The sequence below is a fragment of the Zootoca vivipara genome, chromosome 7 (genome assembly GCF_963506605.1).
Source record: "Zootoca vivipara chromosome 7, rZooViv1.1, whole genome shotgun sequence".
Lineage (NCBI taxonomy): Eukaryota > Metazoa > Chordata > Lepidosauria > Squamata > Lacertidae > Zootoca > Zootoca vivipara.
This window is the reverse complement of record NC_083282.1, coordinates 873,062-1,161,419: the sequence shown is the minus strand read 5'-3', so window position 1 is coordinate 1,161,419 and position 288,358 is coordinate 873,062. Positions and strand designations below refer to the sequence as shown.

At 42.9% G+C, this 288,358-nt stretch overlaps 5 protein-coding genes, 1 long non-coding RNA gene and 2 other non-coding genes across 9 annotated transcripts; 4 read left to right on the top strand and 4 right to left on the bottom strand.

The window, feature by feature from the left end:
• Positions 1 to 117,994: 117,994 nt before the first annotated feature.
• Positions 117,995 to 185,059, bottom strand: RAMP3 (receptor activity modifying protein 3). Its single transcript, XM_035102416.2, has 4 exons — positions 184,018 to 185,059; positions 169,789 to 169,818; positions 158,173 to 158,302; positions 117,995 to 120,910 (listed from the first exon to the last, which is right to left on the bottom strand). Exons 1-4 carry the CDS (start codon positions 184,067 to 184,069, stop codon positions 120,655 to 120,657), a joined length of 468 nt encoding a protein of 155 aa, XP_034958307.1. The 5' UTR covers positions 184,070 to 185,059; the 3' UTR covers positions 117,995 to 120,654.
• Positions 185,060 to 196,136: 11,077 nt separating this feature from the next.
• Positions 196,137 to 232,123, bottom strand: PIGA (phosphatidylinositol glycan anchor biosynthesis class A). Of its 2 annotated transcripts, XM_035102419.2 has the most exons (6): positions 231,795 to 232,123; positions 220,992 to 221,775; positions 219,053 to 219,185; positions 216,646 to 216,778; positions 205,801 to 206,007; positions 196,137 to 205,084 (listed from the first exon to the last, which is right to left on the bottom strand). In XM_035102419.2, exons 2-6 carry the CDS (start codon positions 221,710 to 221,712, stop codon positions 204,827 to 204,829), a joined length of 1,452 nt encoding a protein of 483 aa, XP_034958310.1. In that variant the 5' UTR covers positions 221,713 to 221,775; positions 231,795 to 232,123; the 3' UTR covers positions 196,137 to 204,826. The 2 variants fall into 2 exon arrangements, with proteins under 2 accessions (XP_034958310.1, XP_034958309.1); XM_035102418.2 differs by lacking the exon at positions 231,795 to 232,123 and having other exon boundaries at positions 220,992 to 223,863.
• A 137-nt stretch (positions 232,124 to 232,260) lies between these two features.
• LOC118078522 (carbohydrate sulfotransferase 14-like) lies at positions 232,261 to 233,961 on the top strand. The gene has a single exon (XM_035102422.2). It carries the CDS (start codon positions 232,452 to 232,454, stop codon positions 232,782 to 232,784), a length of 333 nt encoding a protein of 110 aa, XP_034958313.1. The 5' UTR covers positions 232,261 to 232,451; the 3' UTR covers positions 232,785 to 233,961.
• A 4,024-nt stretch (positions 233,962 to 237,985) lies between these two features.
• On the bottom strand, positions 237,986 to 242,913 carry GLRX5 (glutaredoxin 5). The gene is made up of 2 exons (XM_035102423.2): positions 242,455 to 242,913; positions 237,986 to 240,323 (listed from the first exon to the last, which is right to left on the bottom strand). Exons 1-2 carry the CDS (start codon positions 242,774 to 242,776, stop codon positions 240,145 to 240,147), a joined length of 501 nt encoding a protein of 166 aa, XP_034958314.1. The 5' UTR covers positions 242,777 to 242,913; the 3' UTR covers positions 237,986 to 240,144.
• A 273-nt stretch (positions 242,914 to 243,186) lies between these two features.
• Positions 243,187 to 244,664, top strand: LOC118078518 (uncharacterized). Its single transcript, XR_004691732.2, has 2 exons — positions 243,187 to 243,577; positions 244,597 to 244,664. It is a non-coding gene; the product is annotated as an uncharacterized LOC118078518 (long non-coding RNA).
• An 816-nt stretch (positions 244,665 to 245,480) lies between these two features.
• LOC118078526 (small Cajal body-specific RNA 13) lies at positions 245,481 to 245,754 on the top strand. Its single transcript, XR_004691733.1, has one exon. It is a non-coding gene; the product is annotated as a small Cajal body-specific RNA 13 (non-coding RNA).
• A 9,567-nt stretch (positions 245,755 to 255,321) lies between these two features.
• Positions 255,322 to 255,393, bottom strand: TRNAA-CGC (transfer RNA alanine (anticodon CGC)). Its single transcript has one exon. It is a non-coding gene; the product is annotated as a tRNA-Ala (tRNA).
• Positions 255,394 to 256,653: 1,260 nt separating this feature from the next.
• On the top strand, positions 256,654 to 272,957 carry PDIA4 (protein disulfide isomerase family A member 4). Its single transcript, XM_035102417.2, has 10 exons — positions 256,654 to 256,829; positions 259,858 to 260,035; positions 261,736 to 261,941; positions 263,456 to 263,594; positions 264,696 to 264,901; positions 266,155 to 266,313; positions 267,876 to 268,027; positions 268,674 to 268,830; positions 269,943 to 270,176; positions 272,264 to 272,957. The coding sequence occupies exons 1-10, from the start codon at positions 256,730 to 256,732 to the stop codon at positions 272,677 to 272,679; spliced, it is 1,947 nt and encodes a 648-aa protein (XP_034958308.2). The 5' UTR covers positions 256,654 to 256,729; the 3' UTR covers positions 272,680 to 272,957.
• Positions 272,958 to 288,358: the final 15,401 nt, after the last annotated feature.

The window sequence follows — 288,358 nt, the reverse complement described above, 5'->3', positions numbered from 1 at the left end:
CAACAATGTGTTTTGCTTCAATTTGACTCATTTGACAAAGGTGCGTATTCCTGGAGTGGATATGCAGTTCTACTCAAGAGTAAGCAACTAAGCGAAATAAAGCCATGGAACGCTTATTTGCCTTCTATCTATGCATTCTGACACTCCAACAATGTGTTTTGCTTCAATTTGGGTCATTTCACAAAGGTGCTCATTTCTTGAGTGAATATGCAGTTCTACTCAAGAGTAAGCAACTAAGCGAAATAAAGCCATGGAACGCTTATTTGCCTTCTATATGCATTCTGACACTCCAACAATGTGTTTTGCTTCAATTTGACTCATTTGACAAAGGTGCGTATTCCTGGAGTGAATATGCAGTTCTACTCAGGAGTAAGCAACTAAGCGAAATAAAGCCATGGAACGCTTATTTGCCTTCTATCTATGCATTCTGACACTCCAACAATGTGTTTTGCTTCAATTTGACTCATTTGACAAATGTGCTTATTCCTGGAGTGAATATGCAGTTCTACTCAAGAGTAAGCAACTAAGCGAAATAAAGCCATGGAACGCTTATTTGCCTTCTATCTATGCATTCTGACACTCCAACAATGTGTTTTGCTTCAATTTGACTCATTTGACAAAGGTGCGTATTCCTGGAGTGAATATGCAGTTCTACTCAAGAGTAAGCAACTAAGCGAAATAAAGCCATGGAACGCTTATTTGCCTTCTATCTATGCATTCTGACACTCCAACAATGTGTTTTGCTTCAATTTGGGTCATTTCACAAAGGTGCGTATTCCTGGAGTGAATATGCAGTTCTACTCAAGAGGAAGCAACTAAGCGAAATAAAGCCATGGAACGCTTATTTGCCTTCTATCTATGCATTCTGACACTCCAACAATGTGTTTTGCTTCAATTTGACTCATTTTAAAAAGATGCTTATTTCTGGAGTGAATATGCAGTTCTACTCAAGAGTAAGCAACTAAGCGAAATAAAGCCATGGAACGCTTATTTGCCTTCTAACTATGCATTCTGACACTCCAACAATGTGTTTTGCTTCAATTTGACTCATTTGACAAAGGTGCGTATTCCTGGAGTGAATATGCTGCTCTACTCAAGAGGAAGCAACTAAGCGAAATAAAGCCATGGAACGCTTATTTGCCTTCTATCTATGCATTCTGACACTCCAACAATGTGTTTTGCTTCAATTTGACTCATTTGACAAAGGTGCGTATTCCTGGAGTGAATATGCAGTTCTACTCAAGAGGAAGCAACTAAGCGAAATAAAGCCATGGAACGCTTATTTGCCTTCTATCTATGCATTCTGAAACTCCAACAATGTGTTTTGCTTCAATTTGACTCGTTTGACAAAGGTGCGTATTCCTGGAGTGAATATGCTGTTCTACTCAAGAGGAAGCAACTAAGCGAAATAAAGCCATGGAACGCTTATTTGCCTTCTATCTATGCATTCTGACACTCCAACAATGTGTTTTGCTTCAATTTGACTCATTTGACAAAGGTGCGTATTCCTGGAATGAATATGCAGTTCTACTCAAGAGGAAGCAACTAAGCGAAATAAAGCCATGGAACGCTTATTTGCCTTCTATCTATGCATTCTGACACTCCAACAATGTGTTTTGCTTCAATTTGACTCATTTGACAAAGGTGCGTATTCCTGGAGTGGATATGCAGTTCTACTCAAGAGTAAGCAACTAAGCGAAATAAAGCCATGGAACGCTTATTTGCCTTCTATCTATGCATTCTGACACTCCAACAATGTGTTTTGCTTCAATTTGACTCATTTGACAAAGGTGCTTATTCCTGGAGTGAATATGCAGTTCTACTCAAGAGTAAGCAACTAAGCGAAATAAAGCCATGGAACGCTTATTTGCCTTCTATCTATGCATTCTGACACTCCAACAATGTGTTTTGCTTCAATTTGACTCATTTGACAAAGGTGCTCATTTCTTGAGTGAATATGCAGTTCTACTCAAGAGGAAGCAACTAAGCGAAATAAAGCCATGGAACGGTTATTTGCCTTCTATCTATGCATTCTGACACTCCAACAATGTGTTTTGCTTCAATTTGGGTCATTTCACAAAGGTGCGTATTCCTGGAGTGAATATGAAGTTCTACTCAAGAGTAAGCAACTAAGCGAAATAAAGCCATGGAACGCTTATTTGCCTTCTATCTATGCATTCTGACACTCCAACAATGTGTTTTGCTTCAATTTGACTCATTTGACAAAGGTGCGTATTCCTGGAGTGGATATGCAGTTCTACTCAAGAGTAAGCAACTAAGCGAAATAAAGCCATGGAACGCTTATTTGCCTTCTATCTATGCATTCTGACACTCCAACAATGTGTTTTGCTTCAATTTGGGTCATTTCACAAAGGTGCTCATTTCTTGAGTGAATATGCAGTTCTACTCAAGAGTAAGCAACTAAGCGAAATAAAGCCATGGAACGCTTATTTGCCTTCTATATGCATTCTGACACTCCAACAATGTGTTTTGCTTCAATTTGACTCATTTGACAAAGGTGCGTATTCCTGGAGTGAATATGCAGTTCTACTCAGGAGTAAGCAACTAAGCGAAATAAAGCCATGGAACGCTTATTTGCCTTCTATCTATGCATTCTGACACTCCAACAATGTGTTTTGCTTCAATTTGACTCATTTGACAAAGGTGCGTATTCCTGGAGTGAATATGCAGTTCTACTCAAGAGTAAGCAACTAAGCGAAATAAAGCCATGGAACGCTTATTTGCCTTCTATCTATGCATTCTGACACTCCAACAATGTGTTTTGCTTCAATTTGGGTCATTTCACAAAGGTGCGTATTCCTGGAGTGAATATGCAGTTCTACTCAAGAGGAAGCAACTAAGCGAAATAAAGCCATGGAACGCTTATTTGCCTTCTATCTATGCATTCTGACACTCCAACAATGTGTTTTGCTTCAATTTGACTCATTTTAAAAAGATGCTTATTTCTGGAGTGAATATGCAGTTCTACTCAAGAGTAAGCAACTAAGCGAAATAAAGCCATGGAACGCTTATTTGCCTTCTAACTATGCATTCTGACACTCCAACAATGTGTTTTGCTTCAATTTGGCTCATTTTTAAAAGATGCTTATTTCTGGAGTGAATATGCAGTTCTACTCAAGAGTAAGCAACTAAGCGAAATAAAGCCATGGAACGCTTATTTGCCTTCTATCTATGCATTCTGACACTCCAACAATGTGTTTTGCTTCAATTTGACTCATTTGACAAAGGTGCGTATTCCTGGAGTGAATATGCAGTTCTACTCAGGAGTAAGCAACTAAGCGAAATAAAGCCATGGAACGCTTATTTGCCTTCTATCTATGCATTCTGACACTCCAACAATGTGTTTTGCTTCAATTTGACTCATTTGACAAATGTGCTTATTCCTGGAGTGAATATGCAGTTCTACTCAAGAGTAAGCAACTAAGCGAAATAAAGCCATGGAACGCTTATTTGCCTTCTATCTATGCATTCTGACACTCCAACAATGTTTTCTGCTTCAATTTGGCTCATTTTAAAAAGATGCTTATTTCTGGAGTGAATATGCAGTTCTACTCAAGAGTAAGCAACTAAGCGAAATAAAGCCATGGAACGCTTATTTGCCTTCTATCTATGCATTCTGACACTCCAACAATGTGTTTTGCTTCAATTTGACTCATTTGACAAATGTGCTTATTCCTGGAGTGAATATGCAGTTCTACTCAAGAGTAAGCAACTAAGCGAAATAAAGCCATGGAACGCTTATTTGCCTTCTATCTATGCATTCTGACACTCCAACAATGTGTTTTGCTTCAATTTGACTCATTTGACAAAGGTGCGTATTCCTGGAGTGGATATGCAGTTCTACTCAAGAGTAAGCAACTAAGCGAAATAAAGCCATGGAACGCTTATTTGCCTTCTATCTATGCATTCTGACACTCCAACAATGTGTTCTGCTTCAATTTGACTCATTTGACAAATGTGCTTATTCCTGGAGTGAATATGCAGTTCTACTCAAGAGTAAGCAACTAAGCGAAATAAAGCCATGGAACGCTTATTTGCCTTCTATCTATGCATTCTGACACTCCAACAATGTGTTTTGCTTCAATTTGACTCATTTGACAAATGTGCTCATTTCTTGAGTGAATATGCAGTTCTACTCAAGAGTAAGCAACTAAGCGAAATAAAGCCATGGAACGCTTATTTGCCTTCTATCTATGCATTCTGACACTCCAACAATGTTTTCTGCTTCAATTTGGCTCATTTTAAAAAGATGCTTATTTCTGGAGTGAATATGCAGTTCTACTCAAGAGTAAGCAACTAAGCGAAATAAAGCCATGGAACGCTTATTTGCCTTCTAACTATGCATTCTGACACTCCAACAATGTTTTCTGCTTCAATTTGGCTCATTTTAAAAAGATGCTTATTTCTGGAGTGAATATGCAGTTCTACTCAAGAGTAAGCAACTAAGCGAAATAAAGCCATGGAACGCTTATTTGCCTTCTATCTATGCATTCTGACACTCCAACAATGTGTTTTGCTTCAATTTGACTCATTTGACAAAGGTGCGTATTCCTGGAGTGAATATGCAGTTCTACTCAAGAGTAAGCAACTAAGCGAAATAAAGCCATGGAACGCTTATTTGCCTTCTATCTATGCATTCTGACACTCCAACAATGTGTTTTGCTTCAATTTGACTCATTTGACAAAGGTGCGTATTCCTGGAGTGAATATGCAGTTCTACTCAAGAGTAAGCAACTAAGCGAAATAAAGCCATGGAACGCTTATTTGCCTTCTATCTATGCATTCTGACACTCCAACAATGTGTTTTGCTTCAATTTGACTCATTTGACAAAGGTGCGTATTCCTGGAGTGAATATGCAGTTCTACTCAAGAGTAAGCAACTAAGCGAAATAAAGCCATGGAACGCTTATTTGCCTTCTATCTATGCATTCTGACACTCCAACAATGTGTTTTGCTTCAATTTCGGTCATTTCACAAAGGTGCGTATTCCTGGAGTGAATATGCAGTTCTACTCAAGAGGAAGCAACTAAGCGAAATAAAGCCATGGAACGCTTATTTGCCTTCTATCTATGCATTCTGACACTCCAACAATGTGTTTTGCTTCAATTTGACTCATTTTAAAAAGATGCTTATTTCTGGAGTGAATATGCAGTTCTACTCAAGAGTAAGCAACTAAGCGAAATAAAGCCATGGAACGCTTATTTGCCTTCTAACTATGCATTCTGACACTCCAACAATGTGTTTTGCTTCAATTTGGCTCATTTTTAAAAGATGCTTATTTCTGGAGTGAATATGCAGTTCTACTCAAGAGTAAGCAACTAAGCGAAATAAAGCCATGGAACGCTTATTTGCCTTCTATCTATGCATTCTGACACTCCAACAATGTGTTTTGCTTCAATTTGGCTCATTTTTAAAAGATGCTTATTTCTGGAGTGAATATGCAGTTCTACTCAAGAGTAAGCAACTAAGCGAAATAAAGCCATGGAACGCTTATTTGCCTTCTATCTATGCATTCTGACACTCCAACAATGTGTTTTGCTTCAATTTGACTCATTTGACAAAGGTGCGTATTCCTGGAGTGAATATGCAGTTCTACTCAGGAGTAAGCAACTAAGCGAAATAAAGCCATGGAACGCTTATTTGCCTTCTATCTATGCATTCTGACACTCCAACAATGTGTTTTGCTTCAATTTGACTCATTTGACAAATGTGCTTATTCCTGGAGTGAATATGCAGTTCTACTCAAGAGTAAGCAACTAAACGAAATAAAGCCATGGAACGCTTATTTGCCTTCTATCTATGCATTCTGACACTCCAACAATGTGTTTTGCTTCAATTTGGCTCATTTTAAAAAGATGCGTATTCCTGGAGTGAATATGCAGTTCTACTCAAGAGTAAGCAACTAAGCGAAATAAAGCCATGGAACGCTTATTTGCCTTCTATCTATGCATTCTGACACTCCAACAATGTGTTTTGCTTCAATTTGACTCATTTGACAAATGTGCTTATTCCTGGAGTGAATATGCAGTTCTACTCAAGAGTAAGCAACTAAGCGAAATAAAGCCATGGAACGCTTATTTGCCTTCTATCTATGCATTCTGACACTCCAACAATGTGTTTTGCTTCAATTTGACTCATTTGACAAAGGTGCGTATTCCTGGAGTGGATATGCAGTTCTACTCAAGAGTAAGCAACTAAGCGAAATAAAGCCATGGAACGCTTGCCTTCTATCTATGCATTCTGACACTCCAACAATGTGTTTTGCTTCAATTTGACTCATTTGACAAATGTGCTTATTCCTGGAGTGAATATGCAGTTCTACTCAAGAGTAAGCAACTAAGCGAAATAAAGCCATGGAACGCTTATTTGCCTTCTATCTATGCATTCTGACACTCCAACAATGTGTTCTGCTTCAATTTGACTCATTTGACAAATGTGCTTATTCCTGGAGTGAATATGCAGTTCTACTCAAGAGTAAGCAACTAAGCGAAATAGAGCCATGGAACGCTTATTTGCCTTCTATCTATGCATTCTGACACTCCAACAATGTGTTTTGCTTCAATTTGACTCATTTGACAAAGGTGCGTATTCCTGGAGTGGATATGCAGTTCTACTCAAGAGTAAGCAACTAAGCGAAATAAAGCCATGGAACGCTTATTTGCCTTCTATCTATGCATTCTGACACTCCAACAATGTGTTTTGCTTCAATTTGACTCATTTTAAAAAGATGCTTATTTCTGGAGTGAATATGCAGTTCTACTCAAGAGTAAGCAACTAAGCGAAATAAAGCCATGGAACGCTTATTTGCCTTCTAACTATGCATTCTGACACTCCAACAATGTTTTCTGCTTCAATTTGGCTCATTTTAAAAAGATGCTTATTTCTGGAGTGAATATGCAGTTCTACTCAAGAGTAAGCAACTAAGCGAAATAAAGCCATGGAACGCTTATTTGCCTTCTATCTATGCATTCTGACACTCCAACAATGTGTTTTGCTTCAATTTGACTCATTTGACAAAGGTGCGTATTCCTGGAGTGAATATGCAGTTCTACTCAAGAGTAAGCAACTAAGCGAAATAAAGCCATGGAACGCTTATTTGCCTTCTATCTATGCATTCTGACACTCCAACAATGTGTTTTGCTTCAATTTGACTCATTTGACAAAGGTGCGTATTCCTGGAGTGAATATGCAGTTCTACTCAAGAGTAAGCAACTAAGCGAAATAAAGCCATGGAACGCTTATTTGCCTTCTATCTATGCATTCTGACACTCCAACAATGTGTTTTGCTTCAATTTGACTCATTTGACAAAGGTGCGTATTCCTGGAGTGAATATGCAGTTCTACTCAAGAGTAAGCAACTAAGCGAAATAAAGCCATGGAACGCTTATTTGCCTTCTATCTATGCATTCTGACACTCCAACAATGTGTTTTGCTTCAATTTCGGTCATTTCACAAAGGTGCGTATTCCTGGAGTGAATATGCAGTTCTACTCAAGAGGAAGCAACTAAGCGAAATAAAGCCATGGAACGCTTATTTGCCTTCTATCTATGCATTCTGACACTCCAACAATGTGTTTTGCTTCAATTTGACTCATTTTAAAAAGATGCTTATTTCTGGAGTGAATATGCAGTTCTACTCAAGAGTAAGCAACTAAGCGAAATAAAGCCATGGAACGCTTATTTGCCTTCTAACTATGCATTCTGACACTCCAACAATGTGTTTTGCTTCAATTTGGCTCATTTTTAAAAGATGCTTATTTCTGGAGTGAATATGCAGTTCTACTCAAGAGTAAGCAACTAAGCGAAATAAAGCCATGGAACGCTTATTTGCCTTCTATCTATGCATTCTGACACTCCAACAATGTGTTTTGCTTCAATTTGGCTCATTTTTAAAAGATGCTTATTTCTGGAGTGAATATGCAGTTCTACTCAAGAGTAAGCAACTAAGCGAAATAAAGCCATGGAACGCTTATTTGCCTTCTATCTATGCATTCTGACACTCCAACAATGTGTTTTGCTTCAATTTGACTCATTTGACAAAGGTGCGTATTCCTGGAGTGAATATGCAGTTCTACTCAGGAGTAAGCAACTAAGCGAAATAAAGCCATGGAACGCTTATTTGCCTTCTATCTATGCATTCTGACACTCCAACAATGTGTTTTGCTTCAATTTGACTCATTTGACAAATGTGCTTATTCCTGGAGTGAATATGCAGTTCTACTCAAGAGTAAGCAACTAAACGAAATAAAGCCATGGAACGCTTATTTGCCTTCTATCTATGCATTCTGACACTCCAACAATGTGTTTTGCTTCAATTTGGCTCATTTTAAAAAGATGCGTATTCCTGGAGTGAATATGCAGTTCTACTCAAGAGTAAGCAACTAAGCGAAATAAAGCCATGGAACGCTTATTTGCCTTCTATCTATGCATTCTGACACTCCAACAATGTGTTTTGCTTCAATTTGACTCATTTGACAAATGTGCTTATTCCTGGAGTGAATATGCAGTTCTACTCAAGAGTAAGCAACTAAGCGAAATAAAGCCATGGAACGCTTATTTGCCTTCTATCTATGCATTCTGACACTCCAACAATGTGTTTTGCTTCAATTTGACTCATTTGACAAAGGTGCGTATTCCTGGAGTGGATATGCAGTTCTACTCAAGAGTAAGCAACTAAGCGAAATAAAGCCATGGAACGCTTATTTGCCTTCTATCTATGCATTCTGACACTCCAACAATGTGTTTTGCTTCAATTTGACTCATTTGACAAATGTGCTTATTCCTGGAGTGAATATGCAGTTCTACTCAAGAGTAAGCAACTAAGCGAAATAAAGCCATGGAACGCTTATTTGCCTTCTATCTATGCATTCTGACACTCCAACAATGTGTTCTGCTTCAATTTGACTCATTTGACAAAGGTGCGTATTCCTGGAGTGAATATGCAGTTCTACTCAAGAGTAAGCAACTAAGCGAAATAAAGCCATGGAACGCTTATTTGCCTTCTATCTATGCATTCTGACACTCCAACAATGTGTTCTGCTTCAATTTGACTCATTTGACAAATGTGCTTATTCCTGGAGTGAATATGCAGTTCTACTCAAGAGTAAGCAACTAAGCGAAATAAAGCCATGGAACGCTTATTTGCCTTCTATCTATGCATTCTGACACTCCAACAATGTGTTTTGCTTCAATTTGACTCATTTGACAAAGGTGCGTATTCCTGGAGTGAACATGCAGTTCTACTCAAGAGTAAGCAACTAAGCGAAATAAAGCCATGGAACGCTTATTTGCCTTCTATCTATGCATTCTGACACTCCAACAATGTGTTTTGCTTCAATTTGACTCATTTGACAAATGTGCTCATTTCTTGAGTGAATATGCAGTTCTACTCAAGAGTAAGCAACTAAGCGAAATAAAGCCATGGAACGCTTATTTGCCTTCTATCTATGCATTCTGACACTCCAACAATGTTTTCTGCTTCAATTTGGCTCATTTTAAAAAGATGCTTATTTCTGGAGTGAATATGCAGTTCTACTCAAGAGTAAGCAACTAAGCGAAATAAAGCCATGGAACGCTTATTTGCCTTCTATCTATGCATTCTGACACTCCAACAATGTGTTTTGCTTCAATTTGACTCATTTGACAAAGGTGCGTATTCCTGGAGTGAATATGCAGTTCTACTCAAGAGTAAGCAACTAAGCGAAATAAAGCCATGGAACGCTTATTTGCCTTCTATCTATGCATTCTGACACTCCAACAATGTGTTTTGCTTCAATTTGGGTCATTTCACAAAGGTGCTCATTTCTTGAGTGAATATGCAGTTCTACTCAAGAGTAAGCAACTAAGCGAAATAAAGCCATGGAACGCTTATTTGCCTTCTATCTATGCATTCTGACACTCCAACAATGTGTTTTGCTTCAATTTGACTCATTTGACAAATGTGCTCATTTCTTGAGTGAATATGCAGTTCTACTCAAGAGTAAGCAACTAAGCGAAATAAAGCCATGGAACGCTTATTTGCCTTCTATCTATGCATTCTGACACTCCAACAATGTTTTCTGCTTCAATTTGGCTCATTTTAAAAAGATGCTTATTTCTGGAGTGAATATGCAGTTCTACTCAAGAGTAAGCAACTAAGCGAAATAAAGCCATGGAACGCTTATTTGCCTTCTAACTATGCATTCTGACACTCCAACAATGTTTTCTGCTTCAATTTGGCTCATTTTAAAAAGATGCTTATTTCTGGAGTGAATATGCAATTCTACTCAAGAGTAAGCAACTAAGCGAAATAAAGCCATGGAACACTTATTTGCCTTCTATCTATGCATTCTGACACTCCAACAATGTGTTTTGCTTCAATTTGACTCATTTGACAAAGGTGCGTATTCCTGGAGTGAATATGCAGTTCTACTCAAGAGTAAGCAACTAAGCGAAATAAAGCCATGGAACGCTTATTTGCCTTCTATCTATGCATTCTGACACTCCAACAATGTGTTCTGCTTCAATTTGAGTCATTTGACAAATGTGCTTATTCCTGGAGTGAATATGCAGTTCTACTCAAGAGTAAGCAACTAAGCGAAATAAAGCCATGGAACGCTTATTTGCCTTCTATCTATGCATTCTGACACTCCAACAATGTGTTTTGCTTCAATTTGACTCATTTGACAAAGGTGCGTATTCCTGGAGTGAACATGCAGTTCTACTCAAGAGTAAGCAACTAAGCGAAATAAAGCCATGGAACACTTATTTGCCTTCTATCTATGCATTCTGACACTCCAACAATGTGTTTTGCTTCAATTTGACTCATTTGACAAATGTGCTCATTTCTTGAGTGAATATGCAGTTCTACTCAAGAGTAAGCAACTAAGCGAAATAAAGCCATGGAACGCTTATTTGCCTTCTATCTATGCATTCTGACACTCCAACAATGTTTTCTGCTTCAATTTGGCTCATTTTAAAAAGATGCTTATTTCTGGAGTGAATATGCAGTTCTACTCAAGAGTAAGCAACTAAGCGAAATAAAGCCATGGAACGCTTATTTGCCTTCTAATTATGCATTCTGACACTCCAACAATGTTTTCTGCTTCAATTTGGCTCATTTTAAAAAGATGCTTATTTCTGGAGTGAATATGCAGTTCTACTCAAGAGTAAGCAACTAAGCGAAATAAAGCCATGGAACGCTTATTTGCCTTCTATCTATGCATTCTGACACTCCAACAATGTGTTTTGCTTCAATTTGACTCATTTGACAAAGGTGCGTATTCCTGGAGTGAATATGCAGTTCTACTCAAGAGTAAGCAACTAAGCGAAATAAAGCCATGGAACGCTTATTTGCCTTCTATCTATGCATTCTGACACTCCAACAATGTGTTTTGCTTCAATTTGGGTCATTTCACAAAGGTGCTCATTTCTTGAGTGAATATGCAGTTCTACTCAAGAGTAAGCAACTAAGCGAAATAAAGCCATGGAACGCTTATTTGCCTTCTATCTATGCATTCTGACACTCCAACAATGTGTTTTGCTTCAATTTGACTCATTTGACAAATGTGCTCATTTCTTGAGTGAATATGCAGTTCTACTCAAGAGTAAGCAACTAAGCGAAATAAAGCCATGGAACGCTTATTTGCCTTCTATCTATGCATTCTGACACTCCAACAATGTTTTCTGCTTCAATTTGGCTCATTTTAAAAAGATGCTTATTTCTGGAGTGAATATGCAGTTCTACTCAAGAGTAAGCAACTAAGCGAAATAAAGCCATGGAACGCTTATTTGCCTTCTAACTATGCATTCTGACACTCCAACAATGTTTTCTGCTTCAATTTGGCTCATTTTAAAAAGATGCTTATTTCTGGAGTGAATATGCAATTCTACTCAAGAGTAAGCAACTAAGCGAAATAAAGCCATGGAACACTTATTTGCCTTCTATCTATGCATTCTGACACTCCAACAATGTGTTTTGCTTCAATTTGACTCATTTGACAAAGGTGCGTATTCCTGGAGTGAATATGCAGTTCTACTCAAGAGTAAGCAACTAAGCGAAATAAAGCCATGGAACGCTTATTTGCCTTCTATCTATGCATTCTGACACTCCAACAATGTGTTTTGCTTCAATTTGGGTCATTTCACAAAGGTGCTCATTTCTTGAGTGAATATGCAGTTCTACTCAAGAGTAAGCAACTAAGCGAAATAAAGCCATGGAACGCTTATTTGCCTTCTATCTATGCATTCTGACACTCCAACAATGTGTTTTGCTTCAATTTGACTCATTTGACAAAGGTGCGTATTCCTGGAGTGAATATGCAGTTCTACTCAAGAGTAAGCAACTAAGCGAAATAAAGCCATGGAACGCTTATTTGCCTTCTATCTATGCATTCTGACACTCCAACAATGTTTTCTGCTTCAATTTGGCTCATTTTAAAAAGATGCTTATTTCTGGAGTGAATATGCAGTTCTACTCAAGAGTAAGCAACTAAGCGAAATAAAGCCATGGAACGCTTATTTGCCTTCTATCTATGCATTCTGACACTCCAACAATGTGTTTTGCTTCAATTTGACTCATTTGACAAAGGTGCGTATTCCTGGAGTGAATATGCAGTTCTACTCAAGAGTAAGCAACTAAGCGAAATAAAGCCATGGAACGCTTATTTGCCTTCTATCTATGCATTCTGACACTCCAACAATGTGTTTTGCTTCAATTTGGGTCATTTCACAAAGGTGCTCATTTCTTGAGTGAATATGCAGTTCTACTCAAGAGTAAGCAACTAAGCGAAATAAAGCCATGGAACGCTTATTTGCCTTCTATCTATGCATTCTGACACTCCAACAATGTGTTTTGCTTCAATTTGACTCATTTGACAAATGTGCTCATTTCTTGAGTGAATATGCAGTTCTACTCAAGAGTAAGCAACTAAGCGAAATAAAGCCATGGAACGCTTATTTGCCTTCTATCTATGCATTCTGACACTCCAACAATGTTTTCTGCTTCAATTTGGCTCATTTTAAAAAGATGCTTATTTCTGGAGTGAATATGCAGTTCTACTCAAGAGTAAGCAACTAAGCGAAATAAAGCCATGGAACGCTTATTTGCCTTCTAACTATGCATTCTGACACTCCAACAATGTTTTCTGCTTCAATTTGGCTCATTTTAAAAAGATGCTTATTTCTGGAGTGAATATGCAATTCTACTCAAGAGTAAGCAACTAAGCGAAATAAAGCCATGGAACACTTATTTGCCTTCTATCTATGCATTCTGACACTCCAACAATGTGTTTTGCTTCAATTTGACTCATTTGACAAAGGTGCGTATTCCTGGAGTGAATATGCAGTTCTACTCAAGAGTAAGCAACTAAGCGAAATAAAGCCATGGAACGCTTATTTGCCTTCTATCTATGCATTCTGACACTCCAACAATGTGTTCTGCTTCAATTTGAGTCATTTGACAAATGTGCTTATTCCTGGAGTGAATATGCAGTTCTACTCAAGAGTAAGCAACTAAGCGAAATAAAGCCATGGAACGCTTATTTGCCTTCTATCTATGCATTCTGACACTCCAACAATGTGTTTTGCTTCAATTTGACTCATTTGACAAAGGTGCGTATTCCTGGAGTGAACATGCAGTTCTACTCAAGAGTAAGCAACTAAGCGAAATAAAGCCATGGAACACTTATTTGCCTTCTATCTATGCATTCTGACACTCCAACAATGTGTTTTGCTTCAATTTGACTCATTTGACAAATGTGCTCATTTCTTGAGTGAATATGCAGTTCTACTCAAGAGTAAGCAACTAAGCGAAATAAAGCCATGGAACGCTTATTTGCCTTCTATCTATGCATTCTGACACTCCAACAATGTTTTCTGCTTCAATTTGGCTCATTTTAAAAAGATGCTTATTTCTGGAGTGAATATGCAGTTCTACTCAAGAGTAAGCAACTAAGCGAAATAAAGCCATGGAACGCTTATTTGCCTTCTAATTATGCATTCTGACACTCCAACAATGTTTTCTGCTTCAATTTGGCTCATTTTAAAAAGATGCTTATTTCTGGAGTGAATATGCAGTTCTACTCAAGAGTAAGCAACTAAGCGAAATAAAGCCATGGAACGCTTATTTGCCTTCTATCTATGCATTCTGACACTCCAACAATGTGTTTTGCTTCAATTTGACTCATTTGACAAAGGTGCGTATTCCTGGAGTGAATATGCAGTTCTACTCAAGAGTAAGCAACTAAGCGAAATAAAGCCATGGAACGCTTATTTGCCTTCTATCTATGCATTCTGACACTCCAACAATGTGTTTTGCTTCAATTTGGGTCATTTCACAAAGGTGCTCATTTCTTGAGTGAATATGCAGTTCTACTCAAGAGTAAGCAACTAAGCGAAATAAAGCCATGGAACGCTTATTTGCCTTCTATCTATGCATTCTGACACTCCAACAATGTGTTTTGCTTCAATTTGACTCATTTGACAAATGTGCTCATTTCTTGAGTGAATATGCAGTTCTACTCAAGAGTAAGCAACTAAGCGAAATAAAGCCATGGAACGCTTATTTGCCTTCTATCTATGCATTCTGACACTCCAACAATGTTTTCTGCTTCAATTTGGCTCATTTTAAAAAGATGCTTATTTCTGGAGTGAATATGCAGTTCTACTCAAGAGTAAGCAACTAAGCGAAATAAAGCCATGGAACGCTTATTTGCCTTCTAACTATGCATTCTGACACTCCAACAATGTTTTCTGCTTCAATTTGGCTCATTTTAAAAAGATGCTTATTTCTGGAGTGAATATGCAATTCTACTCAAGAGTAAGCAACTAAGCGAAATAAAGCCATGGAACACTTATTTGCCTTCTATCTATGCATTCTGACACTCCAACAATGTGTTTTGCTTCAATTTGACTCATTTGACAAAGGTGCGTATTCCTGGAGTGAATATGCAGTTCTACTCAAGAGTAAGCAACTAAGCGAAATAAAGCCATGGAACGCTTATTTGCCTTCTATCTATGCATTCTGACACTCCAACAATGTGTTTTGCTTCAATTTGGGTCATTTCACAAAGGTGCTCATTTCTTGAGTGAATATGCAGTTCTACTCAAGAGTAAGCAACTAAGCGAAATAAAGCCATGGAACGCTTATTTGCCTTCTATCTATGCATTCTGACACTCCAACAATGTGTTTTGCTTCAATTTGACTCATTTGACAAAGGTGCGTATTCCTGGAGTGAATATGCAGTTCTACTCAGGAGTAAGCAACTAAGCAAAATAAAGCCATGGAACGCTTATTTGCCTTCTATCTATGCATTCTGACACTCCAACAATGTGTTTTGCTTCAATTTGACTCATTTGACAAATGTGCTTATTCCTGGAGTGAGTATGCAGTTCTACTCAAGAGTAAGCAACTAAGCGAAATAAAGCCATGGAACGCTTATTTGCCTTCTATCTATGCATTCTGACACTCCAACAATGTTTTCTGCTTCAATTTGGCTCATTTTAAAAAGATGCTTATTTCTGGAGTGAATATGCAGTTCTACTCAAGAGTAAGCAACTAAGCGAAATAAAGCCATGGAACGCTTATTTGCCTTCTAACTATGCATTCTGACACTCCAACAATGTTTTCTGCTTCAATTTGGCTCATTTTAAAAAGATGCTTATTTCTGGAGTGAATATGCAATTCTACTCAAGAGTAAGCAACTAAGCGAAATAAAGCCATGGAACACTTATTTGCCTTCTATCTATGCATTCTGACACTCCAACAATGTGTTTTGCTTCAATTTGACTCATTTGACAAAGGTGCGTATTCCTGGAGTGAATATGCAGTTCTACTCAAGAGGAAGCAACTAAGCGAAATAAAGCCATGGAACGCTTATTTGCCTTCTATCTATGCATTCTGACACTCCAACAATGTGTTTTGCTTCAATTTGACTCATTTGACAAAGGTGCGTATTCCTGGAGTGAATATGCAGTTCTACTCAAGAGGAAGCAACTAAGCGAAATAAAGCCATGGAACGCTTATTTGCCTTCTATCTATGCATTCTGACACTCCAACAATGTGTTTTGCTTCAATTTGACTCATTTGACAAAGGTGCGTATTCCTGGAGTGAATATGCAGTTCTACTCAGGAGTAAGCAACTAAGCAAAATAAAGCCATGGAACGCTTATTTGCCTTCTATCTATGCATTCTGACACTCCAACAATGTGTTTTGCTTCAATTTGACTCATTTGACAAATGTGCTTATTCCTGGAGTGAGTATGCAGTTCTACTCAAGAGTAAGCAACTAAGCGAAATAAAGCCATGGAACGCTTATTTGCCTTCTATCTATGCATTCTGACACTCCAACAATGTGTTTTGCTTCAATTTGACTCATTTGACAAATGTGCTCATTTCTTGAGTGAATATGCAGTTCTACTCAAGAGTAAGCAACTAAGCGAAATAAAGCCATGGAACGCTTATTTGCCTTCTATCTATGCATTCTGACACTCCAACAATGTTTTCTGCTTCAATTTGGCTCATTTTAAAAAGATGCTTATTTCTGGAGTGAATATGCAGTTCTACTCAAGAGTAAGCAACTAAGCGAAATAAAGCCATGGAACGCTTATTTGCCTTCTAACTATGCATTCTGACACTCCAACAATGTTTTCTGCTTCAATTTGGCTCATTTTAAAAAGATGCTTATTTCTGGAGTGAATATGCAGTTCTACTCAAGAGTAAGCAACTAAGCGAAATAAAGCCATGGAACGCTTATTTGCCTTCTATCTATGCATTCTGACACTCCAACAATGTGTTTTGCTTCAATTTGACTCATTTGACAAAGGTGCGTATTCCTGGAGTGAATATGCAGTTCTACTCAAGAGTAAGCAACTAAGCGAAATAAAGGCATGGAACGCTTATTTGCCTTCTATCTATGCATTCTGACACTCCAACAATGTGTTTTGCTTCAATTTGACTCATTTGACAAATGTGCTTATTCCTGGAGTGAATATGCAGTTCTACTCAAGAGTAAGCAACTAAGCGAAATAAAGCCATGGAACGCTTATTTGCCTTCTATCTATGCATTCTGACACTCCAACAATGTGTTTTGCTTCAATTTGACTCATTTGACAAAGGTGCGTATTCCTGGAGTGAATATGCAGTTCTACTCAAGAGTAAGCAACTAAGCGAAATAAAGCCATGGAACGCTTATTTGCGTTCTATCTATGCATTCTGACACTCCAACAATGTGTTTTGCTTCAATTTGACTCATTTGACAAATGTGCTTATTCCTGGAGTGAATATGCAGTTCTACTCAAGAGTAAGCAACTAAGCGAAATAAAGCCATGGAACGCTTATTTGCCTTCTATCTATGCATTCTGACACTCCAACAATGTGTTTTGCTTCAATTTGACTCATTTGACAAATGTGCTTATTCCTGGAGTGAATATGCAGTTCTACTCAAGAGTAAGCAACTAAGCGAAATAAAGCCATGGAACGCTTATTTGCCTTCTATCTATGCATTCTGATACTCCAACAATGTGTTTTGCTTCAATTTGACTCATTTGACAAAGGTGCGTATTCCTGGAGTGAATATGCAGTTCTACTCAAGAGTAAGCAACTAAGCGAAATAAAGCCATGGAACGCTTATTTGCCTTCTATCTATGCATTCTGACACTCCAACAATGTTTTCTGCTTCAATTTGGCTCATTTTAAAAAGATGCTTATTTCTGGAGTGAATATGCAGTTCTACTCAAGAGTAAGCAACTAAGCGAAATAAAGCCATGGAACGCTTATTTGCCTTCTAACTATGCATTCTGACACTCCAACAATGTTTTCTGCTTCAATTTGGCTCATTTGACAAATGTGCTTATTCCTGGAGTGAATATGCAGTTCTACTCAAGAGTAAGCAACTAAGCGAAATAAAGCCATGGAACGCTTATTTGCCTTCTATCTATGCATTCTGACACTCCAACAATGTGTTTTGCTTCAATTTGACTCATTTGACAAATGTGCTTATTCCTGGAGTGAATATGCAGTTCTACTCAAGAGTAAGCAACTAAGCGAAATAAAGCCATGGAACGCTTATTTGCCTTCTATCTATGCATTCTGACACTCCAACAATGTGTTTTGCTTCAATTTGACTCATTTGACAAATGTGCTCATTTCTTGAGTGAATATGCAGTTCTACTCAAGAGTAAGCAACTAAGCGAAATAAAGCCATGGAACGCTTATTTGCCTTCTATCTATGCATTCTGACACTCCAACAATGTGTTCTGCTTCAATTTGACTCATTTGACAAATGTGCTTATTCCTGGAGTGAATATGCAGTTCTACTCAAGAGTAAGCAACTAAGCGAAATAGAGCCATGGAACGCTTATTTGCCTTCTATCTATGCATTCTGACACTCCAACAATGTGTTTTGCTTCAATTTGACTCATTTGACAAAGGTGCGTATTCCTGGAGTGGATATGCAGTTCTACTCAAGAGTAAGCAACTAAGCGAAATAAAGCCATGGAACGCTTATTTGCCTTCTATCTATGCATTCTGACACTCCAACAATGTGTTTTGCTTCAATTTGACTCATTTTAAAAAGATGCTTATTTCTGGAGTGAATATGCAGTTCTACTCAAGAGTAAGCAACTAAGCGAAATAAAGCCATGGAACGCTTATTTGCCTTCTAACTATGCATTCTGACACTCCAACAATGTTTTCTGCTTCAATTTGGCTCATTTTAAAAAGATGCTTATTTCTGGAGTGAATATGCAGTTCTACTCAAGAGTAAGCAACTAAGCGAAATAAAGCCATGGAACGCTTATTTGCCTTCTATCTATGCATTCTGACACTCCAACAATGTGTTTTGCTTCAATTTGACTCATTTGACAAAGGTGCGTATTCCTGGAGTGAATATGCAGTTCTACTCAAGAGTAAGCAACTAAGCGAAATAAAGCCATGGAACGCTTATTTGCCTTCTATCTATGCATTCTGACACTCCAACAATGTGTTTTGCTTCAATTTGACTCATTTGACAAAGGTGCGTATTCCTGGAGTGAATATGCAGTTCTACTCAAGAGTAAGCAACTAAGCGAAATAAAGCCATGGAACGCTTATTTGCCTTCTATCTATGCATTCTGACACTCCAACAATGTGTTTTGCTTCAATTTGACTCATTTGACAAAGGTGCGTATTCCTGGAGTGAATATGCAGTTCTACTCAAGAGTAAGCAACTAAGCGAAATAAAGCCATGGAACGCTTATTTGCCTTCTATCTATGCATTCTGACACTCCAACAATGTGTTTTGCTTCAATTTCGGTCATTTCACAAAGGTGCGTATTCCTGGAGTGAATATGCAGTTCTACTCAAGAGGAAGCAACTAAGCGAAATAAAGCCATGGAACGCTTATTTGCCTTCTATCTATGCATTCTGACACTCCAACAATGTGTTTTGCTTCAATTTGACTCATTTTAAAAAGATGCTTATTTCTGGAGTGAATATGCAGTTCTACTCAAGAGTAAGCAACTAAGCGAAATAAAGCCATGGAACGCTTATTTGCCTTCTAACTATGCATTCTGACACTCCAACAATGTGTTTTGCTTCAATTTGGCTCATTTTTAAAAGATGCTTATTTCTGGAGTGAATATGCAGTTCTACTCAAGAGTAAGCAACTAAGCGAAATAAAGCCATGGAACGCTTATTTGCCTTCTATCTATGCATTCTGACACTCCAACAATGTGTTTTGCTTCAATTTGGCTCATTTTTAAAAGATGCTTATTTCTGGAGTGAATATGCAGTTCTACTCAAGAGTAAGCAACTAAGCGAAATAAAGCCATGGAACGCTTATTTGCCTTCTATCTATGCATTCTGACACTCCAACAATGTGTTTTGCTTCAATTTGACTCATTTGACAAAGGTGCGTATTCCTGGAGTGAATATGCAGTTCTACTCAGGAGTAAGCAACTAAGCGAAATAAAGCCATGGAACGCTTATTTGCCTTCTATCTATGCATTCTGACACTCCAACAATGTGTTTTGCTTCAATTTGACTCATTTGACAAATGTGCTTATTCCTGGAGTGAATATGCAGTTCTACTCAAGAGTAAGCAACTAAACGAAATAAAGCCATGGAACGCTTATTTGCCTTCTATCTATGCATTCTGACACTCCAACAATGTGTTTTGCTTCAATTTGGCTCATTTTAAAAAGATGCGTATTCCTGGAGTGAATATGCAGTTCTACTCAAGAGTAAGCAACTAAGCGAAATAAAGCCATGGAACGCTTATTTGCCTTCTATCTATGCATTCTGACACTCCAACAATGTGTTTTGCTTCAATTTGACTCATTTGACAAATGTGCTTATTCCTGGAGTGAATATGCAGTTCTACTCAAGAGTAAGCAACTAAGCGAAATAAAGCCATGGAACGCTTATTTGCCTTCTATCTATGCATTCTGACACTCCAACAATGTGTTTTGCTTCAATTTGACTCATTTGACAAAGGTGCGTATTCCTGGAGTGGATATGCAGTTCTACTCAAGAGTAAGCAACTAAGCGAAATAAAGCCATGGAACGCTTATTTGCCTTCTATCTATGCATTCTGACACTCCAACAATGTGTTTTGCTTCAATTTGACTCATTTGACAAAGGTGCGTATTCCTGGAGTGGATATGCAGTTCTACTCAAGAGTAAGCAACTAAGCGAAATAAAGCCATGGAACGCTTATTCGCCTTCTATCTATGCATTCTGACACTCCAACAATGTGTTTTGCTTCAATTTGACTCATTTGACAAAGGTGCGTATTCCTGGAGTGAATATGCAGTTCTACTCAAGAGTAAGCAACTAAGCGAAATAAAGCCATGGAACGCTTATTCGCCTTCTATCTATGCATTCTGACACTCCAACAATGTGTTTTGCTTCAATCTGACTCATTTGACAAATGTGCTTATTCCTGGAGTGAATATGCAGTTCTACTCAAGAGTAAGCAACTAAGCGAAATAAAGCCATGGAACTCTTATTTGCCTTCTATCTATGCATTCTGACACTCCAACAATGTGTTCTGCTTAAATTTGACTCATTTGACAAATGTGCTTATTCCTGGAGTGAATATGCAGTTCTACTCAAGAGTAAGCAACTAAGCGAAATAAAGCCATGGAACGCTTATTTGCCTTCTATCTATGCATTCTGACACTCCAACAATGTGTTTTGCTTCAATTTGACTCATTTGACAAAGGTGCGTATTCCTGGAGTGGATATGCAGTTCTACTCAAGAGTAAGCAACTAAGCGAAATAAAGCCATGGAACGCTTATTTGCCTTCTATCTATGCATTCTGATACTCCAACAATGTGTTTTGCTTCAATTTGGGTCATTTCACAAAGGTGCTCATTTCTTGAGTGAATATGCAGTTCTACTCAAGAGTAAGCAACTAAGCGAAATAAAGCCATGGAACGCTTATTTGCCTTCTATCTATGCATTCTGACACTCCAACAATGTGTTCTGCTTCAATTTGACTCATTTGACAAATGTGCTTATTCCTGGAGTGAATATGCAGTTCTACTCAAGAGTAAGCAACTAAGCGAAATAAAGCCATGGAACGCTTATTTGCCTTCTATCTATGCATTCTGACACTCCAACAATGTGTTTTGCTTCAATTTGACTCATTTGACAAAGGTGCGTATTCCTGGAGTGAACATGCAGTTCTACTCAAGAGTAAGCAACTAAGCGAAATAAAGCCATGGAACGCTTATTTGCCTTCTATCTATGCATTCTGACACTCCAACAATGTGTTTTGCTTCAATTTGACTCATTTGACAAATGTGCTCATTTCTAGAGTGAATATGCAGTTCTACTCAAGAGTAAGCAACTAAGCGAAATAAAGCCATGGAACGCTTATTTGCCTTCTATCTATGCATTCTGACACTCCAACAATGTTTTCTGCTTCAATTTGGCTCATTTTAAAAAGATGCTTATTTCTGGAGTGAATATGCAGTTCTACTCAAGAGTAAGCAACTAAGCGAAATAAAGCCATGGAACGCTTATTTGCCTTCTAATTATGCATTCTGACACTCCAACAATGTTTTCTGCTTCAATTTGGCTCATTTTAAAAAGATGCTTATTTCTGGAGTGAATATGCAGTTTTACTCAAGAGTAAGCAACTAAGCGAAATAAAGCCATGGAACGCTTATTTGCCTTCTATCTATGCATTCTGACACTCCAACAATGTGTTTTGCTTCAATTTGACTCATTTGACAAAGGTGCGTATTCCTGGAGTGAATATGCAGTTCTACTCAAGAGTAAGCAACTAAGCGAAATAAAGCCATGGAACGCTTATTTGCCTTCTATCTATGCATTCTGACACTCCAACAATGTGTTTTGCTTCAATTTGGGTCATTTCACAAAGGTGCTCATTTCTTGAGTGAATATGCAGTTCTACTCAAGAGTAAGCAACTAAGCGAAATAAAGCCATGGAACGCTTATTTGCCTTCTATATGCATTCTGACACTCCAACAATGTGTTTTGCTTCAATTTGACTCATTTGACAAAGGTGCGTATTCCTGGAGTGAATATGCAGTTCTACTCAGGAGTAAGCAACTAAGCGAAATAAAGCCATGGAACGCTTATTTGCCTTCTATCTATGCATTCTGACACTCCAACAATGTGTTTTGCTTCAATTTGACTCATTTGACAAATGTGCTTATTCCTGGAGTGAATATGCAGTTCTACTCAAGAGTAAGCAACTAAGCGAAATAAAGCCATGGAACGCTTATTTGCCTTCTATCTATGCATTCTGACACTCCAACAATGTGTTTTGCTTCAATTTGACTCATTTGACAAATGTGCTCATTTCTTGAGTGAATATGCAGTTCTACTCAAGAGTAAGCAACTAAGCGAAATAAAGCCATGGAACGCTTATTTGCCTTCTATCTATGCATTCTGACACTCCAACAATGTGTTTTGCTTCAATTTGGGTCATTTCACAAAGGTGCTCATTTCTTGAGTGAATATGCAGTTCTACTCAAGAGTAAGCAACTAAGCGAAATAAAGCCATGGAACGCTTATTTGCCTTCTATCTATGCATTCTGACACTCCAACAATGTGTTTTGCTTCAATTTGACTCATTTGACAAAGGTGCGTATTCCTGGAGTGAATATGCAGTTCTACTCAAGAGTAAGCAACTAAGCGAAATAAAGCCATGGAACGCTTATTTGCCTTCTATCTATGCATTCTGACACTCCAACAATGTGTTTTGCTTCAATTTGGGTCATTTCACAAAGGTGCTCATTTCTTGAGTGAATATGCAGTTCTACTCAAGAGTAAGCAACTAAGCGAAATAAAGCCATGGAACGCTTATTTGCCTTCTATCTATGCATTCTGACACTCCAACAATGTGTTTTGCTTCAATTTGACTCATTTGACAAATGTGCTCATTTCTAGAGTGAATATGCAGTTCTACTCAAGAGTAAGCAACTAAGCGAAATAAAGCCATGGAACGCTTATTTGCCTTCTATCTATGCATTCTGACACTCCAACAATGTTTTCTGCTTCAATTTGGCTCATTTTTAAAAGATGCTTATTTCTGGAGTGAATATGCAGTTCTACTCAAGAGTAAGCAACTAAGCGAAATAAAGCCATGGAACGCTTATTTGCCTTCTAATTATGCATTCTGACACTCCAACAATGTTTTCTGCTTCAATTTGGCTCATTTTAAAAAGATGCTTATTTCTGGAGTGAATATGCAGTTTTACTCAAGAGTAAGCAACTAAGCGAAATAAAGCCATGGAACGCTTATTTGCCTTCTATCTATGCATTCTGACACTCCAACAATGTGTTTTGCTTCAATTTGACTCATTTGACAAAGGTGCGTATTCCTGGAGTGAATATGCAGTTCTACTCAAGAGTAAGCAACTAAGCGAAATAAAGCCATGGAACGCTTATTTGCCTTCTATCTATGCATTCTGACACTCCAACAATGTGTTTTGCTTCAATTTGGGTCATTTCACAAAGGTGCTCATTTCTTGAGTGAATATGCAGTTCTACTCAAGAGTAAGCAACTAAGCGAAATAAAGCCATGGAACGCTTATTTGCCTTCTATCTATGCATTCTGACACTCCAACAATGTGTTTTGCTTCAATTTGACTCATTTGACAAAGGTGCGTATTCCTGGAGTGAATATGCAGTTCTACTCAGGAGTAAGCAACTAAGCGAAATAAAGCCATGGAACGCTTATTTGCCTTCTATCTATGCATTATGACACTCCAACAATGTGTTTTGCTTCAATTTGACTCATTTGACAAATGTGCTTATTCCTGGAGTGAATATGCAGTTCTACTCAAGAGTAAGCAACTAAGCGAAATAAAGCCATGGAACGCTTATTTGCCTTCTATCTATGCATTCTGACACTCCAACAATGTGTTTTGCTTCAATTTGACTCATTTGACAAATGTGCTCATTTCTTGAGTGAATATGCAGTTCTACTCAAGAGTAAGCAACTAAGCGAAATAAAGCCATGGAACGCTTATTTGCCTTCTATCTATGCATTCTGACACTCCAACAATGTGTTTTGCTTCAATTTGGGTCATTTCACAAAGGTGCTCATTTCTTGAGTGAATATGCAGTTCTACTCAAGAGTAAGCAACTAAGCGAAATAAAGCCATGGAACGCTTATTTGCCTTCTATCTATGCATTCTGACACTCCAACAATGTGTTTTGCTTCAATTTGACTCATTTGACAAAGGTGCTCATTTCTTGAGTGAATATGCAGTTCTACTCAAGAGGAAGCAACTAAGCGAAATAAAGCCATGGAACGCTTATTTGCCTTCTATCTATGCATTCTGACACTCCAACAATGTGTTTTGCTTCAATTTGGGTCATTTCACAAAGGTGCTCATTTCTTGAGTGAATATGCAGTTCTACTCAAGAGTAAGCAACTAAGCGAAATAAAGCCATGGAACGCTTATTTGCCTTCTATCTATGCATTCTGACACTCCAACAATGTGTTTTGCTTCAATTTGACTCATTTTAAAAAGATGCTTATTTCTGGAGTGAATATGCAGTTCTACTCAAGAGTAAGCAACTAAGCGAAATAAAGCCATGGAACGCTTATTTGCCTTCTAACTATGCATTCTGACACTCCAACAATGTTATCTGCTTCAATTTGGCTCATTTTTAAAAGATGCTTATTTCTGGAGTGAATATGCAGTTCTACTCAAGAGTAAGCAACTAAGCGAAATAAAGCCATGGAACGCTTATTTGCCTTCTATCTATGCATTCTGACACTCCAACAATGTGTTTTGCTTCAATTTGACTCATTTGACAAAGGTGCGTATTCCTGGAGTGAATATGCAGTTCTACTCAGGAGTAAGCAACTAAGCGAAATAAAGCCATGGAACGCTTATTTGCCTTCTATCTATGCATTCTGACACTCCAACAATGTGTTTTGCTTCAATTTGACTCATTTGACAAATGTGCTTATTCCTGGAGTGAATATGCAGTTCTACTCAAGAGTAAGCAACTAAGCGAAATAAAGCCATGGAACGCTTATTTGCCTTCTATCTATGCATTCTGACACTCCAACAATGTGTTCTGCTTCAATTTGACTCATTTGACAAATGTGCTTATTCCTGGAGTGAACATGCAGTTCTACTCAAGAGTAAGCAACTAAGCGAAATAAAGCCATGGAACGCTTATTTGCCTTCTATCTATGCATTCTGACACTCCAACAATGTGTTTTGCTTCAATTTGACTCATTTGACAAATGTGCTTATTCCTGGAGTGAATATGCAGTTCTACTCAAGAGTAAGCAACTAAGCGAAATAAAGCCATGGAACGCTTATTTGCCTTCTATCTATGCATTCTGACACTCCAACAATGTGTTTTGCTTCAATTTGACTCATTTGACAAAGGTGCGTATTCCTGGAGTGGATATGCAGTTCTACTCAAGAGTAAGCAACTAAGCGAAATAAAGCCATGGAACGCTTATTTGCCTTCTATCTATGCATTCTGACACTCCAACAATGTGTTTTGCTTCAATTTGACTCATTTGACAAATGTGCTTATTCCTGGAGTGAATATGCAGTTCTACTCAAGAGTAAGCAACTAAGCGAAATAAAGCCATGGAACGCTTATTTGCCTTCTATCTATGCATTCTGACACTCCAACAATGTGTTCTGCTTCAATTTGACTCATTTGACAAATGTGCTTATTCCTGGAGTGAATATGCAGTTCTACTCAAGAGTAAGCAACTAAGCGAAATAGAGCCATGGAACGCTTATTTGCCTTCTATCTATGCATTCTGACACTCCAACAATGTGTTTTGCTTCAATTTGACTCATTTGACAAAGGTGCGTATTCCTGGAGTGGATATGCAGTTCTACTCAAGAGTAAGCAACTAAGCGAAATAAAGCCATGGAACGCTTATTTGCCTTCTATCTATGCATTCTGACACTCCAACAATGTGTTTTGCTTCAATTTGACTCATTTGACAAAGGTGCGTATTCCTGGAGTGAATATGCAGTTCTACTCAAGAGTAAGCAACTAAGCGAAATAAAGCCATGGAACGCTTATTTGCCTTCTATCTATGCATTCTGACACTCCAACAATGTGTTCTGCTTCAATTTGACTCATTTGACAAATGTGCTTATTCCTGGAGTGAATATGCAGTTCTACTCAAGAGTAAGCAACTAAGCGAAATAAAGCCATGGAACGCTTATTTGCCTTCTATCTATGCATTCTGACACTCCAACAATGTGTTTTGCTTCAATTTGACTCATTTGACAAAGGTGCGTATTCCTGGAGTGAACATGCAGTTCTACTCAAGAGTAAGCAACTAAGCGAAATAAAGCCATGGAACGCTTATTTGCCTTCTATCTATGCATTCTGACACTCCAACAATGTGTTTTGCTTCAATTTGACTCATTTGACAAATGTGCTCATTTCTTGAGTGAATATGCAGTTCTACTCAAGAGTAAGCAACTAAGCGAAATAAAGCCATGGAACGCTTATTTGCCTTCTATCTATGCATTCTGACACTCCAACAATGTTTTCTGCTTCAATTTGGCTCATTTTAAAAAGATGCTTATTTCTGGAGTGAATATGCAGTTCTACTCAAGAGTAAGCAACTAAGCGAAATAAAGCCATGGAACGCTTATTTGCCTTCTATCTATGCATTCTGACACTCCAACAATGTGTTTTGCTTCAATTTGACTCATTTGACAAATGTGCTCATTTCTTGAGTGAATATGCAGTTCTACTCAAGAGTAAGCAACTAAGCGAAATAAAGCCATGGAACGCTTATTTGCCTTCTATCTATGCATTCTGACACTCCAACAATGTTTTCTGCTTCAATTTGGCTCATTTTAAAAAGATGCTTATTTCTGGAGTGAATATGCAGTTCTACTCAAGAGTAAGCAACTAAGCGAAATAAAGCCATGGAACGCTTATTTGCCTTCTAATTATGCATTCTGACACTCCAACAATGTTTTCTGCTTCAATTTGGCTCATTTTAAAAAGATGCTTATTTCTGGAGTGAATATGCAGTTCTACTCAAGAGTAAGCAACTAAGCGAAATAAAGCCATGGAACGCTTATTTGCCTTCTATCTATGCATTCTGACACTCCAACAATGTGTTTTGCTTCAATTTGACTCATTTGACAAAGGTGCGTATTCCTGGAGTGAATATGCAGTTCTACTCAAGAGTAAGCAACTAAGCGAAATAAAGCCATGGAACGCTTATTTGCCTTCTATCTATGCATTCTGACACTCCAACAATGTGTTTTGCTTCAATTTGGGTCATTTCACAAAGGTGCTCATTTCTTGAGTGAATATGCAGTTCTACTCAAGAGTAAGCAACTAAGCGAAATAAAGCCATGGAACGCTTATTTGCCTTCTATCTATGCATTCTGACACTCCAACAATGTGTTTTGCTTCAATTTGACTCATTTGACAAATGTGCTCATTTCTTGAGTGAATATGCAGTTCTACTCAAGAGTAAGCAACTAAGCGAAATAAAGCCATGGAACGCTTATTTGCCTTCTATCTATGCATTCTGACACTCCAACAATGTTTTCTGCTTCAATTTGGCTCATTTTAAAAAGATGCTTATTTCTGGAGTGAATATGCAGTTCTACTCAAGAGTAAGCAACTAAGCGAAATAAAGCCATGGAACGCTTATTTGCCTTCTATCTATGCATTCTGACACTCCAACAATGTTTTCTGCTTCAATTTGGCTCATTTTAAAAAGATGCTTATTTCTGGAGTGAATATGCAATTCTACTCAAGAGTAAGCAACTAAGCGAAATAAAGCCATGGAACACTTATTTGCCTTCTATCTATGCATTCTGACACTCCAACAATGTGTTTTGCTTCAATTTGACTCATTTGACAAAGGTGCGTATTCCTGGAGTGAATATGCAGTTCTACTCAAGAGTAAGCAACTAAGCGAAATAAAGCCATGGAACGCTTATTTGCCTTCTATCTATGCATTCTGACACTCCAACAATGTGTTCTGCTTCAATTTGAGTCATTTGACAAATGTGCTTATTCCTGGAGTGAATATGCAGTTCTACTCAAGAGTAAGCAACTAAGCGAAATAAAGCCATGGAACGCTTATTTGCCTTCTATCTATGCATTCTGACACTCCAACAATGTGTTTTGCTTCAATTTGACTCATTTGACAAAGGTGCGTATTCCTGGAGTGAACATGCAGTTCTACTCAAGAGTAAGCAACTAAGCGAAATAAAGCCATGGAACACTTATTTGCCTTCTATCTATGCATTCTGACACTCCAACAATGTGTTTTGCTTCAATTTGACTCATTTGACAAATGTGCTCATTTCTTGAGTGAATATGCAGTTCTACTCAAGAGTAAGCAACTAAGCGAAATAAAGCCATGGAACGCTTATTTGCCTTCTATCTATGCATTCTGACACTCCAACAATGTTTTCTGCTTCAATTTGGCTCATTTTAAAAAGATGCTTATTTCTGGAGTGAATATGCAGTTCTACTCAAGAGTAAGCAACTAAGCGAAATAAAGCCATGGAACGCTTATTTGCCTTCTAATTATGCATTCTGACACTCCAACAATGTTTTCTGCTTCAATTTGGCTCATTTTAAAAAGATGCTTATTTCTGGAGTGAATATGCAGTTCTACTCAAGAGTAAGCAACTAAGCGAAATAAAGCCATGGAACGCTTATTTGCCTTCTATCTATGCATTCTGACACTCCAACAATGTGTTTTGCTTCAATTTGACTCATTTGACAAAGGTGCGTATTCCTGGAGTGAATATGCAGTTCTACTCAAGAGTAAGCAACTAAGCGAAATAAAGCCATGGAACGCTTATTTGCCTTCTATCTATGCATTCTGACACTCCAACAATGTGTTTTGCTTCAATTTGGGTCATTTCACAAAGGTGCTCATTTCTTGAGTGAATATGCAGTTCTACTCAAGAGTAAGCAACTAAGCGAAATAAAGCCATGGAACGCTTATTTGCCTTCTATCTATGCATTCTGACACTCCAACAATGTGTTTTGCTTCAATTTGACTCATTTGACAAATGTGCTCATTTCTTGAGTGAATATGCAGTTCTACTCAAGAGTAAGCAACTAAGCGAAATAAAGCCATGGAACGCTTATTTGCCTTCTATCTATGCATTCTGACACTCCAACAATGTTTTCTGCTTCAATTTGGCTCATTTTAAAAAGATGCTTATTTCTGGAGTGAATATGCAGTTCTACTCAAGAGTAAGCAACTAAGCGAAATAAAGCCATGGAACGCTTATTTGCCTTCTAACTATGCATTCTGACACTCCAACAATGTTTTCTGCTTCAATTTGGCTCATTTTAAAAAGATGCTTATTTCTGGAGTGAATATGCAATTCTACTCAAGAGTAAGCAACTAAGCGAAATAAAGCCATGGAACACTTATTTGCCTTCTATCTATGCATTCTGACACTCCAACAATGTGTTTTGCTTCAATTTGACTCATTTGACAAAGGTGCGTATTCCTGGAGTGAATATGCAGTTCTACTCAAGAGTAAGCAACTAAGCGAAATAAAGCCATGGAACGCTTATTTGCCTTCTATCTATGCATTCTGACACTCCAACAATGTGTTTTGCTTCAATTTGGGTCATTTCACAAAGGTGCTCATTTCTTGAGTGAATATGCAGTTCTACTCAAGAGTAAGCAACTAAGCGAAATAAAGCCATGGAACGCTTATTTGCCTTCTATCTATGCATTCTGACACTCCAACAATGTGTTTTGCTTCAATTTGACTCATTTGACAAAGGTGCGTATTCCTGGAGTGAATATGCAGTTCTACTCAGGAGTAAGCAACTAAGCAAAATAAAGCCATGGAACGCTTATTTGCCTTCTATCTATGCATTCTGACACTCCAACAATGTGTTTTGCTTCAATTTGACTCATTTGACAAATGTGCTTATTCCTGGAGTGAGTATGCAGTTCTACTCAAGAGTAAGCAACTAAGCGAAATAAAGCCATGGAACGCTTATTTGCCTTCTATCTATGCATTCTGACACTCCAACAATGTTTTCTGCTTCAATTTGGCTCATTTTAAAAAGATGCTTATTTCTGGAGTGAATATGCAGTTCTACTCAAGAGTAAGCAACTAAGCGAAATAAAGCCATGGAACGCTTATTTGCCTTCTAACTATGCATTCTGACACTCCAACAATGTTTTCTGCTTCAATTTGGCTCATTTTAAAAAGATGCTTATTTCTGGAGTGAATATGCAATTCTACTCAAGAGTAAGCAACTAAGCGAAATAAAGCCATGGAACACTTATTTGCCTTCTATCTATGCATTCTGACACTCCAACAATGTGTTTTGCTTCAATTTGACTCATTTGACAAAGGTGCGTATTCCTGGAGTGAATATGCAGTTCTACTCAAGAGTAAGCAACTAAGCGAAATAAAGCCATGGAACGCTTATTTGCCTTCTATCTATGCATTCTGACACTCCAACAATGTGTTTTGCTTCAATTTGGGTCATTTCACAAAGGTGCTCATTTCTTGAGTGAATATGCAGTTCTACTCAAGAGTAAGCAACTAAGCGAAATAAAGCCATGGAACGCTTATTTGCCTTCTATCTATGCATTCTGACACTCCAACAATGTGTTTTGCTTCAATTTGACTCATTTGACAAAGGTGCGTATTCCTGGAGTGAATATGCAGTTCTACTCAGGAGTAAGCAACTAAGCAAAATAAAGCCATGGAACGCTTATTTGCCTTCTATCTATGCATTCTGACACTCCAACAATGTGTTTTGCTTCAATTTGACTCATTTGACAAATGTGCTTATTCCTGGAGTGAGTATGCAGTTCTACTCAAGAGTAAGCAACTAAGCGAAATAAAGCCATGGAACGCTTATTTGCCTTCTATCTATGCATTCTGACACTCCAACAATGTGTTTTGCTTCAATTTGACTCATTTGACAAATGTGCTCATTTCTTGAGTGAATATGCAGTTCTACTCAAGAGTAAGCAACTAAGCGAAATAAAGCCATGGAACGCTTATTTGCCTTCTATCTATGCATTCTGACACTCCAACAATGTTTTCTGCTTCAATTTGGCTCATTTTAAAAAGATGCTTATTTCTGGAGTGAATATGCAGTTCTACTCAAGAGTAAGCAACTAAGCGAAATAAAGCCATGGAACGCTTATTTGCCTTCTAACTATGCATTCTGACACTCCAACAATGTTTTCTGCTTCAATTTGGCTCATTTTAAAAAGATGCTTATTTCTGGAGTGAATATGCAGTTCTACTCAAGAGTAAGCAACTAAGCGAAATAAAGCCATGGAACGCTTATTTGCCTTCTATCTATGCATTCTGACACTCCAACAATGTGTTTTGCTTCAATTTGACTCATTTGACAAAGGTGCGTATTCCTGGAGTGAATATGCAGTTCTACTCAAGAGTAAGCAACTAAGCGAAATAAAGGCATGGAACGCTTATTTGCCTTCTATCTATGCATTCTGACACTCCAACAATGTGTTTTGCTTCAATTTGACTCATTTGACAAATGTGCTTATTCCTGGAGTGAATATGCAGTTCTACTCAAGAGTAAGCAACTAAGCGAAATAAAGCCATGGAACGCTTATTTGCCTTCTATCTATGCATTCTGACACTCCAACAATGTGTTTTGCTTCAATTTGACTCATTTGACAAAGGTGCGTATTCCTGGAGTGAATATGCAGTTCTACTCAAGAGTAAGCAACTAAGCGAAATAAAGCCATGGAACGCTTATTTGCGTTCTATCTATGCATTCTGACACTCCAACAATGTGTTTTGCTTCAATTTGACTCATTTGACAAATGTGCTTATTCCTGGAGTGAATATGCAGTTCTACTCAAGAGTAAGCAACTAAGCGAAATAAAGCCATGGAACGCTTATTTGCCTTCTATCTATGCATTCTGACACTCCAACAATGTGTTTTGCTTCAATTTGACTCATTTGACAAATGTGCTTATTCCTGGAGTGAATATGCAGTTCTACTCAAGAGTAAGCAACTAAGCGAAATAAAGCCATGGAACGCTTATTTGCCTTCTATCTATGCATTCTGATACTCCAACAATGTGTTTTGCTTCAATTTGACTCATTTGACAAAGGTGCGTATTCCTGGAGTGAATATGCAGTTCTACTCAAGAGTAAGCAACTAAGCGAAATAAAGCCATGGAACGCTTATTTGCCTTCTATCTATGCATTCTGACACTCCAACAATGTTTTCTGCTTCAATTTGGCTCATTTTAAAAAGATGCTTATTTCTGGAGTGAATATGCAGTTCTACTCAAGAGTAAGCAACTAAGCGAAATAAAGCCATGGAACGCTTATTTGCCTTCTAACTATGCATTCTGACACTCCAACAATGTTTTCTGCTTCAATTTGGCTCATTTGACAAATGTGCTTATTCCTGGAGTGAATATGCAGTTCTACTCAAGAGTAAGCAACTAAGCGAAATAAAGCCATGGAACGCTTATTTGCCTTCTATCTATGCATTCTGACACTCCAACAATGTGTTTTGCTTCAATTTGACTCATTTGACAAATGTGCTTATTCCTGGAGTGAATATGCAGTTCTACTCAAGAGTAAGCAACTAAGCGAAATAAAGCCATGGAACGCTTATTTGCCTTCTATCTATGCATTCTGACACTCCAACAATGTGTTTTGCTTCAATTTGACTCATTTGACAAATGTGCTCATTTCTTGAGTGAATATGCAGTTCTACTCAAGAGTAAGCAACTAAGCGAAATAAAGCCATGGAACGCTTATTTGCCTTCTATCTATGCATTCTGACACTCCAACAATGTTTTCTGCTTCAATTTGGCTCATTTTAAAAAGATGCTTATTTCTGGAGTGAATATGCAGTTCTACTCAAGAATAAGCAACTAAGCGAAATAAAGCCATGGAACGCTTATTTGCCTTCTATCTATGCATTCTGACACTCCAACAATGTTTTCTGCTTCAATTTGACTCATTTGACAAAGGTGCGTATTCCTGGAGTGAATATGCAGTTCTACTCAAGAGTAAGCAACTAAGCGAAATAAAGCCATGGAACGCTTATTTGCCTTCTATCTATGCATTCTGACACTCCAACAATGTGTTTTGCTTCAATTTGACTCATTTGACAAAGGTGCGTATTCCTGGAGTGAATATGCAGTTCTACTCAAGAGTAAGCAACTAAGCGAAATAAAGCCATGGAACGCTTATTTGCCTTCTATCTATGCATTCTGACACTCCAACAATGTGTTCTGCTTCAATTTGACTCATTTGACAAATGTGCTTATTCCTGGAGTGAATATGCAGTTCTACTCAAGAGTAAGCAACTAAGCGAAATAAAGCCATGGAACGCTTATTTGCCTTCTATCTATGCATTCTGACACTCCAACAATGTGTTTTGCTTCAATTTGACTCATTTGACAAAGGTGCGTATTCCTGGAGTGAATATGCAGTTCTACTCAAGAGTAAGCAACTAAGCGAAATAAAGCCATGGAACGCTTATTTGCCTTCTATCTATGCATTCTGACACTCCAACAATGTGTTTTGCTTCAATTTGACTCATTTGACAAAGGTGCGTATTCCTGGAGTGAATATGCAGTTCTACTCAAGAGTAAGCAACTAAGCGAAATAAAGCCATGGAACGCTTATTTGCCTTCTATCTATGCATTCTGACACTCCAACAATGTGTTTTGCTTCAATTTGACTCATTTGACAAAGGTGCGTATTCCTGGAGTGAATATGCAGTTCTACTCAAGAGTAAGCAACTATGCGAAATAAAGCCATGGAACGCTTATTTGCCTTCTATCTATGCATTCTGACACTCCAACAATGTTTTCTGCTTCAATTTGGCTCATTTTAAAAAGATGCTTATTTCTGGAGTGAATATGCAGTTCTACTCAAGAGTAAGCAACTAAGCAAAATAAAGCCATAGAACGCTTATTTGCCTTCTAACTATGCATTCTGACACTCCAACAATGTTTTCTGCTTCAATTTGGCTCATTTTAAAAAGATGCTTATTTCTGGAGTGAATATGCAGTTCTACTCAAGAGTAAGCAGCTAAGCGAAATAAAGCCATGGAACGCTTATTTGCCTTCTATCTATGCATTCTGACACTCCAACAATGTGTTTTGCTTCAATTTGGGTCATTTCACAAAGGTGCTCATTTCTTGAGTGAATATGCAGTTCTACTCAAGAGTAAGCAACTAAGCGAAATAAAGCCATGGAATGCTTATTTGCCTTCTATCTATGTATTCTGACACTCCAACAATGTGTTTTGCTTCAATTTGACTCATTTGACAAAGGTGCGTATTCCTGGAGTGAATATGCAGTTCTACTCAGGAGTAAGCAACTAAGCGAAATAAAGCCATGGAACGCTTATTTGCCTTCTATCTATGCATTCTGACACTCCAACAATGTGTTTTGCTTCAATTTGACTCATTTGACAAATGTGCTTATTCCTGGAGTGAATATGCAGTTCTACTCAAGAGTAAGCAACTAAGCGAAATAAAGCCATGGAACGCTTATTTGCCTTCTATCTATGCATTCTGACACTCCAACAATGTGTTTTGCTTCAATTTGACTCATTTGACAAATGTGCTCATTTCTTGAGTGAATATGCAGTTCTACTCAAGAGTAAGCAACTAAGCGAAATAAAGCCATGGAACGCTAATTTGCCTTCTATCTATGCATTCTGACACTCCAACAATGTTTTCTGCTTCAATTTGGCTCATTTTAAAAAGATGCTTATTTCTGGAGTGAATATGCAGTTCTACTCAAGAGTAAGCAACTAAGCGAAATAAAGCCATGGAACGCTTATTTGCCTTCTATCTATGCATTCTGACACTCCAACAATGTGTTTTGCTTCAATTTGACTCATTTGACAAAGGTGCGTATTCCTGGAGTGAATATGCAGTTCTACTCAAGAGTAAGCAACTAAGCGAAATAAAGCCATGGAACGCTTATTTGCCTTCTATCTATGCATTCTGACACTCCAACAATGTGTTTTGCTTCCATTTGACTCATTTGACAAAGGTGCGTATTCCTGGAGTGAATATGCAGTTCTACTCAAGAGTAAGCAACTAAGCGAAATAAAGCCATGGAACGCTTATTTGCCTTCTATCTATGCATTCTGACACTCCAACAATGTGTTTTGCTTCAATTTGACTCATTTGACAAAGGTGCGTATTCCTGGAGTGAATATGCAGTTCTACTCAAGAGTAAGCAACTAAGCGTAATAAAGCCATGGAACGCTTATTTGCCTTCTATCTATGCATTCTGACACTCCAACAATGTGTTTTGCTTCAATTTGACTCATTTGACAAATGTGCTTATTCCTGGAGTGAATATGCAGTTCTACTCAAGAGTAAGCAACTAAGCGAAATAAAGCCATGGAACGCTTATTCGCTTCTATCTATGCATTCTGACACTCCAACAATGTGTTTTGCTTCAATTTGACTCATTTGACAAATGTGCTCATTTCTTGAGTGAATATGCAGTTCTACTCAAGAGTAAGCAACTAAGCGAAATAAAGCCATGGAACGCTAATTTGCCTTCTATCTATGCATTCTGACACTCCAACAATGTTTTCTGCTTCAATTTGGCTCATTTTAAAAAGATGCTTATTTCTGGAGTGAATATGCAGTTCTACTCAAGAGTAAGCAACTAAGCGAAATAAAGCCATGGAACGCTTATTTGCCTTCTATCTATGCATTCTGACACTCCAACAATGTGTTTTGCTTCAATTTGACTCATTTGACAAAGGTGCGTATTCCTGGAGTGAATATGCAGTTCTACTCAAGAGTAAGCAACTAAGCGAAATAAAGCCATGGAACGCTTATTTGCCTTCTATCTATGCATTCTGACACTCCAACAATGTGTTTTGCTTCAATTTGACTCATTTGACAAATGTGCTTATTCCTGGAGTGAATATGCAGTTCTACTCAAGAGTAAGCAACTAAGCGAAATAAAGCCATGGAACACTTATTTGCCTTCTATCTATGCATTCTGACACTCCAACAATGTGTTTTGCTTCAATTTGACTCATTTGACAAAGGTGCGTATTCCTGGAGTGAATATGCAGTTCTACTCAAGAGTAAGCAACTAAGCGAAATAAAGCCATGGAACGCTTATTTGCCTTCTATCTATGCATTCTGACACTCCAACAATGTGTTTTGCTTCAATTTGACTCTTTTGACAAAGGTGCTTATTCCTGGAGTGAATATGCAGTTCTACTCAAGAGTAAGCAACTAAGCGAAATAAAGCCATGGAACGCTTATTTGCCTTCTATCTATGCATTCTGACACTCCAACAATGTGTTTTGCTTCAATTTGACTCATTTGACAAAGGTGCGTATTCCTGGAGTGAATATGCAGTTCTACTCAAGAGTAAGCAACTAAGCGAAATAAAGCCATGGAACGCTTATTTGCCTTCTATCTATGCATTCTGACACTCCAACAATGTGTTTTGCTTCAATTTGACTCATTTGACAAATGTGCTTATTCCTGGAGTGAATATGCAGTTCTACTCAAGAGTAAGCAACTAAGCGAAATAAAGCCATGAAACGCTTATTTGCCTTCTATCTATGCATTCTGACACTCCAACAATGTGTTTTGCTTCAATTTGACTCATTTGACAAAGGTGCGTATTCCTGGAGTGAATATGCAGTTCTACTCAAGAGTAAGCAACTAAGCGAAATAAAGCCATGGAACGCTTATTTGCCTTCTATCTATGCATTCTGACACTCCAACAATGTGTTTTGCTTCAATTTGACTCATTTGACAAATGTGCTCATTTCTTGAGTGAATATGCAGTTCTACTCAAGAGTAAGCAACTAAGCGAAATAAAGCCATGGAACGCTTATTTGCCTTCTATCTATGCATTCTGACACTCCAACAATGTTTTCTGCTTCAATTTGGCTCATTTTAAAAAGATGCTTATTTCTGGAGTGAATATGCAGTTCTACTCAAGAGTAAGCAACTAAGCGAAATAAAGCCATGGAACGCTTATTTGCCTTCTAATTATGCATTCTGACACTCCAACAATGTTTCCTGCTTCAATTTGGCTCATTTTAAAAAGATGCTTATTTCTGGAGTGAATATGCAGTTCTACTCAAGAGTAAGCAACTAAGCGAAATAAAGCCATGGAACGCTTATTTGCCTTCTATCTATGCATTCTGACACTCCAACAATGTGTTCTGCTTCAATTTGACTCATTTGACAAATGTGCTTATTCCTGGAGTGAATATGCAGTTCTACTCAAGAGTAAGCAACTAAGCGAAATAAAGCCATGGAACGCTTATTTGCCTTCTATCTATGCATTCTGACACTCCAACAATGTGTTTTGCTTCAATTTGACTCATTTGACAAAGGTGCGTATTCCTGGAGTGGATATGCAGTTCTACTCAAGAGTAAGCAACTAAGCGAAATAAAGCCATGGAACGCTTATTTGCCTTCTATCTATGCATTCTGACACTCCAACAATGTGTTTTGCTTCAATTTGACTCATTTGACAAATGTGCTCATTTCTTGAGTGAATATGCAGTTCTACTCAAGAGTAAGCAACTAAGCGAAATAAAGCCATGGAACGCTTATTTGCCTTCTATCTATGCATTCCGACACTCCAACAATGTGTTTTGCTTCAATTTGGGTCATTTCACAAAGGTGCTCATTTCTTGAGTGAATATGCAGTTCTACTCAAGAGTAAGCAACTAAGCGAAATAAAGCCATGGAACGCTTATTTGCCTTCTATCTATGCATTCTGACACTCCAACAATGTGTTTTGCTTCAATTTGGGTCATTTCACAAAGGTGCTCATTTCTTGAGTGAATATGCAGTTCTACTCAAGAGTAAGCAACTAAGCGAAATAAAGCCATGGAACGCTTATTTGCCTTCTATCTATGCATTCTGACACTCCAACAATGTTTTCTGCTTCAATTTGGGTCATTTCACAAAGGTGCTCATTTCTTGAGTGAATATGCAGTTCTACTCAAGAGTAAGCAACTAAGCGAAATAAAGCCATGGAACGCTAATTTGCCTTCTATCTATGCATTCTGACACTCCAACAATGTTTTCTGCTTCAATTTGGCTCATTTTAAAAAGATGCTTATTTCTGGAGTGAATATGCAGTTCTACTCAAGAGTAAGCAACTAAGCGAAATAAAGCCATGGAACGCTTATTTGCCTTCTATCTATGCATTCTGACACTCCAACAATGTGTTTTGCTTCAATTTGACTCATTTGACAAAGGTGCGTATTCCTGGAGTGAATATGCAGTTCTACTCAAGAGTAAGCAACTAAGCGAAATAAAGCCATGGAACGCTTATTTGCCTTCTATCTATGCATTCTGACACTCCAACAATGTGTTTTGCTTCCATTTGACTCATTTGACAAAGGTGCGTATTCCTGGAGTGAATATGCAGTTCTACTCAAGAGTAAGCAACTAAGCGAAATAAAGCCATGGAACGCTTATTTGCCTTCTATCTATGCATTCTGACACTCCAACAATGTGTTTTGCTTCAATTTGACTCATTTGACAAAGGTGCGTATTCCTGGAGTGAATATGCAGTTCTACTCAAGAGTAAGCAACTAAGCGTAATAAAGCCATGGAACGCTTATTTGCCTTCTATCTATGCATTCTGACACTCCAACAATGTGTTTTGCTTCAATTTGACTCATTTGACAAATGTGCTTATTCCTGGAGTGAATATGCAGTTCTACTCAAGAGTAAGCAACTAAGCGAAATAAAGCCATGGAACGCTTATTCGCTTCTATCTATGCATTCTGACACTCCAACAATGTGTTTTGCTTCAATTTGACTCATTTGACAAATGTGCTCATTTCTTGAGTGAATATGCAGTTCTACTCAAGAGTAAGCAACTAAGCGAAATAAAGCCATGGAACGCTAATTTGCCTTCTATCTATGCATTCTGACACTCCAACAATGTTTTCTGCTTCAATTTGGCTCATTTTAAAAAGATGCTTATTTCTGGAGTGAATATGCAGTTCTACTCAAGAGTAAGCAACTAAGCGAAATAAAGCCATGGAACGCTTATTTGCCTTCTATCTATGCATTCTGACACTCCAACAATGTGTTTTGCTTCAATTTGACTCATTTGACAAAGGTGCGTATTCCTGGAGTGAATATGCAGTTCTACTCAAGAGTAAGCAACTAAGCGAAATAAAGCCATGGAACGCTTATTTGCCTTCTATCTATGCATTCTGACACTCCAACAATGTGTTTTGCTTCAATTTGACTCATTTGACAAATGTGCTTATTCCTGGAGTGAATATGCAGTTCTACTCAAGAGTAAGCAACTAAGCGAAATAAAGCCATGGAACACTTATTTGCCTTCTATCTATGCATTCTGACACTCCAACAATGTGTTTTGCTTCAATTTGACTCATTTGACAAAGGTGCGTATTCCTGGAGTGAATATGCAGTTCTACTCAAGAGTAAGCAACTAAGCGAAATAAAGCCATGGAACGCTTATTTGCCTTCTATCTATGCATTCTGACACTCCAACAATGTGTTTTGCTTCAATTTGACTCTTTTGACAAAGGTGCTTATTCCTGGAGTGAATATGCAGTTCTACTCAAGAGTAAGCAACTAAGCGAAATAAAGCCATGGAACGCTTATTTGCCTTCTATCTATGCATTCTGACACTCCAACAATGTGTTTTGCTTCAATTTGACTCATTTGACAAAGGTGCGTATTCCTGGAGTGAATATGCAGTTCTACTCAAGAGTAAGCAACTAAGCGAAATAAAGCCATGGAACGCTTATTTGCCTTCTATCTATGCATTCTGACACTCCAACAATGTGTTTTGCTTCAATTTGACTCATTTGACAAATGTGCTTATTCCTGGAGTGAATATGCAGTTCTACTCAAGAGTAAGCAACTAAGCGAAATAAAGCCATGGAACGCTTATTTGCCTTCTATCTATGCATTCTGACACTCCAACAATGTGTTTTGCTTCAATTTGACTCATTTGACAAAGGTGCGTATTCCTGGAGTGAATATGCAGTTCTACTCAAGAGTAAGCAACTAAGCGAAATAAAGCCATGGAACGCTTATTTGCCTTCTATCTATGCATTCTGACACTCCAACAATGTGTTTTGCTTCAATTTGACTCATTTGACAAATGTGCTCATTTCTTGAGTGAATATGCAGTTCTACTCAAGAGTAAGCAACTAAGCGAAATAAAGCCATGGAACGCTTATTTGCCTTCTATCTATGCATTCTGACACTCCAACAATGTTTTCTGCTTCAATTTGGCTCATTTTAAAAAGATGCTTATTTCTGGAGTGAATATGCAGTTCTACTCAAGAGTAAGCAACTAAGCGAAATAAAGCCATGGAACGCTTATTTGCCTTCTAATTATGCATTCTGACACTCCAACAATGTTTCCTGCTTCAATTTGGCTCATTTTAAAAAGATGCTTATTTCTGGAGTGAATATGCAGTTCTACTCAAGAGTAAGCAACTAAGCGAAATAAAGCCATGGAACGCTTATTTGCCTTCTATCTATGCATTCTGACACTCCAACAATGTGTTTTGCTTCAATTTGACTCATTTGACAAAGGTGCGTATTCCTGGAGTGAATATGCAGTTCTACTCAAGAGTAAGCAACTAAGCGAAATAAAGCCATGGAACGCTTATTTGCCTTCTATCTATGCATTCTGACACTCCAACAATGTGTTTTGCTTCCATTTGACTCATTTGACAAAGGTGCGTATTCCTGGAGTGAATATGCAGTTCTACTCAAGAGTAAGCAACTAAGCGAAATAAAGCCATGGAACGCTTATTTGCCTTCTATCTATGCATTCTGACACTCCAACAATGTGTTTTGCTTCAATTTGACTCATTTGACAAAGGTGCGTATTCCTGGAGTGAATATGCAGTTCTACTCAAGAGTAAGCAACTAAGCGTAATAAAGCCATGGAACGCTTATTTGCCTTCTATCTATGCATTCTGACACTCCAACAATGTGTTTTGCTTCAATTTGACTCATTTGACAAATGTGCTTATTCCTGGAGTGAATATGCAGTTCTACTCAAGAGTAAGCAACTAAGCGAAATAAAGCCATGGAACGCTTATTCGCTTCTATCTATGCATTCTGACACTCCAACAATGTGTTTTGCTTCAATTTGACTCATTTGACAAATGTGCTCATTTCTTGAGTGAATATGCAGTTCTACTCAAGAGTAAGCAACTAAGCGAAATAAAGCCATGGAACGCTAATTTGCCTTCTATCTATGCATTCTGACACTCCAACAATGTTTTCTGCTTCAATTTGGCTCATTTTAAAAAGATGCTTATTTCTGGAGTGAATATGCAGTTCTACTCAAGAGTAAGCAACTAAGCGAAATAAAGCCATGGAACGCTTATTTGCCTTCTATCTATGCATTCTGACACTCCAACAATGTGTTTTGCTTCAATTTGACTCATTTGACAAAGGTGCGTATTCCTGGAGTGAATATGCAGTTCTACTCAAGAGTAAGCAACTAAGCGAAATAAAGCCATGGAACGCTTATTTGCCTTCTATCTATGCATTCTGACACTCCAACAATGTGTTTTGCTTCAATTTGACTCATTTGACAAATGTGCTTATTCCTGGAGTGAATATGCAGTTCTACTCAAGAGTAAGCAACTAAGCGAAATAAAGCCATGGAACACTTATTTGCCTTCTATCTATGCATTCTGACACTCCAACAATGTGTTTTGCTTCAATTTGACTCATTTGACAAAGGTGCGTATTCCTGGAGTGAATATGCAGTTCTACTCAAGAGTAAGCAACTAAGCGAAATAAAGCCATGGAACGCTTATTTGCCTTCTATCTATGCATTCTGACACTCCAACAATGTGTTTTGCTTCAATTTGACTCATTTGACAAATGTGCTTATTCCTGGAGTGAATATGCAGTTCTACTCAAGAGTAAGCAACTAAGCGAAATAAAGCCATGGAACACTTATTTGCCTTCTATCTATGCATTCTGACACTCCAACAATGTGTTTTGCTTCAATTTGACTCATTTGACAAAGGTGCGTATTCCTGGAGTGAATATGCAGTTCTACTCAAGAGTAAGCAACTAAGCGAAATAAAGCCATGGAACGCTTATTTGCCTTCTATCTATGCATTCTGACACTCCAACAATGTGTTTTGCTTCAATTTGACTCTTTTGACAAAGGTGCTTATTCCTGGAGTGAATATGCAGTTCTACTCAAGAGTAAGCAACTAAGCGAAATAAAGCCATGGAACGCTTATTTGCCTTCTATCTATGCATTCTGACACTCCAACAATGTGTTTTGCTTCAATTTGACTCATTTGACAAAGGTGCGTATTCCTGGAGTGAATATGCAGTTCTACTCAAGAGTAAGCAACTAAGCGAAATAAAGCCATGGAACGCTTATTTGCCTTCTATCTATGCATTCTGACACTCCAACAATGTGTTTTGCTTCAATTTGACTCATTTGACAAATGTGCTTATTCCTGGAGTGAATATGCAGTTCTACTCAAGAGTAAGCAACTAAGCGAAATAAAGCCATGGAACGCTTATTTGCCTTCTATCTATGCATTCTGACACTCCAACAATGTGTTTTGCTTCAATTTGACTCATTTGACAAAGGTGCGTATTCCTGGAGTGAATATGCAGTTCTACTCAAGAGTAAGCAACTAAGCGAAATAAAGCCATGGAACGCTTATTTGCCTTCTATCTATGCATTCTGACACTCCAACAATGTGTTTTGCTTCAATTTGACTCATTTGACAAATGTGCTCATTTCTTGAGTGAATATGCAGTTCTACTCAAGAGTAAGCAACTAAGCGAAATAAAGCCATGGAACGCTTATTTGCCTTCTATCTATGCATTCTGACACTCCAACAATGTTTTCTGCTTCAATTTGGCTCATTTTAAAAAGATGCTTATTTCTGGAGTGAATATGCAGTTCTACTCAAGAGTAAGCAACTAAGCGAAATAAAGCCATGGAACGCTTATTTGCCTTCTAATTATGCATTCTGACACTCCAACAATGTTTCCTGCTTCAATTTGGCTCATTTTAAAAAGATGCTTATTTCTGGAGTGAATATGCAGTTCTACTCAAGAGTAAGCAACTAAGCGAAATAAAGCCATGGAACGCTTATTTGCCTTCTATCTATGCATTCTGACACTCCAACAATGTGTTTTGCTTCAATTTGACTCATTTGACAAAGGTGCGTATTCCTGGAGTGAATATGCAGTTCTACTCAAGAGTAAGCAACTAAGCGAAATAAAGCCATGGAACGCTTATTTGCCTTCTATCTATGCATTCTGACACTCCAACAATGTGTTTTGCTTCCATTTGACTCATTTGACAAAGGTGCGTATTCCTGGAGTGAATATGCAGTTCTACTCAAGAGTAAGCAACTAAGCGAAATAAAGCCATGGAACGCTTATTTGCCTTCTATCTATGCATTCTGACACTCCAACAATGTGTTTTGCTTCAATTTGACTCATTTGACAAAGGTGCGTATTCCTGGAGTGAATATGCAGTTCTACTCAAGAGTAAGCAACTAAGCGTAATAAAGCCATGGAACGCTTATTTGCCTTCTATCTATGCATTCTGACACTCCAACAATGTGTTTTGCTTCAATTTGACTCATTTGACAAATGTGCTTATTCCTGGAGTGAATATGCAGTTCTACTCAAGAGTAAGCAACTAAGCGAAATAAAGCCATGGAACGCTTATTCGCTTCTATCTATGCATTCTGACACTCCAACAATGTGTTTTGCTTCAATTTGGCTCATTTTAAAAAGATGCTTATTTCTTGAGTGAATATGCAGTTCTACTCAAGAGTAAGCAACTAAGCGAAATAAAGCCATGGAACGCTAATTTGCCTTCTATCTATGCATTCTGACACTCCAACAATGTTTTCTGCTTCAATTTGGCTCATTTTAAAAAGATGCTTATTTCTGGAGTGAATATGCAGTTCTACTCAAGAGTAAGCAACTAAGCGAAATAAAGCCATGGAACGCTTATTTGCCTTCTATCTATGCATTCTGACACTCCAACAATGTGTTTTGCTTCAATTTGACTCATTTGACAAAGGTGCGTATTCCTGGAGTGAATATGCAGTTCTACTCAAGAGTAAGCAACTAAGCGAAATAAAGCCATGGAACGCTTATTTGCCTTCTATCTATGCATTCTGACACTCCAACAATGTGTTTTGCTTCAATTTGACTCATTTGACAAATGTGCTTATTCCTGGAGTGAATATGCAGTTCTACTCAAGAGTAAGCAACTAAGCGAAATAAAGCCATGGAACACTTATTTGCCTTCTATCTATGCATTCTGACACTCCAACAATGTGTTTTGCTTCAATTTGACTCATTTGACAAAGGTGCGTATTCCTGGAGTGAATATGCAGTTCTACTCAAGAGTAAGCAACTAAGCGAAATAAAGCCATGGAACGCTTATTTGCCTTCTATCTATGCATTCTGACACTCCAACAATGTGTTTTGCTTCAATTTGACTCTTTTGACAAAGGTGCTTATTCCTGGAGTGAATATGCAGTTCTACTCAAGAGTAAGCAACTAAGCGAAATAAAGCCATGGAACGCTTATTTGCCTTCTATCTATGCATTCTGACACTCCAACAATGTGTTTTGCTTCAATTTGACTCATTTGACAAAGGTGCGTATTCCTGGAGTGAATATGCAGTTCTACTCAAGAGTAAGCAACTAAGCGAAATAAAGCCATGGAACGCTTATTTGCCTTCTATCTATGCATTCTGACACTCCAACAATGTGTTTTGCTTCAATTTGACTCATTTGACAAATGTGCTTATTCCTGGAGTGAATATGCAGTTCTACTCAAGAGTAAGCAACTAAGCGAAATAAAGCCATGGAACGCTTATTTGCCTTCTATCTATGCATTCTGACACTCCAACAATGTGTTTTGCTTCAATTTGACTCATTTGACAAAGGTGCGTATTCCTGGAGTGAATATGCAGTTCTACTCAAGAGTAAGCAACTAAGCGAAATAAAGCCATGGAACGCTTATTTGCCTTCTATCTATGCATTCTGACACTCCAACAATGTGTTTTGCTTCAATTTGACTCATTTGACAAATGTGCTCATTTCTTGAGTGAATATGCAGTTCTACTCAAGAGTAAGCAACTAAGCGAAATAAAGCCATGGAACGCTTATTTGCCTTCTATCTATGCATTCTGACACTCCAACAATGTTTTCTGCTTCAATTTGGCTCATTTTAAAAAGATGCTTATTTCTGGAGTGAATATGCAGTTCTACTCAAGAGTAAGCAACTAAGCGAAATAAAGCCATGGAACGCTTATTTGCCTTCTAATTATGCATTCTGACACTCCAACAATGTTTCCTGCTTCAATTTGGCTCATTTTAAAAAGATGCTTATTTCTGGAGTGAATATGCAGTTCTACTCAAGAGTAAGCAACTAAGCGAAATAAAGCCATGGAACGCTTATTTGCCTTCTATCTATGCATTCTGACACTCCAACAATGTGTTCTGCTTCAATTTGACTCATTTGACAAATGTGCTTATTCCTGGAGTGAATATGCAGTTCTACTCAAGAGTAAGCAACTAAGCGAAATAAAGCCATGGAACGCTTATTTGCCTTCTATCTATGCATTCTGACACTCCAACAATGTGTTTTGCTTCAATTTGACTCATTTGACAAAGGTGCGTATTCCTGGAGTGGATATGCAGTTCTACTCAAGAGTAAGCAACTAAGCGAAATAAAGCCATGGAACGCTTATTTGCCTTCTATCTATGCATTCTGACACTCCAACAATGTGTTTTGCTTCAATTTGACTCATTTGACAAATGTGCTCATTTCTTGAGTGAATATGCAGTTCTACTCAAGAGTAAGCAACTAAGCGAAATAAAGCCATGGAACGCTTATTTGCCTTCTATCTATGCATTCTGACACTCCAACAATGTGTTTTGCTTCAATTTGGGTCATTTCACAAAGGTGCTCATTTCTTGAGTGAATATGCAGTTCTACTCAAGAGTAAGCAACTAAGCGAAATAAAGCCATGGAACGCTTATTTGCCTTCTATCTATGCATTCTGACACTCCAACAATGTGTTTTGCTTCAATTTGGGTCATTTCACAAAGGTGCTCATTTCTTGAGTGAATATGCAGTTCTACTCAAGAGTAAGCAACTAAGCGAAATAAAGCCATGGAACGCTTATTTGCCTTCTATCTATGCATTCTGACACTCCAACAATGTTTTCTGCTTCAATTTGGGTCATTTCACAAAGGTGCTCATTTCTTGAGTGAATATGCAGTTCTACTCAAGAGTAAGCAACTAAGCGAAATAAAGCCATGGAACGCTTATTTGCCTTCTATCTATGCATTCTGACACTCCAACAATGTTTTCTGCTTCAATTTGGCTCATTTTAAAAAGATGCTTATTTCTGGAGTGAATATGCAGTTCTACTCAAGAGTAAGCAACTAAGCGAAATAAAGCCATGGAACGCTTATTTGCCTTCTAATTATGCATTCTGACACTCCAACAATGTTTCCTGCTTCAATTTGGCTCATTTTAAAAAGATGCTTATTTCTGGAGTGAATATGCAGTTCTACTCAAGAGTAAGCAACTAAGCGAAATAAAGCCATGGAACGCTTATTTGCCTTCTATCTATGCATTCTGACACTCCAACAATGTGTTCTGCTTCAATTTGACTCATTTGACAAATGTGCTTATTCCTGGAGTGAATATGCAGTTCTACTCAAGAGTAAGCAACTAAGCGAAATAAAGCCATGGAACGCTTATTTGCCTTCTATCTATGCATTCTGACACTCCAACAATGTGTTTTGCTTCAATTTGACTCATTTGACAAAGGTGCGTATTCCTGGAGTGGATATGCAGTTCTACTCAAGAGTAAGCAACTAAGCGAAATAAAGCCATGGAACGCTTATTTGCCTTCTATCTATGCATTCTGACACTCCAACAATGTGTTTTGCTTCAATTTGACTCATTTGACAAATGTGCTCATTTCTTGAGTGAATATGCAGTTCTACTCAAGAGTAAGCAACTAAGCGAAATAAAGCCATGGAACGCTTATTTGCCTTCTATCTATGCATTCTGACACTCCAACAATGTTTTCTGCTTCAATTTGGCTCATTTTAAAAAGATGCTTATTTCTGGAGTGAATATGCAGTTCTACTCAAGAGTAAGCAACTAAGCGAAATAAAGCCATGGAACGCTTATTTGCCTTCTATCTATGCATTCTGACACTCCAACAATGTGTTTTGCTTCAATTTGACTCATTTGACAAAGGTGCGTATTCCTGGAGTGAATATGCAGTTCTACTCAAGAGTAAGCAACTAAGCGAAATAAAGCCATGGAACGCTTATTTGCCTTCTATCTATGCATTCTGACACTCCAACAATGTGTTTTGCTTCAATTTGGGTCATTTCACAAAGGTGCTCATTTCTTGAGTGAATATGCAATTCTACTCAAGAGTAAGCAACTAAGCGAAATAAAGCCATGGAACGCTTATTTGCCTTCTATATGCATTCTGACACTCCAACAATGTGTTTTGCTTCAATTTGACTCATTTGACAAAGGTGCGTATTCCTGGAGTGAATATGCAGTTCTACTCAGGAGTAAGCAACTAAGCGAAATAAAGCCATGGAACGCTTATTTGCCTTCTATCTATGCATTCTGACACTCCAACAATGTGTTTTGCTTCAATTTGACTCATTTGACAAAGGTGCGTATTCCTGGAGTGAATATGCAGTTCTACTCAAGAGTAAGCAACTAAGCGAAATAAAGCCATGGAACGCTTATTTGCCTTCTAACTATGCATTCTGACACTCCAACAATGATTTCTGCTTCAATTTGGCTCATTTGACAAATGTGCTTATTCCTGGAGTGAATATGCAGTTCTACTCAAGAGTAAGCAACTAAGCGAAATAAAGCCATGGAACGCTTATTTGCCTTCTATCTATGCATTCTGACACTCCAACAATGTGTTTTGCTTCAATTTGACTCATTTGACAAAGGTGCGTATTCCTGGAGTGAATATGCAGTTCTACTCAGGAGTAAGCAACTAAGCGAAATAAAGCCATGGAACGCTTATTTGCCTTCTATCTATGCATTCTGACACTCCAACAATGTGTTTTGCTTCAATTTGACTCATTTGACAAATGTGCTTATTCCTGGAGTGAATATGCAGTTCTACTCAAGAGTAAGCAACTAAGCGAAATAAAGCCATGGAACGCTTATTTGCCTTCTAATTATGCATTCTGACACTCCAACAATGTTTCCTGCTTCAATTTGACTCATTTGACAAATGTGCTCATTTCTTGAGTGAATATGCAGTTCTACTCAAGAGTAAGCAACTAAGCGAAATAAAGCCATGGAACGCTTATTTGCCTTCTATCTATGCATTCTGACACTCCAACAATGTGTTCTGCTTCAATTTGACTCATTTGACAAATGTGCTTATTCCTGGAGTGAATATGCAGTTCTACTCAAGAGTAAGCAACTAAGCGAAATAAAGCCATGGAACGCTTATTTGCCTTCTATCTATGCATTCTGACACTCCAACAATGTGTTTTGCTTCAATTTGACTCATTTGACAAATGTGCTCATTTCTTGAGTGAATATGCAGTTCTACTCAAGAGTAAGCAACTAAGCGAAATAAAGCCATGGAACGCTTATTTGCCTTCTATCTATGCATTCTGACACTCCAACAATGTGTTTTGCTTCAATTTGGGTCATTTCACAAAGGTGCTCATTTCTTGAGTGAATATGCAGTTCTACTCAAGAGTAAGCAACTAAGCGAAATAAAGCCATGGAACGCTTATTTGCCTTCTATCTATGCATTCTGACACTCCAACAATGTTTTCTGCTTCAATTTGGGTCATTTCACAAAGGTGCTCATTTCTTGAGTGAATATGCAGTTCTACTCAAGAGTAAGCAACTAAGCGAAATAAAGCCATGGAACGCTTATTTGCCTTCTATCTATGCATTCTGACACTCCAACAATGTTTTCTGCTTCAATTTGGCTCATTTTAAAAAGATGCTTATTTCTGGAGTGAATATGCAGTTCTACTCAAGAGTAAGCAACTAAGCGAAATAAAGCCATGGAACGCTTATTTGCCTTCTAATTATGCATTCTGACACTCCAACAATGTTTCCTGCTTCAATTTGGCTCATTTTAAAAAGATGCTTATTTCTGGAGTGAATATGCAGTTCTACTCAAGAGTAAGCAACTAAGCGAAATAAAGCCATGGAACGCTTATTTGCCTTCTATCTATGCATTCTGACACTCCAACAATGTGTTCTGCTTCAATTTGACTCATTTGACAAATGTGCTTATTCCTGGAGTGAATATGCAGTTCTACTCAAGAGTAAGCAACTAAGCGAAATAAAGCCATGGAACGCTTATTTGCCTTCTATCTATGCATTCTGACACTCCAACAATGTGTTTTGCTTCAATTTGACTCATTTGACAAAGGTGCGTATTCCTGGAGTGGATATGCAGTTCTACTCAAGAGTAAGCAACTAAGCGAAATAAAGCCATGGAACGCTTATTTGCCTTCTATCTATGCATTCTGACACTCCAACAATGTGTTTTGCTTCAATTTGACTCATTTGACAAATGTGCTCATTTCTTGAGTGAATATGCAGTTCTACTCAAGAGTAAGCAACTAAGCGAAATAAAGCCATGGAACGCTTATTTGCCTTCTATCTATGCATTCTGACACTCCAACAATGTTTTCTGCTTCAATTTGGCTCATTTTAAAAAGATGCTTATTTCTGGAGTGAATATGCAGTTCTACTCAAGAGTAAGCAACTAAGCGAAATAAAGCCATGGAACGCTTATTTGCCTTCTAATTATGCATTCTGATACTCCAACAATGTTTTCTGCTTCGATTTGGCTCATTTTAAAAAGATGCTTATTTCTGGAGTGAATATGCAGTTCTACTCAAGAGTAAGCAACTAAGCGAAATAAAGCCATGGAACGCTTATTTGCCTTCTATCTATGCATTCTGACACTCCAACAATGTGTTTTGCTTCAATTTGACTCATTTGACAAAGGTGCGTATTCCTGGAGTGAATATGCAGTTCTACTCAAGAGTAAGCAACTAAGCGAAATAAAGCCATGGAACGCTTATTTGCCTTCTATCTATGCATTCTGACACTCCAACAATGTGTTTTGCTTCAATTTGGGTCATTTGACAAATGTGCTTATTCCTGGAGTGAATATGCAGTTCTACTCAAGAGTAAGCAACTAAGCGAAATAAAGCCATGGAACGCTTATTTGCCTTCTATCTATGCATTCTGACACTCCAACAATGTGTTTTGCTTCAATTTGACTCATTTGACAAAGGTGCGTATTCCTGGAGTGAATATGCAGTTCTACTCAGGAGTAAGCAACTAAGCGAAATAAAGCCATGGAACGCTTATTTGCCTTCTATCTATGCATTCTGACACTCCAACAATGTGTTTTGCTTCAATTTGACTCATTTGACAAATGTGCTTATTCCTGGAGTGAATATGCAGTTCTACTCAAGAGTAAGCAACTAAGCGAAATAAAGCCATGGAACGCTTATTTGCCTTCTAATTATGCATTCTGACACTCCAACAATGTTTCCTGCTTCAATTTGACTCATTTGACAAATGTGCTCATTTCTTGAGTGAATATGCAGTTCTACTCAAGAGTAAGCAACTAAGCGAAATAAAGCCATGGAACGCTTATTTGCCTTCTATCTATGCATTCTGACACTCCAACAATGTGTTCTGCTTCAATTTGACTCATTTGACAAATGTGCTTATTCCTGGAGTGAATATGCAGTTCTACTCAAGAGTAAGCAACTAAGCGAAATAAAGCCATGGAACGCTTATTTGCCTTCTATCTATGCATTCTGACACTCCAACAATGTGTTTTGCTTCAATTTGACTCATTTGACAAATGTGCTCATTTCTTGAGTGAATATGCAGTTCTACTCAAGAGTAAGCAACTAAGCGAAATAAAGCCATGGAACGCTTATTTGCCTTCTATCTATGCATTCTGACACTCCAACAATGTGTTTTGCTTCAATTTGGGTCATTTCACAAAGGTGCTCATTTCTTGAGTGAATATGCAGTTCTACTCAAGAGTAAGCAACTAAGCGAAATAAAGCCATGGAACGCTTATTTGCCTTCTATCTATGCATTCTGACACTCCAACAATGTTTTCTGCTTCAATTTGGGTCATTTCACAAAGGTGCTCATTTCTTGAGTGAATATGCAGTTCTACTCAAGAGTAAGCAACTAAGCGAAATAAAGCCATGGAACGCTTATTTGCCTTCTATCTATGCATTCTGACACTCCAACAATGTTTTCTGCTTCAATTTGGCTCATTTTAAAAAGATGCTTATTTCTGGAGTGAATATGCAGTTCTACTCAAGAGTAAGCAACTAAGCGAAATAAAGCCATGGAACGCTTATTTGCCTTCTAATTATGCATTCTGACACTCCAACAATGTTTCCTGCTTCAATTTGGCTCATTTTAAAAAGATGCTTATTTCTGGAGTGAATATGCAGTTCTACTCAAGAGTAAGCAACTAAGCGAAATAAAGCCATGGAACGCTTATTTGCCTTCTATCTATGCATTCTGACACTCCAACAATGTGTTCTGCTTCAATTTGACTCATTTGACAAATGTGCTTATTCCTGGAGTGAATATGCAGTTCTACTCAAGAGTAAGCAACTAAGCGAAATAAAGCCATGGAACGCTTATTTGCCTTCTATCTATGCATTCTGACACTCCAACAATGTGTTTTGCTTCAATTTGACTCATTTGACAAAGGTGCGTATTCCTGGAGTGGATATGCAGTTCTACTCAAGAGTAAGCAACTAAGCGAAATAAAGCCATGGAACGCTTATTTGCCTTCTATCTATGCATTCTGACACTCCAACAATGTGTTTTGCTTCAATTTGACTCATTTGACAAATGTGCTCATTTCTTGAGTGAATATGCAGTTCTACTCAAGAGTAAGCAACTAAGCGAAATAAAGCCATGGAACGCTTATTTGCCTTCTATCTATGCATTCTGACACTCCAACAATGTTTTCTGCTTCAATTTGGCTCATTTTAAAAAGATGCTTATTTCTGGAGTGAATATGCAGTTCTACTCAAGAGTAAGCAACTAAGCGAAATAAAGCCATGGAACGCTTATTTGCCTTCTAATTATGCATTCTGATACTCCAACAATGTTTTCTGCTTCGATTTGGCTCATTTTAAAAAGATGCTTATTTCTGGAGTGAATATGCAGTTCTACTCAAGAGTAAGCAACTAAGCGAAATAAAGCCATGGAACGCTTATTTGCCTTCTATCTATGCATTCTGACACTCCAACAATGTGTTTTGCTTCAATTTGACTCATTTGACAAAGGTGCGTATTCCTGGAGTGAATATGCAGTTCTACTCAAGAGTAAGCAACTAAGCGAAATAAAGCCATGGAACGCTTATTTGCCTTCTATCTATGCATTCTGACACTCCAACAATGTGTTTTGCTTCAATTTGGGTCATTTGACAAATGTGCTTATTCCTGGAGTGAATATGCAGTTCTACTCAAGAGTAAGCAACTAAGCGAAATAAAGCCATGGAACGCTTATTTGCCTTCTATCTATGCATTCTGACACTCCAACAATGTGTTTTGCTTCAATTTGACTCATTTGACAAATGTGCTCATTTCTTGAGTGAATATGCAGTTCTACTCAAGAGTAAGCAACTAAGCGAAATAAAGCCATGGAACGCTTATTTGCCTTCTATCTATGCATTCTGACACTCCAACAATGTTTTCTGCTTCAATTTGGCTCATTTTAAAAAGATGCTTATTTCTGGAGTGAATATGCAGTTCTACTCAAGAGTAAGCAACTAAGCGAAATAAAGCCATGGAACGCTTATTTGCCTTCTAATTATGCATTCTGATACTCCAACAATGTTTTCTGCTTCGATTTGGCTCATTTTAAAAAGATGCTTATTTCTGGAGTGAATATGCAGTTCTACTCAAGAGTAAGCAACTAAGCGAAATAAAGCCATGGAACGCTTATTTGCCTTCTATCTATGCATTCTGACACTCCAACAATGTGTTTTGCTTCAATTTGACTCATTTGACAAAGGTGCGTATTCCTGGAGTGAATATGCAGTTCTACTCAAGAGTAAGCAACTAAGCGAAATAAAGCCATGGAACGCTTATTTGCCTTCTATCTATGCATTCTGACACTCCAACAATGTGTTTTGCTTCAATTTGGGTCATTTCACAAAGGTGCTCATTTCTTGAGTGAATATGCAATTCTACTCAAGAGTAAGCAACTAAGCGAAATAAAGCCATGGAACGCTTATTTGCCTTCTATATGCATTCTGACACTCCAACAATGTGTTTTGCTTCAATTTGACTCATTTGACAAAGGTGCGTATTCCTGGAGTGAATATGCAGTTCTACTCAGGAGTAAGCAACTAAGCGAAATAAAGCCATGGAACGCTTACTTGCCTTCTATCTATGCATTCTGACACTCCAACAATGTGTTTTGCTTCAATTTGACTCATTTGACAAAGGTGCGTATTCCTGGAGTGAATATGCAGTTCTACTCAAGAGTAAGCAACTAAGCGAAATAAAGCCATGGAACGCTTATTTGCCTTCTATCTATGCATTCTGACACTCCAACAATGTGTTTTGCTTCAATTTGGGTCATTTCACAAAGGTGCTCATTTCTTGAGTGAATATGCAGTTCTACTCAAGAGTAAGCAACTAAGCGAAATAAAGCCATGGAACGCTTATTTGCCTTCTATCTATGCATTCTGACACTCCAACAATGTGTTTTGCTTCAATTTGACTCATTTGACAAAGGTGCGTATTCCTGGAGTGAATATGCAGTTCTACTCAGGAGTAAGCAACTAAGCGAAATAAAGCCATGGAACGCTTATTTGCCTTCTATCTATGCATTCTGACACTCCAACAATGTGTTTTGCTTCAATTTGACTCATTTGACAAATGTGCTTATTCCTGGAGTGAATATGCAGTTCTACTCAAGAGTAAGCAACTAAGCGAAATAAAGCCATGGAACGCTTATTTGCCTTCTATCTATGCATTCTGACACTCCAACAATGTGTTTTGCTTCAATTTGACTCATTTGACAAATGTGCTCATTTCTTGAGTGAATATGCAGTTCTACTCAAGAGTAAGCAACTAAGCGAAATAAAGCCATGGAACGCTTATTTGCCTTCTATCTATGCATTCTGACACTCCAACAATGTGTTTTGCTTCAATTTGACTCATTTGACAAATGTGCTTATTCCTGGAGTGAATATGCAGTTCTACTCAAGAGTAAGCAACTAAGCGAAATAAAGCCATGGAACGCTTATTTGCCTTCTAACTATGCATTCTGACACTCCAACAATGTTTTCTGCTTCAATTTGGCTCATTTTAAAAAGATGCTTATTTCTGGAGTGAATATGCAGTTCTACTCAAGAATAAGCAACTAAGCGAAATAAAGCCATGGAACGCTTATTTGCCTTCTATCTATGCATTCTGACACTCCAACAATGTGTTTTGCTTCAATTTGACTCATTTGACAAAGGTGCGTATTCCTGGAGTGAATATGCAGTTCTACTCAAGAGTAAGCAACTAAGCGAAATAAAGCCATGGAACGCTTATTTGCCTTCTATCTATGCATTCTGACACTCCAACAATGTGTTTTGCTTCAATTTGACTCATTTGACAAATGTGCTTATTCCTGGAGTGAATATGCAGTTCTACTCAAGAGTAAGCAACTAAGCGAAATAAAGCCATGGAACGCTTATTTGCCTTCTATCTATGCATTCTGACACTCCAACAATGTGTTTTGCTTCAATTTGACTCATTTGACAAATGTGCTTATTCCTGGAGTGAATATGCAGTTCTACTCAAGAGTAAGCAACTAAGCGAAATAAAGCCATGGAACGCTTATTTGCCTTCTATCTATGCATTCTGACACTCCAACAATGTGTTTTGCTTCAATTTGACTCATTTGACAAAGGTGCGTATTCCTGGAGTGAATATGCAGTTCTACTCAAGAGTAAGCAACTAAGCGAAATAAAGCCATGGAACGCTTATTTGCCTTCTATCTATGCATTCTGACACTCCAACAATGTGTTTTGCTTCAATTTGACTCATTTGACAAATGTGCTTATTCCTGGAGTGAATATGCAGTTCTACTCAAGAGTAAGCAACTAAGCGAAATAAAGCCATGGAACGCTTATTTGCCTTCTAACTATGCATTCTGACACTCCAACAATGTTTTCTGCTTCAATTTGGCTCATTTGACAAATGTGCTTATTCCTGGAGTGAATATGCAGTTCTACTCAAGAGTAAGCAACTAAGCGAAATAAAGCCATGGAACGCTTATTTGCCTTCTATCTATGCATTCTGACACTCCAACAATGTGTTTTGCTTCAATTTGACTCATTTGACAAATGTGCTCATTTCTTGAGTGAATATGCAGTTCTACTCAAGAGTAAGCAACTAAGCGAAATAAAGCCATGGAACGCTTATTTGCCTTCTAACTATGCATTCTGACACTCCAACAATGTTTTCTGCTTCAATTTGGCTCATTTTAAAAAGATGCTTATTTCTGGAGTGAATATGCAGTTCTACTCAAGAGTAAGCAACTAAGCGAAATAAAGCCATGGAACGCTTATTTGCCTTCTATCTATGCATTCTGACACTCCAACAATGTGTTTTGCTTCAATTTGACTCATTTGACAAAGGTGCGTATTCCTGGAGTGAATATGCAGTTCTACTCAAGAGTAAGCAACTAAGCGAAATAAAGCCATGGAACGCTTATTTGCCTTCTATCTATGCATTCTGACACTCCAACAATGTGTTCTGCTTCAATTTGACTCATTTGACAAATGTGCTTATTCCTGGAGTGAATATGCAGTTCTACTCAAGAGTAAGCAACTAAGCGAAATAAAGCCATGGAACGCTTATTTGCCTTCTATCTATGCATTCTGACACTCCAACAATGTGTTTTGCTTCAATTTGACTCATTTGACAAAGGTGCGTATTCCTGGAGTGAATATGCAGTTCTACTCAAGAGTAAGCAACTAAGCGAAATAAAGCCATGGAACGCTTATTTGCCTTCTATCTATGCATTCTGACACTCCAACAATGTGTTTTGCTTCAATTTGACTCATTTGACAAAGATGCGTATTCCTGGAGTGAATATGCAGTTCTACTCAGGAGTAAGCAACTAAGCGAAATAAAGCCATGGAACGCTTATTTGCCTTCTATCTATGCATTCTGACACTCCAACAATGTGTTTTGCTTCAATTTGACTCATTTGACAAAGGTGCGTATTCCTGGAGTGAATATGCAGTTCTACTCAAGAGTAAGCAACTAAGCGAAATAAAGCCATGGAACGCTTATTTGCCTTCTAATTATGCATTCTGACACTCCAACAATGTTTCCTGCTTCAATTTGGCTCATTTTAAAAAGATGCTTATTTCTGGAGTGAATATGCAGTTCTACTCAAGAGTAAGCAACTAAGCGAAATAAAGCCATGGAACGCTTATTTGCCTTCTATCTATGCATTCTGACACTCCAACAATGTGTTTTGCTTCAATTTGGGTCATTTCACAAAGGTGCTCATTTCTTGAGTGAATATGCAATACTACTCAAGAGTAAGCAACTAAGCGAAATAAAGCCATGGAACGCTTATTTGCCTTCTATATGCATTCTGACACTCCAACAATGTGTTTTGCTTCAATTTGACTCATTTGACAAAGGTGCGTATTCCTGGAGTGAATATGCAGTTCTACTCAGGAGTAAGCAACTAAGCGAAATAAAGCCATGGAACGCTTATTTGCCTTCTATCTATGCATTCTGACACTCCAACAATGTGTTTTGCTTCAATTTGACTCATTTGACAAAGGTGCGTATTCCTGGAGTGAATATGCAGTTCTACTCAGGAGTAAGCAACTAAGCGAAATAAAGCCATGGAACGCTTATTTGCCTTCTATCTATGCATTCTGACACTCCAACAATGTGTTTTGCTTCAATTTGGGTCATTTCACAAAGGTGCTCATTTCTTGAGTGAATATGCAGTTCTACTCAAGAGTAAGCAACTAAGCGAAATAAAGCCATGGAACGCTTATTTGCCTTCTATCTATGCATTCTGACACTCCAACAATGTGTTTTGCTTCAATTTGACTCATTTGACAAAGGTGCGTATTCCTGGAGTGAATATGCAGTTCTACTCAGGAGTAAGCAACTAAGCGAAATAAAGCCATGGAACGCTTATTTGCCTTCTATCTATGCATTCTGACACTCCAACAATGTGTTTTGCTTCAATTTGACTCATTTGACAAATGTGCTTATTCCTGGAGTGAATATGCAGTTCTACTCAAGAGTAAGCAACTAAGCGAAATAAAGCCATGGAACGCTTATTTGCCTTCTATCTATGCATTCTGACACTCCAACAATGTGTTTTGCTTCAATTTGACTCATTTGACAAATGTGCTCATTTCTTGAGTGAATATGCAGTTCTACTCAAGAGTAAGCAACTAAGCGAAATAAAGCCATGGAACGCTTATTTGCCTTCTATCTATGCATTCTGACACTCCAACAATGTGTTTTGCTTCAATTTGACTCATTTGACAAATGTGCTTATTCCTGGAGTGAATATGCAGTTCTACTCAAGAGTAAGCAACTAAGCGAAATAAAGCCATGGAACGCTTATTTGCCTTCTAACTATGCATTCTGACACTCCAACAATGTTTTCTGCTTCAATTTGGCTCATTTTAAAAAGATGCTTATTTCTGGAGTGAATATGCAGTTCTACTCAAGAATAAGCAACTAAGCGAAATAAAGCCATGGAACGCTTATTTGCCTTCTATCTATGCATTCTGACACTCCAACAATGTGTTTTGCTTCAATTTGACTCATTTGACAAAGGTGCGTATTCCTGGAGTGAATATGCAGTTCTACTCAAGAGTAAGCAACTAAGCGAAATAAAGCCATGGAACGCTTATTTGCCTTCTATCTATGCATTCTGACACTCCAACAATGTGTTTTGCTTCAATTTGACTCATTTGACAAAGGTGCGTATTCCTGGAGTGAATATGCAGTTCTATTCAAGAGTAAGCAACTAAGCGAAATAAAGCCATGGAACGCTTATTTGCCTTCTATCTATGCATTCTGACACTCCAACAATGTGTTTTGCTTCAATTTGACTCATTTGACAAATGTGCTTATTCCTGGAGTGAATATGCAGTTCTACTCAAGAGTAAGCAACTAAGCGAAATAAAGCCATGGAACGCTTATTTGCCTTCTATCTATGCATTCTGACACTCCAACAATGTGTTTTGCTTCAATTTGACTCATTTGACAAATGTGCTTATTCCTGGAGTGAATATGCAGTTCTACTCAAGAGTAAGCAACTAAGCGAAATAAAGCCATGGAACGCTTATTTGCCTTCTATCTATGCATTCTGACACTCCAACAATGTGTTCTGCTTCAATTTGACTCATTTGACAAAGATGCGTATTCCTGGAGTGAATATGCAGTTCTACTCAGGAGTAAGCAACTAAGCGAAATAAAGCCATGGAACGCTTATTTGCCTTCTATCTATGCATTCTGACACTCCAACAATGTGTTTTGCTTCAATTTGACTCATTTGACAAAGGTGCGTATTCCTGGAGTGAATATGCAGTTCTACTCAAGAGTAAGCAACTAAGCGAAATAAAGCCATGGAACGCTTATTTGCCTTCTAATTATGCATTCTGACACTCCAACAATGTTTCCTGCTTCAATTTGGCTCATTTTAAAAAGATGCTTATTTCTGGAGTGAATATGCAGTTCTACTCAAGAGTAAGCAACTAAGCGAAATAAAGCCATGGAACGCTTATTTGCCTTCTATCTATGCATTCTGACACTCCAACAATGTGTTTTGCTTCAATTTGGGTCATTTCACAAAGGTGCTCATTTCTTGAGTGAATATGCAATACTACTCAAGAGTAAGCAACTAAGCGAAATAAAGCCATGGAACGCTTATTTGCCTTCTATATGCATTCTGACACTCCAACAATGTGTTTTGCTTCAATTTGACTCATTTGACGAAGGTGCGTATTCCTGGAGTGAATATGCAGTTCTACTCAGGAGTAAGCAACTAAGCGAAATAAAGCCATGGAACGCTTATTTGCCTTCTATCTATGCATTCTGACACTCCAACAATGTGTTTTGCTTCAATTTGACTCATTTGACAAAGGTGCGTATTCCTGGAGTGAATATGCAGTTCTACTCAAGAGTAAGCAACTAAGCGAAATAAAGCCATGGAACGCTTATTTGCCTTCTATCTATGCATTCTGACACTCCAACAATGTGTTTTGCTTCAATTTGGGTCATTTCACAAAGGTGCTCATTTCTTGAGTGAATATGCAGTTCTACTCAAGAGTAAGCAACTAAGCGAAATAAAGCCATGGAACGCTTATTTGCCTTCTATCTATGCATTCTGACACTCCAACAATGTGTTTTGCTTCAATTTGACTCATTTGACAAAGGTGCGTATTCCTGGAGTGAATATGCAGTTCTACTCAGGAGTAAGCAACTAAGCGAAATAAAGCCATGGAACGCTTATTTGCCTTCTATCTATGCATTCTGACACTCCAACAATGTGTTTTGCTTCAATTTGACTCATTTGACAAATGTGCTTATTCCTGGAGTGAATATGCAGTTCTACTCAAGAGTAAGCAACTAAGCGAAATAAAGCCATGGAACGCTTATTTGCCTTCTATCTATGCATTCTGACACTCCAACAATGTGTTTTGCTTCAATTTGACTCATTTGACAAATGTGCTCATTTCTTGAGTGAATATGCAGTTCTACTCAAGAGTAAGCAACTAAGCGAAATAAAGCCATGGAACGCTTATTTGCCTTCTATCTATGCATTCTGACACTCCAACAATGTGTTTTGCTTCAATTTGACTCATTTGACAAATGTGCTTATTCCTGGAGTGAATATGCAGTTCTACTCAAGAGTAAGCAACTAAGCGAAATAAAGCCATGGAACGCTTATTTGCCTTCTAACTATGCATTCTGACACTCCAACAATGTTTTCTGCTTCAATTTGGCTCATTTTAAAAAGATGCGTATTCCTGGAGTGAATATGCAGTTCTACTCAAGAGTAAGCAACTAAGCGAAATAAAGCCATGGAACGCTTATTTGCCTTCTATCTATGCATTCTGACACTCCAACAATGTGTTTTGCTTCAATTTGACTCATTTGACAAAGGTGCGTATTCCTGGAGTGAATATGCAGTTCTATTCAAGAGTAAGCAACTAAGCGAAATAAAGCCATGGAACGCTTATTTGCCTTCTATCTATGCATTCTGACACTCCAACAATGTGTTTTGCTTCAATTTGACTCATTTGACAAATGTGCTTATTCCTGGAGTGAATATGCAGTTCTACTCAAGAGTAAGCAACTAAGCGAAATAAAGCCATGGAACGCTTATTTGCCTTCTATCTATGCATTCTGACACTCCAACAATGTGTTTTGCTTCAATTTGACTCATTTGACAAATGTGCTTATTCCTGGAGTGAATATGCAGTTCTACTCAAGAGTAAGCAACTAAGCGAAATAAAGCCATGGAACGCTTATTTGCCTTCTAACTATGCATTCTGACACTCCAACAATGTTTTCTGCTTCAATTTGGCTCATTTGACAAATGTGCTTATTCCTGGAGTGAATATGCAGTTCTACTCAAGAGTAAGCAACTAAGCGAAATAAAGCCATGGAACGCTTATTTGCCTTCTATCTATGCATTCTGACACTCCAACAATGTGTTTTGCTTCAATTTGACTCATTTGACAAATGTGCTCATTTCTTGAGTGAATATGCAGTTCTACTCAAGAGTAAGCAACTAAGCGAAATAAAGCCATGGAACGCTTATTTGCCTTCTAACTATGCATTCTGACACTCCAACAATGTTTTCTGCTTCAATTTGGCTCATTTTAAAAAGATGCTTATTTCTGGAGTGAATATGCAGTTCTACTCAAGAGTAAGCAACTAAGCGAAATAAAGCCATGGAACGCTTATTTGCCTTCTATCTATGCATTCTGACACTCCAACAATGTGTTTTGCTTCAATTTGACTCATTTGACAAAGGTGCGTATTCCTGGAGTGAATATGCAGTTCTACTCAAGAGTAAGCAACTAAGCGAAATAAAGCCATGGAACGCTTATTTGCCTTCTATCTATGCATTCTGACACTCCAACAATGTGTTCTGCTTCAATTTGACTCATTTGACAAATGTGCTTATTCCTGGAGTGAATATGCAGTTCTACTCAAGAGTAAGCAACTAAGCGAAATAAAGCCATGGAACGCTTATTTGCCTTCTATCTATGCATTCTGACACTCCAACAATGTGTTTTGCTTCAATTTGACTCATTTGACAAAGGTGCGTATTCCTGGAGTGAATATGCAGTTCTACTCAAGAGTAAGCAACTAAGCGAAATAAAGCCATGGAACACTTATTTGCCTTCTATCTATGCATTCTGACACTCCAACAATGTGTTTTGCTTCAATTTGACTCATTTGACAAAGATGCGTATTCCTGGAGTGAATATGCAGTTCTACTCAGGAGTAAGCAACTAAGCGAAATAAAGCCATGGAACGCTTATTTGCCTTCTATCTATGCATTCTGACACTCCAACAATGTGTTTTGCTTCAATTTGACTCATTTGACAAAGGTGCGTATTCCTGGAGTGAATATGCAGTTCTACTCAAGAGTAAGCAACTAAGCGAAATAAAGCCATGGAACGCTTATTTGCCTTCTAATTATGCATTCTGACACTCCAACAATGTTTCCTGCTTCAATTTGGCTCATTTTAAAAAGATGCTTATTTCTGGAGTGAATATGCAGTTCTACTCAAGAGTAAGCAACTAAGCGAAATAAAGCCATGGAACGCTTATTTGCCTTCTATCTATGCATTCTGACACTCCAACAATGTGTTCTGCTTCAATTTGACTCATTTGACAAATGTGCTTATTCCTGGAGTGAATATGCAGTTCTACTCAAGAGTAAGCAACTAAGCGAAATAAAGCCATGGAACGCTTATTTGCCTTCTATCTATGCATTCTGACACTCCAACAATGTGTTTTGCTTCAATTTGACTCATTTGACAAATGTGCTCATTTCTTGAGTGAATATGCAGTTCTACTCAAGAGTAAGCAACTAAGCGAAATAAAGCCATGGAACGCTTATTTGCCTTCTATCTATGCATTCTGACACTCCAACAATGTGTTTTGCTTCAATTTGGGTCTTTTTCACAAAGGTGCTCATTTCTTGAGTGAATATGCAGTTCTACTCAAGAGTAAGCAACTAAGCGAAATAAAGCCATGGAACGCTTATTTGCCTTCTATCTATGCATTCTGACACTCCAACAATGTTTTCTGCTTCAATTTGGGTCATTTCACAAAGGTGCTCATTTCTTGAGTGAATATGCAGTTCTACTCAAGAGTAAGCAACTAAGCGAAATAAAGCCATGGAACGCTTATTTGCCTTCTATCTATGCATTCTGACACTCCAACAATGTTTTCTGCTTCAATTTGGCTCATTTTAAAAAGATGCTTATTTCTGGAGTGATTATGCAGTTCTACTCAAGAGTAAGCAACTAAGCGAAATAAAGCCATGGAACGCTTATTTGCCTTCTAATTATGCATTCTGACACTCCAACAATGTTTCCTGCTTGAATTTGGCTCATTTTAAAAAGCTGCTTATTTCTGGAGTGAATATGCAGTTCTACTCAAGAGTAAGCAACTAAGCGAAATAAAGCCATGGAACGCTTATTTGCCTTCTATCTATGCATTCTGACACTCCAACAATGTGTTCTGCTTCAATTTGACTCATTTGACAAATGTGCTTATTCCTGGAGTGAATATGCAGTTCTACTCAAGAGTAAGCAACTAAGCGAAATAAAGCCATGGAACGCTTATTTGCCTTCTATCTATGCATTCTGACACTCCAACAATGTGTTTTGCTTCAATTTGACTCATTTGACAAAGGTGCGTATTCCTGGAGTGGATATGCAGTTCTACTCAAGAGTAAGCAACTAAGCGAAATAAAGCCATGGAACGCTTATTTGCCTTCTATCTATGCATTCTGACACTCCAACAATGTGTTTTGCTTCAATTTGACTCATTTGACAAATGTGCTCATTTCTTGAGTGAATATGCAGTTCTACTCAAGAGTAAGCAACTAAGCGAAATAAAGCCATGGAACGCTTATTTGCCTTCTATCTATGCATTCTGACACTCCAACAATGTTTTCTGCTTCAATTTGGCTCATTTTAAAAAGATGCTTATTTCTGGAGTGAATATGCAGTTCTACTCAAGAGTAAGCAACTAAGCGAAATAAAGCCATGGAACGCTTATTTGCCTCCTATCTATGCATTCTGACACTCCAACAATGTGTTTTGCTTCAATTTGGGTCATTTCACAAAGGTGCTCATTTCTTGAGTGAATATGCAATTCTACTCAAGAGTAAGCAACTAAGCGAAATAAAGCCATGGAACGCTTATTTGCCTTCTATATGCATTCTGACACTCCAACAATGTGTTTTGCTTCAATTTGACTCATTTGACAAAGGTGCGTATTCCTGGAGTGAATATGCAGTTCTACTCAGGAGTAAGCAACTAAGCGAAATAAAGCCATGGAACGCTTATTTGCCTTCTATCTATGCATTCTGACACTCCAACAATGTGTTTTGCTTCAATTTGACTCATTTGACAAAGGTGCGTATTCCTGGAGTGAATATGCAGTTCTACTCAAGAGTAAGCAACTAAGCGAAATAAAGCCATGGAACGCTTATTTGCCTTCTATCTATGCATTCTGACACTCCAACAATGTGTTTTGCTTCAATTTGGGTCATTTCACAAAGGTGCTCATTTCTTGAGTGAATATGCAGTTCTACTCAAGAGTAAGCAACTAAGCGAAATAAAGCCATGGAACGCTTATTTGCCTTCTATCTATGCATTCTGACACTCCAACAATGTGTTTTGCTTCAATTTGACTCATTTGACAAAGGTGCGTATTCCTGGAGTGAATATGCAGTTCTACTCAGGAGTAAGCAACTAAGCGAAATAAAGCCATGGAACGCTTATTTGCCTTCTATCTATGCATTCTGACACTCCAACAATGTGTTTTGCTTCAATTTGACTCATTTGACAAATGTGCTTATTCCTGGAGTGAATATGCAGTTCTACTCAAGAGTAAGCAACTAAGCGAAATAAAGCCATGGAACGCTTATTTGCCTTCTATCTATGCATTCTGACACTCCAACAATGTGTTTTGCTTCAATTTGACTCATTTGACAAATGTGCTCATTTCTTGAGTGAATATGCAGTTCTACTCAAGAGTAAGCAACTAAGCGAAATAAAGCCATGGAACGCTTATTTGCCTTCTATCTATGCATTCTGACACTCCAACAATGTGTTTTGCTTCAATTTGACTCATTTGACAAATGTGCTTATTCCTGGAGTGAATATGCAGTTCTACTCAAGAGTAAGCAACTAAGCGAAATAAAGCCATGGAACGCTTATTTGCCTTCTAACTATGCATTCTGACACTCCAACAATGTTTTCTGCTTCAATTTGGCTCATTTTAAAAAGATGCTTATTTCTGGAGTGAATATGCAGTTCTACTCAAGAATAAGCAACTAAGCGAAATAAAGCCATGGAACGCTTATTTGCCTTCTATCTATGCATTCTGACACTCCAACAATGTGTTTTGCTTCAATTTGACTCATTTGACAAAGGTGCGTATTCCTGGAGTGAATATGCAGTTCTACTCAAGAGTAAGCAACTAAGCGAAATAAAGCCATGGAACGCTTATTTGCCTTCTATCTATGCATTCTGACACTCCAACAATGTGTTTTGCTTCAATTTGACTCATTTGACAAATGTGCTTATTCCTGGAGTGAATATGCAGTTCTACTCAAGAGTAAGCAACTAAGCGAAATAAAGCCATGGAACGCTTATTTGCCTTCTATCTATGCATTCTGACACTCCAACAATGTGTTTTGCTTCAATTTGACTCATTTGACAAAGGTGCGTATTCCTGGAGTGAATATGCAGTTCTATTCAAGAGTAAGCAACTAAGCGAAATAAAGCCATGGAACGCTTATTTGCCTTCTATCTATGCATTCTGACACTCCAACAATGTGTTTTGCTTCAATTTGACTCATTTGACAAATGTGCTTATTCCTGGAGTGAATATGCAGTTCTACTCAAGAGTAAGCAACTAAGCGAAATAAAGCCATGGAACGCTTATTTGCCTTCTATCTATGCATTCTGACACTCCAACAATGTGTTTTGCTTCAATTTGACTCATTTGACAAATGTGCTTATTCCTGGAGTGAATATGCAGTTCTACTCAAGAGTAAGCAACTAAGCGAAATAAAGCCATGGAACGCTTATTTGCCTTCTAACTATGCATTCTGACACTCCAACAATGTTTTCTGCTTCAATTTGGCTCATTTGACAAATGTGCTTATTCCTGGAGTGAATATGCAGTTCTACTCAAGAGTAAGCAACTAAGCGAAATAAAGCCATGGAACGCTTATTTGCCTTCTATCTATGCATTCTGACACTCCAACAATGTGTTTTGCTTCAATTTGACTCATTTGACAAATGTGCTCATTTCTTGAGTGAATATGCAGTTCTACTCAAGAGTAAGCAACTAAGCGAAATAAAGCCATGGAACGCTTATTTGCCTTCTAACTATGCATTCTGACACTCCAACAATGTTTTCTGCTTCAATTTGGCTCATTTTAAAAAGATGCTTATTTCTGGAGTGAATATGCAGTTCTACTCAAGAGTAAGCAACTAAGCGAAATAAAGCCATGGAACGCTTATTTGCCTTCTATCTATGCATTCTGACACTCCAACAATGTGTTTTGCTTCAATTTGACTCATTTGACAAAGGTGTGTATTCCTGGAGTGAATATGCAGTTCTACTCAAGAGTAAGCAACTAAGCGAAATAAAGCCATGGAACGCTTATTTGCCTTCTATCTATGCATTCTGACACTCCAACAATGTGTTCTGCTTCAATTTGACTCATTTGACAAATGTGCTTATTCCTGGAGTGAATATGCAGTTCTACTCAAGAGTAAGCAACTAAGCGAAATAAAGCCATGGAACGCTTATTTGCCTTCTATCTATGCATTCTGACACTCCAACAATGTGTTTTGCTTCAATTTGACTCATTTGACAAAGGTGCGTATTCCTGGAGTGAATATGCAGTTCTACTCAAGAGTAAGCAACTAAGCGAAATAAAGCCATGGAACGCTTATTTGCCTTCTATCTATGCATTCTGACACTCCAACAATGTGTTTTGCTTCAATTTGACTCATTTGACAAAGATGCGTATTCCTGGAGTGAATATGCAGTTCTACTCAGGAGTAAGCAACTAAGCGAAATAAAGCCATGGGACGCTTATTTGCCTTCTATCTATGCATTCTGACACTCCAACAATGTGTTTTGCTTCAATTTGACTCATTTGACAAATGTGCTTATTCCTGGAGTGAATATGCAGTTCTACTCAAGAGTAAGCAACTAAGCGAAATAAAGCCATGGAACGCTTATTTGCCTTCTAACTATGCATTCTGACACTCCAACAATGTTTTCTGCTTCAATTTGGCTCATTTTAAAAAGATGCTTATTTCTGGAGTGAATATGCAGTTCTACTCAAGAGTAAGCAACTAAGCGAAATAAAGCCATGGAACGCTTATTTGCCTTCTATCTATGCATTCTGACACTCCAACAATGTGTTTTGCTTCAATTTGACTCATTTGACAAAGGTGCGTATTCCTGGAGTGAATATGCAGTTCTACTCAAGAGTAAGCAACTAAGCGAAATAAAGCCATGGAACGCTTATTTGCCTCCTATCTATGCATTCTGACACTCCAACAATGTGTTTTGCTTCAATTTGGGTCATTTCACAAAGGTGCTCATTTCTTGAGTGAATATGCAATTCTACTCAAGAGTAAGCAACTAAGCGAAATAAAGCCATGGAACGCTTATTTGCCTTCTATATGCATTCTGACACTCCAACAATGTGTTTTGCTTCAATTTGACTCATTTGACAAAGGTGCGTATTCCTGGAGTGAATATGCAGTTCTACTCAGGAGTAAGCAACTAAGCGAAATAAAGCCATGGAACGCTTATTTGCCTTCTATCTATGCATTCTGACACTCCAACAATGTGTTTTGCTTCAATTTGACTCATTTGACAAAGGTGCGTATTCCTGGAGTGAATATGCAGTTCTACTCAAGAGTAAGCAACTAAGCGAAATAAAGCCATGGAACGCTTATTTGCCTTCTATCTATGCATTCTGACACTCCAACAATGTGTTTTGCTTCAATTTGGGTCATTTCACAAAGGTGCTCATTTCTTGAGTGAATATGCAGTTCTACTCAAGAGTAAGCAACTAAGCGAAATAAAGCCATGGAACGCTTATTTGCCTTCTATCTATGCATTCTGACACTCCAACAATGTGTTTTGCTTCAATTTGACTCATTTGACAAAGGTGCGTATTCCTGGAGTGAATATGCAGTTCTACTCAGGAGTAAGCAACTAAGCGAAATAAAGCCATGGAACGCTTATTTGCCTTCTATCTATGCATTCTGACACTCCAACAATGTGTTTTGCTTCAATTTGACTCATTTGACAAATGTGCTTATTCCTGGAGTGAATATGCAGTTCTACTCAAGAGTAAGCAACTAAGCGAAATAAAGCCATGGAACGCTTATTTGCCTTCTATCTATGCATTCTGACACTCCAACAATGTGTTTTGCTTCAATTTGACTCATTTGACAAATGTGCTCATTTCTTGAGTGAATATGCAGTTCTACTCAAGAGTAAGCAACTAAGCGAAATAAAGCCATGGAACGCTTATTTGCCTTCTATCTATGCATTCTGACACTCCAACAATGTGTTTTGCTTCAATTTGACTCATTTGACAAATGTGCTTATTCCTGGAGTGAATATGCAGTTCTACTCAAGAGTAAGCAACTAAGCGAAATAAAGCCATGGAACGCTTATTTGCCTTCTAACTATGCATTCTGACACTCCAACAATGTTTTCTGCTTCAATTTGGCTCATTTTAAAAAGATGCTTATTTCTGGAGTGAATATGCAGTTCTACTCAAGAATAAGCAACTAAGCGAAATAAAGCCATGGAACGCTTATTTGCCTTCTATCTATGCATTCTGACACTCCAACAATGTGTTTTGCTTCAATTTGACTCATTTGACAAAGGTGCGTATTCCTGGAGTGAATATGCAGTTCTACTCAAGAGTAAGCAACTAAGCGAAATAAAGCCATGGAACGCTTATTTGCCTTCTATCTATGCATTCTGACACTCCAACAATGTGTTTTGCTTCAATTTGACTCATTTGACAAATGTGCTTATTCCTGGAGTGAATATGCAGTTCTACTCAAGAGTAAGCAACTAAGCGAAATAAAGCCATGGAACGCTTATTTGCCTTCTATCTATGCATTCTGACACTCCAACAATGTGTTTTGCTTCAATTTGACTCATTTGACAAAGGTGCGTATTCCTGGAGTGAATATGCAGTTCTATTCAAGAGTAAGCAACTAAGCGAAATAAAGCCATGGAACGCTTATTTGCCTTCTATCTATGCATTCTGACACTCCAACAATGTGTTTTGCTTCAATTTGACTCATTTGACAAATGTGCTTATTCCTGGAGTGAATATGCAGTTCTACTCAAGAGTAAGCAACTAAGCGAAATAAAGCCATGGAACGCTTATTTGCCTTCTATCTATGCATTCTGACACTCCAACAATGTGTTTTGCTTCAATTTGACTCATTTGACAAATGTGCTTATTCCTGGAGTGAATATGCAGTTCTACTCAAGAGTAAGCAACTAAGCGAAATAAAGCCATGGAACGCTTATTTGCCTTCTAACTATGCATTCTGACACTCCAACAATGTTTTCTGCTTCAATTTGGCTCATTTGACAAATGTGCTTATTCCTGGAGTGAATATGCAGTTCTACTCAAGAGTAAGCAACTAAGCGAAATAAAGCCATGGAACGCTTATTTGCCTTCTATCTATGCATTCTGACACTCCAACAATGTGTTTTGCTTCAATTTGACTCATTTGACAAATGTGCTCATTTCTTGAGTGAATATGCAGTTCTACTCAAGAGTAAGCAACTAAGCGAAATAAAGCCATGGAACGCTTATTTGCCTTCTAACTATGCATTCTGACACTCCAACAATGTTTTCTGCTTCAATTTGGCTCATTTTAAAAAGATGCTTATTTCTGGAGTGAATATGCAGTTCTACTCAAGAGTAAGCAACTAAGCGAAATAAAGCCATGGAACGCTTATTTGCCTTCTATCTATGCATTCTGACACTCCAACAATGTGTTTTGCTTCAATTTGACTCATTTGACAAAGGTGTGTATTCCTGGAGTGAATATGCAGTTCTACTCAAGAGTAAGCAACTAAGCGAAATAAAGCCATGGAACGCTTATTTGCCTTCTATCTATGCATTCTGACACTCCAACAATGTGTTCTGCTTCAATTTGACTCATTTGACAAATGTGCTTATTCCTGGAGTGAATATGCAGTTCTACTCAAGAGTAAGCAACTAAGCGAAATAAAGCCATGGAACGCTTATTTGCCTTCTATCTATGCATTCTGACACTCCAACAATGTGTTTTGCTTCAATTTGACTCATTTGACAAAGGTGCGTATTCCTGGAGTGAATATGCAGTTCTACTCAAGAGTAAGCAACTAAGCGAAATAAAGCCATGGAACGCTTATTTGCCTTCTATCTATGCATTCTGACACTCCAACAATGTGTTTTGCTTCAATTTGACTCATTTGACAAAGATGCGTATTCCTGGAGTGAATATGCAGTTCTACTCAGGAGTAAGCAACTAAGCGAAATAAAGCCATGGGACGCTTATTTGCCTTCTATCTATGCATTCTGACACTCCAACAATGTGTTTTGCTTCAATTTGACTCATTTGACAAATGTGCTTATTCCTGGAGTGAATATGCAGTTCTACTCAAGAGTAAGCAACTAAGCGAAATAAAGCCATGGAACGCTTATTTGCCTTCTAACTATGCATTCTGACACTCCAACAATGTTTTCTGCTTCAATTTGGCTCATTTTAAAAAGATGCTTATTTCTGGAGTGAATATGCAGTTCTACTCAAGAATAAGCAACTAAGCGAAATAAAGCCATGGAACGCTTATTTGCCTTCTATCTATGCATTCTGACACTCCAACAATGTGTTTTGCTTCAATTTGACTCATTTGACAAAGGTGCGTATTCCTGGAGTGAATATGCAGTTCTACTCAAGAGTAAGCAACTAAGCGAAATAAAGCCATGGAACGCTTATTTGCCTTCTATCTATGCATTCTGACACTCCAACAATGTGTTTTGCTTCAATTTGACTCATTTGACAAATGTGCTTATTCCTGGAGTGAATATGCAGTTCTACTCAAGAGTAAGCAACTAAGCGAAATAAAGCCATGGAACGCTTATTTGCCTTCTATCTATGCATTCTGACACTCCAACAATGTGTTTTGCTTCAATTTGACTCATTTGACAAAGGTGCGTATTCCTGGAGTGAATATGCAGTTCTATTCAAGAGTAAGCAACTAAGCGAAATAAAGCCATGGAACGCTTATTTGCCTTCTATCTATGCATTCTGACACTCCAACAATGTGTTTTGCTTCAATTTGACTCATTTGACAAATGTGCTTATTCCTGGAGTGAATATGCAGTTCTACTCAAGAGTAAGCAACTAAGCGAAATAAAGCCATGGAACGCTTATTTGCCTTCTATCTATGCATTCTGACACTCCAACAATGTGTTTTGCTTCAATTTGACTCATTTGACAAATGTGCTTATTCCTGGAGTGAATATGCAGTTCTACTCAAGAGTAAGCAACTAAGCGAAATAAAGCCATGGAACGCTTATTTGCCTTCTAACTATGCATTCTGACACTCCAACAATGTTTTCTGCTTCAATTTGGCTCATTTGACAAATGTGCTTATTCCTGGAGTGAATATGCAGTTCTACTCAAGAGTAAGCAACTAAGCGAAATAAAGCCATGGAACGCTTATTTGCCTTCTATCTATGCATTCTGACACTCCAACAATGTGTTTTGCTTCAATTTGACTCATTTGACAAATGTGCTCATTTCTTGAGTGAATATGCAGTTCTACTCAAGAGTAAGCAACTAAGCGAAATAAAGCCATGGAACGCTTATTTGCCTTCTAACTATGCATTCTGACACTCCAACAATGTTTTCTGCTTCAATTTGGCTCATTTTAAAAAGATGCTTATTTCTGGAGTGAATATGCAGTTCTACTCAAGAGTAAGCAACTAAGCGAAATAAAGCCATGGAACGCTTATTTGCCTTCTATCTATGCATTCTGACACTCCAACAATGTGTTTTGCTTCAATTTGACTCATTTGACAAAGGTGTGTATTCCTGGAGTGAATATGCAGTTCTACTCAAGAGTAAGCAACTAAGCGAAATAAAGCCATGGAACGCTTATTTGCCTTCTATCTATGCATTCTGACACTCCAACAATGTGTTCTGCTTCAATTTGACTCATTTGACAAATGTGCTTATTCCTGGAGTGAATATGCAGTTCTACTCAAGAGTAAGCAACTAAGCGAAATAAAGCCATGGAACGCTTATTTGCCTTCTATCTATGCATTCTGACACTCCAACAATGTGTTTTGCTTCAATTTGACTCATTTGACAAAGGTGCGTATTCCTGGAGTGAATATGCAGTTCTACTCAAGAGTAAGCAACTAAGCGAAATAAAGCCATGGAACGCTTATTTGCCTTCTATCTATGCATTCTGACACTCCAACAATGTGTTTTGCTTCAATTTGACTCATTTGACAAAGATGCGTATTCCTGGAGTGAATATGCAGTTCTACTCAGGAGTAAGCAACTAAGCGAAATAAAGCCATGGAACGCTTATTTGCCTTCTATCTATGCATTCTGACACTCCAACAATGTGTTTTGCTTCAATTTGACTCATTTGACAAAGGTGCGTATTCCTGGAGTGAATATGCAGTTCTACTCAGGAGTAAGCAACTAAGCGAAATAAAGCCATGGAACGCTTATTTGCCTTCTATCTATGCATTCTGACACTCCAACAATGTGTTTTGCTTCAATTTGACTCATTTGACAAATGTGCTCATTTCTTGAGTGAATATGCAGTTCTACTCAAGAGTAAGCAACTAAGCGAAATAAAGCCATGGAACGCTTATTTGCCTTCTATCTATGCATTCTGACACTCCAACAATGTGTTTTGCTTCAATTTGACTCATTTGACAAATGTGCTTATTCCTGGAGTGAATATGCAGTTCTACTCAAGAGTAAGCAACTAAGCGAAATAAAGCCATGGAACGCTTATTTGCCTTCTAACTATGCATTCTGACACTCCAACAATGTTTTCTGCTTCAATTTGGCTCATTTTAAAAAGATGCTTATTTCTGGAGTGAATATGCAGTTCTACTCAAGAATAAGCAACTAAGCGAAATAAAGCCATGGAACGCTTATTTGCCTTCTATCTATGCATTCTGACACTCCAACAATGTGTTTTGCTTCAATTTGACTCATTTGACAAAGGTGCGTATTCCTGGAGTGAATATGCAGTTCTACTCAAGAGTAAGCAACTAAGCGAAATAAAGCCATGGAACGCTTATTTGCCTTCTATCTATGCATTCTGACACTCCAACAATGTGTTTTGCTTCAATTTGACTCATTTGACAAATGTGCTTATTCCTGGAGTGAATATGCAGTTCTACTCAAGAGTAAGCAACTAAGCGAAATAAAGCCATGGAACGCTTATTTGCCTTCTATCTATGCATTCTGACACTCCAACAATGTGTTTTGCTTCAATTTGACTCATTTGACAAAGGTGCGTATTCCTGGAGTGAATATGCAGTTCTATTCAAGAGTAAGCAACTAAGCGAAATAAAGCCATGGAACGCTTATTTGCCTTCTATCTATGCATTCTGACACTCCAACAATGTGTTTTGCTTCAATTTGACTCATTTGACAAATGTGCTTATTCCTGGAGTGAATATGCAGTTCTACTCAAGAGTAAGCAACTAAGCGAAATAAAGCCATGGAACGCTTATTTGCCTTCTATCTATGCATTCTGACACTCCAACAATGTGTTTTGCTTCAATTTGACTCATTTGACAAATGTGCTTATTCCTGGAGTGAATATGCAGTTCTACTCAAGAGTAAGCAACTAAGCGAAATAAAGCCATGGAACGCTTATTTGCCTTCTAACTATGCATTCTGACACTCCAACAATGTTTTCTGCTTCAATTTGGCTCATTTGACAAATGTGCTTATTCCTGGAGTGAATATGCAGTTCTACTCAAGAGTAAGCAACTAAGCGAAATAAAGCCATGGAACGCTTATTTGCCTTCTATCTATGCATTCTGACACTCCAACAATGTGTTTTGCTTCAATTTGACTCATTTGACAAATGTGCTCATTTCTTGAGTGAATATGCAGTTCTACTCAAGAGTAAGCAACTAAGCGAAATAAAGCCATGGAACGCTTATTTGCCTTCTAACTATGCATTCTGACACTCCAACAATGTTTTCTGCTTCAATTTGGCTCATTTTAAAAAGATGCTTATTTCTGGAGTGAATATGCAGTTCTACTCAAGAGTAAGCAACTAAGCGAAATAAAGCCATGGAACGCTTATTTGCCTTCTATCTATGCATTCTGACACTCCAACAATGTGTTTTGCTTCAATTTGACTCATTTGACAAAGGTGTGTATTCCTGGAGTGAATATGCAGTTCTACTCAAGAGTAAGCAACTAAGCGAAATAAAGCCATGGAACGCTTATTTGCCTTCTATCTATGCATTCTGACACTCCAACAATGTGTTCTGCTTCAATTTGACTCATTTGACAAATGTGCTTATTCCTGGAGTGAATATGCAGTTCTACTCAAGAGTAAGCAACTAAGCGAAATAAAGCCATGGAACGCTTATTTGCCTTCTATCTATGCATTCTGACACTCCAACAATGTGTTTTGCTTCAATTTGACTCATTTGACAAAGGTGCGTATTCCTGGAGTGAATATGCAGTTCTACTCAAGAGTAAGCAACTAAGCGAAATAAAGCCATGGAACGCTTATTTGCCTTCTATCTATGCATTCTGACACTCCAACAATGTGTTTTGCTTCAATTTGACTCATTTGACAAAGATGCGTATTCCTGGAGTGAATATGCAGTTCTACTCAGGAGTAAGCAACTAAGCGAAATAAAGCCATGGAACGCTTATTTGCCTTCTATCTATGCATTCTGACACTCCAACAATGTGTTTTGCTTCAATTTGACTCATTTGACAAAGGTGCGTATTCCTGGAGTGAATATGCAGTTCTACTCAAGAGTAAGCAACTAAGCGAAATAAAGCCATGGAACGCTTATTTGCCTTCTATCTGTGCATTCTTACAATCCAACAATGTGTTTTGCTTCAATTTGACTCATTTGACAAATGTGCTTATTCCTGGAGTGAATATGCAGTTCTACTCAAGAGTAAGCAACTAAGCCATGAACGCTTATTTGCCTTCTATCTATGCATTCTGACACTCCAACAATATTTTCTGCTTCAATTTGACTCATTTCACAAAGGTGCTCATTTCTTGAGTGAATATGCAGTTCTACTCAAGAGTAAGCAACTAAGCGAAATAAAGCCATGGAACGCTTATTTGCCTTCTAACTATGCATTCTGACACTCCAACAATGTTTTCTGCTTCAATTTGGCTCATTTTAAAAAGATGCTTATTCCTGGAGTGAATATGCAGTTCTACTCAAGAGTAAGCAACTAAGCGAAATAAAGCCATGGAACGCTTATTTGCCTTCTATCTATGCATTCTGAAACTCCAACAATGTGTTCTGCTTCAATTTGACTCATTTGACAAATGTGCTTATTCCTGGAGTGAATATGCAGTTCTACTCAAGAGTAAGCAACTAAGCGAAATAAAGCCATGGAACGCTTATTTGCCTTCTATCTATGCATTCTGACACTCCAACAATGTGTTTTGCTTCAATTTGACTCATTTGACAAAGGTGCGTATTCCTGGAGTGAATATGCAGTTCTACTCAAGAGTAAGCAACTAAGCGAAATAAAGCCATGGAACGCTTATTTGCCTTCTATCTATGCATTCTGACACTCCAACAATGTGTTTTGCTTCAATTTGACTCATTTGACAAAGATGCGTATTCCTGGAGTGAATATGCAGTTCTACTCAGGAGTAAGCAACTAAGCGAAATAAAGCCATGGAACGCTTATTTGCCTTCTATCTATGCATTCTGACACTCCAACAATGTGTTTTGCTTCAATTTGACTCATTTGACAAAGGTGCGTATTCCTGGAGTGAATATGCAGTTCTACTCAAGAGTAAGCAACTAAGCGAAATAAAGCCATGGAACGCTTATTTGCCTTCTATCTGTGCATTCTTACAATCCAACAATGTGTTTTGCTTCAATTTGACTCATTTGACAAATGTGCTTATTCCTGGAGTGAATATGCAGTTCTACTCAAGAGTAAGCAACTAAGCCATGAACGCTTATTTGCCTTCTATCTATGCATTCTGACACTCCAACAATATTTTCTGCTTCAATTTGACTCATTTCACAAAGGTGCTCATTTCTTGAGTGAATATGCAGTTCTACTCAAGAGTAAGCAACTAAGCGAAATAAAGCCATGGAACGCTTATTTGCCTTCTATCTATGCATTCTGACACTCCAACAATGTTTTCTGCTTCAATTTGGCTCATTTTAAAAAGATGCTTATTTCTGGAGTGAATATGCAGTTCTACTCAAGAGTAAGCAACTAAGCGAAATAAAGCCATGGAACGCTTATTTGCCTTCTAACTATGCATTCTGACACTCCAACAATGTTTTCTGCTTCAATTTGGCTCATTTTAAAAAGATGCTTATTTCTGGAGTGAATATGCAGTTCTACTCAAGAGTAAGCAACTAAGCGAAATAAAGCCATGGAACGCTTATTTGCCTTCTATCTATGCATTCTGACACTCCAACAATGTGTTTTGCTTCAATTTGACTCATTTGACAAAGGTGCGTATTCCTGGAGTGAATATGCAGTTCTACTCAAGAGTAAGCAACTAAGCTAAATAAAGCCATGGCACGCTTATTTGCCTTCTATCTATGCATTCTGACACTCCAACAATGTCTTTTGCTTCAATTTGGGTCATTTCAGAAAGGTGCTCATTTCTTGAGTGAATATGCAGTTCTACTCAAGAGTAAGCAACTAAGCGAAATAAAGCCATGGAACGCTTATTTGCCTTCTATCTATGCATTCTGACACTCCCACAATGTGTTCTGCTTCAATTTGACTCATTTTACAAAGGTGCTTATTCCTGGAGTGAACATGCAGTTCTACTCAAGAGTAAGCAACTAAGCGAAATAAAGCCATAGAACGCTTATTTGCCTTCTATCTATGCATTCTGACACTCCAACAATGTGTTCTGCTTCAATTTGACTCATTTTACAAAGGTGCTTATTCCTGAAGTGAACATGCAGTTCTACTCAAGAGTAAGCAACTAAGCGAAATAAAGCCATGGAACGCTTATTTGCCTTCTAACTATGCATTCTGACACTCCAACAATGTTTTCTGCTTCAATTTGGCTCATTTTAAAAAGATGCTTATTTCTGGAGTGAATATGCAGTTCTACTCAAGAGTAAGCAACTAAGCGAAATAAAGCCATGGAACGCTTATTTGCCTTCTATCTATGCATTCTGACACTCCAACAATGTGTTTTGCTTCAATTTGACTCATTTGACAAAGGTGCGTATTCCTGGAGTGAATATGCAGTTCTACTCAAGAGTAAGCAACTAAGCTAAATAAAGCCATGGCACGCTTATTTGCCTTCTATCTATGCATTCTGACACTCCAACAATGTCTTTTGCTTCAATTTGGGTCATTTCAGAAAGGTGCTCATTTCTTGAGTGAATATGCAGTTCTACTCAAGAGTAAGCAACTAAGCGAAATAAAGCCATGGAACGCTTATTTGCCTTCTATCTATGCATTCTGACACTCCCACAATGTGTTCTGCTTCAATTTGACTCATTTTACAAAGGTGCTTATTCCTGGAGTGAACATGCAGTTCTACTCAAGAGTAAGCAACTAAGCGAAATAAAGCCATAGAACGCTTATTTGCCTTCTATCTATGCATTCTGACACTCCAACAATGTGTTCTGCTTCAATTTGACTCATTTTACAAAGGTGCTTATTCCTGAAGTGAACATGCAGTTCTACTCAAGAGTAAGCAACTAAGCGAAATAAAGCCATGGAACGCTTATTTGCCTTCTATCTATGCATTCTGACACTCCCACAATGTGTTCTGCTTCAATTTGACTCATTTTACAAAGGTGCTTATTCCTGGAGTGAACATGCAGTTCTACTCAAGAGTAAGCAACTAAGCGAAATAAAGCCATGGAACGCTTATTTGCCTTCCAACTATGCATTCTGACACTCCAACAATGTGTTCTGCTTCAATTTGACTCATTTTACAAAGGTGCTTATTCCTGGAGTGAACATGCAGTTCTACTCAAGAGTAAGCAACTAAGCGAAATAAAGCCATGGAACGCTTATTTGCCTTCTATCTATGCATTCTGTAACTCCCACAATGTGTTCTGCTTCAATTTGACTCATTTTACAAAGGTGCTTATTCCTGAAGTGAACATGCAGTTCTACTCAAGAGTAAGCAACTAAGCGAAATAAAGCCATGGAACGCTTATTTGCCTTCTATCTATGCATTCTGACACTCCCACAATGTGTTCTGCTTCAATTTGACTCATTTTACAAAGGTGCTTATTCCTGAAGTGAACATGCAGTTCTACTCAAGAGTAAGCAACTAAGCGAAATAAAGCCATGGAACGCTTATTTGCCTTCTATCTATGCATTCTGACACTCCCACAATGTGTTCTGCTTCAATTTGACTCATTTTACAAAGGTGCTTATTCCTGTAGTGAACATGCAATTCTACTCAAGAGTAAGCAACTAAGCGAAATAAAGCCATGGAACGCTTATTTGCCTTCTATCTATGCATTCTGACACTCCAACAATGTGTTTTGCTTCAATTTGACTCATTTGACAAATGTGCTCATTTCTTGAGTGAATATGCAGTTCTACTCAAGAGTAAGCAACTAAGCGAAATAAAGCCATGGAACGCTTATTTGCCTTCTAACTATGCATTCTGACACTCCAACAATGTTTTCTGCTTCAATTTGGCTCATTTTAAAAAGATGCTTATTTCTGGAGTGAATATGCAGTTCTACTCAAGAGTAAGCAACTAAGCGAAATAAAGCCATGGAACGCTTATTTGCCTTCTATCTATGCATTCTGACACTCCAACAATGTGTTTTGCTTCAATTTGACTCATTTGACAAAGGTGTGTATTCCTGGAGTGAATATGCAGTTCTACTCAAGAGTAAGCAACTAAGCGAAATAAAGCCATGGAACGCTTATTTGCCTTCTATCTATGCATTCTGACACTCCAACAATGTGTTCTGCTTCAATTTGACTCATTTGACAAATGTGCTTATTCCTGGAGTGAATATGCAGTTCTACTCAAGAGTAAGCAACTAAGCGAAATAAAGCCATGGAACGCTTATTTGCCTTCTATCTATGCATTCTGACACTCCAACAATGTGTTTTGCTTCAATTTGACTCATTTGACAAAGGTGCGTATTCCTGGAGTGAATATGCAGTTCTACTCAAGAGTAAGCAACTAAGCGAAATAAAGCCATGGAACGCTTATTTGCCTTCTATCTATGCATTCTGACACTCCAACAATGTGTTTTGCTTCAATTTGACTCATTTGACAAAGATGCGTATTCCTGGAGTGAATATGCAGTTCTACTCAGGAGTAAGCAACTAAGCGAAATAAAGCCATGGAACGCTTATTTGCCTTCTATCTATGCATTCTGACACTCCAACAATGTGTTTTGCTTCAATTTGACTCATTTGACAAAGGTGCGTATTCCTGGAGTGAATATGCAGTTCTACTCAGGAGTAAGCAACTAAGCGAAATAAAGCCATGGAACGCTTATTTGCCTTCTATCTATGCATTCTGACACTCCAACAATGTGTTTTGCTTCAATTTGACTCATTTGACAAATGTGCTCATTTCTTGAGTGAATATGCAGTTCTACTCAAGAGTAAGCAACTAAGCGAAATAAAGCCATGGAACGCTTATTTGCCTTCTATCTATGCATTCTGACACTCCAACAATGTGTTTTGCTTCAATTTGACTCATTTGACAAATGTGCTTATTCCTGGAGTGAATATGCAGTTCTACTCAAGAGTAAGCAACTAAGCGAAATAAAGCCATGGAACGCTTATTTGCCTTCTAACTATGCATTCTGACACTCCAACAATGTTTTCTGCTTCAATTTGGCTCATTTTAAAAAGATGCTTATTTCTGGAGTGAATATGCAGTTCTACTCAAGAATAAGCAACTAAGCGAAATAAAGCCATGGAACGCTTATTTGCCTTCTATCTATGCATTCTGACACTCCAACAATGTGTTTTGCTTCAATTTGACTCATTTGACAAAGGTGCGTATTCCTGGAGTGAATATGCAGTTCTACTCAAGAGTAAGCAACTAAGCGAAATAAAGCCATGGAACGCTTATTTGCCTTCTATCTATGCATTCTGACACTCCAACAATGTGTTTTGCTTCAATTTGACTCATTTGACAAATGTGCTTATTCCTGGAGTGAATATGCAGTTCTACTCAAGAGTAAGCAACTAAGCGAAATAAAGCCATGGAACGCTTATTTGCCTTCTATCTATGCATTCTGACACTCCAACAATGTGTTTTGCTTCAATTTGACTCATTTGACAAAGGTGCGTATTCCTGGAGTGAATATGCAGTTCTATTCAAGAGTAAGCAACTAAGCGAAATAAAGCCATGGAACGCTTATTTGCCTTCTATCTATGCATTCTGACACTCCAACAATGTGTTTTGCTTCAATTTGACTCATTTGACAAATGTGCTTATTCCTGGAGTGAATATGCAGTTCTACTCAAGAGTAAGCAACTAAGCGAAATAAAGCCATGGAACGCTTATTTGCCTTCTATCTATGCATTCTGACACTCCAACAATGTGTTTTGCTTCAATTTGACTCATTTGACAAATGTGCTTATTCCTGGAGTGAATATGCAGTTCTACTCAAGAGTAAGCAACTAAGCGAAATAAAGCCATGGAACGCTTATTTGCCTTCTAACTATGCATTCTGACACTCCAACAATGTTTTCTGCTTCAATTTGGCTCATTTGACAAATGTGCTTATTCCTGGAGTGAATATGCAGTTCTACTCAAGAGTAAGCAACTAAGCGAAATAAAGCCATGGAACGCTTATTTGCCTTCTATCTATGCATTCTGACACTCCAACAATGTGTTTTGCTTCAATTTGACTCATTTGACAAATGTGCTCATTTCTTGAGTGAATATGCAGTTCTACTCAAGAGTAAGCAACTAAGCGAAATAAAGCCATGGAACGCTTATTTGCCTTCTAACTATGCATTCTGACACTCCAACAATGTTTTCTGCTTCAATTTGGCTCATTTTAAAAAGATGCTTATTTCTGGAGTGAATATGCAGTTCTACTCAAGAGTAAGCAACTAAGCGAAATAAAGCCATGGAACGCTTATTTGCCTTCTATCTATGCATTCTGACACTCCAACAATGTGTTTTGCTTCAATTTGACTCATTTGACAAAGGTGTGTATTCCTGGAGTGAATATGCAGTTCTACTCAAGAGTAAGCAACTAAGCGAAATAAAGCCATGGAACGCTTATTTGCCTTCTATCTATGCATTCTGACACTCCAACAATGTGTTCTGCTTCAATTTGACTCATTTGACAAATGTGCTTATTCCTGGAGTGAATATGCAGTTCTACTCAAGAGTAAGCAACTAAGCGAAATAAAGCCATGGAACGCTTATTTGCCTTCTATCTATGCATTCTGACACTCCAACAATGTGTTTTGCTTCAATTTGACTCATTTGACAAAGGTGCGTATTCCTGGAGTGAATATGCAGTTCTACTCAAGAGTAAGCAACTAAGCGAAATAAAGCCATGGAACGCTTATTTGCCTTCTATCTATGCATTCTGACACTCCAACAATGTGTTTTGCTTCAATTTGACTCATTTGACAAAGATGCGTATTCCTGGAGTGAATATGCAGTTCTACTCAGGAGTAAGCAACTAAGCGAAATAAAGCCATGGAACGCTTATTTGCCTTCTATCTATGCATTCTGACACTCCAACAATGTGTTTTGCTTCAATTTGACTCATTTGACAAAGGTGCGTATTCCTGGAGTGAATATGCAGTTCTACTCAAGAGTAAGCAACTAAGCGAAATAAAGCCATGGAACGCTTATTTGCCTTCTATCTGTGCATTCTTACAATCCAACAATGTGTTTTGCTTCAATTTGACTCATTTGACAAATGTGCTTATTCCTGGAGTGAATATGCAGTTCTACTCAAGAGTAAGCAACTAAGCCATGAACGCTTATTTGCCTTCTATCTATGCATTCTGACACTCCAACAATATTTTCTGCTTCAATTTGACTCATTTCACAAAGGTGCTCATTTCTTGAGTGAATATGCAGTTCTACTCAAGAGTAAGCAACTAAGCGAAATAAAGCCATGGAACGCTTATTTGCCTTCTAACTATGCATTCTGACACTCCAACAATGTTTTCTGCTTCAATTTGGCTCATTTTAAAAAGATGCTTATTCCTGGAGTGAATATGCAGTTCTACTCAAGAGTAAGCAACTAAGCGAAATAAAGCCATGGAACGCTTATTTGCCTTCTATCTATGCATTCTGACACTCCAACAATGTGTTCTGCTTCAATTTGACTCATTTGACAAATGTGCTTATTCCTGGAGTGAATATGCAGTTCTACTCAAGAGTAAGCAACTAAGCGAAATAAAGCCATGGAACGCTTATTTGCCTTCTATCTATGCATTCTGACACTCCAACAATGTGTTTTGCTTCAATTTGACTCATTTGACAAAGGTGCGTATTCCTGGAGTGAATATGCAGTTCTACTCAAGAGTAAGCAACTAAGCGAAATAAAGCCATGGAACGCTTATTTGCCTTCTATCTATGCATTCTGACACTCCAACAATGTGTTTTGCTTCAATTTGACTCATTTGACAAAGATGCGTATTCCTGGAGTGAATATGCAGTTCTACTCAGGAGTAAGCAACTAAGCGAAATAAAGCCATGGAACGCTTATTTGCCTTCTATCTATGCATTCTGACACTCCAACAATGTGTTTTGCTTCAATTTGACTCATTTGACAAAGGTGCGTATTCCTGGAGTGAATATGCAGTTCTACTCAAGAGTAAGCAACTAAGCGAAATAAAGCCATGGAACGCTTATTTGCCTTCTATCTGTGCATTCTTACAATCCAACAATGTGTTTTGCTTCAATTTGACTCATTTGACAAATGTGCTTATTCCTGGAGTGAATATGCAGTTCTACTCAAGAGTAAGCAACTAAGCCATGAACGCTTATTTGCCTTCTATCTATGCATTCTGACACTCCAACAATATTTTCTGCTTCAATTTGACTCATTTCACAAAGGTGCTCATTTCTTGAGTGAATATGCAGTTCTACTCAAGAGTAAGCAACTAAGCGAAATAAAGCCATGGAACGCTTATTTGCCTTCTATCTATGCATTCTGACACTCCAACAATGTTTTCTGCTTCAATTTGGCTCATTTTAAAAAGATGCTTATTTCTGGAGTGAATATGCAGTTCTACTCAAGAGTAAGCAACTAAGCGAAATAAAGCCATGGAACGCTTATTTGCCTTCTAACTATGCATTCTGACACTCCAACAATGTTTTCTGCTTCAATTTGGCTCATTTTAAAAAGATGCTTATTTCTGGAGTGAATATGCAGTTCTACTCAAGAGTAAGCAACTAAGCGAAATAAAGCCATGGAACGCTTATTTGCCTTCTATCTATGCATTCTGACACTCCAACAATGTGTTTTGCTTCAATTTGACTCATTTGACAAAGGTGCGTATTCCTGGAGTGAATATGCAGTTCTACTCAAGAGTAAGCAACTAAGCTAAATAAAGCCATGGCACGCTTATTTGCCTTCTATCTATGCATTCTGACACTCCAACAATGTCTTTTGCTTCAATTTGGGTCATTTCAGAAAGGTGCTCATTTCTTGAGTGAATATGCAGTTCTACTCAAGAGTAAGCAACTAAGCGAAATAAAGCCATGGAACGCTTATTTGCCTTCTATCTATGCATTCTGACACTCCCACAATGTGTTCTGCTTCAATTTGACTCATTTTACAAAGGTGCTTATTCCTGGAGTGAACATGCAGTTCTACTCAAGAGTAAGCAACTAAGCGAAATAAAGCCATAGAACGCTTATTTGCCTTCTATCTATGCATTCTGACACTCCAACAATGTGTTCTGCTTCAATTTGACTCATTTTACAAAGGTGCTTATTCCTGAAGTGAACATGCAGTTCTACTCAAGAGTAAGCAACTAAGCGAAATAAAGCCATGGAACGCTTATTTGCCTTCTAACTATGCATTCTGACACTCCAACAATGTTTTCTGCTTCAATTTGGCTCATTTTAAAAAGATGCTTATTTCTGGAGTGAATATGCAGTTCTACTCAAGAGTAAGCAACTAAGCGAAATAAAGCCATGGAACGCTTATTTGCCTTCTATCTATGCATTCTGACACTCCAACAATGTGTTTTGCTTCAATTTGACTCATTTGACAAAGGTGCGTATTCCTGGAGTGAATATGCAGTTCTACTCAAGAGTAAGCAACTAAGCTAAATAAAGCCATGGCACGCTTATTTGCCTTCTATCTATGCATTCTGACACTCCAACAATGTCTTTTGCTTCAATTTGGGTCATTTCAGAAAGGTGCTCATTTCTTGAGTGAATATGCAGTTCTACTCAAGAGTAAGCAACTAAGCGAAATAAAGCCATGGAACGCTTATTTGCCTTCTATCTATGCATTCTGACACTCCCACAATGTGTTCTGCTTCAATTTGACTCATTTTACAAAGGTGCTTATTCCTGGAGTGAACATGCAGTTCTACTCAAGAGTAAGCAACTAAGCGAAATAAAGCCATAGAACGCTTATTTGCCTTCTATCTATGCATTCTGACACTCCAACAATGTGTTCTGCTTCAATTTGACTCATTTTACAAAGGTGCTTATTCCTGAAGTGAACATGCAGTTCTACTCAAGAGTAAGCAACTAAGCGAAATAAAGCCATGGAACGCTTATTTGCCTTCTATCTATGCATTCTGACACTCCCACAATGTGTTCTGCTTCAATTTGACTCATTTTACAAAGGTGCTTATTCCTGGAGTGAACATGCAGTTCTACTCAAGAGTAAGCAACTAAGCGAAATAAAGCCATGGAACGCTTATTTGCCTTCCAACTATGCATTCTGACACTCCAACAATGTGTTCTGCTTCAATTTGACTCATTTTACAAAGGTGCTTATTCCTGGAGTGAACATGCAGTTCTACTCAAGAGTAAGCAACTAAGCGAAATAAAGCCATGGAACGCTTATTTGCCTTCTATCTATGCATTCTGTAACTCCCACAATGTGTTCTGCTTCAATTTGACTCATTTTACAAAGGTGCTTATTCCTGAAGTGAACATGCAGTTCTACTCAAGAGTAAGCAACTAAGCGAAATAAAGCCATGGAACGCTTATTTGCCTTCTATCTATGCATTCTGACACTCCCACAATGTGTTCTGCTTCAATTTGACTCATTTTACAAAGGTGCTTATTCCTGAAGTGAACATGCAGTTCTACTCAAGAGTAAGCAACTAAGCGAAATAAAGCCATGGAACGCTTATTTGCCTTCTATCTATGCATTCTGACACTCCCACAATGTGTTCTGCTTCAATTTGACTCATTTTACAAAGGTGCTTATTCCTGTAGTGAACATGCAATTCTACTCAAGAGTAAGCAACTAAGCGAAATAAAGCCATGGAACGCTTATTTGCCTTCTATCTATGCATTCTGACACTCCAACAATGTGTTTTGCTTCAATTTGACTCATTTGACAAATGTGCTCATTTCTTGAGTGAATATGCAGTTCTACTCAAGAGTAAGCAACTAAGCGAAATAAAGCCATGGAACGCTTATTTGCCTTCTAACTATGCATTCTGACACTCCAACAATGTTTTCTGCTTCAATTTGGCTCATTTTAAAAAGGTGCTTATTTCTGGAGTGAATATGCAGTTCTACTCAAGAGTAAGCAACTAAGCGAAATAAAGCCATGGAACGCTTATTTGCCTTCTATCTATGCATTCTGACACTCCAACAATGTGTTTTGCTTCAATTTGACTCATTTGACAAAGGTGTGTATTCCTGGAGTGAATATGCAGTTCTACTCAAGAGTAAGCAACTAAGCGAAATAAAGCCATGGAACGCTTATTTGCCTTCTATCTATGCATTCTGACACTCCAACAATGTGTTCTGCTTCAATTTGACTCATTTGACAAATGTGCTTATTCCTGGAGTGAATATGCAGTTCTACTCAAGAGTAAGCAACTAAGCGAAATAAAGCCATGGAACGCTTATTTGCCTTCTATCTATGCATTCTGACACTCCAACAATGTGTTTTGCTTCAATTTGACTCATTTGACAAAGGTGCGTATTCCTGGAGTGAATATGCAGTTCTACTCAAGAGTAAGCAACTAAGCGAAATAAAGCCATGGAACGCTTATTTGCCTTCTATCTATGCATTCTGACACTCCAACAATGTGTTTTGCTTCAATTTGACTCATTTGACAAAGATGCGTATTCCTGGAGTGAATATGCAGTTCTACTCAGGAGTAAGCAACTAAGCGAAATAAAGCCATGGAACGCTTATTTGCCTTCTATCTATGCATTCTGACACTCCAACAATGTGTTTTGCTTCAATTTGACTCATTTGACAAAGGTGCGTATTCCTGGAGTGAATATGCAGTTCTACTCAGGAGTAAGCAACTAAGCGAAATAAAGCCATGGAACGCTTATTTGCCTTCTATCTATGCATTCTGACACTCCAACAATGTGTTTTGCTTCAATTTGACTCATTTGACAAATGTGCTCATTTCTTGAGTGAATATGCAGTTCTACTCAAGAGTAAGCAACTAAGCGAAATAAAGCCATGGAACGCTTATTTGCCTTCTATCTATGCATTCTGACACTCCAACAATGTGTTTTGCTTCAATTTGACTCATTTGACAAATGTGCTTATTCCTGGAGTGAATATGCAGTTCTACTCAAGAGTAAGCAACTAAGCGAAATAAAGCCATGGAACGCTTATTTGCCTTCTAACTATGCATTCTGACACTCCAACAATGTTTTCTGCTTCAATTTGGCTCATTTTAAAAAGATGCTTATTTCTGGAGTGAATATGCAGTTCTACTCAAGAATAAGCAACTAAGCGAAATAAAGCCATGGAACGCTTATTTGCCTTCTATCTATGCATTCTGACACTCCAACAATGTGTTTTGCTTCAATTTGACTCATTTGACAAAGGTGCGTATTCCTGGAGTGAATATGCAGTTCTACTCAAGAGTAAGCAACTAAGCGAAATAAAGCCATGGAACGCTTATTTGCCTTCTATCTATGCATTCTGACACTCCAACAATGTGTTTTGCTTCAATTTGACTCATTTGACAAATGTGCTTATTCCTGGAGTGAATATGCAGTTCTACTCAAGAGTAAGCAACTAAGCGAAATAAAGCCATGGAACGCTTATTTGCCTTCTATCTATGCATTCTGACACTCCAACAATGTGTTTTGCTTCAATTTGACTCATTTGACAAAGGTGCGTATTCCTGGAGTGAATATGCAGTTCTATTCAAGAGTAAGCAACTAAGCGAAATAAAGCCATGGAACGCTTATTTGCCTTCTATCTATGCATTCTGACACTCCAACAATGTGTTTTGCTTCAATTTGACTCATTTGACAAATGTGCTTATTCCTGGAGTGAATATGCAGTTCTACTCAAGAGTAAGCAACTAAGCGAAATAAAGCCATGGAACGCTTATTTGCCTTCTATCTATGCATTCTGACACTCCAACAATGTGTTTTGCTTCAATTTGACTCATTTGACAAATGTGCTTATTCCTGGAGTGAATATGCAGTTCTACTCAAGAGTAAGCAACTAAGCGAAATAAAGCCATGGAACGCTTATTTGCCTTCTAACTATGCATTCTGACACTCCAACAATGTTTTCTGCTTCAATTTGGCTCATTTGACAAATGTGCTTATTCCTGGAGTGAATATGCAGTTCTACTCAAGAGTAAGCAACTAAGCGAAATAAAGCCATGGAACGCTTATTTGCCTTCTATCTATGCATTCTGACACTCCAACAATGTGTTTTGCTTCAATTTGACTCATTTGACAAATGTGCTCATTTCTTGAGTGAATATGCAGTTCTACTCAAGAGTAAGCAACTAAGCGAAATAAAGCCATGGAACGCTTATTTGCCTTCTAACTATGCATTCTGACACTCCAACAATGTTTTCTGCTTCAATTTGGCTCATTTTAAAAAGATGCTTATTTCTGGAGTGAATATGCAGTTCTACTCAAGAGTAAGCAACTAAGCGAAATAAAGCCATGGAACGCTTATTTGCCTTCTATCTATGCATTCTGACACTCCAACAATGTGTTTTGCTTCAATTTGACTCATTTGACAAAGGTGTGTATTCCTGGAGTGAATATGCAGTTCTACTCAAGAGTAAGCAACTAAGCGAAATAAAGCCATGGAACGCTTATTTGCCTTCTATCTATGCATTCTGACACTCCAACAATGTGTTCTGCTTCAATTTGACTCATTTGACAAATGTGCTTATTCCTGGAGTGAATATGCAGTTCTACTCAAGAGTAAGCAACTAAGCGAAATAAAGCCATGGAACGCTTATTTGCCTTCTATCTATGCATTCTGACACTCCAACAATGTGTTTTGCTTCAATTTGACTCATTTGACAAAGGTGCGTATTCCTGGAGTGAATATGCAGTTCTACTCAAGAGTAAGCAACTAAGCGAAATAAAGCCATGGAACGCTTATTTGCCTTCTATCTATGCATTCTGACACTCCAACAATGTGTTTTGCTTCAATTTGACTCATTTGACAAAGATGCGTATTCCTGGAGTGAATATGCAGTTCTACTCAGGAGTAAGCAACTAAGCGAAATAAAGCCATGGAACGCTTATTTGCCTTCTATCTATGCATTCTGACACTCCAACAATGTGTTTTGCTTCAATTTGACTCATTTGACAAAGGTGCGTATTCCTGGAGTGAATATGCAGTTCTACTCAAGAGTAAGCAACTAAGCGAAATAAAGCCATGGAACGCTTATTTGCCTTCTATCTGTGCATTCTTACAATCCAACAATGTGTTTTGCTTCAATTTGACTCATTTGACAAATGTGCTTATTCCTGGAGTGAATATGCAGTTCTACTCAAGAGTAAGCAACTAAGCCATGAACGCTTATTTGCCTTCTATCTATGCATTCTGACACTCCAACAATATTTTCTGCTTCAATTTGACTCATTTCACAAAGGTGCTCATTTCTTGAGTGAATATGCAGTTCTACTCAAGAGTAAGCAACTAAGCGAAATAAAGCCATGGAACGCTTATTTGCCTTCTAACTATGCATTCTGACACTCCAACAATGTTTTCTGCTTCAATTTGGCTCATTTTAAAAAGATGCTTATTCCTGGAGTGAATATGCAGTTCTACTCAAGAGTAAGCAACTAAGCGAAATAAAGCCATGGAACGCTTATTTGCCTTCTATCTATGCATTCTGACACTCCAACAATGTGTTCTGCTTCAATTTGACTCATTTGACAAATGTGCTTATTCCTGGAGTGAATATGCAGTTCTACTCAAGAGTAAGCAACTAAGCGAAATAAAGCCATGGAACGCTTATTTGCCTTCTATCTATGCATTCTGACACTCCAACAATGTGTTTTGCTTCAATTTGACTCATTTGACAAAGGTGCGTATTCCTGGAGTGAATATGCAGTTCTACTCAAGAGTAAGCAACTAAGCGAAATAAAGCCATGGAACGCTTATTTGCCTTCTATCTATGCATTCTGACACTCCAACAATGTGTTTTGCTTCAATTTGACTCATTTGACAAAGATGCGTATTCCTGGAGTGAATATGCAGTTCTACTCAGGAGTAAGCAACTAAGCGAAATAAAGCCATGGAACGCTTATTTGCCTTCTATCTATGCATTCTGACACTCCAACAATGTGTTTTGCTTCAATTTGACTCATTTGACAAAGGTGCGTATTCCTGGAGTGAATATGCAGTTCTACTCAAGAGTAAGCAACTAAGCGAAATAAAGCCATGGAACGCTTATTTGCCTTCTATCTGTGCATTCTTACAATCCAACAATGTGTTTTGCTTCAATTTGACTCATTTGACAAATGTGCTTATTCCTGGAGTGAATATGCAGTTCTACTCAAGAGTAAGCAACTAAGCCATGAACGCTTATTTGCCTTCTATCTATGCATTCTGACACTCCAACAATATTTTCTGCTTCAATTTGACTCATTTCACAAAGGTGCTCATTTCTTGAGTGAATATGCAGTTCTACTCAAGAGTAAGCAACTAAGCGAAATAAAGCCATGGAACGCTTATTTGCCTTCTATCTATGCATTCTGACACTCCAACAATGTTTTCTGCTTCAATTTGGCTCATTTTAAAAAGATGCTTATTTCTGGAGTGAATATGCAGTTCTACTCAAGAGTAAGCAACTAAGCGAAATAAAGCCATGGAACGCTTATTTGCCTTCTAACTATGCATTCTGACACTCCAACAATGTTTTCTGCTTCAATTTGGCTCATTTTAAAAAGATGCTTATTTCTGGAGTGAATATGCAGTTCTACTCAAGAGTAAGCAACTAAGCGAAATAAAGCCATGGAACGCTTATTTGCCTTCTATCTATGCATTCTGACACTCCAACAATGTGTTTTGCTTCAATTTGACTCATTTGACAAAGGTGCGTATTCCTGGAGTGAATATGCAGTTCTACTCAAGAGTAAGCAACTAAGCTAAATAAAGCCATGGCACGCTTATTTGCCTTCTATCTATGCATTCTGACACTCCAACAATGTCTTTTGCTTCAATTTGGGTCATTTCAGAAAGGTGCTCATTTCTTGAGTGAATATGCAGTTCTACTCAAGAGTAAGCAACTAAGCGAAATAAAGCCATGGAACGCTTATTTGCCTTCTATCTATGCATTCTGACACTCCCACAATGTGTTCTGCTTCAATTTGACTCATTTTACAAAGGTGCTTATTCCTGGAGTGAACATGCAGTTCTACTCAAGAGTAAGCAACTAAGCGAAATAAAGCCATAGAACGCTTATTTGCCTTCTATCTATGCATTCTGACACTCCAACAATGTGTTCTGCTTCAATTTGACTCATTTTACAAAGGTGCTTATTCCTGAAGTGAACATGCAGTTCTACTCAAGAGTAAGCAACTAAGCGAAATAAAGCCATGGAACGCTTATTTGCCTTCTAACTATGCATTCTGACACTCCAACAATGTTTTCTGCTTCAATTTGGCTCATTTTAAAAAGATGCTTATTTCTGGAGTGAATATGCAGTTCTACTCAAGAGTAAGCAACTAAGCGAAATAAAGCCATGGAACGCTTATTTGCCTTCTATCTATGCATTCTGACACTCCAACAATGTGTTTTGCTTCAATTTGACTCATTTGACAAAGGTGCGTATTCCTGGAGTGAATATGCAGTTCTACTCAAGAGTAAGCAACTAAGCTAAATAAAGCCATGGCACGCTTATTTGCCTTCTATCTATGCATTCTGACACTCCAACAATGTCTTTTGCTTCAATTTGGGTCATTTCAGAAAGGTGCTCATTTCTTGAGTGAATATGCAGTTCTACTCAAGAGTAAGCAACTAAGCGAAATAAAGCCATGGAACGCTTATTTGCCTTCTATCTATGCATTCTGACACTCCCACAATGTGTTCTGCTTCAATTTGACTCATTTTACAAAGGTGCTTATTCCTGGAGTGAACATGCAGTTCTACTCAAGAGTAAGCAACTAAGCGAAATAAAGCCATAGAACGCTTATTTGCCTTCTATCTATGCATTCTGACACTCCAACAATGTGTTCTGCTTCAATTTGACTCATTTTACAAAGGTGCTTATTCCTGAAGTGAACATGCAGTTCTACTCAAGAGTAAGCAACTAAGCGAAATAAAGCCATGGAACGCTTATTTGCCTTCTATCTATGCATTCTGACACTCCCACAATGTGTTCTGCTTCAATTTGACTCATTTTACAAAGGTGCTTATTCCTGGAGTGAACATGCAGTTCTACTCAAGAGTAAGCAACTAAGCGAAATAAAGCCATGGAACGCTTATTTGCCTTCCAACTATGCATTCTGACACTCCAACAATGTGTTCTGCTTCAATTTGACTCATTTTACAAAGGTGCTTATTCCTGGAGTGAACATGCAGTTCTACTCAAGAGTAAGCAACTAAGCGAAATAAAGCCATGGAACGCTTATTTGCCTTCTATCTATGCATTCTGTAACTCCCACAATGTGTTCTGCTTCAATTTGACTCATTTTACAAAGGTGCTTATTCCTGAAGTGAACATGCAGTTCTACTCAAGAGTAAGCAACTAAGCGAAATAAAGCCATGGAACGCTTATTTGCCTTCTATCTATGCATTCTGACACTCCCACAATGTGTTCTGCTTCAATTTGACTCATTTTACAAAGGTGCTTATTCCTGAAGTGAACATGCAGTTCTACTCAAGAGTAAGCAACTAAGCGAAATAAAGCCATGGAACGCTTATTTGCCTTCTATCTATGCATTCTGACACTCCCACAATGTGTTCTGCTTCAATTTGACTCATTTTACAAAGGTGCTTATTCCTGTAGTGAACATGCAATTCTACTCAAGAGTAAGCAACTAAGCGAAATAAAGCCATGGAACGCTTATTTGCCTTCTATCTATGCATTCTGACACTCCAACAATGTGTTCTGCTTCAATTTGACTCATTTTACAAAGGTGCTTATTCCTGGAGTGAACATGCAGTTCTACTCAAGAGTAAGCAACTAAGCGAAATAAAGCCATGGAACGCTTATTTGCCTTCTATCTATGCATTCTGACACTCCAACAATGTGTTCTGCTTCAATTTGACTCATTTTACAAAGGTGCTTATTCCTGGAGTGAACATGCAGTTCTACTCAAGAGTAAGCAACTAAGCGAAATAAAGCCATGGAACGCTTATTTGCCTTCTATCTATGCATTCTGACACTCCACCAATGTGTTCTGCTTCAATTTGACTCATTTTACAAAGGTGCTTATTCCTGGAGTGAACATGCAGTTCTACTCAAGAGTAAGCAACTAAGCGAAATAAAGCCATGGAACGCTTATTTGCCTTCTATCTATGCATTCTGACACTCCAACAATGTGTTCTGCTTCAATTTGACTCATTTTACAAAGGTGCTTATTCCTGGAGTGAACATGCAGTTCTACTCAAGAGTAAGCAACTAAGCGAAATAAAGCCATGGAACGCTTATTTGCCTTCCAACTATGCATTCTGACACTCCAACAATGTGTTCTGCTTCAATTTGACTCATTTTACAAAGGTGCTTATTCCTGGAGTGAACATGCAGTTCTACTCAAGAGTAAGCAACTAAGCGAAATAAAGCCATGGAACGCTTATTTGCCTTCTATCTATGCATTCTGTAACTCCCACAATGTGTTCTGCTTCAATTTGACTCATTTTACAAAGGTGCTTATTCCTGAAGTGAACATGCAGTTCTACTCAAGAGTAAGCAACTAAGCGAAATAAAGCCATGGAACGCTTATTTGCCTTCTATCTATGCATTCTGACACTCCCACAATGTGTTCTGCTTCAATTTGACTCATTTTACAAAGGTGCTTATTCCTGAAGTGAACATGCAGTTCTACTCAAGAGTAAGCAACTAAGCGAAATAAAGCCATGGAACGCTTATTTGCCTTCTATCTATGCATTCTGACACTCCCACAATGTGTTCTGCTTCAATTTGACTCATTTTACAAAGGTGCTTATTCCTGTAGTGAACATGCAATTCTACTCAAGAGTAAGCAACTAAGCGAAATAAAGCCATGGAACGCTTATTTGCCTTCTATCTATGCATTCTGACACTCCAACAATGTGTTCTGCTTCAATTTGACTCATTTTACAAAGGTGCTTATTCCTGGAGTGAACATGCAGTTCTACTCAAGAGTAAGCAACTAAGCGAAATAAAGCCAGGGAACGCTTATTTGCCTTCCAACTATGCATTCTGACACTCCAACAATGTGTTCTGCTTCAATTTGACTCATTTTACAAAGGTGCTTATTCCTGGAGTGAACATGCAGTTCTACTCAAGAGTAAGCAACTAAGCGAAATAAAGCCAGGGAACGCTTATTTGCCTTCCAAGTATGCATTCTGACACTCCAACAATGTGTTCTGCTTCAATTTGACTCATTTTACAAAGGTGCTTATTCCTGTAGTGAACATGCAATTCTACTCAAGAGTAAGCAACTAAGCGAAATAAAGCCATGGAACGCTTATTTGCCTTCTATCTATGCATTCTGACACTCCCACAATGTGTTCTGCTTCAATTTGACTCATTTTACAAAGGTGCTTATTCCTGAAGTGAACATGCAGTTCTACTCAAGAGTAAGCAACTAAGCGAAATAAAGCCATGGAACGCTTATTTGCCTTCTATCTATGCATTCTGACACTCCCACAATGTGTTCTGCTTCAATTTGACTCATTTTACAAAGGTGCTTATTCCTGTAGTGAACATGCAATTCTACTCAAGAGTAAGCAACTAAGCGAAATAAAGCCATGGAACGCTTATTTGCCTTCTATCTATGCATTCTGACACTCCAACAATGTGTTCTGCTTCAATTTGACTCATTTTACAAAGGTGCTTATTCCTGGAGTGAACATGCAGTTCTACTCAAGAGTAAGCAACTAAGCGAAATAAAGCCAGGGAACGCTTATTTGCCTTCCAACTATGCATTCTGACACTCCAACAATGTGTTCTGCTTCAATTTGACTCATTTTACAAAGGTGCTTATTCCTGGAGTGAACATGCAGTTCTACTCAAGAGTAAGCAACTAAGCGAAATAAAGCCAGGGAACGCTTATTTGCCTTCCAAGTATGCATTCTGACACTCCAACAATGTGTTCTGCTTCAATTTGACTCATTTTACAAAGGTGCTTATTCCTGTAGTGAACATGCAATTCTACTCAAGAGTAAGCAACTAAGCGAAATAAAGCCATGGAACGCTTATTTGCCTTCTATCTATGCATTCTGACACTCCAACAATGTGTTCTGCTTCAATTTGACTCATTTTACAAAGGTGCTTATTCCTGGAGTGAACATGCAGTTCTACTCAAGAGTAAGCAACTAAGCGAAATAAAGCCATAGAACGCTTATTTGCCTTCTATCTATGCATTCTGACACTCCAACAATGTGTTCTGCTTCAATTTGACTCATTTTACAAAGGTGCTTATTCCTGGAGTGAACATGCAGTTCTACTCAAGAGTAAGCAACTAAGCGAAATAAAGCCAGGGAACGCTTATTTGCCTTCCAAGTATGCATTCTGACACTCCAACAATGTGTTCTGCTTCAATTTGACTCATTTTACAAAGGTGCTTATTCCTGGAGTGAACATGCAGTTCTACTCAAGAGTAAGCAACTAAGCGAAATAAAGCCATGGAACGCTTATTTGCCTTCTATCTATGCATTCTGACACTCCAACAATGTGTTCTGCTTCAATTTGACTCATTTTACAAAGGTGCTTATTCCTGGAGTGAACATGCAGTTCTACTCAAGAGTAAGCAACTAAGCGAAATAAAGCCATAGAACGCTTATTTGCCTTCTATCTATGCATTCTGACACTCCAACAATGTGTTCTGCTTCAATTTGACTCATTTTACAAAGGTGCTTATTCCTGGAGTGAACATGCAGTTCTACTCAAGAGTAAGCAACTAAGCGAAATAAAGCCATGGAACGCTTATTTGCCTTCTATCTATGCATTCTGACACTCCAACAATGTGTTCTGCTTCAATTTGACTCATTTTACAAAGGTGCCTATTCCTGGAGTGAACATGCAGTTCTACTCAAGAGTAAGCAACTAAGCGAAATAAAGCCATGGAACGCTTTTTTGCCTTCTATCTATGCATTCTGACACTCCAACAATGTGTTCTGCTTCAATTTGGCTCATTTTACAAAGGTGCATATTTCTGGAGTGAACATGCAGTTCTACTCAAGAGTAAGCAACTAAGCGAAATAAAGCCATGGAACGCTTTTTTGCCTTCTATCTATGCATTCTGACACTCCAACAATGTGTTCTGCTTCAATTTGACTCATTTTACAAAGGTGCTTATTCCTGGAGTGAACATGCAATTCTACTCAAGAATAAGCAACTAAGCGAAATAAAGCCATGGAACGCTTATTTGCCTTCTATCTATGCATTCTGACACTCCAACAATGTGTTCTGCCTCAATTTGACTCATTTTACAAAGGTGCTTATTCCTGGAGTGAACATGCAGTTCTACTCAAGAGTAAGCAACTAAGCGAAATAAAGCCAGGGAACGCTTATTTGCCTTCCAACTATGCATTCTGACACTCCAAAAATGTGCTCTGCTTCAATTTGACTCATTTTACAAAGGTGCTTATTCCTGGAGTGAACATGCAGTTCTACTCAAGAGTAAGCAACTAAGCGAAATAAAGCCATGGAACGCTTATTTGCCTTCTATCTATGCATTCTGACACTCCAACAATGTGTTCTGCTTCAATTTGACTCATTTTACAAAGGTGCTTATTCCTGTAGTGAACATGCAGTTCTACTCAAGAGTAAGCAACTAAGCGAAATAAAGCCATGGAACGCTTATTTGCCTTCCAACTATGCATTCTGACAATGCAACAATGTGTTCTGCTTCAATTTGACTCATTTTACAAAGGTGCTTATTCCTGGAGTGAATATGCAGTTCTACTCAAGAGTAAGCAACTAAGCGAAATAAAGCCATGGAACGCTTATTTCCCTTCTATCTATGCATTCTGACACTCCAACAATGTGTTCTGCTTCAATTTGACTCATTTTACAAAGGTGCTTATTCCTGGAGTGAACATGCAGTTCTACTCAAGAGTAAGCAACTAAGCGAAATAAAGCCATGGAACGCTTATATGCCTTCTATCTATGCATTCTGACAATCCAACAATGTGTTCTGCTTCAATTTGGATCATTTTACAAAGGTGCTTATTCCTGGAGTGAACATGCAGTTCTACTCAAGAGTAAGCAACTAAGCGAAATAAAGCCATAGAACGCTTATTTCCCTTCTATCTATGCATTCTGACACTCCAACAATGTGTTCTGCTTCAATTTGACTCATTTTACAAAGGTGCTTATTCCTGGAGTGAACATGCAGTTCTACTCAAGAGTAAGCAACTAAGCGAAATAAAGCCATAGAACGCTTATTTGCCTTCTATCTATGCATTCTGACACTCCAACAATGTGTTTTGCTTCAATTTGACTCATTTGACAAATGTGCTTATTCCTTAAGTGAATATGCACTGCTACTCAAGAGTAAGCAACTAAGCGAAATAAAGCCATGGAACGCTTATTTGCCTTCTATCTATGCATTCTGACACTCCAACAATGTGTTCTGCTTCAATTTGACTCATTTTACAAAGGTGCTTATTTTTGGAGTGCAAATGCAGTTCTACTCAAGAGTAAGCAACTAAGCGAAATAAAGCCATGGAACGCTTATTTGCCTTCTATCTATGCATTCTGACACTCCAACAATGTGTTCTGCTTCAATTTGACTCATTTTACAAAGGTGCTTATTTTTGGAGTGCAAATGCAGTTCTACTCAAGAGTAAGCAACTAAGCGAAATAAAGCCATGGAACGCTTATTTGCCTTCTATCTATGCATTCTGACACTCCAACAATGTGTTCTGCTTCAATTTGACTCATTTTACAAAGGTGCTTATTCCTGGAGTGAACATGCAGTTCTACTCAAGAGTAAGCAACTAAGCGAAATAAAGCCATGGAACGCTTATTTGCCTTCTATCTATGCATTCTGACACTCCAACAATGTGTTCTGCTTCAATTTGACTCATTTTACAAAGGTGCTTATTCCTGGAGTGAACATGCAGTTCTACTCAAGAGTAAGCAACTAAGCGAAATAAAGCCATAGAACGCTTATTTCCCTTCTATCTATGCATTCTGACACTCCAACAATGTGTTCTGCTTCAATTTGACTCATTTTACAAAGGTGCTTATTCCTGGAGTGAACATGCAGTTCTACTCAAGAGTAAGCAACTAAGCGAAATAAAGCCATAGAACGCTTATTTGCCTTCTATCTATGCATTCTGACACTCCAACAATGTGTTTTGCTTCAATTTGACTCATTTGACAAATGTGCTTATTCCTTAAGTGAATATGCACTGCTACTCAAGAGTAAGCAACTAAGCGAAATAAAGCCATGGAACGCTTATTTGCCTTCTATCTATGCATTCTGACACTCCAACAATGTGTTCTGCTTCAATTTGACTCATTTTACAAAGGTGCTTATTTTTGGAGTGCAAATGCAGTTCTACTCAAGAGTAAGCAACTAAGCGAAATAAAGCCATGGAACGCTTATTTGCCTTCTATCTATGCATTCTGACACTCCAACAATGTGTTCTGCTTCAATTTGACTCATTTTACAAAGGTGCTTATTCCTGGAGTGAATATGCTGTTCTACTCAAGAGTAAGCAACTAAGCGAAATAAAGCCATGGAACACTTATTTGCCTTCTATCTATGCATTCTGACACTCCAACAATGTGTTCTGCTTCAATTTGACTCATTTTACAAAGGTGCTTATTCCTGGAGTGAACATGCAGTTCTACTCAAGAGTTAGCAACTAAGCGAAATAAAGCCATGGAACGCTTATTTGCCTTCTATCTATGCATTCTGACACTCCAACAATGTGTTCTGCTTCAATTTGACTCATTTTACAAAGGTGCTTATTCCTGGAGTTAACATGCAGTTCTACTCAAGAGTAAGCAACTAAGCGAAATAAAGCCATGGAACGCTTATTTGCCTTCTATCTATGCATTCTGACAATGCAACAATGTGTTCTGCTTCAATTTGACTCATTTTACAAAGGTGCTTATTCCTGGAGTGAATATGCAGTTCTACTCAAGAGTAAGCAACTAAGCGAAATAAAGCCATGGAACGCTTATTTGCCTTCTATCTATGGATTCTGACACTCCAACAATGTGTTCTGCTTCAATTTGACTCATTTTACAAAGGTGCTTATTCCTGGAGTGAATATGCTGTTCTACTCAAGAGTAAGCAACTAAGCGAAATAAAGCCATGGAACACTTATTTGCCTTCTATCTATGCATTCTGACACTCCAACAATGTGTTCTGCTTCAATTTGACTCATTTTACAAAGGTGCTTATTCCTGGAGTTAACATGCAGTTCTACTCAAGAGTAAGCAACTAAGCGAAATAAAGCCATGGAACGCTTATTTGCCTTCTATCTATGCATTCTGACAATGCAACAATGTGTTCTGCTTCAATTTGACTCATTTTACAAAGGTGCTTATTCCTGGAGTGAATATGCAGTTCTACTCAAGAGTAAGCAACTAAGCGAAATAAAGCCATGGAACGCTTATTTGCCTTCTATCTATGGATTCTGACACTCCAACAATGTGTTCTGCTTCAATTTGACTCATTTTACAAAGGTGCTTATTCCTGGAGTGAATATGCAGTTCTACTCAAGAGTAAGCAACTAAGCGAAATAAAGCCATGGAACGCTTATATGCCTTCTATGTATGCTTTCTGACAATGCAACAATGTGTTCTGCTTCAATTTGACTCATTTTACAAAGGTGCTTATTCCTGGAGTGAATATGCAGTTCTACTCAAGAGTAAGCAACTAAGCGAAATAAAGCCATGGAACGCTTATTTGCCTTCTATCTATGCATTCTGACACTCCAACAATGTGTTCTGCTTCAATTTGACTCATTTTACAACGGTGCATATTTCCAGAGTGAACATGCAGTTCTACTCAAGAGTAAGCAACTAAGCGAAATAAAGCCATGGAACGCTTATATGCCTTCTATCTATGCATTCTGACAATCCAACAATGTGTTCTGCTTCAATTTGACTCATTTTACAGAGGTGCTTATTCCTGGAGTGAATATGCAGTTCTACTCAAGAGTAAGCAACTAAGCGAAATAAAGCCATGGAACGCTTATTTGCCTTCTATCTATGCATTCTGACACTCCAACAATGTGTTCTGCTTCAATTTGACTCAATTTACAAAGGTGCTTATTTTTGGAGTGCAAATGCAGTTCTACTCAAGAGTAAGCAACTAAGCGAAATAAACCTATAGATCGCTTATTTATCTTCTATCTCTGCATTCTGACACTCCAACAATGTGTTTTGCTTCAATTTGGCTCATTTTACAAAGGTCCTTATTTTTGGAGTGCAGATGCATTTCTACTCAAGAGTAAGCAACTAAGCGATATAAAGCCATGGAACGCTTATTTGCCTTCTATCTATGCATTCTGACACTCCAACAATGTGTTCTGCTTCAATTTGACTCATTTTACAACGGTGCATATTTCCAGAGTGAACATGCAGTTCTACTCAAGAGTAAGCAACTAAGCGAAATAAAGCCATGGAACGCTTATATGCCTTCTATCTATGCATTCTGACAATCCAACAATGTGTTCTGCTTCAATTTGACTCATTTTACAAAGGTGCTTATTCCTGGAGTTAACATGCAGTTCTACTCAAGAGTAAGCAACTAAGCGAAATAAAGCCATGGAACGCTTATTTGCCTTCTATCTATGCATTCTGACAATGCAACAATGTGTTCTGCTTCAATTTGACTCATTTTACAAAGGTGCTTATTCCTGGAGTGAATATGCAGTTCTACTCAAGAGTAAGCAACTAAGCGAAATAAAGCCATGGAACGCTTATTTGCCTTCTATCTATGGATTCTGACACTCCAACAATGTGTTCTGCTTCAATTTGACTCATTTTACAAAGGTGCTTATTCCTGGAGTGAATATGCTGTTCTACTCAAGAGTAAGCAACTAAGCGAAATAAAGCCATGGAACACTTATTTGCCTTCTATCTATGCATTCTGACACTCCAACAATGTGTTCTGCTTCAATTTGACTCATTTTACAAAGGTGCTTATTCCTGGAGTTAACATGCAGTTCTACTCAAGAGTAAGCAACTAAGCGAAATAAAGCCATGGAACGCTTATTTGCCTTCTATCTATGCATTCTGACAATGCAACAATGTGTTCTGCTTCAATTTGACTCATTTTACAAAGGTGCTTATTCCTGGAGTGAATATGCAGTTCTACTCAAGAGTAAGCAACTAAGCGAAATAAAGCCATGGAACGCTTATTTGCCTTCTATCTATGGATTCTGACACTCCAACAATGTGTTCTGCTTCAATTTGACTCATTTTACAAAGGTGCTTATTCCTGGAGTGAATATGCAGTTCTACTCAAGAGTAAGCAACTAAGCGAAATAAAGCCATGGAACGCTTATATGCCTTCTATGTATGCTTTCTGACAATGCAACAATGTGTTCTGCTTCAATTTGACTCATTTTACAAAGGTGCTTATTCCTGGAGTGAATATGCAGTTCTACTCAAGAGTAAGCAACTAAGCGAAATAAAGCCATGGAACGCTTATTTGCCTTCTATCTATGCATTCTGACACTCCAACAATGTGTTCTGCTTCAATTTGACTCATTTTACAACGGTGCATATTTCCAGAGTGAACATGCAGTTCTACTCAAGAGTAAGCAACTAAGCGAAATAAAGCCATGGAACGCTTATATGCCTTCTATCTATGCATTCTGACAATCCAACAATGTGTTCTGCTTCAATTTGACTCATTTTACAGAGGTGCTTATTCCTGGAGTGAATATGCAGTTCTACTCAAGAGTAAGCAACTAAGCGAAATAAAGCCATGGAACGCTTATTTGCCTTCTATCTATGCATTCTGACACTCCAACAATGTGTTCTGCTTCAATTTGACTCAATTTACAAAGGTGCTTATTTTTGGAGTGCAAATGCAGTTCTACTCAAGAGTAAGCAACTAAGCGAAATAAACCTATAGATCGCTTATTTATCTTCTATCTCTGCATTCTGACACTCCAACAATGTGTTTTGCTTCAATTTGGCTCATTTTACAAAGGTCCTTATTTTTGGAGTGCAGATGCATTTCTACTCAAGAGTAAGCAACTAAGCGATATAAAGCCATAGAACGCTTCATTGCCTTGTTTCTATGCATTCTGACACTCCAACAATGTGTTTTGCTTCAATTTGCCTCATTTTACAAAGGTGCTTATTTCTGGAGTGCACATGCAGTTCTACTCAAGAGTAAGCAACTAAGCGAAATAAAGCCATAGAATGCTTATTTGTCTTCTATCTATGCATTCTGACACTCCAACAATGTGTTTTGCTTCAATTTGCCTCATTTTACAAAGGTGCTTATTTCTGGAGTGCACATGCAGTTCTACTCAAGAGTAAGCAACTAAGCGAAATAAACCTATAGATCGCTTATTTATCTTCTATCTCTGCATTCTGACACTCCAACAATGTGTTTTGCTTCAATTTGGCTCATTTTACAAAGGTGCTTATTTTTGGAGTGCAAATGCATTTCTACTCAAGAGTAAGCAACTAAGCGATATAAAGCCATAGAACGCTTCGTTGCCTTGTTTCTATGCATTCTGACACTCCAACAATGTGTTTTGCTTCAATTTGCCTCATTTTACAAAGGTGCTTATTTCTGGAGTGCACATGCAGTTCTACTCAAGAGTAAGCAAATAAGCGAAATAAACGTATAGAACGCTTATTTGTCTTCTATCTATGCATTCACACACTACAACAATGTGTTTTGCTTCGATTTGGCTCATTTTACAAAGGTGCTTATTTCTGGAGTGCACATGCATTTCTACTCAAGAGTAAGCAACTAAGTGAAGTAAACCTATAGAACGCTTATTTGTATTCTATCTATGCATTCTGACACTCCAACAATGTGTTTCACTTCAAGTTGTCTCATCTTACAAAGGTGCTTATTTCTGGAGTGCACATGCATATCTACTGAAGAGTAAGCAAATAAGCGAAATAAAATGCCAGAACGCTTATTTGTCATATCTATGCATTCTGACACTCCAACAATGTGTTTTGCTTCAATTTGGCTCATTTTACAAAGATGCTTATTTCTGGAGTGCAGATGCATATCTACCCAAGAGTAAGCAAATAAGCGAAATAAACCCATAGAACGCTTATTTGTCTTCTATCTTTGCATTCTGAAACTCCAACAATGTGTTTTGCTTCGATTTGGCTCATTTTACAAAGTTGCTTATTTCTGGAGTTCACATGCATATCTACTCAAGAGTAAGCAAATAAGCGAAATAAAACGCCAGAACGCTTATTTTTCTCATATCTATGCATTCTGACACACCAACAATGTGTTTCACTTCATTTTGGCTTATTTTAGGTAGTTGCTTGTTTCTGGAGTGAACATGCAGTTCTACTCAAGAGTAAGCAAATAAGCGAAATAAAACGCCAGAACGCTTATTTTTCTCATATCTATGCATTCTGACACACCAACAATGTGTTTCACTTCATTTTGGCTTATTTTAGGTAGTTGCTTGTTTCTGGAGTGAACACTTCCTTTCTCGTGCTGTAACTCAGTCTCACTGTGTGAAATCCAACAGACACATATGCTGCTGCTGGAGCAGCAGAGCTTATATAAAAATCATAACACTCCCCCACATGACATACACTGTTACATTCTTTTTTAAAATTGTGTGATTTTCTTGATCACAAGTCTCACCCTCCAAAGCCTCCTATCCTAAAGGCACCTTTTTGAAACAAAATCCACCAATGTGAAAGGGACTTAACTGCACATCACTGAATTTAGGAAAGGGTTAGTTCATATCTTAACATCTGACATGCTGCTTGCTATCAAGTCTGTAAATCATTTTTATTTCCCAGTTCTAAATGGTTGTATTCATCATTGAATAGCTGTTTCAAGGCAATATTGTATGCACAATCTTATATACACAAATAGGTAATAAATGTAACGGTGCAAATAATGTTTGGGTTATTTATTTATTTATTTATTTATTTATTTATTTATTTATTTATTTATTTATTTGTCTTGTCTTGTCTTGTCTTGTCTTGTCTTGTCTTATCATCTTATATTATCTTAATCTTCTGATATATGCAGTGTTCAAAACTGACCCATCGTCAGTGGCTTATTGCTACTCAGGAGCTCCCCCTACCGATCAAGTTGAGATATCCAGTCGTGCAGTTGTGACAGAATTCTCTCCCAGACTGAATTGTGCTCCGCAGGAAGACCTTTAATGTGGTAAGAGGGAACCTTCCCGGTGTTGTACGGTTTGCATACAAATTGTTTGCAACTGCAAAGGAGCTCTCTCTTGCTGTGAGGGGCGGAAGGAGCGGAAAGGGAAATCTCTTTCAATGAGATCTGGTTTGCAAACAAAAGCTGCAAATGGTTAAATGGGTTTTTCCTGTGCTGGCTGATTATTTAAGTGGTTTCTAGTGGCGATGTTGCTTCTCAGAAGTGAAATGGCCATAGCAGTAACGCAGTGTCTCTTTTATTGCTTTGCTGTCTTGCTTGGAAGCATGCACACTTCATCAGCTCATACCAAAATAAAAACTTAGTTGGTCTTTAAGGTGCTACTGAATGAATTTTTTTCATTCTGCTCTTGTTCTTCTTAGTTCTTGTCCTGCCCATTTGTAACAGTGAGTGAGATGTACCGGATGTGGATTTATAAAGATACTAGGTGTACCCAGGCACGCGTTGCCATGGCTTAGTCGGGGTTCCCGTCTCCCAGGGCAGGGGGAGGATGTGACCCACCCCCCAACCCCTGTCTGTTCCCCCCCCCCATATTAAGGATTCGTCATTTGGGGAGGGTCAGTGGATCCCAGTGGGGGAGGGGGTACCTGTAGCTAATGTTGGGGAGGGTCTCCCATCCCCCCGTGTTGGAGGTGGTTTAGGGGCGTGGCCTGGCGGCGGGACCGGGCCTGGCTCCCGGGGCGGCCTGGATCTCGGTGGGCGGCCCAGTCTGCGGGCCCCGGCCAGGGTCCCGGAGTGGCCTGGATCTTGGTGGGCGGTGTGGTCTCCAGGGCAACCTGGTTCCTGGGACAGCCTGGATCTTGGTGGGCGGCACTGTCTGTGGGATCAGGCCTGGCTCCCAGGGTGGCCTGGATCTCAGTGGGCAGTGCGGGCTCCGGGGCGGGCTGGTCTCGGGGCGGCCTGGATCTCGGTGGGGTGGCTGGATCTTGGTGAGTTAGGAGGGGGGGGCAGGATTATGGCCCTATTGCTACACAATGGCGTCTATTCCTTTGATGTCCATTGGAGGGCGCTATGGTTTTTTTTTACACAAATTCAAGTTTTTACCTGCCGTAGGTGTGATATCTGTCCTATCTAAGTGCATGCAAATACTCACATATTCACATGTGACGTTGTGGCCTAATTTTAACAAACATGGACCTTTTACATTTTTATATATAGATAGATAGATGGGTTTCGGCAAACTACTCCCTCTAGTTGGATAAAAGAGGTTTGGTGTTTACTTTTGCTAGAATGACAGACACTGCAGTCGTATTTCTTCTAGACTGCTTTTCCACTTGATTGCTTCTTTGTATTAAAAGAACTTGCCTTTTGTGAATAGCATTTATTCTGTCTTCAGCTAGATCCCCCATATTGCCATCATTTGCTTTGTAATCTTGTAAAAAATGTGCCAAGGTATGGCAACCATAACCTGGGTTAGGTGTTATTTGGCTCCTGGCTTTTATATCTCAGTTTCTAACACTGAATATGTGGCAGAATTAACTATAATATCATAGGTCCACAATACTGAAATGCCACAGGAAAAAAATGGGAAAGGGGGGAACATAATGAGAAGGAAATAGGTTTGCCAGGTTGCTTACATAGATCCCATAAGAGAAATCCAGATGTGTCTACACTACAGAATATGCCTATGGATGTGCAGCCCAGTCCACCTGGGCTCCAGTGAATTGATTTGATTCATTCCTGCTTGAGGCCATTGGTTATTATACATTACTAACTGCTGCAGCAAGGGACGCGGGTGGCGCTGTGGTCTAAACCACAGAGCCCAGGGCTTGCCGATCAGAAGGTTGGCGGTTCGAATCCCCATGACAGGGTGAGCTCCTATTGCTCCTGCCCACCTAGCAGTTTGAAAGCATGTTAAAGTGCAAGTAGATAAATAGGTACCACTACGGCAGGAAGGTGTTTCTGTGTGCTGCTCTGGTTTGCCAGAAGCGGCTTAGTCATGCTGGCCATATGACCTGGCTCCCTCGGCCTGTAAAGCAAGAGGAGCGCCGTAACCCCAGAGTCATCCGTCAGGGGTCCCTTTATCTTTACCTTTACTGGTAAATGCAGCTATGGCATCCTTTAAATTATCCACTGTGGCAAAAGACTCGGCTGCGATGGCTTCTTCTGCCCATTTCCCCTCCAGTCCTTTCATCTCCCCCTCCACTGCTTGATGCAGCATGTTGTGCTCAAGATGTTCCATGCAGAGATACCGTAGCAAGGGAGGTGAGTGTGTGGTGTGTGATTGGTTACACCATAGTGATCTGGTTTCCATGGTGATCTGGCACATGGGAGAAGGAATTCGGAAGACTCTAAGAGGATTTCTGGCCACACAACTGGCGAGGCTTTTTTAAATGGCTATATTCTGATTAAAGCTCTTTGCACCTTTTTTAAACATTTGAATTCTTTGATGTGAAGCAAGCCTGCTGCTGCTCTGGCTAAAGGTATTTATGCATTTATCCTTTATGCTCTTTTTCTTATGATTGATTAATACTTGCTTGATCACAAAAACTCTTGCTACAGTTTAACATTTATATGGCTTCTCTTCACTCTTACATGAAAGAAAGCTGTTGCTCTGACTCTTCTAAATTTCTGACCACAAATCCCCACTTACTGCAAGCTCTTCTGGAATTTCTCGCTTCTGTCAAATCTAAAATGCTTGTTCACACATGATTGATGACTGAGTATTTTCTCATGTGCACAAAACACATATTCCTTCTCTTTGCTTCTCTTGTTTTTTTTAATTGGCCATTTCACAGTAGTCTCCACCATGAACACATTTTCATGACCTGTTAAACCGCTCTAGTTTGCCAATCAGATTTACTTCAGATTTTTATTTTCTTTTGTTCTGAGTCCTTTGCATTCAGTTGAACAAATGTCTTCCTTATTCTAGTTCTATATTCTCTCCTGTCCTCAATCTGTTTATTTGGTCTAAAAATACATATAACCATCTCAGAAAATACAGCTGCATAGTATTGTTTCAATTTAAAACATGTGCAGGAAATGGAATCTCAGCTAAATAAACATGTGTAAATACTGGAAGCTATTTACTTGTTTTCTCGAGGCTTGAAAGAAGAGGTCTAAGAGTACTTTCAACCCAAAGGTCCTGAGATTTTGTTCACACTGTGGAAAATTAACATCAGCAAGATAAATATGTAACATTATATTCATTTGTTCAAAGGAACAATGGGCAATATATATTGGAATAATTTTCAGCTGCATAAATGAGAATAAAGGCAAAGTCAAGTTTAGATCCTCTGATTCCTTACATCCTTCTTGAAAATACAAATACTTTTACTTCTCACTTAACAATAAAAAAACTTCAGCAAACTTTCCTGCTTGGCAGGGGGTTGGACTGGATGGCCCTTGTGGTCTCTTCCAACTCTATGATTCTATGATTCTATTAAATCTGTTTAGTGCTGAATTGCTTGTCTCAGAATACAGACCTGCCTTCCTTTGCATCTGGTCACCAGTTTTCAAGAGAGGAGAAAGATGGACACTGAAAAATTGAAAGTGGCTCAGTGCACGCTGAGTGCAGCTCCTGCACTGGGAAAGGGTAGACTTTGGGGGCATTTTGGACCTGATTTGGGTGGGGCTTAATTTCATTGCTCTAACACCATCCTTTTGTCCCATGTGTGTCAACAACTCCTGGAGCAATTTAGATTCCAGGGAAAGCAATTTCAGCCTGCAAAACAGCTCAGCAAAAGCAGGAGAACCATTTCCCCTTCATTCTTTCCCATTCCAAAGCATCACTTACCCTTAGCTACCTACTCTGCAGGAAATGTATGTCCACGTATGTGTGTGCACTAAAAATGTTTCCTGCAGAAGAGCTAAATGGTGCCAGCCTCCTTACAAAGGTTAGCATACTTTAGCAAATCCTCATCAATAAATCACTCAACAATCTAGAAGGTCAAAGAACAGAAGCATAGCAGTGGGGAATGGGGATTTTAAAAATCTCTGCTTCCAGGGACACTGACCCAGCTGTGAATGCCACTGAGCATCTGAGTCACTATAAAGGGATCTCCAATGAAGCGGAAAATGTTTATTTTTTTATTTCAGAATTTCTCCCTGAAGAGCAGTCACTGAACCTGGGAATTAATCTACCACAAAGGTAGATTTTTTAGGTTGTATGTCAATCACCTGATAATGAAGCAATAAGTGACTCTTTCAACTGTTCAATTGGAGTGGCTGGAAAGGTGGGAGTTGAGGTAGCCCGCCTGGTCTGATGTTTGATGCCTGAGCAGAATCAATAACAACACACAGAGACTGATTCCTATGAACTGGAATCTGTGGAGGGGCACGATCATTAGATTGCAATAAAACTGCAGTCAAAATATTTGGGGGGGGAGGGGGGACAGAAGCAGCAGCTTTATTGCATGCTATTCCCTTAGAGGGTAAGATGTGCTTAAGCTTTTGTTAAGCCTTTTTGGGAAGAGGTTCAGGGGCTCCTTGTATAGGCTCCATATAATAAATCAATCAATGGAAATTAATGAAATTGTTCTGAACGCAGCCACACAGGGCAGACTGAGTAGCATTCACTTCCAATGCCACAACAGTGGACTATGGGGAAAAGGCACAAACTCCAATGTCTCTCCAATGCCGCCAACATGCGGGCTAGGAGGAAATAGACTGTAAGTTACAAAATAATAAGCGTAAATAATAATAAACAAATTAATCACTCCTTAACTAGGAGGTTCAGAAGCAGTCTACCAGTGCCTGCGCATTCTGTCGCTGTGATTACAAACCGGGAGGAGAATATACTGCTGAGGAATGATAACCGCAGCTCCTTCTGCCGTATCACAGACCAGGGGAGCAGTCAAGATGAAGCCTTAAGAAGTCTTAAATGATACAGAAAATAATGGCTGAAGGCTGTATAAATCCAAGTGGTGGAACCATTGGATAGCATGCATATTTACTACAAGAAAAGAAAGGAAGCTATAAAGAATTCACAGACCACTTAATTAAAAGATCTTTATTTAAAATTTGGGGAGATCATAGAAGCATTCTTGAACCGAAGATACCTTGGTGGGCTCCGCTAGAAATGACCGCAATCTAAGGAAGGGAAGGTAAGTGGTTAACAGATCAGGAACTAATAACAAAAGAAAAGGACCAACTTACATTAAAGTCATACCAACAAATAAAACAACATTGTACAAGCTGGTTTCAATAAATTCCAGATTCAGAGTTTATTTAAAAAATACAAAGAGATTGCTTTTATAGAAAATAAGTTTAAATTGTAGTGGATAATATCAATAAACAATTAGAGAAAATATATAAATATCTATTGGAATGGGAATTAAAAGATGAAGAGGTGAAATGTGTTATGATAAAATGGGCATAAGATTTAGAAAGACCAATTTATAGAGCCCAATGGGATAAATTATGGAAAACCAGTATGAGATTTAAAGCTTGTACAGGAATTAAAGAGAACATGATGAAACTAGTATATAGATGGCATTTGACACCAGAGAAATGCTGGAAATGCCATGATAAAATAGGCAGTTATTTTCATTGCTGGTGGAAATGTATAAGAATTTATGGATTTTGGAATGATATATATGAAAAATAAAAAAAGATGTTGAAGAAAACTGACTTCAGAAAACTTAGGGAAACGCTGGGTGAGATCCCATGGACAGTAATACTAAAACGGAAGTCAGAAAAGCTAAAGCACAGCATGAACTCGGGCTTGCTAGAGAGGTTAAAAGCAACAAAAAGGGCTTTTATGGGTATGTCCGTAGCAAAAGGAAGAACAAGGAAACAGTGGGGTCACTTAGAGGAGAAGATGGTGAAATGCGAACAGGGGACAGAGAAAGGGCAGAACTCCTCAATGCCTTCTTTGCCTAAGTCTTCTCCAAAAAAGAAAACAATGCCCGACCTGAAGAATATGGAGCAGATGATTCAGCAGGGGAAACACAGCCCTGAACAAGTAAGAAGGTAGTACAAGAATAATTGGCTAGTTTAGATGTATTCAAGTCTCCAGGGCCAGATGAACTACATCCAAGAGTATTAAAAGAACTGGCAGAGGTGATTTCAGAACCACTGGCAGTAATATTTGAGAATTCCTGGAGAACAGGCGGAGTCCCAGCAGACTGGAGGAGGGCAAATGTTGTCCCTATTTTCAAAAAGGGGAAAAGAGAGGACCCAAACGATTACCGCCCAGTCAGCCTGACATCAATACCAGGAAAGATTCTAGAGCAGATCATTAAGCAAACGGTCTGTGAGCACCTAGAAAGAAACTCTGTGATCACTAAAAGTCAGCATGGGTTCCTGAAAAATAAGTCATGTCAGACTAATCCAGGGGTCCCCAAACTTACCTGGCTTCGGGCTGCTTCCTCCGGCGCCGATCGCACGGCGGGCGGGGGAACGTGCGCCCATATACTCGCTTTTTCTGGCATGGTGCGGCACCGGAAATGGCTTCTGTGCAGGCGTCATTTGCGGTGCACTTCCGGGTCGGCGCGGCACCAGAAATAGCTTGTGCGTGTGCCCTCCAGATGTTTTGGACTACAATTCCCATCTTCCCCGACCACGGTCCGGTTAGCTAGGAAGTTGTAGGCCAAAACATCTGGAGAGCCGCAGTTTGGGGATGCCTGGTTTAATCAGATAATGCAGTAGATATAGATATAATGCATTAGGTATAGCAAGATACAAACAATTATTAAAAGAAACGATGTACCGGTATAAACAATTGGAAGTCAATTTTAATGTTTAATTTCAATTTCCTTTCTTTTTGTGTATGTATTTCTTGTTGGGGTTTTTCGTCTACATGACACCAGGTGCAGCTCATTTCACCCTAGCAATTGAGAGTTGGCTGAAAGCCCAGAACCAATAAAGAAGGTTGAGAGACCTGCCTGCAGATATGGGGCTAGCAACTGACTAGTGATTAATGTGGTGGTGGTGTATGGTGCTGGAGCTGGAGCTGAAGAGAACAGTTGTTAAGAGAAAGTTTAGAGAGAGAAGAAGTGTTTGTTTTTGAGTTCCTTTATCTGTATATATGCTGTACATAATAAACTTTGTTTAGTTAAGTCAGCTGTTAGTGGCAGTGACTACTTCATTTTGTTTCATCGGCATTTGCAGCCAAGCTTCCATCCAGGAAGTCTGCACGTGCTCTGCAGTGGTTACTTCAGAACTCTGCACATGTTCTGTGGACTTTAAAATAGACTTTAACATTTCTTGTGTATGTATGTCTAGATTATTTCTATGTCTTAGATTCTATGATATTTGTATATTGTCTGATCCTTTCTTTGTAATTTTTAAACAATTTAAATAAACAAATTAACCACCCCTTAACTACCGGTAGGAGGTTCGGAAGCAGTCTACCAAGTGCTTACTCTGTCACTGCGATTACAAACCAGGAGGAGGAATTCTGAGGAATGAGAACCACAGCTCCTTCTGCCGTATCACGGACCAGGAGAGCAGTCAAGATGAAGACTTATGAAGTCTTAAACTTAAATGATACAGAAAATAATGGCTGAAGGCTGTAGAAATCACCAAAGAAATGAGATTGTGCTATGGAGCCAGCAGCAACTGAAAATGAGCTGCAATTGTTAAAAGCCTCGGGTAGGATTTTGTCATGTGACAAAGACGCATGAGAACAGAAGCAGCAAAGCAGGCTGGGAAGTGCTGGGACTGCACAATCATTCAGGCCTAGTAAAGTTATTCAGGCCTAACTGCTAACTGCTGAGTCACTCTGACATGTGACTCATTCTCCTTATAAGTAGCAGCCATTTTCTCTCTGTGTGTTCAGTGAGGTTTCAGTCAGAGTCGTGTTAGTATGTGTCACAGTGGCCGGAGTGGACTACTTCAGAGTAACGACGCTACGCAGCTCTGCATTTTATTCTTTTATTGGTGCTGCGTATTTACAGTGCTCAAGTCATTGCTATTTACACGGAGCGATGTTGTCAGTCGGTTTCAGAACCTCCTAATGGCTTTTGGCGCGTCTTTCTCCAACACAAAAGCTTTGGCAGACCCATCCTCTTGCCCCTCCTCTTCCTGCGTAATTCTGGAGTTGGGGGGATGGGTCTTCCCCCCTTACTTGCCCCTTCCTGTCCCACCTGGGACCCTGGCTCCTCTACCTTGCCTGAGCCTCGGACACGACTTCCTGCTTCCCCACTGGAATCGGAACTCTCCCTGCTTTCCCCTTTGCTCGGGGACGGGCTTGAACTCAGGAGGGGAGGGACTTCGCGATATCCCCTGTCCCTCACATCCACCCCCCTCCCAAGCTCTCCTTCACCCCTCCCCAGGCCCCCCCCATGTGTCGGTGACGACTGGAAGCCTAAAAACTCGGTGCTCTCCGAGCCCGTTGGTGTGAACACCTCCCCCCAGTCCTGCGAGCCCCCCCCTTCCGCCTGGGAGGACGGGAATCCCAAAAAGTCCGTGGCGTCAGAGCTGGTGGGGGTAAAAATGTTTTGCCAATCTGCTCCTTCCTCTGACTGGGTGGATCTTGGCGACACCCATACCTCATCCTCTGGTTCCTCAAACTCCGCTTCCCAGCGCCATGGTGAGCTGTTCTCCCGTGCCTCCTCCTCCTCCCCCTCCCTTTCCATGTGCCAGGGCTTGGGTCTGTGGGGAAAGAGGGCGTGAAATTCTTCCACCAAGAATTCCTCCTGTATCTGAGTGGCGGGAACCCATTCATTCTGGGACGGTGGAGCATCCTCCCATGCCATGAGGTACTCCAGGCCCCCCACCCCCCACCTTGAATCCAGGATGGCCGTGGCCTCATTGAGTTGCTCCCTGCTTTCCCTCTCCCCCCCTCCCTCGGGGGTTTGTTCGCTGTCTCTGAGCCTGCTGCTTTCCCTGTACGGCGACAGCAGCGATCTATGAAACACTGGATGCACCCTCATGTCCTCTGGCAGTGCCAGCCTGTATGCCACCGGGTTGACCTGTTGCGTGACCGTGAAGGGGCCCAGCCATTTGGGTGCCAGCTTTTTGCACCTCCCTCTGGTGGGAAGGCCCTCCGAGGACAACCACACCTTGTCCCCCACCCTGATGACCTCCCCTTGTCGCCTGTGGCGATCTGCCCCCTTTTTGTACGCTTCCTTGGCCCTCTCCAAGTGTTCTCTGAGCTGCTGGTGCACCGTCTCCAGTTCCTCTGCCCAATCCTCAGCCTGTGGGCCCTCCTCCTCCTCCTCCCTCTCCCTCTCTGGGAAAGATCTGAGGTCGCGCCCGTAATTGGCCTTAAAGGGCGACACCCCTGTGGAGACGTGCACTGCATTGTTGTAGGCAAATTCTGCTAGTGGCAAGCGATCCACCCAGTCCGTTTGCCGCTGGCTGACGTAGCATCTCAGGTACTGCTGCAGAATGGCGTTGACCCTCTCCGCTTGTCCGTTGGTCTGCGGGTGTCTAGCCGTCGACAAGCTGACCTCCACCTGCAGGAGGTTCATGAGCCGCCGCCAGAACCTGGAAACAAATTGGCGGCCACGATCCGAAATAACCCTTAAAGGTAATCCATGCAGTCTGAAAATGTGATCAACAAACAGTTTGGCTGTCTCTTCTGCCGAGACTGCCCTGGCACACGGTATAAAGTGACACATTTTGGACATGAGGTCCACCACCACCAACACTGCAGTCTTACCCCTGGACGAAGGCAGATCTGTGATGAAGTCCATGGACACCACTTCCCACGGCCTGTGTGGTGTGGCTAAGGGCTCCAGCAACCCTGGTGGCGCTGCTCTGACCACCTTCGCCCGCTGGCAGGTGGTACAGCCCCTTACATAGTCTCGAACATCTTCCCTCACCCCTGGCCACCAGAAGTGTCTCATGACTAGGTGAGTGGTCTTGTCCCTTCCAAAATGCCCCGCTGTAGGGTTGTCGTGCATCTGCTTGAGGACCGTACGTCGAAGCTGGGTGGTGGGTAGGTACAGCGCACCCTTGTAGAAAAGCAGCCCTCTGCGTTCTGCAAAGTCTTTTGCCTGCTCCCTCCCCCCTCTCAGTTCTCTGAAGATGCGGTTGGCAAATTCATCCGCTGCCGTCAGTGCTGTGAGTTCTGCCTCGCTCACCACTGCTGCTCCGCAGGACCATGCCGACGGGGGGAAAATGTGCCTTGGGGCTGGTGGCGCCTCCTCCTCCATGTACTCTGGCTTGCGGGAGAGGGCATCCGCCCTGACATTCTGCTCTCCTGGGATGTAGTGTATGGAGAAGTTGAAGTTCGAGAAGAACTCCGCCCACCGTATCTGCCGCTGGTTGAGCACCCTGGCAGTTCTCCAGAACTCCAGGTTCTTGTGGTCTGTGCACACCTGGATGGGGTGCTTGGCGCCCACCAGGAAGTGTCTCCAGTGCTGGAACGCCGCGTGGATCGCAAGAAGTTCCCGATCAAAAACTGTGTAGTTTCGCTCGGGCTGGGTCAACTTCCTGGAGAAGAAGGCACAGGGTCTCCACTCTCTGTTGGCGTCCAGTTGCAACAAAATGGCGCCCACAGCCTTATCAGAAGCATCTGTTTCAATGCGTAGGGGCGCGTCCTGAACCACGTGGAACAGGTTCTGGTCTGAGGCGAACACCCTCTTGAGGCTTTCGAACGCTGCTTGCGCCTCTGGTGTCCACCTGAACTTCTGCTTGCCTCTCAGGCAGTCAGTGATGGGAGCCGTAACTCGAGAGAAGTTCTTGATGAACTTCCTGTAGAAGTTGGCAAAGCCTAGTAGGCGTTGGGCATCTTTGCGCGTCCTGGGGCTGTGCCAGTCCAGGATGGTCTGCACCTTGTCCTTGTCCATTGCCAGCCCCTTGTCTGACAGCTTGTAGCCCAGGAAGTCCACCTCCTTGGTGTGAAACTTGCACTTCTCCAGCTTCACATACAGGTGGTTCTCCTTCAGGCGCTGTAACACCTCCCTGACGTCCTTCACGTGCTGCACTGGGTCGTTGGAGTAAATAAGGATGTCATCCAGAAAGACCAAGCATTTCCTGAAGAGTAGGGACCCCAGGACGTGGTGCATGAAGGCCTGGAAGCATGCTGAGCCCCCTTGCAACCCGAAGGGCATCACCAGATATTCAAAAGAGCCCAGAGGCGTGAACATCGTGGTTTTCCACTCATCGCCTTCCCGGATCCTGATCAAGTTGTACGCCCCCCTCAGGTCTAGCTTGGTGAAAATCTTGCCTCTGCGTGCCGCTGTCAGGAGATCATCCACTCTGGGCATGGGGAAAGCCACTGGCTCTGTCACCGAATTCAGCCGTCTAAAATCCACCACAAGACGGCGCTGTTGCGTGTCTTTCTTGTCCACCCAGAAGACCGGGCTGCCCCCTGCTGCCTTGCTTTCTCTGATGAACCCCCGCTTGAGGTTCTTGTCGATAAAAGCGCGCAGATCCTCCAGTTCCTGGTCTGACATGGCGTACAGCTTGGCTGGGGGTATAGTTGCCCCAGGCACCAGGTTGATCTGGCAGTCAAAAGGCCTGTGTGGGGGCAGGTGGTCGGACTCCGCTTCACTGAAGACCTCCTGCAGGTCCCAGTATGGTTTGGGTATCGCCTCACCCCCTTTGACGTGCATGGTGGCCACCGTGGCTATCGGAGGCCCCTCCCCTGGTTGGTGCTGCATGCAATGTTCCAGGCAAAAGTCCGATCCAAAAGTGATGCATCTCTGATGCCAACTTATGGAGGGGTCGTGGCGCGCCAGCCAGCTCATGCCCAAAACGATTGGGGGGTCTGAGATGGTGGTGACGTTGAATGCCAGTGTCTCTGAGTGCCTTCCAACCGTCATTCTCATGGGGGGGGTTTGATGAGTGATGGCCCCTCCCAGCAGCTCTCTGCCGTCAATGGTTGCCACGTGCAGAGGAAAATCCAGCTGCAGAAGCTGGATCTGGTGCTCTTCTGCAAAGTTTCTCGAGAAGAAGTTGGCTGAGGCACCACTGTCAATTAGGGCGAGGACCGTCAATGGATAGCCATTTGGGAGCGTGAGCGTCACTTCTAGAACCACTCCTGCTCTGGGAGGGGTGGGCTGGCTCTGCTCCTCTCTGTGCGGGTGGGTGGGCTGGGGCTGTTGTCTGCTGACTGTGCCTGGCTGCCGCCCCTTGTCTCCTGCAGCCAGGCTTTCCCGTTTCCCTGCTGTGGTGCTGCGTCAGTGGGGGAGGGCACAACCGTTCCCGCCTTTCCTTGCCACTCCCTGCGATGTGGGCAGTCTCTGACGAGATGCTGGGGGGAGTTGCAGAGAAAGCAATTCCCACCCCTTCCCTCCTTGCGTCTTGGCGCCGCTGGGGTTTGAAAAGCCCGCGCGCGCGCGCTATCAATCTGCATGGGTTCCTGGTCCTGACTGGCCCCAGGCGTGGCTTGAAAGGGTTGTTGAGGGAGTGGCTTCTCCTGCGACCGTGGGAACCAAGCCCGCTTTGCGCGCGTTGCTTGCTTGTCGCTCCATCTGGATTCCTGCCTCACCCCCACCGCCAGAGCCGCTTTGCTCAGTTGATCCATATTACTGGGCTTTGGACCTCTCGAGAGCTCATCCTTCACCTCCTCATGCAACCCCAAGTAAAACGCCGCTTGCATTGGGGCAGACTCCAGATCCCACCCCAATCTGTGCACCAGCATGGTGAATTTCGCCCAATACGCGCGAACTGTCATATTTCCTTGGCGTAAATTATGAAGTTCCTCCTTAGTCTGGTCCATATGACTATCGGACGAATACATCGTTTTCAAACCTTCTAGAAATAGTTTGACATTCTTCATGCAAGGATTCCTTGTTGCAATTAACGGTCTTAGCCACTCCCTGGCCGCCCCTGTAAGGTGCTCCACAATAAACGCTACTCTGTGCTCATCATCAGGGAACTCATCGTGGTGCAGCTCAAGAGCATACACAATCTCAGTCTCAAAGCCCTGAAACTCCTTCGGGTCTCCATTGAACTTGCTTACTAGGGTCCCGGCTCTCCTTCCTGGCAGCACTTGGACTTGGGGTGCCCCTCCCGCCTTGTTTTTCTCTGCATCCAGCTTGTTTTGGAGGTCTACCGCCACCGCCCTTAAATGCTGCTCTTTTTCCTGGAGCTCTCTCACCTGTTCCGCAAGTTGTAGCCGGTCGTCCTGGACCTTCTTAGTCTCCTCTTTAGCTGCCTTCAATTCCCCCTGCGCCTGCAGCGACAGCTGTTGCAGTTCTAGCTGGGCTTGCTCAGCGATCTGCCGCCACTTCTCCGCCTCTGACACGCTCATCCCGGCAACTCCAAAGTAGCCCAAAAAAGATTAGGAGGTTGCTGTCACAGTGGCCGGAGTGGACTACTTCAGAGTAACGACGCTACGCAGCTCTGCATTTTATTCTTTTATTGGTGCTGCGTATTTACAGTGCTCAAGTCATTGCTATTTACACGGAGCGATGTTGTCAGTCGGTTTCAGAACCTCCTAATGGCTTTTGGCGCGTCTTTCTCCAACACAAAAGCTTTGGCAGACCCATCCTCTTGCCCCTCCTCTTCCTGCGTAATTCTGGAGTTGGGGGGATGGGTCTTCCCCCCTTACTTGCCCCTTCCTGTCCCACCTGGGACCCTGGCTCCTCTACCTTGCCTGAGCCTCGGACACGACTTCCTGCTTCCCCACTGGAATCGGAACTCTCCCTGCTTTCCCCTTTGCTCGGGGACGGGCTTGAACTCAGGAGGGGAGGGACTTCGCGATATCCCCTGTCCCTCACAGTATGGAACAGAGCCTGTACTCAGTGTGTGATCTCTTAAACATTTTTGGAACTATCTTATGAAGATGTTTATTTTAAACTTAGTAAAGATTTCATTGCTTCAATGAAGAACTCTGCATCATTAACTCTGCTTGAAAGAGTTCCCCCCGCTTATCATACCTGCCAAGTTGCTGTCAGAGAAATAAGTGACCGGGCCGGAAATAGCAGACCGGAAGTACTGCTGCCGCCATTTTGGAACTGGGCGGAGCATGCTCAGAAGTGACTTTTGATGCTGCTTTGCCCAGTTCCAAAATGGCCACCGCGCCAGAAGTTGCACTGCAGCCATTTTGTAACTGGGCAGAGCAGCATCAAAAGTCGCTTCTGAGCATGCTCCGCCCAGTTCCAAAATGGCTGCCGTGCCAGAATAAACCGGGAAAAAACAAAAAAATAAGTTTTTTCAGCTAGGAACAGCTGGAAAAACGGGGATTTCCCGGGGAAAACAGGAGACTTGGCAGCTATGCCGCTTATCTTTAAATCTGATCAATAAAATGGTGCGCAGCAAAACGGAGCCACAGCATGCAAAAAACGAGCATATTCAGCAACACTGTAGGAGAGCAGTATACAGGGGCACTCTGCAAGAAAGTAAACTAAATAAACTAAAACAAGACTAAGACAAAACTAAGGTTTGCTAAGGCAAACAAACAGGCGGGGAGGGACAATTTTACACACACACACACATAGAATAAAATCAAAAACTGAAATCTCATCTGAAGAAGCAGGAGAGGCAGGAGAAACATACTGCTTGAGGAAAAAACTGAGGAAGTGCCTACCTCCCACAAGTCTTTGCTCCTGCCTGAGATCATGTGGGAGGAAATACCCAATCCACTGTTGCGCCTCATGAAATAAATTATATATGTTCCTATTTTTTTTGCTGTTCTTGTGAAAGCAGAAGCTTTAATTCTGAGTTGGTGGTTGGATACAAAAACCATTAAAATAAATCTCATATGCGCTGGACAATTTGATCAGATTTTCTGCCTCAGTTTCTCTGCCCTTATACAAAAAGATGTGCAAAAAATGCTGGAGTTACATTTTACATTAGCAAGCCTTTCTGAACAGAAAAGAGGCCAAGCTGCAACACATAATGAATTTTATACAAATACAGCAGTAACACAAAGAACATTTTCATGTTAACATAGACAGACCTGCATCTCATGCATCCCATATATCATGAGCAAAAGATGGAAACTTTAGAAAACAGCAGACAAATAGTAATCAGTTCTGGCTTTATTTGTGTGAGGATTGAAAACAAAACTGTTTATGACTGGAAAATGTTAGCTCTCAAAATGGAATATTTAGTTTGGAGGGCACGTAAAATGTGGCAAATCTGGTGTTTACTCTGAGATTCAAAGTTGTTATATATATTTCCCATTTCATATTGACATCCATTTTCCCACATAGTATGTTTGTTGATGGAAGTTTGCTTCCCATCCTGTATGTGCAAATCTGTCTGGAAAGTTCATTTCCAAGTTCACAAATTCTAAAAGGCAAATATACTACTAACATAGTGGCAGTATTTTATTTATTTTTCCTAGTATTGTCTATTTAAAGCATATTACAAGCACAAAATACCCAAAGTTCTACAACGGTAGAAACAGTCCTAAAATTAACAAGAAAAAGAGAGGAGCCACTTTAACACATTCATAGTCAACCAAGTTTCTATCATTCTTCTTCCAGCTATGTAAAAAAAACCCCTGCGTCTTTCCAAAAGTTCATTCTGTACACTCCAGTTCCTTATGCCATCCTTTCAGACAGAAATACTGTTTTTTGGGGGGCAGGGGGCGGTGGGTGTGGGGGACTCCCTGGTCCTGAATGGAGTAACTGTGCCCCTGAAGGACCTGGTGTGCAGCCTGGGAGTCATTTTGGACTCACAGCTGTCCATGTCCAGGCACAGGTTAATTCTGTGTCCAGGGCGGCTGTCTACCAGCTCCATCTGGTACGCAGGCTGAGACCCTCCCTGCCCGCAGACTGTCTCACCAGAGTGGCGCATGCTCTGGTTATCTCCCGCTTGGACTCCCGCTTGGACTACTACTCTACATGGGGCTCCCTCTGAAGGTGACCCAGAAACTACAACTAATCCAGAATGTGTTAGCTAGACTCTGGACTGGGAGTGGCCACCAAGTGTTGGTGCTGACCTTTAAAGCCCTAAACAGCCTCGGCCTAGTATACCCGAAAAAGCGTCTCCACCCCCATCAGGACACTGAGGTCCAGCTCTGAGGGTCTTCTGGCAGTTCCCTCACTGTGAGAAGCAAAATTACAGGGAACCAGGCAGAGGGCTTTCTCGATGGTGGCACCTGCCCTGTGGAATGCCCTCCCACCAGATGTCAAGGAAATAAACAACCATCTGACTTTTAGAAGACACCTGAAGGTTTAGGGAAGCTTTTAATATTTGATGAATTATTGCATTTTTTAATATTTTGCTGGAAGCTGCCCAGAGTGGCTGGGGAAACCCAGCTAGATGGGTGGGGTATAAATAATGTATTATTATTATTATTATTATTATTATTATTATTAGCTGCTCCTTTTCACGGTGTGTTTTGGAAAACAGAAGTGTTGAAATCAAGTTCTTCAGCAACACTCATGTTACGGCTCTTTGGTCACAGAGGCCTGTAAAAATTCATGCTTCAAAGCCTTTAATATTTGTTTTTAATTCCAAAACAAACCCTGTAGTAAATACAATTTATTTATTTATTCATTTACATAAACAACATTCCATTATAGGTAGCAGGTTCAGATTATATTTTCAGTTTTTTCCATATGGCTTCTGTTACAGAAATATGCTTGTCAGCCATTTTGTTCATTGTCAAAACAATTTCTGCACTGTTAGAGAAGTACCAGTAATAGTTGCAGATTGTAGGCATGTGTGGCTGCATAAATATTCCTTTTATTGCTTGACACAGCTTAGAACTCTGTAAATATATAAAAATTCTTATTATTTTGCCATCAGTCATTCTAAAAACAAAGCTAAAATAAAAATAATAAAGAATGGTGATGAAGGTTTAGCTACACTAAAATATCATTTCTCTTACTGCACCATACCACTAGCCCAATCATGGCAATTGTCAAGAGAACTGGAATGAAAATCAGGGTGATCAAAATTTTATCTGGAGGATCTTCCCAATGCACTTTTTTTGAAGTACAGTTTGAAAAGAATTGTTTATGGATTCCAGTGATGAAGCCCTCAGCAATGGGGTTAGGCCAAAAGCACTTTGCTGTTGCAGCCTTGTGTTCTGTACAAAGGGTAAAGTTGTTGTAATACCTGAAGAGAAAAGAACATGAAAATAAGTTTGACAAATACATACGAAAAACTCTTCTGACAACTCTTTCCCTTCTTTCACTGCAGTCTAACAGATTCTTGACAAGGGATCTGTTTCCCCCCCAGCAATTTTCTTGCCACAGAAATGCAGCAACAATTTGGAGCTGGACAAATATTATCTATGCTGGGAGGACTCCATACCCAGCTCTTTCCTTGAATTATGCTAATCTATGACGGAAGATGGCCGAGCATTCCATCGCTCCGACTATCAAGGGGTAATTAGAGGCTGTTATGGGAGTAAAGCAGCCTCCCAAATGCTTCCCGGGGAATGGAAGATGCATTCTCATCTGCAGATGCCCACTACCCGGTCCCAAATTCGGAAGGAAGGAGGGGCTGGGGGGCACTGGAAGGAAAGCCCCCAAGATAGACTGGATCTCCCGGACGCTGTCTCCACCTGCATGTCAGGTTCCATGATTTAAGAGGAATAATTGGAATTAAAATTATGGACATGCTTCAGACGAAGAGGGGGAAGACACTGCCAAAAATTCAGCCACTGAGAGATAAGAGGATTTGAGGCAACATCGCATTAAAGACAGTGGTATGTCGGACGGAACAGAAAGGGGAGCGAGAGACTCTTCTTTTAAATTATGTTTTAAGATTTAGTTAACAAAACTTCCCTGGAAGAACCGTCTAAAATATCTAGAATAAGCGAGAAATTATAAAATACAAACTGTGTGGAAATTGAAATATATATAATTAAGGACTTATTTATATATTCTTTGATAAGCTTGCAAGATCAAAGCTTCCCTAATGTAGATTTCATCAGCAGCTGGAGTTTGTTAAAATTCTTTGTGGACGGTTTTAAGAAGATTTATGGCTTGTGACGCAGTTATAATTGAATCCACCATCTTGGGGCTGAGGCTGGGTTGTGGACGGGCAGTCATAGGGCGAGGGAGCCATTGGTATGTTATTAGATGTGTGTTTTCTATTTGGACTTGGCTGACCCTTTCCTGGAAAGACTGTAAATCTGCAACCGGAGAAATTAATGAGCAGACACTCGGACATGATTTATTGGATTTGGCTGAATATGGCAGCTGCCAGCATGGGAGAGACTGCAATGGAATTTATGGGGAAGCATAGACATAAAATCCACACAGAAATGGATATTGTTTGCTTAATCTCGCTTGTGAGAACATCTCAGAGGCCGTGAGAAGATCAAAGGATTATTGGAAATGATCTGGATTATTTTGGAGTATAATGATTGGAAAGGATTTGGACTATATTGATTAGAAAGGCAGTAATTAATCGATGATCAGAACCCTCTGATCTGAAGCATGGGAAGTGAAATTTTTTATAATTTGGCATAATATTTGGATTAATCGATATGCATTTGTATAATTTGACTAATTAATATGATATGATATGATTGGATTGTCAAAGTGAAAAATTTAATGCTAATCTATGTTATACTTCCATGTGGATATGCATGAGGGTTGCCACCTTTGGTCAGGCAAAATATGGGAGAAAACTGGGGCTAAACATTTACCTGGTGCAAAAATGACTTCAATACAATCCATTGCAATGATCAAATGGAAGCTATCAGTAACTGAAAACATTCTAACAACAATACTGAAAGGAAATGTTCCCACAAAAAGAGGACATTGCGGGGGGGCAGGTGTCTGCTGGAGGGGGGCAGAGCCTCAATTAATTATTTTTAATGTTTTTCAATACTTTTGAAAGTGAACAAGCCTTGGATTATTCACATGTGTTGGATTATTCACTATGATACCCTGCCACAGTATAAAGAGAAAATAAATAGTATATGCAGATATATGTTGGAAACTTCCAAACTGTATATATAGTAGAATATGCTGAAAGACATCCAGAATAATTCAGGAAAACAGAAGATGAATGCTTTTCAACACAAGCTATGTTAGAATTATATGTTGAAGTGTGTGAAGAGTTTTTGTGGTGATAAAGCTCCTGGCAGTGAGAGGCTGAGCAGCTGTGATGTCATATGGACTCCTTGCAAAATCCTAACTGTGGAAGGAATGAAAATTAGTAATAGAATATTCATTAATGACCACGTCTGTGTGAGGCAAAGACTCAAGGAAGTTGAGAAAATGCAGTGGACAAAGAAAACAGGAAACTGAGAAAGTACAGAGGAAAGAGGAAGAGGCCAAAGGAAAAGCTGGGCTGGGAATACAGAAACAAAAGGGGTGTGTAGAAAAAGCTCACACAAGTATGAAGGGCAGGAGAACTTTTATCTGTTGGGAGAAAAGGGGTGTGGCAGGAAGTAAGAAGCCAGAGGGCTGTGCAAGGCAGAAGGGAGCTGGCCAAGAGCTGGGATGGGTGGAGAAGGAAAGGAGCAATGGGCAGAAGAATGAAAAGCCAGGGGGATGCAGGAACGACCACTGATGGAGGCATATTTCCTCAAGAAATTCCTTCTTTCCCATAGAGCAGGGGTCCCCAGACTTACCCCGCAGTGGGCCGGTGTCCGCCGCGCCGACCGCGCGGCGGGCCGGAGGGCAGGGGAGTGCGCGCGCAGCGGGCCGGAGGGCGGGGGAGTGCGCGGCCGTGCGCATGCGCACACGCACACGGGCGGGGAAAAAATCGCCGAAAATCCATTTTGCGCATGCGTATGGGCCTCCCCCGACCCGGAAGTTCATCGGAAATGACCTCTTCTGGGTCGGGAGAGGCCCATACGCATGCACAAAATGGATTTTCGGCGATTTTTTGCCGATTTTTCTGATCGTCGCCGTGCCGCGCGCCGTAAGAGCGGGCGGCGGCAGCGGGCGGCGGGGGTCGTCGCGGGCCGGATTGGGAGGCCGATTGGGCCGCATCCGGCCCGGGGGCTGTAGTTTGGGGACCCCTGCCATAGAGAATGGCAGTAGCCACACAAATAGGCATTGCTCTGGACAAATGACATGGGGACCTGCATTTTGGATTAAATATTTGTCAGCGGTGCTGACAAAGCTGAGTCTGGAGGTCATGAATGTTCCAAAGAAGATGGCAAAATATGTGAATGCAGTGAAAAAGGAACAGAGTAGGAACCAACTATCTACCACCCACATCTAATCTACAACATATTTAAACATAGGCAGGTGGAGGAAATGGCTGAGAAGGTTGAGGGCCAGAGTTGTTATAGGGGAATATATTGGTATTGTGATTTGTATCCTCAACATGTGGCTTCCATGCCAGCTGAGGCGATACAAGGATGGGAAAGGGTTTCTTATGTGTGTATCCCCACCTGGATGGCGAATCATAAATGGGTGCAGCTTGTCTAACTTCCCAACCAGATTCAAAATCTGAGGCTGCACAGGTTTTGTCCTTTCACAAAAGAGGACACTTCTGCCTAGCAGCTGTTCAGAAGAGAGATTTGCTCCTGTTTCCTGCCCAGCAGCTGGTTGGCAAGACTGCTGACTCTCAGAGCCCTGCCTGCTCCGTGGACTCTCTAGGGCGGGCAGGCAGGGGAACGGGACTATGTAGCACCCCCACCCCCACCTATACTATGGGAATAACAATACAGTGGTACCTCGGTTTATGAACGTAATCTGTTCCGGAAGTCCGTTCTTAAACCAAAACCGTTCTTAAACCCGAGGTGCACTTTCCCTAATGAGGCCTCTCGCCGCCAGTGCCCCTCCACCGTTTGGCTTCCTTTCGTAGACCGAGGTAAAGTTCACAAACCGTGACACTACTTCTGGTTTTGCGGAGTTCATAAACCGAATCGTTCTTAAACAGTACTGTTCTTAAACTGAGATACCACTGTATTGAACAAGGTTAAAGGCCCTGAACACTTTAAACCCTTTAAACTTTAACGTTATTATTAGATGCATTGGTCTGAAAATAAATTGTTCAGATTATTTAGAGGTTTTAAGAATTACACATCAATTTAAAAATAATTAATCCAGATATGTGAGTCTGTAGAAAGTGCAATTGTTTGCCTCCCCAGGTCAAATATCTTGAAAGGCACCCTGTATTTTATGCAACTTTTAGATAAATGATTTGCTCAGCCTAATTACATACAAAATTAATTTAAAGGATAGATGATTCATGTTTGGGGGTGGTGTGGTATTTCAATTATCCCCCCCCCCAAATCACTGTGGGAAGGAAAAGAACTCTGGTCATCTTCACCCCCGTTTCCTGCTTCTTCACAGAGGACATGAGTAGCAGCTGCCCTGTGAGCAAGAAAAGGCAATGGCAGTGAGACAAATGATAATCATAATCACTTTCTTACATGGGCTATTTGAAGATCACATGCAATTTAATTATTTGTTCTTTAGCCTTCATGGTTGAAGAGCAGAGTGAAAATTAGTAAAGAAGTAAATAAAAAGTTTCTCATAAATCAAATGCAAGACTGTTGATTCCCTGGGATCCTCGTGAGCATGTCCTGTGCATCTCATCATGTTACACTGAGCCAAAAAAGCTGGTCTCTCATTTTCCCAAACTACTCAATTTCAACAGTACAGTTCTTCCAAACAGTTTATCTTTAGCTCCATTTTCAGGTCACACATTCCCAGCTCCAGACATTTTTATAAATACTATTAAAACAACAGATGTAAACAAAATTGTACATTAGGAGGGGCTTTACTAAAGGAGTGAGTGCTCTTTAATCAACACCCCCCCCCCAGCTGTTTTGGGGAGCTAATGATCATCGCACTCAAACACATTGTGCATAGCAATTGTAGGTATCACAATCTGGAAAGGCTTAGCTCCTCCACATCTTAAGTGAAGATCCTCTTGTATTATACAGCTGCAATTGAAATTATTCCAACCCCATTGCAAATCAGGTTTATTTTCAAAATTTACAGACTTTGCAATGAGAAAATCAAACAAAAGCAATTGAAATAGCTCAAACAAATGCTTTAAGTGGTTCCCCCAAAATCAACCGACATTGCAAATTATACTGGTTTCTCCAGTCTCACTATTATTCAACCCCTTCATGGCAAGCACCTTAGGTTGCACTCAGGCAAGGACAAAAGATAGTCAAAACGACACCGGGTTGAGTTCTAGAGAAAGAGCTTTAATCTCTATATAGAGAGACTCCTGATGACAAGAGTAAAAAGACACTTTTACATGAGGCTTTTTATCCACTCCTTTGTGCTCTCCCCCCCCCCTGTAAGTGTGTGCACGCAAATTGCAAGTCCATATTAGGGAAATCCGTATCCTGTTCTTCTTGTGCGCAAGCACATCCTGACTGAACAAGGCCTTCAGAAGACTATGCGTCAGTCAAACTAACAACTCTCAGTGTCAGGCTCCTCTGCTGATAAAGCCTTTTTTTTCTGTGTTCCAGACAAAGTCAGCTCTTAGCCTTGATAGCACAGAGGCACACAACCTTTGACACATAGAGGCATAGAAGCAAAGGGGAATATGGGGGGGGGCTGAGCCATACACTCAGAATTATAAAATGCAGGCAATGCAGACTATAGGATCAGACTTGGCTCAATAATACAATTGGCAATTCTTTCCCTTCATTCCCCACTTTTCCTTTTCGGACCGACGGAGCCTTCGCCCATCGCGTCCATGGTGGTATTGGTTGATATTCTCATATCATCTCTCATGCATCATCTTTTGCACACATTGCAAAGCAGGGATACACAAGCAAATGAGCAATAAGATTAGCAGAGAACCCTCCTCGGTTGGGGGGACCAGTCAATCAATCCAGACATATCCATACGTTCCAGGTTTGAACCTGCATATGGGACTATCTGCTCTGGAAACCACTGATCTTTTCCCCACTGCTGACATCGGGCGTTGGGCAAGCAGGCCACAAGGCCGGCCCGCTGCTGGGCTGCTACCCGCCCATGGTGGTGGTGGCGGCATTGGGCATCTGGTCACTCTCAGATTGCCCTCCATATGGGGTGCCCTTTCCATATGTTCCAAATACTGGGTATGGTCTCATTCTATGGCTCCAGCACAGCGCATTCACAAGCTCCAACGTGCAGACTGTGCAGTTGGTTTGGCTAGCTGAATAAGCCACTATTTCTGCCATTTATAGCCACTTATTATAGGCTCTAGAAACCGTTCTCTGGTGGTTGGGCTCTCATTAACTGTTGTTGGGCCCCACGTTGGCCCCCCCCATTAACTGTTTGGTTTCCAGGTGTAATTTAACCATGCCAAACACAGAAACGCCACTTTAGCTCAAACTATGCCCACCCATAGGCCCATCCTTTACTTAAGGTGACTTGGTGACCTTAGCCAATGCAATCCTCTATTGGCTAAACTGGGTCACTGCATATGGGCTCACTGGTATTGTGTTCAGGTGGCTGTAGTTATTATAACCCCATAACCTTCATGAACTTGCCCATCCGCCCTCTGGGGCAGATCTTTCCTCAATGTGCTCTCCTTAAAACATGACTAACTGGGAGGGTCCCTTCCTCACACACTTCTATACATCCACATTAGCACAAGACAAGGCATTACAATATCTGCAGGTTGGGAGGCAAAAACAGGTAGGGCAACCGTCCTCTACGTTGGGGAGCGCTGCTGGCGCCCCTCCCATCCACTGTTGCTGCTGCACTGGTCTTCTTCTCGGTCTTCTCCCTCTGTATGTTGCGAAAGCAGCGGCCAAAAGAGTGTCCAGACTGTGGTCCCTTGGAGATTGTAGAGGACTCTCATTATGCTCAGAGTCAGCTGGTTTGCACATACTGTGGCTTCATTCTGACTGAAGGGCTTCTCACAGCCGGATGTAGGCAGTCTCTTGGCAATCTCTCGAGACTGATGTCAACAGGGCAGTCCTTTTTGTTTCTTCGCTCCACAAAACAGAATCCCAGAACTTCTGTGGCTTATTTACAGTGGTACCTTGGTTTATGAACTTAATCCCTTCCGGAAGTCTCTTCTTAAACCAAAGCCATTCTTAAACTAAGGCGCGCTTTCCCTAATGAGGCCATTCCACCGTTCGGATTCCGTTCTTAGACTGAGGTAAATTTCACAAACCGGGACACTATTTCTGGTTTTGCAGAGTTCGTAAACCGAATCGTTCTTAAACAGGACTGTTTTTAAACCAAGGACACATGGTTTTGAGCATTTCAGAGCTGAGTTTTGTTGTGCTTTGGGGTCAGTAGTGGTGAACGTCTTGGAGTTCTGGCATGGAAATCTTCTGCATTTAGTACACACCTTACTGTGCTCACTGAAACCTCAGTGCCTGCTGCCACCATGTCTTGTTGCAGCTCTTCTACAGTCACCCAAGGGTTTTCCACAGCCTGCCTTCTCAGAATTCTTGTTGCTGCTGCAAATAGCTTGCTTTTTCTGCCCTGTCCAAGTTGTGTAACCACTGTTCATTAACTCTGAACTTGTGAACTATGCTCCCAACAATGTCTCTAGGAACATGCAGTGCCTTCACTATTTTCTTGTATCCTGCTCCTTGTTTGTGAAGGGCGATGATCTCTTACCTTCTTGGACAATTCTCTTGACTTAGTCATATGTCTAACATGCAGCCAAATTTGACATTCTGCAGCCCCCCAGCTAGTTCAGGTATTTCAGGTGTTCCAGCTCACGTGGTGCAACTGATGAAGCCCTTGATTACTTGCATCAGGTGTGCTTGAGACAGCACCTGTTGTATTTGTGTTGTTGTGAGGGATGCTATTTAGGGGGTTGAGTAGGGGCCTGAAGAAGCCAGTATAAGTTGCATTTTCAATTGAATTTGGGGATACCACTTGAAGTGTCCATTGTGTTGAGATGTTTCAATTGTTTTGTTTGATTTGCTCTAGAGGGGGAATCATGAGACATGTCTGATGGCAGAAAACAACACAAAAGTCAATGTATTAATCTAAGATGTCCACGAGCTTTTGAAAGAGCAGAAAGGCGGCAACTGGTCCTAAAAAATAAAATAAAATGCTATTCCCCCCAGCAATTTAGTAACTACATCTTGTTTAATTTTTTATTTTACTTTAAATACCGGGGGTGGGGTGGGGTGTCCGGCATGGGTATGTTAAAAACAAGTTATGCCTCTTGCTTATCAATATAAATTAACATTTGAAGTTAACATAATTTTCTATCAAAATCATTGTTATATCTATGCTACTAGCTTGACCATTACATAGTTTGATCATGACAAACATAAAATGACACTATTCATCCACTATGCTTCTAATATGTTAACCAGCAGTAAGGTCACAGTGCTAAGTAATGTGTGCTGGATTTTTAAGAGACACCCCCAGAGGAGAAATAAAAGCCTTTCTGGAAACATCTTGGTTTTAAGTGCAGTGAAATCATTATCGCTAGCCTGCATAATCACTAGCCTGCATCATGTGGATGAACATCATAATACAGCAGCTAACACAATCCCAACTTCCAAGGAAATGGCAGGCAACTGTATCCAGATTGGAAAAGTTTCCACACATGAGGCTTAATACTTGCAAGACAATTATTCAGTATAGAAAGACCAGCTCATCTTCTCTGGCCATGAACTTACTATGCATAGAAGGCAATATCAAAAAGAGATTTACTGAAATGTATTAACCACATCATTTTTTTTCTTAAGTAATAGGGGATGAATTTTCATCAGAACCATAGTTTGTGGGGTGGGAGGGTTTAACATTTTCTTCCCCTGCTGCAATCCTGACAAAAGTCCTGAAGAAAAACGCAAGTTCCATCAAGGAGCTTTGCTATTTGCAGGTAGGTGCTAACCAACTAAAAGTTCTGCTAGTACAATGACTTTTTGCTTCCCAATGGAGCTTCCTCACCTCCTCTGCTCCCCTCACTACCCCTAAATGCCAGAGGTTCTCCAAAATGCCAGCAAGGCATTCTGAGCAACAAAAAAATGAGTGAGAGACAGATGTTAGCAGAGAGGGGAAGGCATGTCACAGAACTTCAAAAATTCTGTAGAATGTTCCAATTATTTAGAATGATATAATTTAGCTGTCACGAAAACATGATCTTCTGTTTGTGAAACAACAATAAGCATGTTGAAATTCAGTAGACCAAGAGAACAGGACTGATCTGCATATCCTTATCTTGCACAGCAACTACTCAATAAAGTTTAATTTAGCAAAATTTACCAAGATTATTTTCTTCTTTTAAGAACCAGTCTTTCTTGGCTGGAGGGAAGTCACACATGTCCTTTCTGGATAGAATATTGGAACTCCAAATATAAATGATCTCACCTCATCTCAAATACATTTAGAGCAATGCCATTGAAAGTCAAGAGATTTTTATTCAGCATAATGATAATTATTGTTAGTCTTCATTGTCACAAACACATCTGTTCTATTCATTACTCCTTGCAGACAAACACAGCTGTGAGCTGAAGAAAATTTATAGCAGAAGGAAGAGGTATTTGACATAGTCTACTGAAGATCCTGTCAACAGAGTTGAGGGTAAACACAGTTTTAAGGATCCTGAACAATATATTTGAAGACCCAGTGATGGTATTTTATTGTCACAATACATATGCTTTATTTCCTTGCCCACACCTGCAGTGATTGTAAATATTTTGCTTAAGAGAAAAAAACATTCTTATGGAAATCTGTTTGGTTAGGTTTCAATTCTTTATTCTACTCTTACTGTAGTTAAAACACAATTTACTAGTCACATTTTATCAATGACACTTGCAATATTAGCAATAGGGTTCTTGTGGAATTGTGGAGATTGAAAGGGCATATACACTCACAGCAGCTCAAAGCTGACAGTATCACTTGGGTGCAACAGCTTTAAGCCAGGAGCAAAACCAGGCTTTATTTCAACGGACGAACTAAACCAGGTGAGGGTAGCTGATGGGTCTTAAACCCTCAGTGAACTCACCCTGTGTGTGAAGACAGGCTCTGGCGGATTGCATAGATGAGACCAACGGTTAAGAAGGTAGTTATTGTGCACAGGGGCATAGCAAGGGAGGGGCGATAGGGGTGAGCTGGCACCACCTCCCCACCTCCACTGACGACAGCCGCCGCGGAGAGGCCCCGCTACGCAGCAGAGCCGCTGGCAAACATCCCCAGCCCCGCACGGGGAGGCAGCCGCTGTGGGGGTGCCAAGGCCCGCAGGCGGCTCTCCTGCACAGCATGCATGCGTGGAGCTGCTGCACATGGCACACACATCGCACGCTTTCTGTGCATGAGTTGTGTGCAGCAAAGCCCCCGGTGCCGCCCCGGGCCCCGAAAAGTCTTTGTCCACCAGTGATTGTGCAAGCTGTGGAGGGAATAGAGGGGTAGATGGGACTCATTAACCTGGGAAGGGAGCCCACCTGGGAGAAATAAACTCTGATCCTAAACCTCCACTGCCTTGTGGGACATATTTGAGAGAAGAGGTGGCTAAGGAGTAAACCCTACGCAAATCCAGAGTGCACTCCCTAAGACCAGGGGTCAGCAAACTTTTTCAGCAGGGGGCCTGCCAGACAGTGGTCCCTCAGCTCTTGTGAGGGGCTGGGCTATATGTTTTTGGGGGGAATGAACAAATTCCTATGCCCCACAAAATAACCCAGAGATGCATTTTAAATAAAAGGACATATTATACTCATGTAAAAACACACTGCTTCCTGGACCATCCATGGGTCAGATTTAGAAGGTGATTGGGCCCCGGGCCTTAGTTTGCCTACCCATGCCTTCTTCCAGCAACTCCTGCAACCAAGCTGGTGCCAGAAATCTTGCTCTGCTTTCTGTGGTCACAGGAGCAAGGTCGAGAGGGGGTCTTGTCGTCTGGGTAGCCCAGCAGTTTGACTTCATCCTCAGATGTTTCCAGGCCTTTGACCATTTTGGTTGCCCTCCTCTGGACACGTTCCAGCTTGTCAGTATTCTCCTCCAGTCTGCTGGGACTTTGCCTTCCATGAATTCTCAAGGATTACTGCCAGTGGTTCTGAAATCACCTCTGCCATTTCTTTTAATACTCTTGGATGTAGTTCATCTGGCCCTGGAGATTTGAATACATCTAAACTAGCCAAGTATTCTTGTACTACCTCCTTACTTATTCTGGGCTGTGTTTCCCCTGCTGAATCATCTGCTCCATATTCTTCAGGTCGGCATTGTTTTCTTTTTTGGAGAAGACTGAGGCAAAGAAGGCATTGAGGAGTTCTGCCCTTTATCTGTCCCCTGTTTGCATTTCACCATCTTCTCCTTTAAGTGACCCCACTGTTTCCTTGTTCTTCCTTTTGCTACGGACATACCCATAAAAGCCCTTTTTGTTGCTTTTAACCTCTCTAGCAAGCCTGAGTTCATTCTGTGCTTTAGCTTTTCTGACTTTGTCTCTACACGTGCTGGCTATATGTTTGAATTCCTCTCTGGTGATTTCCCCCTTTTTCCATTTTTGTTACATATCCCTTTTAAATCTTAACTCAGTTAAAAGTTCTTTAGATAGCCACCCTGGCTTCTTTAGGCACCTTCCATGTTTCCGTCTCATTGGTATTGCCTGAAGTTGTGCTTTTAATATCTCTCTTTTAACAAACTCCCAACCATCATGAACTCCCTTCCCTTTTAGTATTTCTGTCCATGGGATCTCACCCAGCGTTTCCCTAAGTTTTCTGAAGTTGGCTATCTTAAAGTCTAGGATTTGAGTCTTAGTATGCTTGGTTGCTCCTTTCCGCTGAACAATAAACTCCAGACCATGAGTGGTCACTCCCACCTCATGATCCTGCCACTAACCAGGTCATCACTATTGGTTAGGATCAGATCTAAAATGGCTGATCCTCTTGTTGCTTGTCCCACTTTCTGGACAATGAAATTGTCTGCAAGGCTAGTGAGGAATCTGTTCGACCTTATGCTCTTGGCTGAGTTTGACATCCAACAAATATCAGGATAGTTGAAATCCCCCATTACTACTATCTCACTTCCTTTTGAATGCTTGGTCATCTGTTCCAGGAAGGCATCATCTGTGTCCTCAGTTTGGCTTGGGGATCTATAGTAAACTCCCACAATGAGATCACTGTTATTTTTTTCCTCCTTAATTTTAAAAATAATTTTTATTAACTTTTTCCAAATAAACAAGCAAAACAAAAACAATTTTTAAATACAATTCATCTTATATTCACCCATCTCAGTTCATTTTGCTCTTCCGAGCTGTGACTTCCCTCCCTCCCGTCATTCGGCTTTATTTCTCACTCTTAACTCGCAGTTCTTTTTTATCCACATTTTAAATCAGTTCGTAGGATTTATTTCAGTCCTGCAAGTGTCTTTAAACTTCTACAGTTCTTCTCCATATAGTCCACAAATTTACTCCATTCCCTTTGGAACTTTGTCTCTCCCTGGTTTCGGATCCCGCAGGTCAACTTTGCTAACTCTGCATAGTCAATCAATTTCATCTGCCACTCCCTAACGTCAGTATCTCTTGTAGTTTCCATTTTTGGGCTAGTAGAGTCCTTGCCGCAGTTGTGGCATACATAAATAATCTTTGGTCTCCTTTTGCTATCTCCTCTCCCATTAGTCCCAAGAGAAAAGCTTCAGGTTTTTGGGGAAAGGTATACCTAAACATCTTTTTCAATTCATTATATATCATTTCCCAGAATCTTTTTACTTTTTCGCATGTCCACCACATATGATAAAATTCACCATCTTTATCTTGACATTTCCAGCATGATTTGCTACTCATTCTATACATTTTAGCTAATTTTACTGGTGTTAAATACAATCTATACATCATTTTCATTACATTTTCTTTCAGAGCAGTACATGCAGTAAATTTCAATGTTTGATTCCACAATTTCAACCACGCATCATATTCAGTATTATACCCAAAATCTCTTGCCCATTTTATCATCACATCTTTTGTCATTTCATCTTTCGTAAACCACTCTAACAAAAGATTATACATTTTCGATAACAATTTCACTCTGCCTTCCAACAATTCTATTTGAAATTTGGACCTTTTATCTTCAAAACCTATTTTTCTGTCATTTAACAATACATAATTTACTTGGTGGTACTGCAACCATCCGGTCAATACCTCTTTTATTTCTTCATATGGTTTTAATTCATATGGTTTTAATTTCCAACCTCTATCTGATTTCATCAAGATCTCCTCGTACGTGGCCCTCCATATTTATCTTTTTAACAGTTAACACTTCTACAGGCAAAATCCACCAGCATTTTATTTATTTCCCAAACCTCATTCTTTCAAGTCTCCAGGGCCAGATGAACTACACCCAAGAGTATTAAAAGAACTGGCAGAGGTGATTTCAGAACCACTGGCAGTAATCTTTGAGAATTCCTGGAGAACAGGCGAGGTTCCAGCAGACTGGAGGAGGGCAAATGTTGTCCCTATTTTCAAAAAGGGGGAAAGAGAGGACCCAAACAATTACCGCCCAGTCAGCCTGACATCAATACCAGGAAAGATTCTAGAGCAGATCATTAAGCAAACGGTCTGTGAGCACCTAGAAAGGAACGCTGTGATCATCAAAAGTCAGCATGGGTTTCTGAAAAATAAGTCATGTCAGACTAATCTGATCTCATTTTTTGACAAAATGACAAGCCTGGTAGAGGAAGGGAACGCTGTGGATGTAGCCTTGATTTCAGCAAGGCCTTTGACAAGGTGCCCCATGATATTTTTGTAAAGAAGCTAGTAAAATGCGGGCTAGACAATGCTACCATTCAGTGGATTTGTAACTGGCAGACTGACCGAACCCAAAGGGTGCTCATCAATGGCTCCTCTTCATCCTGGAGAGTAGTGACTAGTGGGGTGCCACAGGGTTCTGTCTTGGGCCCAGTCTTATTCAACATCTTTATCAATGACTTGGATGATGGGCTTGAGGGCATCCTGATCAAGTTCATAAACATCTTCATAAACATCTTCATAAACAACTTGGATTGTTTATGCACCTTCTGAAGAAGTGTGCATGCACACGAAAGCTCATACCAAAATAAAAACTTAGTTGGTCTTTAAGGTGCTACTGAAGGAATTTTTTTATTTAACTTGGATGAAGGAATTGAGGAAATGCTTATCAAATTTGCAGATGACACCAAATTGGGAGGGGTGGCCAGAGGACAGGATCACACTTCAAAATGACCTTAACAGATTAGACAACTGGGCCAAAGCAAACAAGATGAATTTTAACAGGGAGAAATGTAAAGAACTACACTTGGGCAAAAAAGAAAGAAAAGAAAGGCACAAATACAGGATGGGAGCAGATGATTCCGCAGGGGAAACACAGCCCTGAACAAGTAAGAAGGTAGTACAAGAATACTTGGCTAGTTTAGATGTATTCAAGTGTCCAGGGCCAGATGAACTACATCCAAGAGTATTAAAAAAACTGGCAGAGGTGATTTCAGAACCACTGGCAGTAATCTTTGAGAATTCCTGGAGAACAGGCGAGGTTCCAGCAGACTGGAGGAGGGCAAATGTTGTCCCTATTTTTAAAAAGGGGGAAAGAGGGGACCCAAACAATTACCGCCCAGTCAGCCTGACATCAATACCAGGAAAGATTCTAGAGCAGATCATTAAGCAAACGGTCTGTGAGCACCTAGAAAGAAACTCTGTGATCACTAAAAGTCAGCATGGGTTTCTGAAAAATAAGTCATGTCAGACTAATCTGATCTCATTTTTTTGACAAAATGACAAGCCTGGTAGAGGAAGGGAACGCTGTGGATGTAGCCTTGATTTCAGCAAGGCCTTTGACAAGGTGCCCCATGATATTCTTGTAAAGAAGCTGGTATAATGCGGGCTAGATAATGCTACCATTCAGTGGATTTGTAACTGGCTGACTGACCGAACCCAAAGGGTGCTCATCAATGGCTCCTCTTCATCCTGGAGAGAAGTCACTAGTGGGGTGCCACAGGGTTCTGTCTTGGGCCCAGTCTTATTCAACATCTTTATCAATGACTTGGATGATGGGCTTGAGGGCATCCTGAGCAGGTTGGCAGATGACATCAAATTGGGAGGGGTGGCTAATACCCCAGAGGACAGGATCACACTTCAAAATGACCTTAACAGATTAGACAACTGGGCCAAAGCAAACAAGATGAATTTTAACAGGGAGAAATGTAAAGAACTACACTTGGGCAAAAAAGAAAGAAAAGAAAGGCACAAATACAGGATGGGTGACACCTGGCTTGAGAGCAGTACATGTGAAAAGGATCTAGGAGTCCTGGTAGACCACAAACTTGACATGAGTCAACAGTGTGATGCAGCAGCTAAAAAAGCCAATGCAATTCTGGGCTGCATCAGTGGTACCTCGGTTTATGAAAACAATTGGTTCCGGAAGTCTGTTCATAAACTGAAGCGAACTTTCCCATTGAAAGTAATGGAAAGTGAATTAATCTGTTCCAGATGGGTCCGCGGCATTCGTAAACCGAAAATTCGTAAACCGAGTTGTTCATAAACCGAGGTTCCACTGTATAGCATCTAGATCAAGGGAAGTAATAGTACCACTGTATTCTGCTCTGGTGAGACCTCACCTGGAGTACTGTGTCCAGTTCTGGGCACCACAGTTCAAGAAGGATACAGACAAGCTGGAACGTGTCCAGAAGAGGGCAACCAAAATGGTCAAAGGCCTGGAAACGATGCCTTATGAGGAACGGCTTAGGGAGCTGTGTCTGTTTAGCCTGGAGAAGAGCAGGTTAAGGGGTGATATGATAGCCATGTTCAAATATATAAAAGGATGTTATATAGAGTAGGGAGAAAGATTGTTTTCTGCTGCTCCAGAGAAGTGGACACGGAGCAATGGATTCAAACTACAAGAAAGAAGATTCCACCTAAACATTAGGAAGAATTTCCTGACAGTAAGAGCTGTTCGGCAGTGGAATTTGCTACCAAGGAGTGTGGTGGAGTCTCCTTCTTTGGAGGTCTTTAAGCAGAGGCTTGACAGGCATATGCCAAGAATGCTTTGATGGTGTTTCCTGCTTGGCAGGGGGTTGGACTGGATGGCCCTTGTGGTCTCTTCCAACTCTATGATTCTATGATTCATATAATGATCTTCTTACCACATGATTTGTAAAACCTTTATGAACTTTTGTCTTATCATTCCAGAGGTAAGCATGCCGTTTCTCTCCCCTAATTTTGACCCAGATACTCTCAATTTGGCTGTGAAGTTTTAAATCCTGGATCTCTTCACAGGTATACACATCCCTGACATATAACACCACTCCTCCTCCTTTCCTGTTTGGTCTATTTCTCTGAAATAGATTGTATCCCTCTATTCCAATAATGAGACTCATCCCACCAGGTTTCAGTGATGCCTATTATGTAGTATTTAGGTTGCTGTACCAAGAGCTCAAGTTCATCTTGTTTATTTCCTATGCTCTGTGCATTAGTATACAGACATTGAAGACCATTGATCATTCCCCCATGTCTCTTATTTAAGGAAGACCATTGAAGACCATTGATCATTCCCCCATGTCTCCTGCCCAGAGCCTCATAACCACTTTTGTTCTTCTGGAGGCTATGGCTTGCAGTGTCAGGGGTATTTGTCTGTGGGTTTTATGATTCCTTGCAGCCATTTTGTTACATCTTGGATCCAGGGCAAGGCTAGGATCAGGGCCGCTAGGGGGCGCCGTGCTGCTGAGTCTGTGGCAGTCTCAGACAGCTGTGCTGGGAAACGGGGCGCAGTGCGGAGGGATCTTTGCACCACGGCGCCAGGGCGCCAGATATGCTTGACGGCCCTGCTTGGATCTTGGTCCCGGGGAGACAGCACACCTCTTGAGACATCTTATCAGGCCCACAGATCACTGCTTCTGTACCCCTCAGTAGGGAATCCCCTATCACCACTACACGTCTCCTCATAGGCTTGGTTGGGATTCTTTGATGTGCTATCCCTTCCAAGGTTACCTGCATATTCCCGGAGGACTGACTTTGCTGCTCGTCTTCATATTTCTGATCAACTGTGATGAGGGAGAGATCTTCAAATGGTGTCTGTTCTTCGTCTTCCATGTTAAGGGAGAGCACTTCAAACTGATTGTGTAGTTCTAAACACTCAGAGCGATCCCTGGACTCTTAAGGGTCGGCCTTCTACTTGTGGAAGGGCCTGCCTGCCTGCCCTGCAGGGATTTCTCGCTTAATGGCTTCTGTAATTCTTTTAACATAGTATATTGCAAGAGACCTCATGGGGCGGTGGTTGATTCACCTAAGACACGTGGCAAAAGGGGGAAGTATGCAGAGCAAGCTTGGCCAGAGGTGGGTGGGATCCACTCCATTTCCCCCCCCCCTATCCAGCGTGGCGCTGTGGTTAAACCACTGAGCCTAGGGCTTGCTGATCAGAAGGTCGGCGGTTCGAATCCCTGTGACGGGGTGAGCTCCCGTTGCTTGGTCCCAGCTCCTGCTAACCTAGCAGTTCGAAAGCACGTCAAAATGCAAGTAGATAAATAGGAACCGCTACAGCAGGAAGGTAAACGGCGTTTCCATGTGCTGCTCTGCTTTGCCAGAAGCGGCTTTGTCATGCTGGCCACATGACCTGGAAGCTATACGCCGGCTCCCTCGGCCAATAATGCGAGATGAGCGCGCAACCCCAGAGTCGGACACGACTGGACCTAATGGTCAGGGGTCCCTTTACCTTTACCTTTATCCAGCATACTCACACATGCAAGGCCAAGGCCAGCATTAAGACCCTTAAAACCTGCAATTCAAATGCAAACCTCCACAGTGATGGCCACCATTATGCTGATGCTCCTTGGGAAGAGCTATATGACATGTATTTCTCTTTAACAACAAAATAAAATAATTGAAGTCCATCTGCCTTCTACAGAGCTTCAGGACAGATGGTGGGAAACTATAACGGGAAAGGAAATTAGACCTCCACCCTTAATGGCCACTTGGGAGTCAGTGTTATGATGCCTTCTGTGTTAGCACAAAAACCCTAAACGTGTTCACTCTTTACAATATGCAGAGATTTTGCAATCAAGCAAATTGTGTTTGGCTCAGATCCCGGCTGGAATAATTCAGCTGCAAACCAAAGCAGCAACACGAAAGACACCTGGAATGAATCATCAACTCAAAGTCACAGAAGGAACAGCCAAGGAAATGAGAGTCGATGATTAACTAAGAAGAGCTCTCAAATCTTGACATTTGTCAAATCTTGACCAACCACAAATGAACATTTGGAGCCCATTTTTCAAGAGACACATTAAGTTTCATTTTGCTGTGAACTAATCAGGCATGACCCATGCCAACAACTCAGTTTATGGAATGATGCTGTAGAGAGCTATAAGCAGAAATAAGAGAGAAACCAAGTGATCTCCAGCTGTAGAAAAATTGGATAGGTTAATTCATGTTGAACATTTGGTCTAGTGCCTGAGCCAGTTAGATGAAATTGAGTTTTAGACTACAGGTTGCGAACGCTGCAGGTTATGCGTTTTCAAGTTGCACTCCGTGCTGAACCCGGAAGTACTGGAACGGGTTACTTCCATGTTTGGGCGCTCACACATGTGCAGAAATGCAAAATGATGTCATGTGCATGCACAGAAGCGCCGAATCGCATCACATGTGTGCACAGACGCAACGCTGCAGATTGCGAATGCTGCGGGTTGTGAACGCGCCTCTTGCACGGAATGCACTGTACCTGCATTCCTTCCCTGTCCTCCATTTTGCTTCCTCAATCACTGGAGATTCTTAGTGTGCTCTCTCTTGTAGAGGCAGAAAAATTCACTTTTGCAGTGACCACGCACCAGGAATAAAGAGGAAATTTATATTTCCAAACAGGAAGAATCTCCATGCTCAATGGTTAAACTTAATTTTTTGCAGTTTGGCCAACAAACTGAGTTCACTGAATGCTCAACTCCTTCGTTCCCTAATGGCTGTAAGCTGTTTGTTCGAATCTGTTGTAGAATCATAGAATCACAGATTGTGTACTTTCGAGGGAGACCATTCCACTGTCAAACAGCTCTCACTGTCAGAATGCTTTTCCTGAGGTTTAGTTGGAATCTCCTTTCTTAAAACTTGAAGCCATTGGTTGAGCAGGAGAAAACAAGTTCATTCCCTCTTCCATGTGACAGCCCTTGATATATTTGAAGCTGGCTCTCATAACGCCTGTCAGACTAAACACACCCAGCTCCTTCAACTGTTCCTCCTGAGGCTTAGTTTCCAGACCCTTGATCATGTTGGTTGCCCTCCTCTGCACACCTTCCAGCTTGTCAACATCCTTCTTAAATTGTGGTGCCCAGAATTGGACACAGTATTCCAGGTGTGGTCTGACCAAGGCAGAATAGAACGGGACTATGATCTCCCTTGATCTGGACACTAGACCTCTGTTGATGCAGCCTAAAATAGCATTAGCTTTTTTTTTTTTTTGCTGCTGCTGCTGCTGCTGCTGCTGCATCACACATTTTTTGAAAAAATATTTGTATTGAAACAAATTTACCAAAACAATTTAATAATCAATATAGCCAATTGCATTTCCTCCCCTTTTATTCCCTCCCACCCCTCCCTCTCCCACCCTCCAAGGACTTCCCTCAGCTCCCCTCTCTGGTTTGTTTATACATATTGTTCTCTGCATGTTGTAAAATTGTACATATATACCATCTGTTCTAAGGGACCCAGGTGGCGCTGTGGATTAAACCACAGAGTCTAGGGCTTGCTGATCGGAAGGTCAGCGGTTCAAATCCCTGCAACGGGGTGAGCTCCTGTTGTTCAGTCCCAGCTCCTGCCCACCTAGCAGTTCGAAAGCACATCAAAGTGCAAGTAGATAAATAGGGACCGCTCCGGCGGGAAGGTAAACGGCGTTTCTGTGCACTGCTCTGGTTCGGCAGAAGCAGCTTTGTCATGCTGGCCACATGACCCGGAAGCTGTCTATGGACAAACGCCGGCTCCCTCGGCTGATAGAGCGAGATGAGTGCCGCAACCCCAGAGTCGGACACGACTGGACCTGATGGTCAGGGGCCCCTTTACCTTTACCTTTTACCATCTGTTCTACTAATGAAATTGTGGGTGTTTATTCAAAACCTGTCAAGGAGTCCAAATCCTTCTGTTGTCTTTTTAAATAATTTGTAAAAAGTTCCCATTCTTCCTTGAAGTCACGGTTGTCCTTCTCACATAGTTTGTATGTTAACTTTGCCAGTTCCGCATAACTCATCAATCTTTCTTGCCATTGTTCTTTCGCTGGGATTTCGTCAGTCTTTCATCTTTGTGCTAACAAGACTTTTGCTGCTGCATCACACATTTAACACATGTTAAGCTTGTGGTCCACCAAGACCCTAGATCCATTTCACATGTACTACTGTCCCCCATCTTATAAAAGAGTCAGTTTGTGAGCACTTAGAAAAGGATGCTGTGATTACTAAGACCCAGCATGGGTTTCTTGAAAACTAGTCAAGCCAGGCAAATCTCATTTTTCTTTCTGATGCTGTTACAAGCTTGGTGGATCAGCGGAATGATGTGAACACAGTGTATCTTGATTTCAGTAAGGCTTTTGACAAACTCTCCCATGATATTTTTGTGAGGAAGCTGGTAAAATGTGGGCTAAACGAGGTAACTGTCAGGTGGATTTGTAACTGGTTGACTAACCAAACCCAAAGAGGACTCATTAATGGTTCCTCCTCATCCTGGAAAAAAGTAACAAGTCGGGTGACGCAGGGTTCTGTCTTGGGCCCGTTGTTTTTAAACATCTTCATAAACAACTTGGATTGTTTATGCACCTTCTGAAGAAGTGTGCATGCACACGAAAGCTCATACCAAAATAAAAACTTAGTTGGTCTTTAAGGTGCTACTGAAGGAATTTTTTTATTTAACTTGGATGAAGGAATTGAGGAAATGCTTATCAAATTTGCAGATGACACCAAACTGGGAGGGATAGCTAATGTCGCAGAAAACAGAATCAGGATTCAGCCTGGAGAACTGGGCCCAAACTAACAAAATAGGGACAAATGTCAGGTTCATTTGTTCTCTTCAAGACTGTTAGTCTTACCATAATACATACCTTATTTGACTGTAACTCATGAGTAGGATTTATTCCTAACATTGAAATTTCTGGCCAGAGTTCTAGGTTCTACACTTAGGCAGGAAGAACTAGCAGCATAAATATAAGATGGAGGACACCTGGCTTGCCAGTAGTACATGTGAAAAGGATCTTCAGGTCCTGGTGAACCAAAAGCCAATGGCGGAGGAAGAGGAGCAGGGGATGGTCCACCCCAGGTGACATCCCTGAGGGGGATGACAAACCCGCACGGACGCCGTCCTGATGCTGCAGCACACGGTGGATCACCCCCCCCCCCTGCACAGCTCACCCGCCACCGATGCCGCAATGCGCAGCAGATCTCCCCCACCCACAGCTTGCCCCATCGCTGGTACGTAGTGGTGTTGTGCGTGTGCCGTCAGGTGGTTTGCCCCACCCCTGTGGGCAGTTCGGCCCGCCCCTCAACACCCCACACTGGGTGCCAAAGAGCCTTCCTTCGCCCCTGCCACAAGCTTCATATGAGTCAACCATGTGATGCAGCAGCAAAAAAAGCTAATACTATTCTGGGCTGCATCAACAGAAGCATTGTGTCCAAAATAAGAGCTGTTCCACAGTGGAACGGTCTCCCTCAGAAGGTGATGGACTCTCCTTCCTTGGAGATTTTTAAGCAGAGGTTGGATGGCCATCTGACATGGATGCTTTAAAAGAGATTCCTGAATTGCAGGGGGTTGGTCTAGAGGACCCTCAGGATCCTTTTCAACTCTGGAATTCTATGGCACTTACATGATGCAACTATCAGAGGGCCATGCTTGATGACGTATTAGATGATGTCACTGTTATTGAGAAGGTGATACATGGTGGTGATACAACAGCATATTTCCACATGTGGTGGTCTTGCCAAAATATAAAAGAATACTGGAATGTAATTTATGAGGAGTTTAAGAAAATATTTAAAATGACATTTAAAAAGACACCCGAGATTTTCCTCCTAAATATACTACCATCAGAAATAGGAAAGGAAATAAGATCTTTATTTCTATATGGAGTGACTGCAGCCAGAATATTGGTGGCAAAAAGTTGGAAGAGCGAAATGCTACCTACAATAACGGATTGGCGAGCACAAATGCTAAATTATATATGAATGGCTAAGCTGACTGATTCGATAAGAGATCTATCTATGCAAAAAGTAACAAAGGAGTGGAGTATATATAAAAACTATCTTAAAGTATACTATCCAATCAATTCTCTACTTGCGGACATTGAATGATGTTTGGGAATATTAAGAATGATTGAAATGGAATGGAAGAGGGAAAAGGGGATATTACCAGTTAAAACCTGTGAAGTACAAGATATGTGAAAATGTATAATAGGAGGGACAGGGAGTATCTATGTTCAAATGTAATAGTTGTGTTTATTTTTGAGGTATGTTTTTTTTTCTTATATATTTTTTTCTTTTTCTTTTTCTTTCTTTTTTATCTTTGTACTCTTTTCTATGTACATGTTTTATTCTTTGTGCTTTTAAATAATAAAATCCAAATAAACACACACACACAAAAAACAACAGCATTTGCTTCATTGTTGTTGTTGTTTAGTCGTTTAGTTGTGTCCAACTCTTTGTGACCCCATGGACCCCATGGATATTTAACTTCTTTCACTGGTTACATTGGAACTTAATTAGGATTAACTTTGTATGTTCACAGATAGAACTTGGGGTTGTTTTAAAGTAATACTAAAAAAAACTTGTGCTGCACCTTGTTGAAAAGTATACAGTCAACAAATCTTCCGCTATATATGCGGCTTTCATCGATTTAACGACTGCTTTTGATTCCGTTTCAAGAACCAAACTCTGGGAGAAGTTGAAAGCTTCATCAATAGACCCACGTTTATATCATCTGATATGACGACTATATACGAACACCTACCTTAGGATCCGCTGTTCCCCGCAGGGCCAACTAACACGACGGATCCCCACTCAACGAGGAGTTAAACAGGGCTGTGTTTTAGCTCCCCTCCTGTTTAACTATTATATAAATGACATGGTACTTAAAGTAAAAGGCCCACAGTTTCATTCACCTAAATTGGCAGATAGGCAAATATCTATTCTTTTATACGCGGATGACACTATGATTTTATCAAGGACCCCAATTGGGCTACGGAGGGCACTACGGTCATTAGCGGAATTCTGCAAAGAAGCCCACCTCACTATAAATTATCCAAAGACAAAAATAATGTCTTTCGCCAAACGCCCCAAGAGCCATACATGGTGCATAGAGAGCCGAAAAATTGAACAGGTCCATTGCCTACAATACCTAGGCTTCGCCTTCCACGATAGGGGGCTAAAGAAAGCCCACTTATCACAGTCAGTAATAGCAGCCCACAAGTCCTCCGCTGCCATTCTAAGTTTTCTGAGATCAAAGGGGGGTCAATACATTCCAGCGGCTCTAAAATTGTTTGAGGCTAAAGTGATGGCTCAGCTGCTCTTTGGGGCGAACCTTAACATTCCGCCACCTAATCTGAATATAGCTGAAAGAGTTCAGTCAAAATTCCTCAGAGGAGCTTTACAAATGCCTCCGTGTGTGTCAAACACTGCGATACGGTTAGAAACAGGCATGATCTGCGTTGAGGCCAGAGTGTGGATGCAGGCTTGCAACCTATGGATGAAACTCAACCTGAACCCACAGGGCTTAACCTTGCTGTTATCAAAAGATAAGTACCATTCCCTTTGGAGTAAGGCCATAGTAAATAAGATGCTAAGCATAGGCCTTCATCCAGCCAGCCTGATGTCACGTGACCTTGAATCAGCAAAGATCATTGTTAAACAGAGGATAACTGTCTGGGTGAACCCAGACAGTAGAGCAAGTGCAATCAGCCTTCCTCTACAAGATTTTCTCCGTTCCAAGATGCGTCCCTGTCAGAGGGCCTGGTATGGCTACTCTAGAGTAACGACTCCAGCATGGTCTTTTAAGGTTTTTATTAAGTGCTGATTATTTACAGTGTTCAGAGCAGTAAAAATGCATCCTTAAGGTGAGGTGTCTGAACTCCCGAATGGCGATTGGCGCGTTTTCTTCCAGCACCACAGCTTTGGCAGACCCAACCTCTTCCCCCTACGTTTGCGTCGCAATTCGGGAGTTGGGGGAATTGGCCTCCCCCCTGTGCGTCCAACTTCCTGTCCCACCTGCGTCCTGGGCTCCACAACCTTGCCTGAGCCTCGGACACCACTTCCTGACTCTCCGCTGGAGGCAGAGCTCTCCTTACTCTCTCCCGCGCTTGGGGATGGGCTGGAACTTAAGATGGGAGGGACTTCCCTGTATCCCTCGTCCCTCACATCCATCCCCCTCCCAGGCTCCTCTCCCCCCCTTCCTAGTGGCTCTCCGCTTGCTGGGGACGAGTGAAACCCCAAGAAGTCTGTGGCATCCGAGCCTGTGGGTGTAAAAATTTCCCCCCAATCCTGCGATCTTTCTCCTTCCCCCTGAGAAGACAGGAATCCCAAGAAGTCAGTGGCGTCAGAGCTGGTGGGAGTAAAAATGTTCTGCCAGTCCTCTCCTGCCTCTGACGTCGTTGACCTCGGTGAAACCCACACCTCTTCTTCCGTGTCCTCAAATTCCGCTTCCCATCTCCATGGAGAGCTGCTGCCTGCTATCCCTTCCTCCTGCCCCTCCCCCTCTCCCTCCCTTTCCATGTGCCAGGGCTTGGGCCTGTGGGGGAACAGGGCGTGGAACTCTTCCACTAAAAATTCCTCAGGTACTTCTGTGGCCGGTATCCACTCATTGTGGGACGGCGGAGTGTCCTCCCATGCTATCAGGTACTCCAGTCCTCTCACCCCTCTCCTTGAGTCTAAAATCTCAGTTGCCTCATTGAGCTGTCGGGCGTCTCCCGTCTCCCCCCCTCCCTCTGGAGGCTGATCGCTGTCCCTGAACCTGGTACTTTCCCTGTACGGCGACAGCAGCGATCTATGAAACACTGGGTGCACTCTCATGTCCTCCGGCAGTGCTAGCCTGAAGGCTACCGGGTTGACCTGTTGCGTGACCGTGAAGGGGCCCAGCCTCCTGGGTGCTAACTTCTTGCATCGCCCCCTGGTGGGAAGACCTTCCGAGGATAACCAAACCTTGTCCCCCACCCTGATGACCTCTCCCGGTCGCCTGTGGCGATCTGCCCCCTTCTTGTACGCTTCCTTGGCCCTCTCCAAGTGTTCTCTGAGCTGCTGGTGCACCGTCTCCAGGTCCTCTGCCCAATCCTCTGCCTGTGGGCCCTCTTCCTCCTCCTCCCCCTCCCTCTCCGGGAAAGATCTGAGGTCGCGCCCGTAGTTGGCCTTAAAGGGCGACACCCCTGTGGAGACGTGCACCGCATTGTTGTAGGCAAATTCTGCCAGTGGCAGGCGATCCACCCAGTCCGTTTGCCTCTGGCTGACGTAACATCTCAGGTACTGCTGCAGAATGGCGTTGACCCGCTCCGCCTGTCCATTGGTTTGCGGGTGCCTAGCCGTCGACAAGCTGACCTCCACCTGCAGGAGGTTCATGAGCCGCCGCCAGAACCTGGAAACAAATTGGCGGCCACGATCCGAAATAACCCTTAAAGGCAATCCATGCAGTCTGAATACGTGGTCAACAAACAGTTTGGCCGTCTCTTCTGCCGAGACCGCCCTGGCACACGGTATAAAATGGCACATTTTGGACATGAGGTCCACCACCACCAACACTGCGGTCTTGCCCCTGGACGACGGCAGGTCTGTGATGAAGTCCATGGACACTACTTCCCACGGCCTGTGCGGTGTGGCTAAGGGCTCCAGCAAACCAGCTGGTGGCGCTCTGACCACCTTTGCTCGCTGGCAGGTGTCACATCCCCTTACATAATCCCGAACATCCTCCCGCACCCCTGGCCACCAGAAGTGTCTCATGACTAGGTGAGTGGTTTTGTCCCTTCCAAAATGACCCGCCGTTGGGTTGTCGTGCATCTGCTTGAGGGCCTTACCTCTCAGCTGTTTGGTTGGCAGGTACAGGGCTCCCTTGTAAAAAAGCAAACCCCTCCTTTCCTCAAAGTCTTTGGCCTGCTCCCCCCCCCCCTCTCAGTTCTCTGAAGATGCGGGTGGCAAATTCATCAGCTGCTGTCAGTGCTGTGAGTTCTGCCTCGCTCACCACTGTTGCTCCGCAGGACCATGCTGATGGGGGGAAAATATGCCTGGGTGCCGGTGGCAACTCCTCCTCCATGTACTCTGGCTTGCGGGAGAGGGCATCCGCCCTGACATTTTGCTCTCCCGGGATGTAGTGGATGGAGAAGTTGAAGTTCGAGAAGAACTCTGCCCACCGTATCTGCCGCTGGTTGAGCACCCTGGCAGTTCTCCAGAACTCCAGGTTCTTGTGGTCTGTGCACACCTGGATGGGGTGCTTGGCGCCCACCAGGAAGTGTCGCCAGTGCTGGAACGCAGCGTGGATCGCGAGAAGTTCCCTGTCAAACACTGTGTAGTTGCGTTCCGGCTGGGTCAGCTTCCTGGAGAAGAAGGCACAGGGTCTCCACTCTCTGTTGGCGTCCAGTTGCAACAGAATCGCTCCCAGAGCCTTGTCCGAAGCATCTGTCTCCAGGCGTAGGGGCGCATCCTGCACCACGTGGAACAGGTGCTGGTCTGAAGCGAATACCCTCTTGAGGCTTTCGAACGCTGCTTGCGCCTCTGGTGTCCACCGGAACTTCTGCTTGCCTCTCAGGCAGTCGGTGATAGGAGCCGTGACGCGAGAGAAGTTCTTGATGAACTTCCTGTAGAAGTTCGCGAAGCCTAGTAGGCGTTGGGCATCTTTGCGCGTCCTGGGGCTGTGCCAGTCCAGGATGGCCTGCACCTTGTCCTTGTCCATCGCCAGCCCCTTGTCTGACAGCTTGTAGCCTAGGAAGTCCACTTCTTTGGTGTGAAACTTGCACTTCTCCAGCTTCACATACAGGTGGTTGTCCTTCAGGCGCTGCAACACCTCCCTGACATCCTTCACATGCTGCACTGGGTCATTGGAGTAGATAAGGATGTCATCCAGAAAGACCAAGCAGTTCTTGAAGAGGAGGGACCCCAGGACGTGGTGCATGAAGGCCTGGAAGCATGCTGAGCCCCCTTGCAACCCGAAGGGCATCACCAGATATTCAAAAGAGCCCAGAGGCGTGAACATCGTGGTTTTCCATTCATCACCCTCCCGGATCCTAATCAAGTTGTACGCCCCTCTTAGGTCGAGCTTGGTGAAGATCTTGCCCCTGCGTGCCGCTGTCAGGAGATCATCCACTCTGGGCATGGGGAAAGCCACTGGCTCTGTGACCGAATTCAGCCGTCTAAAATCCACCACCAGACGGCGCTGTTGCGTGTCTTTCTTGTCCACCCAGAAGACCGGGCTGCCCCCTGCTGCCTTGCTTTCTCTGATGAACCCCCGCTTGAGGTTCTTGTCGATGAAAGCGCGCAGATCCTCCAGTTCCTGATCTGACATGGCGTACAGCTTGGCTGGGGGTATAGTTGCCCCTGGCACCAGGTTGATCTGGCAGTCAAAAGGCCTGTGTGGGGGCAGGTGGTCGGACTCCGCTTCGCTGAAGACCTCCTGCAGGTCCCAGTACGGCTTGGGTATTGCCTCACCCCCCTTGACGTGCATGGTGGCCACCGTGGCTATCGGAGGCCCCTCCCCTGGTTGGTGCTGCATGCAATGTTCCAGACAAAAGTCCGATCCAAAAGTGATGCATCTCTGGTGCCAACTTATGGAGGGGTCGTGGCGCGTCAGCCAGCTCATGCCCAAGACGATGGGGGGGTCTGAGATGGTTGTGACGTTGAAAGCCAGTGTCTCTGAGTGCCTTCCCACCGTCATTCTCATGGGGGGGGGTTGATGCGTGATGGCCCCTCCCAGCAGCTCTCTGCCGTCAATGGTGGCCACGTGCAGGGGAAAATCCAGCTGCAGAAGTTGGATCTGGTGCTCTTCCGCAAAGTTTCTCGAGAAGAAGTTGGCTGAGGCACCACTGTCAATTAAGGCGAGGACTGTCAGGGGATAGCCATTTGGGAGCGTGAGCGTGACTTCTAGAACCACTCCTGCTCTGGGAGGGGTGGGCTGGCCGTGCTCCTCTCTGTGCGGGTGGGCGGGCGGGGGCTGTTGTCTGCTGACTGTGCCTGGCCGCTCCCCCTTGTCTCCTGCAGCCAGGCTGTCTCGTTTCCCTGCTGTGGTGCTGCGTCAGCTGGGGAAGGTACAACCGTTCCCGCCTTTCCTTGCCACTCTCTGCGATGAGGGCAGTCTCTGACGCGATGCCGGGGGGAGTTGCAGAGAAAGCAATTCCCGCCTCTTCCCTCCTTGCGTCTTGGCGCCGCCGGGGTTTGAAAAGCCCGCGCGCGTGCTCCTCCGATCTCCATCGGTTCCGGCTCTGGGCTTGGCCTGGGCGGGTGTGGGGGCGGGCCCTGGGGTGGGGTTTGGTGATGTGGTCTGTCCTGGGAGCGTGGGAACCAAGGTTTTGCTGCGCGCGTCGCTTGTTTGTCATTCCATCTGGATTCCTGTCTCACCCCCACCGCTAGCGCCGCTTTGCTTAACTCATCCATAGTTCGCGGTTTGGGACCTCTTGCCAGCTCATCCTTAACGTCTGCGTGCAAACCCATGTAGAAGGCTGATTTCACTGGCTCACTTTGCAGATCCCACCCCAGTTTGTGCACCAGCATGGTGAATCTCGCCCAGTAGTCCCTAACTGTCGATTTTCCTTGTGTTAAGTTATGAAGCTCCTCTTTAGTGGCCTCCATTTCACTGTCACTAGCGTACATTATTTTTAAAGCTTCTAGAAATAATTTTGCGTTCTTCATGCAAGGATTTTTTTGCGCGATGAGCGGTCTTACCCATTCTCGGGCGGCCCCCGTCAAATGCTCTATGATAAAGGAGACTCTGTGCGCGTCATCTGGGAATTCTGCTGCATGCAATTCCAGCGCATAATTTATTTCTGTCTCGAATCCTAGGTACTCCCTAGGGTCGCCGCTAAACTTGGTGACTAGGCTCTGCCCCCTTCTCACTTGGACTAGCTGCGGCTGGGGCACCCCCCCACCTCTAGCGGCTTTCTCCTCTTCCAACTTCTTCTGTAGGTCCAAAACCATCACCCTTAGCTGTTTCTCAGTCTTCTCTTTTGTCCTCACCTGGTCCACCAGCTTGTTCAGCTCCTCCTGCGCCCCTCGCGCTTCCTCCTGAGCGGCATGCAATTGCTGCTGTGCGTGCGCTGTGAGGTTCTGCAGCTCCTGCTTCGCTGCTTTGGCCTCCAGCCTCCAATGCTCAGCCTCTTGAGCGCTCATCGCTGCACTCCAAAGTAGCCAAAAAAAAAGATTCGGGAGTTGCTGTCAGAGGGCCTGGTATGGCTACTCTAGAGTAACGACTCCAGCATGGTCTTTTAAGGTTTTTATTAAGTGCTGATTTTTTACAGTGTTCAGAGCAGTAAAAATGCATCCTTAAGGTGAGGTGTCTGAACTCCCGAATGGCGATTGGCGCGTTTTCTTCCAGCACCACAGCTTTGGCAGACCCAACCTCTTCCCCCTACGTTTGCGTCGCAATTCGGGAGTTGGGGGAATTGGCCTCCCCCCTGTGCGTCCAACTTCCTGTCCCACCTGCGTCCTGGGCTCCACAACCTTGCCTGAGCCTCGGACACCACTTCCTGACTCTCCGCTGGAGGCAGAGCTCTCCTTACTCTCTCCCGCGCTTGGGGATGGGCTGGAACTTAAGATGGGAGGGACTTCCCTGTATCCCTCGTCCCTCACAGTCCCATATGCAGTTTTATGTTTAGAGGGAGCTCAACACAAGGTGGAACCTGTCGCCTGGGCAAGATTCCTTATATTCTGGCTAAAAATCTGCCTCGACTTTGACAGAGATCCCTTCCTCCAGGAAATGCTTTCGGACACCTTCCTCCCCCCCGGGCTGCAACACTTCAATAGGAAGGTACAGCAACTGGGGCTTTCAGTAGAACTCCTCCGCTCAATGTCCTTACAATCTGCCAAAGCCACAGTCTTAACTAGGTTGTGGGACATTGAGAGACAGGATCTTATAGCGGCAGCAGGCACAACATGTTCCCCCCTTCTTTTCCACCTCCCATGGGCTCATGAAACAAAACCTAATTATCTTTACTTCCTACTGAACCCACAAGAAAGAAGGGCATTTTCGTTGGCCAGGTTCAACGCAAATCCATCGAACCTCCTGTGGGGAAGATTCTCGGGCAGGGCGAAGGACGAGAGGTTCTGTCTGTGTCATGACCCTCAGGTGGAAAGCCTTCTACATATGGTTTTTCATTGTAATCTTTACGTTGACCTTCGTCAACAATTCCTGGACCGGCTCGGCATCCCCAGAAGGAGACCAGAGCGGGAAATCTTACAATTCCTTTTGCTGGGGAAGGACCAGGTCCTCACCAAGATGGTGGCTCAATATCTTAATTTACTATTTTCTCGTCGTTGTACTCTGCAGTCGTCTGAATTATTAGAAGCCCCATTGTCGTGAGAGCGGATAGCGGATTATTCCCTTCTCTCTCTTAACACAGCGTTTGCCACAGTGACAGTTTTAATCTCTTATTATTTTGTCTGTGAGTTTGTTTGATGCCAATAAAGGTTTTACTTACTACAGAGGATAACAGATATAGAAAGGCAGAAGGATCTGAGTAAAGTACCTCACTTTCTTATTCAGGAGGAAAGGAGATACATCTCTCGCCCAGCTACGTACCTATCCCATTTGGAAATACCCTCTCATCAAAGAGCTTTCACTTTAGCCCGAAATCGCATAATGCCCTCAGCAGTTCTTCAAGGGAAGTACAAACGGATCCCAATGTGCGAGAGATCCTGCCCGTGTGGATCTGGGGAAGTGGAAACTATAGGCCACATACTCCTGCGATGGAGCTACTACGAGGAGGTGCGAGGCGAGCTCATCCACACAACGCTGATGGCTGAGCTTCCTGGACACTCGGACAATTTCTATATAGAGTGGCTTCTTTCAGATGCCAACTCTAATGTGACAGCAAAGGTAGCCAAGTTCTGTGCTAGAGCCATAAAAATCTGAGCCGACCTAGTTAGTAGTGCCCAAAAATTTGTTGTACCCTCCCAAGTAGTGATACCTTCTTTTATCTAATAATTTTTATAATGGTTAAAATGGTTTATATTTGGCTTCCGGTTGACCACGCCATCTTGCTCAGACGGGGGTCCGCACAGCGGAGCGGACCTCGGCGCTTCAGAGGTGGAGGGAATCGTTCCAGCGAAACGAAACCTCCTTAAAAGCCCCAAATCGTGCTTTTTGGGGACAGATTTTGCCTGGCGGCGCCAAAAGCGGGCTCTCTCCTCCCCGGATCGGCTTTGTTTAAGCCCCCGAGAGCGAGGAGGTGAACCGCGGCGGACAGGCTGACATTGCTGCTCTGAGAGTGCGAAGCTGCGAGTCTGGGAAGTGGAGGTGGCCAATTCTTCAAAGAACATTCAGCAAATGAATAGACTGTGAGTAATTTGGATTCTTTGGAATGTAAATTAAGGCAACAATTTGGACCTGGGAGAGAGGGGAAAAGAGGAAGCCACCCCCCCCCACGGTAACATAAGAGACAGTAAACAGAAACCCGAAGCCGTAAACAGAAGATTTTAACTTAAAAGGATTCCTCAAAGGCATCAAAGAGAATCTCCCCTAAATGCAGGGTAAAAGGGGAGAGAGACTGTTGTGATTGCCCTGCAGAATGAAGTTAAGACTAAGAAAGACCTTTCTTTTTCTCGGGAGCCGGCAGCCCAGAAAACCCAGTGAGCTGACCAGGATTTATAGTTAAATTTTATTTCTATCTTTATCTCTGGACTTTTTGGGAATTTTTTTTTGGTTTATATGCTTTTGAAATGTGAGTTCGAACTTTATTTTTAAGAATGCAGCCAGCTTGTTAAAATGGAGTCGAGAAAATAGACTGCGATCATATTCCACCCCATGTGACAAGTTTTGACCTTGACAGGACTGAACTATGTCAACAAAAAGGTACCCGCCTGAGTTTCAGCGGACTGTTTTGACCTTAATGTGGGAAACAAGAATAGAACTATGTCAAGAGGAGACACAACGGCTAGTGTTACAGCAACAATTCCAGATTGCGATGACAGAATATGATTTCCTAGAAGATGAAGCTTTTGAAACTGAAGAAGATGAATGTGAGAATGACAATGATGATGACTGTGATGATTTAACACAAAATGAAGCCCATCACGAAAAAAATGATGATTTTACTCTACAAAAAGTTGGATGGAGTGCCTCCCCTTCGAGGGGGGCACGACTGGATTTACTGGAACTCCAGAATGACCACAGGGAAGAAGGAAAAATTAAGCAGAGAAGAGAAGAAGCTCAGGGGTCTGATATGGAGGCCTGGATGGCAAAAGACTGCAAACAGGGGGTGGGGTGAAGGGAAAGTGAAGTGGTGATTGTAAGGATGGGTTAATAGGACTATAACTGGACTGCTGACTATGGAACTTGCTGGATTGGAGGGGTGGAGCAGGTACTCGGGGGGAGTAAGGTTAGTTTGGGAATAGTTATAGGTTTAAAAAGTGAATTGATTCTGGAAAAAGGTGAAAATATGGAGGCCTATAGAGGGGTAAAAATTAGGCACGGGAAGAAAAAATGGGAGTTTGATTTCTCAGTGATTGGACAATAGGCGAAAATGATAATAGTTTAAAAGTGGTATAAGATATAAAGGTGTATGTTATAAAATATGAACTATGAAACTGTTGAAGATGATAAATAAGGGAGGAAAACCGGGGAAGGGTGGGAGGGTGGGGAAGCCCACAAAATATGGTTTAACAATTATGAATTTAACAATTATGATGAAATTTTTTTTTGTCTTTTTTCCTTTTTGTCTTTTTTTTTTCCTCTTCTCTTTTTTCTCTTTTTCTCTTTTTGTATTTTCTTTTTTTTTTTTTTTTGGTATGACAATAGATGGTTGGATGGATGAACTCCTGCGTACTGCCCTGGTTCACTGGAGCTCCCTGGTGGCAGGGGGGGGCTTGGGGGGCAGGGGAGGGGGAGGAGGACAGAAACCCAATCATAAAATGGACCACTTCTGACTGATCACCTGCGTGGGATACTTCTGTGGCAGGGGAGGACCCATGGAGGGGGGTGGGAAGAAGGTGGAAAAGGTGTTTATGTATGTACCATCTTTTGTAATTTGTAAAAACCAATAAAAATTATGTTAAAAAAATAAAAAATAAATAAAATGGTTTATATTTATTGCTTATATTTTAGATTGTATTTTGGATTGTTTTATGTATATATGTGTATGCTGATCGAGTACCGTAACAATAAACTAACTAACTAACCTGTGCTGCAGTTATGAACTGAAAATTTATTATTTTTTTCACGTTTTAAAATGGCATATTACAAGAACTATTATAAAAAATCCCAGCAGCATTAAAAATAGGGAGCTACTGGCAACATGAATGCAATGTGTCTACAATGAAAAACTGACTTTTTATCCCCTGTTGTGCCTAAACTAACTGCTTTTCTTTGTTACATCATGAAGTGTTTTCAAAGACAAAGTTTAAAATGGAAGGGGGGTAATTGATGTCATGCATTTTATTGGGGGGGTAATTGATGTCATGCATTTTATTTTATTTTTGTCATTTCTGTCAGGCTTCAAATGTTAGTAGGAAGGGAATGAGTGGGAGAATGCAAAAGACGAAGGGGAAGAGGAGCTCAGGGTGAAACGTACTGAGGTTTTGGGAACTGTGAGGCATCCCCATGACGTTGTTCCAGTAAGTGCTACACTTTTAACATGGGGGGAGGGGAGGGGCTGGTACTGCGCACCTTTGAGCATCCCCAGAAAAAAAAAAGCACTGGGCCTTATGCTATGTTCTAGGAGGAGACATTTTGCACCTGTGGAATCCGTCACCAAGAGTTGTAACAGTGGCATAGGGGAGCACGGAACATGGAGGGGCACAAACCAGGTGCCCCTCGCAGAGATCCCTGTCGTGCCCCACCTGGCTCTGGCAGCAAGGGCTAGGTCACAAGCGGCCCACGGGGCATATGCTATACAGGCTTGGCATAACACCAGCCTCCCCCCCCCAACCCCCCAAAGGAGCAAGTAGCATCGCTTCCCTATTACCTAAAGAGTCCAATGAAAATTAATTGAATTATTATATCACTTTGGGCTGTTTTCTCCTTTTGCCCATGAAATGAGATTCTATCCTACACAACACCATATAAACTGTTGAAGCTGAAGTGATTCCTTGCCCCCTTCAGTGCTGTAAAAATAAAAGCATAGCACCTTGAAAACAAATTGCCAATATATCTTCTAGCATCATTCAGCACCTAAACATTATTCCTTAAGAGGCTTTAAAGTGTATCCTGCCTCTCACTGAATTCCATCCTTCAACATTTACAAATAATACCGTAGCTATTTTCCCCACCTATTGTGAAATGGTTTGACTTATATAGTCAAGATATAGTCTTTTTGAACCGTTGCCTTCGGGCAAGAGATACAGAACAATTAAATCAAGAACGAATAGATTTAAAAACAGTTTCTATCTGAGAGCCATAACTTAAATGCTGTAACTAAATAATATGATCCCAGGAGTTGTGATGGGTGTATATGTATGTGTGTATGTGTGGCTGTAATTGTGTATTTATATTGTTTTTCATTGTATGGCTTTCAATTTTGTTGTACTATGTTGTACAATGACAATAAAGTATCTATTCTATTCTATTATTCTACCCTGTTGCTCAAGGGGCATCCTCTTAAACCCACAACACTTACTCAAGCAAAAGTTAATGTTGGGGTTTTATTTCTCTACCTAGTATAAATACTACAGATGATTAAAAGCTGCTAGCACATATAACTGTGTGCCTCCCGTAATCTCTCTCTGTCTCTCAAATTCCCACATATTTCCCACTTCACACACATTAGAAACAATAATAGGAGCATGTCAGAAAAAAGCAATACATAAGATATCAGGGGAGAAGATTCATTTACTGTTGGGATATTTTTTGCAAGATCTGGTTGTATAACAAAATCCAACCCAGTGATATTCTCACTGCTGTTCAAAATGCACAAGCCACAACCACAGAGAACTCATATTAAGTCACTCTGGCAATTTTACACATGTCCTGAAATCTCCAGGTTATACTGCAGGTTGCCGCTAATGCACAGCATACCCTGACATCTCTCTCACATTTCCTTACAGCCACAGGAGTTTTTCTTGCGGGGGGGGGGGGGAGGAAGAGGCGGTGTTGTTGGCAGGATCACAAGTTATGGGGAAGAGATTTATGCCTTCTGTCACCAGCTGAGCAACTCACACACACCCCAAATGTTGAGGTTTCGTTGTTGATTTTTTCAAAAGTTCCCATTGGTGCTCCATGAGAACTTTTTAATACACTAATCCTCATTGTCCATTTGGAGGGGTGTGTGACTGGGGAGAGGAGGACAAGCCTCCTTTCCTTGCATGCTATGATCCCAATTACAGGGAGTAAAAGGAGGAGGCTGTTAACTAACTCCAAAAGAACAAGAGATGACCAAGAGTTTTTATGGCCACCAGTGGCTATTAGTAACTTTATCTGACTAAAGCTGACCCCAGAAACTTCTGAGATTGCATGAAGATCTCTCTGATGGATAGCAAAATCTTTGAAGTACAAATCAGAAAAAATGCATCTTTATATAACAGCTTTGCAGAGCATTCCTGTTTCTCTGAAGGAGCACTGCTTACTCCCAGATAAATGTGCAAAGGATTGCAACCTAAGTGAATCTTTCTGAAGCACCTGTAATACCTTGTCTACTTTTCTGTTTCACAACAACTTTGCTATTTCCCTTGAAGTCAGGGATTCAGCAGAAAATGCTTATCTTCTCTTCCTCTTCCCCACATTTATGAAATGATCAGAAAATACAGCACAGCTGCCCAAGTGTGCCATTCTCTGACAATTTTTAAAGGCTGGTCTTCAGCAAACAGAAGATGCTTTTACAGCATTGTCTAAACATCTTCAGTTGGAGCAGGGAAACAGAATTAAAGCATAAAAACTCTGCTGGATCAGACCAAAGGCCTACCTTGTCCAACGTCTGTCTCTCTCAGTGGCCAGCCAGATGCCTCTGGGAAGCCCCTAAACCATGCCCTCCTCTACGCAGGACCCACAGCAATTGGGATGCAGAGGCATACAGCCTCTGACACTGGGAGAAATAGAGCCACCAGGACTAGTAGCCACTGAGAGCCCCATCCTCTGCAAATTTGCCTAATCCTTTTCTAAAGCTGTCCAAGTCTGTGGCCATCACTACATCTTGTGGTGAATTCCTGAGTTTACTATGCACTGTATGTCAAGTCTTAAAAAGCAGAGAGGTAGTTGCATAACTCTATTCCTCTCTCTGCTGACAGGAGAAGAATGTGCTGACTGCAGGTGCATGATGAGCAACAATTGTGCTCTGTTTTCTCCACACAACCAAAGTTCAACTGAGGTGAGGTGGAGAGGCAATCATCTGAATGCAGCGAAAATATTCAAACTTCTCTGCAGAAGCATTTACAACCAATGCCTGTCACATCTATACATTAGTCCAGAGTGTTCATCAGCCAAGCTCTCCTTGAAAAACAGAGACTGACAGCACAAGTCATGCTGCAAACGCAAATGAAGTACCGTCCGAAGAAACAAACAGCACCTGTAATTTGCTGGACAAAAACCGCCATTTTTGCTTGAATTTGACTCGGAATCACAGGGCTCAGCATGAAGCTCACTTTGGGAGACCTTGATCAGACCACTTTAAAAGATTTTAAAAATTGCTTTCTTGTGTTGTTACACAAGAGAGACCAAGGGATCCTTCCCAACCCCCTCAGCACATCTTTCCAGAGCACCTTGCTTCTTCTGGCATCAGGAGAACTGAGGAAGTTGCTGCAAAGAGAAGTTGCAGAGCCTTTGCTCCTCGCTCTGCTGACAGAGAAAGATGAGGGTGCACAATGAATGGAAGGAGCAGGGGAGCGGGATTCATTCAGGTGCCTGACTAAGCCAGGCACAAGCCAGGAAGCTTGTGAGTTTATGGTGGCTTGCTCACAGGGGGCTTTATGAAACCAGGTTTCTGTGTTGTGATGTGGGTAAAATAAGTTCACACTAGACATACAGGACACGGTAGCTAGAAAACAATTCTCTCTAAGATGCAAAGATCTGCTACAATATCAGAAGGAAATTACGGAATGGAAAAATTAAATCCATTTTCAAGGCTTTCTCATTTAAAACAAGTTTCTTTGGGCATAAACACTATAGATACTAAACTACTGCAAATGCCAGAATAAATACTGGTATTTTAGGCAGCCTGGTATAAAAGAGCCTTAGATTTTTATTTTTTAATCAAGCTTGGTTTCACCAAGCTCCCACAGTTTCCTATAGATGAGGAAACCAGAAAAGCAGGACAAAGGAGTCAGTCTCACTATGCCATGGTCATGCCTTTGGCTCCTCCTGCCTTTGTCCAGAAGTGCCACATATTCTTGTTGCCTGTTCCAGTTGGGGCATCCATGCTACTGGTTGGCCACACATGCTTTAAAAAGTCTAAAACAGTTATTCATAGTCTCTACACACCCACCAATGAGAGAGAGAGAGATGAAACTTACAGGATAAATTCTGTTAGATTGCACCATTTTGCAGAGTCCACTTTGTGCATCATCTCTTGAAAAGATTTCCCACACAAAGGCAGGTTTTGTAACATGAGGGATTCATTGCAGATAACCCCTTGTTGTGCACCTAGAACAAAAAGAAAGGATCTTTTAAAACCAACAAGGAAGCATTAATGATTTCTCAATCTCTCTCTGAAGAGAGGTATGAGACTAAACAGATTGAAAACACAGATCAAAAGAAGATAAACCAATTTATAAATGAACCGGTGTTTTTTTTTTGTGAAAAAGATAAACCAATTTTTAAAAGGATCATTTTGCCTACTTTATGTCTCAGAGCTGATTTGGACATGATCAAATAAAGGCTTCTGTGGCATCATTTATTCCCTTGACAGAAATCACATCACAGAGATGGAGCAAATTTTGTGTGTACACAAGTCCCCAGCATCTCCAGTTAAAGGATCTTAAGCAGCAGACCAGGAAACATCTAGCAGAGTTGCTGGCAGAGTTGCACTATTAGACAGCACTATTGGACATGCTTCCCTGTCTGGTTGGTCACTGTAAGAACAGGATGCTGGATTAGATGGGTCTATAACAAGGTCAATTCATATTTAAGTCAGTGGACCCAGTTTTACATTTAGAAAGATTGCCAGACTACAAGCCAGCTCCCACATTCTTTGCTAAAATAAAACTGAATGTGGCATTTGGAAATGTATGTGGAGGCCATGGCAGTATACTGCCTGATGATTAAACGCCTATGTTGGCTGGAAACAGAAAAAGTGCACAATTGCATTAACATCTCAAAAGACATTACTTCCTAGTTAGGTCTAGGTCTAGAGCTGATCTAACCCAGGATCTAGTCCAGTGATGGCGAACCTATGACACGCGTGTCAGACGTGACACGCAGAGCCCTCACTGCTGGCACGCGCCCCACCGGCCCATTCGCGCTGTTGTTGTTGTTTCCTCCCCCCCCCATTTGTTCTCCCACTCCTCCTACAGCTTGTCTCTGCTAGAGCTTGTCTCCACTACAGCTTGTCTCCGCTATTAAAACCCGGATCCTTTTTTGTTGTTCTTGTTGCTGGTAGCCAGAGATTGGTTTTTAACCCTTTCTGTGCTTTTTTTCTGGCACTTTGGCAGACTATGATTGAGTGTAACAGCATTCATTTTTTAACCCATTCTGTGCTGGTTTTTTGGCGCTTTGGCAGACTATGTCGGTGCTGTGTGTTACCGTAGTTCCAGCGAAAGTATTATTCATCATTTATTTCTGTTCTCTATCCCCCCCAAAAAGCAAAGCAATTTTTGCACACCCCCAAAAAACCTCCAAAACTTTGGTCAGCAGCTCCCCCCAAAAAGCTCAACAACTCTGGGCACTTTGTGATAAATAAGTGGTTTTTGATTTTGTTTTGGTTTATTAAATTAGTTTTTGGTTTATTAAATACAGTTATATATTACAATTATACATTTTTGTTATTTAAACTATAAATATCACGAAATCATTGTTTTTTTCTCGAAGTGACACACCACCCGAGTTATGCTCGGTTTTTTTGGCGAATTGTGACATGCCAAGCTCAAAAGGTTGCCCATCACTGATCTAGTCACATAGATAGTTTGAATGGAACTTCAAAGGAAGCAGCCACTGGCACAAAGAAAAGGCAAGAGCATCAGCTCTGCAGTTGGCATATTGATCCCAAATCACAGCAATGCCATTTTGCCTGTCCTACTCAGCAGTTGTAAAACGTGGTGGTTGTGCACAGGCTGCTCCAGTAATGTGTGCAATGGATGAAAGGTCTGTGAGTTCACAACTCATAATTACTGCACACTGTGCAACTTGTGCCTGCAAAAAATATAAATAAAAATATAAATAAATGTGTGGTTTATGCTTGAAAGTCTGTGGGATCATATAAACCCCACATATCATTTGTTTAGGTTTTTTTGTACTTTACAGTGTGGGATAATATAGACTTGCATGACATCTGTGCAGCGGTATAATTTTACTGGAAAAAGGAAGGTCTCAGGAAGAACATGGGTTCTTAACTTGCAAATGGTGTCATGCTTGATAACTTCGCCTAAGTATTTTATGTGTTGTGGGGGAGGAGGGGAAAGGAGATTGTTAGCTGCTTTGAGACTCCTTCGGGTAGTGATAAAGCGGGATATCAAATCCAAACTCTTCTTCTACTCTTCTTATTTATGTGGTTTTCTTGGGATCTACTTCATCCAAACAAAGAATTGATACTGTCAGGTTTTCTTTTGATGGAGGGTGTCACAGTGGCCGGAGTGGGCTACTTCAGAGTAACGACGCTACGCAGCTCTGCATTTTATTCTTTTATTGGTGCTGCGTATTTACAGTGCTGAAGTCATTGCTATTTACACGGAGTGATGTGGTCAGTCGGTTCCAGAACCTCCGAATGGCTTTTGGCGCGTCTTTCTCCAACACAAAAGCTTTGGCAGACCCATCCTCTTTCCCCTCCTCTTTCTGCGTAATTCCGGAGTTGGGGGGATGGGTCTCCCCCCCTTATTCGCCCCTTCCTGTCCCACCTGGGACCCTGGCTCCTCTACCTTGCCTGAGCCTCGGACACGACTTCCTGCTTCCCCATTGGAATCGGAACTCTCTCTGCTTTCCCCTGTGCTCGGGGATGGGCTTGAACTCAGGAGGGGAGGGACTTCGCGATATCCCCTGTCCCTCACATCCACCCCCCTCCCAAGCTCTCCTTCACCCCTCCCCAGGTCCCCCCCAGGTGTCGGTGACGACTGGAAGCCTAAGAACTCAGTGCCTTCCGAGCCCGTTGGTGTGAACACCTCCCCCCAGTCCTGCGAGCCCCCCCCTTCCGCCTGGGAGGACGGGAATCCCAAAAAGTCCGTGGCGTCAGAGCTGGTAGGGGTAAAAATGTTCTGCCAATCTGCTCCTTCCTCTGACTGGGTGGATCTCGGTGACACCCATACCTCATCCTCTGGTTCCTCAAACTCCGCTTCCCAGCGCCATGGTGAACTGCTCTCCCGTGCTTCCTCCCCCTCCCCCTCCCTTTCCATGTGCCAGGGCTTGGGTCTATGGGGAAAGAGGGCGTGAAATTCTTCTACCAGGAATTCCTCCTGTATCTGAGTGGCTGGGACCCATTCATTCTGGGACGGTGGAGCATCCTCCCATGCCATGAGGTACTCCAGGCCCCCCACCCCCCTCCTTGAGTCCAGGATGGCCGTGGCCTCATTGAGTTGCTCCCTGCCTTCTCTCTCCCCCCCTCCCTCAGGGGTTTGTTCGCTGCCTCGGAGCCTGCTGCTTTCCCTGTACGGCGACAGCAGCGATCTATGAAACACTGGGTGCACCCTCATGTCCTCTGGCAGTGCCAGCCTGTATGCCACCGGGTTGACCTGTTGCGTGACCGTGAAGGGGCCCAACCTTCTGGGCGCCAGCTTTTTGCACCTCCCTCTGATGGGAAGGCCCTCCGAGGACAACCAAACTTTGTCCCCCACCCTAATGACCTCCCCCGGTCGCCTGTGGCGATCTGCCCCCTTCTTGTACGCTTCCTTGGCTCTCTCCAAGTGTTCTCTGAGCTGCTGGTGCACCGTCTCCAGTTCCTCTGCCCAATCCTCAGCCTGTGGGCCCTCCTCCTCCTCCTCCCCCTCCCTCTCTGGGAAAGATCTGAGGTCGCGCCCGTAATTGGCCTTAAAGGGCGACACCCCTGTGGAGACGTGCACCGCATTGTTGTAGGCAAATTCTGCCAGTGGCAGGCGATCCACCCAGTCCGTTTGCCGCTGGCTGACGTAGCATCTCAGGTACTGCTGCAGAATGGCGTTGACCCTCTCCGCCTGTCCATTGGTCTGCGGGTGTCTAGCCGTCGACAAGCTGACCTCCACCTGCAGGAGGTTCATGAGCCGCCGCCAGAACCTGGAAACAAATTGGCGGCCACGATCCGAAATAACCCTTAAAGGTAATCCATGCAGTCTGAATACGTGATCCACAAACAGTTTGGCTGTCTCTTCTGCAGAGACCGCCCTGGCACACGGTATAAAGTGGCACATTTTGGACATGAGGTCCACCACCACCAACACTGCGGTCTTGCCCCTGGAAGAAGGCAGATCTGTGATGAAGTCCATGGACACCACTTCCCACGGCCTGTGTGGCGTGGCTAAGGGCTCCAGCAATCCCGGTGGCGCTGCTCTGACCACCTTTGCCCGCTGGCAGGTGTCACAGCCCCGTACATAGTCTCGAACATCTTCCCGCACCCCTGGCCACCAGAAGTGTCTCATGACTAGGTGAGCGGTTTTGTCCCTCCCAAAATGACCCGCCGTTGGGTTGTCGTGCATCTGCTTGAGGACCGTACGTCTAAGCTGGGTGGTGGGCAGGTACAGTGCACCCTTGTAGAAAAGCAGCCCCCTGCGTTCTGCAAAGTCTTTTGCCTGCTCCCCCCCCCTCTCAGTTCTCTGAAGATGCGGTTGGCAAATTCATCCGCTGCCGTCAGTGCTGTGAGTTCCGCCTCGCTCACCACTGCTGCTCCGCAGGACCATGCTGACGGGGGGGAAATGTGCCTGGGTGCCGGTGGCGCCTCCTCCTCCATGTACTCTGGCTTGCGGGAGAGGGCATCCGCCCTGACATTCTGCTCTCCCGGGATGTAGTGTATGGAGAAGTTGAAGTTCGAGAAGAACTCTGCCCACCGTATCTGCCGCTGGTTGAGCACCCTGGCAGTTCTCCAGAACTCCAGGTTCTTGTGGTCTGTGCACACCTGGATGGGGTGCTTGGCGCCCACCAGGAAGTGTCTCCAGTGCTGGAACGCAGCGTGGATCGCAAGAAGTTCCCGATCAAACACCGTGTAGTTTCGCTCTGGCTGGGTCAACTTCCTGGAGAAGAAGGCACAGGGTCTCCACTCTCTGTTGGCGTCCAGTTGCAACAAAATGGCGCCCACAGCTTTATCAGAAGCATCTGTCTCCACGCGTAGGGGCGCGTCCTGAACCACGTGGAACAGGTTCTGGTCTGAGGCGAACACCCTCTTGAGGCTTTCGAACGCTGCTTGCGCCTCTGGTGTCCACCTGAACTTCTGCTTGCCTCTCAGGCAGTCAGTGATGGGAGCCGTAACGCGAGAGAAGTTCTTGATGAACTTCCTGTAGAAGTTGGCGAAGCCTAGTAGGCGTTGGGCATCTTTGCGCGTCCTGGGGCTGTGCCAGTCCAGGATGGCCTGCACCTTGTCCTTGTCCATCGCCAGCCCCTTGTCTGACAGCTTGTAGCCCAGGAAGTCCACCTCCTTGGTGTGAAACTTGCACTTCTCCAGCTTCACATACAGGTGGTTCTCCTTCAGGCGCTGCAACACCTCCCTGACATCTTTCACATGCTGCACTGGGTCATCGGAATAGATAAGGATGTCATCCAGGAAGACCAAGCATTTCCTGAAGAGGAGGGACCCCAGGACGTGGTGCATGAAGGCCTGGAAGCATGCTGAGCCCCCTTGCAACCCGAAGGGCATCACCAGATATTCAAAAGAGCCCAGAGGCGTGAACATCGTGGTTTTCCATTCATCGCCTTCCCGGATCCTGATCAAGTTGTACGCCCCCCTCAGGTCTAGCTTGGTGAAAATCTTGCCCCTGCGTGCCGCTGTCAGGAGATCATCCACTCTGGGCATGGGGAAAGCCACTGACTCTGTCACTGAATTCAGCCGTCTAAAATCCACCACAAGACGGCGCTGTTGCGTGTCTTTCTTGTCCACCCAGAAGACTGGGCTGCCCCCTGCTGCCTTGCTTTCTCTGATGAACCCCCGCTTGAGGTTCTTGTCGATGAAAGCGCGCAGATCCTCCAGTTCCTGGTCTGACATGGCGTACAGCTTGGCTGGGGGTATAGTTGCCCCTGGCACCAGGTTGATCTGGCAGTCAAAAGGCCTGTGTGGGGGTAGGTGGTCGGACTCCGCTTCGCTGAAGACCTCCTGCAGGTCCCAGTACGGCTTGGGTATCGCCTCACCCCCTTTGACGTGCATGGTGGCCACCGTGGCTATCGGAGGCCCCTCCCCTGGTTGGTGCTGCATGCAATGTTCCAGGCAAAAGTCCGATCCAAAAGTGATGCATCTCTGGTGCCAACTGATGGAGGGGTCGTGGCGCGCCAGCCAGCTCATGCCCAAGACGATGGGGGGGTCTGAGATGGTGGTGACGTTGAATGCCAGTGTCTCTGAGTGCCTTCCCACCGTCATTTTCATGGGGGGGGGTTGATGAGTGATGGCCCCTCCCAGCAGCTCTCTGCCGTCAATGGTCGCCACGTGCAGAGGAAAATCCAGCTGCAGAAGCTGGATCTGGTGCTCTACTGCAAAGGTTCTCGAGAAGAAGTTCGCTGACGCCCCACTGTCAATTAGGGCGAGGACCGTCAGGGGATAGCCATTTGGGAGCGTGAGCGTCACTTCTAGAACCACTCCTGCTCTGGGAGGGGTGGGCTGGCTCTGCTCCTCTCTGTGCGGGTGGGTGGGCTGGGGCTGTTGTCTGCTGACTGTGCCTGGCTGCTGCCCCTTGTCTCCTGCAGCCAGGCTTTTCCGTTTCCCTGCTGTGGTGCTGCGTCAGTGGGGGAGGGCACAACCGTTCCCGCCTTTCCTTGCCACTCCCTGCGATGTGGGCAGTCTCTGACGAGATGCTGGGGGGAGTTGCAGAGAAAGCAATTCCCACCCCTTCCCTCCTTGCGTCTTGGCGCCGCTGGGGTTTGAAAAGCCCCCGCGCGCGCGCTATCAATCTGCATGGGTTCCTGGTCCTGGCTGGCCCCAGGCGTGGCTTGAAAGGGTTGTTGGGGGAGTGGCTTCTCCTGCGACCGTGGGAACCAAGCCCGCTTTGCGCGCGTTGCTTGCTTGTCGCTCCACCGGGATTCCTGTCTCACCCCCACCGCCAGAGCCGCTTTGCTCAGCTGATCCATATTACTGGGCTTTGGACCTCTCGAGAGCTCATCCTTCACCTCCTCATGCAACCCCAAGTAGAACGCCGCTTGCATTGGGGGTGACTCCAGTTCCCACCCCAATCTGTGCACCAGCATGGTGAATTTCGCCCAATACGCGCGAACTGTCATATTTCCTTGGCGTAAATTATGAAGTTCCTCCTTAGTCTGGTCCATATGACTATCGGACGAATACATCGTTTTCAAACCTTCTAGAAATAGTTTGACATTCTTCATGCAAGGATTCTTTGTTGCGATTAACGGTCTTAGCCACTCCCTGGCTGCCCCGGTAAGGTGCTCCACAATAAACGCTACCCTGTGCTCATCATCAGGGAACTCATCGTGGTGCAGCTCAAGAGCATACACAATCTCAGTCTCAAAGCCCTGATATTCCCTCGGGTCTCCATTGAACTTGCTTACTAGGGTCCCGGCTCTCCTTCCTGGCAGCACTTGGACTTGGGGTGCCCCTCCCGCCTTGTTTTTCTCTGCATCCAGCTTGTTTTGGAGGTCTACCGCCACCGCCCTTAATTCCTGCTCTCTTTCCTGTAGCGCTCTCACCTGTTCCGCAAGTTGTAGCCGGTCGTCCTGTACCTTCTTAGTCTCTTCTTTAGCTGCCTTCAATTCCCCCTGCGCCTGCAGCAACAGCTGCTGCAGTTCTTGCTGGGCTTTCTCCGCGATCTGCCGCCATCTCTCCGCCTCTGACACGCTCATCCCGGCAACTCCAAAGTAGCCCAAAAAAGGATTCGGAGGTTGCTGTCACAGTGGCCGGAGTGGGCTACTTCAGAGTAACGACGCTACGCAGCTCTGCATTTTATTCTTTTATTGGTGCTGCGTATTTACAGTGCTGAAGTCATTGCTATTTACACGGAGTGATGTGGTCAGTCGGTTCCAGAACCTCCGAATGGCTTTTGGCGCGTCTTTCTCCAACACAAAAGCTTTGGCAGACCCATCCTCTTTCCCCTCCTCTTTCTGCGTAATTCCGGAGTTGGGGGGATGGGTCTCCCCCCTTATTCGCCCCTTCCTGTCCCACCTGGGACCCTGGCTCCTCTACCTTGCCTGAGCCTCGGACACGACTTCCTGCTTCCCCATTGGAATCGGAACTCTCTCTGCTTTCCCCTGTGCTCGGGGATGGGCTTGAACTCAGGAGGGGAGGGACTTCGCGATATCCCCTGTCCCTCACAGAGGGTAAACGAACACCACCCTCATAAATCATTTATATGGGGATATAAAACAGGGGTAGGCAACCTAAAACCCATGGGCAAAAAGCGGCCCACGGGGATCGTTTAACTGACTTCCCCTATCGCTTATGACACGTAAAGGCATCCCATGCAGCTTAAACACGTGTTCTACAAACAGCCTAGCCGTTTCTTCTGCCAAGATTGCCTTGGAACAAGCTACAAAGTGAGACATTTTCGTGAGCAAATCTACCACTACCAAAATTGCTGTCTTCTTATGAGATAGAGGTAAATCAGTGATGAAGTCGATGGACATGGCCTACTGGGGGTTGACAGAGGTTCTAAGAGCCCTGCTGGTGCCATCCTCTGCCCCTTAGCCCTTTGACACACCCTCTGACATATTCTAGCACATCCTGTTGCAGCTTGGGCCACAAAACTCCCTGGTGACCAGATGCATGGTCTTGTGCCTGCCAAAGTGCCCAGCTGTGGAGTTGTCATGGGCTTGCCTGAGGACTTCTGCTCTTAGCCCCTCCCCTGGGACATACAGCACTCCCCTGTAATACAACAAGCCCCCCTTCTTCTCAAAACCTTTGTCCAACCCCTCCCCCTTCTGCAAGGCTGCCAGTTTCTTTCTTGCTTGGGTCAGTGTCAATAGTTCAGAGTTCTGAAGCAGCATGGCTCTGCAGACCCATTGTTCCAGCCGGAACACCTCCCTTGCCTTCGGTGGACCTTCGTCCTGCAGGTACTCTGGTTTCCTGGATAGAGCGTTGGCTCTCACGTTCTGCTCCCCCGGAACGTGTTCGATCCAGAAGTTGAAGCCAGCGAAGAACTCCACCCATCTGATTTGTCTCTGATTTAGAATTCAGGCAGTTCGCCAATATTCCAGGTTCTTGTGATCTGTGCAAACCCAAATTTGCTGTTGTGCTCCCACCAGGAAGTGCTTCCACTGGCGGAATGCAGACTGTATGGCCAAAAGCTCCTTATCCCAAATCGTGTAGTTCTGTTCCAATTTGTTGAGCTTCCTGGAGAAGAAAGTGCAAGGTCGCCAGTCCCCGCCCCGCTGCAACAGAATCGCCCCCACTGCATGGTCAGATGCATCAGTCTCCACCCTGATGGGCTTTTGGGGGTCTATGTGGACTAGCTGCTCCTCTGAAGTGAACACCCACTTCAGTTTCTCAAATGCCTGCTGTGCTTCTGCTGTCCAGTGGAAAGGTTTCTTTCCCCTCAAGCAGTCTGTGATAGGTGCTGGCAACTGCGCAAAGTTCTTGATAAATTTCCGGTAGAAATTGGAGAAACCGATGAATCTTTGGACATCCTTCTTGGTTCTGGGGCTCTGCCAGTTTAGGACTGCTCACACCTTGCTGTTGTCCATGGCCTGTTGTCCTTACCGGACAGGCGGTATCCCAGAAATTCCACTTCCTTGGCGTGGAACTGGCACTTCTCCAACTTTGCATGCAACTGATGCTCCAATAGCTTCTGCAGCACCTGCTGGACATGTTGCACGTGTTCTTTCTTGTTCTGGGAATAGATGAGAATGTCATCCAGGAAACATACACAGTTCTTGTACAGGAGGGGTCCCATCACGTGATGCATAAAGGCTTGGAAACAATGCATTCCACTTTGTAAACTAAAGGGCATAACGAGATAATCGAAACTGCCCAGAGGCATGAACATTGTGGTCTTCCATTCATCCCCCTTCCTGATCCTAATCAGGTTGCCCTTCCGCACCCTTTCCAGGTCGTCAATGCAAGGCAGAGGGTACGCTGTGGGCTTTGTGATGGCATTCAGGACCCTGTAATCAACCACCAAAGGGGCGCTGTTCAGTCCCCTGCTTGTCCACAAATAATACAGGGACACCCTCCCCCCCCCCGGCTGCCTTTGACTCCCTAATAAACCCGCGTTGCAGGTTCTTGTCGATGAACTCCTTCAACGACTCCATTTCCGCATCTGACATTGAGTACAATTTGCCTGAGGGTAATTTAGCCCCTGGGATCATGTCAATTTTACAGTCATGAGGGTGGTGGTGGGGTAGCTTGTGGAAGTATATTGCTTCTGCTCTTTCCCCATTGCGGCTAAAAGAGCTGCTGCTGTTTGACAGCCAGCAATTAAATCTTCAGGCAAACTTTAGCAGCAAGCTTATCTTTGAGGTTTCATGGCCCCCGTCCAGCTGACTCCTTTTCAGTAGGAAGTGGCGTAGCTTTGCATTTTCTCCCCCGAAAACAGGAATGCTACATCTGGCCACCTTCTCCAGCTTGAAATCAGGCAGAAGTCCGATGTTTTGGGAACCATCCTCTGCTACCATATGTTAGCATTTCGGCTGAGGGCTAGCGGTGAGTCTGCCCCCAGGCACGCCGATGTAATATGCGACTGTCCTCCGTGGAGTTGAAGGACAGCACACACAGATAAAGAGAGCCATAAAGTAGAGTCATAACTACTTTATTTAAAGGCTATATACAAAGTAAAACTGGAGCTCAACATTTTGCTACCAGTCACATTAAGAGACAGAAGTGAAAGTAAAATACAGTAAAAAACATCACATGGGAGAAAGGCAGATAACACACACTTTCTTTCTCACGGAAACTCAGACACACAAATCACACCACCCCTCACACCAAGCTTGAGAGCTTGGTGTACAAATATCCCAACAGCACACACACACCCCAATATTGAGGGGGTTATTGTTTCCTGCCACCGCCAGGTGCCCTCTGCACATCCCAGCCTCCGGCCAGCAGCCCAGGAGTCAAGAGGTGACTGGGACAAGCGCAGAGGGCAATCTTGCTGCTCCCAGCTGCAGTCTGGGAGCCCAGGAGCCGAACTGCAGCTTAGACGAGTGAAGCAAAGATAGCCTCCACCCAGCGCACACCGGGCAGCATCACATGACTGCACCCCCTCAATGTTGGGGGCAAGTCGGCACCCCTGCCTGGGATTCAAGTCACTGTTTTGCCCTATTCAGGCATTAAAAGCAACAGGATCAGACCCCTTATTTTATAGTATGATGCTATATTTTTGTCACTGTTGAGTGACATTTGCTTCAGCATATGCAACAATCCAGATCATTCTTTGTGAATGTGCAAGAGAGAACATATAAGCAAAGGCCAACCTTGCCATTCCAGCTCTATGCAAGAAGACCTGCTTATGAGTATGGCACCAATCCATCCCATCATTGTGGCCGCTTCATATTAAATCTGTACAGGATGAAATGTGTAAACCCTCATTTGTGAAGTATGGTTGGCTTTTTCCTTTTTCCTTTGCATACGGAGATACACGTCAAATTCCCAGTCGCAGTACTCATAGAAAAAATAAAGACTTCACACATGGTACCTCTCCAGGTAGGGGGGAAATTGTGTTTCTAAAGCAGCTCTTGCAAATATTTCGGGTGTATATGAAAAAGCTACAAGCTTGCCACCCTGAAATATAATCAGTTTGCCACCTTTCTTTACCAGCTGATAATTCAGCACATAATCAGAAAAGCCCTGTGAAGGCACAAGAAATCAATACTTTAAAAGAGACATCAGGAACAAGAGCAAACAGAAAAATGCAGATTAGACCTCTTACCTGCTAATCCAATTGTCAGTAGACTGTTAACTAGAAGGGAAAAGAGTAGCTATTAGAGATCCATTATTCCAAAATTATCAGAAGTACACTAATAATAAACAAAATTAATCATAAACAATTGGATAGAAATGAAACTGCTATTGATTTCAAGAGAAACTCATTATTAGCTTGTCTCCTTGATTTCAGTGCTTACTTATGTAAAGGATATATGTACAATGTGCATAAAATGTTATGTGGGGGATTGCATTTGCCCAGTGTCTGCTCTTTTCAGAGAACTGTAGCAAGTGCAAAAGGTACTTGTGCAGCTAAAGCTGCAAAATGTTTACCTAATGAACTTGCTTATCCAAATGGCTCTCTGGGACCAGAGGGAGAATAGTATTTGGACTCTGCACATGGTCCCACTACCCTAACACAATGCGTTCCTTGGAAATTGTTCATTAGTCAAGTATTCACACAAAGAGTCAACTATTTCTATGATTCCTATGGGAACATTTCTAATCCATGATTTGTCCAAGCTCTCTCCTGCCTCCCTCCATGGTTTCTTCCTGAAATAGTTGCAGCCAGCCAACAAAAGAGAGATAAAGGAAATGCTGGTTTCTGCCCTACATGGTTTCTGCCCTAAAATGGCTGCTCCGAACCAGCAAAGCTCAGGAAGGAAGGAAGGAAGGAAGGAAGGAAGGAAGGAAGGAAGGAAGGAAGGAAGGAAGGAAGGAAGGGGGCAAACTCTGGCTGTTTGGATATCTGATTGTGCAAAGTGTATAGTGAGGTCTGGGCATGATTGTGCAAAGTGTATAGTGAGGTCTGGTGGTGAGACTCTTTTGCTATAAATAGTCTTCCTCCAGGGACCTGACATTCCTGTATCCAGTCAGCATTTTCCTCTACAACTGGACCTGCTTGTGCCCATACACTCTACACCATCCACCCCGCCCCCCTCTGGGAATCTCAAGCATGGCTCAGAATCTGCTTGCCTGGAGGATTCCCAGCTGATTCCATGCTTAATGGCGTACCACAAACACACACGTGGCTTCCTCTTTGCTCTTGCTGCAATGCAGGTGGGAGCAAAAAACAATGATTCCTGGCTTAACATTATATCCAAACCCAGTTCAGTGATTTGTTTTGCTCCTAACAAGCCACAAGGTAAAGCCAATGTTTGTTCTTGGCTTCCCAACTGCAGTTTGCTTGAGTGAAATAAATTATGAGTTCCCAGCCCTGATGTAATATAAACCAAATATTTACTGTTGCGTGTGAATGGGACCAATATGTTATCTGAAACTTTGTTAAAGCATATTGCCCTCACCCTCTCCGCCTTCAAATAAGATATGATGAATATAAATTTAGGAAGCTGTTGTCTGCCTAGTTCAGTATGGCCTGCCCTGAGGGGCAGCATCTCTCCAGCACTTCAGGCGACCATTTTCCCCAGCACTGCTTGGAGATGTCCGGGGGGATCCAAAGGAGCTACAGCCCTTCCCGCTTCCCATCAGGAAAGGGCACTTCTACCTGCCAGAAATATTTAGCTATAACTGTATGACAAAAGCCACAGATATTGTAATTTGATTTGGCATGATGTGTTCAGGTCTCTAGGAAACACTTTCCCCTGGTTGGGTGTTGGCTGTACTGCAAAGTAGTACAGAAAGAGCCTGAAGGGAAACAGTTTTCGGATCTGCTAAATAAAATCAGATAATAACCAGCACCAAGACCTTCAGATCTGTTAGAAATATTCCACTTGGAGCTTGTGACACCATAATGAGTCCCGGAGTTCACCAGAATGTTAAAAAAGGAAAAGCAAAGTTAAGGGAAAGCCTTAGGTGTGATTTTCCAAAGCAGTTCTGTCCAAATATTCCAATGTAAATTGATTCCATTACATTCAACTGAATTAAGTATCGCTAAAGATTAAAATTCCTCTGGGCAGAGGAACCAGAGACCAAATAGCAAACATGCGCTGGATTATGGAGAAAGCTAGAGAGTTCCAGAAAAACGTCTACTTCTGCTTCATTGACTATGCAAAAGCCTTTGACTGTGTCGACCACAGCAAACTATGGCAAGTTCTTAAAGAAATGGGAGTGCCTGATCACCTCATCTGTCTCCTGAGAAATCTCTATGTGGGACAAGAAGCTACAGTTAGAACTGGATATGGAACAACTGATTGGTTCAAAATTGGGAAAGGAGTACGACAAGGTTGTATATTGTCTCCCTGCTTATTTAACTTATATGCAGAATTCATCATGCGAAAGGCTGGACTAGATGAATCCCAAGCAGGAATTAAGATTGCCGGAAGAAATATCAACAACTTCAGATATGCAGATGACACAACCTTGATGGCAGAAAGTGAGGAGGAATTAAAGAACCTTTTAATGAGGGTGAAAGAGGAGAGCGCAAAATATGGTCTGAAGCTCAACATCAAAAAAACCAAGATCATGGCCACTGGTCCCATCACCTCCTGGCAAATAGAAGGGGAAGAAATGGAGGCAGTGAGAGATTTTACTTTCTTGGGCTCCTTGATCACTGCAGATGGTGACAGCAGTCACGAAATTAAAAGACGCCTGCTTCTTGGGAGAAAAGCAATGACAAACCTAGACAGCATCTTAAAAAGCAGAGACATCACCTTGCCGACAAAGGTCCGTATAGTTAAAGCTATGGTTTTCCCAGTAGTGATGTATGGAAGTGAGAGCTGGACCATAAAGAAGGCTGATCGCCAAAGAATTGATGCTTTTGAATTATGGTGCTGGAGGAGACTCTTGAGAGTCCCATGGATTGCTAGAAGATCAAACCTATCTATTCTTAAGGAAATCAGCCCTGAGTGCTCCCTGGAAGGACAGATCGTGAAGCTGAGGCTCCAATACTTTGGCCACCTCATGAGAAGAGAAGAATCCTTGGAAAAGACCCTGATGTTGGGAAAGATTGAGGGCACTAGGAGAAGGGGACGACAGAGGACAAGATGGTTGGACAGTGTTCTCGAAGCTACGAACATGAGTTTGACGGGAGGCAGTGGAAGACAGGAGTGCCTGGCGTGCTATGGTCCATGGGGTCACGAAGAGTCGGACACGACTAAACGACTAAACAACAACAACAACAAAGATTAAAATGTAGTAACAAGTGCTGGAAATTTCCGTAGCAATCTACTTGCTAAACGATCATAATAAAGTTCAAGCTTCTTAATTAAAGTGCTAATTTTAACAATAGCCATCTGAATTAATGTGCCAGATGTCTCTTTAATTGACACAGCTCTACGAGAGCATTTAACACCCCCCAGATAGGTATGGAAACTGAAGCAGATGCTCCTTACAGAAACCTGAAGCCAAAGGAGTAGAACCATTTTAAGCAAGGAGGGGAAGTCCACAGCTGACAGGCAGCCCATTGACGGCTTCCTTTGAACAGCTAGCCCCAATTCTGATGAGTCAAACTTCTTTTTTAAGGCAATCTATCCAGCCTGTTTCAGAGCCACTGACCCCAGTGGAGCAGAGGAAGTGGAAGTCCATGAACTTCTTCTGACTGTACAAGGGCTGCCATCATGGGCTCCTCTAGTGCTGGGATTCCTGAAGAGGCAGGCATGTCAAAGTGTCTCAGAGGGCACATTCTCCTCCAAGTCTGACATATCTTCTGAATCCATGACCTGAGAACAAGGAGTCAGAGCCCTAGGCATGACCCAGGGGTGATAGGAGCTGTAGTCCAACAATATGAGGAGGGCCACACAAGTTAACCACGCCACCTCTAGCAGGGGATCCTATGCACACAGACTGTGGCCCAACTTTAGAGTTATCAAAGTCCTGCCCTTTCTGGAACATGATCACCCTTTCAGTGCACCCAGAATTGTTTCTTCATTGGGGACCACCAGAAGCAATGCATACCTTGGCTTGATGTGGAAAACTAAACTGAGGTAAAAAGTAAAAGGTAAAGGACCCTGTACGATTATGTCTAAAGGCACCCCTGACTGTTAGGTCCAGTCATGGACGACTCTGGGGTTGTGGTGCTCATCTTGCTTTACTGGCTGAGGGAGTCAGCGTACAGCTTCTGGGTCATGTGACCAGCATGACTAACTAAGCCGCTTCTGGCGAAACAAGAGCAGCGCACGGAAACGCCGTTTACCTTCCCGACAGAGCGGTACCTATTTATCTACTTGCACTTTGACATGCTTTCGAACTGCTAGGTTGGCAGGAGCCGGGACCGAGCAACAGCAGCTCACCCCATCGCAGGGATTCGACCCGCCGACCTTCTGATTGGCAAACCCAAGAGGCTGAGTGGTTTAGACCGCAGCGCCACCCGCATCCCTATGGTTATGTCTAAGGTAAAGGTAAAGGGACCCCTGACCATTAGGTCCAGTCGTGACCGACTCTGGGATAGAGATGTAAAATTTCCAGAAATTTTGAAGCTCAGAAAAAAACCGTTTTGGGGGGGCGGCAGCGGAAATTTTTGGAAAAATTAAAAAAATGCTACACTAGCACTTCTTTTTTCTTTTCCAAATTGAAAGTCATTCTGTTACTTTAGAAACATAAAATATAACTATGGACAATTTTAATGGGCATAAAATTTCCACAACTAGCATATTAAAAATATAGTGTAGCCAAACAGGAACTGAAATTTAACTTGCCATTCATCACTGTTTGCTATGCAACATGCTTACTCCACCTCCCATGTTTTGCCCATGAGACCTTATGTATTTCCTCACACTGATGTGTGTGGTCTGTCAACCACTTTAGGTGCTACTATATGCTTAAATTAGTTTATTTCACTTTTTAAAGACTGTTTTACAGCATTTAATGTTTAAAATATTTTCATTTCTGTTTTTCTTTCATAACACTTCTCTGATTGTCACAACAGCACAAATACTTTCAGGCCCTTTTTGTTGCTCTATTTTCTTCCAGTGCTTTGAGGCCAGAACCAATGCATGTGGTATACATGCATGCAAAAACGAAACTGAAACCTTTTTCTTTTCTGGTGACAACAGCACCTCCTAAAGGAAGAAATGTATCTTGTTCTTGCATTGGAGAGTTCAGTTTGTAACCTAGGACTTGCTTGTCCTCACAGAAATTAGAATAATTTGGTACCATACATATTTCTTTAAATGATTTATAAAATATTTGAACCACTTATCTTAAAATATTTTATTCTTCATGTTAAAATAAAACATTACATGATCTATTTTTTATTTTTTCAATTTTTTTTGGGGGGGGGGAAGGCTTCAGGAAAAAAACCAGAAAAAAACGGTTTCCCCCCTAATTTTTCTGGGTTTTTTCTGGGCCTTCACATCTCTACTCTGGGGTTGCCGTGCTCATATCACGTTATTGGCCGAGGGAGCCGGCGTACAGCTTCCAGGTCATGTGGCCAGCAGGACTAAGCCGCTTCTGGCGAACCAGAGCAGCACACGGAAAGGCGTTTACCTTCCCGCTGTAGCAGTACCTATTTATCGGTTATGTCTAGTCAACGGCAATTATGGGGTGTGGCACTCATCTCGTTTTTCAGGCCAAGGGAGCTGTCGTCTGTCCACAGACAGCTTTCCGGGTCATGTGGCCAACAGGTCTAAACCACTACTGGAGCACAGAGGACCGCGCACGGATACACCATTCACCTTCCCACTGCAAGGTACTTATTTATCTACTTTACCTACTTACACTGATGTGCTTTCGAACTGGTACGTTGGCAGGAGCTGGGGGGAGACGGGTGCTCACCCTGTCGTGGGGATTCGAACCGCCGAGCTTCTGATCAGCAAGCCCAAGAGGCTCAGTGGTTTAGACCACAGCGCCACCTGCGCCCCCTTACGCTTCTTATCATCCCCTGCAAGGGAATGATAAGATGTGGAGATTGGACAGCCCGAGAGAGGCTGGAGCAGGGTCAGGGAATGGGATGTGGAAATGAGAAGGCAAGCTGAGGGGGAAAACAATGAGAATATATTCTCAGGGGCGGAACCTGGGAACATGTATGTTGTAAACCAACAGATAAATCAAGCAAATAAAGGTTTGGGGACAGGACACATGTTGTTAGAGGCAGAGCTGATGGCCCTTCCCCCTCAGGCATCTGATGTGCTCATGAGATCTCCACAGCCCTTCCTCCCCTACTGCCCCCTTTCCCACCATCAGGGAGGTGAAAAAGAAGGCATAACAACTTGTTACTCAGAAACTTTGCAGACTGAAACCAAGTACACAGTTTATCCTATTCAAAGTCAGGGGAAGAAAAAATGGTGAATTGTCTGCCCATGTGTGATTTGTGTTGATAGCAGGTAGTTCCAGCATAATATAGCACTTCATCCATTACCTTGGTAATTTTTACAAGAACCCAGTCAGCTCTATGTTCAGTATTATCCTCACTGTGCAAAGAGCAGGTGAAGGATGGAGCGGAGAGAACAATGCCCCCTAAGGTTTGCCATTCGTCAGGAAAATTCCTGACATGCCCTGCTTTTCTGATGTACAAATGGTGTTGGGAGAATTTTGTTGAATTGCCAAAATGTCAGGGAAACCCCGACAGAAAAAGCAGAGGCGCTGACGTGGGTTGCGTACTGCTCTGGATGCGAACTGGGCTCTGGAACAGATCCTGTTCGCATCCAGAGGTACCACTGTATCTCTTTTCCTTCCTCTATAATCTTATTTCATAGAACCATAGAATCATAGAGTTGGAAGAGACCACAAGGGCCATCCAGTCCAACCCCCTGCCAAGCAGGAAACACCATCAAAGTATTCTTGACATATGCCTGTCAAGCCTCCGCTTAAAGACCTCCAAAGAAGGAGACTCCACCACACTCCTTGGCAGCAAATTCCACTGTCAAACAGCTCTTACTGTCAGGAAGTTCTTCCTAATGTTTAGGTGGAATCTTCTTTCTTGTAGTTTGAATCCATTGCTCCATGTCTGCTTCTCTGGAGCAGCAGAAAACAACCTTTCTCCCTCCTCTATATGACATCCTTTTTATATATTTGAACATGGCTATCATATCACCCCTTAACCTTCTCTTCTCCAGGCTAAACATACCCAGCTCCCTAAGCTGTTCCTCATAAGGCATCGTTTCCAGGCCTTTGACCATTTTGGTTGCCCTCCTCTGGACACATTCCAGCTTGTGAATATCCTTCTTGAACTGTGGCGCCCAGAACGGGACACAGTATTCCAGGTGAGGTCGGACCAGAGCAGAATACAGTGGTACTATTACTTCCCTTGATCTAGATGCTATACTCCTATTGATGCAGCCCAGAATTGCATTGGCTTTTGAGCTGCTGCATCACACTGCTGACTCATGTCAAGTTTGTAGTCTACCAAGACTCCTAGATCCTTTTCATATGTACTGCTCTCAGGCCAGGTGTCTCCCATCCTGTATTTGTGCCTTTCATTCTTTTTGCCCAAGTGTAGTACTTTACATTTCTCCCTGTTAAAATTCATCTTGTTTGCTTTGGCCCAGTTGTCTAATCTGTTAAGGTCATTTCGAAGTGTGATCCTGTCCTCTGGGGTATTAGCCACCCCTCCCAAATTGGTGTCATCTGCAAACTTGATCAGGATGCCCTCAAGCCCATCATCAAATATGGCAACCCTACCTAGGATTTTCCAATCACAATTTCAGCCACTGTATGACCTGGCATAGGTCTTTGAGGAACATGAAGGACATTTAAAAAGAATGGCAGCTAGTGAGCCACATCACCAAGTGCCAGGGAATTGTGTGTTAACAAATGGGAGAGTCACAGATGACTTGTACAGACACACATGCCTTATCTTTGAAAAGTCAGTCTGTGAATAAATCCACTGCTGCTACAATACTTCTGGTAATATTTGCCACAAGTGTCCCAATTTAATTGGGACATCCCGAATTTACAGAAGCTGCCCTGGCTTCTGCTACCAACGCGACCTGACGCAACGCGGCCTGGCACAAGCTTCCTGGAGGACGCTCTAGTCTAGGCCGTGCAGCCTCTACCGAAGCCACATGGCCCGGTGTGATCTGCTGGAAGCCGTGATCTGCTGGAGGCCACTCTAGGTTGTGCAGCATCTCATGGAGGCCACTTCAGGAGGATGAAGACAGCAAAGGTAAGAGGAGGGAGGGAGGGAGGGCAGGCGAGGAAGTGGTCAGTGAAGATAGGTGGTGGTGGGTGGGTTGCCCTGAATTTTTGTCACAAAAGGTTGGAGGGTATACATGTGTGCTGCAGACCTGGTTAGTCCTGGAAATGGAAGCACTAAAAATAAAGTTAAAATCAAAATGTTGTGACGTGGGGTTCGTGATTTCAGCTCTCTTGACATAACATGCTGGAGACAGTTCTCTAGTAACAGCTCTTTATTAAAGTGAACAAGACTGACTGTGAGGGCAGGAAAGCTACATTTATAGGGACAGGGAACTAGCTAGAAAGGGATACATTTTGGAGGGAACAATATCAGGCAATCACAGTGCTGCCTTTTGGAGGGAACCAAAAAGACAGAGGATCCAAATACAGCAGCTTAAATGAACCAATAGTAGCTGTACCCTCTGGAACCAAAAGGCAGTTACTTTATCCTAATGCAAATACAGACAAAAATAATACAGATATAAAATCCTTTGACTCAATACACAACACAAAGTCCTTACTTTTTTAAGAGGCACGCAAACTAAAATAATTATGTCAACAAAACAAACAATAAAAAAGATTCGCATTTCTGTCTGGTTTGGAAGTCCCCCGTCCCCCCCATTACTCATTTCCCACTTTAGGAGCAAAGCTGTCTGCAGTGGGAAAATAGGGAGAACAATCATAATATGATGTGAAAAGACCAGAGGAAATGAGGTAAGTGCAGTTAACAGGGGAAACAAAGCAAGGGTGCATGTTGTAAACAGAAGCCCTCACAAATCTATGGGAAATGACTGGCACAAATAAGAGTAGCTAATGTGGGGAAACATAAAGATGGATTAACAAATTGGGGCTGGAAAGCAAGCCTAGGTCCATTCTCTTGGAGCCCTGCCTGCATTGGTTTGCCTGGAGAACTTAGAATCATAGAGTTGGAAGAGACAACAAGGGCCATCCAGTCCAACCCCCTGCCAAGCAGGAAACACCATCAAAGCATTCCTGACATATGGCTGTCAAGCCTCTGCTTAAAGACCTCCAAAGAAGGAGACTCCACCACACTCCTTGGTAGCAAATTCCACTGTCAAACAGCTCTTACTGTCAGGGAATTCTTCCTAATGTTTAGGTGGAATCTTCTTTCTTGTACTTTGAATCCATTGATGCGTGTCTGCTTCTCTGGAATAGCAGAAAACAACCTTTCTCCCTTCTCTATATGACGTCCTTTTATATATTTGAACATGGCTCTATCATATCACCCCTTAACCTTCTCTTCTCCAGGCTAAACAGACCCAGCTCCCTAAGCCATTCCTCATAAGACATCATTTCCAGGCCTTTGACCATTTTGGTTGCCCTCCTCTGGACATGTTCCAGCTTGTCAGTATCCTTCTTGAACTGTGGTGCCCAGAACAGGACACAGTACTTCAGGTGAGGTCTGACCAGAACAGAATACAGTGGTACTATTACTTTCCTTGATCTAGATGCTATACTCCTGTTGATACAGCCCAGAATTGCATTGGCTTTTTGAGCTGCTGCATCACACTGTTGACTCATGTCAAGTTTGTGGTCTACCAAGACTCCTAGATCCTTTTCACATGTACTGCTCTCAGGCCAGGTGTCTCCCATCCTGTATTTGTGCCTTTCTTTTCTTTCTTTTTTGCCCAAGTGTAGTTCTTTACATTTCTCCCTGTTAAAATTCATCTTGTTTGCTTTGGCCCAGTTGTCTAATCTGTTAAGGTCATTTTGAAGTGTGATCCTGTCCTCTGGCCACCCCTCCCAATTTGGTGTCATCTGCAAACTTGATCAGGATGCCCTCAAGCCCATCATCCAAGTCATTGATAAAGATGTTGAATAAGACTGGGCCCAAGACAGAACCCTGTGGCACCCCACTAGTCACTACTCTCCAGGATGAAGAGGAGCCATTGATGAGCACCCTTTGGGTTCGGTCAGTCAGCCAGTTACAAATCCACTGAATGGTAGCATTGTCTAGCCCACATTTTACTAGCTTCTTTACAAAAATATCATGGGGCACCTTGTCAAAGGCCTTGCTGAAATCAAGGCTACATCCACAGCGTTCCCTTCCTCTACCAGGCTTGTCATTTTGTCAAAAAAATGAGATCAGATTAGTCTGACATGACTTATTTTTCAGAAACCCATGCTGACTTTTGATGATCACAGCGTTCCTTTCTAGGTGCTCACAGACCGTTTGCTTAATGATCTGCTCTAGAATCTTTCCTGGTATTGATGTCAGGCTGACTGGGCGGTAATTGTTTGGGTCCTCTCTTTCCCCCTTTTTGAAAATAGGGACAACATTTGCCCTCCTCCAGTCTACTGGAACCTCGCCTGTTCTCCAGGAATTCTCAAAGATTATTGCCAGTGGTTCTGAAATCACCTCTGCCAGTTTTTTTAATACTCTTGGATGTAGTTCATCTGGCCCTGGACACTTGAATACATCTAAACTAGCCAAGTATTCTTGTACTACCTTCTTACTTGTTCAGGGCTGTGTTTCCCCTGCTGAATCATCTGCTCCATATTCTTCAGGTCGGGCGTTGTTTTCTTTTTTGGAGAAGACTTAGGCAAAGAAGGCATTGAGGAGTTCTGCCCTTTCTCTGTCCCCTGTTATCAGTATCCCATGGTCAGAAATACTCAAAGAGAAGGTAGTCCAAAATAGCTAGGAGTTTCTTAAATGTTGAAAGCATAAATGCAGACAATTCCAACAAAAAAGAAAAGTGAGGGGCACACTTGGAAATCGCATAAGCAGCTTATAGATGAGCTGAAATGTAAGGCATATATAAGAAATGGAAGGAAGGGGAAATCAAAAAGGAGGAATATACACAAGTAGGCAACAGTGGTCAGGCAGGCTAAAGTGCAGAATGAGCTCAGGCTTGCAAAAGAGGTTAAAACTAATAAAAAAGGTTTTTTCAGCTATGTTTGAAGCAAGAGGAAGAACAAGCAAGTACAGTCATACCTTGGTTGTCAAATGCCTTGGTACTCAGACGCTTTGGCTTCCGAACGCCACAAACCCATAAGTGAGTGTTTCTGTTTGTGAACGTTTGGAAGCTGAACGTCTGGCATGGCTTCCGCAGCTTCCGACTGAGTTCAGGAAGCTCCTGCAGCCAATCGGAAGCTGCGCCTTGGTTTTCGAATGTTTTTGGAAGCAAAACAGACTTCCAGAATGGATTCCGTTCGAAAACCAAGGTACAACTGTAGCAGGTTCCTTTGAATGGAGAAGATGGAGAAATGCTATTGGGTGACAGAGAGAAGGCAGAGCTGCTCACCACCTACTTTTCCCGTCTTCACCCAAAAGCAATGCAGTGCTCAACCTGGTGAAAACAACATAAATGAAGCAAGGAGAGAGCTGCAACTCAGGAAAAGGGATGGCCTGGGAACACCAGACTAGTTTAAATGAATTCAAACCCCATCTTCAAAAGGGGAAAACAGAAGACCTAGGTAACTACATCAATTCCAGGAAAGTTCCTAGAACAGATAAATAAAGTCTATGAGCACCTAGAAAAGGATGCTGTGATTACTAAGACCCAGCATGGGTTTCTCGAAAACAAGTCAAGCCAGGCGAATCTCTTTTTTTCTTTTCAATGCAGTTACAAGCTTGGTGGATCAGCAGAATGCTGTGGACTCAGTGTATCTTGATTTCAGCAAGGCTTCTGACAAACTCTCCTATGATATTTTTGTGAGGAAGCTGGTAAAATGTGGGCTAAACGAGGTAACTGAGGTGGATTTGTAACTGGTTGACTAACCAAACCCAAAGAGGACTCATTAATGGTTCCTCCTCATCCTGGAAAAAAGTGACAAGTGGGGTCCCTGGGCCCGTTGTTGTTCAAATGCTTATCACATTTGCAGATGACACCAAACTGGAAGGGATAGTGGTGAGAAAAATGCACTCTGCATCTGCTCAGAGATACTTTAGTCTATTAAAAGGAGTCATTGGCACTGAGCCTGCTCAGCTGCAGCATATTCCAAAGCAAATCCCTGACAAATTGGACACTGAATTCACTGTTCCAGTAAGAACACTAAACCAAAGATGGCTAATTCAGCATCAATACAGTGCTTCATAATGTACTTTTAGGAATTCTTATAATGTGTACTTCCTATTCAGGTTTTCATAGAACACCACTCTTGGGTCGAGCAGACTTTGGCCTCTTCAAATTTATCAATGGCCTTCTGGGAGCGAGAGGCTGCTCTTGTGTCCTTTAGAAAGAGAAATGCCTTGTAGGCTTGAGAAATTTTATTTTTTTAAAAAGAAACAGGGTTGGACAGTCTGGTTCCCAAGAGATACTTATCTTTCTTGTGGAGCAGATGTTTGCTTTCAAAGGAAGTGGGGGTGGGGAGGAAGGGGAAAGAGTTGTAAGCAAATCCCTGCCATTAAGACAAATAAAGAACTTCTACTGGCTTTCATTAGGACTCCTTGACTATGGAAAAAGCCAAGTAAAAAACAACTACCAATGACCAGCTTGCCTACGGAAATAGATGCAGAAATAATTATGAAGGCATTTGGACAAGTATCTAATTTTAAAGTAGCTAGAATTCATAAGAATAATTAAGTTTCAGCTAACCCAGATGATGTAATAAAACATACAGAACTTGGACTCCACTTCCACCCAAAGGAGCCATTCCACGTTACAGTCATTTAGAGCAAGACATATTAAGACACACAGCGAAATGTAATGTGTAAATGTCATGGAGCAGCAATAAGTGCCACCATCCTGCTTAGGGTTCACACCGGGGCCAACCTAAGTTTGTCTTTCTGCAATGTTTAAAATGGCCCTAACTAGGAAGCACATACACACACACACACACACACACACACACACACACACCACCAATTCTTCCCAAGTCTGGCACAAGATTAAATGAGATAAACATTGTAAAGCCTTGGGGGGGGCTTAAGATGGGTGCAGTGTGTGACTTCCGGTGCTAACTGCCATAATGGTGGCACGCCTACGTTTGCGTTTGCGGGGATTGCTTCTCGGAGTATAAACAAGGATGATTGAGGGTAATTGTCCTTGCAAGCCTCCCCCAGGGTTGGGGGGGGGGGAGCTACACTCACACTTCACCTGATACCTGGGCTCTCAGTTCTGAACAGAATCCAGGAGGCAGGAGGTGCTGAGTTCAAGTGCTTTGCCTATCGGTAACCATCTGACTCAGCCATTATGAGCAGTTCTTCTGTAATTTAAGATTTTGACTGATTTGGAGTTAATCTACAGGCGTGTTCTGGACCAAGGAGATAAGATAAACTGCTAAATAAATCAGCCACGGAGTGATAATGATTTGATTTGGAGAAAGGACTTTCTTCAGAGCATGTGAGTTTTGACTGGGGGTGGGCCTTCAATTTTTCTTTATATATATATATACAACATGGTTGTAGCTTCAATGATTCGGTGATCCTCCCTGAGTGTTAATGGATTGATAAAAGCTAGAGGAAAGTAACAAAAATAAGATAACAATTATGGTGGGGTTTTTTTTGAGACGGGACTGTGTGAGAATGTTTATATGATTGACTGTACCGAATTTCCACTGGAGCACAATTAAAGTTATGGCCCTTTGATCTACCATAGCCCTGGCGGGGCATGCAAAAGCTCTAGCCTCTAGAGACCTGAGTCCTCTCCCAATCCCAGCTTTCTGCTTTTGCAGTGAGTCCGCCTACAAGCATCCCACCCTTGGAGAATGCAGGCTGCTAGAAACATTGCCAATAGAAGCAATTGGAGAAAGAAGATGGAGAAAAGTGGGGGTGCGTTGTATTTCTCGAAATACTTTATTATTGTTCTTCTAGCATGCAAGAAAAACATTTCCTATTCACCTCCATGCTGAGGTGCCAACTTAAATAAAACTGGGGAGGCAGGTAAACCCCGCCCCACATGACTGATCACAAGACACACCCTTTGAATGGCAATGCCCAACAACGGGGGAGGGGGCTGGCCCCCTCAAATATTTTGGGGGGAGTGAAGAGAACTCGATTCCTAGGAGTTGGCTCCTATGCCCCCCACCCATGGAATTGCCTTGTTTCTTCCAACAAGATCAGAACATTCCCAGAGGGGAATTTTAAAGTAGCCACAGGAAGACTTTGGCAAACTGTTTTTCTTCCTTAGCAGGACTCCTGGAGAAGCCATGCAAATCTGGGGAGAAGGGGAGGGATATTAACCATGAAATCGGCTACAAAAGGGAACTAGCATTTCTTTCATGGACAGGGTGGCTGAAATGAACAGCAGCGGCATGTACTTACCCCACAGCGCAAAGAGGAGATGTTGCGCCAGCCATAAAGCATGAATCTCCATCCTGAATCTTTTAAGAGCAATAAGCGCAGCCCGCAATTTTGGGGAGAAGCAGCACACATTGGGGATGAAAAGAGGCGGTTCTGGAGCAGCCCTAAATTCCTTTTTCCAAGCCCCTTTTCTCACAGGGAGTCTGTTATTCCTTCCACAACATCAAGTCAAGTTGGCGGCAGCTGGGCGAGGAGAGGGGGATTTTCCTTGCACAAAATCCCACCCTTCTGCTCCTCCCATCACCCAGATGGCAGCAGCAGCAGCAGCAGCAGCAGCAGCAGGAGCCACTGCCCACCGCCTGCTCGCAATGCCATTTCCTGGCTGCTTTCTCCTCCCCCAGCCCCCAGGCTGCTTCAGCGGGAGAAGGATGAGGATGTCGCAGCTATTCTAGGATCCTCCAGGGAAAGGAAAGTGCAGCTGGAAGCACATCCAGGAGAGATGTCCGCTCATGGGGTGCGGAGATCTATCTATCTATCTACACATGCAGCCAGAAAAGGACAGCAGGAGGAGGAAGAAGAGGAGAGCTGGGCGGCTCTTCCCTGGGAAGGGGTGCGCTCTCTCGCCCTCTCTCTTGGGCAAAGTGGAGGGCAGTTGCAGTCGTCACAAGATACCGGTAGCTCTCCGACAACTTTGTCATCTCAGGCATGAGATGAACTTATCTCAACTTGCCAGAGGATGAGGGCGGAGGTCTTCTGACAACATCGTGATTTATCACCGTGGGATGAGCTGGTATGCTAACACCTGTTTGCAACAAACCTGTTAGGAGCATTAAAGAACCAACTTCAAGGAGCATTTAAAATACTATAGAGGGGTTGTTGCTGCTGCTGGTTTTTTAAAAACAGCACATATTGAGTAAAGGACTGTCCTTTTAAAAAATAGTTTCAGTCCAGTGACTAATATTTGGGCAAGGATCAAAGGTGCCAAGGAAAGCAATTTCCCGTGGATTTAAGAGCTGCAGTGAATAGAGACTTAGATTTCTGCAAGGGGCTTGCACTACCCCAGTAGAATTTTTGGGTTTCTTTGAATAGCTGAGATCTTGCCAGAAAACTGCCCTTCAAATTTCCCTGTTCTCTCCCTGTGGTTTTCCATTACAAGGGCTGTTGTTGGTCTTTTTTAAAAAAAATGAACATGTTTGCAGTTTGGGTGAGGTTTGTATATCTTTTCATTGATGCACCTTTTAAGATTGTTACATTACCCACTATTTTTGTGCTATCAGAACTTCAGAGGGGGCAGTGCTCTAACATACACCCATGTCCACTGCCATACACCCACATCCATCAGCAAACTTCCCAACATTAACCACACAGTGCCTTGCAGTGGACATTTGGAGAGAACAAAGGCAAGAGATTGCAACTGTGATTTTAATAACTGGACTCCCTGCCTCGCCACACTAGTAACCACACTTGAATGAGCACCACCCTGCTACCAGCCTGAGCCCCATGTTGCCACCAGCTGTGAGCTGCAACACAAGCAGCTGCACTTGGCTGAGCACCCTGTAGCCAGGCCAGCACCCTGCTGCAGCTGCAGAGAACCACTGGTCTGCCACTTTCCCTTTATTTTATTTATTTTTTAAATGCAGCAGCTGCCACACTTCAAGCAAAAAGAAACTCTGTGATCACTAAAAGTCAGCATGGGTTTCTGAAAAATAAGTCATGTCAGACTAATCTGATCTCATTTTTTGACCGAATCACAAGCCTGGTAGATGAAGGGAACACTGTGGGTGTAGCCTATCTTGATTTCAGCAAGGCCTTTGACAAGGTGCCCCATGATATTCTTGTAAAGAAGCTGGTAAAATGCGGGCTAGACAATGCTACCATTCAGTGGATTTGTAACTGGCTGGCTGACCGAACCCAAAGGGTGCTCATCAATGGCTCCCTCTCATCCTGGAGAGAAGTGACTAGTGGGGTGCCACAGGGATCTGTCTTGGGCCCCGTCTTATTCAACATCTTTATCAATGACTTGGATGATGGGCTTGAGGGCATCCTGATCAAGTTTGCAGATGACACCAAATTGGGAGGGGTGGCCAGAGGACAGGATCACACTTCAAAATGACCTTAACAGATTAGACAACTGGGCCAAAGCAAACAAGATGAATTTTAACAAGGAGAAATGTAAAGTACTACACTTGGGCAAAAAAGAAAGAAAAGAAAGGCACAAATACAGGATGGGAGACACCTGGCTTGAGAGCAGTACATGTGAAAAGGATTTAGGAGTCTTGGTAGACCACAAACTTGACATGAGTCAACAGTGTGATGCAGCAGCTCAAAAAGCCAATGCAATTCTGGGCTGCATCAATAGGAGTATAGCATCTAGATCAAGGGAAGTAATAGTACTACTGTATTCTGCTCTGGTCAGACCTCACCTGGAGTACTGTGTCCAGTTCTGGGTACACAGTTCAAGGATACTGACAAGCTGGAACGTGTCCAGAGGAGGGCAACCAAAATGGTCAAAGGCCTGGAAACAATGCCTTATGAGGAATGGCTTAGGGAGCTGGGCATGTTTAGCCTGGAGAAGAGAATGTTAAGAGGAGATATGATAGCCATGTTCAAATATATAAAAGGATGTCATATAGAGAAGGGAGAAAGGTTGTTTTCTGCTGCTCCAGAGAAGTGGATACGGAGCAATGGATTCAAACTACTGTACAAGAAAGAAGATTCCACCTAAACATTAGGAAGAACTTCCTGACAGTAAGAACTGTTCGACAGTGGAATTTGCTACCAAGGAGTGTGGTGGAGTCTCCTTCTTAGGAGGTCTTTAAGCAGAGGCTTGACAGGCATATGTCAAGAATGCTTTGATGGTATTTCCTGCTTGGCAGTGGGTTGGACTGGATGGCCCTTGTGGTCTCTTCCAACTCTATGATTCTATCTGCTTCTGGGCAGTCTACTGTAGATCCCAAGTAAGAGGTAGAATTGCTGGAGAGAGAATTTCCTTGAGAAGGGAGCCCTCACTGGCAGAGTCATCCCTGTTCATGGTGGTTCATACTGTGGTGGTGAGTGCAGAGTTTATGGTGGTTGTTTTTGACCTGGCTTCCCTGGTAGAGGAAGCAGGCAATGGGCTGGTAGTGAGGGAGAGCATCCCTATTGGGGCACTGCAGGAAGGGACTTTTGCCATTGTTATGAAAGGGTTATATTAGGACAGCGGCCCCATTCTGAGCCTCCAGACAATGAACAGGGTGCTGAATGCGACATCAGTTGTCCACCATCCACACCAAATTGCCTATTTATTTATCTGTTTATTACATTTAAATAGCCACCAACCCTGTGGCTCTACTGAGAGATATTCTTCTCCTCTGGCAGAATAGGAGGATCCTGGCAATGGTTGTAACCATAACTGGTATACACCAGGACAAACTGAATATGGGGAAGGGGAGGCTAGGGACTTAGGGGGTACTCATGCGACATCAGATGACATCAAAGGGACAGCTGACAGTCCAGTGGGGCCAGGGGGAGGGAGGACATATTAGAACCAGAGGTGCTCCCGTCCCCACAGAGACAGAGGACTCTCAGGTTGGGGGAACAGTGGGACTTGCACCCCAAGCAACTGAGGCAGGCAAGAGAATGCAGCTCGGCTCACTAGTGACCAGGTGGAGATCATGGGGCTTTTTGGGTCTGAGAGGAGGTTGTGGTCACTCAGCTGGATAAGGCTCAGGTGAGGATCACATGCGTCCACCCAGATTGGAAGGATAAATGAGAAGCAAGCCAGAGACTCTGGGTCTACTCAGCTTTCTCCGTTGATGGACCATAACTTGGCTGCTTTGGGGAACTCCACTGGACGGTGACTTTGGGACTGACCACAGGTGTTCCAACACTGGACCTTCTGCAGAGGTGTGATCCTGACCTTACAGATTGACTTCAGACCTTGCTTGTATTGGGCCCTACATAAAATATTTGAGGACACCCCCCCCCCGTTGATGGGCACTGCCATTCAAGTGGTGTGTGCGTGCCATGTTTTGTGATTGATTATGCAGGGCAGGGATCACCTGCCCCCCCCCAATATTTTATTCAACTTGGGACCCCTGTTATTAACTAATATTTAAAACAGAAATATTTAAATATTTAGATGTGATGCAACCATGCAGCTCTTATACAATATTTTGACACCTAGTGATGCTTTTTCACCATAATCTGTAGCTCTGTCAAAATCTCTTCCAAGAGAAGCTCTAAAGCAGGCATCTCCAACTGTCAGCAGTCTGTGATCTGTGGGAATGTTCGGGAATGTGGATGAGGAGATATTGTCCAGGTCTTGTTTTGATGCAATGCATCCATCTCCTCCTGAGCAGCTTTCCTCCAGAGACTGGCCTCATCGGGTGGCATCTTCTCTATCTCTTCCCATCTGGAAGGTTCCTGTGGAGACGCCGACCTTGCAAGGTAGGACAGCCGCAATGGTGGAACACCTCCGCTGGTTCCAGATGAGGGTCTGACCTCTGGTCTCTCATCCTCCTCCAGTGGTGGCATATCCCCATACAGCTGCTCCTCTTCCTCTTCGTCTCTGGGACTGTCAGGGGCCTGGACCTCCATGTCTTCTCGGGTGTGACCTGCAGGGGGTGTTACAACACTAGAAGGTGGATTAGTGCTTTGTATTGGTTCAAAAGGATAAAATACAAACTCCTCACTCCTTGGTTCCAGACTTGCTTGATCCCTTTTGCTTGGTTGGGCCATCCTTGTAAACTGGTTCCGCTGGTTCTCTGAAATATTAAGCTCATATACACCATCCTTTAGTTTGCCTTGAATATAAACTTCATCATGCTTAGTCACTATACATTGCCCTTTTTCAAATGTAATTTTAAAACCTTTCCTGTCCAAACTGGACACGCTGAGTAAGTTGCAATTAAGCTTTGGTGCAAACTTAACTTCAGTTATCTTAGTATTAATTGTTTCATCATCTACATTGAATTTCAACTTCACAGTTCCTGCACCAATTGCTTCCACCACATTGCCATCAGCAATTTCAATTTCAGAGGTTTCATCCTCATTAATCTCATTAAAATACTTTTCAAAAGAAAAATGTGAACTCGCTCCAGAGTCTAAAATCTACTTATTGCGTTTATTTTCACGATTCTGGACAGCTAGACTCCTCTCCTGCAGGAACGTGGTGTGCTCATGACTCCCCTTCTTAACGCCTTGTGGTTTTGAGGGGTGGGATTCAACTTTATTCCCATTTGCACCCTTACAGTTCCTTGCTACATGTCCTCTCAAGTTGCATTTGAAACAAATTATTTCTCTAGACGTCCCTCAGGACTTTGCAAAATGCTTGGATGCATAGCTGCTATCCTTCCTCCTTTGATTCCTTTCTTTAGAATCAGGCTCTCTCTGCATTCCTCTCTTAAATGGTTGATAAGCTCATTAAAAGTTAGATCTTTTGTGTGATCCATTAGACTTTTAAATGCTGAAAATGTTGGCCCTAATGATGCAAGCATGAACGTTACTTTAGTCACGTCATCAAAAGCTCTGGGAGTAAGGGCAATTCTTTGAACAATCTCAGGAAAATTCTTAAAATGCTCTGTAAACTCTTCTCTAGAATTCATCTTCAATTTGAGTAACTTATCCAACAAATATCTGTAGGAGCTCTCTGTAGATTGTGCATAAATGCGTTCAATGTCCTCTAGGATCTGAGATGCATCACTTTCTAAATTTATCAATGATAGATGCTCATTTCGCAAACTGCTCAAAATTATGTGCTTGGCTTCATCATTTTTAATATTCCAAGCTTCTATCTTGGCTAAAGCTTCTTCATCGGTTCCTGGTAGGCTTTGTTTCTTTAATGGCCTGCAGAACACATTTTGCAGCAAGATAAACTAAAATGTGCTGCTTCCATTGCACAAAATTATGATCATTCAGCAGCATATAACTTGGTCTTGCCTCACTATCAAAACTGGAGCTCGCCATCTTAAAATTTCAAAAATATCCTAACAAAAAAATTCAAAAAATTCAAAAATCCTAACACAAATCAAAATCTCAAAAATATTATTCACTGCCTCTGAGCTTTCAGTGCTGTAAACTCTGAGGGAGGGGAGGGGTAGCTAATGCCCTAGGCACACTGGAGAACAAGGAAACTAGGCACACTGGAGAACAAGGAAACTCACCAGGAAACTCTAACTGGAGAATTCCACACAGTTTAAAATCACAATCCAAATCAATCCTTCAAAAATACACAAAAATACGCGATTCTGGGCCCATACCCCTTTGTGGGAATGTTCAGGAATGTGGATGAGGAGATATTGTTTAATATGTCCTATCCCCGCTTGCGCTAGTAAGCACCAAACTTTAGCAGAGTAAAAACATTCCCCTTTTGCAACATGCACAGCAGAAAAGTGTTTGCGCAGGCTTGATTTATTTTCCTGTATTTTCCTGGTATTTCCCCCTTTATCCCTCTTAAAAGAAAAGACACGACACAATGCTCTTAAAAGTATAAAAGTAGTTTACTTACAGGCATCTCGAGATACAGCATACTCAAGAGGTAGACTTGCTTAGGTAAAAAGTAATATATACATGTGAAGTTCACTTTTAAGAAGTGGGACTCCATCTCATCTCTCTCTAGGCTGGAGGCCTTGAGAGAGAGTAACTGCAATCCAAGAGTAAGAGTCCAAGAGAGGGAAATGGCTGCTTGCTAGAGAATTTATCTACAGGAACAGGAACAGGAAACTAGGCTTAGTCATGTGTTCCTCCTCAGTCCTCCAAGTGGACTATCTAGGGATTGTTGTGACTTGACTGCACTTAACCCTTTTGCATCCCACACGATCTACTATCGAGTGTCAAAAACTGGCAGTGATTTGCATTATTCTCTCATTGTCATCCTTCAACTTAAACATATCATATTTGGCTGGGGATACGGGTGGCGCTGTTGGTTAAGCCACAGAGCCTAGGGCTTGCCGATCAGAAGGTCATAGAATCATAGAGTTGGAAGAGGTCGTCGGTTCGAACGTCAAAGTGCATGTAGATAATGGTTAATAGGTACCGCTACAGCGGGAAGGTAAACGGCGTTTCCGTGCGCTGCTCTGGTTCGCCAGAAGCGGCTTTGTCATGCTGGCCACATGACCTGGAAGCTGTACGCTGGCTCCCTCGGCCAATAAAGCGAGATGAGCGCCACAACCCCCATAGTTGGTCACGACTGAACCTAATGGTCACGACTGAACCTAATAACTATTACCCCCACACCAGCCCCCTCCCAGGGCCCTTGGCGCACGCGGGAAGTCTACACGGTCTGAAATGTCCAATCCCCCCTTTACCAGATGAAGAGCTCCGTGGGGAGGGGGGGCAGTGGTTTACTTTCGAGTAAACACAGCTAGACTGGAGCTGGAAAGGTGGGGAAAGAACTAGGAGGGAGAGGGCATTGTCTTTCCACGGGAACCGGCAGGAGGGGGAAGAAGCATCATTGTCGATCTCCCGCTGCAGCCTCTGGATGGTGCCTGCCCACCCCCAGCCCCGCGCAGCTGATCCTGATCCCTCCTTCTTCCCACGCGGCTCCTCCTTGAGCCTCCCTCCGTCTCCAGCAGCCGCCCCCTTCCTCGATCGGAAAGCCATGCTAAGCCCGGCTCCCCTCTTCCAGAACATACCTGCCAAGTCTGGGTCGTAAATATCCGGGATCGGCAGCGCGCATGACCGGAAGTTGCGTAACGCAACTTCCGGTGGCGCTTCGCCCTTCTATGGGCACCAGAAAATGGCGGCGCCAGCGCCGGAAGTCGCTTCCGCGCATGACCGGAAACACGTAAAAGCGACTTCCGGCGCCGGCGCCGCCATTTTCTGATGCCCATAGAAGGGCAAAGCGCATGACCGGAAGTTGCGTCACGCAACTTCCGGTCATGCACGGAAGCGACTTCCGGCGCCGGCGCCATTTTCTGGTGCCCATAGAAGGGCAAGCGGCACCAGAAAAATGGCCGGGTAATTAGGGTTGCTAACAATTGCATTCGCCTCCACTCATAGCTGCCAAGTATCCCGATTTAAGGGACAATACCGGGATTTTTCGCTAAACGGGAGACCGCCGGGAAACGCTAAGAAAAAAGGGATTTTCCCGGCGGATACGGGATACTTGGCAGCTATAACAATTATTAAAAATAAAAAAATAAAAAATAACAATTATTTTCAAGACGATCCACCCCCCCACCCTGACCAAGATGTGTATCTGAGCTCTGAAAAGCACAATTTGCAGTTTTCCCTTCTCCTGAAAATAAGCAGCAGGAGGGTCACATCACCATCACAAAGACCTGTCATCAATGCTTCAACGCTGCCTTAGGCTTCTCCACCTTCTACCTTAGGCTTCTGCCAGAGGTAATGGCTATCCTCTCTTCCATGCATTTGGTGGCACTCCCCCTGCACTGCTCACCTCATTAAGGTTTTGTCAAAAGCCACAGCAGTTGGCACTCTGAGGCCTTGTGGATGGGCAGAGCTGCCAGAAAATCTCTTATGTCAATCCAGCCCTGCGTGTTCCTGCCAATTCTTTCTTACACACTGGTGATGTGTGTTTGGAAATATACATTGGTACAAGTATTTGAAAGATTCCTAACAGCCCATAAGAAGTCCTAAAGTCTTTAATCTATGGGTTACCTTTACAGTTGGTTGAAACTCTATAATGTTTAAGGGAAAGGGGGTGCAGAGTATTGACTGGATTTTTTTAAGAACACCACCACCACCTTGTATTACTGTCAGAAGTGAGCTGGTAATAAATCCGTGCAAGCTGGAGTTAACTCTTTATGAGCAAGAACACAATCTGCACAGACTTGGCAGGATGCCAGGCCTAAGGAGCACAGCACCTCAGCCCTGGTAGGTTTTGCCCCATGGATCAGTTGCCAAGACTGAAAGTCCTGGCCTCCTCACAGCCATCTAAGTCCCCTCCTCTCCATGGCTTTTTGCAAGCAATCAGAGACTCTGCCACACTAAAGACCTGATTCCTTCTCTGTAAAGTGCAGTGATCAATTGAATATATATATATGAAGTGAAACAACATTTTGGTATCATGGTTCCAAACTGTATATATCAGTTGCTTGTGTTGCAATGGAACACTGTGGTGAAAGTCAGAGCGCACAGAAACGCTGTTTACCTTCCCAGAACCAGCACCCTGGTCCTGCTAAGCCTGGTGTGAGTGACCCAGGACTGCATCCAGGAGTGGCAACTTGAATAAAATATTGGAGGGTCCAGGTAAGCCCTGGCCTGCATAATCAATCCATGACACAACACACACACACATACTATTTGAATAGCAGTGACCATCAACTTGGGGGGGGGGCTCAGCCCCTAGGAGTTGGCTCCTATGACTGTGTCATCCACCGGATTTCAGCAGACCTAGTAACATTGTGTTACTGGTAGCACCAGATTCTCCTCCTATTCCTCTAGCTGTGGCCCTCCCTTTTGTCCCCAAAGAGGTCAATATAGAAGTCCTAATCCAACACTTTCACACGTTGTCCTATAGAGGTGTGGGACACATTTCTTATGCTATAAGGAATCTATTAAATAGTGGGTAGACGACACAGCGATTCTTCAAGAAGCTCTTTATTCAGAAGCCAGAACAGAACTGAACTGCATTGCCGAGCTGGCCTGCTTTTATAGAGGCTGGCTCAAACAATGTATCAAACATAATTCAAAGTTCCCTCCTAAAGTTCCCTCCTAAAACAATTGTCAAGACCTGAGGGAAAACTATATACACTAATACATAACACCCCTCCCCACCAAGAAAAGGCATTAGTTACATTTGTAATGGTTTCAATTAGGTACAAGAGCATAACAGTTTCAAGCTTCTATTTACAATGCAATGTTTCAAGTGCAGTTACTGACATAGTCCTGTAAGTAGGATGGCTGCTTGGTGACCCTGGTGGAACGCCGAGGGCCAGTGCCAGTGTCCAGGGGGTTGGCCAGTTCCCGCTGAGACTGTGGCGCCACCGATGGTGGCGGTGATTCCAAGTTTCCTGTCTCCGTGACTGCCGAAGGAACTGCCACGTGCGGACTCGGCGGATGGTCAGGCACAGCAGTGGCCCTAGACTCTGGAGGGCCGTGCTGAACCTCTGACGCGGCCTGGCTAGGATCCACGTCCGCAGCTTGTGAGGGAGGTGTAGATTGAGCCTCGCCTTCTGTTAGTTTGCTGGGGGTACAGTTGGGGGCACTGTGGCAGTGTCCAAATTCCCAACCCTGCGCCTCAGCTGGTCAATGTGTCGGCACCATATGCGTCCGTCTTTGAGTGCCACCTGGTATGAGCCAGTGCCACCTGGTATGAGCCAGTGACTCCCACTACCGTGGCCAGCACCAAGGAATGTCTCCCACAAAGTTGCAGGCAAAAACCCGATCCGCCGGAATGAAAGACCGTGGTGCGTTGACACAGCCCGGGGGTTTGGCCACACCAAAGTCCGGGTGTAGTCAATCGAGTGGAGATCAAAGGCAGTGGCCCACCAGCAGTTTGGCCGGACTCCGCCCTGTGGCCGCATGAGGGGTGATGTGCTGCACGAGCAAGTACTCAGTGACGCGCTCGTGCCAGTCTGCCTGCTTCAGGTGCGCAAGCGCCTCTTTCACCGATTGCACCATTCTTTCTGCCTGCCCATTGTGGCGGGGTGAAATGGTGCTGTCAGCACATGTCGGATGCCCAGTCCCAGGAGGTACCGTTTAAACGTACCTGAGGTGAACTGTGGTCCGTTGTCGGAGACCCAGATGATCACCCTCCCACCCTCACCCTGAAAACCGTTTTCTTATATTCCACAATTTCAAGCTCATGATAAATGAACAATATTTTTTCCAAAGTGGCAGTGGTGTAGTGGGAGGGGGGCGTGGCCCCAGGTGCAATTTTTGAGGGGGTGCGACCAAACACTCCTACAGCAGGCTCCCTCATTGGATCCTGGCTTGTGCCTGGCCTTGGCAGCTCCATCCCCAACCCAGGGGTGGAGAGAGGCCGCCTCTGCAGGGAAGCTGTGCCCCTTCCTCGCGCTTGGCTGCAGTTCTGCTCCCAGGTGCTCCCTGGGTGCGCTTTATGAAAGGAGCTACAGGAGGCTCCCACTGTGCCCCCCTTCCTGTGCCCCCGCCCCAAGCGGTGTTTCCCCATACACTCCACTACTGCAAAGTGGGACTATCTTCCTACTTGTGGAAGCTGGACTTCTACACCTTAGCCCCCCCCCCAAGGTCCTGTTTTGTGGACACCCAATAACACATTGATGTGTTAATGACCAACAATCAACACCTTTGTCTGTCAATGGCTTATTTCCCAGTCCCCAAACTAGGTGAGCTGCCTGGGCTTTTGATCCTAAACCAGGGGTCCCCAAACTAAGGCCCGGGGGCCAGATGCGGCCCAATTGCCTTCTTAATCCGGGAATCAGCATGTTTTTACATGAGTAGAATGTGTCCTTTTATTTAAAATGCATCTCTAGGTTATTTGTGGGGCCTGCCTGGTGTTTTTACATGAGTAGAATGTGTCCTTTTATTTAAAATGCATCTCTGGCTTATTTGTGGGGCATAGGAATTCATTCATATTTTTTAAAAAATATATAGTCTGGCCCCCCATAAGGTCTGAGGGACAGTGGACCGGCCCCCTGCTGAAAAAGTTTGCTGACCCCTGGACCTAAACTTTAATGCAACTGCATGTGGCATACTTTTAACCAAACTTTGCTTAACACATGAATTTATGAGTTTGATCCAGTTCTAACCCTCTACTGAATCTAGGTTATAGGGAGTGTGCCGCTCCCCAAACTTATGACAATACTGGCTTCCTGCTGGCTTCGCCCCTCCCCCTGTGCTTGGTGCCTAGTTCATTTCATTCAGTAATAGATCATGATTCAATCTTACTTTAGGATACTTACAGGTAGGTAGCCATGTTGGTCTGACGTAGTCGAAGCAAAATAAAAAAATTCCTTCCAGCAGCATGCACACGAAAGCTCATACCAATGACAAACTTAGTTGGTCTCTAAGGTGCTGCTGGAAGGATTTTTTTTTTACTTTAGGATACTTTAGGAACATGTTTACTTTATCTTTTCTTCTGTTTCTTAGATTTGCTATATATATATATATATATATATATATATATATATATATATATATAAATATAATATAATAGATAATAGATATAATAGATAATAGATATAATAAAAATAATAATAAAAAATATAATAGATAATAGATAAAATAATATAGGCCAGTTGTGTTGTTATTGCTGTTCAAGCTAGCAGTGGGCTGCACAACTTTACCTAGACCTAAGCTAATATAGGAGGGCAATTGTTTACATGACTTGGATTAACATCTGAGGGATGGGAAGGAAAAAGGGAGTCTACTCTGGTTCCTAGCCGTCTTGTGCATACAAGTATTAGATGTAGCCCCCAGAAGCCAAACCAAGTGGGAGACATAGTCCCCCAACTATTTTTCAGTCCAACATGGAGCACAACATTCAACAGGCTACTATTCTTTATTTATAATACTGTCAGTGGGCTTTTCCTTTCTGGCAGTTCGACAAATTGTGTTAAACTGAAAGGTAACTGACATTCTTTTAAAGGTAAAGGGACCCCTGACTGTTAGGTCCAGTCGCGGACGACTCTGGGGTTGCGGCGCTCATCTTGCTTTAGTGGCCGAGGGAGCCGGCATACAGCTTTCGGGTCATGTGGCTAGGATGACTAAGCCGCTTCTGGCGAACCAGAGCATCGCACGGAAACGCCGTTTAACTTCCCGTTGGAGCATGCTTTCAAACTGCTAGGTTGGCAGGAGCAGGGACCGAACAATGGGAGCTCACCCCATCGTGGGGATTCGAACCGCCAACCTTCTGATCGGCAAACCCACCCCATTCTTTGTGCACCTTTATTACTAATGCAGGGAAAAAGAAAAATGCTTCCACCTTGTGGAGTGACACATTATAGCATCCGTTTCGTTCATTATGGGAGCTAATTCATTTTGTGCATTCTTAGCAGCAGAGGAATCTTTGGGCATTTCCCACATACATGCCATGACCCTTGTGCCTGATCTTTCAAGGAGAAAGTCCCACCTACTAGTAGGAAACAGACATACTAGACAGCAGGGCTTTTTTCTAGAAAAAAAGGTGCAGGAACTCATGGCAAACAGCCCTTTGTACTAGGAGTCCAGGCACTGCCCATTTACCATACATGCCTCAGTCCTGCTTCTCTGGCACACACAAGCAGGAGGGACAGGGTGTTTTGCAGAGCAGATGCACAGGGAGGTTGAGGAGCCTCATCAAAGCTCCACTGCACCTCTGGCTCACAAGAACCCCCTCTCTGGAGTCCATAGAGGACGTCTCCTTTGCGCTCCAGGGAGGGTCTTCTTGTGAACCAGAGACGCAGCGGGAAAGTTCATGCTGGAACAGCTTTCCAGAGAGTTCCAAAAAAGCCCTGCTTCAACATTAGCGTCATTTTCCAGCCCTGCTTCTTGCTGACTCGTGAATCATGCAGAGCATTTGCCCAACCTGTAGTTAGGGAACTTGGCTGAGTCCTGGAAGACCCACTTCCTGTCTTGCAGGTCTTTTCCCACCTGGCCTGGCCTTGAAGAGACTTTTGGGCTGGGGTGTTGCTTAGCAGGCTGTGTGGTGCTGGGGGTAGGATGTTGCTCTTGTTTCTGTTAATTTTTTGTATCTTTATTTTGGATCTTATCATTTACATGGAAATTGTTCGATTTGGTTGTGTAATTTTTGATGTTTTGTTTATTGTTTATGACTACTTTTGGTATGTCTGTAGTTAGGTAAAGGTAAAGGGACCCCTGACCATTAGGTCCAGTCGTGGCCGACTCTGGGGTTGCGCGCTCATCTCGCATTATTGGCCGAGGGAGCCAGCGTATAGCTTCCAGGTCATGTGGCCAGCATGACAAAGCCGCTTCTGGCAAATCAGAGCAGCCCATGGAAACGCCGTTTACCTTCCCGCTGTAGCGGTACCTATTTATCTACTTGCATTTTGACGTGCTTTCGAACTGCTAGGTTGGCAGGAGCTGGGACCAAGCAACGGGAGCTCACCCCGTCACAGGGATTCGAACTGCCGACCTTCTGATCAGCAAGCCCTAGGCTCAGTGGTTTAACCACAGCGCCACCTGGGTCCCTTAGTCTAACTATGTCTGTAGTTAGGTATTTTTTAAACACAGTAAACCCACAACCTATGCGGGAGTTACATTCCAGGGTCTTGCGCCTAAAGCCAAAATAGTGTATACCAAAACCACATTGGGTTCAATGGTGGGCTGCAATGTCAAAGTCATTTCCCCCCAAACCCCATCCCTTTTTATTTTTTTGCCCCACATGTAAAGCTGAATGCGCACAAGTTAAATGCACGTACGTTGTGGGCATACTGTATGTTGTAAGCCACCTTGAGCATGGTTTTAACTCTGGAAACTGGCATACAAATAAAATGGTTTCCCTGATGGCACAATTTTTGTCCTATCATTCTAGGATTTTTCAGATTCGTTTTATGGCAGCTTTTCCCGTTAATGCATTGTCCTTGTGCCATTGATTTCCATGTCAGCCAACCACATGCCGTCCTTGGTTCCACAATGGCAGGTGGGAGAGCTTTCTGCTCGTCCGCTCAACAGCTGATGGGAGGGAAGTTGTTTTTTGCAGCTGGCTGAGTTGCACAGCTTCCTGGGTGAGAAGGGAGGAAGAGGGTCTCCGCTGCCCCTTGTTCCCCTCCTACCCTTTCAAGCACGTAAGATCCCATGGACAGAAATACTAAAAGGGAAGGGAGTTCATGATGGTTGGGAGTTTGTTAAAAGGGAGATATTAAAAGCACAACTTCAGGCAATACCAATGAGACGGAAACATGGAAGGTGCCTAAAGAAGCCAGGGTGGCTATCTAAAGAACTTTTAACTGAGTTAAGATTTAAAAGGGATATGTACAAAAAAATGGAAAAAGGGGGAAACCACCAGAGAGGAATTCAAACCAATAGCCAGCACGTGTAGAGACAAAGTCAGAAAAGCTAAAGCACAGCATGAACTCAGGCTTGCTAGAGAGGTTAAAAGCAACAAAAAGGGCTTTTATGGGTATGTCCGTAGCAAAAACGGGACCCGGGTGGCGCTGTGGGTTAAACCACTGAGCCTAGGGCTTGCTGATCAGAAGGTCAGAACACTGGCAATAATCTTTGAAAATTCCTGGAGAACAGGTGAAGTTCCAGCAGACTGGAGGAGGGCAAATGTTGTCCCTATTTTCAAAAGGGGGAAAAGAGAGGACCCAAACAATTACCGCCCAGTCAGCCTGACATCAATACCAGGAAAGATTCTAGAGCAAATCATTAAGCAAACGGTCTGTGAGCACCTACCGTAGAAAGGATCACTGTGAACACTAAAAGTCAGCATGGGTTTCTGAAAAATAAGTCATGTCAGACTAATCTGATCTCATTTTTTGACAGAATCACAAGCCTGGTAGATGAAGGGAACGCTGTGGATGTAGCCTATCTTGATTTCAGCAAGGCCTTTGACAAGGTGCCCCATGATATTTGTATCTGGCAGCAATGGATTCAAGTTACAAGAAAGAAGATTTCACCTAAACATTAGGAAGAACTTCCTGACAGTAAGAGCTGTTCGGCAGTGGAATTTGCTACCAAGGAGTGTGGTGGAGTCTCCTTCTTAGGAGGTCTTTAAGCAGAGGCTTGACAGGCATATGTCAAGAATGCTTTGATGGTATTTCCTGCTTGGCAGTGGGTTGGACTGGATGGCCCTTGTGGTCTCTTCCAACTCTATGATTCTATGATTCTAAGCAAAAGTGGGGGAGACAGAAAACAAGCATCTCACTTATGTGTGCGGGGCCCGGAATGCTACCTCCATGTAAGTGAGGAGTCGCCTCTACTAGAAACAAATAATGTTGCCGCTTCTTCAACATTTTCCTCATACACACTATTTATCACTATTTCACTATCATCTGATAAGACATGGAACAGACTCTTCTACATCCAGACATTATACAGCAGATGGTGCTAGAACAGGCAAAATCTCTTTACAAAGAAATGAATGAAATTAAAAATGAAATCACAAAGGCAATTTAAAAATACATGGGCATTTTGAATTTAAAAATAGGTGAACATTTGACATGGTTAGAAAGGGGCTGTTAATAAAATAGAAGCCTTTCATATGCAACTGTCTGGAGAAATGAAGCAATTAAATGACAAAGTGGAAATTCTGGGAAGTAAAAGTCAGAGAGAGAGATGGAAAAATATTTGGATAATTTGGCATTATTAGAATTGAGAGACAAAGAGTTCTACCTATGATTTAGAACAATTCCTGAAGAGGAGGGTGAAGATATTAGGGATAAAGTCATTAATTCCCTGGCATGCTTTTTGGAAAAGACTGTGGACGATTTGGAGGCAGAAACAGACAAAATCTACAGAATTAATTCACGTTTTGCAAAGCTAAGAAAGGTACCAAGAGATGTTCTGGTCCAATTTGTTAGAAAGAAAAGTAGAGACGAAGTCCTGCAGCAACATTTTGAGACTAGGTTGAAAATTGACAATATAGATGTGATTGTACTGAAAAAATCCCACAGCAGACACTGCATAAAAGAAATGACAAGTCAAATAAACTTAGGCAGAAAAGAATCCAATTTAGATGGAACACACCAGAGGGAGTGATTTTCACCTTTAAACAACACAGATATTGACTCGATTCAGTACAGCAAGAAAAATTTAAACTCGGTATGGCGGTTATGCAAATTGATGAGACCGAAGGAACAGAACTGGGAGGTGTAAGTACAGACTTGACAAAATAATCTGCCCAGATGTGGATTTCAAATATTTAATGTGAAATATAAATAGAGCAAATGCTCCTCAAGAGAGAAAAGTTATTCATTTGAAAACAAATGAAACTGGATCGGATTTGTTCACAAGAGACAAATATCAGGAAAAGGGAGGATATAAATTATTTGATTAAGAGAAATTAGGTGAGGAATCTATCCCTGGAGGACTGAAGAAAAAATGGAGTTGTTCTATATATACATTCCCAATTTTGCCTCAAACTGGCATTTTTCGATGAACAAGGTAGATATGTTGGGGTGGAAATTAATATCTAAGGGATTGAAACTTTGGTTGTAGGCATTTATGCCCCAAATGAAGAGAAATCTGTATTTTATAAAGAACTTATGGACAGGTTGATGGACTTTTCATATTAAAATTTGTGCCTTATGGGAGACTGGAATGAAGTGGTCTCCCCAATAGAGGACAGAAGTTGAGAGAAAAATGTGGAATCAAGGAGACTGTACAATTAAAACAAGGGGAGGGTAAACAGTGAAAGGTTATGGCCTCCAATTGTTTTCTCATTTACAATTAACAGAAATATTTAAGTTGGATAATAAGACTTTTGGTATAGAACAAAAAAAGAGAGACAGATATTGAAATACAATTGTGTACAGATGACAAACATGCTATTGCAGAAATATATGAACTTTGTTGAAATTTGAAAGGCAAGAAGAACAAGTTAAATAATGTATGATTAAATGGGCAAAATACAAATGTGGACTAAATGGTTAAAATATGCATTGTGCTGTGATTTAAAAGAGAGTTATTACAAAATGATGTAAAATTGGTACCTAACTCCTGAGAAGTTCGGAGTACTCTCCCCCCCTTTTTGATCTGTTTTGATTTAGATTAGTTTTTTTATCCTGATAAAAAGATATCTGATATTAATCTTTGTATTCTTTTACAAACTTGAATAAAATATTTTTTAAAATCCCGACTGGTGATAGAACACTTGCCATATGGAAAATAGCATGGATCAGGATCACTTCCAAAAAGCCTCTACATCCCTTCCTATTGACTAGATTGAAAAATTGTGCCTCTTTCCTACCTTTGTTTCCCAAACAGAAAAAAATGTGTAAAATTACGAAATGATCTAACCTTGTTCACTCAGTATCTCATACTACAGGGAAAGTGGAGTGCCTTACAAAAGTGAAAATTAAAAATTAGAATTTTCAGCTATGACAAAGTCCTGGTGATCAAGATAAAAGCTGGTAAGTCTCATTAACATTGCATTCACCAATGTGTAATGTCAGTAAGAGATGCAAATTTTCAGCTTCCAATTTTGTTTGACAGTTGGTCTAACTTGTGCAAGTTCTTTTTTAAGCCAGCAAATGCCACCTTAAGCAAGTGAACTATAGCCTGTAGCACCAACCCCTTCACCTCACCCCATAAACAAAGTAAATGCGTGCACCTGAGGGATGCAAAACCTTTGTACTAATAAACTGAAAATAGAGGAAAATACTTTGCTTAAAATATTTGCCTATTTGTGTGAACTGAAGGTATGATTTCCAGTGGTCTTTACAAACCTGTCAACTTGCTGCTCACTTCTCTGCATGTTACTTGGAATCAGGTTCCACAGGCTGTGTTTGCATGTAATGCAAAGCCAGAAAATAAAGCTTATTAAACCACGATGGATTAAACCTCAAGCTAGGCGCTGATACAGGCAGCCCATGCATTCCTGCTTCAGGAAAATAAACCATGGAGGGTCTGGTTTCGTGTGACATTTGAACTCAAACAAATCATGACCACTAGCCAACTTGAAGTCATGGCAACCGTGGTTTGTTCGTGGGAAACAACTATGATTCCAGGTTTGGACGACATACTAAGCCAGTCACTTTGTAGTTTGGTTTCCCCACTTGCAGAAGGCAGAAGCAAAGTAGGAATTCATATTTTCTGGCTTAGCATTAAATGTGAACACAGCCACTAGGTCCCACTGAACTTATTCCCCAAAAGGTAAAGGACCCCTAGACAGTTAAGTCCAGTCGCAGACGACTCGGGGGTGTGGCGCTCATCTCGCTTTCAGGCTGAGGGAGCTGGCGTTTGTCAACAGACAGCTTTCTGGGACATGTGGCCAGCATGACTAAACCGCTTCTGGAGCAATGGGACACCGTGACGGAAACCAGAGCGCACAGAAATGCCGTTTACCTTCCCATCAAAGCGGTACCTATTTATCTACTTGCATTGCCATGCTTTCGAACTGCTAGGTTAGGAGAGAGACATGGGTGGCGCTGTGGTCTCAACCACTGAGTCTCTTGGGCTTGCTGATTGGAAGGTTGGCGGTTTGAATCCCTGTGACGGAATGAGCTCCCATTGCTCTGTCCCAGCTCCTGTCAACCTAGCATTTTGAAAGCATACCAGTGCAAGTAGATGAAAACGCTGCGGTGTTTCCATGCGCTCTGGTTTCCGCCATGGTGTTCCACTGCACCAGAAGCGGTTTAGTCCTGCTGGCCACACGACCCAGAAAGCTGTCTGTGGACAAACGCCAGCTCCCTCGGCCTGAAAGTGAGATGAGTGCCATACCCCATAGTCACCTTTGACTGGGGTCCTTTACCTTTTATTCCCCAATAAGGAAGCACAGGAATGTAGCTTTAAGCTGAAGATGGTGGCAGAAAAGACGCATAGACAATAAAGAGGATCTTAAAATTAATGAATGAATTAATTAAAAGCCTCAGCACTTGTAGCTTATATCATCCACACAGTCCCCCCCTCCAGAAGCACATATCCAGCACATGCAGTAATCATTATTCATACATGATCTCTTAATTTTGCATTCATACTTTTGCAGCCAAGAAAAAGAGCCACCCTTAAAAATCCTAAGCAACTAGGATCTAACCCTCGGTAATAAACCTGATTTGCATTTTACTCATATTCAATCCCTGTGGGGACTTCTTCCAATGGTGTGCCTACTACCCTTAAAGTAAGAGGCAGCTAGAGCCACAGTGAGACAAATTAAACACCAAGACCCCAAAGCACAGAGAACAGTGTCGATTGCCATATCAATATTGTAATGGGATGTCAAAAATAACAAAATGGCCAAAACATAGGGACAGTTCAGATAAACTGGGAAGCCAGGTGCATGATGAAGAAATTGGAAGGTTCTAATTCTACTTTAAAGCAAACCACAGTTCCCTGTAATTAATGAATTTAGGGAACAATGGTTTATTTCTGCCATATTTTATAATCCTATGCAAACGGATCTGGGAGTAAACCATTTGGATTTACTTCTCAGAATTGGATAGAATTCCATTAGTTAACAAACCAGGATCTGAAACCATGGTTGATCCTGGTTTATTTCAACAAACTATGGTTTGAATAACTCAGAATAACAGTTCCCCAGGTTTATCTATAAAGGGGAACCATAGATTTTGGGTTTGTTTTTTTTACATAAAAGCAGAAGCTTCCAACCTTCTCCTTGTTGCACCCTGGAGACAGGGAGGCTCTCTTGGGCTTATCCATGGAGCATGAAAGCAGTTTCCACATGTGTCTGAACAAAACCATAAAAAGTAAATTGTAAAACCAGCAAGAAGCAGCTTCTTCCAAAGAACACATTTCAAAATGTATATTCAGGAAAGCATGCAAAAATATCAAATATGCTTATTTTCATACTGTTCATTAGTGGCCCAAGAAACCTAAAGAAAGATTTAGTCCAATCCCCTCTATGGGACCTGTGTCTCACATTGGTGTCTGACCCTTAAAAAGCACCCCTGACATCTAGAGTTACAATTTTGGTCTCCTCTTGGTTTACACTGGAACAGAAGGTTCATCTTTAAGGCTTGGGGGAAGGTAAGGATATTCAAAATGGGGAAAGCAGTAAAAATCCACCTATTCACCCAAGTCTTTCTTTCAGTAATCGCCACAATGAGATTCTCCATATTTAGACAAAATCATTCAGGTTGAAAGAAATGTGATCAGCTATTGTGGCAGGTCTTGGCAAGCATATCTATCCTAAGCCATTTTAGACTATCCTAATCTGAGGTAGAAGATCTTCTTTCCAAAGATCAAGAAAAAATGTCAAATAATTTATAAAAACGTTGCATGGCAAATGTAAATCTAACAACCAATGCTAGACCATAGGAGAATGCAGTCCTGTTTGTTAGCACCTTTAACAGAACAAAGTCTTCTCTTTTTTATTTTTATTGGGGAAAGACTGTCGAGTCCATGCCCCGTTTTCTCCTGTAGCATTTATTGCAACATCAATAAGGTAATCTGGTGTCAGCCACCTCAAGAGGATCAGGAAAAGAAAGCTGAGCACAGCAAAGAGAGCAAAAATGCAGCCGGTCACTGGGCCACAGTGAGAGATTAGTCTGTCAAGTCGTTTGCCCATTGGTAATACAGTTTCACCTGCCACTCTGTCGTACACCTAAGAAAGAAAGAAAGAAAAATACATGAGGGTTGTCTGTAATGTTCAGATTGCATCATCTAATAGACAAGACACCTGCTTATAAGGCTGATTATATTCTAAGTCCAAGACAGGGTGTACTTCTGCATATGCACAAGCACTTGTGGGGCTTGGGAGAGATCTCAGAAATAGGTCCATAGGTAGCAGCTCTCTCTCTTTTGCAAGGGGAAGCTCTTGATTCTCAATAACTTTGCACCTAGGGAAGGAGGAAGAGGGGAATTTCTCCATCTGATTAGGGTTGTTCCAGTACAGGGAATGTATGTGAAGGTTTCTGGTGGAAATAAGTTAGGAGTATCTAACAAGATAAATAGTGAAACACCTAGGAGATGTTATGCAAGGGCCCAAGTAAAGACAATTTTACTAATGCTTGCAAATTATGCTACCAGTACAATGAATTTGAGAACTTATTTCTGTTACATAACATCACAACAAAGGATGACACAAAAGCAACATATTTGCTCACCCTCCACTCTGAAAAATACTCAGCCTCCCTGCTGAACCTGTGACCCTTCAGAGGCTGCTGGGCTGCCATTGCCATCACCCCTGAGCACTGAGCACTGAGCATGCTTGGGGGGCTGATGGGCCTTGGAATACCTGAGGGGCACAGGGTCCCCACCCGACACTAAAACAAAGATCAGGAAAAGAGAAGGAGTCTCAGAATATGGAAGTGCACCTACTTTTTCAGTTCTCTTTGCGACATCCTTCCAAGTATAGAAAGTTTTAACGTTGTTGTGTATTATTTCTGAAGATAGAAGCGATCCCGACTTCAGTTGATGAATCGCCTTTTCCAAACCATTACAGAGAGATTTCACAGAAGGTTCACATAAGATTATAAAATTATCTGGCAGCACCTCAGGAATCCCACCAACCCTTGTACTCACCACCTAAAATAGCAGGAAAATTTATATTATACTTAGCAGCCAATTTAGGTTTCAAAAATACTATATCAATAATACAACACAATAATGAATGTTTCACCTCCAAATGATCAGCTGTAAAGAGCTAAGCTGCACCTCTGAGAGATGGTTTTGTATTCCCCCCTTAATTCTTCTTTTCTTTTCGATTTCTTTTTTATTATTTGGATTAGTTGTTTTTTAAATTGTATTGTATGCTGAAAAGTATACACAAAGTATACACACACACACACTAAATACACACACAGCTTCTGGAGCAGCGCGCTTAGTGAACGGGTGAGGGATTGCGCTCCTGCTAACTCAAGGCAGTCCCTGTGTCAGAGTGGATGAACAGGGGCAACTTGAGATGTAAGTTCTCCCACTAAACCCCAAGGGGGGATCCTGGGGCCAAGGCCCACTACAGCTCTAAGAGCTATTGTTATCTGCGATTGTTGCTGTCATATTACCATGAAGGAGCTGAATGATGTTTACAAATTTATCTGGGCAGCCAATTTTCAGAAGGACAGTCCACAGGGCATTACGATTTACAGTGTCGAAAGCCTTACATCAATAAACGCCATATACAGGGGTTGGTTTTCATAGACACATAGAATCATAGAGTTGGAAGAGACCACAAGGGCCATCCAGTCCAACCCCCTGCCAAGCAGGAAACACCATCAAAGCATTCTTGACATATGGCTGTCAAGCCTCTGCTTAAAGACCTCCAAAGAAGGAGACTCCACCACACTCCTTGGTAGCAAATTCCACTGCCGAACAGCTCTTACTGTCAGAAAGTTCTTCCTAATGTTTAGATGGAATCTTCTTTCTTGTAGTTTGAATCCATTGCTCTGTGTCCGCTTCTCTGGAGCAGCAGAAAACAATCTTTCACCCTCCTCTATATGACATCCTTTTATATATTTGAACATGGCTATCATATCACCCCTTAACCTTCTCTTCTCCAGGCTAAACATACCCAGCTCCCTAAGCTGTTCCTCATAAGGCATCGTTTCCAGGCCTTTGACCATTTTGGTTGCCCTCTTCTGGACACGTTCCAGCTTGTCTGTATCCTTCTTGAACTGTGGTGCCCAGAACTGGACACAGCACTCCAGGTGAGGCCTGACCAGAGCAGAATACAGTGGTACTATTACTTCCCTTGACCTAGATGCTATACTCCTATTGATGCAGCCCAGAATTGCATTGGCTTTTTTAGCTGCTGCATCAAACTGTTGACTCATGTCAAGTTTGTGGTCTACCAAGACTCCTAGATCCTTTTCACATGTACTGCTCTCAAGCCAGGTGTCTCCCATCCTGTATTTGTGCTTTTCATTTTTTTTTTGCTCAAGTGTAGTACTTTACATTTCTCCTTGTTAAAACTCATCTTGTTTGCTTTGGCCCAGTTGTCTAACCTGTTAAAGTCATTTTGAAGTGTGATCCTGTCCTCTGGGGTATTAGCCACCCCTCCCAATTTGGTGTCATCTGCAAAGTTGATCAGGATGCCCTCCAAGTCATTGATAAAGATGTTGAATAAGACTGGGCCCAAGACAGAACCCTGTGGCACCCCACTAGTCACTTCTCTCCAGGATGAAGAGGAGCCATTGATGAGCACCCTTTGGGTTCGGTCAGTAAGCCAGTTACAAATCCACTGAATGGTAGCATTGTCTAGCCCGCATTTTACCAGTTTCTTTACAAGTATATCATGGGCACCTTGTCAAAGGCCTTGCTGAAATCAAGATAGGCTACATCCACAGCGTTCCCTTCATCTACCAGGTTTGTAATTCTGTCAAAAAATGAGATCAAATTAGTCTGACATGACTTATTTTTCAGAAACCCATGCTGACTTTTTCCTCTCTGCATTTTTCTTGAAGCTGTTGAGCGGTGAAAATCATGTCCACTGTCCCCCTAGAAGGCTGAAAACCATTTTAGGATTCCGGAAGGGTTATCTCAGATATTGTTACCAGACGGTTTGCTAAGATCCTTGCAAGAATTTTGCTGGCCGCAGTTAACAGAGAGATGTCTTGATAGTTTCCACAATCAGTTCTGTCACCTTTTTAAAAGAGATTGATAATTTTGGCATCCCTAAAGTCTGCTGGGATTTCTTCTCTTTCCCAGATTTTTTCGATGAGTTTGTGAAGTTGTTATGTAAGTTCAATTAAGATAAGATAAGATATCTTTATTGTCATTGTCCCCTTGCGGGAACAACGAAATTACTCGGTTGCTACATCCACTCCGATAAAGCATTCCGCATAATCCAAAATTATAAAAACCTAATTAAAAACAGTAAATATAATACAAAATAACAAGTAAAATAAGATGACTTCAAAGTCCAGGCTTTCCACTTTGAAGATTTTGGCAGGTATCCCATCAGGTCCACTGGCTTTGTTGTTTTTCATTTGGTTAATAGCTGTACACAGATTAGGAGATACTTCAAGCTCATCTCTAACTTGTTTTTGCGGAATTTGTGAGAGGACCTCGGCCGCTACAGGGGGAGTTGTGGTTAAGGAGATGTTGGTAATGTTCTTTCCAGTGCAGTGAAATAGCTTCTTTATATTTTTGAAGTGTGTTACCCTCTGCTTAGCGTAAGGGGCATATGCCATGATTTACTTGCCCATAGATGGTCTTTGTGGCTTTAAAGAAACTCTGTGCATCATGAGTGTCGGCTAAGTGCTGGATCTCTTGAGCTTTTTTTTATCCACCAGGTGTTTTTTAGTTCTCTGGTTCTTTTTTGAACCTTGGCATAGGTTTTTTTGGCATAGGTTTTTTTTCTTAGTGGCACAGTTTCTATCTCTTCCTTCCTTTTCTTGTCAATCATGCATACAATCTCACTGTCATTCTCATCAAACCAGTCCTGGTGTTTCTTGGTTTGGTATCCAATAGTTTGTTCACAGGCTGCAATAATGGATGTTTTTAGCTTGGTCCAGTGTTCCTCAATGTTATCAGGGAATTCTGAAAGGTCCTTAAGAGTCGTTTGGAAGCAATCCCGCTTAATGGGATCTTGAAGGGATTGAGTGTTCACTTTGCGCCTTGGTTTCCTTCCTTGAAGCCTGAGTTGAGCTATAATCTTGATAGCCATCGTGAAGCGCATTAGTCGGTGATCTGTCCAGCAGTCGTCAGCGCTTGTCATAGCTCTGTTAAGGAGTACATCACAGCAATCATTAGCATGGACAATAACAATAAGAGGTGCCAGTGGTTTGACCGAGGATGCCTCCATGAAGTTTTAAATTTAATTTTCTGTCGAAAGAGTGTGTTGGTAATAACAAGGTTGTGTGCTCACAAAAGTAAGATTCCATTCTGGTTGCTGTTGCCAACTGCTTCTTTCCCAATAGTCCCAGGCCACAGATCAAAATCTCACCCAACTTTTGCATTAAAATCACCCAGGAGGATAATTTTATCTTCCTTAGGTGTCTCTGATAGGACGGTATCCAGCTGAGAGTAATTTTTTTTCTTTAATGTCTTCATCGGCATCCAGTGTTGGTGCATAAGCACTTATAATAGTAGCCTGTTGTTTTTTGCAGAAATTTATTTGAAGGGTTGAGAGTCGCTCATTAATGCCAGTAGGGACTTCTGACAGGAGCTTCACAAGATCGTTTATGATAGTGAAGCCTATCCCGTGTATTCGATGTTCTTGTTCATAGACCTTTCCAGAAGAATGGGTAGCCTCCTTTTTCTTCCTTCAGTTGTCCCTCGCCTGCTCTTCGAGTCTCTTGAAGCACTGCAATATCGATGTTAAAACATCACAGCTCTCTTGCAATGATGGCAAGTTCTGCATTCAGGACGCTCGCCATCTGTGTTATCTGACAAAGTCCGTATATTCCATGTTCCAAAGTTCAATTGTCTTTTACGACCGCTAGGTGGTGACCCCACTAGGCGCAGTAATCCAGTCAGGGGAAAAGGGAGGCAGACTATGTTTAGGGCACCTTTTCTAGCCCCTCCCCCTTATCGGGGTGAGCAGAGTGGATCCTAAAAAGGGCTGATCAGTCATGGATACAGCTGCCGAACTGCTCAACTGCCTCGTTCCTTGAGTCAGAATGACTGAATCTGTATCCACCGCCCATGTGCCAGTTCATGACTAGGGGCTTCCAGATTTCACGATCCTGCCCCCGTTACCATTTGCTGATCGCCATTGGACTTTGGGGGTTTGGGTGGGGTTTTTGGAAGATGCCTGTGCGTGATTTTGTTTTATGTGTGTAGATCAGTGCACGCTGACCAACGCACAGTCATCGCAGTAGGCTCTGTTCCAATGGCATGAAGTAGTCACAACAAACCGGTAGATTCCTATCTGCTGCAGCCTTCATCCGCCTTCACAGCCGTTGTAACATACTGCTTACGGTATTATCATCCACCTGTTCTGCCGTTGAGGAGTTCTTGGATCATTCTTTGTCTAGCTCCTTCCCTTTGACCTTACCGCCTTGGGTGACCCTGCTGGGAGTACGAGATTCCCGACAGCTTCGCTCACAAGGGTCATAGGAACATGCAAGCCCACTCACCACGACAAGGTGATGATCCAGCGAGTAGGAGTAAAATAGTAAAACAGGACGATGCCAGGAAAAAAATGCAGACAGATCAAAGAGAATGGAAAAGAGCACAAGAAAAATACAAAGATGAAATCGATGAACTGAGGAAAGTACAGGAGGAGACCTGGGATGCAATTGCTGTATCGGAGAAGAGGCAGAAGAAATTGACGCTCCATCTCAAGAGAGATTAAGGAGAGCCAAGAGGAGGAAATTACAATGAAAGTAAGGAAGGAATTGGCAGACTGGCTAGAAGTTGAGGAGCATGAATTAATGTTGGACATTGATATTTCGAATCAGAAACAGTAGAGGAAGAAATAAGAAAGGACCAGGGGACTGCCTGCTATTTTTGAATTCAAGGTTATTGAGAGAAAAAATCCTAATGACATGCAGAACAAGCCCTCTATGTATTGATGGCAAAATAATTGAGATCATGAAGGAAATCCCTACACGTTTGCTGAAGAAGAGAGACAATTACAGATTTTTGACAGCAACGCTGAAAAAGAATAAAATACCATTTAGGTGGGAATTTCCCGAATGACTGACTTTTACACATAAAGAGAGGAAACCAAAGGAGGAAACCAGAATCTTTTGGAGGAAGTGGGTGGAGAAAAGCTTCAAGAGTGAAAAACGAGCAAGTCAGAATTGGACTTTTAAAAATATTTTAAAGCTATTATTTTCTTAAATTTTCTTTCATCTTCACTTCTTTTCTTTCTTCTGATTCATGAGTGAAACTGATATTCTAAACCAGATTAAATAAAATAAATAAAAAGAATATGGATTTCAAATGTATATCGTGGAATGTAAATGGCATGAATAGTAAACTGAAAGGGCATAAAGTAGAATGTGTATTGAAGAAAGGGAAATTGGATATAATATGTCTACAAGAGACTCATGTATCTAAGGACTACATAAGGGTCTTAAAAAATAAAAAATTGGGTCTAGAGTTATAGCATCAGGAATTGAAGAGAGGGGTGGCAATTTATGTAAAACCAGGTCTAAATCCTCAAATGATATCCCAAGATGAAGAAGGGAGAGTGGTGGGGCTAGAAATTCAAATTAAGCAAGAAAAAAATATTTTTGATAGGAGTGTATGCCCCAAATAATAATAAATTGGAATTCTACAGAAAGTTGGAAGAAAAATTGTGGGAATTAGGGAATGATAATATTAATGGGAGATTTAAATGGAGTGATATCGATTGATATGGACAGGACAGAAAGAGAGAAAATAACAAATTCAGGAAAATTGCCACTTTCCTTCTTTCAGTTGATTGAAAATCTAGACTTGTATGACACTTAGAGGTTAAAACACCCGACAGAGAAAGATACTACCTATTTTACTGAAGCAAAGAAATCCGGGGGGGGGGGAGATAGATGCTATTTCGACATCCAACAAATTGACTTTAAGACTGACAAAAGCAGAGATTCTGAATAAATCTCTGTCAGATCATAACCCGGAAATGATAAATATGAAAATTAAAAAACAAACCAAAGGAAAGTAGAGGTTAAATGATGATTTATGGAGAGATGTAAAGAAATTAAAAGGAAAGCTGAAAGAATTTTTTGAGATAAATGAGAAGGAAGATACAGATGGGGAAATAATTTGGGATGCGAGTAACGCATATATGAGAGGAATAGGTATACAATTAATGGGAAGGATAAAGGAAAAAGTATTATGGAAATTAATAAACATATCAGAGAAAATGAAAAAGAATTAGCAAAAAATCCCCGAAAGGAAATAGCTCAAAACATAAAAATTCCACAGTCACATTTGTTGAATCAAATAAATAAAGAGGTTGAGAATAAGATTAAATGTACAAGAAAAAGATATTTTGAATCAGCAAACAAGCCCGGTAAAATGTTATCTTGGTTAATAAAGGAGAGAACTGCAGAAAGAGTAATAAATACAGTGTGATGCAGCAGCTAAAAAAGCCAATGCAAATTGGGAGGGGTGGCTAATACCCCAGAGGACAGGATCACACTTCAAAATGACCTTAACAGATTAGACAACTGGGCCAAAGCAAACAAGATGAATTTTAACAAGGAGAAATGTAAAGTACTACACTTGGGCAAAAAAATGAAAGGCACGAATACAGGATGGGAGACACCTGGCTTGAGAGCAGTACATGTGAAAAGGATCCAGGAGTCTTGGTAGACCACAAACTTGACATGAGTCAGCAATGTGATGCAGCAGCTCAAAAAGCCAATGTAATTCTGGGCTGCATCAATAGGAGTATAGCATCTAGATCAAGGGAAGTAATAGTACCACTGTATTCTGCTCTGGTCATACCTCACCTGGAATATTATGTCCAGTTCTGGGCACCACAGTTCAAGAAGGATACAGAGAAGCTGGAACATGTCCAGAAGACGGCAACCAAAATGGTCAAAGGCCTGGAAACGATGCCTTATGAGGAACGGCTTAGGGAGCTGGGTATGCTTAGCCCGGAGAAGAGAAGGTTAAGGGGTGATATGATAGCCATGTTCAAATATATAAAAGGATGTCATATAGAGGAGGGTGAAAGATTGTTTTCTGCTACTCCAGAGAAGCGGACACGGAGCAATGGATTCAAACTACAAGAAAGAAGATTCCACCTAAACATTAGGAAGAACTTCCTGACAGTAAGAGCTGATCGACAGTGGAATTTGCTACCAAGGAGTGTGGTGGAGTCTCCTTCTTTGGAGGTCTTTAAGCAGAGGCTTGACAGCCATATGTCAAGAATGCTTTGATGGTGTTTCCTGCTTGGCAGGGAGTTGGACTGGATGGCACTTGTGGTCTCTTCCAACTATGATTCTATGATCATATGTGGTGGGTATGCCCGGAGATTGGAAAGTATTGGGGCATGATACATGAAGAATTAAAGAAAATACTCAAGATTAATTATAGCAAAAAGCCCAGAAGCATTCTTAATAGGGATATTAAATACTGACATCCCAAAAGATAAAGTATTTTTTTTCTATATGTAACATCGGTGGCAAGAATATTGATGACAAAATATTGGAAAGGGAAACAAATACCCACTAAAGAAAAATGGCTCTGTAAAGTATGTGAATATTTAGAATTAGCCAAATTAACAGCTATAATAAGACATTAATCTAAAAGCTTAGTGAAAAAAGAATGGGAATGCCTGAATGAATACTTTAAAAAACAAGAGTCAAAGTTGAATATCTGGTTGAGTATAGTCTGAATTGAATTTGTGAAGAGTTAAAAGATTGAAAGATGCTTTATGTTAAAAGAAGAAGAGTTTGGATTTGATATCCCGCTTTATCACTACCCGAAGGAGTCTCAAAGCGGCTAACATTCTCCCTTCCCTTCCTCCCCCACAACAAACACTCTGTGAGGTGGGTGGGGCTGAGAGACTTCAGAGAAGTGTGACTAGCCCAAGGTCACCCAGCAGCTGCAAGTGGAGGAGTGGAGACGCGAACCCGGTTCCCCAGATTACGAGTCTACCACTCTTAACCACTGCACCACACTGGCTCTCACCCTAAAATAAATTTAGGAAAGATATAAGAAAGAAAGAAAATAGACAGATTAACAAGATGGAAATGAAGTATTGTGTGGCTGGTGGAAGTCAATATTTTGTATGTATTTTTTTGTATTGTGAAATGCAAAGAGGATTATGGTAACGATAAGTAATATGTGTAATGTATAATCTGTTTAAATTTGCTTCTTCTTTTTTTTATAATTTTTATTAATTTTCAAACAAAACTAAACAAACTACACAACTACACAAACATACAATACAACACTGTCCCTTCGTTTTCCCTCCACCCACTGGTCCACCTCTGCCACCAGTGAAACCCGTGCGCTTTGAGAATCAAAGGGGGTCCATTGTGAGCTGGGTTTGACCTCCCCCCTCCCTCCTCCCCCCTCTTCCCCCCCCTGCCACTGAAGGGACAGGAATGGAGGAGCTCTGAGGATTGGTTTCCCCCAGCTCTTTCATAAACATACTTAAACAAATATACACATAACAATAGTAGGGGAGAATTTTAACTCCCCAATTCTTATTATCTTAACCTTATAATTGTGACTTCCTCGATAGTCTTCCTCCTGGTTTTCCCAAACAAAATCTAAAAGCTTATGGCGGGTTTTCTATTTCAATTTAAAATCCTTTTCTTATAATATTAACTCAATCCTCCTCCTTTTCCATGCTGCCCTCCCACAGGCCCCCTCCTGCCACAAGAGGAACCTGTAGGGCACAGCATTTCCAAGGTTCCATTATATCCCCTCCTCACCCCTCCGAGCACTCCCTGCCACTGAGTGGCTCAGAGTAAGGAGAGGAGAGTAGGCAGCTTTCTGCCTAAAAACCTAACTTAACTTACAAAAATTTACATTAACTTAAATACTTTCCTAAGCCGTTCTTATGTCTCCCTCCAGAAAACCCAGCTTATTTTCTTTCATTTTTACACTCCATCTCCTCTCCCTAAGTCTTTTCCCCCAATTGGATCAGCATTTCCGTTAACAGGCCAAAATTTCGAAAACCGTCTTTCAAAAACTAAAAGTAAAACTTTTAACTAAAATTTTCATCCCACACCCATTCTTTCCCATGTCCGTCTCCAGGCCCTTGTCCCCCTCTGCCCCTGTCTTTCCCGTTCCTCACTGACATCACCCCACATTCCAACCCCTCCAGGATCTTCAAGTCCATTAAACCTCAAGTTCCTTTGCTTCTCATTTTCTTGCTCTGCTTGTTTTTCTTCCTTTTGAAGTCCATGCTTTGCTTCATCCCAAGCATATTTTTTATAGTCCAAGTCCTCTTTAAAATTTTCATCAAATTGTTTCTCCTGGCAACCAGTCTCAATCTCCACAGTCTCCAAATTCAAATTTTCCTCTAAGTCCTGGACTTGGACTTCAACCTCAGCTGCTGGTAAATTGGGATGTTGCCGTTCCTTGTAAATGTCTTCCCATGTTTGTAGATAGTTTAGCACAGCCTCCTGGAAGGCTCGAGAGTACTTTGTTTTCATACTTTTCCTAACCGCAGACAAACAGGAGGTGGAGAACAAAGGGTGCTGGAAAATTCCTTCCTTAGACGATCGACTCCATTTTGGCTGCTCTTTTCCTTTGTCTTTTGATTCAATCACAAATCCATTCTTAGTTCCAATGTTAAATAGTTCTAACACATTTTCAGTCAATTTTTACTGATCACAACAGTGCAATAAGTCCACCCGGTCTTTTGACAGTTTGACAGCTTTTGACAGCTTTCAAAACACTCTCCCCCTTTTTAATGCTGTACCTCAAGGGGTGCCGGACTCGGGAGTTGAGAGGGTTCGAAAAAGTCTTTCTTTCTTTCGGGTCCACAATTCCAAATGCTTTTCGTCGTTCGGCTTAAGATTTTTTAAAGCGCCTCCCAGTTTTCCATTAGGAAAAGACCGACTTCCGTTACTTTAGAGTCTCTCCTATTTTTCCAATTGTTAACTTTAGAGTCCGTAATCAAAATTCCACTTACTTTATGGAAACCTTTAACTTTGTTCGGAAGAATCCGCCGCTTGCCGGGTCAGGACTCGGAGCTTCACTTCTCGGAGGTAAGATTAAGCCCAAAATGGCTCCCGCGGTTCCACCCCGCCGGCTCTCGATCGCTCTACTGAGCTCTCGGGCAGCGGGGGATCCGCAAAACGGAGCAGCCGCTGGGCGCGTGAGTCACCGGGACTCTCTACCCGGTGCTTTTACGGGGAGTCCGCTCGCTCTGCGGACTTCCCCCCCCTCCGCGAAGCCAGGGACTTCGGCGCGCGAAGTCCCTGCGTCCTTCTCTCCGCCGCGACAGACCGGAACTAAATTTGCTTCTTCTTGGCATTGTAATACTTTTTTCTTTTTCTTTTTTTCTTTTTCCTTCTTTCTTTTTCTTTTCTTTTCTCTTTCTCTTTTTGGTTTTGGGTATATATTTCAAAGTAGTTGAAATTGGAATTTTTTAATTTGTTGTGATATTGTTTATTATGAATAAAGATTTTTTGTAAAAAATAAACACACACACACAGTGCTTTTTTTCCTTAAAAAATGTTTAGGGGTACTGTCACTTTGATTCAAGAAAATCACCATTCTATAGTTCAAATCTGGGAAAACAAATACAGCAAATGGACAAAAGTACAAAGATTCACAAAATGTCTCTCTAAACAAGGAAACTGTTTTTACCTGTAAACCACAACTGGCAGCTTCCACAATTGCCATGCAAAATGCTTCGGTGAGAGAAGTGTTGAGAAAAATGTGTCCCTGAACCAAGACATTTCTAACATCCTGATGTTCTAAAGCTCCCAGGAGACGGACTCTGCATGCAATTAGAGAAAACAAGGTAATCTTTACAAAAGTCTTCATAACTATGTGTATGATCACAGCCAAATGAAAGCACTTGTCAATGTCACTAATTTTGTAGCTTGGCTATTTACACTACTGAGTCTTAAAAGTGCCTCAGTTAGGCTGGACTACATATCAAAACAAGCTCCACGATGCTTTTAAATGGCATTGGTTCACACATTCAGATACAATCCATTATGGGCATATTTCAGCCAACATTTAATGACACCACATAGAGAAATCTTTGTATGGGTATCCATTATGATAGTCTCCAAAGTGGATTACTGTAATGTACTGTGAGGCCGACTTTTAAAATGGTGCAGACAGTTTAGCAGGCCCAAAACAGAGCAATGCAGTTATCTGCACTAGTTTCCATGTCATTAATGGGCCTGATTTTAAGTCCTGGCATTAATTTTTAAAGCGTAAACATATTGGAGGATTGCTCTTTGCCAATACAATCAAACCTCGGTTGTTGAACGTAATCTGTTCCAGAAGCTCGTTCGGCTTCCAAAATGTTCGACAAGTGAGGCACAGCTTCTGATTGGCTGCAAGAGTTTCCTGCACTCAGCGGAAGCCACGTCGGCTTCTGAAAAACGCTTGAAAACCATTCAGGAGATGAAATGGTTTGGGAGATGAAACATTCCAAAATGGAGCTGTTCGGGAACCGAGGTTTGACTGTATATACTTTTTTCCTTTTCCAGTTTCACTTGCCTAAAGAGATGGGCAACTAGCTGCCACTTTATTCCTTTAAATTTTTATTTTATTAAATTTGTACCCTGACTTTCCTCCTAAAGGAGAATTTATGCTTATGGAATACCCTTCCCCAGGGAATGCCAACATTAAGACTTTTGTGCCAAGTAAAGAGCTGACTTTTGATAAAGTCCCTCACCAAAGGCTCATGGGGTAAGAGGAGAGGTCCTCTTGCAGATCAGTATTTTGTTAACAGGAAGCAGACTGTAGAAATAAAAGGACAGTTCTTTCAAAAGAGTGATGTAGAAAATGGGAGTCCACCAAGGATCAGTCTTATGACATTTGTTTTTTAACTTGCTCATAAAATGATCAAGGGCTAGGAATGAGCAGGGAGTTGGTCAAGCTGGCCAGAACAAAAAGGGACTGTGAAGAGCTCCAAAAAGATTTCTCCAAACTGGGTGAATGGACAGTAAAATGGCTAATAAATAAATACAGTGGTACCTCTACTTACGAATAACTCTACTTACGAATGTTTCTACTTACGAATGGAGCCCCGTCCGCCGTCTTGGATGCGGTTTAGATAGGATTTTTTCTACTTACGAATTTTTAGATAGGGTTGCTTCAACTTACGAATTTTTTCTCCCAATGCATTCCTATGGGATTCGACTTACAATTTTGTTCGACTTATGAATGTGGGTTCAGAACGCATTAAATTCGCAAGTAGAGGTACCACTGTAAATCCAAATTTCACATACAGTCAAACCTCGGTTGTCAAACGTAATCCATTCTGGAAGCCTGTTTGGCTTCCAAAATGTTTGACAACTGAGGCACTGCTTCTGATTGGCAGCAAGACCCTCCTGCACTCAAGCAGAAGCCGTGTTGGGTGTTCAGCTTCCAACAAACATTCAAAAACCCGAACTTTTACTTCTGGGTTTTTGGCTTTTGGGAGCCGAAATGTTCCAAAATGGGGGTGTTCGGGAGCCGAGGTTTGACTGTAGAGGCTAATGTAATCTGGACTGGTGGTGAATGACTAGGAACAAGACTTTGGGGCTAGAGTGCATAGTTCAGTGAAGAAGCTCAATGTGGACCAATAAGGATTAGAAGAGATACAAGTATCTTAAGAAAATAACTGGGCATCTTATTTAAACTGAGCAAGAAAGCAATTTTGAAAAGATTTTGAAGAACTGAATACTGACTGACCATCAAACACGTTCCATATTACAAATTTACATATTTGGGGGATTATCCACAGCGGATTATCAGACTGGTGTGCCATCCCCCACCCCCATCACTGAGCTGCATACATGGAAAAGAGTGACTCACCTAAACAAATTCTGTATGCCAGAATTGAGAGCGCTCTTCCAAAACAAGAATGTTCTAGAAAAATCACAGCATGCTACCAAGTGCTGCTCAGTATCTGGCAGGATGGTGGAAATTATATGCAAATTTCATTAACCATATGAACACCCCCCCCCTCGCAACCTTCCAATCCACACCCAATTCTTCCTTTGACCCTTCAATCAACACAACAGTATTAAAACAAGAGCAAGGCAAGTACCTGTCATGCAGCTGGTATCTTTCTCGTACCTCTTCTAATACAATTCTTTTTGGTCCTTCTCCTCCAACTAAGAAATGTAAATCTGGATACTTCTGACAAAGTTCAGGAATTATACCACTAAGCAAATCTATACCTGAAGACATAATATTTAGAGGCAGTTGGTATTTGTTAGTTATCTACCTGACAAAGCATTCCATCATACGTCAGCATCAAAAGAAAATGACAAAAAACCCTGTGTTAATATACTTTCCTTACATTTAAAATGGCAAAACTTCAAATAAAAGTGTACTGTATTAGGTTCCTTGATTTTTTTACTATGACAGTTTATTTCTGAAGTTTACAAATTTACTTCAATCCTATCTTACTCCATAAAAACTGCTGTGGGACCTCAGTGGTATCTGATTTCTAAGTCTCTTCTACACTACAAGCCTTTGTGCAAAAGCTGCTTTTGGGGAAGTAGACAACAATCATATGGCCTACCCACAGAAGTAGGGAGGATTAATGGAGAAAATTTGGCAGAACAAAACTTAACAACAAGAGAAGATAAAGTATCTTGAACAATTACTTTCTTCTAGCAGTTGCACTAGAAAACCTCTGTTTACTCAAATGTAAGTCTTTTGTGTTCAGGAGAACTTACTCCCATGTAACACAAGACTGGAAGCGTGAGGTGGCATGACCACTGTCAGGAACAGCAGGGAATAAAGTCCACTGACAGAGAAAAGGTAGCAGGGATGGATTCTCTACTAGTATCTAAACTACTAGCCCAGAGGCAACAGTCCAAAAGGAAAATGCACTAGATATTGTTTAGGTGGATTACCAATGTGCCTTGTACTGGTGAATGGAAGGTAGCACACTGACTGCACTTTCACAATCATTCCCCCCAAATTAATTGCAGTCATATACTGTCTTTCCTCCAAGGAGCTGTGCATGGCTTTCCCTTGCCTCATTTTATACTACCAAAAGCCATGTGAAACAGTACAGGCTGAGAGATGACATGACCCAAGGTCATGCTTAGCTTCACAGCAGAGCAAGAGCTTCAACACTGGCTCCCCATTCTTAGTGTGACACTTACATGACAGCAAGTTATTTAAAGGCAAAACATTGTGCCAGTCAGTGCTTTTCTTCTAGGGAAAAAAATGGTGCCGGTACAGCGTATCCTTGAGTATCCCATAAAAAGAACATTGGTGCCAGTGCTGAAGATAAAGAAATATGTCTGCTAGAAAGAGTTAATGGGCCAATGCCTTTTTATTACGCTTTCCTCTGAATTTGTTGCCTATCCTATATCTCACAACATTCCTTTTTATTTTATGTATTTGCATGTTTGAAGGAACAAAGCCACCTGCATGCATTATGACTCTCCTTCTAGGCCTGCAACAATAGCTCTTGCTCAGGTCATCATGATCCTATGAAGTCACAGCAGCCTCACCTGTAGTTTCACTTGTTCAAACTGGCAGCCCCACGCAGTTCCTGCCAAGCAGCATGTGAATCCACATGCAACTCCGTGCGGTCCGCCATAGATCTAAAGTGGATTTTATACTTGCCAGGTCTTAAAATATTTAGGTGCTAGGCAGAAACTTTCCTCTATAACCAGATCTTTGGCCTTTAACTATCTGTGACCTTTTAGAAGTGGGTGGGATGCTTTTAATGTACCTATTTCTCTTTTCTCTTTATTTTAATGCATCTGTGTGGGGTTTATTATTGTCTTTTTGTTTGGCTGTAAGTCACTTTGGGCTTCCCTGGGCAAGATAAAACAACTGACAAATTTAGTAAAAAATAAAATAAAATAAAATAAATAATAATAATAATAATAAAAACCAGCCATAATATCATGCAGCAAAACTTAAGTGCATTTAAAAGGCAGAAAGGCAATTTCTGATCAACTCTATTAGCATTAGAAAGAAGCAACATTAAGTGCAACGTATCTTTTGGATCTCATTACCTTTTCTATATACGAGCCTGCTGACAACAACAACAGTTATTGTGCTTTTATCCCTTCTAGATACATCTGGAGTGAAGTCCGTAGGATCAACGGCATTAGGAATGACAGAAACTATTTCAGGATTCAGTGCTGCTCTCAACACAGTATTTTCCTTGCTAGTGTAAGAAACACATATTATGTGGTTTGTATCACACAGCGATACCGTCAAGAGTTTGTTTGTAAGCACCGAACTAACATCAGCAAATCCAAAAAGGGAATGGTCTGTAAAAACTGTCCGTAGTTGCATTGTCTTGGCATGGAAGAGGGCGTCATGTGCCATAGCAGAAAATGAACTATGGGAATGGACAATGGTGACCCTTTCACGTACAAATATATACCTGAGCAGAGGCAGACTGTGGAAGAGAGTTGTTGCAGTCGACTGGTTGTACATGACTCTTAATGGCAAATAATAGACTTTCAGTCCGTTGGTGAGGTAACGAATGCCTTGACGGTCTTCATATGCATGAGTGACAATGATAACTTTGTGTCCTCTTTCAATTAGGCACTGTGACAATTGGTAGATGTGGCTTTCCACTCCTCCCATGTTTGGATAAAAAAAGTCAGACACCATGCAAATACTATGAATTTTACTTGAACATGATGGGGATTTATGACAGTTCACCGTGGAAGAAGACATGGGGGAGAGGAACTGCATATGATTTCCTCCTCTTCGACAGGCCATAGTAGTTTAGCAATCAGTCCGAAAAGTAGACACTCAACATGAAGAAAAGGCTCCATCCATTACCTAAAAGAGGTAAGAAGAAAATACACATTACTGTACACATCAAGGCTAAAAAAAAAACCCTCACCACTTACAGCGGTCTTCATTGTACAGCACAATACTATGCATGCTTCTGTCAGAAATAAACCACATTCTGTTCAATAGCGTTTATTCCTGTCCCTGGTAAATGTGTTCAGGATTGCAGTGTTAGACTAAAGGCCTTGGGGGAAGCCATTATCATGCCATTTATCTGCGTCCCGCCCAGCGCTCAAAATTAACCAGTCGAGTGCCCCCCTTGCGACCAAGTTGAGATTTCCAGTCACGTGGTTTGCAACTGAACTCTCCTCTGGCTGGGTAGAAGAGCCGAGAGCAGTGTCACTAACTGAAGTGTTCCCTTTCCACTTGCTCCTTTTGATGTGCTGAGGAAGAGAAAACCCTTTCATTGTTGTACAAAGCTCTTTCAGAGTTAAATAGATTGCTTTTCTCTTGCAAGGGACGGGTGTTACTGTCCCATACATGCCTAAACTTAAGTCTCACTGTGCTTGCTCTCTGTATGACCTGTACCCTCCAAGTACAGTGGTACCTCGGTTTACAAACACAATTGGTTGAAATCCCTCCTCCTTTTGGTATCAAATTTCCCAATATCTGGGCAGACCGTCGATAAGGATAGAACCCCAAATTTCAGCTGACACCTGGGAGAGCTTTTTCGCTGATTTATATGCAGCCCATGCTGCTGGCGGAGAAAGACCAGATTTGGCCCCCATGCCTGAGTGGGACCCAATTACCTACTCTGAAGTGGAAACACTTATAGACCAATTTAAGGCGGGCAAGGCACCCGGAGATGACCTTATATCCATTGATGTTATCAAAGCTAATAAGGATTGGTGGTGCCCACTCCTAGCAGCACTTTATACTCATATAAATAAAACAGCGAAGTTCCCCCCAAGCTGGAACTCAGCACTGATTGTATTAATACATAAGAAAGGGCCGCGTACTGACCCGGCCAATTTTAGGCCAATCAGCTTGCTGAATGTTATCGGGAAGATTTACTAAAGATTTCTGCTCAATAAATTAACGATCTGGATGGAGAGCAATAATATTATCGCAGAGGAACAGGCGGGTTTCCGCCCTGGAAGATCGACAACAGACCAAATTCTAATCCTGAACCATCTGGCCGACAAATATGCTGGCAAAGGCCTAAAAGCCCTCCATGTCGCCTTTATCGACTTTAAGCAGGCCTTTGATCTAATCCCCAGGAACCAGCTATGGACAAAACTGGCAGCGACGTCTATTGACCGTCGCCTCCTTTTGCTGATTATGAATCTGCATACAAATACCTTCCTGAGAATTAGGCTAGATGGCAAGGGGCTAGTCTCTAATCCGGTTGCCACCACTAGAGGGGTAAGACAGGGCTGCTTGCTTGCCCCTGCCCTATTTAATTTCTATATTAACTCACTAGTGGCCCATATGACCAATGCTGCTTTCCACCCGCCAAAATTAGCAGGTAGAGCCTTGAATGTCCTCCTGTATGCGGATGACGCCGCCCTCTTAGCTACCTCCCCCATTGGGTTAAGGAGGATGCTTCAAGCTCTTCATGAATACGTGACCCAACACGAGCTCCATCTTAATTATGCAAAGACCAAAATAATGGTCTTTGCTGCTCGACCAAAACCTAATTTGTGGTCAATTAATGGTATTCCCATAGAGCAGGTTAGTTGCTTCAAATACCTGGGTCAGATAGTTCGATCAAACAGGTCCTTCTTGGCACACAGAGAATATATAGCCACAAATGCTTCTAAAGCAGCTCTGTTGATTAGATCCCTGTGGCGCTGTGGTTAAACCACTGAGCCTAGGGCTTGCTGATCAGAAGGTCGGCGGTTCGAATCCCTGTGACGGGGTGAGCTCCCGTTGCTTGGTCCCAGCTCCTGCCAACCTAGCAGTTCGAAAGCACGTCAAAATGCAAGTAGATAAATAGGAACCGCTACAGCGGGAAGGTAAACAGCGTTTCCATGTGCTGCTCTGGTTTGCCAGAAGCGGCTTTGTCATGCTGGCCACATGACCTGGAAGCTGTACGCCGGCTCCCTCGGCCAATAATGCGAGATGAGCGCGCAACCCCAGAGTCGGTCACGACTGGACCTAATGGTCAGGGGTCCCTTTACCTTTATTCCAAGAAACAGGCACAAACAGTAGATGTTGCCCTGAGACTCTTTAAAATGAAAGTTCTCCCACTACTTCTGGTGGGCATTGCCTTGGGTTCACGTAGGGACTTTGTAAGATTGGAATCTATCCAATCACAATTCCTCAGGGCCATTCTCAGGATCCCCCCTTCTGTTGCGGGTGCGATCATGAGATTGGAGACCGGTTGCCAAGCCTTTACGTATGTGGCCCTGAAAGCGAAATTATGGCTATGGCTCAAACTATGTTTCAGAGGGATAATTTTAAATCTCCATGGGAAAGGGAAGTGGTAGAGGAAGTGCAAAAGTGCGGTCTGTCCTCCCTTTATATTGAGTCCATGACATACAGCCGCGCTAAAGCGATGATCGCGATGATCGCTCAGAGATTGGGGGATATCGCCAGACAGGAGGACATAGCCCGCGTGAAATCTGGGATGTTTTTAGGGGAGGAGGTGTATCGGTCTGCACCAGCCCGTTACCTCGCGGATATCCACTACGTGGAATACCGCAGACTAATTACTGCGGCTAGACTGAATGTCCTTGATTCGGCGGTTTTGAGGGGAAGATTTGGAGGAGTCCCATATGTGTGCCATTGTGCCTTGGGTGAGGTAGAATCCACAGAACACATTCTACTGAGTTGTCCCTTTTATAATGATTTAAGGCAATATCTTATAGACCCGTATTTATCTCAGTTTAGTTCCCGACCAAGAGAATGGCAGGCAGCATATTTGCTAAACAAGCCCACTGGGAAAATAAACTTCTCAGTGGCTAAATTCCTCTTCCTGGCGCTCAAGTGTCAGAAACGTATAATCGAATGTCTTGATGTGGGTTATCTGTAGGAGGTTTAGTAGCACGGTCATACCCCATTTATGTATCCCTCTGATGCCTTCAGTTTTATATTTTTTTATTTTTATGTATCCCTCTGATGCCTTCAGTTTTATATTTTTTTATTTTTATGTATCCCTCTGATGCCTTCAGTTTTATATGTTTATCTTTGTATTGAGAAATGTTTTTTGTTTCTGACTATCGGTCGAATAAAGTATATTGATTGATTGACAAACACAATTGGTTCCGGAAATCTGTACTTAACCTGAAGCTTACTTAACCTGAAGCGAACTTTCCCATTGACAGTAATGGAAAGTGAGGACTTCCGCTTGTGTTCGTCGGGAGAATGGCTGATCCGTAACATCTCTCCCGACTCCCACGGGGAAATTTGGCGGCGGCTGGGGGAGTAAAGCAGTCTCCCCACCCTCCCAGGATGACGGAAGGGGCCGCTGGCCCGCAGATGCCCCTTAACCCACTCTGACCCTTCGGGGGGGTGGGGGATTCTGGGCCAAGCACCCATGGGGGCCGGAACTCCTGGAGGCCACCCTGTTCGAGCGCGATCTCCATGATTTAAGAGGAATGATTGGATTTAAATTTATGGACATGCTTCAAATGACGGGGAGGAAGATACTGCCAGAAATTCCAGCCTCTGAGTAATAAGAGAGTCGAGGAAACACCATATTAAAGAAAGAAAAGGATACGCTGGACTAAACAGAAAGAGAAGTGAACTTTTTATTTTTTATATTTCAAGATGACACTTAACACCTTCCCTGGATGGATAGTCTAACGAATTTAGAACAAACGAGAAGTTATAATATAAACTGTGTGGATGTTGGAGTATACACAATAGAGGATCTATTTGAAGTGGTTTTGCTAAGTCTGTAAGATCAAAGCCTCCCTAAAATGGATGTACCAACTGATAGAACTCGTGCTTTGTGAACAGTTTTAAGAGGATTTACGACTTGTGACACACTTTTTAATCAAGCCCGCAAACATGGAGAGCGGAGTAGCAGTTAAAGGGCGAGGAGAGCCATAAGTTTCATAGAATCATAGAGTTGGAAGAGACCACAAGGGCCATCCAGTCCAACCCCCTGCCAAGCAGGGAACACCATCAAAGCATTCCTGACATATGGCTGTCAAGCCTCTGCTTAAAGCCCTCCAAAGAAGGAGACTCCACCACACTCCTTGGTAGCAAATTCCACTGCCGAACAGCTCTTACTGTCAGGAAGTTCTTCCTAATGTTTAGGTGGAATCTTCTTTCTTTAAGTTTGAATCCATTGCTCTGTGTCCACTTCTCTGGAGCAGCAGAAAACAATCTTTCTCCCTCCTCCATATGACATCCTTTCATATATTTGAACATGGCTATCATATCACCCCTTAACCTTCTCTTCTCCAGGCTAAACATACCCAGCTCCCTAAGTCGTTCCTCATAAGGCATTGTTTCCAGGCCTTTGACCATTTTGGTTGCCCTCTTCTGGACACGTTCCAGCTTGTCAGTATCCTTCTTGAACTGTGGTGCCCAGAACTGGACACAGTACTCCAGGTGAGGTCTGACCAGAGCAGAATACAGTGGTACTATTACTTCCCTTGATCTAGATGCTATACTCCTATTGATGCAGTCCAGAATTGCATTGGCTTTTTGAGCTGCTGCATCACATTGCTGACTCATGTCAAGTTTGTGGTCTACCAAGACTCCTAGATCCTTTTCACATGTCCTGCTCTCAAGCCAGGTGTCTCCCATCCTGTATTTGTGCCTTTCTTTTCTTTCCTTTTTGCCCAAGTGTAGTACTTTACATTTCTCCTTGTTAAAATTCATCTAATTACAGACCGATCTCTCTCCTAAATTCTGATTATAAAATTTTTACCAAAATTCTGGCAGAAAGATTAAACAAAATTTTGCAAGAATTAATACATAAAGATCAAGTCGGCTTTGTAAAGGGTAGGTCCGTAAAGGACAATATTAGAAATATTGTAAATATTTTAGAATGCCTTGAAAATAGAAGGGACAAGCAGGCAGCCCTCCTAGCCATTGACGCTGAGAAGGCTTTCGACAGAGTCTCCTGGGTATTTTTGATAAAGATAGTTGAAAAAATGAACCTGGGAGACAGAATGGAGAAAGCAATAAAAGCCATATATAAAACTCAAAAAGCCAGGATACTAATAAATGGAAGATTAACAGATAACATAAATATTGGAAGAGGTACTAGGCAAGGCTGTCCCTTATCCCCTATCCTCTTTATATTAACATTGGAAATTCTACTAAAAAATATAAGAGAAGAGGACAGTATTAAGGGTATAGTAATTGGCAGTAAAAAATATAAAGTAAAGGCTTATGCAGACGATATAATTATAACTACTGAAGACCCAATACAAAGTATCCCCTCAGCGATTACGAAGTTAAATGAATACGGTAAATTGGCAGGACTCAAAATAAATTATGAGAAAACCAAAATGTTGGTAAAAAATTTAGAAATCAAAGAAAAACAGGAGCTCCAAGAAAAAACAGGTTTAAAAATTGACAAAAAAATGAAGTATTTGGGTATAAAAACAACAATAAAAGGGATAGATCTGGTACAAGAAAATTATAGGGAAACCTGGAAAAAGATAAAGGCAAACATGGAGGAATGGACTAAATTAAAATTATCAATAATGGGCCGAATTTCATTAATTAAGATGTGTGTAGTCTCGAAAATGAATTACTTATTTCAAAACTTACCAATTTTGGGGAAAGAAAAATTTTTTGGTGAATGGAAAAAGGATATTATGAAATTTATCTGGAATGGGAAGAGACCGAGGATCAAATATACAATCATGATAGATCATAGAAATAGGGGAGGCTTCGGGCTCCCAGATCTCGAAATATACCACGACGCATCTGCAATCACCAGGATTAAAGAGTGGATGGAGCTTCAAAATACGGATCTTTTAGATTTGGAGGGCCAAGGTTTAGCTTTTGGCTGGCACCGCTATCTAATGAAAGAAAAAATTGAAAAAAAGAACATTTTTATGTTCAACATAATTAGAAAATCTCTGTACCTAGTTTGGCAGAAATATAAAAGGTTCTTTGAACCAAAGACCCCATGGTGGGTCTCCCCACTTGAATTAGTGGCGGTCAAAAGAACTAATATGGGTGGTAATTGGCCCACCTATAGGAACCTATTGGAAGAAAAAGAGGGAACATTAAAATTAAAAGATTACTCTGAAATAAAACATCTCTTGACTACCTGGTTGCAGTACTTTGAAATAAGTCAGAGGCTGCAAGTCGATAAAAAATTGGGCTTCGACAGGGAAATGTCAAAATTGGAGGAGATTTTATTAGTAAATAAGAGCAAATATATTAAAAAATTATACCAGATAATTCTAAAATGGAGAACAGAAGAAGAGCTGACCAAAGAATTCATGATTAAGTGGGGTCAGGACCTGGGGAAACCTATCCCAGTGGAGAAGTGGGAGAAGTTATGGAAAAAAGACTCAGAATTTACACCCAATTACGATCTAAAGGAAAACATTTCGAAGATGCAGAACAGATGGTACCTGACCCCACTTAAAATATCCAAAATCTACCCAGGAACCAGCAATTTATGCTGGAGGTGTAAAAAGGAGGTTGGCTCCTTCATCCACATATGGTGGAATTGTAGTATAATTAGAGAATTTTGGGAAATGCTTTACAATGAATTAAAGAAAATATTAAAATACTCTTTCAAGAAAACCCCGGAAATGTTCCTTCTAGGAATGATATCTGAGGACATCCATCCCAAGGACAGATGTGTAGTCAGTTATGCGGTAGCAGCTGCTAGGTTATTAGTTGCAAAAAATTGGAAAACCTCGGTAAACCCAAGTAAAGAAGAATGGCAGATAAAATTATTCAATTACTACAATTTAGCAAAAAATTATGAAGAAATTAAAGGAATGGATTTAGAGGAGACCGTTAAAAATTGGAAATCATTTATTAATTATATTAAGAGCCAATTGGAAAACCCAAATGTAATCTCAGATGCTTAACGATTTTGTCATGAATATTTGATTTAGAAAATAAGTAATTATATGCATTTTGTTGTGTTTTTTATCTTTTTTTTTTTTGTTAATTGTTAAATAAATTAAGGTATGTAAATAATATATGGAATATAAGGATAAGCTCCAAACAGGATGGAAAGTGCGGGGGGCGGGGAATGGGGGGAAGTGGGAGGGAGGGAGGGGGCAAAGCAAAAATGATATCTCAACGGGTTATAATTTTTGCTCAAGGGTTTTAACGATTTGTACTATTCTCTGAGTTGATGTTCTTTTTTTTGTGTTGTTAATAAAGATTATTAAAAAAAAAAAAATTCATCTTGTTTGCTTTGGCCCAGTTCTCTAATCTGTTAAGGTCATTTTGAAGTGTGATCCTGTCCTCTGGGGTATTAGCCCCCCCTCCCAATTTGGTGTCATCTGCAAGTTTGTGATAAGAAATGTGTTAATTGTTTGTTTTGGCTGATACTTGCCTGAAAAAGCTGCAATTCTGCAATCGGTGGATTTATTGAGCAGGAGCCGGGACCTGATTTATGGGATCGTTAAGATGGCGACTGCCCGTGTTGGACTGCGGCTTGGGAAACATCTCAGTTTGAAAAAGGAATGCAAGGATTCATGGGCGTACCCAGGATCAAAACTAGGGGGGGGCAAGGGGAGGGGCCAAGGTACGGAAGGGGAGGGGCCATAAAGTGGGCGGGAACGGCGAACCCGCGCTCCGCCGGGCTGTGCCCCTCCCTAGCAGCAGGGCTGGTAGGCGGAGGCGGAGCCCAGCCCAGCGGAGCGCGAGTTCAGCGTTCCCGCCCACCGCGCCGCGCTCTCTGGTTCCCCGCCGCGCTTGGCCTTGCCAGAGGGCGCGACGGGGAGCTGGAGGGAGGGCGCAGCGCGGCGGGCGGGAACGGCGAACTCGCGCTCCGCCGGGCTGTGCCCCTCCCTAGCAGCAGGGCTGGTGGGCGGAGGCGGAGCCCAGCCCAGCGGAGCGCGAGTTCGGCGTTCCCGCCCACCGCGCTGCGCTCCCTGGTTCCCCGCCGCGCTTGGCCTTGCCTGAGGGCGCGCCGGGGAGCTGGAGGGAGGGTGCGGCGCGGTGCGGCGGGAATGGCGAACTCACGCTCCGCCGGGCTGTGCTCCACCTCTGCCCACCAGCCCTGCTTCTAGAGTAGGGCAGCTGCCCTAACTTGCCGCATGGTGGGTACGCCCTTGCAAGGATTTATGGGGAGGCTGGACAGAAAATCCTCACAGAAACAGTGACTTTGTGTTAAATCTTGTTTGAAATCATCTCAAAAGCTGTGACAAGAGAAAGAAAAATAAGAATAGACTTGTTGGGAAAGATCGGGACTATATTGGACTATAATGAATAGATATGTATTTATATAATTTGGAATAATTGATATGATATGATTGGTTTGTAAGTGAAAATCTAATAAAAATTGATTAAAAGAAGAAGTAATGGAAAGTGGATTAATCTGTTCCAGACGGGTGCGCGGAGTACTCAACCTGAAGTGTACTTAACCTGAGGTATGATTGTAATTGGTTCCGGAAATCCGTACTTAACCTGAAGCGTACTTAACCTGAGGCAAACTTTCCCACTGAAAGTAATGGAAAGTGGATTAATTCGTTCCAGACGGGTCCGCAGAGTACTTAAACTGAAAATATTCAAACTGAGGTGTACTTAAACCGAGGTATGACTGTACCACAAAAAGGACCACATAAATTCTCTATGCAAAGTTTTGGTTTTGTTTTTTTGCAAATTTATGAAGATAAAGGTTTGGGTAAGCTACCTGCTCTAATTGCGTAAAAGAGGTTTGGTTTTTACTTTTGCTGGAATGAAACTGCATTCACAACTCTTCTAGACTGCTTTGCCACTTAGAATCATAAAATTGTAGAGTTGGAAATGACCCTGAGAGTCATCTAGGCCATGTGTAGTCAACCTTTTTATACCTACCGCCCACTAATGCATCTTTCTTGATTCAGCTTGTGCCGTAGAACCCCCTACCGCCCACCTGGAATCTTGAAACGCCCCCTAGTGGGCAGTAGGGACCAGGTGGACAACCCCTGATCTAGACCAACCCACTGCAAGGCAGGAATCTCAACTAAAGCACCCAGAACAAACGGCCATTGGACCTCTGCTTTAAAACCTCCAGTGAGACTTGATTGATTCTTTGTTTCAAAAGAACTTGTCTTTTGTGCACAGCATTTATTCCATCTTTAGCTAAATCCCCCACCTTGTCCTCATTTGCTTTTGTAATTGTCTTTAAAAATGTGCCTGTATGTATTGTTGTGGTGACTGAAACCTAGGTTGAGGGTGCCATTTCTCCTAGCTTTTCTGAGTTATTAATAATAACAATTATTTATTTATTTATATCCCGCACATCTTGCTGGCTTTCCCCCGCCACTCTGGGCAGCTCTCAATAGAATATTAAAAACACAATAAACACATCAACCATTAACAACTTCGCTATAAGGACTGCCTTCAGATGTCTTCTAAAAGTCAGGTCGTTATTTCCTTGACATCTGATGGGAGGGCGTTCCACAGGGCGGGAGCCACTACTGAGACGGCCCTGTGCCTGGTTCCCTGTAACCTCACTAACAACGGTGCTGCTGCCACTGGTAGCTGCATTTCTGCAAGACTTTGGACTACAGCACTAGGAAAGCAACTACTGTACAAATAAAAGCCCACTCTTCCTGCCAGGGCGCAGAGGCGCCGCTCGAAAGCCAAGCTCAGCCCAGGGATGCTCCAAGGGCACGAGGCTCTTCGGATCCCCGCAGGCACCGGAACGGGAGCATTGAAGAGAAACGGGGCGGGCGTCATGTGACATCTGCCCAAGGCGACCAAGAGCACGCAAAGCCCCCCCCCCTCACAGATACATTAAAAGGCGGTCCACTCCTGAGAGGCTGAAGGGCAAGAGCGGCGCCCCGAGACCCCTCGTGGGAGAAGAAGGGCGCCCGGGGAAGGGACTCGGGAGGGAGGCAGGGCGGCTCCGGAGAACGAGGCCTCTCGGCGGGGGAGCGGGCGCGCGAGGCCCCGCGAAGCCTGAGGCTTACCTGGCGCCCGCGCGAGCGAGCGAGGGAGGGACTGGAGCGGCGCTTCTCTCGGCGCTTCTCTTCTGGGACCCTCGAGGCGGGCGGCGGCTCTTGCCCTTCTCGGAGCAACAGCAGGCGCCGAGACCCACGCACCGCTTTGCCCACACGCCGCCTTCGGAGCGCGAGAGAAAGCGTCCAATGGAAGGGCAGCGCCCGGAGCACGTGGTGCAACGAAAGCCAATGCGGGCGCTCGCGGCTATTTCTCGGGAAAGCCGCCTCGGAAGGAGGAAGCGACGCTGGACTGCGCGTTGACGTCTCCTCCGGCGCCTCCCCCTCGAGGAGACGCTTCCCTCCAAGCGGCTGCCTGCCTGTCTCGCGGCGTTCACGTGGAGGCGGAGCTGCAGGGGGCGGGTCCTGCCCCGCTGCCCAAGCGCCCTCTGCAGGCTCAGACAGGCAGCGGTGGCCAGAGCGGCTGCTGGCCGGGCTGAGGCTGGCAGGCTCACCATCAAGTGGCACTGGCACCCGCGTGCCACTCCAGCCTGAGGCCGCCCGCCCAGCAGGCCATATCTCCGTGCTCTTCCGCCCCCATGGGGGCGTCTCCTAGGCCTGCTTGCGGGGTGGCAGCAGCGGCTCCCGCTTTCTCGTGCCTTCCATGTGGCGTCAAGTGGCCTGCTCCTGATGATCGAGGGCATTCTGGCAGAGGTGAAACCCCCACTGCTGCACCCTTTTCACGGTGAGATCCAGGCAAGGCGTGCTGCGTGCGGCCAAGCAGACGCGCCTTGCAGCATGTGGGAGCTCTCAGCAGCGCACTGGCGGACGACACTCAAGCACCTCCTGGTGAACGACAAGCACCGCTTCCTGTACTGCTACGTGCCCAAGGTGGCCTGCTCCAACTGGAAGCACATTCTCAAGGTGCTGGGCAGCACCCTGGGGAACGTGTATGCAAAGCTGAAGATGGACCACCGGAGAGACCTAGTTTTCCTCAGCAACATGAATCCACTACCGACTTAAGCACTACTTCAAGTTCATGTTTGTCTGGGACCCAATGGAGAGACTGCTGTCTGCTTAAAAGAATAAATTCAGAGAGATCAAAGAATATCAGTTAAAGTATGGCATTGAAATAGTAAAATGGCACTGGGTGAAGCCCCAGAGATGACATCACCTTCTCTGAATTCATCCAGTACCTCTTAGATGAAGAAGTGGAGAGCATGAATGAGCACTGGATGCCCATCTACAATCTGTGCCAGCCTTGCACGGTTAGGTATGATTTTATTGGCTCCTACAAAAGACTAAGTGAGGATGCCAGTTAAGTGCTGGGAAGGGTTCGAGTGCCCTCTTTTGTGCAGTTCCCCGAAAAGCAATCATGGTATAAGCCTGTGACACCTGAAACTTTAAATTGTTATCTGTGTAAGACTCCAAGGGTGCTTATCAAAGAGTTATTACCAAAGTATATTTTGGATTACTCTTTATTTCCTTAAAGGTAAAGGGACCCCTGACCATTAGGTCCAGTTGTCACAGACTCTGGGGTTGCGGCGCTCATCTCACGTTATTGGCTGAGGGAGCCGGCATACAGCTTCCAGGTCATGTGGCCAGCAGGACTAAGCCGTTTCTGGCGAACCAGAGCCGCACACGGAAACGCTGTTTACCTTCCTGCTGTAGTGGTACCTATTTATCTACTTACACTTTGACGTGCTTTTGAACTGCTAGGTTGGCAGGAGCAGGGACCGAGCTCACCCTGTCGCAGGGATTCGAACCACCAACCTTCTGATTGGCAAGCCCTAGGGGCTCTGTGGTTTAACCCACAGCGCCACCTGTGTCCCAAATGTTACCCGCTTCCTAATGTTGGCAGTGAATTTTGCAGACAATTAACGTTTTACACTATGAAGAAATAGGTGTCCTATATCAAAGCTACCAACATGAGTCTGACCAAGCTGCGGGAGGCAGTGGAAGACAGGAGTGCCTGGCGTGCTCTGGTCCATGGGGTCACAAAGAGTTGGACACGACTAAACAATGCAATTTCCCAATTTTATCCCTTTTTCACATCAAATGCCTTGCTGCTTTGAATGCCTTTACGTTTTTTTTTAAAAAAGGCTTTGCCTTTCTTTTTTTCAGGTTACATTTTCTATAGGTCCATTTCATTTGTTGAGACATTAGGGTTACATTAGTAACAAAAGGAGGGAAGAGGTGGAGGGGGTCTTGGTGGGCGGGGATGGGGGGTCACATGGTGATGTTTCTATTTTGCTTAATGTTTGTGTGGAGTTTTGTGTCAGCGTCACTTGTGCAGGTTCTCTTTGCTATTTGCTTGTGTCTTTGGTGGTGAGAGAGGTTGGGGTTGGCCTAGAGCTTTTGTTGTTGTTTAGTCGTTTAGTCGTGTCCGACTCTTCGTGACCCCATGGACCATAGCACGCCAGGCACTCCTGTCTTGCACTGCCTCCCGCAGTTTGGTCAAACTCATGTTCGTAGCTTCGAGAACACTGTCCAACCATCTTGTCCTCTGTCGTCCCCTTCTCCTAGTGCCCTCAATCTTTCCCAACATCAGGGTCTTTTCCAAGGATTCTTCTCTTCTCATGAGGTGGCCAAAGTATTGGAGCCTCAGCTTCACGATCTGTCCTTCCAGGGAGCACTCAGGGCTGATTTCCTTCAGAATGGATAGGTTTGATCTTCTTGCAGTCCATGGGACTCTCAAGAGTCTCCTCCAGCACCATAATTCAAAAGCATCAATTCTTCGGCGATCAGCCTTCTTTATGGTCCAGCTCTCACTTCCATACATCACTACTGGGAAAACCATAGCTTTAACTATACAGACCTTTGTCGGCAAGGTGATGTCTCTGCTTTTTAAGATGCTGTCTAGGTTTGTCATTGCTTTTCTCCCAAGAAGCAGGCGTCTTTTAATTTCGTGACTGCTGTCACCATCTGCAGTGATCAAGGAGCCCAAGAAAGTAAAATCTCTCACTGCCTCCATTTCTTCCCCTTCTATTTGCCAGGAGGTGGTGGGACCAGTGGCCATGATCTTGGTTTTTTTGATGTTGAGCTTCAGACCATATTTTGCGCTCTCCTCTTTCACCCTCATTAAAAGGTTCTTTAATTCCTCCTCGCTTTCTGCCATCAAGGTTGTGTCATCTGCATATCTGAGGTTGTTGATATTTCTTCCGGCAATCTTAATTCCGGCTTGGGATTCATCTAGTCCAGCCTTTCGCATGATGAATTCTGCATATAAGTTAAATAAGCAGGGAGACAATATACAACCTTGTCGTACTCCTTTCCCAATTTTGAACCAATCAGTTGTTCCATATCCAGTTCTAACTGTAGCTTCTTGTCCCACATAGAGATTTCTCAGGAGACAGATGAGGTGATCAGGCACTCCCATTTCTTTAAGAACTTGCCATAGTTTGCTGTGGTCGACACAGTCAAAGGCTTTTGCATAGTCAATGAAGCAGAAGTAGACTTTTTCTGGAACTCTCTAGCTTTCTCCATAATCCAGCGCATGTTTGCTATTTGGTCTCTGGTTCCTCTGCCCTTTCGAAATCCAGCTTGCACTTCTGGGAGTTCTCAGTCCACATACTGCCTAAGCCTTCCTTGTAGAATTTTAAGCATAACCTTGCTAGCGTGTGAAATGAGCGCAATTGTGCGGTAGTTGGAGCATTCTTTGGCACTGCCCTTCTTTGGAATTGGGATGTAGACTGATCTTCTCCAATCCTCTGGCCATTGCTGAGTTTTCCAAACTTGCTGGCATATTGGGTGTAGCACCTTAACAGCATCATCTTTTAAAATTTTAAATAGTTCAGCTGGAATATCATCACTTCCACTGGCCTTGTTATTAGCAGTGCTTTCTAAGGCCCATTTGACTTCACTCTCCAAGATGTCTGGCTCAAGGTCAGCAACCACACTACCTGGGGTGTAGTGTGCAACTGCGGCCCTCCAGATGTTATGGCCTACCAGTGGTCAGGGATGATGGGAATTGTAGTCCAAAACATCTGGCGGGCCGGAGTTTGGGGGTGCCTGGCCTAGAGTGTCGTTGCTTGTTTGTGATTGGCACTGGTGAACTTTGTTTTTGTGTGTGAGTGGGGTGGGTGGGTGTTTTTGAATCAGCTTTACCTTTTATACAAAATGTTTGTGGGCTGCTGACTTAAGCACAATATTTTTATTCCAAATGTGTTTTTTTGTATATTTTAGGAGCAAAGCATTTTGTAAGAATTACCTGATTATCAACTGCAAGACAGTCACATTTTAAAAAACTGGAATAGTGAGTCATGCATAGAATTAGTTGTTTTTGTTGTTTAGTCCTGTCTGAGTCTTCGTGACCCCATGGACCAGAGCACGCCAGGCAATCCTGTCTTGCACTGCCTCCCACAGTTTGGTCAAAACTCATGTTGGTAGCTTTGAGAACACTCTCCAACCATCTCGTCCTCTGTCTTCCCCTTCTCCTAGTGCCCTCAATCTTTCCCAACATCAGGGTCTTTTCCAGGGAGTCTTCTCTTCTCATGAGGTGGCCAAAGTATTGGAGCCTCAGCTTCACGATCTGTCCTTCCAGTGAGCACTCAGGGCTGATTTCCTTCAGAATGCATAGAATTAGGCTATGTCAAATATTACTTGCATTGTTTTGTTTTCTGTAATATAAATGTAGCAGCCTCATCTTACATTTCTGCCTGCATATAATATATAACAATGCAGACAATAATGTATGGCCTATTTGGCTGGTTCAGCAAGTTGTAGAAGACAGCATTTGCAGAGTAAGCCTATGCACATTTACTCAGAAGTAACTGAGCTAATTGGAGCTTATATGACCTTTAGGGATTTGAGCCTTCAAAGTGTCAAGCACAGGGAAAGTGCAAAATATGGGAAAGCCTATTGATATTGGTAAGTGTGTAAAATACACTCAAATAATTTGGCTCTTCATATGGTTCAGATATTAGGATTTGTATTTTCCTTAGTGCAGTAGTTTGGTCAGTTGCTATTAGGTTTTCTTTGTTTTCTTCATGCTTTATTTGTTAAGCTATTAAAACTATTTTCCAAATATTATCTCTCACGTAAGTATTACAGTGTTGCTGGAAAACTAGAACGCCTAATTTCTCCAGGAAATTTGCTCAAGGTAAGTTCTACATGCATTCACAGAACTTTCTATTTAAGCATTCTGGTTATTAATTGTGAAAATGATTGGACTGGATGGCTCATAATTGTTTATTCTGTGCCTGTCTTAATAAAGTCTGTATGTAACACTTTTCTTGGATATTATGTTTTTTGTTTACAATGTGGTTTGGAGATGAGAACAGGGCAACACCCTAGCATTTGTAATTTTTAAAAAAGCAGGCAGCTTTTTTTTTTAACCCCAATACAAGTGAACTGATTATTTTATTTTCTGCTTCCCTTCACCACAGCTGCCTTCAGCTACAGTATGTTAACTAAAAGTGTAGCTTGTTCAACTAAGAGTAATTTATACACTGGATGACTTCAGAGGGGGAGCTAGCTGCTCCGGCACCTGGAGTGGCGCACCTGCTGTGCACCTGGGGGTGGGGGGAGCGTCCCGGGGGGTGAATGCCCATGGTGAATGTCCCGGGGGGCACCACTCGTGGCGAGCGTCCTGGGGGGGCGATGTCACCCCCTTCAGGGATGACACCCGGGGCGAACCACACCCACCGCACCCCCTTCCTCCGCCAGTGGATGACTTTGCTTTTCACTGGCCAGAAAAGGAATTGCACTAAAGCAGCAGCAGTACAAGCCATGCTTCCAGCACACCAGCATCCGCTCTCCCATCATATTGGACTTGAAACCCAATTTATGGGTGATGTTGCACAAGTGCAGACTAGACAGCTTCAATTTTAGTCTTTGGTGCCTCAGGTTAGTAAAGCCAACTTTGTCTAACATATTTCCATTCACTTTATTATCGTCTACATCTCTGCTCTGTCAGCGCTGAAGTATGTGTTCCTACATATCAGGGATGAGGGAACACTTTTCCTCACAGACAACCTTCTGGGAGTCACATGCCTGCAATGGGTGGGGAGAGAGTCAAAAGCACACAGAGAAATGGAAGTGACATGACTCCAACATGTCACCTTCTCAATCCCGTCCAGCTTTCATGCTCCTTAATATTGTTGATAAGTCCTATTCAATTCTGAATAGACATGGTTAGGATTGTGCTGTTAAAACTGTTCCTTATATGTTTTCAGAGCTTTCCATCATACTGCTGGCTTCAAAAATGACAATCAAGAAATCAGTGAAGAGACAGGATTTTAAAATTCATGTTCTAGGCCATTTACCTCAAAAGGAAACTTGAAATAATCACAGACCAATAATAGACAAATCTCTCAGATTATTTACTTGTATCCAGTGGTATAAACTGCTCACCTATTTAAAAAAGTTTTTTTAACTTTCTTTTACTTATTTTACTACTACTGTAGCTGCACAAAACAATGTATAAGCTTTTAATGAATATATTTTTGTGCCTAGAAACAGAAACATTAAGGGAGCTTGATATATGGAGTTTTTTAAAAAAACATTCCAACAAATATTATGCTGTCTACATTTTTCAGTCTAACATGAAACAGATTTATTTCCTCATTCAACTGGATAGAAAATATATTTCAGTGAAGCACAAATCACTGCAGGTTTTGAAAACACATGTCCATGCATAACAATTATTGGTTCCAAGGGGTTTGTGCACTTATAGAAAAATGGACACTGGCAATAAACTATGTCTGATACCAAAACTGCACATTTTCCATTTGGAGCCACAAAATTAAGTTTAAATATATTAAAGCACTGATTATAGACTTTCTATTAATTGAGACAGTCTTTTGGGCAGAGGTAGAAGTTACTTCTTGGCTTTTAACCCAAACTTCTGGCTTTCCCCCCAAACCCACTTATTGACTTTGGAAACAGTAATCATGACTACTGTGGTATTTGTTTTCAAGCTAAGAAATAACATTTTAAAGTATTTACTCTTAATATGTGTCCCTAAATATAGGCTGATTAGGTTCCTAAACCCTACACAAATAAAATGAAGGCATCAACTTCCTTCATTTTTCACTGAGAAGCAAAGGAAACTCACACTGTGCCTCGAACACAATTTGCAAGATAGGAAGATGATCCAAGGATGCTTCCAGATGCACAGCTCCTAGACCTACCCAATCACTGCTTCACATAGTGTTAGTTATGAGCAGACTTGCAAGAGATTTCCCACACTGCAGGGATTATTGTGCCTTTTCCACATATACGCTCCACTAAGCTATGTTCACACTCTTGGATGTTACATAGCTGCACCAGTGCAGAAGAGTACAATTCACATCCAGGAAACTGTTCATTAATAATTCCTCAGTGGAATTTTTAAAAGCAGTTTCATTGCATTATAGTGTTTTTTAAAGAGCAACTGTCTGATTACTTAGATGCCCTTTAAGGAACTTTTAAAAACAACCCTGCTTTTTGTTATTTTTGTTCAACAACCCTAGCAATGGGAGAAGAAACAAACAGTAGCAGCAATGACCTTTCAAATATTTGCTTAGAAGTAAATCCCACTGAGTTTAAATGGAGTTTATTCCTATTGTTAGCATTGTTGGGATTCGGGGGCATATGTGTTGGGAGAAATCTTTGTAAGTTTCTGCTGGTGAAAGAACAGTAGGCAGGTAACAAATGACCTTGAACTTGCCTAATTCAACCTATGCCTGATGTAAATTCCAAAGCAGCCACTTTAAATTTATTTGATTACTTCTTCAAATTGTTTCATTCTCGCTCATCAGGTGCTTCAGGAAATAGTTACTTATTCCCGCCCACCATCCTTAAATGCTTGTCTTTTCCTTTCCTTATTGTTTATTTTCAATCCATGCAATTTCATCACAGTGCATTAGCACCAATTTAAAAATAGCCACTACACATCTCAAAATGGAAGAGAAGTGCTAGGCCATCTGCACCTGTGGAACTAGCATTGCTCTTTCTTCTTTTAAAGTCAGACTTCATGCAGCAAGGGGAAATATGAAATAACCACAGTGAAAGCACAGCAAAAACTTAATGATACTGTAAAGTGAGTAAATAAGAGTAACAATTCTGGAGTATAAACAGCTAGTATGGAAGCACCTTAGAAAAAGAAGTTCCACTTTTTGGTGACTCCAGCAAAATGCACACAAAATCATTAAAAATAGAAGTGAACTACTTATTTACTTTGATTGTAAAACATTTGATTTACAGAGCTATGCTTAAAAAAATTCAAGACAGAATAGCCACATATCAAGTCTATTGTACTGTAACATGGGTAACATAATGCTTAATGATATAAACCTCATTGTTAGTTCAAAAAGTTGCCTTTGTGAGCTAAATCGCATAAGGCTTTTCTGGTACCAAATTGTAAAAAGTTGTCTTTGTCAAAGTCAAAGCAGTCACTTGCTTATTTTTTTTCATGGTTGTTCTCCGAATCCAGAAGTGCAGAGCGAATTCCTAATTTCTTAAGCTCCTCCACTAGGTCGCCGCTTTGATGCATCTGAAGAAGTATATCACAGCCCCCTACAAATTCACCATTCAGGAAGACCTGGGGAATAGTAGGCCAGTTTGAATAGTTTTTGATTCCTGAATCAAAACAGAAAGACAAGTTAAACCAAATACATTAGACAACTGATAACAGTGTTTTTGAACAGGCAAGGCAGTTAAGACTATACTGGAGATAAGAAAGGAAGCCCACAACCCATAGCCTTTTTGCAAATCTTATTGGCTGTAAGTCTGTATCACCTTCTCTCTTCTCCTCCTCCACTTGGGGCAAGGGGCCTGTCCTTTTGCTGGTGGCGCTGTGGGTTAAACCACAGAGCCTAGGGCTTGCCAATTAGGTCGGCGGTTCAAATCCCCGCGATGGGGTGAGCTCCTGTTGCTCGGTCCCTGCTCCTGCATCTGATCAGCAAGCCCTAGGCTTAGTTTTTTAAACCACAGCACAATCAATCATTGCCTGTATACAAGGGAGGCCTGCAAAACAAATGTTGCAGTGTATCCTTCCTCCAAAAAGGAGAGTTCCTGGTTCCAGATTCTATCCAGCCATTTTCCTTCAAAGCAAAAGATTCTGCTCTCACGGCCCCATTTTTCCTTTCAACTGTCACTCTATATTCCATGGCTACTTAGCATGTTCAAATAGCAATGCATTCTTATTTTTACTATTACATTTATATCCCACATTTCCTTCAAGGAGCTCAAGGTAAAGCACATCTTTCTCCACCTCCACATTTTATTTTCACAACCAACCTGTGAGGAAGGTTCGGCCAAGCCTGATTCATGATTGAGTAGAAATTTTTCTTTCTGCAACTTATTCAAGATTCAAATTCTAGCACTGATCCCTGGCCAACAGATTCACAGAAACTACACAAAGACTTTCCTAATGCATTAAACAGAAGCTTTTGAACAAAGATATAGCACTTCTTGGACCTAACCTTAAATGTCTTTGCTTATTAAAAATTTTGTTGGGATATTTTACTGCTTTTCAACACCTATTTGCTCTGTTTGGCAAATACAAATTCTTTAGCTCTGTCCAATTTCTTTATCTCTTCCTGACAGACATTTGGAGTTGAGGGAGTGGTGCAAGCTCTTGTGTATATTCTAGAAGTGCTCTGACAAATGATACAATCTCATAACTCTTTAGACACCAGGCAAAAACGTTTGTCTTCAACCAGGCCTTTGGGTGATTTATATTCTACAGCCTTTTAAATGTGCTTGTGGGAGGGGGGTGTTCTTGTTTTGCTTTGTTTTTTTAAGTATTTATTTTGTGCTTTTATCGTGTATTTTTATCTTCTGAACCACCCTGAGGTCTTCGGATGAAGGGCAGTACAGTATATAAATTTAATAAATAATAAAATATTATTAAGAACAACTTATGCAAACCCTGCAACTGGAAATCTCAATTTGGTTGCAGGGCCCTCCTGAGTTGCAAAAAGAGACTGGCGATCCTACAAGGATCATCCGATCACTTGCATGGACATTTCCATCCAGTTGGCAGGACCAAAGGGCAACCGCTTCCCCTCACATTACTCCAGAGCAGGCTCTTGCAGAGCCAGGCAGAGGCCCGGGCCAGGTAGATAATGTGCCTCCCCCTTTTTTACGCTGTGCTCCTTTTTTCATTTTGCTGATTGTGAATATGCTGACCGAGACCCCCTTTGGAATCGGAGGCCCGGGCCAAGTGGCCCGTATGCCCCCCTCCCCTGTCTGGGCCTGCTCCAGAGCAGGAAAGGCCGGTGGAGAGAAGCGCTGGAGGCTACAGCAGCCTGGATGGGTCCATGTGCACACGCAACACTTCACACACGGCCTTTCGGGAAACATCAGATTGAAGGAGAGAGGGGAGGGTTGTGCTCTTCTGCCGAAAGAGGCAGTGGCACCCAGCAGCGCCCACTCTTCCCATTTCCCCGGCGGGGAAGGGCACTGGGCACCACGGCAGAGAAGACGTCCCACGCCCGGCCCCACAGTCGTAACCCGCAGCGACGCTTCCCACCCGCCAGGGAATGTAATACTGTACGTGGAACCACACCAGGCCTTTCTAAGGAAAGAGGGGCAAATGCAGGAGGGCAGCAGCAGCAGCAGCCCCCCTTTCCAGAGGGAGAACGAAGCCAGCGAGGTTTCCCTGCCGCCCCCCAAGCCAAGCCAGCCTTCCCCTCGCGGGGCTGGCGCTGGCGCAGAGGCCCCTCCGCCCGCCGAGTTCTTCCGCGGAGTCGCCGGGCCCGCCTACCTTGGCGCAGGCCGGGGTCCTGCAGGACGTCGTAGGCGCGGTAGTCGCTGACGCCGTGCAGGCGCAGGATCTGCACCACAGCGTTGCTGAAGCCGCACTGGGGCTGCGCGGGGCTGCCCTTCATAAACACCACCACCGGGTGAGCGCGCACCAGGCGCCCCACCGCCTCCTTCGACCCGGCGGCCGCAGCGACGCCCTCACCGCCCTCCGCTCCGCCGCCTCCGGGGCCGGCCTGGCTCAGCGGCCGAGCCAAGAGTGTCGTGGGCCGCACGTCGCGCCACCGCCGCAGGGCTGCGGGCAGCCGGCAGAAGGACCCGCTCATGGCTGCGGGCTCGCCGGAGGCTCCCTCAGGCGACCTCGAGGCCTCGCCAAAGGGACGCAGGCCTCGATACTGCTTCTGTCACTCACGCTCGGGCTACCAATAATGTTTAAGCGGGGCTGTCTGCGCTTCCTTAGCCCCGCCCCGTACACGCAGGGACGGAAAGGCCGGCCGGCCGCTTCCTATTCGTCCCCCAATGGCCAATCGTACCACACGGGGTCCTTTGAATAAAATCTCTCCTGTGGGAGGGGAGCTGTTTGACTCCTATGACTGCGCCAAGGAAGTACCGGAAGTACAGCGCGCTGTGCTGTGATTGATAGGTCTTTCTGTCACTTTCCCATGGGAGGCGGGGAAAGTTGGAGTTTTGAAAAGACGAGAGGGAGGGAGCGGCGGCGGCGGCACTTCCGCTTCCGGTGTGGTAGTGGTGTGGGCGTCAAGGCTAAGCGTCTAGCTGCCTCAGACCCGCCGCCTGCGCGGTCCGGCCCCTCGGCGGTTCTCGAGAAGAGCACAGCGAAGCGCGCGGCCTGTGGCAGTGGAGATAGAGCAGCCCGCCTCGCTTAGCCCTGCTCCGTCCGAATCCCTCCGCCCCACCCATTGGAAGTCCGAGCAGCCCGACCTCGGCCGAGATGGGGCCTGGGGGTCCAAGGAAACAGCAAGAACAGGCATCCCCAAACTTCGGCCCTCCAGATGTTTTGGACTACAATTCCCATCTTCCCCGACCACTGGTCCTATTAGCTAGGGATCATGGGAATTGTAGGCCAAAACATCTGGAGGGCCGAAGTTTGGGGATGCCTGAGCAAGAAGGTAGGCGATATTTGTACAAGTATTTGCGCAGTGCTTTCTTAAGGGGACGCGGGTGGCGCTATGGTCTAAACCACTCAGCCTCTTGGGTTTGCTGATCAGAAGGTCGGCGGTTAGAATCCCCGCAACAGGTTGAGCTCCTGTTGTTCGGTCCCACCTCCTGCCCACCTAGCTGTTCAAAAACACGTAAAATGTAAGTAGATAAATAGGTACCGCTCCGGCGAGACGGTAAACAGCGTTTCCATGTGCTGCTCTGGTTTGCCAGAAGCGGCTTAGTCATGCTGGCCACATGACCTGGAAGCTGTACGCTGGCTCCCTTGGCCAGTAAAGCGAGATGAGCACCGCAACACCAGAGTCGTCCGCGACTGGACCTAATGGTCAGACATACCTTTACCTTTACCTTTACCTTCTGTTTAAGGCGCTTCCCGCCCGTCATCCAGCCCCGTTAACCTCTACGGCAGCCCACAAGGTTCGTAGAGACACCAGAAGCTGCCTGCTACCCACTGAGACCTTTGGTCCCTTCACCTTCCTCAGTCTGCAAAAACTGTTAGGAATCAAAGGGTAGTAAATGTGTAAAAATAAGAACGCTCCTTTCCTATTTACTGGCTGAACTGTGATCTGTATTCTAGACTTCAAAGGGGCAGCCTGAAGGAATTATAAGCTCCATATCAATGTAACTATCGGCCCTGCATTAGAATTAAAATTTGGGGGTAAAGATGAATGACTATACAGTATGTGGGACTGCTTGTGGACTCACAGGCGGTCTGGGAATCGGCGTGTTTTTACATGAGTAGAATGTGCCCTTTTATTTAAAATGCATCTCTGGGTTATTTGTGGGGCATAGGAATTCGTTCAATTTATTTTTTCCAAAATATAGTCCAGCCCCCCACAAGGTCTGAGGGACAGTGGACCGGCCCCCTGCTGAAAAAGTTTGCTGACCCCTGGTTTAGGGGGGTCTGGTGTTGTGACCTTTAGGTCTTCTGCAAAGAACCCTAATTTATAGGTTCTGCCTTTTATTTCAGGTGTTCCTTTTGTGATTGAACAAAAGAACCTCTTCACTGAGCATATCAATGGCTACATTTGACACTGACCTAGAATTCCTGCCTGAAACGTTTATACAACTGCAATAAGCTGTCAATGAGCTGACTCATTGGAAGTTAGTAAAGAATGGCCGAATTCTCAAAAAGGCAAGTACTTCCCACCTTTTAATATTAATGGAAATGTTTCAGTTTAATTTAATTTAATAGAACTGGGACAGAATATGAAACTAGTCTGGGAAGATCAGTATTGCTGATCATTCCAATTGCTAAATGGAGCCTCCAGGACCAGAGGTGGTATTATTTGGCATGCTAATTGCTAGGAGTGGGGAACAAAATTCAGAGAACGGCTGGTTCATATTCGCCTATGGGCTGTGCAGAAGCATATGGCTGTTGTTGAAAACCACCAGCACTGAACATTTACTACCGTGTTTCTCATATTATAAGACATGTCTTATATTTATTTTTTCCTCAAAAAAAAAAACACTATGGCTTATTTTCAAGGGATGTCTTATTTTTTTCCTCCTCCTCCTGCCGCGGCCAGCATTGCTGCTGTGCCTATCACTATGTCTTATTTTCGGGGTATGGCTTATATTCCTTGAATGCTTAAAAATCCTGCTATGGCTTATTTTATGGGTATGTCTTAAAATATGAGAAACAGGGTAAGTGTTTTGAATAAATTCTAGAAAGGTACCCATGTTGGTTGACCACAGAGAAAGCAACACTATTGTGCTTCTTTAAAGACTAGCACATGTGTAGTGCATTTGTAAGGGCTCCTACCAAAAAAACACCACAATCAATTTGTTGGTCTTGAAGGTATCACAAGACTGATTTGCATGGCATGCCAAGCTTATCCATTCATTGCAGTAAATCTGCAGCCTTGGAGTTGCCCTTGGTTGCTCTTGTACTCTGGGCATCTTGGCTTTGCAGAAAGAGTATCTGACTGAGGAAGCCGAGGCAGGACTGTAAAAAGTAGCATCAGCTCCATGTGCAATGTTTCTCTGACATACTCAGTACTGTTGCCACGGAGATAATGATTGTCCTAGTGTCATTATCCATCTATCAACAGTAAGAGTAAATTTGCTGTATGATATTGTTCAGCAAATGGAGCATTTCTGCTGAACACTAAAAACTGCTACATATCCGAGTAGGTTCTCTAAAACCAAATTGAGCATCTATATGTTTCATGTTCTGAAAATACCAAAATCACTAACAATTGCCCTTTGTACATTTTGCTTTTTAGGTTAAGTGACTCAAATCTTTCACTTCCAATCCAGGCCTGAAAATTGTATGCCACAAATCCAACTGGTCAGGAACAGTGTTAAAATTCTTAAATGTACTTCAGCTCATTGCCGTTTCCTGCCTTGAAAATCCAGCACCACAGGGGCCGAGGTGTTCAGTGGGACTTATTCTAAAGTGTGCAGAGGATGGCAGTCTTAATGTCTCTTGCTGGTGAGATGGTGTGTTCAGAATTTACCTGTACATCTTGTGGTAGCTTTACAAATTCGAACTACAGACTTTTAAAAAACAACAAGCTGAGTGACAGACTGCTGGTGTCCTTCAACTGAGGCTCCATAGAGAGCATTCTTACATACTGTATCTGTGCTTGGTTTTCCCGCTGCACAGTCATGGATAGGAAAGTGCTCCAGAAGGTCTTAACCACAGCCCAAAAGATTATCGGTCATCCTCCCCCATCTCTCGAAGAGCTATACAACTCCCGTTGCCTTAAAAAAGAAAGAAATATTTTACAGGATTTATCTCATCCTGGATATAGTCTTTTTGCACCATTGCAAGAGATACAGAACAATTAAATCAAGAACGAATAGATTAAAAAACAGTTTCTATCCGAGAGCTATAACCATCTTAAATGCTGTATCTAAATAATATGATCCCGGGAGTCGTGATGGGTGTATATGTATGTGTCTGTGTGGCTGTAATTGTGTTTTTAGATTGTATTTTATGGGATGGCATTCAGTTTCGTTGTACTATGTACAATGACAATAAAGTTTCATTTTGTTTTGTTTTGTTTTGTTTCTATTCTGTTCTAGTCTATTCTACTCATAGATGCTGCATAAACTACCAAGCAGATTTATAAATGACTATGACAGGAGACCACATGGTCAAATGTACTAAACATCAGCTTTCCTGTTTAGGCTGTGGGTGCCCAAGCTGTCCTCCCACCTGCCAAATTTACTCCCCCCCCCAAAAAAATCTCTATCGCTGCAGTTTGCTGAGAAGTAATAGGTTTTGTTTTTTTGTTCTTGTTTTTATTTATTTTATGTATTTTTATTCTGTGAACCACCCTGAGATCTTCACATGAAGGATGGTATACAGTCTATTTATATGATGATGATGATGATGATGATGATGATGACGACGACGACACATGTTAGAATCATAGAATCATAGAGTTGGAAGAGACCACAAGGGCCATCCAGTCCAACCCCCTGCCAAGCAGAAAGTCTCCATCCTGTGCCTTCCTCCTCATGAAACCCACATGCCTCTTAGGGGACCAAAGAGTTGTGTAGCAGGCTGAAAAGACTATGTTCACCTGCGTGCACACTTGCACACACCTGAACTACACCATTGGCACATGGATCCCAACTGCCCCCCCCCACTGGACTGGATCTAGCCATTGGATGCAAAAAGTTTGCCTACTCTGGTTAGAGTTTAGCTACTGGTTTATGCATTGTTCCAATTATAAGTTGGCCAGTAACATGAAGACTGTGAGCAGTAATATCAAATTGAAAATTGAATTTTATTTGAACATAATTCAAATCCAGAAACTGCGGCCCTCCAGATGTTTTGGCCTACAACTCCCATGATCCCTAGCTAACAGGACCAGTGGTCGGGGAAGATGGGAATTGTATTCCAAAACATCTGGAGGGCTGAAGTTTGGGGGTGCCTGATTTAAATGGTATGAAAGTTCCAAATCTATTTCTACATTTCAGGTTCTGGCACCGTTTTATCCCCATCTACCATTTTAATTAGAGAACATATAGAAAACAGTGCTTTTTATAGTGCCTGTAACATGCACACTGCTATAGAATGCAAAGCTGGTCATTGCGGGGAGGGAGGAGTGATGCCTCCTTCCACAAGTAGCACAATATACAGTGGAACCTCGGTTTACGAAAACCTCCATTTACGAACGCCGCAGACCCGGAAGTGTTTACATCCGGGTTCCGTGGCGTCTGATGCGCAGATGCGATCTGCGCAGCTCGCGCATGCGCAGAAGCAATCTGTGCAGCTCATGCGTGCGCAGAAGCGCTTATCAGCGCTTCGCACACACGCAGAAGCGTGCCTTTGGCGAGCGAATGCCTTGGCGAGCGGACGCCACCGCGGAACGGATTGCGTTCGCAAACTTAGGTACCACTGTAAAAGCATTAGAACTACATATTTAGCATGACAGTATAAAGGATAATATGTTCCAGCTGCTGCTGCTGCTCAGTGTTGTTTCCAGAGCAGAATTTCTTGGGGGATGGACTTTGATCCCCAAAACACCTTCCTCTTTGGGAGCCATCAGAAGGCAATCTATGGTTTGTTTTTCTAATTAATATTATTATGCTTAGAATCGGATAATGCAAGACACTGGAGGATGCCAAGAAATTATTATTACTACTACTACTACTATCTAAATGAGAAAGTGAAATATGAATATGCAGTCACAACTCATTTAAAAGGCAGAAGAGAGTGTAAGCTGTACTTAAAATTTGCTTACAGGCATTTTATATTTGGAAAACAAAAGCACATTTGCTACATTTGTTATCTTTTTATTTGCAAACATTGTATATAATAGAATTGTAAGAATCATTGCATTGGAGGATTTGCATTGCCACATTGCAATCCTGGATTTGCATAAAGCACTGATATAAAAAGGGGACATTTTAAACAATGGCAGAAGTCTAAGTAGAGCAAGCACGGGTGACACTGAGGAGAGGAAGTGACAGTTTAAAATGTACAAGAAGGAAGTTAGGAGTGTTAGCTTTTTGGAGTTAGTGTCTGTGTTGAACCCATCTCTTTAATTTCTTGTTAAAACCTTTTTTTAAAACTCCTCAGTGTTCCACCACCCTTGCTTTACTCAAACCTTTACTGCTGTTTAAAACTGCCATTTCTCCTTTCAGTGTTACTACATGATTTATGTGGAAATGGTTTAATTTGATTGCGTACTTTTTGATGTTTTGTTTATGACCACTTTTGTTATGTTTGCAATTTTTATTTTTTCATGTTGTAAGCCGCCTTAAACATGATTTGAACTAGGAAAAGGTGGAATACCAATAAAATTATGTACGTATGGCCATTACTACTTTATTCAAACTTCTGCTATTGTAAACAACCACTCCCTCCCCCCTTCATCATACTACCCTTCTTGCTGTACTCAAGCATCTCTCTCTGCCATTGCTCAGCTGTCTTGTGTGAGATAGATAATGATGCAGAGCCCGCAAATACTCCATAATACCTTCCCACGATGTCTTTCACTTCTGGTACACTGTGTTGTGCTCAACATGAAGTGCAAGATTCAATGTAGTAATTTAGAAGAGATATTTTGTGAGCAGGCAAACCACCCATATGTGTGCAACCCCCCCCCCCCAACTGATCTTAACTGAAGAAGCTAACTGGGAGGCTTGCTCTTAAGATTCTATTCATCTTAAAGATGGAGTAACATATGGGGAATGCAGAATAGGAGAAAAGCTAAGGGATGGATATGGGGGTGATCTGCAAGTATTGTTGGCATCTGACTTGTCTCGAGAAACAATGTAGTGCACCTCTGGGGGTGAAGTCAAACCACTGTGTTAGCAGCATCGAAGTGAGCTCCCTGTGACGCAGACCTGGACCGTGTATTGTCCTGTACTGTCCAGACAAGACGCCACCCCTTGGCCTTGCTGATATGGCCCAAAGCAGGCATCCCCAAACTGCAGCCCTCCAGATGCTTTTGGCCTACAACTCCCATGATCCCTAGCTAACAGGACCAGTGGTCAGGGAAGATAGGAATTGTAGTTCAAAACATCTGGAAGGCCGAAGTTTGGGGGTGCCTGGTCCAAAGGAAAGTAGAGCAATACATTCGGCACCAGCTCAGCTGCAGGTGTTATCAGATGCGTCCAAGCCGTCATCTAACCATTTTAGGGACTCCACTCCGGATTCGTGTAGGGTTTACTTCTGAGTCTTTTCTTCTTCTGAAGATATCCCACAAGGCAGCAGAGGTTTAGGAACAGTTTTCCTTCTAGATGGGCTACCTTCCCAGGTGGACGAGCCCCATCTGCCCCTCACATACCTCAACATGTGCAGAAACTGCTTTCTCGATCGTTGGACCCACTCTTGCTCTTGTCCACTCAATCTGCTGGAGCCTGCCTTTCCATGCAGAAGTCCCTAACTCACCAAGGGTTTGAGACCCATCGGTTCCCCTCACCTGGTTTAGCTGGCCAGACAAATCCATTCCGGGTGTGTGTGTGGCTGCTGTCACATGCTGACAGCTTCTAGGAGCCAAAGGTGAGAGCTGAGTGCATGATGGGGGCCGAAGGTAGGCAAACTAGCCCTGGAGGAACATGACGTCTCCACCAACAGAGGTGCTACCCCTCTCCATATACCCCATACATCTGTGTGGGTAAGAGGCATCAAAATAGGAGTAAAGATTAAAGCAGGGGCATAAAAGGGTCCACAGAATAGAAGTGTATGGTGGCTTTATAATTAGAAGGAGAAAAGGATGCGGGAGGAGAAAGGTACAGGTTACCATGGGGTAGTTTTGTGTGCAAGGGGGTGTTTGGGCTATCAGGAAGGCAGGTTCATCCACAGATCAGAAGGTAAACTCAACGTGCAATCAGCTTTTTTATTCAGAAAAGTCAAAACACAGCAGAGTTCTTCGAAGCGAAACTGCCCTAGGTGAATACACAAATACAGGATGGGAGACACCTGGCTTGAGAGCAGTACATGTGAAAAGGATCTAGGAGTTTTGGTTGACCACAAACTTGACATGAGTCAACAGTATGATCATAGAATCATAGAGTTGGAAGAGACCACAAGGGCCATCCAGTCCAACCCCCTGCCAAGCAGGAAACACCATCAAAGCATTCTTGACATATGGCTGTCAAACCTCTGCTTAAAGACCTCCAAAGAAAGAGAGTCCACCACACTCCTTGGCAGCAAATTCCACGGCCGAACAGCCGATGCAGCAGCTCAGAAAGCCAATGCAATTCTGGGCTGCATCAATAGGAGTATAGCATCTAGATCAAGAAAAGTAATAGTACCACTGTATTCTGCTCTGGTCAGACCTCACCTGGAATACTGTGTCCAGTTCTGGGCACCACAGTTCAAGAAAGATACTGACAAGCTGGAACGTGTCCAGAAGAGGGCAACCAAAATGGTCAAAGGCCTGGAAACAATGCCTTATGAGGAACGGCTTAGGGAGCTGGGTATGTTTAGCCTGGAGAAGAGAAGGTTAAGGGGTGATATGATAGCCATGTTCAAATATATAAAAGGATGTCATATAGAGGAGGGTGAAAGATTGTTTTCTGCTGCTCCAGAGAAGCGGACACGGAGCAATGGATTCAAACTTCAAGAAAGAAGATTCCACCTAAACATTAGGAAGAACTTCCTGACAGTAAGAGCTGATCGACAGTGGAATTTGCTGCCAAGGAGTGTGGTGGAGTCTCCTTCCTTCTTTGGAGGTCTTTAAGCAGAGGCTTGACAGCCATATGTCAAGAATGCTTTGATGGTGTTTCCTGCTTGGCAGGGGGTTGGACTGGATGGCCCTTGTGGTCTCTTCCAACTCTATGATTCTATGAATACATTGCAGAGGCTGTTGTCTGGCCCCTCCTTCCCTTTCTAGTCGTTTTCCTCTGGACTCCTCCTAAGCAGTGATAAACTACAAGGAGGAGGAACCCCTCTGGGCCTGTCCGGCCCATTGCTCAGCTACACACAAGGCTTTTCATGACCTTGGTGTCAGTGGAGGAAGCTCACCACTCACTATAGCAGACAGCTGCCGTGAAACTGCAGCATTGTGTGGCTCCTCCGTTGTCTCTTTCAGCGTCTGCGCTCAAACTGAGACCCTCAGCGCCCAGCCCTATCCTTGAACGGTTTTCTTGTTCTGACCCCGTGTTCTCTCTAGCCTCCTGTTTCTACCACCTCCCAGCTTGTCCCCACCTCTGACTGGTCTCCTGTGTCCCACCACCACTGCCCTGGATCTAAGTCTTCTTCTTCTGTTTCATCCGGGGGGGGGGGGTTCTTGGATGGGTGACGCACACCACTCTTCCTCATCCGGCCAGGCCCTGACATCGGGGTGCACAAAAGGAAGGGGAGGAGGTGGCATGGACATGGGGGTGAATGTTAAAAATGGTGTAAAGCAGGTATGTCGAACAAAAGAGAGGAACATTTTCAGAAGTGGGGTTGGAAGATGAACGTGAGCTTCGTAGTTGTAAAGTGTAATGGTTGAGTGTCAAGGTCAGAGGTCAGCAAACTTTTTCACTGTCCCTCAGACCTTGTGGGGGGCCGGACTATATTTTGAAAAAAATATATGAACGAATTCCTATGCCCCACAAATAACCCAGAGATGAATTTTAAATAAAAGGACACATTCTATTCATGTAAAAACATGCTGATTCCTGGACTGTTCACGGGCCAGATTTAGGGCCCTAGTTTGGGGACCTCTGGTCAAGGTGGTTGGAGGATGGGTGGCAGCTAACAGATTGAGGTTGAATTCTGACAAGACAGAAGTACTGTTTTGGGGGGACAGGAGGCAGGCAGGTGTGGAGGACTCCTCTGAAGGACCAGATGTGCAGCCTGGGAGTCATTTTGGACTCGCAGCTGTCCATGGAGGCACAGGTCAATTGTGTGTCCAGGGCAGCTGTCTACCATCTAGTACGCAGGCTGAGACCCTACCTGCTTGCAGACTGCCTCGCCAGAGTGGTGCATGCTCTAGTTATCTCCCGCTTGGTCTACTGCAACGTGCTGTATGTGGGGCTACCTTTGAAGGTGACCTGGAAACTACAACTAATCCAGAATGTGGCAGCTAGGCTGGTGACTGGGAGTCTTGAAAGACCTACATTGGCTCCCAGTACGTTTCCAAGCACAATTCAAAGCGTTGGTGCTGTCTTTTAAAGCCCTAAACAGCCTTGGTCCAGTATACCTAAAGGAGCGTCTCCACCCCCATTGTTCTGCCCGGACACTGAGGTCCAGCGCCGAGGGCCTTCTGGCAGTTTCCTCACTGCAAGAAGCGAAGTTACAGGGAACCAGGCAGAGGGCCTTCTCGGTAGTGGCGCTGGCCCTGTGGAACACCCTCCCACCAGATGTCAAAAGAAAAAACTACCAGACTTTTAGAAGATATCTGAAGGCAGCCCAGTTTAGGGAAGCTTTTAATATCTGAAGGATTGTTGTATTTTAATATTGTGTTGGAAGCTGCCCAGAGTGGCTGGGGAAACCCAGCCAGATGGACAGGGTATAAATAATCTATTATTATTATTACTACTATGGGGAAGCCCTAGGGGGTTAACGAGGGGGGAATAGCAAGGTGTTGGTGAGTGGAGTAAGGGGGTGCAGCCGCCCATAATGAACCTGAATCTAACGACCAATTGTTTTAAGAGCTCATTGGCTCTCACAGACAGTCCCCTCTGGAGGAAAGTACCTGTGCCAAGAATCACCTTGGTATGTTGTTGTATATCTGAGTCTTCTGACAAAGCATGGACATAATCATGGACCCATTTGACCAGTTAAGACTCCCGTACCTGTGATGCTGGATGGTCCCTGCATATTGTGGAGTTCCTGTCTGCTGGCCCCAACCACATATCCAGCAGGAGTGCTCTATCTTATCACCCTTCTTCCTAGGAGTAAGAGCTGTCCTGAGGGTTACTTTATGCCCTAGCCCTCCAGGGCAGGGCCGGCCCTAAGGCAAGGCTGGGTGGCACAATGCGCCAGGGCGCCGGGCCACCAGGGGGCACCGCGCTGCTGCACCCGCGGACAGCCGCGCTGGGAAACGGGGGGGGCGGCGGCGCCGGAGGGATCTTCACGCCACGGTGCCAGATATGCTTAAGATGGCCCTGCTCCAGGGTCATGGTGTTTGACCCTCAGCCATAGCCAGTCTGATGGCTAGGTCTTGTAGAGGTCTGCAGTTTGTCAAGCATTGCCACCAATAGGGTCTCCTACCTGTTGAAGAGGTGACCCTATGCTATCATCATCCAGGAGCTCATCCCGAGTTCTAAAACACAGGTTCATCTACCCATGTGAATGCACAAGGCAGGGACCGTTTCAGCTGCCACTGCTAATCTCATCATCCTTTTCCCTACACTACAGCCACTTTCTTTTTAATACCCACTTTAATGGAATATTCCTTTTCATTCAACCAGAGTAAAGTAGGGAGAGGCCACACAGCTTCTGCAGCACCCCCTGATGGGTCCAAGAGGTGTTTCAGGACCTTATAAGAAACAAAAGGAGAAAAGAGGATTGGGGGGGGTCATTCCCACATCATGCCAATAAACCTAGCCTGGAGCTCTGAGCCACTGTGAGACCAAGCCAGCCTGCTCTTGACAGCAGTTGCCACCATTTGGGAAAGGAGAGGGGTGCTAATGCTGGCAGTAAACGGGAGAAGGCATTTTCCTGGATATAAAATCTGCAGAGAGGATGGGAAAGGTTGTACTGATGGTTTCCATTCTTTTGCTAAATTAGAGATCTGCCTGAAGACTTCTAATTCATTGTGCTCAACGTCCTCTATGACACTAAACCAGAAAAGACACTCTCCTGTGGACTTGTAAGGGGCCAGTCTTTAACAAAGAAACCTTTTTTTTCAAAAAGGGGTGACACCAGCATGAAGCCACAGAATCTCATCTAGAATTTGAGTAATCAAATGCTACTGTTGCAAATTACTGTGTTTATTTTGCAATCATCTAAATTTTAACAAATTTGCCCAACTGTATTCCCCCATTTCATTTCTAACTCTGTATCAGGAAGTTTTTTATATTTGATGTTTTATTATGTTTTATATATGCTGTAGGCTGCCCAGAGTGGCTGGTGAAACCCAGCCAGCTGGGTATGGTATAAATAAATATTATTATTATTGTTATTGTTACTATTATTATTTCATTTGACCTCATTGTTTACATTCCCCCCTCCACAAACATGTATACAGACACCTGCCAATTGAATATAACACTTCATGGAACTCATGAAATAGCTTCTAGTCAGTGAAACAAAATAAAAAAATTATAAAAAATTTTTTTCTTCCAGTAGCACCTTAAAGTTATTATTATTATTATTATTTTGTTTCGACTACACCAGACCAACACGGCTACCTACCTGTAACTAGAATTCTAGTCAGTGAGTTAGGTTAGTATAAAGGCAGAAAAACTTTTCCCAGAAGGAGCATCTGAGGAATAGATTCAAGCATGTGCATTGCTGGTTCAGTGGTAGAATTCTCAACTGCCACGCAGGAGGTCCGGGTTTGATTGCCAATGCAACTTTTTTTTTTTTTACATTACAAATTCATAATACTGTATACTGTAACAAGTGTTTTCTTACAATCTAGAAAATCTGCAAGAACTCTGTGTTACTTAAAATGAGGAAGAAAACTCACGTATTAGCCTGTATTTTCAGTGTTCTAAGACTAAGTAATGTATTTCAATCAGTCTTAGAAACAAATAAACCCAATAGACAAAAGTATACATGTTTTATATGTACGGGCAGACGAAGGGGATTGAAATTGGAAAATGTGCACAAGAGAATAAAAAACACTGGAGATGCCGGGGATTGAACCCGGGACCTCACACATGCGAAGCGCGCGCTCTACCACTGAGCTACATCCCCCAGCTCCCTGTGTCTGCTCAGGGAAGTATATGCATTCTCCATTTATCCTTCAGAAAAATATTAACCCTTTAACAATGGTTGTGTACCTGTCTCAGCATGAAAGGATATGCAAGAGAGCAGAGGCAAGTCACAACCACCACAATGCTACACAAAGAGGTGCAAAAGATCCTCACTGAAAGTTCCCTCAAGTGTCAAATTGCATTTTGCAAAACTCCTCCTCCTCTGACAAGCTGGCAGGCTCTGAGAGGAAGATCATCTCCTTGTGCTGAAATGAAGCTAGAGACCTTGACCTCTGCCTATCTGGTCAGAAAAACACACAAAGGAAAAAGCTACCCAAGATGCTTCGGTGGAGGGGGGACCCAGGAGATGACCCCTTCCTTGTGGGTCTCATTTACCATTGCTGTGTTCCTTTACTATTTTACCAGTTAACATATTTAAGAATACCGAGTTTACCTTTCAAACCAATGTGAAAGCCATAAATGAGCAGCAGGCCTTGGAAGCTCCCCAGTTCCTCACACCCACCTGACTAATTGTCTTTATTGGAGATAAAGGGCTCCTAACTGTGCTCTGCTTCCTTTTTGCGAGGCAAGAGGCCCGCGGAGGGGATTCGCGAGCTGGGGGAGCGGCGGCTGCGCCAACGTCGTCGCGCTTGCGGTGTTTCCCTGGTGGGCCTCGAGGGAGCCTCTGTGGAGCCCCCGGGCCGGATCCAGGAGCCGCCGAGGGAGCCTCCCTCTCCAGCAGCAATCCTCCTTCCCGGGCGATGTGGGACCTTCGTCCCTGCGAGGCCGAGAGGGAGGCTGGCCTCGAGGGGGACCCTCCGTCGTTCACGCCCCTCGACGAAGCTCTCGCAGCGGCCCAGCCGCCCGCCGATCCCTGCCTGCCTGCCTGCCTGCCTGCCTGCCTGCCTGGCTGACGTGGAGGCGCCCCAGCGGCTCCCGCCTTCCTCGCGACCCGTCCCAGCTCGAGAGCCTCCCTCGTGACGTCGCCACCCTCGAGCCAATCCCGACGCGAGAAGTGGCTCCTCGTTTCCACGCCCCGCCCTTCAGGATTTGCCGCCGCTTCCACACGAGTGGCAGGCCGCGATTGGTGGTCTTCCAGGCTTGTCCAATCCGAGAGAGGCACCTCAGGGCATGCTCGCAGGGCTTGTGCGTGTGGGCGCGTCTCTCCAAGGGGAAGGCCTCGTCCGCTGCGCGCGCACCTGCCCCGCCCCCTCTCGGCGGAGCGGCGGCTGCGCGTGAGGGCGAGCGCGCCTCGCGGCTATAAGGGAGGCGGGAGGGGGCGCTGCTGCTGCTGCCGCTGCCGCTGCTGCTGCTGCCGAGTCCGGGAAGAGAGGGAGATGAGCGCGGCGAAGCTGCTCGTGCTGGCTCTGCTGCTGGCCGTGGCCCGCCTCGCCCCGCCCGCCAGCGCCCAGGCGGAGCACGGGGGCCCAGCAGACGGTGAGCGCGGGGAAGGAAGGGAAGGGCGGGCTGAACCGGAGCTAGCGAGCGAGCGAGCGAGGAAGGAAGGAAGGAAGGGCTTCTGGGCCCCGCGGCGCCTTCAGAGCCCTCTCCCGGGCGCCTCGGGCCTCCTTCCCGCCAGGTCCCCTCTCGCCCGACGGGAGCCGGGACTAGCGGAAACAAGCAGCGACTTTCAGAATGCGAGTTCCCGGGGCTGACATTGGCTTCGAGGCTGGACGCCTTCCGTTCCTTCCAAAATGAAGAACGGCCCAAATGTCTATTTACTGGTTTGTTCCGTTCAGTGGTTGCCTCTTTCTCTGCCTTGGGCCAGAGCTGCAGCTTCCACTGCTGGGAATATCTGGGGTCTGCCGTCTAGGGAAGCTCATGCCGTGGTAAACTGGTTAGTCTTTTAAGGTGCCACAAATACTTGTCTGGGATGGTGGTTCTTCCTGCAGCAACTAATCTGGATGCTCCTCAGAAAGATACAGAAAAGAGTGCTGAACCCCTTTGTCTGATCTGGAAAGATGATTCTGGCCTCCTTATGAACGTAAATCTAGGCTTAAGGAGCACTAAAAGGCAGTAAATGCCAGATCTGTTTCTGACTTGAGTGACCTTCAGGGAGGGAGGTCTGTAACACAGTTGCAAATGGTCCCAGGTTCACTCCATGGCATCTCCTGGTAGGACTGGGAAGACGCCTTCCAGAAACCCTGAAAAGCTGCAGCTGCTATTCAGTACTGAAGACAAAGCAAAAACTATGGTCTGACATTGTGAGGCAGCTTCCTGTGTGCACAACTTTGTCTGTTTTTTTTACTTGCGTCCTCTTCCGCAGAAAATGGAATCAGGGTTGTGTTGTGTCCTGCTCCAAGGCACTGTGTTTTCACAGGAGATGTTCATACTGGATTGTGTCACAGTTGTTTGCATTGTTATACAAATGAGTTCTCTGGAGACACTATGTTTGCAATTTTAACCATACTGATTTAAACACATGTAATTAAATCTGCCTAAACCCTATTATCAGTTCAGCTTGCATGTGTATATTGGGATAAAAACTCTTCATTTATATACTGGGCATGAAACAATCATTTCTCCCTCACACAATTTGCTGTTATCCCAGCATTCTTTTTCATTTCATCTTGTTGGAAGAAACTTATGAGTTATTCCAAGGTCAGTGTTTTAGGGACCTTTAGAATTAAGTATTCTAATTTTGGAAAAGGTACTTAACAGTTTTTAATGACTGATGTTTTAATGTAGTTTTAATCTTTTGTGGAAAGCCGCCCAGAGTGGCTGGGGAAACCCAGCTAGATGGGCGGGGTATAAATAATAAATTATTATTATTATCCAAGTACCTTTCAACATGGGTCGTGTTTTAAGAATCTTCTATAAATGATTGTAGGTCAGGGCTGTGAAAGCTAGAAAATAAATGTCCTTCATAGCTTATCTGCTTCTTTTCTCTCAGTTTATTAGTCACTGAAACCTTTCCATTCTAACACAAGCTGGATAGCAAGCTTGAATTTAGGTATGTTGATGTTGGAGAAGCTGTACAGGTGGCAAGATAATAGTAGTGAATCTTATGCCTATTTTTCTGTGACCAAATATTATAGCAGCATGTTTCTTGTTCAGAGAATGACTTATCTTTTCCACATTGATGTTTGTTGTTTGGTTCCCAACACACCACACTAACAGCATACTGTACTCCACAGTAAGGCCTGTTCATTAACAATTGTTACTTTTGTTTTTTTCTAAAGCTAGCCTGCCAAGCCAAATGAAACCCACTATTCTTTGGGAGGTTGGTGGGATTAGGGAGGGCCTGTAATAGAAGCACAATAAATGGAAGAGAGAGGGGACTCTCCTGATTCTGGGTAAAAGACACTGGGTCACGAAGGCCCAAGAACCAATAGGCAGGGCAGCTGAATTGTCTATTCTGGTTGGTTTATTTATTTTGCTCCCGCTCTACCCCACCAAACACCTAATTCGTGTGGCAGCAAAAAAGGTGCATCATTTGCTGCCATGCTGCTGGGGGTAGTGCTTCAAAAAAAGGACATGCATTGATAGAATTAATGTGACAAACCAAGTGCAATGTGCTATGCATCAGGCTGCCTTTTGAACAGCTTGGAACTGTGACTGATGCAGAATTCAGTGGCCAGGATTGCTTAATTGATTGCTGGCTGGAGCAAGATGGTCGGAGTATAAATCTTGGCATGACTGCATTGGCTACAAACTAGGTTTGGGGCTCAGTTCAAGGTGGTGCTTTGGACTTATAAAGCCTTACGCAGCTCAAGGATGCAGGTGGTGCTGTGGTATAAACCACTAAGCCTCTTGGGCTTGCAAATCAGAAGGTTGGTGGTTCAAATCTGCACAATGGAGTGAGCTCCTGTTGCTCTGTCCCAGCTCCTGCCTACCTAACAGTTCAGAAGCATGCCAGTGCAAGTACTGTAGATAAATAGGTACCGCTGTGGCAGGAAGGTAAACGGCATTTGTGTGCGGTCTGGTTTCCGTCACGGTGTTCCATTGCACCAGAAGCGGTTTAGTCCTACTGACCCAGAAAGTTGTCTGTGGACAATCGCCAGCTCCCTCGGCCTGAAAGCAGATGAGTGCCGCACCCCATAGTCGCCTTTGACTGGGCTTGGCCATCCAGGGGTCCTTTAGCTTTTTTACCTACACAGCTCAGCACCCCAATATCTCGAGGGCTGCCTCTTCCCATGTGAACCAACCCAAACCCTGTTTATATATATATTTGAAGGCCTTCTCAGTGGTGGCTCCCCATTTGCCCAGGGAGGGGCAACTGACACCACCTCTGTTTTTAGACACCAGATTCTGGGTCATGAATTTAGAGGGTACTTGGGTACGTTTGTGGCCTCTTGCTGTACTCGTCTTTTTGGGGGTGGTTTAGATCTGTCATTTAATATATTTTTATGTATGAGCATTTTAGGTTCTTGCTTTATTATTGTTCTTATAGCTGATTTTAATGTTACGGGGTTTTTTACATTATGAAAAATGACAACAATATATTTTCCCTCCCCTTAATTAGACTTTATTGCCCCAGGGGAAACCAGTGTTGATGATGATGACGAGGACATTGATGATTATGATGAAGATGATAGTTCAGAAATAAAAGAGGAAAATGGTGTTGTCGTATTGAATGATGCAAACTTTGATACTTTTGTTGAAGGCAAGGACACTGTGCTTTTGGAGTTCTATGCCCCATGGTAAGTCTGATTGTCCCAGTGTTTCCATCCTCCTCCTTGAAGTTAATTTATATTTCATGTCTGCTATGCTGCACTTGCAGTAGGATGTTTCTTCTTCCCGCTGTGAGTTCCCATAAAACAAGACAAAAGCTACTTGGTGCTCTTTGTGTTTATTTTAAATCGGTGCGCTATATATTAAATGCCCTTTTCTGTACTTAACCACAATTGTTGATGGGAGATGGGAAGGAATTAAAATGTTCAGAAGAAAAAAACATGGTTGGTGCTGTTGAAATGTGCATGCTGGAGTGGGAGTGCATAATCTCATGGTGCACTTACATCCAATTGCAAAAAGTGTCTGTGTGATGTTTGCGATGATAATGATAATGAGAACAATAATAATTTATATGCCGCCCATCTGACTGGGTTCCGCCAGCCACTCTGGGCAGCTCCCAACAAATTAAAACAATAACACATCAAGCATTAAAAACTTCATTGAACATGGCTGCCCTCAGATGTCTTCCAAAAGTCATATGATTGTTTATTTCCTTGACATCTGATGGGAGGGTGTTCCACAGTGGAGTCTCAACTACCGAGAATGCCCTCTGCCTGGTTTCCTGTAACCTCACTTCTTCCAGTGAGGGAACCAGCAGAAGACCCTTGGAGGAGGACCTCACTGTCTGGGCTGGATGATGGGGGTGGAGACACTCCTTCAGGTATATTGAGCCGAGGCCATTTGGGGCTTTAAAGGACAGCACCAGCAGTGAATTGTACGCGGAAACATCCTGGGAGCCAATGTAGATCCTTTAAGACCACTGTGCTATCATCCTGGCAGCTGCTCCCTTCCACTGAGCCCTCACATGAGCATCTCACAAGCAAGGAGCTTTCACATCTGTTGCCGGAAGTGGCACAGTCTTGGGAATTCTGCACCCAATTCTGACTTTTCTGAATGTGTGGGTCAATTCTAAATCTTCTGTGCTCAGGCTTGACTTACCCTGTTTCTCATATTTTAAGACATACCCATAAAATAAGCCATAGCAGGATTTTTAAGCATTCAGGGAATATAAGCCATACCCCGAAAATAAGACATAGTGATAGGCGCAGCAGCAATGCCGGCCGTGGCAGGAGGAGGAGGAAAAAAATAAGACATCCCTTGAAAATAAGCCATAGTGTGTTTTTTTGAGGAAAAAATAAATATAAGACATGTCTTATAATATGAGAAACACGGTACTTGGTACTGCTTTTTAAAAAAGTACTGGAGAGTTCCCATGATTACGCTGTGCTGATTCCTGCAGCCCCACAGGAATGGCATACAGCTCTGCTCTTGCACAGTGTAGTTCATAGTCATTTTGAAGAACACCTAAAATCTGCTAGTCAAACTCCTTTCTTAACATGACTGTGCGGCTCCATACATGGCTGTAGAGAGGAATGGAGCAGTGTGAGCAGACCAGAAGCACTTGGGTGGACACTGCTTCAGTAATGCCTGCAGCCAGCAAAGCCCCAGTGTTTGAGTGACCCTGGGATTTATTTCCTGGTGGGCTTTGCCCTTCTGGGCAGTGACTTTGTTTCTTTCCAGAATATGACCCAACCTGTTCAAGCTATACAGACATGTGACGTACCCGACTGCTGTGTTGTAAAACCAGCCCTATAGTTTCTCAAAAGTTGTGCTGTAGAAATTGAGTGCGGAAGTTAAACTCTTGCAGAATTAATTCATTTTTCTTCAGGTGTGGGCATTGCAAGCAGTTTGCACCAGAATATGAAAAAATAGCCCAAGTATTGAAAGAAAATGACCCTCCCATCCCAGTTGCCAAAATAGATGCTACAGCAGCCTCCACGGTGTCCGGGCGTTTTGACGTCAGTGGCTACCCAACCATCAAAATTCTGAAGAAGGGGCAGCCTGTGGATTATGAGGGATCCAGAACAGAAGCAGGTGAGCAGCAGCACACTTCTGATCCTGCAGGCTTTTCTCAGGTTCTTCTGTTTAATACACCCTTTTGTTCACTCAAAATCTGAGTGGTGTCTTCTAAAATACAGGAAGGTGGGTGAGTATCCTTTTTTCCCCTGGGGGCCACATGGCCGTGGTAGCAGAAGGGCCGGGGCAAAAGAGCAGAACAGGGCCTGTATGTACCTTTTGCCTTTGTGCAGTAAATTGGCTTCTGGACCCACACCTGGACACCCCTCTGTCCTCCATCCAGGCAAGGCAGAGGCATTTTCAGAGGTCAGGGACACCGTCCAAGTTGTGAAGTAGAGCCAGGGAGGTCTGAGGGTCCTACCTGTGGTTCTAAGGGCATGTTGCAAGCTTGCATTGGTAGAGGATGTACAATTGACTTCCCATGATACTCGTGTACAATTGATATCCATGTTTCTGGATATCATGCAAAGAAATTGTGTCATTCCCTCCACAGGGAGTTGTGCTAGCTGTCCCCACACCAGGGGCCTCTTCATTTCCACTTGGGGCAGGAGCTCCGGGAAAGGGATACATAGGATGCTTATCACAGCACTGTAATATGAAAATAATCCTAATGCAGAGTATTTTGCATTAAAAGCTTTTAAAATGGCTTAAACACATTGCAGTATCACCAGAAAAATAAGCTGTGTTGACTGAAGGATTTTCTAGGAACCATGCCTCCTGCCCCCAGCTCCAAGCTAGGTGAGCTAGCAGCAAATCTGTAGGTGATTTTTGTAATCAGCAAAACTGTGGTAGCAATTTCCTTTTTCTGTGCAATTGTAGAACTGCAACATAGAATTTCAGAGCAAAGTCAGTTAAGAAGGGCTTGTTTTTGTGCATTTTAACTCCTGTGGGATGTGAAGTAGAAACATAGAGCTGGAAGGGACCACGGGGGTAATCTAATCCAACCCCCTGCAATGCAGGAATCTTTTGCCAAATGTGGGGCTCAAAGCCACAACCCTGAGATTAAGGGTCTTGAGCTTTTTGGATAGCTCAGCCAGAAAAGCCTAAGACCCAACCTGCCAGTTCTCCATCATTCCAAATGGGTGCCTGGAAGACTGATAGTGCTGCGTACAAACAGATAAGGTTTCTGTGTGATTAACATTTAGTATATTGGATTTTTTTTAAAAAAAATTCTGTGTGCTGACATGCTGTAATATGACATAGAATTCAAGTTGAGCATATGTAAGAGGAATAGGCAGGGAATAGAATTAGTTGGCAGGCAGTATTCTGCCAAGGTTCTTTCCGCATAAAGGGATAGTTGTCGTTCGAGAACATTATAAAAAAATTCCTTCCAGTAGCACCTTGGAGACCAACTAAGTTTGTCATTGGAATGAGCTTTTGTGTGCATGCACACTTCTTCAGATACACTTCTTCGAGAACATTGTCAAGGCAAAGGTGACCTGGTTCCTTCTGCACATGCAAGGCCTTTGCAGTAGACAAGCTGCCCCTTCCACCTGTCATTGCTCATTTTTCTCTTCATATTCTTTTTGTAGAAATTGTGGCTAAAGTGAAAGAAGTTTCGCAGCCTGATTGGGTCCCACCACCTGAAGTCACATTAGTGTTGACCAGCGAAAACTTTGATTTAGTCGTGAACGAGGCTGACATAATCCTGGTTGAATTCTATGCTCCATGGTAAAGGAAAAGAGAGATTTTTGCCTTTTATCTTTCATAGTGTTTATCTCTTCCTTCATTTGATATAGGAACCGCAAGCAGAGTTCGTATGCCCTGCCCCAGGTACAAAAGTATAGGGCATGTTCAGTTTGGCTTTATGGAGTCAATATTCCTGCTGCATTTAGAGCTTTGGAAAAATTTGGAGCTAGTGGGAGGGGACTGGCTGTATCTCTGTAATCTCCAGTGCACATTTTTATCTGGTATGTGCAAAAACATTACATCATGGTTTATCTTTTCAAGCGTTTGAATTGTTTAAAAATCTGGGTAACAGAAATGATAGCTATATAGTGTATTCAGTTTTTGATGTAGGTTGCTTCTAGGCAATACTTGGAGTAGACCTGGAGTCTTATTAGTTTTGCGGCACGCATTCAAATGAAATGAAAACTTGTAATGTCTTGAGATGAGGATTGGCAAATATCATTTTCTATTTCTGCCTTCCTGTTTGCTGCATTTGAATACAGTGGTACCTCGGTTTACAACCTTAACCCATTCCAGAAGTCTGTTCTTAAAACGAATTCGTTCTTAAACTGAGGCGCGTTTTCCCTAATGAGGCCTCCCGCCACTGGGGCCCTTGCACCGTTTGGATTCTGTTCTTAGACCAAGGTAAAGTTTACAAACCGGGACACTGTTTCTAGTTTTGCGGAGTTCATAAACCGAATCGTTCTTAAACAGGACCGTTCTTAAACCAAGGTACCACTGTATTGACCAAGTATTCAGTCTGTTGAACCTCTATGCAAATGTGTAATTTTCATTGCATATGTAAGTTATTAAGCAGCCACTGGATAACCAAGGTCCTTTGTGTGTATGCCTGTTATCTGCAATTTGCATAGGAGCTTGGGGATCCAGCTCAAAACATTGACAATATTTTCAAGCCAGCTGCATCTCTGGGGCACTTGCCTACAAAATGGATACAGATGTAAGAATTGGCACTTCAGAAAAGACAGGAATTTTAAGCACTATGGGGAGTTGAACAGGACTATCTATTCAAGCAGTGAAAATAGATTTCTCTCCATCTTTGAGAGCTTTTGGCTACCAAGTTACCCATTCTTGTTCCCTATTGAGGTGTGGACACTGCAAGCGGCTGGCTCCAGAGTATGAGAAAGCAGCTAAGGAGTTGAGCAAGCGAACACCTCCAATTCCCCTTGCTAAAGTTGATGCTACTGCTGAAACCAATCTTGCTAAGAGATTTGACATTTCTGGATATCCATTACTCAAGATCTTCCGCAAAGGCAAACCTTTTGACTACAATGGTCCAAGAGAAAAATATGGTATGGGTAAAGCACCTTCTTTTTCTTCACAGTAAATATGTGAGTTTGGTCCTGTTTGTTTCATAGACACTGAGCTAAGAATTACATTCTATATGTATGTAAGATGATGTTGAAACTGCCCTGGACTTCGGCATTGGAGCTGCATTTATTGTGGTGCAGCATTACTTGTTTCTGTTAATGCTGTTTGTACAATTGGTCTGTGATTGGTATTTGCCTGCACCTTATTTTGAAATGTTATAGAAAGTTTTTGTTAATATAAGGGTTTATGCATGCAGAGAAAAAGGACAAAATGGTTAATTTCAGTGTTTTGTTTAATTTGGGTGTGTGTTGTCTTGCACCTGCAGCTAGTCAAGCAAGTGGGAATGACTCAGCACAACATATAGTATAAATACTGTTGTGTTTAAGGCAAGTTTGCTCTTGGCCCCTGCCCTTGGCTGGGTAATATGGATCTATAACTGTACAGTATGTAACTGAAAATGCATTATGCTGTCAGTAAAGCAACTGACTCTTCCTAGAACTTGGTGTTTCTCTGTTGCTTTGACACACTCCGTGGGACGTGCCCCAACACTTTTCATGGCTAAGGCATAAGCTTATCAATGGAGGGAGAAAGTGGAATCTTGTTTCTTCTGTGGGTTTAAGCTTCCAGCCTGAGAGCTCATTCCACACCAACTGAGGAGCTCTTGAAGATGTGACACAGAACCTCACTGTATTCTGAAGATTGCTAGGATTTTTGAGCGTCACTATTTTCTCACTGACATTAGCAAAGCACCAGGGAACCATAATCAGACAAGCAGTAACTGTAGCACAAGGCCTATCATTTTGAACCAGGATAAACTCCGTACTGCATGATGACAGCACTTTTAAAGTTGTTTTGAATCTTGGCACTGCTTGTGTTTGGTCATAAATAAACTTTATTTATTTTTAATATGTATTACTGCTTTCAGTTTGAAAACTTGCAACATGGTTCATCTGATTTATTTGCTACTGTACTTTAACACTAATAAGGCAATAGTTAGCAGCAACATAATAGAATAATAATAAAACTATCAACAGGTGGTTTTTTAATTTAAAAAAAAGCCCTGAGGAAAATAAGACTTTGGAACATGTTGTTAATTTGCAGTTTTGTGGCCACCTCCTAGTGCCTCTTTCAGAGAAGAGAGCACTTGCAAAACATAACCAGTTTTCACTTTAAGAAATAAAATGCTTTTTGTCAAGCAATAACACAAGTTTGTGTTTTTCTTTTTGTTCACCAGGCATTGTTGATTACATGATAGAACAGGCTGGCCCTCCATCCAAACAGATACAGGCTGTCAAACAGGTTCAAGAATTTGTGAAAGAGGGAGACGATGTCATTATTATTGGGGTTTTCAAAGGAGACCAGGACCCAGCCTACCAACTGTATCAAGATGCTGGTAAGCCCTTTATCTCTTGTCCATAGTATATCAACATTTGCTCAATTCCTACACTTGGAAAGTGCTTTGCAGACTAGGAGACAAACTTGCATCTTAGAAATATTAGTCTATTTTCTTGCAGCTTCAGTGGCTTGTCAGTTCTCAAAATGTTGCCCACATCCATTTTCTGGCTTTTCCCTTTTGATGTTTTCTGGGGTCACTGCCTCAAGAATGGAGGCAAAAACAATATATTGGAATTCATAGAGAACATGAAATATAGGTATAAAACACATGAGCCCATGAAAATGAAATTTAAGCAAGTGGAAGCAGCATCTGTGTCTCTTGATGTAATCAAGCATGTGCAGAGCGACAGAAAAGAGCTAAAGCAGGAAAGAATGGTTTTATTATCTGGGACTTGAACTTGAAGACTTCGGTCCTGTTCTAGTCATCCCAGCTCAGAAAGGGCATTCTCCAACAGAGTACTGGAGAGAACTACTAAATTGTTTAGGTGGTTAGCACTCTTTCCCTATGAAGAGAGACAAATGCTATTCAGACTCTTTGAGGGGGGGATGACTACGGGGAATACATGAAAGGTTCTTAAAATTATGAATAATATGGAGAAATTTGCAAGTGTAACTTTCTTGGTCATCCACTGAAATAGATTTGTAGTAGCTTCAGGACAGAAAATATTAGGTTCTACTCTACACATTGGTTTGGTTCAGATGTAATGTTACAAGAACAAACCTAGCAAGATTCCTTCCTTCATGCAAGACAGAAGGAGATTTGAAAACTCCCACATCCAGTTTTGAATTAGTTGCAGTTCACCTTCCCTTGGAAGAGCAAGGGAGCCCATGAGCCTCATATTTTCCCCAACTAGGTCTCATGATGGGAAATACTGTTGTCCAAACCATGCCAATGAGTAATTAATTTACAGAATGCAAAAGCACAAGAATGGGGGTGAGGCCACTAGCGAACAGGCCTTTTTTAAAAAAAGGATTAGACACGTTCATGGAAGAGGTCTGACAACAGTCTTCATAGCTACATGGAAGCACCTGATCAAGAGAGAGAGTGCCTCTTAATTCTCATTGCTGGGGACAAACTAGAGATGAGCATTGCCTTCGTGCCCTTTTGTGAGCTTCCAGATCCATGTGGAGGTTGGTAGTGGTTCATTATTGCATTTGTGTGTACTGTTTGAAGCTTTGTCACATAAATAGTTCCACAATTAAAGGAGAGTAATGCTATGCAAAATATTCAATCGTTCTGCATTCATTTGAGTTTTCAAGCTCAACATAAAATGCATAAAACAAATACAAAAGGGAAAAAACAACAGCAACCGGATGTGTATCCACTCAGTCTCTGTAAGAAACCATATCATTACATATATTAAGCAACAGAACTTAAGACCAGAGTTATCTGGGCAATAAATCCTTCCAAGAGGAGATCTGGGAACTCAGCAGTACCCTAGACCCAGCTGGTCTGTTTCAAACCCTCACTCCAGGTGTCAATACTTTTGTATTTCTGACCCAGCAATTTCCTTTCTTCTCTTTGGTATTCCTCCAAACCTTTTATGTATATTTTTTCAGCTAATAACCTAAGAGAAGAATTCAAGTTCCATCATACCTTCAGCAATGAAATTTCAAGCTTTTTGAAAGTGAACCCAGGAAAACTGGTAGTGATGCAACCTGAAAAATTTCACTCAAAATATGAGCCTAAAATGCATGTTTTAGACATTAAAGTGAGTACTTCTGTCAAGTACAAACAAGTTGGTTTTCTTTCATTTATTTGTCTCCTATTTCTTGGTGCTAGAGCTGTGACTACTGAAATGAGCATATGAGAATTCTGAGTGTGCCCAGTTGAAGCAAACCCTGGCAAGTTCCAAAGTGATAGATGTGCAAAATCTGAACAGTCACTTGCAGGAGAGACTAAGCTAAGAGAAAATGGTAACGGGTTCTTAGGGAGGCTTCAGAAATGAAAAATCTTGGTGGAGAGTAGAGCACAAAAATCTAGGCTTTTTTGGGGGGGTGTATTGTTGTGGCAGGGGTGGAGAGAAAGAAATCTAGCGAGCCAACATGTAATGGAATAAGCTGTTTCGCTTAGCAGACACTTGGAAGTAAGCTGCACATCGCCAGAGCCTGTCACCCAACCTGTCTTGTAATCATGGTAGCCAGGCTTTCTGTAAGATAGCAGGAAATCCTGAATTCTGTAGCTAATCCTATTTCCTGAGACTGAAAACTGAAATATTTTCATCAGACCTCCTAAACTGTTGTTTCTCCTGCGTGGTGGTGGTGGTTTTTTTTAAAGAAAAGGTTAGGGTCAGTGCCTTCTGTGATGGTAAACTCCTCCAACGGTCACATCCCACTGATTTTTGTTTCTGTAAACAGGATTCCACTGATGCCACTGAAATGAAAGACTATGTGGTGAAGCATGCCTTGCCTCTTGTGGGTCATCGCAAATCTGCCAATGATGCTAAGAGATACACCCAAAGGCCTCTGGTAGTTGTTTATTATACAGTGGACTTCAGCTTTGATTATCGTGTTGGTAAGTATTACTTTTAGTTAGTGTTGTACCCAATCTCATACTTGGAATGGCCCCAATGAAGTCATACAATCATAGAATTGTAGAGTTGGAAGGGACCCCAAGGGTCATCCAGTCCAACTGCCTGCAATGCAGGAATCTCGGCTAAAGCATCCATGCGAGAGAACCATCTAACGTCTGCTTAAAAGCCTCTAAGGAAGGAGAGTCCGCAGCCTCCCAAAGGAGACCATTCCACTGTAACAGCTCTTACTGTCAAAGTTAACTGGAAGAGAGCTCAGTCAGTAGAGCATAAGATTCTTAATTTTAGGGTTGTGGGTTTGAGCTCCATGTTGGGCAAAGGATCCCTGCATTGCAAGGGGGTTGGACTAGATGACCCTCGTGGTCCATTCCAATGCTACAATTCTGTTTGGTTTGAGTCCTACCCTCCAGAATAGGAGAAAACAAGCTTGCTCCATCTTCCATGTGACACCCCTTGAAATATTTAAAAATGGCTATCATATTTCCTCTCAGTCTCTTCTCCAGGCTAAACATACTCAACTCTCTTAACTGTTCCTCATATGGCTTCATTTCCAGACCCTGGATTATCTTGGTTGCCCTTCTCTGCACACCTTCCAGCTTGTCAATATCCTTCTTAAATTGTGGCATCCAAAATTGGACAGAGTATTCCAGTTGTGGTCTGACCATGGCAGAATAGAGTGGTAATATTACTTCCCTTAATCTGGACACTCGACTTCTGTGGATGCAGCCTAGAAGAGCATTAGCTTTTTTGCTGCTGCTGCATCACATGGTTGACTTATGTTGAGCTTGTAGACCACCAAGACCCCAAGGTCCTTTTCACATGTGCAACTGGCAAGCCAGGTATCCCCCAAGTGCAGTAGCTTACTTTTGTCCCTACTGAACTTCATTTTGTTAATTTGGGCCCAGTTTTCTGATCAAACAGTTCAGACAAGCAACCAGCCTTAATCCAAGAGACAAGCTCACCCTCTTTCAGTCTCCTTCACCAATCTCTCGCAAAGGCCCCTATTTCCAAGTCCTGGTCATGAGCTCCAAGAATCTGCAACCAGCTAAGAATAAACCAGATGTCTCTAACTTCATTGTGTGTTTGTTGTCTTCAGCTACTCAGTACTGGCGAAACAAAGTCTTGGAAGTGGCTAAGGACTTCCCAGAATATACTTTTGCAATTGCGGATGAAGAAGACTTTTCTTCTGAGATAAAGGACCTGGGACTTGTGGACAGTGGAGAGGATGTCAATGCTGCTATCTTTGATGAAGGTGGTAAAAAGTATGCCATGGAACCAGAAGAGTTTGATTCTGATGTGCTGAGGGAATTTGTTGTCTCCTTCAAAAAAGGTAAACTGTAGTTGGATTGTGGACAATCCATGCTTCCCTGTTTAGGGAAGTTTTTAAAGTTTTATTTTGTTTAATAGTCTGTTGGGAGCCACCCAGAGTGGCTGGGGAAACCCAGCCAGATGGGCAGGCTATTATTTATTTATTTATTTATTTATTTATTTATTTATTTATTTATTTATTTTGCTTCCTTAAATTTGCGTGTAGGTTTGCCAGCCCCCTGTGTAATTCATGAGCTTAGTTCTCTCTCACTCTTTCACAGAAGCTGGATAAACATGGATGTAGCACCATTTAAAGAGAATACTGAGCCTTTCCCCCTTCAAATGCCAGCAAAAATAGTTTGAAATATCTAGTCCTACCCTGTGCATACTTGATATTACTATTTTATCATAGGGAAATTGTCTTGAGATGAACCACCCAAAATGTCACAAATAGTGAGCCAGCTTTTCCGCTCTTCACCAGGTTATTAATATTATTTATTAAATTGGTTAGTGGCTTTAGCTTGCTCAGGGCAACACAAGGGAACTGACAAGGGAATAAAACCCTCACATAGATATAGTAAAACCAGGGGAAGACAGGCAGCAACAGCCCCGGAGCCTTGCTGGGCTGTTGCCGCCTGCCTGCCTGCCTTCCCTGAGCCAAGAGAGCAAGCGCCGCTGCCGACAGCAGTCCCCAAGCTGAAGCACAGCGGCCGCTTGGCTCGGGGAAGGGCGCTTCCTCGGGGAAGGCAGGCAGGCAAGCAGCAACATCCCCGGAGCTTCCCCGGGCTGTTGCCGCCTGCCTGCCTGCCTTCCCCAAGCAAGCGGCCGCTGCGCTTCAGCTCGGGGAAGGGCGCTTGCTTGGGGGAGGCAGGCAGGTAGGCGGCAACAGCCCCGGAGCTGTTGCCGCCTGCCTGCCTGCCTTCCCTGAGCCAGGCAGGTGGCGAAAAGCCCCTTCACTGCCGAAGCACGACGGTGCGAAAGCGAAAAGCTCCTTGCTGTCGGTGGAGAAAGCTGCCCTTTCTCTTCCTTCGTTCCTCTCCCCCTGCTGCTGAGCGTGCACAGATCCCGGGCAGCTTTCTCTCTGTTCGTCTGTCCCCCCCACCCCGCCCAACAGAGCTGGCATCTGATGGGGGTTCAGAAGCCCCGTCAAATGCCGGCTCTGTCGGGTGAGGCGGCGGGGGAGCGGAGGAACGGATCGTTCCTCCACTTCGGCCCCCCCCCCCGCCGTCTGGCTCACAGCTGGCATCGGACGGGGCCTCTCAGAATCCCCGTTGGATGCCAGCTCTGTGCGAGGCGGCGGGGGGGGGGGGAGAAGCGGAGGAACGGATCTGTTCCTCCGCTTCTTCCCGCGCTAGTTCCCCTTTGTGTTCCGCTGGTCTCTGCCGGTTGCCCCTCACTGCTCACGGCAGCCGGCAGAGACCAGCAGAACACAAAGGGGAACCAGCTGCAGCGCGGAAAGAAGGCAAAGGAAGATCAGCTGACAGGCGCTGACAGCTCATCTTCCTTTGCCTTCTTTCCACGCTACAGCTGGTTCCCCTTTCGCTAGAGGAATACCCTGTAGGTTTTGTGATCGGAGGTTTTTATGGCCACGCTTTGCGAGACGAAGCAGCAGCCATAGAAAACCTTGTCGTCTTGCGAGGCAACCTCCGATCGCAAAACACATTCATCTAGCGAAAAATTCGTCTAGCAGGGCATTCGTCTAGCGAGGTACCACTGTAGGTAAAAACCCATTACTTTAAATTGGGCCCTGAAACTGATTTGCAGTGAGGCCCATCTTGCCTCAGTGAGCAACCTGGCTGCTGAATTCTGTATCTTAAATAGCAAAATAGGAAATATTTTAGTTTTGTTCTTCCCTATGGATCAATATGCAACAAGTCCCACTATGGACCAAAATTGCTGTGAAAGGCAATTTTTGTCAAACTGTATTTTGTGATTAGACTTTTCACAAGTGATCATTCAAGGAGCTATTTACAGAAAAACTGGAGCTGTGGATCAGGGGGGTGGGGTTTGGCAGTAACTCATCTCTGTTAGTAGTGTTGTTGCCAACTTCTGTGAACTAACTGCAAGGGACATGGTCTTTTATGACAGTTTTCCTGTTTCCTTTCCTAGGTAAACTGAAACCCATTTTGAAGTCCCAACCAATACCAAAAAATAACAAGGGTCCTGTGAAGATTGTAGTTGGCAAAACGTTTGAATCTATAGTGATGGATCCAAAGACTGATGTTCTCATAGAGTTCTATGCTCCCTGGTGTGGACACTGCAAGAAGCTTGAGCCCATTTATACGGAGCTGGGTAAAAAATACAAAACTCAGAAAAACCTGGTCATTGCCAAAATGGATGCTACTGCCAATGATGTCACCAGTGAAAATTACAAAGTGGAAGGATTCCCTACCATCTATTTTGCTCCTAGCAATAAGAAAAAGGATCCTATTAAATTTGAAGGTGGAGAAAGAGATCTGGAAAGCTTGAGCAAATTTGTAGAAGAATATGCCACCAAACTAAGTAGGACAAAAGAAGAACTTTAGGCGGAACAACAATCATTGATGAACTTACTGAAATAGTGTTTGGGGGAAACAACACCTGGAGCAAAGAGGATTTGGAGGGATGGCAAAACAATGCTGTATGAGATTTTTGTATTACAAAAGAAATCTGAACACTGAACTTTTTGATGTAAATGGTTTTAAAATACATTATTTTTTGTCACTTATTTGAGCTTCCTCCCCCCCCCCCCACGAAAGCAAAGCTATAATACTTTTTCCAGATCCTTGTAATAAAATCACTTCTAGAGCTGTTGTCCCTTCAAGATTGCCTCTTTCTCCTTCCCCCTCAACAAGAGAAGCACACACACACACCAGCCCCGGGACTCAGTGCTGCTGCTCTGGCTGCCCCAGAGCACCAACTGGTGCTGAAGTTGGGAGCTTGAATCTCACCACCGGCTGCTGCGTAATCCTGGTCCTGTGGTTGCTCTTGCCTTTCCCCGCAAGACATCCTGCTTTTCCCGTGTGCTCAAATTATGCAATGCCCAAAATAATAAAAGGAAACCTCCAAAAGAACAAAACGTTCCAAAGCTTGGCAGAGCGAGTGCAAAGCAGGTGGGGAGGGAGGCTGCCCTGAGCATCACCAGGATTTATGTTGCGGGGACAGGATATCCACCTGTCGTCACCCTCTGTCTGACTCAGTCTAGCAGATTTGGAATGAAATGCCTCAACAGTTGTTTTAAATTGCTTTTGACCTCAGCGAGCATTTCAATTCCAAATATTCTGATTATTTCTACCTTTAAGTATTTTTATTTACAGTGGTACCTCTACTTACGAATTTAATGTGTTCCGAATGCACATTCGTAAGTCGAAAAAAATTGTAAGTCGAAGCAACCCTATCTAAACCGCATCCAAGATGGCGGACGGAGCTCCGTTCGTAAATAGAAACATTCGTAAGTAGAGTTATTCGTAAGTAGAGGTACCACTGTATTTGTTTTAGGGGATCAGCTGTCCCCTGCCTGTACCCATGGATGCTGCTGCAAGCCCCCCGGAATAGCATGCTGCAAGTTTGCTAGGGTGACTGCGAAAGGCAGCCCCATGGCTCACGGGTGAGGTTAGAGGCCACAAGCAGGAGGGAGGAGGGAGACCGAGCAAGTGCCTTCACTGTTGGTTTTCATGCATGCCCAAATGTTGCAGAGGGCCACAAAAAATGCCTCAAGGGCCGTGTGATGGCCCACCCTGACCTAAGGCCACAGGATGCCACTGCTGGTGAGTGTCAGGGAGGTGTTGTGCCCGGCAGTCCCGCACTTCCTAAGACAGGCCACTGCAGGCAAGATCAGGGCAGAATGCTTGTCCATCATCCTTGCTGGGAGTAAGATTCAGCTGCCCATCCAACCGGCTTTTTGTACTTTGAATGGTAATACAACTTAGGTACTGTACTCTGAACTGCACCATTATGCTGTATTGTAAACTGCCCCGTGGTCTTTGGATGAAGGGCAGTATATAAATTTAATAAATAAATAAAATCTTGTCCTTCGCCTTGGGAAGGAGGATGTTAGGCTGGGCCTTACTAAGAAGCTACTTAAATATTAGGGGAAAGCATGCTGAACCCCCCCCCCCTATTTCTCCCAACCGGCAGACAGGAGTGGGTGATGCTATTGACCTCCTCATTCAAACCATTTAGGCCAGGCCCAGGGGAACAATCGGCCAATGGTCAGGGGGGATGGAAGTTGTAGACTCACCACATCTGGAGGGCTACAGATTCCTACTGTTTAAACATGTTAAAATCACAATCGGCAGTTTTAAGTGGAATCCTTGTAGAGTCTCATGCCCAACCCCCATGTTTGTATTAATACAAAGGGAACAATGACTGTTTCCCTTGAAATGCAACGTTGAAGGGGGGGGGATCCAATAGACAACATCCGTATGCATCACAGTGAAAATAAGGCATTTGTATACTCTGGATGTGTTTTCAGTTAAGTTATTGGAGAATTGCATATTTTATATACAAGCCCTTGTGTTTTTGATGTGGCCAGAAGAGAAAAGTGTTAAAACAAAGACTAGTGAACGGCAGTCGTCGGGAGGGAGTAGAGAGTGAAAAAGGGAGATCTACTGACTGTGAACAATATTCCATTTTTTTTAAAAAAATAGTGTAAAGGTAAAGGACCCCTGACAGTTAAGTCCACTCGTGAACGACTCTCGGGTTGCGGCACTCATCTCTCTTTACTGGCTGAGGGAGCCCACGTGGCCAGCATGACTAAGCCGCTTCTGGCGAAACCAAAGCAGCGCACAGAAACACCGTTTGCCTTCCCGCCAGAGCGGGAATACTTTCTATTAAAAAAAATACACAAGGCAAACTTTAAAATAATAATTGTGGACTGGCACCCAAATAGTAAGGTTCAATGTTCTTCATGCCCAAAAAACAAGCTTGGGAAACTGAGTGTGTGTTGGTGCATGCCAGGAAGGCTTATGCAAAACCTAGAGCAGGCATCCCCAAACTTTGGCCCTCCAGATGTTTTGGCCTACAATTCCCATCATCCCTGACCACTGGTCCTGTTAGCTAGGGATCATGGGAGTTGTAGGCCAAAACATCTGGAGGGCCGCAGTTTGAGGATGCCTGACATGTGAGTGTGGAGGAAAGAACAGAATCTGGAAGGGAGAAAAGGAACATTGAGCAATTGCCTTTATAGCAGGCCTATAGATCTCTTTCACAAGGGAGGCAGTATTTATAAATATTTTTATAAAGGAAAAAACATTTGTAATTCTTTTGTTTTTAACTTTATTATTTGGTTTTACTGTATTGTTTTGTAAACAGCTGTGATGTGTTTTTATGATACACAGTGGCATATAAATAACCCAATAACACACCCCCCCCCAAGAAAACCCCACATCTTAAAAGGGCATGGGATGTCAATCAAATCAACCAAAGGTCTGGTTAAAAAGGAATGTTTTTGCCTGGTGCCTCAAGGTGTATAATGAAGATACCAGCTGAACCTCCCTGGGAAGAGCATTCCACAGATGCGGAACCACTGCGGAAGGCCCATTCTCATATTGCCACCCTTCGGACCTCTCAAGGAGGAGGTACACAAAGAAAGGCCTCAGAAGATCATCTCTGGGTACAGTTAGGTTCATATGGAAAGAGGTGGTCCTGAGCCATTTAAAGCTTTAGAGGTCAAAACCGGCACATTGAATTGGGGCTGAAAACTAATTGGGGGATAGGATTGATCCCTGCGGAACCCCACATTGAAGGTTCCAGGGGGCTGAAAAACATTCCCCAAGGAACACTGTCTGGGAACGACCATCCAAGTAGGACTGGAACCAATGCAAAGCGGTGCCACCCACTCCTAGTTTGGAGAGTCACTCCAGAAGGATAGCAGGGGTGGCCAACTCCCAAGAGACTGTGATCTACTCACAGAGTTAAAAAGAGGCAGTGATCTACCCCATTTTGGGGGGTTGAGGTTGTTGAGCTTTTTTTTAGGGAGGAAAGCTCGTTTTTTAGGGGTTCAGGTCAAAGTTGTTGAGCTTTTTTAGGGGAGTCAAAGTTGTTGAGCTTCTTTGAGGGGAGCCAGTGATCTACCAGTGATCTACCACAGACACCCAGTGATCTAACAGTAGATCACAATCTACCTGTTGGACGTGCCTGGTCTATGGTATCGAAAACCACTGAGAGGTTGAGAAGAATTAACAGGGACATGTTTCCCTTGTCTCTCTCTCAACAGAGGTCATCATACAGGGTGACCAAAGCAGTTTCTGTGCCAAAACCCCAATTGAAATGGTTCCAGAAAATCAGTTTCTTCCAAAAGCGCCTGGGTCTGGTCTATTTATTTTTTATAAATAGGATGAATAAATAAATAATATTACTAAAAGGCTCTCAGACATGTTGCCATTCCTTTGGACCATTTTTTCCAGGACTGCTGCATGCGGATGGAGGAGTGAGCAGGGAGCAAAAGCCTTTGCTGAGGCCTGTGTGTGCATGACCATGGAGCTGTTGGGTTCTGCCTTGCATTTGCCCAGTGGCAGACTTTGGGTTCTCAACTTTCAGTGGTGCCATGTGCAATGCTAAAATTCAGCACCGCTCACCTCTCATGCTCCATTCTGCAGCATTGTTTGGGCGCCCAAGAAGTGACCACCCATCCTATGCACTATATGTGGGAGATTTTGCAATCAATCTAACAATGCATATGTCAGGGTTGAGGAATTCATACCTGGAGAAGACTGGTGGTGGCTCTCCTCAGAAGAGGAAGAATCAGATAGGGAAGAGGGAAGACCAGAGCAGGAGGAGGAAGGAGTTGAGGCAGAAACAGGCCCTTGTGGGGAGACTAGTCGACGGGCCCCCTCCCCTCCTCCCTTCTCAGCTGTAGAGCAACATTTATTTGACCCAGTTTTGTATATTTTTGCCAATTTTACTGGTGTAATATACCATCTATACATCATTTTCATATAATTTTCCTGCAATAGAGAATAAGGAAGGAGGAAGAAATCATTGCGTTAGGGGAAAGGTTCTTTAAACTAAAAGCTTTTGCCAATGATTTAATATTAACAGTTGACGATACAAAAAAAGGTATTCCCTAAGCTTTAGAAAAAAAATAACAGAATTTGGTGAAGTGTCAGGATTCAGACTCAACAGAGCCAAAACAAAAGGGGTGCAGTTTAAGTGCAGCTCAAACTAGGCAAATAATAAGCAATTAAGCCTCTAGTAAAGGGGTTGGCAACCTAAGGCTTGTCTAACCGGCCCATAGCAACCCCTGCTACCCCCCCCCCCACTCTTACCGGTGCAGCGACTGACTTCCGGGTTGATGGCGCAAGCATGTGTGCAAGTGTGCGGGACAGAGAAGCGCCTGTGCACATGTGCACACACTATTTCTGGTGCACTTCTGGGTCGGAGGAGCACTGGAAATAGCGTGTGCGCACCTGCACGGGTGTTCTTCCCACCTGGAAGAGCGTGCGTACTGTTGAACAGTGGGTTGACATAGCAGAGGACACAGCTATTTCTCCAAATCAGCTCTTTACTGTATTTGGAAGCTGGAACAGAACTGGCAGAACAGCTCAGCCACCTCATTTGATAGGCAGCCAGCTGGCAATAATGCGACATTGTAACACAACAACAACTACTCAGGGTTTCCCGCCTGAACTAACCGACGAGGACCTGAGTGGAAATTATACTGTATACAGTACCTCCCTGCTGGCCCAGGGGGAGAACTTCAATGCATAACACCTCCGCTCCGGCCATCCTGGGATTAGGTTGCCAACCTCTGCTCTAGTAGCTCTAAAACCGTAAGTGAGCAGTGCTGGGGGGGGGGCAGATGGGTTCAGTGGGAAGATCCAACAGCAGGACGGGCTTCCAGTTCCTGCCACAACTTAATCCACACCATACCTCGGAATTTGAATCCTGCATTGCAGGGGGTTGGGCTAGATGACCCCTGGGGACAAGTTGATCCTGAACTGCTGATTTGGTCAGATTTTCTTGAGCACCACGTCCTTTGAAATCTCCCAAACCAGCCATTCAAAAGCTCTTGGGGAAGCGAACCTCTGTTTCCACACTTTCTCTCTGTAGGCAAAAGACTGGTCAAGTGAAGCAGTGGGAGTGGAGAAAGAACAAAGAAACCTGTAACTGACTGTGATCAATTAATTATATGTACCACTGCAATCGGACCAGCCAAAACTACCAAGTGCCTACAAATATATTTATAGCTGTATTATACATAGACATACAGGTCATGGTGAATGATTCCCCCTCCCGTAAACAAAAGCCAACTGGATTGTGAGGATAATTACGACGACTTCGTCCAAATATCAAAACTAGCCTTCAGACATTACAGGAGCAAAATATCTCGCTTTTTTGTTCGATTCTTGCATCAAAGGCGAGGAAAAGCGCCGTGTAGCATTATGGGTGCGTCCTATGCAAACGAAAGAGGGCTCTCGGCCAATCAAGGAGGCTTGCAGATAACGGGCTCCCGGCGAGGTTTCGATTCCGCTTGCAAAGCGTCTCAAAGGCAGAAGTGCAACCGGTGCAGCGCGTGGGGTCCTTGGCGGGGGCGGGAGGCAAAAGCTGCGCTACATCCGCTGACCAAGAGAGGTGCGCCCAGGAGGGCCAGCTTGGCCCCACGGCGACTCTCTCGGCTGCGCTCGTCGGAATCCAGACTAAAGCAGGTGCAAGTCCCGGCATGTTTGACATGTGCAGAGTTTTCACTGGCTGCGCTATTGGCGTTTTCTTCCTGCCTCTTGAGCCTCTCGCGCGGGGTCTGCTGCTCTTGCTCCGCGATCCTGAGCCGAGGGCGCAACTCTGCGCTCGCCAGAACCTCTTCGGCCCGCCGCCTTCACCCGGCTTGGCTTGCACCAAGTCCGCTCTTGGGGGCTCCTCTGGAGGTTACAGGACAAGGGGCAATCTTGCCGGGTTCCTCCGTCCTCGGTTGGGCAGCAGTTGACGAAGCCGCCTCGGCCTTCGGGGCTTCCTTTCTCACCAGGACCCCGAGAGAGACTCTCCTGCCCCGCCGCAGTGGGTCCCTGCCCAAGGAGAACCCCTAATAATAATAATAGTAATAGTAATAGTAATAGTAATTTATTATTTATACCCCGCCCATCTGGATGGATTTCCCCAGCCACTCTGGGCAGCTTCCAACAGAAAAATAAAACACAGTAATCTATTAAACATTAAAAGCCTCCCTAAACAGGGCTGCCTTCAGATGTCTTCTAAAAGTCTGGTAGTTGTTTTTCTCTTTGACATCTGATGGGAGGGCATTCCACAGGGCGGGCGCCACCACCGAGAAGGCCCTCTGCCTGGTTCCCTGCAACTTGGCTTCTCGCAACGAGGGAACCGCTAGAAGGCCCTCGGTACTGGACCTCAGTGTCCAGGCTAAACAATGGGGGTGGAGACGCTCCTTCAGGAATACTGGACCAAGGCCGTTTAGGGCTTTAAAGGTCAGCACCAAGACTTTGAATTGTGCTCAGAAACGTACTGGGAGCCAATGTAGATCTTGTTATGTGGTCTCGGCAGCCGCTCCCAGTCACCAGTCTGGCTGCCGCATTCTGGATTAGTTGCAGTTTCCAGGTCACCTTCAAAGGGAGCCCCACGTAGAGCGCATTGCAGTAGTCCAAGCGGGAGATAACCAGAACATGCACCAGTCTGGCGAGACAGTCCGCCGGCAGGTAGGGTCTCAGCCTGCATACCAGATGGATCTGATAGACAGCTGCCCTGGACACAGAATTGACCTGCGCCTCCATGGACAGCTGTGAGTCCAAAATGACTCCCAGGCTCCGCACCTGGTCCTTCAGGGGCACAGTTACCCCATTCAGGACCAGGGAGTCCTCCACACCCGCCTGCCTTCTGTCCCCCACAAACAGTACTTCTGTCTTGTCAGGATTCAACCTCAATCTGTTAGCCGCCATCCATCCTCCAACCGCCTCCAGGCACTCACACAGGACCTTCACCGCCTTCACTGGTTCTGATTTGAAAGAGAGGTAGAGCTGGGTGTCATCCGCATACTGATGAACACCCAGCCCAAACCCCCTGATGATCTCTCCCAGTGGCCGCATGTAGATGTTAAAAAGCATGGGGGAGAGGACAGAGCCCTGAGGCACCCCACAAGTTAGAGCCTAGGGGTCCGAACACTCATCCCCCACCATAAGTGGGGGTCTCATACTGGAGAGGAAGCTGCTTCCAGGTACCTTGTAATTGGGGGTTCTTTGGATGTCCCAGCGGGCGCAAGGGGCTTCAGGGCCAGGGCCAGGACCCAGACCACATCGCCGCTGGTGAAATGGAGCAAAGTCTGGCCGGGTGAAATCCGCAGGGACTGCCAGGCCAAGAGAGGGGGGGCCACTTTAGGAAGGGAGGAGGAGAGGGGGGTGTATCACTGTCAAAGAAAAGGAGGAAGACCCCTCCCAACACCCCCACCCAGCCAAGACACCAGAGGTGGGGTGGTGGGGACCCTCCCCCTTCGAGGCAGTTCCTGGGGCGACCCTCCCCTCATTCCTCCATCAGCCAAGCAGCGCCAAGAGCTCCTGCCCTTGAGGGACAAAGGCCCACAGCTGCCCTGGGGGCTGCTAGGTCAAGCAGGCGAGGGTCCTGGGGGGTCCCTCTGTCCCACACGTCCCCGACTCCCCCTGGCTGCTACACAAAAGAAGTAGGGCGGGCACCCAAGAAGAAGGAAAACCAAGCGTGTGGGTAAGCAGAGAGCCGGGGGAGGCGCTCCAGCCAATTCCAGAAGGTGAGGGGGCACCGAGACCGACCGCTTCCCTATCGGAGGAGGGCACTATCTCCCCCTTCATGAACGCCTGCAAAGACACACCACCACCCCCTTCCCCAGAGCAGGATGGCCAAGGGGACGGAGGGCTCCTGATGCAGCGAGGGCACGTCAAGAGGGCAGAGGCCTCCCCCCTGCAAGCTCACATGCAGGAGGAGGGGACTGGTGAGGGAAAGGGGGCCAAGCAGCCTCCAACACGGGGGGCGGGGGCGGCGGCGGGGGGGGGGCTGCTGCATTCCGCCTCCTCCGAGAGTCTTCTGGTGTCCTCCCTATGGAACACTCTCCCTTCAGATGTCAAGGAAATGAGCTGACTCTTCTTAGAAGACATCTGAAGGCAGCCCTGCTCAGGGAAGTTTTTAAGGTTTGAGGTTTTACTATGTTTTTATATCTTCTGCAGGCTGCCCAGAGTGGCTGGGGAAACAGCCAGATAGGAGGAGTACAAATCATAAAAATGTTAGTATTATTATTAATTATTACTACTGCAGCACCCCACGCTCCATCTACTGGCAGGCAATATTGCCCCATGGGATCCTTGTTCCATGAAGCTGCTCCCCGCCAGGACTCTGGTCCAAAAAGTGGGGTCACCTGGGTCAGAGATTTAATGCAGACCATTTCTCATAGATGCTTCACTGCCTGATTTGCCTCTGTATTGCTGTGCAAACTATTAAACTCTGCTGCAATAGGCTGTAAGGAGAGAGTCAAGCCCCATGGATTGGAATGCAAGTCTCATAACCGTGAGCCCCAATCAGGGTCCCCCATCTAGGTGGCGCCAAGGGCCTCCCACCCCCCACCCCCATTTTCAATATTTTGCGGCCTGCAGCCGGCCCCATCAAGCCTTCCCACAGCTGCACCAGGCCTTGCAGCATCCTTTCACTATGTGACATCACACACATGGGCCTGCACCCCCCCCCAAAGTTGGTGCCTGTGGTCCCATTGTTACTAATGCACGTGGGTAGCAGGGATCACTGACTGTACTCTAGAGCATTCAATATCCACCTAACTCCCTATCAAAAATTCATGGCCCCAGGCATATGGTAGCTTAATCTCAGAGCTAAAAGTATTTTTCAGAGATTTTGAGCATTTTTTGATTTTAAAAAATGAATTTTAAACAAGTTTTACTGTTGCAACTTCTGTTTTGGCCAATAGATGGCAATGTTGTGATGTGACACAGCCGAGCTATCAAGCTTCTCCTTTTTTTCTCTACACTTTAAATTCAATGCAGGACAGTGGTACCTTGGTTCTCAAACAACTTGGCACTCAAACAACTTGGAACCCAAAAACTGCAAACCTGGAAGTAAGTGTTCCGGTTTGTGAACTTTTTTTGGAAGCTGAATGTGCTCCATTTTGAGTGTTACGCTTCCAAGTTGAGTGCCACACTTCCGTTTTGAGTGTTATGCTGAGGTCTGTCTGTTTTTGCTATTTTGCATTTTTGTTTTTGCGGCGCTTTGTTTGTTTTTGTGACTGTGTGGAACCCAGTTCAGCTACTGATTGATGGATTGTGTCACTGCAGTACATTGTTTATTGTTTTCATTTTATGGACCAATGGTCTTGTTAGATAGTAAAATTCATGTTAAATTGGATTAATTCATTTTGCATTACTTTCTATGGGAAAGCCTGCCTTGGCTTTGGAACACTTTGGTTTTGGAACGGACTTCCAGAATGGGTTAAGTTAGGAACCAAGGTACCACTCTACAGGCAGGATTTTTTGATTTCTGAATTTTAAATTCTTGTTTTTTGCATCCTGGGAAAGTTTTGAAATACTAGCATTTTTGCATTCTATGTGTGCATTTTAAAAATAATAATTTTGGAAGCTTTTTTCTTTCTTTTGCATTTTTGAATGTATTAAGAAAGCAAAACCCGATAGAGGTGAAGACTCAAAGTCCTGGGGGAAGCAAAACAGGTGAGCAGTGTCTATCATCTTCAAAAATTTCCCAGATGATTTCCACCAAAGAAGGTAAGAGGCAAAGATGCTCCAAAACTTAGAAAAAGCATATGATTCACAAGCAAGTGTTCACATTGTATATTTGTGAGAGATTTCTTTATTCTGAGGTTTGAATCCAAGAAGGATTGTAATGAGCATGTGGCAGAGTTCCTAATCATTAATGAAAAGCTGGAAAATTTTGAATACAAAATGGATGAACAACACACATCTTCCTGGCAGTTTTAGAAATTGGGATAGAAAAGCTATTTGCCACATGGCTCCTGCAACCTGGTTACAGGCAGAAATTATGAATGGCTAGTTGCCTTTTGTCCCCCTAATGCAGCAGCACTTTCTATTTATTTTTTTGTAGAGAATCCGAATCTAATCCCTAACCCAACCCTAAACCCCCTAACCCTCAACTCGCCCCACCCCCTAACTCTAACATGCTAAACCTATTCCTAACTTAACCCCAGCCCCTACCCCTACCTTAACCCAAACCCTATATCCATCCAGGGCCGGCCCTACGCTGTGCCCGCCCGCCTGCCGTGCTGGAAAATGGGGCGCCGGGGGGGGGGCGCTGGAGGGATCTGTCGCGCCAGGGCGCCAGAGGTGCTTAAGACGGCCCTGTATCCATCCTAACAAACTTTCACCATAACCATCACACTAAATCCTAAGCCAAATCTAACACTAACTCTAAACCTCACCCTTGCCTCTAAACCTACCCCAACCCCAACCCTCACCCCACCCCAACAGCTTTGACCTGAACCCCCCAAAAGGGGGTAGATCACCCCCAGTTTTAAACTCTGAGTAGATCAGAGTCTCTTGGGAGGTGGCCACCCCTGATTTACAGTATACAGATGCAGGAGGAGGGGCAGACTGGAACACCTGTGCTTTTTATAAACATCACTGTGTCTGTCAAAGCTACAGCCTCCCCCCTTTCTTATTCACTTCTTTTTAGCCTTGCAGAGCCACCTTAGTCAAATTGAATCCTCTGAGCCTGCACCCTCATTAAATCGCCAACAGAACTCTTAATGCTCCTGAATGCTCATTAACAACTCCCACTTAAGAACAATAGGGTGAAATGGTCAGCTATCGAATCTTGCCTGGGGATATATGCTCCATTGTCTTAACTGCTTAACTACTGGTAGCCACTTTGCTTTATTTATTTGATGTGTTTTTGTTACAGCTGTGTCCCCCCCCCCAGCAAGCGGAGACTTAGCTGCTCTTGCTAAAGCAAAGCCCTTTCCACTTCAGTTTTTGGAGGGGAAAAGTGCTGGTTATGGTCTGTAAAATACATTATTTTTTTGCTTCTAGGGGGGGCAGCTGCCCCCTCCTGCCCCCCTGCCTACGCCCATGCTTCTATCAGCATTTAAAGCTATACTAAACTGCAACATGGCTGGGGAAAATCAAGCTGGTGACCAAAAGAAACACTGACTTGTGTGCTGATGCCACAGAAGACAAACCTGAGAATGAGCTGCTCTCTGCTGTTCAGTGCAGGTGGGGTCAAGAAGACTGAGTTCATCGCTTCCAAGCAGGAGTCAGTCCACTGTCCCTCAGACCTTGCAGGGGGCTGGACTATATTTTTTGGGTAGGGGAATGAATGAATTCCTATGCACACTGCACATTTTGTATTTGTAGTACACAAAAAACAGGAAAAACAATACAATTTTTAAAATGAAGAATGATTTTAATCAACATAAATAAACTTATAAGTATTTCAATGGGAAGTGTGGGCCTGCTTTTGACTAATGAGATGGTCGATATCCGGTTCCATATTTGTCACTGCTAGTCGTAGCAAGTGATGCACATGTTCATCAGTTAGTCTGGATCAGGTTGGAGATTTCAGATGTTTCATTTGGGGAAAAGTCTGGTTCACAGATAGAGGTGCCGCCAAAGATGGTTGCAAATTTGAGTGCAAGCTTCCTGAGATTCAGATACGTCTCAGAGGGGATAGCTGCATAGAAATTTGTGAGGCTGATTGATTTGTAAGCGTCTTTCGAAGAGTCACAGTTCTGTAGTATGACCAAATCCATTTGGTAAATTGGATCAGCAGTTTCAATGTCAAAAGAAAATGGGTCCTGGAAAAGCTGTATGTTCTGCTCATGGATGTGAAACTCTTTAAATCGAGTTTGAAACTCCTTTTGCAAAATGTCCAGTAAATCCACACATGTTTCGTTTGGGAATGCAACTGCTGGTTTTCCCGCTGACAAGTTTTGAGTTGTGGGCACATGGCAGAAGTTTTCCTCCTTCACTTGTTTAATGAGGAGGTCTAATTTTGCTTGAATTTTGCTTTCACATGTGAAAACATATCACACATGAGCTTCCCCTTTCCTCGCAGTTGAAGATTGAAAATGTTGAGTATTTTTGTTACGTCTGTCAGAAAGGCAAGCAGCCATTTCCATTCTGCATCTTGGAGCTCAAGTACTCTTTGTTTTTCATAAGCATAAAATCATAAACATGCGGAGGTAAGACATAAAAATGTTTCAAAACTCTCCCTTGACTCAGCCAACAGACTTCTGTGTGGTACGGAATATCTTCATGCTCAACATTTAACTCAGACAGAAATTCCTGGAACTGTCTGTGGTTTAGTGCATGAGCTCTAATGAAGTTAACACAAGATACTACAGTTTTCATGACAGTCCAACTTCAGTGATTTTTTACAACACAGTGCTTGTTGGTGGATGAGACAGCGTATGGCAATTGGATGTGAATGGTTGTAATCAAAAGTCCACTGTTAATTGAAAACCCTGCACTCAGAGTCAACTTTTATTTTTCTTGACATGATTTCCTAGGGAGGAGGCACTGCTGCGGTGTGTGTGAGGGAGAGGGGCGGGAATGGCGCAGCCTGAATGATCAGAATCCCCACGCCAATCCACGGACGGTCCGTGGGCTGGATCCTGAAGGCAATTGGGCTGAATCTGGCCCACGGGCCTTAGTTTGCTGATCCCTGCTCCTAAGAGTTCAGATTCCATTCTTCTTTGAAATACTGACTTTTTGCCATGTCTCCAGAACCCACCCCTGTTGCACCTATTGTTGTAGATGTTGTTCTACTGTCATGTAAATCATTAAAAATCAGCCCCATTACTTGAATTATTTGGTTGTGATTGCAAAAAGTTATTTTCTTGGCGAAGGAGACTGATAGTTCTCTTGTGTCTCATGCCCAGGGGTCTATTAGCCCTATAAGAAACACAGCTTACAGTGCCAGCTCACCTAATCCTTCCTTTGCATTTTCTTAAGTGCAATCATAATCAGACGTAGCATTAGCACCTAGCAGGGCCCAGCAAGCATTGAGGTCCACAGCTACAGGCGCCAGTCTCAGTTTTAAATTTAATAATAATAATAATAATAATAATAATGGCACAACCCTTTAAAGAGCTGCAGCTCCTGCCTTGCCCAGCATTTCTCTTCTGAGTGCCAGGCTGCGTGGCCCAGGTTCCTCACTGTGTATTTTGTGAAGCAGCTGTACCTTGGCCTCCTGCCTTCCACCATCCTGTGGAGGACATATCAGTTGCAAAGAGCTGCCAGCCATGTCTCTAGTGGCTTCTCTCTCTCTCCCAGCGGCATGTGTCTGCCCTCCCTCTGGGAGGAACAAGGTGCTAACCCCGAAAGTGGGTGAGTGGACCCATTGTCTGCCTCTTGCCAGAACAGCTGCTCATTCCACTCTTTCTCTCGGAGCCCCAACAGGGCTGCCCAAAGAGCATAGAGACACCACCTGTTGCTTGGAGGAGCAGCTGCTGCTCGCCCCTCCCTCTCTTGAAAGATGGGGGGTGGGGGAGGAGAGGGGGCCACCAGAGCCACTTGCCCCCCTAACCTCCAGGCCGTAAGTTCAATTCCACAGGCAATGGTCTGATCCAAGGTTCTGTGGGAATAAGTTTCCAAAACTATTTTGGTTTTTCTTGAGTGCTTCTCTCTGTTTTCAGTGGGAAGCAAATGATGCTTTTGAAATATATTTGGGTCTACTGTACATTTCTTGCCCAGCTCTGACACAAGCAAACTGTTCCAAAGGCAGAAAATGGCAACCATACACTTTCCCCCACAGCACAGCTACCTTTACAGTTAGGCACTACACTCATCATCCACCCAGTAGGAACTCTCTCTCTCTCAGAAACGGCTCCTTTTATTCCCCCTCCCCAAGTGCTGTCTTGCCAGGTAGCCATTCAGAGAAAGGCTCTAGCCCTCTGGTGGAATTCCAAGGGACTGCATCGCATCACCAGACTGTCCAGGCTCTGCTGTCTGTCACAGAGTTGCAGCCCAAGATAGGGAAAGAGGTGGTCAGGGAACACCTGGAGATTTAAATGAATTCAAATCTCCAGGGCCTGATGAGCTGCACCTAAGGGTACCAAAGGAGCTTGTGGATATAACGTCATAGCCTTTGTCTATGATCTTTAAGAATTACTGGGGATCAGGGGAGGTCCCTGCAGACTGGAGGTGGGCAAATGTTGCTCCCATGTTCAAAAAGTGGAAAAAAATAAGACCAAGATAATTGGGTATGTTTCTGAGTACAATTGTTGGTGCTGACCTTTAAAGCCCGAAACGGCCTCAGTCCAGGATACCTGAAGGAGCGTCTCCACCCCCATCCTTCTGCCTGGACACTGAGGTCCAGCGCTGAGGGCCTTCTGGCGGTTCCCTCACTGTGAGAAGCAAAGCTACAGGGAACCAGGCAGAGGGCCTTCTCGGTAGTGGCGCCCGCCCTGTGGAATGCCCTCCCATCAGATGTCAAAGAGAAAAACAACTACCAGACTTTTAGAAGATATCTGAAAGCAGCCCTGTTTAGGGAAGCTTTCAATGTTTGACAGACTATTGTATTTTAATATTTTGTTGGAAGCTGCCCAGAGTGCCTGGGGAAATCCAGCCAGATGGGTGGGGTATAAATATTATTATTATTATTATTATTATTACCAACCATTGACATTGATACCAGGGAAGGTCCTAGAACAGATAATTCAACAGTCAGTCTGTGAGCACTTACAAAAGGATGCTGTGATTACTAAGACCCAGAAAGGGTTTCTCAAAAACAAGTCAAGCCAGACAAACCTCTTTTTTATTTTATAGAACTACAAGCTTGGTGGATGAGGAGAGAGCAGTGGAATTGGTACCTACTGATTTCAGTAACACGTCTGAAAAAGTCACCCATGATATACTTGCAGACATGCTAGTAAAATGTGAGTTGGATAAGGTGACTGCTAGGTGGATTTGTAGCTGATCAACTGATTGAACCACATTAATAGTCTTCCAACGGCTTCCACTCTGCTAGGCTTGCACTGAGGAAGCGTGTGGGCACAGAGATTTTTTAGCAGTCTTCGCTTGTAGTAAATCTCTCATAAAAAGTTCCTCATCATCCTGGAAAAAAGTGACAAGTGGGTGCCACAGGGTTCTGTCCTGGGCCCGTTGTTGTTCAACATCTTTATAAGTGACTTGAACGGGGAATTTGCAGATGACACCAAAGGGGGAGGGATAGCTAATGCTGCAGAAGACAGAATTGGGATTCAAGATCCCCTTAACATAGAGGTTTTCAGCCTTTTTGAGTCCATGGCTCCCTTGACCAGCTACATCCTCTCTGCGGCTC

Bases quoted from the DNA above. Each gene is read 5' to 3' on its own strand.
- RAMP3 (XM_035102416.2), bottom strand. From the start codon at position 184,069: ATGGAGATTCATGCTTTATGGCTGGCGCAACATCTCCTCTTTGCGCTG. The intron at 169,819-184,017 runs GTAAGTACATGC...TTTCCCTTCTAG, and splicing joins TCTCCTCTTTGCGCTGTGGG to TTAACAGTCTACTGACAATT. The intron at 120,911-158,172 runs GTAAGTTTCATC...TTTTCTCTTCAG, and splicing joins AATCTAACAGAATTTATCCT to GTATTACAACAACTTTACCC.
- PIGA (XM_035102419.2), bottom strand. From the start codon at position 221,712: ATGGCCTGTCGAAGAGGAGGAAATCATATGCAGTTCCTCTCCCCCATG. The intron at 219,186-220,991 runs GTAATGAGATCC...TTATGTCTTCAG, and splicing joins CAGGCTCGTATATAGAAAAG to GTATAGATTTGCTTAGTGGT. The intron at 206,008-216,645 runs GTAAAAACAGTT...CTGCTATTTTAG, and splicing joins CTGCCAGTTGTGGTTTACAG to GTGGTGAGTACAAGGGTTGG.
- LOC118078522 (XM_035102422.2), top strand. From the start codon at position 232,452: ATGATCGAGGGCATTCTGGCAGAGGTGAAACCCCCACTGCTGCACCCT.
- GLRX5 (XM_035102423.2), bottom strand. From the start codon at position 242,776: ATGAGCGGGTCCTTCTGCCGGCTGCCCGCAGCCCTGCGGCGGTGGCGC. The intron at 240,324-242,454 runs GTAGGCGGGCCC...GTTTTGATTCAG, and splicing joins GGACCCCGGCCTGCGCCAAG to GAATCAAAAACTATTCAAAC.
- PDIA4 (XM_035102417.2), top strand. From the start codon at position 256,730: ATGAGCGCGGCGAAGCTGCTCGTGCTGGCTCTGCTGCTGGCCGTGGCC. The intron at 260,036-261,735 runs GTAAGTCTGATT...ATTTTTCTTCAG, and splicing joins TTGGAGTTCTATGCCCCATG to GTGTGGGCATTGCAAGCAGT. The intron at 268,028-268,673 runs GTGAGTACTTCT...TTCTGTAAACAG, and splicing joins TGCATGTTTTAGACATTAAA to GATTCCACTGATGCCACTGA.